Consider the following 288,358-nt stretch of genomic DNA (forward strand, 5'->3'; position numbering starts at 1 on the left):
AATGAATCTTATTCTGGACTAGTCTCTTCTGAATTATTTCATTCTTAGGTGAATAGTTGAAAATAGAGGTTTGTCTTGGCTAGGATGGCATGTAAAATGTGTTTAGAATTTATGCAGCAGAGTGATCAATAAATTAAAGACAGGTATGCATAGCAGAGACCTCACTGTCATTCTTCCTATCTACCATCTGACTTAGAACATTTTGGGCTGGGTCCTTGGAGAAAATGAGACCCAGACATTTTTCCATAATTAGGTTTAATTCATTGCTGTTCCTATAACTATAAGCCTGGTCTAAAGCTGGCCTTCAGTGAACATACTCTGCTGGGAACTTCCAAACTTTTATTGCCTGAAGGCTTAAACCAGGTTCATAACAAAGTTAATCCCCAAAGACGAAATCTCGTCTAGACTCATTATGCCCTAGGGAATTTCAAGAACTCTGACAGATAGAAATGTACTAAAGTGACCTTAAAATATCTGTCCTGGCAATTATCCACACTGAGGTTTTTTAGAAGAAAATGATGTCGCCCATTCATAGTTCACCTTGTCTATTGACAAGTAGAGGTTACTCAAGTTGGGCATAAAAACAGTATAGAACGATGAAAATTTAACATCACACGATGGATGCAAAGTATTTTAAATAAATATTTTAATTCTATTGTTCGCATTTACAAGTAGAAAGCATACAGTATGTTACAAATATCAAAATGTGAAAAATATGAACGTTACATAAGTAACAAATGTAAAAAAAGTATTTTCTTACCTTCCCTGAAAGTAAGAAAACTTTTCAGCATAGGAAAATATCAGTATCAAAAACACAGCTTAAGTGTAAAAAAAAAGTTTTTACACAGTATTAAAAAATGATCTACAAAATGGCGGAAAGAAAGGAGAGTTGAAATTCGACTTTATATAAATTATAAAAACTGGGTACTTGGGATAGATGTTAAATGGTTGAAAAACAAGTCCAATTATAGGCTTTCTTTAGGTTGATTCTTTAAAATTTTAAAAGCATAGAACATTTTTCAATAAATAACTTCCAAAAGTGTCTCTGAGAAGCGCTGCTGAGAACATCATTCCACAGTAAGAAGGGAAGCAGTGTTCTAAGGAAAATATGCAGTCATTTTGTTCCTAGTGGAAGCCTGATGAAGGTCAGAAGACCAGAACGATTTATTAACAAAAAAAAGAGAGAGAGAGAGAGAGAGATTCAGAAGTTTTAACACAATTTTGTAGGAAAATTCTAAAGTGCTGAACAAAATGACTTAACTTTAGTACCCACTGTCATGTAAAACTTAACTCAAATATCAGACATTTCTGAGCAACATCTAATATGGAATCTATAATTCTGGAAAGTGTTAATACTTAGTCTTTCGTTCAAGGATAGGAGGGCTCTTCCTACACTTTACAAGGATTGCTTAAACTTTAAGGATCTTGTGATGCAAAACATAACAATGATAATACAATGGAAACGATACACATACCCAACTGTGAAAGCACAAATTCATTTCTGCAATGGCAACGGTATTAATTTTTAAAAATCACAAATCAAACATTGGTAAATAAGGAAAAACTTTCCAAACGCTGCATGCCACATAACTAGTTACAAAATACGATGCATGCAGAAAAATAAATTCAGCCAAGCATATTTAAATTAAAGACTTGCATTGAGTCTGTTTCAGCAGCATTGTGGTTATTATTTTTTAAAGTTTCCCTCCAACACCAGTCCATACTGGCCTGTTTTGCAAATGGAACCCACCTTAGTCGACAACCTTACAACGGTTTGAGTGTCCCTTGTTTTTCGACTTTTATAATGCCAGTACATAAAGTTCACACATACTGCTCTGCTTCCCCATCTTTGGGGACCGGCTTCGTTGTCCCACTCTTGCCTTCTTCGTTTGCTGCTGCTTTTTCTGGGAGAGATGCCAAATCCTTAAAAACATCTACATAATGGCCAAAGCCAGGGCCCCAGTTCAAAAGGTTGTCCCAGTTGAAATTCCCTGCTTGCTGCCCAAGCTTCAAGGGCAGTGTGTTGTCAGCAACCCCTGGGGCTGCCACCTGTGTGCCCACAGGTCCTCCTTCCGCCCTGCGGCCATGGTATCTTCTAGGCTTCAGTCTGGCTCCATAATTATCTTCGTCATCTGCATCAGATTCATTGACTTGAGATAATTTAGGCATCCTGGAAGTATACACCATTGGCTTTTCCCTGTCATATTCCATCTCTGAGCAAGTGAAAGACTCATGCGAGTCACTATCAGAAGAAGATTCTGGAGCTGGGATGCCATCTGCTGGGTTCCTTGTTCTGGACAATGGCCTCCTGCAGTCCTCTTCTGAAGAAGACCTTCCGTGATCTGCACTGCAGATACTTGGGTTTCTAGGGCGAGGGGTGTTTAGCCTCTCCACCTCTTCAATTGACAGTCCTACCGGAGGAGAAGACTCCAGAGGAATCTGCCCAATTGGCTGCTTTAAGCGACTCCCTGGTCTAGAACCATGAGAGGCCATGGCCTGAGGACTCTTACTTCTCCTTCCCAGCCTTGTGGCATAGTTGAAAATGCCAGGTTGGCAGGCATCCCCATGCATTTCCAAAGTATTTCCGTCTCTTACAGGCAGATGCAGTTCCCTGGCCGGGCTATTCCTGTAGAAAGTAGAGGACTTCGAGAATGGGGCTGGGCTGTGGCGAGACAGGGGATTGGGGGTTGGGCAAGCGGAGTGGCTCAGGGAGCTGGTTCTCAAACCCTGGCTGTATGAAGGCTGGTAAGTCAAACTGCTTGCTCCTAAGGGCATGGGGGACTGCCTCGCGAAGCCTAGGGGGCTGTGTCTCTGGATAGAAAATTTCGGCGTGTGGCTGCGGAACTGCTTGTAGTGTTGGATGATGTCTGCGTCCGAAGGGGCGATGCTGCTGGCGTTGTCGATGTCGTAATGCTCTATCTCTTGCTCTGGAGAGGCCAAGGGGGCGCTGGGGATGGTTTCTGAACTGTGGGGAATGTCGGTCTCATCGTAGATGAGGTAGGGGTTCTCCCGCTCAATGATATCTGGCTTCGGGTTCCCCTCGGGCTGCTTCCTCACAGTCATATCATCCCCGTAGGGGGGGATATTGTCTGGGTCATCAAAAGCAACGTTCTCACTTCCCTTCTTCTTCTTCTCCTTCGGTTTCTTCTCCTCTTTGGGGTTTTTGGTCTTCTTCCCCCTGCACTGGTTACACAGAATCAGGCTGAGGACCAGGAGGGCCAGGACTGTGGCACAGCTGCCCACAATGGCCGGCACAGCCCACAAAGGCAGGGAAATCTCTTCAGGACCCTGGCTCAGAACACAGACATGGCCTCCAGGACTTCCAGCTTTGCACACTTTCCCCTGAGGACAGAGGACACCGAGGCAGGCCACCACCGTCTCACAGGTCCTCCCGGTGTGGGACTCCGGGCAGCTACAGGTGAAGCCAGAGTGCAGGCCTGGCTCACAGCTGCCCCCATTCTGACATGGGTGCGATGCACAGTCTCCAGGAGGAACACACTTGTAGGCATACCACTGATTAATGCACAGTAAGTCACCCCAGCAGGGGTTGCTGGCACAAATGTTGGGGCCACGACAGCCAATCTTCACGGAGGGATCTGTCTTAGAGATGGAGGCCAAGCTATGTTTCCCACTGAAAGGAAGACTTTCGCCACCATACAGCATAGAAGCAATACAGCCGTCAAAACCTGCAGCAGGAAGAAGGAGCAGTGATGCATTTTATTTATTTTTTTTAATTTTTTTTTAAGATTTTATTTATTTGACAGAGAGAAACACAGTGAGAGAGGGAACACAAGCAGATGGAATGGGAGGAGAAGCAGACCTCCCGCCGAGCAGGTAGCCCGATGCGGGCCTTGAACCCAGGACCCTGGGATCATGACCTGAGCCAAAGGCAGACGCTTAATGACTGAGCCACCCAGGTGCCCCACAGTGAGGCATGTTAGAGGAAACCAAGACTTACAATGCTGCACTGGGGGACTCTGATAAAAAGAAGCTGCACAATCACGTTTGGTAAAAAGAAGCCACCTTCTCAGTACCATTGCCCAGTCCAAAGATGGTAACTCTGTGTGTCTTACAATGTAACTTAAGATCTAGAAGATTTCCATGACAAAAGTATGGAGAGAATTGCTCAGATATTGCTCTTTCTGAAGATTTATGAATGACCCAGGCTGGATTTTCTTTTTCTTCTTCTTTTCAGTTATTTAATTATCTATTTGTCTTATTTTTATAGTCTACATACCAAGAATTGCATACATAGAAATAAAAAGGTATTTTAAAATACTTACAAAGAACAAAAACAGCAAACAGAAAAAAAAATAGACTAATAGCTTTAATCATTAGATATCATACATTCTCCATGGAGGGAATATTGCTCTCAAGGAGTTGAACACTGGCTCCTGCAGAGCAAAAGACAAAGCTATTACAAAGTTTTGTGGTCCCCTAGAGGACAGATATCGAGTATAACTACAGCATGAACACTTCATGAGGTGGGAATGGCAGAAGTTAGAAAAAAACATCTAAATGGCTCCTTAGAGGCCAATAATTATTATTATTTTTTTGAAGTTGAGAAACTCTTTGTTGAACTTGAATGTGCTAACATTGCTAACGTTCCTGTTATAGAGCCCAAGAATCCATTTCACACTAATACAAGACTATGATTTACATTGATTTGTTTCCTACAGTATCCAAAAGAATTAGCGTCCATATTCTCGAAGAAGTTAAGTATATAAGAACAAGTTATGACCTGGACTTTTACTCTTGTGTCTTAAGCCTATCCCTCTCCCTGCATTTTTCAGTTTTCCTGGTATCTTTCCACTGTAGTGGTATTTCCATCCCTGATACACTCTTTTTCCATGAGCTTCTGTAACATCTGCTTTTGTTCCTACTTTCCAGATTTTCTTTCAACGACTTAGTCTCTTTTATGTTTCATTTTCCTCTAAACAACCACTGACTCCCAGGGTTGCTTAAGTTAAGGCTCTAGGCTTTCTTTCTCCTCCACACTACGACTCTACTCAGGACTTCAGTCACCTGCTTGACTCAGCTAACTCCTCATATGCATTTCTAGCTAGTGTCCACTCCTGACTGTAGTCCACCCATCCAAAAGTCTTTTGCAAAGGTGGTCCAAACCCCAAAGGTCCCACACCACCGTCTTGCTATTTCCCATAGACACACTTTTTCCTGCACTTCTCTGCAGTTTCCTCTTTCAGCGGCACTGTCCTTCTTCTAGTTGATAGGTCAGAAACCTTCCTGAATTTCACTCAAAGTATCAGTGGTTTAGTTTATTTTAATTTCTAAAGTATTTCTTCCCTATCCACTTCTTACTAACTCCTTTACCACCATACTAGTTAAAACTCACACAATACCTTGCCTAGATCACAACAGTATCATCCCAGCTAACTTATGCAAGTGTACTCTTGTCCTCCTCCAATGCATTCTCTATGTTGTAACCTGAAAGATATTTAATATCACTGCATATCTAATCTTGAGACTTGTCTAAGAGAAACTTTTTGGTGACTTCCCATTGTCCTGAGAGTAAGACCAAAAATGTGACAGGTCTAGAAGGCCCTGCTTCATTCTTCAACTTCATCCTTTACCTGTGACAGCAGTCTCCATAAGCCAATAGGCCAGATTCTGTGACCTTGACTCAATCTACTTTTTGTTAAGTTCCTACTTTTGTAGGAACTACTTAGGAACTAAGTTCCTACTTTTGTTAAGTTCCTAACAATATAAATTAGGCTTTCATACTCTCCCATCTTCATTTTCATAGTTCAGTTTGAAGTACCAATGTCAATTTCCCAGGGAGGTTTCCCTCTCTCCTTTTTTGAAAATCTCTTAGAATTCTATATTCCTTCTTCACATCATTTATCATATTCTAAAATAATATATTCACTTGTATAATGATTTCATTGATGTTTGTCCTCTTTGTCATATGAGGAGAGTAGCTATTTATTTAATCCACCATTGTACTCCCATGCCAAGGGTGGGGCTCACTAAATATCTGTCATGTGAGTTAACAAATGAATGAGTAAGTGAATTAATGAATAAGTAAATATTTGGTGGACAAAGGAAGCACCATGGGCTGAATTATGAACTTGCTAGAATAAATCCAAATGGCTAAAGTAAGTGACGGCCAACAATTCATTATAGGCTTCCTAAAGACAGTTATGAGAGTCTCAGAATATGCAGAATGGGTACTATCAGAAGTCCAACCACTTTGATAAGAACAATTTTACCGTTCCTTTGCTCAACATAAGCATTTACCTGTTTGAGAATCTCGATGAGCTTGATTAGGTGGAATTCCTCCAAGAGATATAGTGAGCACATCGAGGCCACCGAAATCCTGGGTAGGGTGGATAATATCTCTGTTATATATTCTGTCGACAGACAATACTGTGGCTGTTCCATTTTTTCCGATTAGAAAAGTATGCCAGTGGCCATCTGCAACATACACTTCAGGAATATTTCTCTCCACCTTCCCAGCAATTCCTGCATCTGATGTAAAATGGACTTTGCCATTTTTAATCTGTAAAATGTATTAAAAATAATGTATAATTAAACTATGGTGTGCCTGAATAAAACAGAATCAAAATGAAATAAAATCTTAAAATATTGATCAATTTAAAGCCAAAAGACTCGGGCGCCTCTGTGGCTCAGATGGTTACGTATCTGCCTTGGATTCAGGTCATAATCCCAGGGTCCTGGGATCAAGTCCCACATTGGGCTCCTCGCTTAACAGGAAGTCTGCTTCACCCCCTGCCTTTCCCCCTGGCTTGGGCTCTCACTCGTTCTCTCTGTCTCTAATCAATCAATACAAGAGACTAGCTGAAGAGTCTGGCTGAATCAGAGTATACTTACCCATACTGCTTCTATAAATTTAAGCAACAGATACCTTCACATTTGATTGTTTCAATAGTTTTCAAGGTGCTATTATAGTCATACCTAATTTTTCAAGATGTATAACATTATTTTCCAGAATCTGAGGTAATGATGGAGTGAAAACCCATTTCAAGTAAAGTACACCTTTTTTGTAATTACTTATCATTTCATCACAATGGCAGGTGTAAAAAAAAAAATCTGTCAGTTTAGTAAAACGTCCAGGGTGATCAAAATAGGTTAAAACTACTTGCAAAAAGAAACATCAATGCTCAGGGAAAAATGAAACATAGTTGGGAAAACAGACAAAAAGAAATTCTTTCATCTGTCATCTCTAACGCACTGGAATTTTAGAAGAAAGCATGCTTATTGTTTATATCATTTATTGAGAGGAAAACTATGATGAATAACGAGTGAGTTCTTAATAATGAGGTGTCTGGGCAAGTCTTCACTTTGGCTGCCTTTTATAATTTATCTAAGGGATATTTGGTTTCTTTGACTTTACCCAGTAGAACATTGGGTAACAGGATGCTCCTACTCCAGTTTCCAGCTACCAAGTTTCCAGTATTCTGAGTACTTTAGAAAACGAAATAATTTATGAGGCAAGATGAACATTTGGTTCAGAGAGCATAATCCCACCATGCTGCCAGACAGAGCTGGTGCCTGGGCCAGGGGATGAAGTGGCACCGTGTATCAGATGACAGGGATGAAAGGGCAAATTAGTTATTTTGTCACTGGGATCAAATGTTATTTCTACATGCAACAAACACATCTGGTAGAGCTAAATATCAGTTCATTTTTGCTTTGTGGAAAATATGCTTAACACATTTACATACATTATTCATCCTGTAACATTTTATTAAAGCGGCCTCTCTAGATAATAGTATATTTTGGTACCAAACTCAGATGGGAAAAGAAAAGAAAGTTGTGGTTAAATGACAATAACACTTCATCAAGTGGGCAATGTCTCATGAAACACACAGTAAAAACAGCAACTTCTCTTTGGTGAGAGCCAGAGTCCTTTTGCAAAGAAGCCTTGGGAAGAGCCTTCTTCCTTCTCTGCGTTTCCCTCCTACCTGATCAAACTGTGCCATCATTTTACTCATCTGCTCTGACATGAGAGTCTTTAGAATACACATGGACTCTGGTGAATGAGAAGACAAGTTCCTATTCCAACATTTGTAATGTTTTGCCCCCACCCAAATAGTGTACCTGGTTCTTTTATCCTTTCTAAGTTTGAAAACATTATGTTCATTTTTACGCTAATTTTTGCTTGGTTTATTTACCCAGAGATTTTTTTTATTCATTTATTTACTTCCTTACTTTCTTTTTAACCTAGAGCTCTGTGTCCCTCATCCCAACTCTATACTTTGGTCTTCACTCAAAAAAACACAAACAAAAACAAAACCTATATGCCAAAACAACAGAATTGATTTGGAACAAAAAAAATAAGGTCCATCTGACATTATCACAGAACTCCAAATACGGAGATACACAATATGCGGTAAAAGAAAGGAGATTTGTGAAACACTTTAAATATACCATCAACACAATTATATATGAGTATGCTTCCTTCTGTTTTTCTATCTAAAATGCTCTCTACCTACTTCTTTTTTATCTGAATAGATTTTATCTATTCTACATGTTCGCCTCTCTCCTTACATTGTTATTGCTGCCCACTCCTGATACTCTCCCCTCAAACCTTGAAGTTCCTCAAACCCACCTCCCCTTTATTTTCAAAAATATCATCTAACTGCCTTTTGTATAAAAGAGAGAGGGAGAAGGAGAGATGGATTGATTCAAAGAAGGAAGGAAGGAAGGAAGGAAGGGGAAGAAAGAAAGAGAGAGAAAGGGAAAGAGATAGAGAAAGAAAGAAAGAAAGAGAAAGAGGAAGAGAAAGAAAAAGAGAGAGAAAGAAAAAGATGGGGCTAAAAAAGAGAGAGAGAAAGAAAGAAACTGTCAAAAGTGAGCCAAAAGAAAGAAAGAAGAAAACCAGGGGCCTTAGTCACCGATAAGCTAAATGAAAACTAACAGTCCCTCCTGATCAGCTTCCTAGCCTGTGTAAGTAGATCGTATTCCTGTCATCCAAATAACTTGCCTGCTTACTTACAACAGCCATTCGCTTCCTGTCTATTTTGTTCTCCTTATTCACTGGTTTTTTAATCTACTTATTTTACTTGCCAAGCCCTTTAATCTCTGAAAAGCTGCTTTTCAAAATATTCATACAAAAGAAATGTGCATTTTGGTCTGCATTAGTCATTATTTTTATTCATTAGCATTTACTTTTCTTCCAGAAAAAAAAAAAAAAAAAAAACTCTTTCTAAGTGCTTGCTACCAATGTAAGAAAATCTGGAGAAGTCACATGCTGCTGTCCTGCTGGAAATGCAAGATTTTATGGTGACAAAAATCGATCCTGACATTCAGCTTCTTCCTTAAGGGGGAAAAAAAAAAGAGTTCTGTCTCTGATTTCTTCAACCACATTGTATTTTGTATCTCTTGGCTTAAAGAGATAATGTACAGAAATATTTCATATGTCATTTAAATGGCATGAGGACTTGGAAGCAGCTTAACAGATAATGCACAGACCTCAATGTCAAAGCCTCTCAACGCATACAATAAAGTGTTTCTCCTAGACTGTAAAGGTTTACTTCTTTCTGGACATCATTACTTTCTTTGGTTCTGATGCACTTTCCAGTGCAAATTACAAACACTAAATAATAACATAATACAGTGACATGTGTGCTTTGTTTTGCAGTAGCTTTATTAATTCCGAACCAGGCTCTTTGTTTCAATAATTGAGGTAAAGTTATAACCTGAAGATGTTCTTTTGTACTGGATTAGAGCAGAGTTTCTCAACCTCATTACTCTTGACATTTTGGACTAGAAATTTCTTTGTTGTGGGGTGCTGTGTTGTGCAATGTAGGATGTTCAGTGACATGACTGACCTCTCCCTACTAGATGCTGGTAGCACCCCTCCCCACCGCAACAATAAAAATGCCTCCAGATTGAAAAAGGAAGAAAAAAAAAGTTTTTAGCATTTTAATAAACCATCCCATCAAGAAAAACTTGCCTCCAGACATTGTCAAACATCCCCTGGGGCGGGGGCAGGTAAACATGAACCCCAGTTGAGAATGATTGAACTATGAAGATTGTGAAAATTCTAGAAAGAGTTTTTGTACTACTTATTAAAGATATGTGCATGCACCATAACAACCAGAGTTGACTTGGTTGGAGAGAAAATTTAAGAAAAAAGAGGCTGAAGTTTAGAGGCAAACATCTGTTTTTATTAGTAGTATTTTATGTGAATTAAACTTAGTAATTTGCTATGTATATTGCCTTTTGTCTTCATGAACTAAGCTTTTAGTAATTTTCAAAATATTAATTTTAGGTGAAAATAATATAGAAAATCTGGCTTTATGTTCTTCAGAATTTAACAAAATTCATGTAAAATTATGAATAGATTATAATATCAAAGTGACGTTAATAGAAATGATTTAAGATACCTAAACTGAAGAAACTGATGATTTAAAAGATGAAGTCTTATTTGTGGGAAAGAAAGCAGACTGATAGTCTTAGAAATTAAGAAAGCTAAGAGCTGAAGGAAAGTGCATATCTAAGGAAATTATTCACCAGTTTAACATCTCATTTATAATGAAAATATTATGTAAAAGCCTAATGCTAAATCAGTACATTGTTTTCATGAAATAGAATGTTTAAAAGTAGTTTATTTAGAAATTATTTGGAGAACTCAGCTGTGATTTAACTGACAATAATTCCAAAGATACTTAATTTCATAGGGTATACCCTGTGAAATTAGTGAATTGTCTATATGCTCCAGAATAAAGCCAGATAATTTAAAAATGATTTTCCTTACTCTAGTCCCACCAATTAATATAAACATATTAGTGTTTGGAATAATTTTTGGAGACTTTTTTTTTTTAAATTTCAAAGACACATTGTCTTTTTGTTTTACTTTGTTTAAAAATAGAGAAATAACAGAAATATGAATTTTTATTTGACAAAGTAAATTGCAACAAATTCTTTCTATGCTGGCTTACCTAGCAGTGGTCTTTACTCAAAACCAAGACAAAGATGTTTAGAAACCAAATCATTCAGATCATTGTTACTCTGGCCAATGCCTGGGGAATAGTTAAGATAGATGATATTGGAATAGTGCCCAGCATTAGTCGGAACTCTAATGGATTGTAAAGAAAAGGACAGAAATTATGGGCAAAGTGATTTAAACCATGACACAGCAGGCGGTCTAGTCAAATGAAGTCACCATTAGCTTTTATCCTACCTTCACAGTAGTGTAATTGCTGCTTTCTTGGATATGGATTAAAATGCCATTCTCGCTTCTTGTTCTGAATTTTATTTCCAGACTGTTCACACCAAAAGGCTCCAACATGGCACCTCGTATGCTCTGTCTTAACAAATATTCCCGCTTCTCATTCTGACTCATGTGGTAATCCAAGCGCCCTTTGCCTTCTAATGATAAGGCAGTGTCAGGAGTAATAGCTGAAAGCCAATGAAGAAAGAGAAAAATGAATGTGTCCATTTAGCTTCTTAAATAGTTTTGAGAGATGACAAACATTATAAAAAATTTCAGAATCAATATTCGCCAATCCTCCCCTTGGGAAAAAAAATATTTCCACTTGTGAATTATTGTGTAAGTTAATTTCAAATGCTTAAATCCAATTCAGAAACATTAATTATTTGGGAAATATTCATTAACATATTTGATATATGATATAAATCATGAATACCTACAGAGATATCACCTGTTAAAAATATAGAGTTGAAAAATGTGTTCATAATAAGTTTTACTGTGCTTCCAAAATTCATAAATGAATATGTTTTCATAATTAAGTGATTTATATTCTTAAGCCTCTAGCAGATTACAAATTTGGACAAAGAAGTGCACAAATATTTATATTTGTAGCAACCTTATTATTAGTAGTAATAATCATATGATCACAGAATTTATCATTATATGTAATTGTCATGTATAATTATAATTTATCATAATGTGATAAAATTTTCATATTACTGAACTTTAGAAGTTTGTTATAGTGATGGTGAATGTAGCTAAAAAAAAGGACATAAAGCAAATGAACTCAAAAGGGTTACAGCATTGAACAGTATACTTTATAAAGGTAAATTTTATAATATATGTAATATCTCAATTTAAAAAACGAACCTCAGGCATTTCTCAAGCCAATGACTTATTTAATATTCCAGATATAACTGGGTTCCTACTTATAAAATGCCTACTACTATAACAAATATTATGTGACAGCATACTTTTTTATGTTTTGATTTTATCCTAAAAATTAAATATAATTATGCCTTCTGCTAGTGAGATCTTTTTGAGTATATTATATCTTTAATGTGATCATGAATTTCTATTCATTCTCATACTTTAATAGAATCAAGACTTCTTAAGAAGTGGTCAAATAACTGCAATGATTTAAGTAGTAATCACATAATTGATAGTAAAGTATAGTAACCACATATTTGAAAATAAAGCAAATTTTATAAAAGAAACCCCATTAGGGTTAGTTAGGGAGATATACAGCTTAAAATTATAGAATGCCATGTTCTAAAGATGGCTTGAATGTCCCTAATGTTTTATGAAAAGCAGTATTAATGTTTAAAAGCAAATAACTACTAAAAAGATTTAAAAAGACTCAAAACCAAATCCAATAACTGTAAATTAAAATGCAAATATTGGAGGTCTGGGTGGTTCAGTCAGTTAAGTGTTTCTTTTTTTTTTTTTTTTTTAATTTATTTATTTGAGAGAAAGATCCTGGAACTCCAGGATTACAACCTGAGCCTAAGGCAGATACTTAACCAGCTGAGCCACCCAGGCACCCAAGTGCCTGGCTCTTGATTTCTGCTTAGTCATGACCTCAAGGTCATGAAATTGATCCCTGTGATGGGCTCTGTGCTCAGTGGGCAGTCTGCTTGAGATTCTCTCTCTCCCTCAGCCTCTGCCCCTCCATTCTCTCTCTCTTCAAAATAAATGAATAAAATCTTAAAAAAAAAACTAAATAATAAAATAAAATACAACTATCGCTCTTAATTATAATAGATTATACTGACATTTTATGATGTCAGTGTTCAGTCATTTAGTATCTATACTTTCTGCCACATACAAAATATTTATTGGAGAAATATCCCCTAAAGGCAGATAATAAGCCAAAACCTGGTATAGCCCTCAATCTTGTAAATTGTGTAACATTCCTATAAATTAGGTTCACAAAATTAATAAATTCATAAAATGGAAATTAAAAATTTAGTAAATAATTCTAGAAGAACATCACTCTTCTTCAAGTTAAAAAATAAGTAGAAAATGTCACTACATTTTTACTAATTATTACCATTTAATATTTTCAGCATTTAGAATGAAAATAATTCTTGGAATATAATTACATATTTAAGGGCATATATTTATACTTTTCATGATGATTATAATTTCCAGTGGAAGATAAAACAGCTTGCATACATTTCTCACAGTATTTCCCAGTTAGTCCTTCTTTGCAATGACACTGCTGCCATGACCAGTAGTCTGTACACGTGCCACCATGCTGGCAGGGGCTGTGAGTACAAGCACCTTCCAGTCTAGGACATCTAAAGTGAAATCAAAATAAAGAACCATAAGGCACAAAATAAAGTATGTGGGGAGCACTTGTTAAAATTAGATATAAACTTTCATTAACTTGCTGAGCTTCATGAACTCACTTCTTTGAAACTCAAGTTACAACTATGTTTGGAGCATCTAATCAAACAAGGAGCTGTTCTGTAACACATTCTCAGCCTTGTTCATAAAGGAGAAAATGAAACAAATGAATACAGATACAATACAGATACAGAACACACAATACAGAAAATACAGATACACAATACAGAAAAAGAGGTGAAAATTTCTTCTTTAAATTAATTTTCATTTGAGTTGGACATCTTTGGTTAATGTTACCTAATGGGCCACTTATTTGTTTACACATCTCCTCCGCAGATAACTCATTCAACTAATACTTACTGACTGCTTACTATATGCCAATTATAAGCATAGTATTCTAAGCATAGGAGTAAAGTGACAGAAAAAATCCATATATTCATGGAGTAGTTATTTCTTCTTGTGGAGGAAGCAGTCAAAAAAGCAAAATAAAACAATAATTAGGTAGATGTGTAATATGTTACAATGAAGAAAGTTCTATGGGAAAATTAACATAGACAAAGACTATTGGGAACTTTGGGGGGAGGGGCAGTGTTGCTGGATCCTCTAGATTCATCAGTAAAAGGAGGACCCATCTTTGTAAAGACCTAAACAAACTGAGAGAAAAAAGCATATTTGGTAGAAGATCATTCCAAGCAGAGGAAACAGTAAGAAAGCCTTGAAGAGAAACTGTACCTAGTATGTTCGAAGAACACTGAGGGGCCCAATATGGTTGGAGCAGAGTGAACAACAACAACAACAAAAAAAAAAAAAAAAAAAAAAAAGAAGAAGCATATATAAATATGGTGAGAAAATTAAGAGAGAGGATGTATCATGAAGGCCTTTAAGTTAGGCTTAGAATTTACATCTGTTTTTCAATGTCATTCTGGATGCTGGTACAATGGAAGTGAGGTATGTCAGGAAGGGAAGAGTCAAAGGTAAGCCTAAAATGTTTGGCTGAACAGGTGGGTGGATTGAGTTCAGTTTCTGAGATAGGGAAATCTGTGGAACAAGTAGATTTGGAAGAAGTCAGGAAGGAAGGCCAGGAGCTCAGTTTTAAAATTTCTGTCTGAGATATTTATTGGAAAGATAGATGGGATATTGAGTAGGCAGTGGGATATCAGGGTCTACAGTTCAGAGAGGCCAAGTTGAAGATAAATATTGAAAAGTCATGAGTTTTAGAGACAGTACTTAAAACCAAGGACTACAACACATAATTCAAAGAATGAATATAGATATAAAACATCAAGAAGATAAGGTCAAGCAGATGAGACAAAGAATCAGAGTAGAAAACCAGGGATATTCCATGTGCTGGTGGACAAACAAATAAAGTATTTTTAGTGGGAGGGAGTGATGAATACCGAAGTTCAAATAAGAGAAGAACTGACCATTGATTTTAGCAACGGAAAGCTTATTGATCACTTTGACAACGATAGAAAATTTTTCAAAAGAGAAAAGATGGGGAGGAAATGGGACTAATAAAGGTTTTAAAAAATAAAAAGGGAGAAATAACAGCATGGATTGAAATGAGGAACGAAATACTGATGAGACAGCTGAACGTTGTTTTTAGGTGTTGGGGATTGAACCCATTACATAAAAAGGGTTGGTCTTTGTGGAAATAGGAGCAGTTCATTCATAGTAATAGGATATAAGGTATACTTTGGGATGCATGTGTTCATAGGCAAATGTGGCCCGACAAGCCTTTGGGAGTTTTCTTTTGATTGCTTCAATTTTCTGAGCAATGTAGAAAGCAAATTCATTAGTTGGGAAAGATGATACGGGAGACCATGTTTGAAGTCTGTGAAAAGCGGAGGCAGGATTGTCATTGAGAAAAGTGGGAAAACAGTTAAATTAGGGAATAGAATATGTCACCAGACAAAATCATGGCCACAGAAGAGGTTAGTAATGATGAATTTAAAGGGACTATGAACTTCTCAAGAGCAAGGATCTGCTTTGTCCTTGACCAAGTACCTACTTCACGATTTAGCTTTGCTGCTCACAAGCTGGTTGATTTCAAGCAAGCTTTTAAAACTCTGAGGAACTCAGAAAATAATAATATCTATCTAATAAAATGGTTGTAAAGGTTAAAATAGAATACAGTAAAATACTAAGAATAGCATTAAGCACAGAGCTATTAAAATATCAATAAAATTGGAAACAAGTAAAGTGTATATTCATAGTTAAAGTAGGGCATGTTCATATTATGGAAGAACGGACAATAAGATAAGAGTGTTTGTCTCTATGTGATTAGGTTATAGGATACTTCATATTTTTCTGAATTTTCCAATTTTCATTATGAATAAGAATAATAATTTTTACAATAAATAATGTTATTTTCACAGTTCCTAAATCATTGCGGGGAACCTAACCAATAATTACATGGGAAAATCAACTGTCTTACAATTAATCAAATTATTGCTTGTTAAAGATGTATCAAGTTTTGAAAATATACATTTGTATATAAAGCTATTTAATATCAAATGGTTTTTTGCATACATTATCACTAACATTAATATATTATTATGTGCCAGTTTCTTTTCTGTGAGATTTTCTCTGCTTAAGTCATTATAATCTTCCCAACAACCACTTAAGGTAACGTGAAGCATATACAAGCATACGTGCATACATATATTCTTTCTTAGACTTCAGACAATAAGCGTTAACTTTCCAACTAAATATCACATTTATGCCAAACAAAATTTCGCAACTATAAATAAATATTTAAAATTCAAAACAATGTAAAACACTTGATGCTTTTAGGGCTTTGGGCATAATAATTTCGCCTTTGGATGCTCAATTATGTAAATTTTGTGCATTTTTTCTTTAAAATAGTAAGAAGTAAAATTGCCATACTGATCTAGGATGCCTTGTGCTGCCAAAGCTTGGCTGGGCTCCAGAGGCCTTCCGTTGACTGCAAATTCCATTATACACCCGACAAAATCATGGCTTTCCACATGTCCTCTCCTCTGAAGGATTGGTTCTAGAGATCTGATACCTCCAACTGTGACTCTATTTGGCTGAACATCAAGAGTCCTACATAAGAAAGCAAAGATAAGTATATTAGTTCCAACACGAAAGATTTCAGTAGAATGTTTAGTTTTAAAAAGAGTGAACATAACTTTTTCTGGCATGTGTTATAACGTGGTAAATTTGAATGGAAAATATTACCTATTGGTGCATATCTTCTTACAGATTTCTACAGGATTATTAGGTTTTCAAGGCATGAAAAATAATAAAACTTAGGGAAATGACATTTTCAGTTAGTCAAATGGGATGTATAAAACAATGTTGAGTTCGCAAGAGGAAGCATATTATCAGAAAGAAGATACCATGCAGTATAAATAGTGACAACTCTAATATTAATGTTAGTGTATAGTTTTTCTTCACTACAAGATCATAATGATGCGAATAAGTTAATTAATGCCATGGATGATGTGTTGATATTAATTTTTCTCTATTGCTATTTCTATTAAAATCACTTATGTTTTAGATGGCATAATGCTGTGTTTCAGCTTGAGGCACTGTTGAAAAGTATCTGTGAATAATTGTCACATGCAGCTTTCAGAGAAGGTATTTAAAATTAATTCAGTCCCTAGACTAACCTTGCAGGATCCAGGTCACATGCAACGATTTCACGAATCATCTCAAAGAGTATGGCCTATGTTACTCTTTCCTTCCTCCGGCTTTATCCTCACCTCTACCACTTCCATTTCACACCATTTTTATATATTCTGTATACAAATTATTAACTTTTCATTTTACAACATGAAAATTCCTTTGGAGAGGATAAACTATTGTAAACTTTTGCAACACTCAGCGTAATATAATTATCTTTAAATGTATAATTTCTTAAAAAAAAAAAAAAAAACCTATCACAGGGCTCAAACTCATGATCCTGAGATCAAGACTGGAGCTGAGACTGAGTCAGGCACTCAAATGACTGAGTCACGCAGGCACCCTTGTTTAATTCCTTTTTAATGTCAATTAATAATAAAGATCAAGCTAATAATTTTACTCACCAGTCATCTGAAACTGCCACATTACTGACAGTGCAATACCCTGGTTCTTGGTTCTCAGTACAAGAGTCCACGGTTAAGGAAGCTGCCTATAAAGTAGAAGGAAATAGTCATCTTGAGTTCTGCCATCCCTATTGTCCTTTTCAGCCAACATTACTTAGCACTTATATCTACATGGACATTTTTTTTGAAATTGTGATAACAATTAGTATATTATGACATAATGCAATTATAGTATCAAATTTGGAGCACATATTTCTTTTACATGTCTAAAGTTATGAAATCATTACATATAAGAGATGGGAACATACTTTGAAAAATCTTATCCAGCCCCTTTGTTTCACAAATGAATAACTATTAATGCCATTAATGTCTCTTACAATATCATACGGGAAACTTATGGGACATAGAGGACAGCTTCTTGGGATTACAATCTTAAGAAATGCGTTTAAGGTATTACCCAGCTATTCTAACAAATGAAAAGACATTAGATTTCTGATTTTTCAGAAGTCTTATTTCAATTATATTTTAGTCATATATACAAAAATATCTTCAAAGCAGAGTGTATTATTATAGCAATCTATGAAAATTGTTGTTCTTGTACTAAAGATAAGGTTTGAGACAAAGTAAACAAGTCAGTTAGATGCCCCTTCCACTTATGATAAGAATCTTAATTTATAAAAAGTATATTACAGTGTACTTATGCATTATCAGAATGCATTGTCATCTATTATGATACAGTAGAAACTCCCCAATAATCTTTAAATTACAACTAACAGTAACTGTTTTTGCATTCCAAGGGATGCGTATCCTTGAGACAAAAGTCTTCTGTTCACTAGAATATACGAATGCTGAATACTCTATTTGATCAGTCAATGCAGTCATCAGATCATGATCATAAGGTTCAGGAATATGACAGAAGTCAGGGTTGTCTATATTGAGCAAGGGTCACTAGCGATGGCTGTGGTCCAGTTTAAGACCAAGGTTGTTGCATATTCACATTATTCTGTGCTCTGCAATGTTATTGTGATGCCCCTCCTCCATTCCCCAAACTGCAGTAAAATTCTGCAACTGACAAAACTTTGCAAAATTTAGTTGGTAAAATTATAAGGATGATATTCTCAATGTGGTATTTCAGAATATGGCCAGTAAATCACAGGAGAATGCTTAACGCCAAATCCAGAAATACAGAAGGACTAAGGGTTTCTCCCAAGGCAGACAGTAAAGGGTTCTACTTAAATTTACTTGAATGCCATGGAGCGGGGCTAATCCCACTTTGTCCATTATAATAAAAATATAAATACTATGTAAGTATTAATTTATAAGAATGGTTTTCATTTGAGGTTAATTGTAATGAAAGCAAAGCAAATGTCCGAAACAGCTCAGGGAGGTTAAACAAGTTGACTAACATTACACCTGACTTACATATGAAAGCATCAGGTTTTCTGCTTTCTTGAATTATATCATATGGAAATGATTCCTTTCCTTAACATCTGATGTTTAGATGTTTATCAACAATGGGTATTATTTTTGAGATTGTCCATAACAATTTATATTTGGATGGGAGACTTGTAAAAGTATATCTTTTAAATATCTTGCATTTCAAAAATAAAGAATGGGGTCAATTTATAGTTTTTGTGCATCAAATACTACTGAATAAAATATTCAAAAATACTTCTATCAGTTAATTATTAGAACCAACTATAAACTCCATATAATAAATTCTCATGAGCCATGTAAATCTTTTTCTGGCCACATACTCAAGGCAATTATAATAAATACTAACATTTTTAGGAAATATTTACTCTTCCAATTCTGTGTCAAGAATTCATGCCCTATTTAGTTAAGTCTTTCAATAGTTATTTTTTTTTTCCAGTGTTCTATAATAATTGAGTGGCATTCGATCCCAAAAGCAATACTGGGTTTTTGTGATACAACTTGTGTTGCTTAGGTTGAGTATTTGACTCAAGCACAATTCCCTTTTTTTCTAAAACAAAATTGTTAACATATTCCTGTATACCATGCAAAGTGTCCCTCCATTCTAGAGATCCCTAAAGCTATCACAAACAACTGAATATCACATAGATATTTATGAATGTCTCAAGTAGGAAAAAAAATCACCTTACATAATGGCATCATATTTTGGTCAATCTTAATAGTTAATATATTTTTCCCATTTTCTAAAAGCTTCATGATACAGTACAAAGAAAGAACGCTGGAGGGGAAGTTTTATTTGAATAACAACTTGTGCAATTTAATCTTCAGAGTTAAATGCGCTTTCTGTTACCGTTGAATTTTTCTACCAGTACTGCTGTAAGTTGAGATGTTTCTATCCTGTCTACTCAATGATTCAAAGCTAAGAAGTTAATGATTTTGCCAGTTTCTAACAAAATCCCTTTGAACTGCAGAAAATGACAGATTCAAAATCGAGTAGGGACCTTATTTTGGATGTTCTTTAAAAAGGAAGACATTTTTTTTCCTCTCACCGAAGAACTAATGACAAAGGTATTTTTTTCCACATTTGGTATCCTTTAAAATTGGAAGACTATGGCACATAGTGCAAATGAAAGGAAAGCATTTGTTCTCTATCCTTTCTGGCAGGCACACAGTACCTCTTTCTTTGCTCTCCCACTTCTCCCAAAGGCTAGTTCGATAGAATTAAATCTTCATGAAATTTAAAGGGACCTGGGAGGTCATCAGATGAAATCATCTATTCTACATAAAAGTCTGTTGACAACATCTTAGCAAAATGGTTATCTCACATATGCTTGGAGAATCGGGGTGAGGTGCTACCTGCCATGCCCCATTAGGGTCCTGTCATTATTAGGAAATCATTACAGCTCATGGAAGACCTAACACACAACACAGATAGCAGACCTCATGTTTGTTCTAATTCTGTCAGGTTCAATAATGCTGGGGTAAACTGATAATCAGGAGTTTTGGAATTTTCTAAATATGTATTCTCCTAGAGGTCCTTCTCTGAGCAAACTAGTTTGGTATTAGGCTGGTTTTAAAAATCTCAGGCAGAAATGAGCATACTGACTTAATACTAGTCTAAAAAAAGTATTATTTCCAAGTTTTGTTTGTTTTACCCCTATTAGGATTCACTGAATTCAGTGTGACTTTTTAGGCACTACTCATAATTAAAACTTTATTGTATTAAGTAAAACATTTTTTTTAACCCCAAAAGGCTGTATGAGTCAGTATTGTTCAAAACTTAGGATGACTAACATTTATCAAACACTTATTTAATATCAAATACATAAAATTTTAGATATGATTTATATTAATCTTGCATTAATATAAAAAAGGTAGAGATATTATTCCCATCTATAAACCAAGTTTTTGTTTTCTGCTCAACCCCTTTTCAATAAACAAAGCCTCCTTGAATTACTATCAAATGAAGGCTCCAAATGAGTACTTTCCAAGTAGAGTTTTTTAAATAAATTATTTTTTCATATATCACAGCTTTATATTGTAATTATTATTACTAAATTTTACTCTTTTTATCTCATTTTCAGATTGTTGGAGTAATTTTGTTAAGTAAACATTTTATAAATTAAATGTATTAGAAAAAAGTTATAGTTATAGAACATTAACACCAAGTTTATAAGAAAAAGGAAGACAACACATATTGAAAATGATTTCCGAATTTTCACTAATACTTTTATTGTTTTCTTACATATATATATATATTTTTAAAGATTTTATTTATTCATTTGACAGACAGAGATCACAAGTAGGCAGAGAGGCAGGCAGAGAGAGAGAGAGAGGGAAGCAGGCTCCCTGCTGAGCAGAGAGCCCTATGCGGGACTCGATCCCAGGACCCGGAGATCATGACCTGAGCGGAAGGCAGCAGCTTAACCCACTGAGCCACCCAAGCGCCCCTCTCACATGTATTTCAATAGACTCATCTAACAACCTGGTAGAACCCTGAATGCAACACAGCAGATATGGGGATATCCATGGATGAGTATCCAAACAGCTAACCTTGACGGTGATGATGCAATCATCTGGTCATCTTTAGACCCATATCTATTCTTTTTCTTTCCTTATATGAAAATATTTCTTTATTTAAAACATCGTTTAAATCTTCTTTCTACTTTATACTAGAGGAGAGAAAAGCCATTGTATTTGATGTCATTAAAAAAGTCCCAAAACGCATGGATTTAAAGTACTCCTAAAAACAAAGAGAATTTTGTCTTTTGATAAAGACTGTTTGTTATCTATATTTGTCAGAAAAAATAATATAATAAGATTGCTTCAGTCTTATGTCTTTATGAAATTTATAATTATAAAGGACACAAAAACTATTCTTTTAAAACTATGGATCACAGAAAAAATAACAAAGACATCATAAAAAAAGAAACATTTTCTATGTTCTTTCTGCAAGTTGCTTATATATAGTCCAATAGTATAGTGTTCCCAAAAGTTAGTGTTAAAAATACTTATATCATTAGACAAATACATGATTCGTCTGATCAGTTTCAGAACTACATAACTCATTATATTTTTTATGTTTTTCAAGATTGTCACAAAGCTATGAGATAAAACTATAGTCTTTAGATCCCAAGTGTCTTCATTTAAAAATTATATCAGAGCATTTATTTTGTTCTTTTGGCTAATTTTTAACACATGACTTCATTTTTTTAATTCTATTTTTTTGAAGTGTAAAATGTGAATTTTATTTTTTTTAAATTTTTATATATATTTTTAAAGATTTTATTTATTTATTTGACAGAGAGAGATCACAAGTAGGCAGAGAGGCAGGCAGAGAGAGAGGGGGTGGAAGCAGGCTCCCTGCTGAGGAGAGAGCCCCATGTAGGACTCAGTCCCAGGATCCTGGGATCATGACCTGAGCCAACTGCAGGGGCTTAACCCACTGAGCCACCCAGACACCCCAAAATGTAAATTTTAAAGAGCAGTTATAATTTTAAAAGCTTGATATGAAATCCAGGAATATTTTAAAACAGTTTTGTTAGCATTTACTTTTTCAAAAAACCTTGATTATTGTTGAAAACAGGGGGAATCCATGAAAAGATAGTTGGGTAGGTAAATAAATGAATATATAAATAAATAAGTCTTTCCAATCTATTGTTCTATATCAAATGTTTTCAAACACTAATAGGGAAAATATATCATGCATTTTCCTTTATAAAGGAAAATACTTGTTTAATGAACATAAACACTAAATAAATATGTACCATCTTATTGTAATATGAGAGCCATATAATTAAATAGCATATAATATGAAAATCTTTAATATTACTGAGTTTATAGTTCTGAAAATACCTTAGATAACCAACAAAAAAATTTCATTTTTATACCATGTCATAGACCTCACAGATGACAGCACGTTGAAATGGGAGTACAATAAGCATTGCTAACTACTATATTGGAATATGTGTTAGCAACATCTTTTTCAATAATTTATTTGTACAAAAGTTTTTTCAATTATTTTTTAAATTTGTTTGTTTTCATTTGTTTCTTCAGTTAGGGCTGGGATACTGAGAAAAGTAGCTTTTTTTTTTAAGATTTTATTTATTCATTTACAGAGAGAGATCACAAGCAGGCAGAAAGGCAGGCATAGAGAGAGAGGGAGAAGCAGGCTCCCTGCCGAGCAGAGAGCCCGATGCGGGGCTCGATCCCAGGACCCTGAGATCATGACCTGAGCCAAAGGCAGAGGCTTAACCCACTGAGCCACCCAGGCGCCCCGAAAAGTAGCCTTTTTAAGTACAGTTCTGATGTGGCCTTAAGCATATATAGGAAATGTATAAAATGAAATGTTTATGCAATAAATGTTTTCTTTATTTTTTTACCTTCTGTTGCTTTTGAGACAAGTTGTTTTTTTGTGACAAATAGTTGTCATGAGCAAAAGCAAGAAATTACCTCTTTGCTGCTATAGTTCATAACAAAACTGGTCAAATTTGCACCTCAATTCATGCTTTAACTTTAAGGCTTGATTGAGCGATATACAACAATTAAATAAGTTTTAATATAGAATGAAATGTCTTACCATTCCTGCTCTCCTGGCGATCACAGTGTGAAAATGTCCATCTGACACCTTCTTCATGGTGGTGAGTTTATATGTACCACTGCCTAGATTGTAAGAGAATCTTAATCTTTCTTCAGCAATTTCAAGGGCCAAAAACTCAGCCCGGTCCCCTGTCTGGTTGTCATAGTTGTAAAGCAATAAAGCATGACTTTTAATAGTTGCAAATTTGACATATATATAGTTGTTATTGGGGTCCAAGCTGGGAAATTCCATGTATGATAACTCCTCAAATCCGTAGCTATTCAACTCACAGTGTTTTCCAAAGACACCTGTAGATGGGAGAATTGATAAATTGACACATGAAATTCCAGTGAAATGTTAGTAAATGGCTTTGATTAGGATAATTTCAAGTTACAATATGAATCATGCTTTAAACAAACTTTTTAAATATTATGTCCCAAAGAAAACTGTCTAAATTAAATTAAAATAGAACAAATTAATGATCTTTAAAGCACACAAGATGTGAGAACTGCTGTATTTTTCTTTGGCCAACTAGGAACATATCTAAGTAGGTCCCATTTGTAAAAATTAGAATTAGCGGAATGGATTATGTCTGAAGAGATGTCTTTCCAGGAAACCTTTCAAAATTAGTTTGTCAAACTTTTCAAAATTTTAACATGCTGTAATTTTCTTTTTTCTTTTTTTAATATTTTATTTATTTATTTGAGAGAGAGACAGTGAGAGAGAGCATGAGCAAGGAGAAGGTCAGAGAGAGAAGCAGACTCCCTGCGGAGCGGGGAGCCCGATGCGGGACTCGATCCCGGGACTCCAGGATCATGACCTGAGCAGAAGGCAGTCATCCAACCAACTGAGCCACCCAGGCGTCCCATCATGCTGTAATTTTCAACTGATACTTCCTTTATAATATGTAATTCTCAAAAATAATTTCAATTCAATTGAGGATGGTAAATTTTGTTTTGACCTTGAAATATATCAGTCCCTGTCTTCATGGTATTTTCAAGAGCTGTAAGATCAGGGAAGGGAATCACTGCTGTTAGGGAAGGAAATAACTGTCTCAAGATTTTATCTCTTTCTTGTTTTATACCTTCTTTGGGTATGATTTACAACAGGCTACTTTAGAATAGCCTTCTGCTTTTTCTGAAATCCAGCATTCCCACTTATTTGGGCTGGTTCCTTTTTACTTGAAAAATGAGTTTTATTGATGTTAGAGTGCTACGCCAAAATTCTTTTCCCACAAATATTAGTCGACTGTAGCAAATGATTGGAAAATTAACCCATGCCAATACAGTATGATTCTTATTAACTTGCAAAGGTTCCATTCCTTAATTTTGGCTGTACATCTCTCATAAATGCATTAAATTTAGAGTCAAGGAATTGTTCAGCTAGAAGAAACTAATACCATCATTTTACAGAATATTTAAAACTTGCCTGAGGTCACAGAACTATAGGCGACAGAGCCAAAATTTTAGGCCAAATCCCCTGATTGTGTAGTTGTTTTGACTGCACCACATCTTATATCTGAATATTCTTTAAATTAAAGAGGTCTAGAAGCTGCTATAAAAGCTTGTGTTGTTTATCTTTTCCTGCTTTAAGGCTGAGATAATATTTGTTATCAATGTGTAGGAAATATGCATATTATTTATTTTTAAACATTAACTGAAGTTAAAAAGCAAAGAAATTATAGGAATTATATATATTATGTATATCAAATGTCATAAATTTATTTATATAGTATATCAAAAATATATATTATATATCACATGGTATTACATTTCTAATTTATATAATGTATAAAACATATATACAACAAAATTTAAAAGTTTATTTTTATTAAATATACATTTGCTATATCATATATGCCTTACTTATATACACAGAAAGCATAACCAAAGTTAAAAAAAAAAAGCAAAGATAAACTATACAAAGAAATAGATTATTGAGGAAAAATAAATTTGTACTATGTGTTCTCTCAGGCCTCTCCTGATTAAGTTTTAATAAAAATATGAAAATGGGCTTAAAAATTAAATATAGGGATATCTGTGTGGCCCAGTAGTTTAGACATCTGACTCTTGGTTCCAGCTTAGGTGGTGATCTCAGGGTCATGAAACAGAGCCCACCATCAGGCTCTGTGCTGAGTGCAGAGTCTGCTAAAGTTTCTCTCTCCCTCTCCCTCTACCCCTTCCTGGCTCATTCTCACTCTCTCTTTATCATAAATAAATAAATCCTTTAAAAAATTGAATATAGGACCCTTGGGTGGCTCAGTTAGTTAAGCATCTGCCTTCAGCTCAGGTCATGATCTCAGGGTCCTGGGTTGGAACCCCACATTGGGCTCCTTGCTTAGAGGGAAGTCTGCTTCTCCTTCTGCCCCTTCCCCTACTTGTGCTCTCTCTCAAATAAATAAATAAAATCTCTTTTAAAAATTGAATATAAATATATGTAGACAGAATATAGATTCTGGCAAGGTGTCCTCTATTTTTATTCAAATTGATTCTTGATACAAATTGATTCAGATATTTCAAACATGAAAGTATTTGTTTATGGAATATTTTTCTTCTTAAAGAGTTTTGTTATTATTTCTAGAGAAAGGTAGATTTTTCTTTTTGAAATAAAATAAAGACTAAGGAAGATTTTAAAATAGCCCTTCAAATGAAATACCAGGAAATAAAACTACATAAAGATCAAGAGAAATTAATTAAAATTACTCTAATGAGGAGTATTCTGTGTGTGGGTAGTTACACATATATAGATACATACATAGGAAGTTATCATCATACAGGCTCCCTTTATAAAATCTTAAGCACTTTATGTTTTTCTAAATTACAATCTAAAAAAATAAAAATCTAAAAAAATCTTAAAAATCCAAACAACAAATCTTTCACTGATGAGAAAGTAAACAGTGCAAATTCTTTTTCCAACTTCAGAATTATAGTTAAGATGTTGCTTTATAGGATGCATGTGTAAGTACCTCCAGATATTTGTTTGAGGCATTCCAGCTGTCATTTCTATTTGCATGTTTCACCCACATTCAATTTGAAAAGGAAAATACTTTGTCCTTTTAATTCTATCTCTCTGGTCTCAAGTCGTGTATTATTGTTACAAGGTTTTCTGTTTTCTTTTCTTTTATAAATCTTCTGTTGCCAACTGACAATGTAAAAGTTTAAATCATGGGTTTTTGGTTTTTTTGTTTGTTTGTTTGTTTTTGCTTTTTGCCACTGGAAGAAATGGAGGGAGAATTTTGCACTGCCAGTTGCATGCAATCTGTCTCTAATTTATATTGTTGAGCTAGTCCCTTGGGGGTCTCTGGTAGGGTGACCCCAAAATACTTTTGCCCAATGGGCAATGATTGTTGCTTCAGCTACACTGCAGCAATGATTGGTTTCTGTTTGATAACAATTATCTTAAATCCTCATATTTGTAACTGCAATGTAAAGGAATCTTTAAAAATGTAAAAACCTTTCTTCATTCACTTAAAATTAATTTTGTCCACTTTCTATTCCAACCCCTTTATCTTTCATTCCAAACACAAGTTAAACCATGAAACCTGCTTGTGGTTATCTGTCGAAAGCAGCACCTTTTAGGATTATAAGAGATTAGTGAAATAAGTTTTGGGAGATCTAAAGTTGTGCTTATTTTGACCTTAATCTGCTTTTCACTGCTTAAGAGGCATTGTTGGTGAGTATCTCAGAGAAATTTTAAAAAGCAGGATACTGTAAATGTCATACTGGATGAAAATAAAATTGTATTCTAGTCCCTATATCATCTTGGGGTAGTTTTGCTTTGTTTTCATTTTTTGACTTTAGACAAAGCTCTCTATTTCTGGGCCTCAGAACCATTGCTAAATGCATTGGTCACAATTAGATACTAAAATTCTGTTTTTCTTTATCATTCTATTGATGTGCTTCATAAAAATAAAACCAGGTACAGTCACGGAATTATTTCAAAATGAATTAACACTACATTTTACTTTTACTAGAAACCTCAGATTCTTTTTAAGCTCTATTTGCAACTGTACATTGAGAGTCCCTTTTGAAAGTCCATATAGCTCAGTGATGGCTCAAGGAAAGACTAGAAAAACATCTTTCTCCTCTCTTGTTTATGGAGAGAGATGGGGTCTCTAATTACTGTTGGACATCTGGAGATGAATAATATATTGTAGGGTAAAGTATCCTTCAAACTGTAGAGTAGTAATCACAAACTGATGAAACAATCCAAGTTAAAATAAAAGCTCTGTCCAAAGCTGTTCTGAGTCCTTGGCTGTCCCAGTGCTGGGTAACAGCTAAGTGAGATCTGAAAGGAATCTTTTAGTCCATTACATAATGGTGGATAAATATAAATGTGTACAGAGAAATTCTAATAACTCTCTTTCTCAAAAGAATACATTAGTCTGAATTATGATTAGTTATTTGGTAGTATCTAGAAAAAGCATATCATGAAAACTGAACGTCTAGTTACTGAATCCTTCTTTTAGAAGTGGTCGAATTAATGTAAAAACGAAAAGCAGCAAAACAAAACAGAAAACACTTTGGTTAATTATCCTTAAAGATTTTAAATAGAGAGTGATGTCAGATAATGCTTAAAAGATTTTTTTCTTTGATAGGTCCCAGGCTAAAAAAGAAGTCATCCATAAATATTTGAGGGGAAATGTCCTGAGGAGACAACATCAAATTCAATTATCTTGAGTTGATTACTTTTTTAGTAGTATCTGAAGCAATATATTCAATGGCATTTCTATATTAAACTTTTTAAACAATATTAAACATTTGTAATTTCATTTTGCTAAAACCTCGTGTGTAAAACAACTAATATTTTCTTAATCACTCATGGCCACGATAAAATAAAATTGCTAAACCATGAGCCAAAACAGATTGATATTTTGTATCAACACCTAAACTGTACTCACCAAATGGACAATGACAATAGTATGACTCCACACCACTTTGGCAGGAACCACCATTAAAGCAGGGGTTACATTCACAGTAGTTGACGGAAGATTCACACATTTTACCTGAAAAGTATCAAACTCATTAAAAAAGTCTTATGCATAAACATATTAATACCATTACTGCATAACCATATGTAAAAGGGTGAGCCTGGTGGTGGGTATTAAGGAGGGCACATATTGCATGGAGCACTGGGTGTGGTGCATAAACAATGAATTCTGGTACACTGAAAACAAATTTAAAAAATAAAAAATTTAAAAAAATCTATTCTGAGAGATCATATCTTGGAGAAAAGAAATGTAAGAATATTTTACTTGACATGAGAAAATTGGAATACCTCTCAGTTCAAATCTTATTTAGTTATCCTATTGTAAAGATGTGCATTAAAATAGTTAAGAAATAATTTACATATTATAATAATTTACATAAAATAGGAAATTTACATCTTGGAAGGAAGTATTATTTTCAGGAAAATCACAAATGGTGAACATATTTAAATGTTTTCACTGAATTTATTTTCTCTTGTCAATGTTACTTCCTTTTTCAATTCTATAATGAGATTTGAAATTTTGCAGTAAAATTCTCACTGTAGAGATTTCCTTAGCTCAGATTTTGTAAAGATAAGCAACGGCCTCATTTAGCCTGTCAAACTAAAATACTTTCACTCTCAAGAAATATCACTTCACTGACACATATCTGTTATAAAACAGAGTAAGAAATCAGGAAACACATCATGTATTTCAAATTCTTAAGATTTATTCTTGGCTACAGGTTATGTATACCTTGTCTTTTTCCTAAAACATTAATACCTAACCAGCATATTTTTCAGTTTATAAAATATTCTCATAGGTCATCTCAAGTGAGTCAACTAATATTGACTGAGTGCCTATTACTGGCCAGGAAGGCTAGAAGATGGGGTATGGCAGTCAAAACACACACACACACACACACACACACACACACAAACACACACACACCAGGTAAGTGTCAAAACACTGCATTTCCATTTTGGTGGGGGAGATTAATCCAAGCAACAGAAAACATTTACATTTCATAGATGAAGAAAAGTCTTTTGAAGGCTAATATTTTGCCAAAGAAATTATAAAATTATGGCACAGACCAGTATAGGTCTGCTTCCATATCCAGGCTTTGCAAAGCTTTAACTGAATAGTTAACCTCTAGGTAGGCCAATGTAGAGTATATGGCCAGTTCTATTTGTTTCTACGGTGGTGGTGGTAGTCATTTTTTAATGTAAATCTAAATGTGTTCTAATGCCACTTTTCTATAAATTTTAGATTATTTCAATAATTTATTTGTTAGAATACTTTCTAGTTTTCCAAATCCCAGAAACAATGAGACATTATAGAGTTCTTTGTTTATTTCTATTAATTAATATGGGGGTTAATTGTTTAATTAAATAGTTTGTTTCTGTAAAGCTATTTTCTATTTCTTAGCATGATTGAACTAATGCCTTTATTAAATATCTTATGAAAACATGTAAGTTTTATGTGCACAGCTAGACTTAATATTGAGCATAGATAATCCATCTCATCATGATTACTATGGTTAAAACATAGTCAAAGTTTTGTTTAATTCATTTCTGTTTTTGTGGCTTGATTATGTAGCCACAGTTGTTCTAGTTTAAAATTATAAGCGTGAGTCAGACCCCATGACGCTGTTAACTAAACATGTTTCTCTACATCACAGTGTCATAAACAACATTTTTTTCTTTATAAACAAAATTGGGAACTTCCTTACAAGGCAAAATGGTAACATATTTAGAATACCTTTCCATTCTAGGGGGAAATAACGAAAATAAACAAGTTACCAATCTAGAGGCACAGAAATTAGGTTTTAAGTATTGTAGCAATGAGTTACATTTGAGAAATAGGAAGAACAACTTTATTATAAGCCTGTACAACATCACACCAGAGAGATGCTCTGTCATAGAACTCTCTCCTATGTTGTTTTCCAACTGGATTTCTGACAGATCCCTCTAGAGAAGTGGAGTTTTTTCATTAGTACTAGTATTGCCCAATGGAGAATAAATAAGACCTATTGGCTGTACTTTTAGTAACTTATTTGCTATCAAGAAAGTCACATCCAGTCCTTGCATTTTTTTTCCACTATAAGAGCATTCACATGTGCTATTGGACTAAGTAAGGTTTCATTTTTCTATTTTGAAAATTTCTTTTAGAATTATATTAAAAGTAGCATGTATTGAGTACAGTTGTCCTTGAACAATGCTGAATTTTTAAAGAAGCCAACCCTCGTAGTTGAAAATCCTATATAACTTTTGACTCCCCCAAGAGTTAACTACAAAGAGCCTTCTTTGACCAGAACCCTTACCAACAACATAAATAGTTGACTAACACATATTTTGTATGTTATATGTATTAAATACTGTCTTCTTACAATAAGGCAAGCTAGAGAAAATAAAATGCTATTAAGAAAATGATAAGGAAGAGAAAATACATCTGTAGCACTGTATTTATCAAAAAAATATACATATAACTGGACCTGCATAGTTCAAACCTGTGTTGTTCAAGGATCAGCTGGACATAGATTAATATACTTTTTATGTGGTTAGTCTAATACTATGAAAACAAGTTAGTGGGCTGCAAAATTACAATTTTACTTCTGGAAGATTGAAACAGGGAACAGAGAGTAACCAATTCAGGGAGAACTGTCATGAACATTCATGCAAATATTTGGACATACATGTTCGCTAACAAAAAAATATATGTGTATAAAATCACAAGCCGGTGTTGAAAATAGAACTACCCTATGACCCAGCAATTGCACTGCTGGGTATTTACCCTAAAGATACAAACGTAGTGATCCGAAGGGGGCACGTGCACCCGAATGTTTATAGCAGCAATGTCTACAATAGCCAAACTATGGAAAGAACCTAGATGTCCATCAACAGACGAATGGATAAAGAAGATGTGGTATATATATACAATGGAATACTATGCAGCCATCAAAAGAAATGAAATCTTGCCATTTGCGACAACATGGATGGAACTAGAGGGTATCATGCTTAGCGAAATAAGTCAATCAGAGAAAGACAACTATCATATGATCTCCCTGATATGAGGGAGAGGAGATGCAACATGGGGGGTTAATGTGGTAGGAGAAGAGTAAATGAAACAAGTTGGGATTGGGAGGGAGACAAACCATAAGTGACTCTTAATCTCACAAAACAAACTGAGGGTTGTTGGGCAGAGGGGGGGTGGGGGGGTTATGGACATTGGGTAGGGTATGTGCTATGGTGAGTGCTGTGAAGTTTGTAAACGTGGAGATTCACAGACCTGTACCCCTGGGGGGGAAAAAATATATATATATGTTTATAAAAAATAAAATTATAAAAAAAAAAAAAAAATCACAAGCCGGGACTCCTGTGTGGCTCAGTTGGTTAAGCAGCTGCCTTCGGCTCAGGTCATGATCCCAGCGTCCTGGGATCGAGTCCCACATTGGGCTCCTTGCTCATCAGGGATCCTGCTTCTCCCTCTGCCTGCCATTCTGTCTGCCTGTGCTCGCTCTCTCTCCCTCTCTCTCTCTGACAAATAAATAAATAAAATCTTAAAAATAAATAAATAAATAAATAAATAAATAAAATCACAAGCCTTTGATACCATAAATCTCAAATATATCTTCTTTTGAATCCTGTTGAAAAAGACTGCCTTTAAAAATTTTGTTTTTAATGGGGGTGGGGGGAGGTATCTGCACAAAAACCTGTACAGGAATGTTCATAGCCGCTTTATTTGTAATTTCTCTGAACTGGAAAGAACCAAAATGTCCTACAATAAGTGAATGGATAAACAAACTGTGGTACACATGTATAATGGAGTAATACTCAGCAATTAAAAGGAACATCTTCTATGGATCTCAAGGATATGATGCTGAGTGCAAAAGGCCAGTCTCAAAGGTCACATGATTTACAATTCTGTTATGTAATATTCTTGATATAACTATAGACCTAAAATAGAAAGAAATATAGATAAAGAAAATCAACTAGTGACTGCCAAGCGTTAAGGATGAGAGGGATGGGTATGACTCTATATGGGTAACATGAGGAAGATCTTTGTGGTTCTATATCTTGATTGAGGTAGTGGTTATAGAAATCTATACATGTGATAAAATGGCATAGAACTATTTACACATTGTAATAATGTGACTTTCTTCGTTTTGATATTGTTCTATAGTTACATAGAAATGTAACCCTCAGGGGAAACTGGGTGAAGGGACCTCTTTGTATCTTCTTTTTTGTGACTATAATTATTTCAAAATAAAAAGTTAAAGAATGTGCTAAAAAAAAAAAATTTTGTTTTTAAACAATAACAACAAAAGAACATTAGGTGGAAGTTTCATGTAATTTGTATAAATTGGTTATCATACTCTTCCAAAATTAGAATTTAACATAGGCACCTATGTTTAATGTAAATATAGACTATAGGCTGTTTCAGTTAGTCCAAAATTAAGGATGGAAAGAAACCCAAATTAAGTAAGACTTTCTTGGATATTAAAACATACAACTATGGAAATGGCAGAAGAAGCTACAGACTAAGAAAATATTAATTTGAGAATGAACTTCTTTCGAAAATTAAAATAAATTCTCAATGGAATCTGATTCTTCCAGTATACAACAAAATAAATAGACATTAGTGAGAGAGAAAAAAATTCAACCTTCCATTTTGCATTTTAATTTAAGCCAGGGCTTTATTTTCTTACTTTTCTCTAGAAGATAGATATAAAAAAATGTAAAAAAAAAAAATGACTCTGCTAGGAGTTAAATAAATCAATTTATTGTTGGGTTTGAGAAAAATAATCATATTTATATGCTGGTGTTAGAGTATATAAATTATTTACCACTCAAAAAATTTGGTTTCGGTATTCCATTTGATGAATATATTTTTTTAATTAGTGAATTTCAAAGAGGTCGCCATACCAGATTCAAAGACACAGTTTGAAAATCCAGTCTTGTAATTTAAGTTATTATTTAAAAGACTGTTTTATAAGAAGGAAAGATGTCATAATTTTACAAAGAATTAAAGGACAGCCTTGAGATGCAAATTTCTAGGGTTTGGAAAGTCCATGCTCTATTATCCAGTAAGAAGTCAGCAGCAAATTCTGTATTGTTCTCCACATATCTATCTACTTAAAGTCTCATGTTAATGGCATAATGTTTATCAGAGAATGCAGCAGTTTGAATTACTCTAACATGCGTCTACTACAAAAGAATCTGATGTGTTGATGCACCATGAAGGCAAAATTAGGTCATTAACTTAATTAATACTGCAGGTCAATTAACAATATTTGTCTGAGCCTTGAAGCTTGCAAGTATACTGATAGGGCTTGCACAATGAAATGTAACCATATCTCTGGAACACAAAAAGCCATGTTCTATTAAGATATGTTGTAATAGCAGCTGTTTACAAGAATAAACTGGTCTCATTGCTCTGATATTCATCAATTAATGTGTTGATATAATTTTTTTATCATAGATAGAAGGAGGTATGCTTCGAGAAGTATAAGCTCTTAGAGAATGGGAACTACTGAAAAAGAAAATGAATGGATCATGGGAGGCCAGTGTATCCACAGACTTTCAAAGGTTACAGTTTAAATTTACAAAAGAAATTTAGCATATTATCTTCATGTTTGGGGCAGAAGGTATGCTGAGTTCATAAACTGAATCTGTTGTGATCATCTGTGGTCTTTGCAAAAGGCTGTACATTTGAATTCCATTCATTCCAAGAGAACATTTTAATGCTGATTATGTAGAGCAGAGCTAAATTTATTCTCACCTGTTAAATTTGAACACCTATGAGAATATGATGATTTCTTAGATTATATTACATATATTACATATAATTCTTAGAATATATTACATATACTAGATCACAACAATGACTATTTTTGGATCTATTGTATTTATACATAGATAGAAGGGAGACTAAAACTATCAAAGTTCAATTTATCTCTAAGTTGATTATATTATTAATAAATATGATTTCCTAACATATGTTATTTATTCTGAATATTTATGCTTACAAACTTTTTTATTATTTTAGCAGAAAGTAGCTTTTTTCACACTGTTAATGTTTCCTATTATTGTGCAAAGAACTATGAAGATAGCTCATCTAAAGATCCTAATCAAATAGTATTATGTATTTTACAGCAAAAGAAAGCAAAAATATCATGTTTAAGAGGAGCTAGTAAGAAAAACAAAAGGGAAAAAAAACTGTTTTCCTTTTGTATTTTAAAACATGTAAAAATACAATTTCAATGATACTACAGATGATTATGTATAATGACATTCGCACAATCCATGATAAGCTTACAAATATGTTTTCTGCAGAAAAAAGAATTTAAGCTTCTGGAAGCCTCTTATTAATACTTTCATAAATTGAAAATTGTATTTTAAAGAAAAGCAATGAATATAAGAAATGAGCCACTCTTTTGTATTTCACAGAAAATTTTATTTCCTATCTATTCACTAGATTTTGTTTATATTCTATGGTGTTCTGATCACATGATCACGGACAACATTCACGTACAACTTGTGATTTTAAAAGAATGACTCAGTTACGACTCCCATCTTCATGAAAGCAAATGCTTGCCAAGTTTCTCAGTAAAATTACTATGCACAACTTGTATATAACTTTATATGTCTGGAAAAAAAATTCCTATTTATACTGTCAAATGTCATAAAAGTGATGAATGGACAAATATCATCCTCCCCTGAAATATCCGAACTTACTTGAGACCAGAGGAAAACTTCTCCATATGGTAATAAACCCTGGCATTACTCCAAAAGACACACCTAAAATGCATCCAGATGCGTGAAAGTGGATGGGAAAGGTTAAAGGGGCTATGAACTAATTCTGTTAGGAGAGACCCAGATTTGAAAATAAGCTCTATCTACATGCTGCATTTTACAACACCATCTATTCCTCTGAAAGACTTAATGCAGGATTGTGCTACAAGCAGTGGATACCTGGAGCAGGAAGAGAAATGATAATTGGTTACTGACTACAATCGTGCTTTCTAATTAGTGTTCTATTAAGTGCAAGAAATGTCATTTGTATAGGAAAAGAAATACTGGATTTGTAGTTATTAAGCTGCTAATTTTCTCCAGAATCCCCTGAACTTCTGAGGCATGAATAATATGAAAGATATTTTCTTTTGATTTACTAAGGTATGTTGACAATAATGTAATTTCTGGTATTATTAAACCTTGTGAAAATATCGAAAGTAATTTTTCACATGCCCTATACTATATTAAATCAATTCATTCTTTCTAACATGCTGTATTACAGTGAATCAAAGCTCCATTTATGATATAAAATTAAATTATAGAACAGTTTTTTAATAATGAAACATAAAGTGATTGTTACTGAATGTGAAGTCTCAGTATTTTTTTTTTCAATTTCCTTTTGGTTATTTTTCCAGTAATTAAGAAGAAGAGATCAGAAACACAAGTTATACAAACAAATTCGTCCTTTCTAAATCACTCATTCATTTAAAAAACTCCTTATTTCACATGTATTATGTGATCCTATGGTTACCAACTTAAAATAAAATTTAAAAAATGTATACGATAAATTCATATTTCAGGAATATACTGGTGGCAATGTGGTAATAACTATATCCCTTCATATCTTTTTATTGTAGTTCTGTAATATTCATTTTTGTACTTATGCCCTTACAGGATGTTCACACTAAAATCTCTGTTCAGCTAGCAATCACTCCCTGTAGGATTCTTAGGATAAAATTTTTGGTTTTCATCAGTGCATAAGCCACTCACTCTTCCAGTCTTTCAAGCAGTTTATGTGAAATACATAGTGGTGGTAGTGGTGGTTGTGTGTGTGTCTTATGGGGTAATATCTAAGGATTATTTAAAACATAAAGTTAAGAAAATCTCACAGTTCCAGTTTGTAATGCCACAGACTTTAAATATCCTTGAAAAAGTACAGGTAAAAGTTCAAAAAAGTAAATAGAAGATAGATGATTGGAAATAGTTCTGATGTCCAAAAAACATTTCAGTATATACAGGCCTTGGGTAAAGCTTTACTAAAGCATTAGCACTTAATTAGCATTAATAAAAGTAAAGCTAACTAGACTGAATATTTTAAAAAGTTCATTCTATGAGGTACACGTATGCTTAAGTAAGAGTTTTGTTTTATGGTTCATTAGCTCTGATTAGCCACTTTAAGATGTCTTGACGCATTTACTCCATCTTTCTGAGTGACATTAGCTGGTAAAGACTACCTGGAAGGACTAACTCAAAATGATTCTTCAGGGATTACCTTTACAAAGAACATTAAACAGATAAAGACATTTGAACAATACATTCAGTATGGATTAAGATTTTGTCACTATGCTTTTTGTTATACTGTTTCCTATAAAACAAAATGAAGAAATAAAACTATCAGACTTGAATTATCTGCTAGTTTTACTGGATGGACTATGCACATAGAATTTAAAACTATGAATTATATGAATTCAAAAAAATAGATTTGTATTAATCTTTCAACTTTGTTTGTTTACATCATTCTTGATGAGCTGGATTATCTCCAACTATGCGAATGAAGACTAAAATGAGCTCTGAAGAGGGGCAGTATGTAAAATTACCATAGTAATTTCAACTTACTTTTGTAACTTCCAATAAATTTCCTAACAGAAAGAGGTTACAATCTACAATCTTTGTTTGGCAGCTCTGGCTCTAGAGTCACAGAATGTAAGCTGAATTTTCTACATTCTTTCTATACCAGATATTATCTCTTGACACTCAGCATCATTCTTATCCTGTATTGCATGACCTGGAAGACACGAAACTATCTTTTCCAGGAGGGCTCAGGCTTAGATTCTGCCAGTGGGTGAGAGTTGAATGACATTTGAAGAGTGAAGACAAAGCAGGGATTGTTCTGGAACTCGCTCATTGCAGGACTGCAGGTAGACAAGATGATTGGCAGTGGTTTCTTGAAATACCTACAGTGTTCCTATTGCTGAGGTTATTGGTGAATTTTCCCAAACTTCATTCTTAGTCAGTTTAAAGATTTTGCAAGCTATTTCTTAGCATTAAGTACCATCTTACCTGGAAGTCTGGAAGTAATTTCAGTTCTTGACCAATCTCATACCAATATACTATCCCATATGCTTTTTGTGCATATCCAGTAGGATAGTGGACAAAAGTTCTTAAAAGATATCATGGGCTTGCCATAATACTCCATAGCAAATACAAACCAATGTGTGATGAAGAATCACATACATATAAAAAGAGGCTCTAGAGCCAAGCTCACAGTGAAAACCTATTTAGACCACGTTCTGTGCCATACTGGAGGCAAGTTATTTAATCTCTTTTAACACATCAGAGACACAATATTTTGTGCCTTAATAATAATAATACAGTTTCATTGAATTTTGAGAAGAACTAAATGAATTACTAAATGAATAATAATGTCTATGATGTAAAGAACTTTAAGCGGGGCTTTAAATAGCAACTTCATAAATGCTATGCATATTTCATAATGAAAAGAGGGGAATTCCTAAAAGTTTCAATTACTACATTTAGAAAAGTATGCAATGTACATTTAAATGTAACAAATCAAAGAAAGTAACAAACTAGAGGGAAGTTATGTTGAAGAATTTGCTCTATGCCCAATCACAAAGCAGTATCTATGCTGAAATCAGCATATGGGGCCTTTGCTCACACATTGGTAGTTCCCCTATTCTCTATCTACTACGAAATGCCTTCACACATTTTTCATTCTAGGACTAAGTATAAACTCATTTTCAATCTAAGTATGAATGAGTGTATTGTCCTAAAATGGACAAAGAGATAATCTTTATTGCTGAATTCTCAGCAATTCTCAAGAAATTTTTTGGGTTGGAACAGGAAAGACTAAGGATAATTTTCTAGAAATTCTGAACTGATTACATGGATCCAGCCTTATTGTTCAGGATGCTAATACAGCTAGGGAAAGATTCACACATTGTGCCACTGAGGTTTCTTGTCTTTGTAGAAATTCTGTGCTACACCTATATTATTACCATTACGTAGCATGACTACTAATACTACTAAATTTTATTGCAACTTATTGAATGCTGGACACTCTGGTAGGTGTTTTATAAGCGTTATCTTTATTTATTACAACAAACTTAAAAGATAAGTAAGTATGATTATTTTCATTTTGCAGATAGGGAAATTGAAGGTTAGCAAGGTTAAATGACTTCCCAAAAGCTGTAGCTAAATCAAACACTATAAAATCCTTTTATTCTTTTCATTACATGTTATTGCTGCTCCTTTTCCTCATTTATATTTCAAGGATATTATTTTATTAGTAGGCAAAACTTGCATGTTCTGCTTTGACTTATTCAAATTTGCTTTATGTCACCATCAAGCAATTCGATTCTTCAAATATGAAACCATAAGTATATACATGAGGGGCACCTTTTTAAAAATATAATGGGGCACCTGGGTGTCTCAGGCAGTTAAGTGTCCAAGTCTTGGTTTCAGCTCAGGTCATGATCTCATGGGTCATCTGATTGAGCTCTGGTTGGGCTCCATGCTCAGTTGGGAGTCAGCTTGAAGATTCTCTCCTTGTGCCCCTCCCCACACTATGTATGCATGCTCTCTTTCTCAAATACATAAAGAAAGCTTTAAAAAATAAAATAACTAAATATATATTCTTTAAAAAAAAAAAGATTTCATTTATTTGTCAGAAAGAGAGATCCCAAGCAGTGGGAGCAGGAGGCAGAGGGTGAAGAAGGCACCCTGCTGAGCAAGGAGCCCAATGCAGAACTCGATCCCAGCACCCTGGAATCATGACCTGACCCCAAGGCAGACACTTAACTGACCAAGTCACCCAGGCATCCTACCAAATGTATTTTCTTATAAAAACTTCTTTTGAAGTATTATTCTGTGAACTATTTACCAAATTTTTAAAAATACATCCTAGTTTTACCTACCTCACTAGTATTTTATATTGTGTTTGTAAACACTGCAGAACAATCTAATCTAATATATATGGCCCGATACTGTAGAGCGTGCAAATTACAGAAGAAACTTTCTCTCTCCTCAAGCTTATTAACAGCATAATATTTGTACACATTTGAAGGTGTACCAACAACTGATCAGCTAACAGATAGATTTTGGATAGATAGATAAATAGATAGATAGATAGATAGATAGACAGATGATAGGTAGATAGTTAGATAGATGATAGACGTAGAAACCAATAGAGATATTTGTAATTTGCACACCATATCTTATTAAGATGCCAAAGACTAGTGAAATGTATTTGCTGTCCTATATTTTATTATGCTTCTAAAATGGCAAGGTAAATTATGCTTCAGTTTTGTTGCAGCTTACCAAAGTAGTTAGCTATTATTATGCTTTCTACCTGACAGTAGAAATAACAAGGCGTTTTAATTTCAATCTTGAAACACTGCTTTTGCTCTATTGTGACAGTGTGGATCATATTTCAGTAATAATGATGACAATGATCTTAAAAGATCATAAAAAGTGGTGATGATAGAAGAATCAAACAGCACTAATTGTTAACAGTTAATTAGGACATAAAGTAGTCTGGGTCTTAGGCTTTAAACATAGTATGTCCTTTAAACTTTGGAACACTCCCATTTGAAGATATTATACCCTTTTTGCTCTTGTACAAGACACTTACCAGATTGACTAAGAGCTCTGGAAAGAACTCTGGAAATCACTGTGTAGGCTTACCACCTGACGCTGTGGCAAATCTGGGTTGCCTCAGAAAACTGACTTACCTGCCGTCTGCTTCAGCTTCTTTTCTGTAAAAACTGGAAAATAATTATCCTAACCTCATAGGTTTCTTGTAAGAAGTAAATAAAATAAATACAGATAAAGTGCCTACAACAGCGTCGACCAGTAGTAAGTGTTTGAAACATGAGCTACGATTATGCCCGTTGTTAGAGAGAATCATTAAAAAATGACAAAATCCACTGCTTTCTGTTACACTTGACACAGCTAAAGTCTTAGGGAAAGAGCCAAACACCATCATACCTGTGTATCCAGTTTTGCAAACACAGCTGAAGCTTCCTGGAACATTTTGGCAGACAGCACCGTTCCTGCACGGACCCGACAGGCACTCGTTGATATCTCTCTCACAGGCCCTGCCAGTGAAGCCATCTGGGCAGCCACAGGAAAATCCTCCTACTAAATTGTGACAGGTCCCACCATTGTGGCAAGGTGATGGAAGGCATTCGTCTATATCTATTTCACACCAGCTACCAGTGTAACCTGGCAGACACTTGCATAAGAAAGGCTGCTGAGGTTCATTTGCTACAATGATGACAGGAAGACTCTCATGGCTCTTTAATACAGAGCTCACAGCCAGTCTTCTTATACAGCTCCCTCCGTTCTGGCATGGGCCATGAATACATGAGTCATGGTCCACAGATTCTACCTTTACTCCACTCTGGCGGAGAAGGATCTCTTTGATGCTTTCAAAGAAGGTGGCTACACCACTGGGATTCACATACTGATTATTGTTCCGCTTCACGGCTGCTAAAAGAAACGTTTTATTGTTCTCCTCATATGCACCATAAAGTTGCACAGCAGTCCCTAGGCCTGTCAGTTGGGAGCCAGCAATGCGTAGAAAATGAAGGTAGTGGTTAGTCAGGAAGTCGTTTACTGTTGGAACATTGAGACGCAGTAGGATGCTGTTATCCACTGTAGAGTTAGAAAATCCAGCAAAGAAAACTCGGATATTGCTCGTGACTGTGCTGTGAACTCCATCATTGCTAAGTACAGTGAGATCAAATGTGCCATCTGTTGACCTCGGCTGTGAATTTAGATCACAAGTACCCCTTGGAATACTGAACAGGCTTGTAACTCCCGAAGTAAGGGAGCAGTGGAAGGTGTCTAACACATCCGGATCCTGTGGCTTCACAGAACCTAAAATCCCACCAGGAAACAAATTGCCATAGTAATTAACAAATATCTCCACAGTCCGAGACTGGGAAGGATTATCATTTTGGTCTATAACAGTGATATGCACAGTTCCTGTGGAAGACATTTGGGGAACACCAGAATCCCTAGTAATCACAGACAGATAGAAGTCTGCAATCTGTTCTCTGTCAATCTCTCTGGTTGTGCTCAGAATTCCAGCAGTGTTCAGACTAAAATAACTGGTAGCAGGACCTGTGCTCAGCAAATAATAGGTAAAAGGACCTTGATTGGGAGGGAGATCGGGATCAGTGGACTGAAGGGTCATCACCAGAGTTCCCGGCCGTTTGTTTTCCATAACTTCACCTTCGCTGATGGTCAACATAGGTCCATTATCATTTATATCTTCGAGGGTAACTAGCAGGGAGGCACTTCCTGTAGCTGAAGGGGTCCCTGAATCAACAGCCAAAACCGTGAGATTATAGATAGGTAGGGTTTCTCTATCTAATTCCGCAGTGACAGTGATCTGTCCTGTCTGCGGATTAATGGAAAAGGCACCATTTTCATTCCCTGATCCAATAAAGTAAGAGAACCTGCTCCAACTGGGGACAGAGTCTGAGTCAAAGGCACTGACAAATGTCACATGAGTCCCAGTGGGGACCCCTTCACTGATCTGAACGCTGTAGATATTTAAACTAAAAATGGGTGGGTCATTGGCATCAAGCACAGTGATGTTTACAGTGACTTCGTCGATATCTGCACCCCTGATGCTACCAAAATTCTTGGCCAGCACCTTCAAAGATACCCTTTCTTCTCTTTCCCTATCAAGAAGTCCAGAAACATAAATCTGTCCAGTCTTCTTATTGATCTGGAAACCCTTCTTTCGGCTGTTACCAAAAATCAAATAGTGTACCTCCCCATCAGTGCCCAAATCACGGTCACTGGCAAACACTTCTCCAACAATAGTACCTTTAGGAGCTGCTTCTGAGATTTCAAAATAGTAAAGTTTGGAAACAAAGCGAGGCACATATTCATTCGTCCCTTTTAATTGTATATTAACAGTGGCAAAACTGCACCTTTCCTCATCAGGGACATTGAAGGCTTTCACAGTAAGATGGTAACTCTGTTTGGTTTCAAAATCCAAGAAGCCTTGAGTGGTGATGACTCCTGTGTTAGGATCAATGACAAACAGGTCACTGTCAGATGACTGTACAGTGTATGCAATCACAGCATTGGTTCCAGAGTCAGCATCTGTTGCATTTAAGTGGATGACTGTTGTTCCACTTGGGGCATTTTCCAAAACAGTAGGGAAGTATTCATCAGGGAAGAATACCGGAGAATTGTCGTTCACATCAATCACATTTACAGTCACACTGCAGTAACCAGTTCTTGCAACCCATCCTCCATCTGTCGCGCTAACCGTCATTTCATGTTTCTGGCATAACTCATAATCAAGAGCTTTGGCTAGTGTTAATACACCTGTGGAGGAATTGATGGCAAAAATGCCTCCTTCATTTCCTGAAGAAATACTGTACTTAATCAAGCCATTCATGGCTGCATCTCTGTCTCTTGCAGAAACAGTTCTGACTATGGCCCCGATACTGTGGCTTTCTGGGATGGTTGCACTCATGTGACTTTGAGAGAATTCAGGTGTATGGTAGTTTTCCTCGGTGACAATTATTTGAACAGTGGCTTGGGATGAAAGTGGAGGGTTTCCTTTATCTCTTGCAGTGACAGTGATCAGAAAGTTTTGATTCAAGTCAGAAATGAGCGAAGATGCCACCAAAATCCACCCTGTACTATTGTCTAACTTAAATTTTCCAAACTGATTTCCATTAGAAATCAAATATTCCACCTCAGAATTCACACCAAAATCTCTGTCATCTACTGCAGTAACTTTGATTAACTTAGTACCAACTTTAACAGTTTTGGTGACCGGAGTAAAATATTTAGGTTTAAGAAATTGTGGTGCATTGTCATTACTGTCCACTGTGTTGATGGTAACTGTTGTCTCACTGAGTAACGAGGGATTACCTCGATCTGAAGATGTCACTATAAAACTATGTCTGTTGATGTTCACATTACTGAAGCCACTGACGTTCTGGTATTTTAAGACCTGTTTATTGAAAATCTCTCCAGTGGTGGCATTAATCCTAAAGTACTCTGACTGAGATTTTATAAAATAAAACACTTGTCCATTTGATCCCTCATCAGGATCTGTTGCAGATACCTGAGTCACTTTGGAGCCAATTTCAGGAAGTTCAGGGCAATCTAAGTAGTAAGAGGGTTTGCTAAATCTTGGAGCGTTGTCATTGATGTCTGTCACAAATATTGTCACATCCGTACTTACAGTCCACCCAGAATCGTGTGCAGAAACTCGGATTCTGTAACGGTCCGTATCTTCTCTATTTAAAGGTCTACTTATTACAATATCTCCTGTGCTGGGATTAATTGTAAATGGAAGACTTGTGTCTGTTATAGAATATCTACTGATTGCATTTATACCAATGTCTTCATCAGAGGTTGTGACTCGTGTAACTGTGTATCCTAACGGGGAATTTTCAGGAATATAGGCACTGAATATCTGAGAAAACCTAGGGGCATTATCATTTTCATCCAAGATGTTAATAATGACTTTTACTGAGGTACTCTGAGAAGGGGAGCCTTTGTCTGAAGACTTTATGGTAAGCACATACTGTGATATTTTTTCCCTGTCTAATGGCCGAATGCTTCTAATTTCACCAGTGGCATGGTTAATAGTGAAACTGTGTCCTTTGTTACCACTAACAATTTCATAATCTAATTGTCCATTGGGTCCACTGTCCTTATCTGTCGCTGAAATAGTAAGTATTTTGCGAGGAGAAAGATTTTCCAATATTTCAGATACAAATGGATCTTCCTTAAAAACTGGGGAATTATCGTTGACATCTAAGACTGTTAAGTCAAGTTTCTCATAAGAGGATAAAGGAGGGAAGCCTCCATCCCTGGCTTCTATCCATATGACATATTTTTGTATCTTTTCAAAATCCAGAGGTTGACTAATGGACACCTGCCCTGTTAATTGATCGATTTGGAATGTATTGCCAAGGTTTCCACTTGCAATATAATAGGACAAAGGTTCTCCTCTCAAGGAGGATCCTGTAATGGTGGTGACAAGAGTGCCAACTGGCTGGTTTTCAGGAAACATGAAAGTCTGTTCTTTGGCTCTGACTTTAGGGAAATCTGCCTTGTTCACGAATCTAACAGTCACTGTTGTAGAATCTGTCTTTGGAAATGAGCCACTGTCTTTTACATGTACAGAAAATGTCACTTCTGAAGCCCCATTTAGTTGTCCAGCTGCCATAATAGCTCCTCTCAGTGGGTCAATGTGAAATTTTTCAGAGTTTCTACCCGAAAGAGAATAATGCAGTTCAGAATTGGGTCCAATATCAGCATCTGTAACTGTAACTGCAAAGACGAAGGAACCTATGAAAAGAGGAAGTGTGCAGTTACAATCACACGAAATCCAAATAAAACATTTGCTAGTAGATTAATGTATGCAAAATATTATATTGCTCCCTAATATCACTTTACTTTCTCATGATTACTGGGGGAGAACAGTAACTCCTATATTATCTCTAAAGTTCCCAAGTCAAATCTGTTTAATGGTAGTCTTCAGGGACTGACCTGCCATTTTCTAACTAAAACCCATATGGTCTACTGGATTTAATATTTTTCAGTATGCCTTTGAGAGAAGCACAGGGAAGAGCAGTGCCTAATCATTCAGAATTATAGTTCCTTGGAGGAAAATCTGTATATAACACAACTTCCAACAAACATGATACTAGATGAGCTCTGTTAAAAGCTCTGTTTCTACCCAATGAGAAAAGATAATTGCTCTGTTATATCTTAAAACATCTTTGAATTGCCATATAGGTAATCACATCAACAAAATTTTTAATTTGTTTTAGAAAATTATTTTGATTCTTTATATCCACTGTTTCTTAGTAGCATTCTTTTATCTGTGAGCTATTATCACATGGAGATTATATATATATATATATATATACACATATATATACACATATATATACGTATATATACGTATGTGTATATATATGTGTATATATATGTGTATATATATAATCCAGAAATCAATTAGAACAATTATAAAGTAGTATAAAATAAGAACTGAGGAAGAATGGACTCAATTTGGATTCCAAAAGTTAGTGCTTGGGATGAATGCCAAAAGAACAGATTGTAACAGGAGGATTATAACAGGAATATGCAGAAAAACTGCCATAAGGACATGTTTTTGATATACTCATTCAGAAACCTTTTCCAAACCTGCACTCATACCCCTACAGTAAAGTTTGTGACAAAAGTGAAAAGACTTTTATTAATGTTAGTGATTTTGATTAATTATAATAAGTCTAATGAGGAAAAGATGCTTCAGCATTACATACACAGTCTTTATAGGGGATGTTACATTGCATCACCACACATTAGATGTAATTAGAATCATGCCTGCCAGCATCATTTCAGCTAAAGGCCTTCATCAAGCATATATGACTTTGATACTGACATTTCCTTTTGATAAAAAATTGGCACAAAAATTTATGCATTTCATACTTTGAATTGATATCAATTTGACATTCTCAAGTGAATATAAGATCAAAGATCAATGAGAGGAGAAATCCTGGATCCATTTATTTTTCCTTCTAATTAAAAATATTTTAAAGCAAGGCAGATCAAATTAATTTTGACCTATATTTGTATATTTTCCTGTTTGGAAATGCATCTCAAATATTACAAATGGCAGATTATTTGTGCAGTTCTTAAGAGAGCTTGCCATTCTTTATAAACAAGCAAATAAAACCAAACTGAATTTAAATGAAGAAAAAGAAATGCATATTGTCATATGAAAGTGTTCATTAATGTCTTTATAAACTTACTAACATAAAACCTTCATCCACCAAAACTGCAATAAAATATTAATAAGAATAATTAATTAGAAGTATTCACTTATTAAATATTTTTGAAAACCTATCTATGAGGGATTGAAGTAAAATATTTCTTTTCTTTTCTTTTTTAAGATTTTATTTATTTATTTGACAGAGATCACAGTAGGCAAAGAGGCAGGCAGAGAGAGAGAGGGAGAAGCAGGCTTCCTGCTGAGCAGAGAGCCCGATGTGGAGTTCGATCCCAAGACCCTGAGATCATGACCCGAGCTGAAGGCAGAGGCTTTAACCCACTGAGCCACCCAGGCGCCCCAAATATTTATTTTCTATCAACAAATATAGCTGAATGCTTACTACTTCCCAGATGTTTCAAGTGGAGAAAGAAAGAAAGAAAGAAAGAAAGAAAGAAAGAAAGAAAGAAAGAAAGAAAGAAAGAAAACAATGTCCCTCCTTTCAGGGAATTTACAAACAAATGATATCTCAGGGCAGAATTCTTCTTGACTACAAAGTTGCTATTTTAGTCCTCTGAAAATATTCAAGTAATATTAAAAAATAAGTACCAGGAAAGCTGTAGCAATTATAAAATCTTTAAACACAACTGGCATAGGATAAAAGAATTAATTTGAGATTCAAAGTTCCTTCAATTTCATTAGTTGAAACAAGCCGGATTTTAGAGGATTTCCAAACCTAGGCTATATCAGAAATATTCATGTAAAAGTAACAGAAATACATTTATAGAAAATGCCCAATGTATATAGTTTGGGTTAATCCATGAGACCTCGGAGTTGGCTTCATTACCTGCAGGAGTAGGAGACGGGATGTGTGTAACATATGGATGATGCTGAAATCTTGGCGGATTGTCATTGACATCAGTCACAGTGACGAGCACACTAGTAGAACTGGAAAGAGGGTCTGGGGATCCAGCATCACTGGAAATCACAACTAAAGTATAATTCTCTTTTGTTTCCCTGTCTAGCAATGCACTTGTGATGATTTGTCCCGTGGATGGGTTGATGGTGAACTGAGAGTTTCCACCAATGATCCTATAACTAAAGAAAGCAGAGATGGGTGGATTTTTTCTGGTTATTATGTTGTAGCATCTATTCACTAAAATTCAAAAACTGAGACAGAAATGTAAAAAAAAATAATCACTAGATGTATGATCACACAACAGTTAAAGAATATGGCTAGAAGATAAATATTTCAAATTTTATGTGAACATCTAATTGACAATCTTTACTGTGAAATGTCTAGTGAGCTCAAGCAGGTCCTCACAAATTCTATAAATTTCTTGGATCATGCAAGGCCCCAAAATATACCCAGAAGACTACTGTGTTATAAATAAGTGAACCTGAAAGCATAAACCAGGGCCTTGCTCTAATATTGTGGTTAGTGGCCAGGATCACAAATGAACTTCTGTTAAATGAATCTAAAAATTATTTTTCTGCTGTGTACCATAATAAACCAGAGATCAGTTGAAGATCTTATTTTAAAGACAAAACACTGTATTTGACCTCCATTGATTACCCAAAACAACTAAAGAACAGATTATTTATACAAAGACATTCCTACTTACTAATTCTCTCATTTGTCATTCCTCATATGGCTATGCTTTTCTTTCCTGTTGTCAGGAGAGGTATGACATTTTCATGGGTATTCTGATGCTAACCACATTGGTTAATAGGCAAGAGTTTCCACTGAGAATAGCTTCCCTCTTCTTCATAAAGAAGAAGCTAAAAAAGAAGTAGCTAAGCTTGAAGGTTCAGAAGTTGGCTGTGGCCCATTGTTTTTAAGGTTGGAGAGTGGCAAGGAAATGGATGTCTTTAAAAGTTTTCTCCTTGATGCCAACAAAGTAATGCCCTTGTTGGAATCTACTGCATGCTTCTATAGTTTGGTTTGTGCCCATGAAAACATAGTAACAGTAAGTATCTACCAGAGACAGTAAAAAAAGGCCTACATTGCTGCGAGTATACATTCCTTCCATTAAGCTCACAGTTTAAAACAAACATTTCAGCATTTTCATCCCTTTTTAGAGAAATAATGAACTGTTGGGGAGCTGATATTTTTTAAAAAATAGAAGTCCTATAAAATGGTAGCAAAATGGAAGAAAAAAAGTAGAGAGGGAGTTTTGGCTGAGAAATGACTTTAGTATTTATAAAGTACTTGATATCACTCAGATTTTTAACACTTTTTGGCACACCCACATGCCAGGATCAAGAGTAAATAAGAATAGCTTTTTCTGGACCAGAAGTGACTCTTTATACAGTATAATTACTGCCCTTACACACTAGACATCTGGTTCCTTTGTCAAAATAAAAATATCCGAGGCTTATAACTGAATTCTTAAAGTTAGAAATTCAGACTCATGAGGTAACCAAATTGTTCTACCTCTTCAATAAATTCTGTAAGAATCTGAATCATGAGAATTGAATGATTTTATTCTGGGGAATCCTGTTTCCCTACATCAGTGGATGTAGAAATTGCCAAATAACTTCACAGGGTAAAAAGAGTAATTCACAGCATCATAAACTTTTTTACAGCTCTTTGACAGCAAAGATCAGGGTCAATTAAATATCCCTTCAATCATTCACAAATAAAAATAAAATTAGAGTAATGAAAAATGCATTCAAATTTAGATATGGATTTTTGTATATGACAAGACCATGGTGTATAAAGAAAGAGCAATGTGCTGAAAGGTAAATTATGTGAGTTCTTGTCCAGGTTTAATTAAATAATGCATAATGAAATCTTGTATTATAAATTCTTATTCTTTATTTTATGCTATTATACACACTATGGAGCATATGATTACTTGTATAAAAGTAATTAGCATCTTTACTATTTTTAAACATTAAAGAATAAATTGTCATGTTAAAATGTGATTTTTTTCTAGACTACCTGATTCTGAAGTATATCAAAAGTTGATTTTAATTATGAAATGTTCTGTAATGTTTCATAATATCTATAATACCAGTGTCATGCAATTTATACTCATAAGTTAAAACACACACGCACACACACATGCACATACACACACACACGCACACACATACACACACAGATAGAAGGGACACAATGGATAGATGGCCAAGATAAATGCCCAGGTTTGCCTTCTCTCTATCACTTCAGTCTTGGTTTGGTTCTCATCCCTACATGGAGATCTTTCCTTCTCTGGTCCACCTTAATTTCTTCTAAGGAATAAACTCTATTACATTGGGTTTTGTGCTATCTTTTTAACATCTAAACATCTATGTTAGTCTTTAAAGATTTGCAGCATCTTCCTGTGTTCTTAGTGTGTACTGAGCATACTACAAGGCATTTTATATATGCTCTCATTTAACTTCAAAACAATTCTGACACTTTGGTTTTGTTTGTTTTTTTTTTAAAGATTTTTATTTATTTGACAGACAGAGATCACAATAGGCAGAGAGGCAGGCAGAGATAGAGGAGGAAGCAGGCTCCCCACTGAGCAGAAAGCCCGATGCGGGGCTCGATCCCAGGACCCCAGGATCATGACCTGAGCCGAAGGCAGAGGCTTTAACCCACTGAGCCACCCAGGCGCCCGGCACTTTGGTTTTGTTTTGGATTTTTTATAGATGAGGAATTTGAGTCTAAGAGAGACTCATATAGTTGCACAACAAAGCATACCACTTAAAAACGGTAAATGTAGAGTTGGAACTTCTGTCTTAATGACGTCAACACACACTTGCTCCATTGGACCACAGTATAAAAGAGGTAAAAAGCAGCCTGAGCAGACCCAATGGAGACAAGAAATTACTGCTGGCTAAGGCCAAAGGAGACTCTTTTTGTTTAAGGGATGTCAATGTAGCATTGGTTTACATTGATTTTGATTCAATGCAAGTCAACAAATGTGTTAATTACTGATTAAAGAATAAGAAATGTTATTTCAAATTATTGGTGTAAACTGACATCATTATTATCTACAATCTAAATCAATAATTTTTGCACTTGTAAAGCTAAAATACCGCAATTTGATTTTTTAACCTTTTTTTGCCTCTTTCTGAGATCTACTAGAATCATACAACACTGTGCAGTATGTTACTAGAATATGATAATTTAGTAATAGTTAAAGAGACAGTGCTTTGAAACACGATTCACTTGGGCATGAATTTTCACCTGACTCATAACTCTTCAATTCATTAAATTCCTCAACCTTGCTAAGCCTTTTCTTTCCACCTATAAAGTGTGGATTGCATATACATTCCTTTCACTTCGTAGTCTTGAATATTGAATGTAATATCATGTGAAATGCATTTGGAATTGTAATTGGTACTTTCTGAGAATTAAAAGTCTAAGATTACACACATAACAGAGCATATATACATATGTAGTTATAATTTAATAATCTGTCATATATAATCTATTATAATCCACCTACATACTGAGTTAAATGGATAGGCAGACTAAAAGACATATAGATTAGAAGGCACAAATATTGCCCTCAAGCTTACATCCTAGATAGAAGAAAGAGAGAAAGAAAAATAAGTACAAAACCAGGCAATACATTTGAGTGTTATGAAACTGTCCAGAAGCACTGCTCTAGGTCTTCAAAAGCCGCAGAGACCGCTTTTGAGTGGAATGATTAAAAAAAAGCTTTCCTTGAGGAAGGCAAAATTGAAGCTGGATTTTAAAGGGGCTACCCATCTTATAATAGCGGTGAAAAGGGAGAAAGCTATTCCAGGTCAGGAGTCAGCAAATTTTTTTTCTGTAAAAGGCCAATGTTAGTGCATATGGCTTTGGAGGCCAGAAGAGCTCTGCTACAATACTCAACTTGCCACTGAAGTACAAAAGCAGCCGTGGACAAGACGTACATGAGTGGGCATGGCTTTATTCCAATGCAACTTTATTTACAAATGCAGGCACTGGGCCAAATCTAGCCTGCGGACTACAGTTCACAGAACCCTGATCTAGGACACAGAAGAACCTCAACAAGGCCATAGGCTTGGGAAAGCACAGATTCTTTTCCCAGAAGCAGAAAGTGATCCAGGGAGCCTGCAAGTTAGGCTATGTGCTGGGGACTGGGGCAGAATAAACTGGGGCCTTTTATGGAGTGACCGGAATATGGAGACTGGGCATTATGCCATAGCAAAGTGGAAGCTGAAAGATTCTGAGGAAGGGAGGATCACTGTAAAAGCTGAACCTCTGGATGCCCAAGCTGGTTCAGATTACTGCCACTGCTCTTTCATGCACTGACCCAGGCTTGGCTTCCTCCAGATCACTTCCTACAACACTGAGTGATGAATTACCATAAAATGTAAACTAGTCATGTTATTGCCCAGTTTAAACACTTCAGTTTTTTCTCCCGTTATATACAGACAGGAGTGGGAATTTTTCATGTGGTATATTAGGCCCATTCCTCACCCACACCAGCCATGCCAAGAAGCTTTGCTTCCTTGACACTATGCTTCTGCAACATTCCCTGACCTTACGCCTGTTATTGTCTTTGCCTAGAAGGTCTTTCATCCCTTATTCGTTGATCAGCTACTTCTCAGTCTTTCCAAAAATCATTACCCAAAGCTTCTACTGATTTCTTCAGATAGCCTTGAGTACGTTGTTCTCTCCACCCCTTCTGTGCTTAAACTACACACTTGTCACCATACTATAATTACAAAATTACAGAATTTTCTCCTATACTGAACTGTTCTCTTTGTGGTAGCTAGACGGCCAAGTCCTCAGGACCTAGGGTGCCTGGGACATAGTGAAGGCTCCAAAATCATACAGTACAGTGTGGTATATAGATTGGAGGGATTAGAAACCAGAGTCAGGGAAGAAAGTTAATTTTTATTGTAACAGTGCAGGCATGATGTAATTGTGGGCTGAACTAAAATCTTGGCAGGAAGATCGCACAGAAAAGAATGGGTGCCAGAGACATTAGTAAAGAAGAAACATGAGAACTTGTCCATTGACTGAGTATAGAGGGAGAGGATGACTCTTGGCTAGCACACAGAGATGAAGAAAGCAAGGAAATACCATTAAAAGAAAGCAGAATGCCAAAAGGAGAAATGGGAAAACTTAAGAGTTTCTTATACATTGTGCTTCTGATGCCAACAGAACCTCCAGGTTGGGTTGTCCACTACAGAGTTAGAAATACCAGCAAGGATCTCAGAGGTGAGTCAGAATGGGTAGCACAGATACCGAGTTTTCTGCATAGTTTTCTGGGTGGTTGCAGCTGAGAAAGTGAATTATTCTCTCTCTCTCTCTCTCTCTCTCTCTCACACACACACACACACACACAAAGAAAGGGGGAAAAAAGGACTGAGAAAAAATATTTAGGAAATATCCAAATTATTTTGGAGAGAGGAAATCAGAAGGTAAATTAGAAAGTGTGGTCAGAGATGCAGAGTGAGACATAAGAGATAACATTTACATAGACATTGAGAAGGGAAAAAAATTGCCAAGAGAAAGGATGACCTGTAGTGCAAATATTGCAAAAGGTAAAGGACAATACTCAGAAAAATCTCTGGACTTGAAAAATTTCAGCAGAAACTTTTGATAAATTATTTTTTAATGAAGCAATGGAAGAGAAAATCAGATTGAGAAATTTCCAGGAATAAATGGTTGGAGAAAACTGTGAAGAAGTAACCTACTCTCTCAAAAATGTGGTGTAAAAAAAGGTGAGTAAGAACAACAGCTCCAAGAATAATGGAATCATTCATTCAATGCATGTATTTTTCAGTCACTACTATGTTGCAGACATCATGCAAGGAAGAATATATTAGGAGTAAAATAGATATAAGAAGAATAAAGAGAAAAAAAAACTCACTTCAATTTAGTGACTTTTGTGTCCTGATAATTGTATTTGAGACATTTATGCATCTTAACGAATTATGTATATATTACTTGGCAGATAGTAGTGATCAATATATATTTAACTCTCACAAATTGTAAATTAACAATTCTTATCTCCACTTTTACTGATGGATATACTCAGCCTTAGAGACAGAAACATGACTTTTCTAAGTCATGGTATAGGTGAATAAAGGAACCAGTATTCAATACCAGATATTCTGAGCATTTCCACAGAGATCAATGCACGATCCAGGGAACAGGGATGATTTGAAGATCCAAGGGAGAAATGAAAAAATTGTTAAATTAAAGATTTGGAGGACACTAAATGGGATGGGATTAAGAACACAGAGTAAGGGACCTGCCTTATAGTCAATATAGTTTTATGAGTTTCTCCAGTGTTATAACATGAAAGTTAGAAGTGAGGTTTAAATGGAGATTTGGTCCAGTCAAGAGAAAAAATCTTCAAAGCTAACTGCTGGAATGGGTGTCTGTCTAGAATGCAGATACATAAAGTCGACAAAGATTATAGATTAATGCAGATGAGTTTACTAGAGGGGAGAATACTATCAGTAAAATAAAGTGTATAACTCAAAGTCAGTACACCATCCAAAAAATTGTTTAGCTTGAGCAAATGGGCAGAAACAAAAATATAAATAAATATTTGTTGGGTGACTGCTGTGTACAAGATTACAGTAGACCATAAGAGAAAACTAACAAATTATATGACACGGAATGGGTTGTGCTATTAGAGAACCCATCAGTAGTTGGGTAAATGACTTTCATATATATAAAACAATATAAAATTAATATAAAATAGATCCATTAACAATTAACCATTAACTCTCAACTCCATGATTACCAAGTCATGATTAACACCTAATATAAAAGTGTATAATATTCCATTAAAAAGATATCAGGCCAGAGTAAATAAGATTTAGGCTGGCATAACTACTTAACTTTATCTATGAAAGTATTTTAAATCTAGGTTGTAATAATTGTCCGTCCTAAGGTAAGTGAATTTAATTATTTTTCCAAAATAAAAACAGCTTCAATTTCTGTATCACTGTATGACAGTCAATGTAGTCATTTAAAGATTTTGCAGATGTATTTTATAGATATCAGCAAATGTACAAGTATAAAGTTAATTTTCTGATATTAAAGGAAGAAGAAAATTCAACCAGTCAACCTAACAAACAAAATATATACTATCAAATCAAAACAATCATTCCAAAGCTACCAGGACAACTGTGTCAAAAATTCTGGAAATACAGACAGGATTTTCTAGACCAACTCTACATAGATTACCATTGGTCACAAATGTAGGGTCACATTTGGCAGTGCAACTCTCACATACTCCGGAAGAAAACAGTGTATCTTCATTGTACTTATTCTAGTACTTGTATTGATTTTGCAAGCATGAGGCTTCACAGTTGTTTCAGAAATTGAAACACCTCAGACAAGGTTACTGTTCTACCACTGATTGGTAACAGATCTTTAGAGAAAGACTCCTTGGTGTGCAGATAAAGATTTACTAGACTACAACACTACAATGGATAGGATATCTCTTTCAAAATTGTCAGAAACTTACTGAGCACTAACAGGTGACATGCAAAGGGAAAAGTGCTTTGCAGGGTTAGGATGGATATTTTTCGTTCTAGGCACTATTCTAAGCAGTTCTCTTACGTGTTTTATTTGTCTTTGCAATAATTCTATCAAATCAGTTTTATTATTTAGTACATCTATTTTGTTGATAAGAAAACTGACCCCCCAGAAATGTTAAATAAGCTGCCCCACAATTAATAGTAGAGTCAGCTTCATTCCTAGTTGTGCTCTCAACACTAAGTTAAGACTTAATTCTTAGGGTATGGATTCCATGATTTTTGTGCTTTGGTGTAGGACAAGCAAAGGCGGTGGTATTTACTGGCATTTTGAACCTCATACCAGGAAGAAGGTAAGTGGTACCTGACTTTCTTCAGGTGGTGTTAAGCGCAGGGACCCAAGAGACATATAGCTATGATGTTGGGCAGAAATTTTCCCCATCCTTAATGATTTGACTGTATAAACTTCTTGGAATTCAAGGAGAAACTTATTTCCCTGAAAGTAGGTCCCAGGCTTCTGAAAGAAGTTGATGCATAGCCTTCTCTCCTACAGTGCATGTCAGTGTCCATCTTCTTCTGGATTTCCTCCTGTAACTCTGGCCAGAGCTGCTAAGCTACCTAGGTGACTCTTCCTTCTACACCTGCCTTCCAAGCATTGGGAGAATTCCAAAGAACCAGTTTCTGACCTTCTTTTGTTGCTCTATACTCTCTCCTTAAGTATTCTTACTCATTTTCTTGGTTTTAAATGTGCTCTAAGCATTGATGACTCCAAATCTGTACCTCCAGCCCTGACACTAACCTAAGATTCACACTGGTATCTTCAATGCCCAAACTGATATCTCTATGTGAATGACCAATAGTCATGTCAAGTGGTATTCAAGTAAGAACTCTTGGTTTCTCTCACAGCTGTTACTCCTCCAACCCTACCTTCAGTGGTTACCATCTGCCCAGGTGATCAAGACAAAAGCTTAGTAGATGAGTCTGATTTCTCTTTCTCTTATTCCCACTTAAAATCTCAAATATTTTTCCAAATCTATTAATTCAATTTTCATTTCTCCACCTTAGTACATGGATACTCCCATCTTTTGATTGAATCACTATATTAATTAGCACCTAAATAGTTTTACTGGTTTCTCTCCCAATGGCTTCTTTCTACAGTCCTGCCTCCTTCAATCCAATCCAAACAGATCAGTTTATACTGGTTTGTGTTTGAAATAGTCCAATAGTTTCTCACATAAAAATAAAATTAAAAACCTCAGTTCTTACCATGACCCAGGAGCCTTCAGATGGCCTACATGATCTGATCCCGGCCTACCTCTCTGGCCCCTTCCTCACTTTGGTCCACACTCACAAATCTTCCTAAACACACAGTGCTTACTTCCATCCCACAGTCCAGTTCTTACAGCCTAAATGTCACCTTCTTAGAGAGGCCACCCATAATAACCATACCTAAAAGTCCATTGTCACTCTTTGTTATATAAGCCTCTTGGCTTTTCAAGGCTGCATTCACCATATGAAGTAATCTTATTTATGTCATATTAAATTGTTTATCTATCTCAAAAAAAAATGGAGGCTTGAAGAAAGTAGAAATGCTGCCTTGTTACTCATACTAGCAACTCAATTGTTATTTTCTCCATTTTGAATAGATGTAAGTAGAGTAAAATAAACTTTTTAAACTTTGAAAATATAAATATTCTTATCCAGACTAGCAGTTGGGTTAAAGATGGCCAAAATTCTTCGATACTCCTCCCATCAACTGTGATATACATTTCTCCTTCCAGTGAATCTGGGCAGATCACGGCTTTTTCAACAAATAGACTATTATGGAAGTGATGCTGTGCTACTCCCAGGCCTTATTCTTTAGAGGACTGACAACTTTCATCTGAAGTTCTTGAAACCCAGAGCTACCATGTAGCCCATTTTAGCTACTTGCTAAAGAACCACATTGAGAAGCCCTGAGACCACAAGATCAGAGATAGGGACGTAGCTGAGCCATCCCTCCCAAGACACCAGGCTTTAAGTGAAGACATCTTAAACCCTCCAGACCACCCAGTGACCAGGTAAATACCACTAAGTGATACCAGTCAATCACATGAAGAAGACTCTTCCTGTGAACTCTGCCCTACAAACAAATACATGACTTACAAAATCATGAGATATGATAAAAAATATAAATAAAATTAATTAATTAAAATTTTAGAACAATTAAATCATTATTGTTTGAATCCTCATTTTAGGCATAGTTGGTTATTTAACAGTAGGTAGTCACAATAGGGCTATGTGTTAATGTCACAAAATTTCTAGCAAAATTAAGCATTATATTCCTTTAGTCCAAAGATTAATCCTTAATGAGAAAAACAATCAAAATTTACAAAAGGAAATGTACTGACCTGATAACTGCATTTGTTGAAGCATCAGCATCTGAGGCATTTACCAATAAAACATCTGTTCCAGTTGGTGCATCTTCAGGAATTGTGGTGAAATACATTTTACTGGCAAAAGTGGGGACATTGTCATTGACGTCATCTACTATGACATTGATTGTTCCAGTTCCAGTCAGGGCAGGGGATCCTAGAAGGAAAAGAAAATCAGGTTTTTAATGCTCATAAATAACAAAGATAATAGCAAATTTAACAATAATTGGTTGTAGATAGTACTACCGAAGAGACTTTAGAAACAAACTGAGGGTTGCTGGAGGGGAAGGAGGTGGGAGGGGTGGGTTGACTGGTGTTGGACATTGGGGAGGGTATGGGCTATGGTGAGTGCTGTGAATTGTCTAATACTGATGAATCACCTATGTGTGCCCCTACAACAAATAATACATTATATGTTAACTAAAAAGTAAACAAACTTGCAACCTTTAAAAAAAAACTCAAAGTGAAATTTCTAAGCACTGCAAGTGATGGAGTGATTTTTAATTTTGTTATAAGAGAAGTATCAAAAACTAATTATGTACTATATGTTGGCTAACTGAACATAATAAAAAATGATTAAGGTGTTTTAAAAAGAGAGAGAAGTATTTTCATTTATGAACTAGTATTTCAAATCTTTTCTGGTGATACTGCACAAAAAGACCACGTCAACCTCTTATTCTATTTTAAAGGTGCTGATTCGGCAATGTAGAACACAACAATATCATTTAAACACCACAAAAGAGGCACTGCTGGTTTCTCTGAAATTCCATTAAAATAGCTCAGTCCAGAGTTGGAGAATACCCATGGGCATTGAATAGCTGGCTAACTGACAAGGCAAGAAAATGAAATTCCTAGTTGTGACTATCAATGCTAATATCAAAAATTTGGGTTTCTAAGTCTTTAGATCCCCTTTTCTGTACTAATATTTGTTTGTAAAGAAAAAAGATAAAGCTTCAAGTTATGTTTCAAAACCACAATCTTCCTCTTGCTGGAAATAACATTATGTCAATTAGCTGACTTAGAATTACTTTTGTTACATTTATTTACTATTTAATATAAATGTGAAGCAATTCTTTGTTATTTCTTGTTCCAGTTTTGTTATCAGCATATAATGAAAAGCCAACATTTAACAAAACCTTGGCATACATTGTCTGTACTATGCAAAAGTAACAGACTCTTTGTGGGAAGATCAGATGTCATATTTGGTTAGATTCTGTGGGTTGTCCCACAACTAAAAGTCAAATCAACTGCCTTTAGATGCATTTTCAAAATAATTTTTCAAATTTTAATTTCTCTAAATAGAAACAATAAATATCTTTCTAACTGTCTTTATCTAAAATAAAGCCCTGAATACTCTTTTTCTGTTTAAAATGTTAAAACTTTTTCCCCATAAAATTATTTCTCCTTATGTGAAGTTTAAATTCTACTTATTTTTGGAACTCAACGGTTTTTTTAAAAAACCATACATTCATTTACTCATTCATTTCTCTGTAAAATGTCTATGGTGTGAACTTTTATTCTCACAGAATGATGTTGTGATCACAACTTTCTGTATTCTTTTTTCTAGTAATCTTGTGATTAGCTAATATTTCCTTTCCTACTATTTAAACTTTGCTATGTTCTTAGATTGTAAGTACTAATGGCCCAATACCAAGCAGATTTTATGCTCAAATGTATAGGAACCAAAATCAGCAGACTAGAAAATTATGGACCCCAGTGGGTTTGATGATCTGTTATTTTTGTGCTCTCTACAAGGAAGCTCAGACTTTTTGTTAGATGAAAATGTGCATGACTAGTTGAGCTGGGCACTGTAATGAAGCATGATCACTCGCAGAAACCTATGCAATTAAATGTAGGCTACATGGTGATAATTACCACCATATATATCTTTCTCAGTAAAATAGTTTATATTAAGCATTTAATTTACATCAACATATTTTTAAATTCATGACTGCCAATGTCTTATCTTTTATTTCATTTTATTTATTTATTTTTTTTTTAAGAGAGAGATTGTGCACACATGGTGAGGGAAGGGCCGAGGGAGAGGAAGACAGAGAATCTTAAGCAGGCTCCCCACAGAGCACAGAGCCCAATGTAGGGCTTGATCTCATGACCCCAAGATCATGACCTGAGCCAAAAGTCACAAGTCAGAAACTTAACTGACTCATTTCAGTCAGGAGTCATAAGTCTTACCTTTTAGATGTTTTATTTTCTGTTAAAGGAAAGAAAATTAGTCTTCACTATTGTTTATATGTAAAATTAATTACAAACTTAAGAAAATAATATAATTGCATTTTTACTAATCACTTAATATAAATAATGGTTAATGGTGTCACAAATATTTCACACACAAAATAGATTTGGAGGTATTATAAACACTGAAGAAGGGGCACCTGGGTGGCTCAGTGGGTTAAGCCACTGCCTTCAGCTCGGGTCATGATCTCAGGGTCCTGGGATCGAGTCCCATATCGGGCTCTCAGCTCAGCAGGGAGCCTGCTTCCCTCTCCCTCTCTCTCTGCCTACCTCTCTGCCTAGTTGTGATCTCTGCCTGTCAAATAAATAAATAAAATCTTAAAAAAAAAAAAAACACTGAAGAAGCATATCAAAATAAAACTTTTTTTAAAAATCTCACTTAACACATTAATAATGATTATATCAAATGCTTATTGAGTCCTTAGGTATGCAAATACTGGTTTAAGGACTTACATAGATTATCTTGTCTAATCCTCATCAGATAGTTCTTCTCTATCTTTGTTTTATGTTTAAATAAGCTGACAATTAGGTTAAGTGACTTTTTCAAGGCCACAGCTATAGTGAGGAAGCTGGGATTTAATCCACATGACTTAGATGTGAAGATGTTTGCCACTGGCAAAAAGCTGGAAGGTGTTGCTAATAGTTGGACAGGTGTCACTCAGTGAGATGTGCTGGGACTTTGGACAATCTGGGTCCAGAGAACAACACAAGACATGAGCAGGAGAAAAAGGTCCATCTGCAAAGGACCTTAGTTATTTGTCAGTTGACATTTGTGCAGCATTTGGAGAAAATAGTCCTGTCAGAGATTTTGAATTTCTCACAAGGGTTGTGCTAAAACTAACTAAATATCTTCAGCAGTATTATTGATGGCCAGTGTTTGGCCTAAATCCTTATTTGTGTTTAATTATATATAATTTGGTGAAATGAAAGTTAAATATCTGCATCATGTTAGTATCTCTTTCACTGGTTACATTAAAAAAAATGTAAATAGAGGATATCGATGTTTTTATGAAGGTGAAATAAGCTGTCATAGGAAAGCAAGTGTGTATACTATGATGAACTGAAAGAGGGAATAACTAAATCAAGGTCTTAGAAGCAAAGGATAGGAGGAGATGGTGGGCTCTTCCATATCTTTTACTGACATTGAACTCTACTCCCTAAATTTTGGTCTCCTTATCTGTAAAATGGGAATAATAAGCATAGAACCAACCCCAAAGAAGTATTGAGGGAAATGTAGTATGTATATTTAGCATAGTGACTGGCACATGGTTAAAATATACTCTTTATTATTCCTTATTCTTGTACTTGCTTTAGAAACAAGAAAAATGAAAAATTGACTTATAGAAGGTTCATTTTTAAATCCTACAGATTTTAAATATCATACTTCTCAGGATTTTTGTTCCCCAACAAAACTTCTGAGTCAGTTCTATAATAATATTATTTAGGAAAACAAATTTAAGTTATCCTTTCCTCTTAATGATTCCTTTGTTACTACTAACATACTAACAATATGAGACACTTAGCTCTCAAAACTTACATAGTATTGCAGAGGACATGTTGCTTGGAAATTTAAAAAATAAGAGATTTGATAATTTACAGTCAGAGTTTAAAGAAGACCTACATATTTCTGGTATACACATGGCTATCTAATCAACAACAAATACTTAAACTTGTTAAGAAATAACCCAGTAACTGCCAACCAAAGGTTTTATCTTTGGTATTCTAAAGTGTCTGATGACACACATATGGAAAACCACATAAAATGATGACTAACTCATTTGGTCAGAGACATGTGATTTCTTCCTTTGTCTAAAAACTGCATAAATATTGTTGCTGATGTATTTTCTGAATTAGTAAGCAAAAAGAAAAAAAACATTGTTTACACAGGAAAAAATTCAGCAAATTCAATCTCATTGTCTTCAGACCAGAGAAGGTCTAATTTTCCGAAAGATTTTAAAAGCACACAGAGGACAACAGATGATTCTGGCTTGAAAATAGCCCCATAGGTGGTTTAACTTGGTTAGATTCTGTGGGTTGTGCCACACCTAAAAGTCAGATCAACTGCCTTTAGATGCATTTTCAAAATCATTTTTCAAAATTTATTTTCTCTAAATAGAAACAGTAGAGATCATATCAACATGGGGACTCTTCTCAAGCAAAGAATTATCCTGGTTCCCTTTTTCTCCCCTTAGTAGCTGCCACAACCCACTTTAAGTACATGGGTTTCTCTTCTTATTTTCTTTATGAATTGATAGCGTGAACCACAGATTCTCCAGTGGTCTCCCTTTCTTGTTGCCCCAAAGGGTGTGCATGCAAGTCTCATCTACTTTTTTCAATTTTACAAGGAAACCTTATAAACACATTGTTCTAAACTTCTAAGTCTTTTACTGAGATTTAACTAACCCTAAATTTGAATTCTGCCTCCAATATATTTTACTTTTGTTCTTGGGAATGGGGCCTACCACCGTAAACCCAGATCTTGCCTCATCTTGTCTACTGACAGTGTGAGCTCTAGAAGTCCCTGCCTTTCAATTTTAAGCAGGAAGATGAAATCAAAAAAGAAATATGGAATCCCCTCTGATTTCAAATAAGTTTCATTTTTACATCATTCATCTCAGATGAAAGACACAAGTTCCCTAGTCATCGGCTCAAACAAATCTTAGCACATCCTCTTATCTGCTAATTGAATGATAAAGTCATGTTTTCATTGTTGCTTTTCTGTGTTTGCTTGTTTTTATACTCTACCTCTTAACTGTGTGAAGAAGTGGTCTAGGGTCCTTATGTTCCTGTTTCCTAACATCTTTTTGTTATATCCCTTGAGAAGTGCTGCACAATGTTTATTATTACTTTATCTTTAGTCCAGAACTTTCTGTTGACTCCCTGCTGATACATGCAACTGACTACCTGTTGTTTCCTCTTGCAAGTTGCCAAAAACATTTCAACATTAGCCTATCAAAAACTGAAATATCATTTATTCTGTATAAATTCGTCCATATTTTTACCTATAAATGGAAATATAAATGTATATATACATATATTTGTATATAGATATTATTGAACACTTGCTTGAAATCAGATATATATAGTATAACTTAATCCATATATGTGTGTGTGTATGTGTGTGTATATATATATGTATACATATATATATATGGATCTTTCATACATATTAATTATTTAATATACAGATTCCATGAAGTAGGTATTATTTAATTTTTTATGAAAAATTAGACTCAAAGAATTTAAGCAGTTTATTTACATTCAGCCACAGTGGAAAGAGAAACCCAATTTTGAATTCTTAAAAAAATATATTTTTTTAGTTCATTGAGCTCAGATAAAACTATGCCATTCTTTTTTTTTTTTTTTTTTAGATTTTATTTATTCATTTGACAGATAGAGATCACAAGTAGGCATAGAGGCAGACAGAGAGAGAGGAGGAAGCAGGCTCGCGGCCGAGCAGAGAGCCAGACGTGGGGCTCGATCCCAGGACCCTGGAATCATGACCTGAGCCGAAGGCAGAGGCTTTAACCCACTGAGCCACCCAGGCACCCCAAAACTATGCCATTCTTATTTCAGATGTTTTACTCTATATTATTATTACTATCGATGTACTTCTGCCATATCCTCTATTAAGTTATAAGCTAACTGAGAGAAGGAATAAATTTATTTACTTCATCTTTATATAAACCTATAATGCATCCATTAGGCCGTGGCTTTGTTCTGTAGTCTTATTCCTTTGATTCTTTATATGTAAATCTGGTCTAGTGACTGTAAGTTCAATGACCTGAATACTTCTAGAAATGTACATCTGGGAGTATAGGCCTTAGTCTAAGGCTGGGGTCAGAGAACAAGACGGCAGACAAAGGTTAAAGTTTTGGAGATAGTCTACTACTTATAAACAGAGGGTCCCAATTAATCCTGAGTCCCAGGAGAAGAATCCAAATGCCAGGGGCCAGTTTTTAGTTTGAATAGATCTGATAATGATGAATTATTTAGGCAGTGGTGTAATAGGGCAAGATTTTTCAATTTCATCTGGGATGATTTATGAAAAACAGATGCAATCATAAAGAAGAGGCAAGATGTAATGACACAGACTCCTGGTAGCTAAAGGGGGGCAATGAAAAGGGTTAAAAATACAAATGGGATAAAAAGTTAAATTATCAGAAATTTTTAACTGTAGAGGTTAGGAGCGATGCCGTGGACATTTGAAATAAAATTATAAGACCGAAAATAAAGGGAACTCCAAATTTCATTTTGTAAAATTTTATGTATATTGTATAGATACACATTCTTCTGTATCCATACATATATGTGTATGTACATTTATGTATAAATGTAAAGTAGATGTGAATAATTTGATAGAAACCTAGAATTTTTAGAGGAAATAGCAAACAATGCACATGATTTTGAAAAGCATTTTAAGGCATTTTTTAAAATGTGTGAAAGTAAATCACACACACAGAGAAAGAATGTTCACAGCTTAATCTGATAACCCATGCTATTGTGGATAGTTCCATACTTTGTCTGAGTCATATTCTCTATTTTTGAATTTGGAAAATTATTAAGTAAATTAAGTAAGTTTTAAGCCTTTTAACACCAGTGGCTTAATAAGCTCAACTACATCAAGATAAAGTTCAAGATAATTTATAATAAGATTTTGAAAAGAAAAAAGTTTCAGACAACTGCTCTATCAGAAAATACATCTTTAGTATGAATCTAAATGAGCAATTAAGTTCAAACTGCAGGCAGATTACATTTTTTTATGTTAGTTCTTATAAATAAAAGATACTTTCATGAAACACAAAAAAATATTCTGCAGAAATTAAATTTTTGCTTAACTGAAATTTGTTGCTTTGTAACAAAGCCTATTTCATTCTTGACATCAAACGTTTGGTGAATGGGTCCTCTGACTGGGTGTGTGTTTGTTTTAGTAAAGTATTAGCTTTTTTTTTCCTTTCCCATGAAGTAAACACAGTTTTCTCACAGTTTGTAAGCCACCCACTAAAAAATGTTCTGAATTTCAGCCATTCTTAATTAACATTGTAACTTACATGGTTAGATTTAAATTTGAACTCAGCAAATGTATAAAGCAAATAAGTATGGAACATTTAAATATGACTGGAAGTTTAATATTTTAGAAATTACATTTTATAATGTAATTTATTATTGTTAATTCTACAAATATATTTTATCAATTAGGTATATATGTATGTATATATATATGTTATATCTATAACATATATATAAGTTAAGAGATAACTTAAAAATCAGGTGTTATCTAAGCATATATATATGCTTATATATATAAGCATATCTATATCTATATCTATATGCATATATATGTTATCTTGATAAGGATTCCTTATCAAAAACACTGTATTTCCTTGATAAATTCTTATACTAAATAGAGGTGACAAGTAAAACTAAAGCAACTATTTAATAATGATATGAAAATGACATGGAAAAATCGTACAACCACGTGAATATACTTAATGCTGCCAAAATGTACACCTAAAATAATTAAAATGGTAATTATGTTATATATATTTTTGCCATAATTTAAAATTTTATAAAGTAATAAAAATGTTAAAAAAATAGTTTATCCTGCATGAAGAGTAGGTTTTGCAGAATTACTTTTCAGAGGATATTAAAAAAAAATTCTCGAAAAAAAAAGTCAACACCTGTTGAAACTCTGAAACACCAAAGGCTGCCTTCAAATGCTAAACACAACCTTCCTTCTGCTACTTATTGAAAATACTGAATTATATATTAATGAAATAATTATCAAAATAGGCTACAAAATGATTATATTTTAACAGGATAAAATTAAAAGACTATTGAAAAGAAAAACTAACAATGAGATCAAGTTAGGTTTTACAATACTTAGTGTTTATCTTTAAAGTTATACAAATATTTTTCTTAATATTGCAAATAATTTATTTCCATTTCAACATTGGGTCCCTTGTCTACTTATATTTATGGCTTATATGAGTAAATAAAATGTAGACTGAAATTATTTTATCAAATTTTAATTCTATGCAACATAATGAAAATTCTAGCTCTTATTTAATAGAGTTTTGGAGGTTAAATCATCTGGTTTTGTATTTGTAACCTATGGATATATAAATGAAATTCTACATGGGAAGAATTTTTCCTATTAAAGAGTAGCTGATTAAAGAAAATTATGTAAATAAATAATTTATAATAATACTATGTCACTAACAGATATGGTAGAAATTCTTACTAGAAATAAGAGGAAGTAAAATAGCCATCAGTTATCAACCTTGGAAGTAAAATTCTCACCTAGGACAAAGATTTTGTTAAAGTAACCTTATTTGGCCCAGGATGGAGTCATTCATGCTAAGCCTACCATCAGCAAACCAGAACTTAACTAAGTTTCTCTTTGGGGATCTCCCAAGAAACAGAGGCCTAGGTCAACAAACCAGCACTTGCCTCTTCAGCACAAATTGCCTCAGCTGACTCCACATCTTCCTTTTGCTCCATATAGGGAAAATAACCTTGCTTTAATCAGTCAGCAAATGCCCAGTATAATGTCCTTGCTCCTGCTCACCCAGTCGATATGAGTCTCATGCCTTATACAGCTCTGTAAAGCTTCCTTCTATTAGACTAGGTACTGTTTGATTCATGAATTGCTGAATAAAAGCTTACTAGATCAGTAAACTGTTTGTGGAAAGATTTTCTTTCAATAACCCAGGTGGAAATAACCAAAACTGCCTTAGACTCAAATATAGAAGCAAGTTAATGTAATTCATTTTTAGTAATTGAAGATAATCCTGGCTCTGTCTGCTTTATGGAATCACTGGTGCCTTATGGACAGTTTTCAACCAATTTTCATTATTAAAAATGTTCATTGTAACAGACAAGGCAAGCTCTTCTCTAACATTTTCCCACAAATAATGCTGACAAAATGCCATCTTTCTGGAACATTTAAAAAACAATTATCTTCAGATGTAATATGTCATATTCCACATTTCTGACCTCTCTTTTGATTGTAGAGCCATTTGTAATGCAATGACTGTCTCAACTAAACAACATGACAGATAGCATTAATTCAAATGTCATCATATCTTCACCAAGAAAATAAAGCATGGTGATTAGCCCTTTTAGCTTTCAGAATCAACTTTCGCAAAAGCATCATGTTTCTATCCCTGCATAAGAATGAAGTTTAGTCCTTCTTTCAGTCAGATGATAAATGCCCTTAATTAGAAATGCTAATAACTGAACTTTTCCCCTCAGACCTATTAGTTATGCTGACACATAGATGCTTCGTAACTAAACTTTTTGGCCAAATCTATATCCACAATATCTCTGTATCTCTTTTATATATTAGACTAAGAACAGATAAAGAATAATGTATTTAATTTGTGCTCTGATTAATTTCCCACCCCCAAATTAAATGCAAACATGCACACACAGCCCAACTGACTCATTGTATGTATGTGTATGTGTGTATCATGGATATTATATATTCTTAGTAAAATATATAACATTTGCTTTGCATTTTATAAAACCTTTAGATACACATTTCCTGATTTGATGAGAATATCAATCCTTTGATTTCAAATGTATGAATATTCTTATTTTGCAAGCTGTTTTAATGGCTGAAAACCACAAGTTTTTTTAATAAGTGAATTTTTTTTTTTTTAAGATTTTATTTATTTATTTGACAGACAGAGATCACAAGTAAGCAGAGAGGCAGGCGGAGAGAGAGGAGGAAGCAGGCTCGCTGCTAAGCAGAGAGCCCGATGCGGGGCTGGATCCCAGGACCCTGGGATCAAGACCCAAGCCGAAGGAAGAGGCCTCAACCCACTGAGCCACCCAGGTGCCCCAGTAAGTGAATTTTTAATATTAAAATAACATTTAATTCAAAGAGAAGAAATTCTTATGAACATGGTCTATACAAAACATATAAAAAGTAAATAAGCTAATATGTGGGAAGCAATGAGTAATGGACTAGAAATGTTCTCCCTGCCCAGGTTTATCAGTTTTGAATCCTGTTTTCACTGAAAAACAGCTGGTAACAGGTAAGCCAAGTTGCTTACCTTCTCTGATACTCAGGGCTTTTGTTTTTCTTTTAATTCTTAAATTGGAATAATAGTATCTAATTTACAGGGCTGGTAAGAGATTAAATGAGACGATATTGTACAAATTCTGGCACATACAAGCACTCAGTATGCACAGAACGGATAGCACCTAAAGTTTACGACTTTCCATGTTGTCTCTACCCCAGTGTTTCCCTAAGAACTAAACTTCTGAATCTATCTACCTGACATCTCCACTGTTTATCTCACATCAAAAATATACTATATCCAAAAAATAGTTCTTGATAATTTATCCTAAAATTCTTCTCTGCCCGTCTCCAAATTTCCAAGGCAAATATTCTAGGACTCCTGTTGGACTTCTCTTTTCCTTACTTCCCACGCCTCCAATCTTATTTTCAAGTACCACTGGCTCAATCTTTCTTTCTTTCTTCTTCTTTTTTTTCTTTAAGATTTTATTTATTTATTTGACAGAGAAAGACATAACGAGAGAGGGAACACAAGCCGGGGGAACGGGAGAGGGAGAAGCAGGGAGCCCAACATGGGGCTGGATCCCAGGACCCTGGGATCATGACTTGAGCCAAAGGTAGATGCTTAATGACTGAGCTACCCAGGCGCACCCCTCCACAACTGGCTCAACCTTTAAAATGGATAAGATATTTCATTCCTTCATCCCACCTCCACATTGCCACCTAATTTTAAACACTATTGTCTCTCTCAAGGATTGTTGTCATGGTCTTTTAAACACCATCTCTACTTTTGCTCTTGTTCTTCAGCCCCACACTACCACAAAGCCAGATCTCTTCACCACAAAGCCAGATCTCTTCTCCACAAAGCCAGATCTTTCCAAAGTCCCCTGTCACTCCCTGTTCAAAACCGGAATAAGGCTTCACCCCTCTTTTTGAACGAAATTAAGGTTCTTTACCCTGCCCTAAAATGTTCATGTGATCTAGCTTCTACCTACCTCATCCTCCCAGACTTTTTCTTTTTCACTCCAGTCCAGCCAGCCGGGACCTTCTGCAGTTCCTTGGGTGTGGTCAGTTGATCCCTGTCTCAGGGCTAATTCATCTGCAAGCAACATGATTTCCCTAGATCTTCCATTTCACTTTCCTGACTAAACAACCAAAAATAGTACCTCCAGTTCCTCACTCTTTGGCCACTTAACCTGCTCTATCTAACTTCATAGCATCTCATATCACTCCTGGTCTATTTATTACATTTTGTTTTCTGTCTATACTTGAGAACAGAAATCTTCACTTTTCACCATTGTATTTCGCATAGTTAGAAAAGCTGGAAGAGACTGCTGCACAAATATTTTCTGACAAAATAATATCAAGATACTTGTCATACATTAATTGCAGTCCATAAAAGCATAAGTGTCCCATCGACTATACTCAGAATTCACTTACAAGGTCTATTAAATCAGCCTCATGGTTTGATTTTAATAAATGCAAAATGACAACTGGCAGGGATAATTGGTAATATTATCATCATCTGCCTAGAAAGCCTCATGAAGTTTTTCTTGTATCTTCTCCTACTTAGCAATTTAATTTGAACAATGGCTAAATTTAAACCTATTTTCAAAAGATCAATATTGAAATTACTGATTCTAAGTTATCTGACTTCACTTAAACATATATTGAAACATTCATTTATTTGGAAAAAAAACAACAGTTAAACATTTTATTCATTAGGAGGATACAGTGAACAGCCTATAAGAGAAGTTTTCTTAAAATAGTGTTTTTGGAAATCTATGTTATGCAGAGAGTCAGTCCTGCTTCATATACACAGTAGATGTGAGCAAGAACTCAGTTGAAAGGCAGAAATCCTTGATATTGTTCTTGACTCTGTTACTCTTGGTCTTCAAGTTCTGGCAAACTGCCTATTTTTTCCAGGCCTCAATTTTCTTATCTCAAATATAAAGAAAATGGACTGACTCATCTCCAAGAAGTCTTTTGGTTATAAAATTATCATTTTAGGTTAGGTTTCTCTAATCTGGAAGCTTTTCATAGGCAGTTCTCTTTCAAAATCCTTCCATATTACACACTGAATTATAACTAACATCCCCCTATTGTCATATTGCCTTGTTTTACTGACTTCTCACACACTAATGCAGTTCCCTGAAAGAGTGGTGGCAGATATTAATGATTCACAGATTCAAAATTTACAGGTGAAGGCAGAAGATCATCTTGAATTAAATATATGTGAGATATATATTTGAGAAAATATTTGAGATATATATATATAATATATATATATTATATATATATATGTATATATCAAAGAGACCTGGAAAATTTACTTGCATCAATGCATGTCTATTGGGATGGTTTATCTGAACACCAAAATTTCCATAACAAAACTCAAAACAAGTGAACTTTTTCATATTACATTTATGTGAAGAGTCATAGGCTTTTATTATTAAGCCATGTGAAGCCAAATACCATATGTGTGATATAGTTTTTGTAGCTAAAAAGGTGCTTTGAGTATTTGAGAGATACGGAAGGCTCACCCTTTCTTGTTTTGGGAAGCCCACATACAAAAGAATTGCCAAATGGTAACACTTCAAAAGCACATGGTTTCTTCTTATGCAGATTTTGAATTAGTGAATCAAATTAAGAAAAGGTAGGTGGCATAGCGCATGCAGGGTAGGACAAGTCCTACCTAGAAAAAACTGACAGATAACAGAATTGAATAAGATCCAAAAGGTTCAGGGGAAAGTCATGAGAACATAGTTCAAACAGTATTTTAACTATTTGAAACTGAATTAAAGCCATAAAATGCTTCAGTGGGTCCTTACATATGACTGCAATTTATCACATCACACTAAACACTCCAGAGCCTTAAACACTTGTGCTGTTTTTCAAAGAAGAGGTCAGTTTGAATGACCACAGCCAATGTAGCAAAAACTTCTGGAATTTCAGCCATGAGTTTAAAAAGACTGACGCTTTTCCTTTTGGTAGGCCCTCTGAAAAATCTGCAAGCAATAAATATACAAGAATAAACTGAAACTATGGTGAATAAGCATGAAATAATAGTTGCATGTTAAAATAACAGAATGGTGATTGCTTACTAATTATCATCATTTTTTACTCATTAAATTAGTTTTTCATTCACCAAATTTTTTTTTAAAGATTTTATTTATTTATTTGACAGACAGAGATCACAGGTAGACAGAGAGGCAGCCAGAGAGAAAGGAAGGGAAGCAGGCTCCCCGCTGAGCAGAGAGCCCGACATGGGGCTCGATCCCAGGACCCTGGGATCATGACCTGAGCCGAAGGCAGAGGCTTTAACCCACTGAGCCACCCAGGCTACCCATCATTCACCAAATTTTATTAAGTACTTTATGTCACAGGTTCTGTTCTGGGTGGTTCTGACAATTCATTTCTTAACATGACTTAGGAAATTTCCATTCTACTGGAAGAAGGATAACTATTGATGGGGTAAACAAAATGCACATACTCATGTATCATATATAAGCATATAGTTTCAGACAATAATTAATATTAAGGCAAAATCACAACAAGGTTAAGTGATAGTGACACTGGAGAAAGGGAATTCTATTAGATTGGTGATCAGATAAATTGTTTCTGAGAAGTTGACATCTCACCTAGATGTAATAACAAAATGACCAAGATATGAATGTGTCTGACCTTTAAAAAAAAAAACAACAAAAAAGCTAGCTTAGAGTAGAGCACTCCAGATAAAGAGAAGTACATGTGCACAGAGGAAAAGACAGGACATGGTTGGCATTTTTAATAAATTAAAAGAGGTCAGATTAACTGGCATTAAATTTGCAATAAATGTTTGACAAGAACTCTCCAGAAGCAAGTCACCAGACTGGCAGCATTTGCTGATTTCTATGTGGCAAATATTCCCCACAGGCCGATTTCAACCCATCAGCATAACAACACTGAATGCAGAGTTGGGAGGTGACCAAAGCTGAGTCTGCCCAGGGCTGAGCACCCGATGAAGGTGGCAGTGGGTCGGGAAGAATGAAGTCAGATAGGTGGACAAACGCCAGGTCACTTAATGCCATGGGTCAATGATGAGAAATTCAGGCTTTATTCTTAGAAACCACTGAAGGGTTTTAAGCAAGCGATGGGGCATGATGATCTAATTTATAGTTTCAAAGTTCATGAGCTGCTTGTTAGGGAATGTACTTTGGGGAGGAAAGTTAGGAAGTTAGGGAGCTATTATATTAGCCCTGGCTTAGACCAAAGTGGTGGTAATGCACAGGAAGAAAAGTGGATAAATTTAGGACATTTTTGGATATATTTTAGGGCAGAGTCTACTCGTCAATGGACTTGTTCAATGTGGGATAGAGAGAAAGAGGAACAAGGAATCATAACAACAATTGGGAAACTGGATATGGTGCAATTTATGGAGGGTAGAGAGGTGGTCAGAATCAAAAAGCTTTATTTGGCTTTTCTGGGCTTGCAAATGTCCAGCAAACATGCTAATAGTAAACACTAAAGTAAGTCATTCTCTTATTTATTTCTGCCAATAAGCTTTTCGTGTAGAAATTAGCACATTCATTTTATCGATAGGAACACAAAGGTAAACTTATGCAAGTTTACATAGCTAGGAAATGGCAGAGGAGATATTTGAACCCCAGTTTAACTACAAAAGTATCGATTTACCTTAGGATATACTTCCGTTTTGCAAATTAATTCTCTGACTTAATGTTTTAAGTATATTGCTCTAGGTTCCCTGATAATTCTGTGAAACTTGCTATATTTTAAAATCATATTATTTTATTTATTGAACATGTACAAAAGAAAACTCTTCTAAGGAAGGCTACTTGGGAATAGAATGCCAAACCATGTGAAGGGCACTAACTGCTTTAGAGCTAGCTGCCGTCTTAGAAGGAACCACATAGTGATGGGTTCTCTATAGGACCTTCATTACTGTGAGGAAGAAAAAGTTGAAATTTTAGCTTCAAAAAGTTTGTACTTGAGAGGAACCTAGATGGCTCAATTGGTCAAACATCTGTCTTCAGCTCAGGTCATGATCTCAGGGTCCTGGGATCGAGCCCCACATGGGCTCCCTCCTCAGCAGGGCATCAGCTTCTCCCTCTGCCTCAGCCTCTCCTCTCTACTCATACTCTCTCTCTCTCAAACATATTAATAAAATCTTTAAAAAAAAGTACTTGGTACAGTACATATTTCTGGAAAAAAAATAACAAGAAGGAATACAGAATGAAGGGGGATATTTACATTTTTAATTATAGTTAAAATTATATATATATATAGTTTAATTATATATATAGTTTAATTATAGTTAAATACAATATTATTTTTATTAAGTTATAGTCTTAACCCATTCAACTACCATTTAATAATTTAATTCTATAGGAAAAAATGAGGTAAAATTATTACACTCTGTTCTGGTTTTGTTACTTAGCAGTGTAACCTTCAGTTCCACAATAGTGTGGTTGTAGCTCATTTTAAGCAGTAGACAGGAGTAGTTAGAGTTTCCAGATGTGCTACTTTATAACTGTGCTGTCAGTAAATAAAAATATAATGGGAGTGGAATGCTAATATTTTCTCCAAAAGAATATTCAAAGATTTAAAGGTTTGCTGATAAAAATAAATAAATAAAAATGAATAAATAAACCCTGCTTATTCAATTATTGCCATATTGCCAAAGTTGACCCATCTTTGGGTTGCCATCAGGTAAGAATTTTTAAAAAGCAAAGGAAAAGTGATTTGTGACCTAGAATAAAACTGTCAAACTTTTTTTCTTATTTAGAATACTTTGATATTTTCCTGGTCCTTAGAACGCTGCAAATTTGAGAATAACATGGCATCTGGGATCTAAAATCTGCCATATTTTTCTGAATTTTCTCATGCCACCTACCAATTTGACTTTTAAATCAAAGCAGTGAATCTGTATTTTAAATCCTGTGTCAGAAACTTCATTGTTGGAATATACGATTAAATGGCAGATTCTGAAGCCTGGTATCTCAAACTCACATTCTTCCATAAAAGTAGTTTATTTGTGTTACCCAAAGTATGCAAATGAATAGAACATAAAATCATAGTCACATAATAGCTTTAATGACTTTAAAATAATTTAGTCCTTTCCTACACAATTTCTGATTGTTTTCTACATAATCTGTATTAAGTGATCTTCAGATACCTAACTGAACAATTCTCCATTAGCCTCAGACACATCAGTCCATTGCAGAGCAGCTCAAAAAAAATAGGGGAAAAAAAAAAAAACCACTCTCATAAACAAATCTATGCTTCGGGACAAAGTTCAATCAATTCTCTTATTTCTAGGGATGCCAAAACACTGGATCTCATTCGTGGCTCCCATCATGCTCCCTAACACCATATTTAAGGGCCTGAATGACAAAATTTCAAATACCTTAATTTTACTGATAATCTGAATTTCTGTAATTCATAATTCTGTATTTCAGTATTGGGCAGAATCAACGTACACTTGGTCTTCACATTTCTCATTTAATAGCAATAATCCTTCATATAAATTAGAGTTATACTTCTATTATTTATCCTTACATTAAGAATCCTAGGTCCCTATCTTTCCTCAGGCTCAAGGCTCGTGGCACCAGGAACTCACATAGTCTGGCTCCGTGGAACCAGCTCGATTCCTGCACAGTCTGCACATTTAGAATAATGTTCTATTTATCTCCTCGTCGTGAAAGTTCCTCCTAACAGGGTCATTCACCCACGTCTATTAGAAGAAAACACTTTTAGCTCTATCATTTCAGGTTTTCTTTTTTCTTTCCTCCCCTTTCTTTCTTTCTTTCTTTCTTTCTTTCTTTTTTGTTTTTCCCCCTAATGAAATGTCACTTCCATATTGTCATTTTGGTGGAGAAACAGCATTACAAGTAGTGGTTAAGTTTGCTGCTCAGTCCACAAAATCCTCCTTGACTATGATTTGGCTGAACTACAGTTTTAAAAATCTGTGGTCTCCTTGAATGGCGAAACATTTACTATATAATATAGTCTTTGGAAGCTTGAAAAGAAGTCTCTGCTAAAAATAAAAAAACTTTCTAAAGTAGTAAAGTATAAAATGAACCTTAATGTGAGCTGCAATTTCTAAAAAATGGTTTTTAAACTAACGCATCCATACATCTTTTAATAAAAATAGTTATGTAGTAAGGGACAAGGCAAATATTTCTAAGAACTTTAAAGTACTTAAAGTATATTAATTACAATTCTTATTAAAATCATCATCTACACACTATGATAGACATATTTAGTGATTTAACATAAGTTATATCAATCAAACCTTATAATAGACTACTTTATAGTTAATTATCCCCATGTTACTGAAGAAGGCACTGAGATTGAGAAGGATGATCCATCCTGCCCAAATCACAAAGAAAATTATGACAGAACCAGAATTCAAACAGAGATAAATTCAAATTAAAAGCTTTTATCATTATATCATATAGATTATTACTGGGCTTGCTTAGCAAATAAAATAATTTTGGAAATCGATATTACTTTTTTCAAATTTTACTTTACCTACACACTAGAAACACAGTGTACTCTGAACTTGAAAGTCAGTTACATTGACTGAGGTCTGAACCATACTCTGCCACAAAGCTGTGTAATCCTGAGCAAATTATTTTTTTTAAAGATTTTATTTATTTATTTGTCAAAGAGAGAGAGAAATAGAGGGAGAGGCAGATTCCCCGCTGAGCAAAGAGCCTGATGTGGGACTCTATCCCCAGACCCTGGGATCATGACCTAAGTCCAAGGCAGACACTTAACCAACTGACCACCCAGGCATCCCCTTAACAAATTAGTTAACCACTCTGAGATTGGGTTTACTCTAAATAAACTCAAAAATAACACATTAAGTCTTTGAGATGATAAAGAAAAGTGATGTGTAGAAATGAGTTAATGTCTATAAAAGCTGATATACTGCATGACATAGATGGCCATATATATAAAAAAAAAACCATTCTTTTCCTCTTCACAATATCTTCTACCTCCTGACTGCATAGACACACAAAAATAATTGAAATTCTCAGAATTATGTGGTTGAAAACAGGCACTCTTGTCTACACGATTACATTCCTTCTCTCTCATACCTTTTGACTTAGAATGTTCCAAAGTACAAATATCCTGATAGAGAACTTGTGGGCTGTGCCTGTCTATCCCAAATCACCCTGCACTGCACCCCTAACTCTCACAATCACATCCTCCTTCCCACCTGGGGATGACCTCCGTGTAACACACCTCTGTGTAGCAAGTTTTATGACTGATGCTTTAGCCAACTAGATTTCTGGTCCTGGTTTATCCTCCCCTACTTCACCTCAACAAAATCCATGTTTTTCTGGATGCCTAGAATTGACCACCCATTTTCAGTACTAACTGGAGAGGGAAGCTAAGACTGGGATATTTTAGTAAAAAAACATTGCTTCTAAATATCTGAATACCAGTTTCTACTCAGTTTCATCCTCCCTTCTTTCCAAGCAACTCTTGAAATACTGGATTGATATGAATAATGTGGTAGTGGTTGCATTTTTTTTTATATGCAGACGCTTACCATTTGTGCCTACTAACCATGAAGCATAAAATACTGCCTACACACATAATAAACTTGGTTTAAGATCAACTTGGTTCAAGCTTTATGTGGTTACCACACCATATTCTGTTCATCATTCCTCAGAATTTTATAGTTTACATAAAATGTAACATGGTCATTCACACATATCAAAAAAAAAAAAAGTACAGAGAATATTGTTCTCTCTGTAGGTGTCAGATAATTACATTCCCAAAAGCAAATAGCAAATAATATATGAGCCCCACAATTAATAATCAGCAACACTATCATTTGAATACTGAACATAAATCTATTATGACTTATAACCTCAAAATCTCTTGCTTTCTTATAAGTAATGACATGAAACAATATATTGTATACTCCAGAATTGGTCATATATAACAAAAATATTAATAAATCATATTCATCAAAAATATTTCAACAACAGTAAAAAATAGCTCATTTGTAAACTCACAATTGTTCTTCTGTATCAGTATCCACACATCTACATAATTATATAAATACATATAATATTCATGAATACATATATATATATAAACACACATAATTATACATAATTTTAGGCATTTAAAGTTCTAACAAATGTGTCTTGGCTTAAAACAACTTCAAAAAAATTTTATACTATGTCAACATTATCAAATTCTTTAACACTTAAATAATAAGTTGTGACTATGTTTTTTAAAGATTTATGTATTTTTTTGAGGGGGAGGGCAGAGAGAGAGGGAGAGAGAAACCCAAGCAGACTCCATGCTGAGCATGGAGCCTGATGTGGGGCTTGATCTTATGATCCCAAAATCAAGTGCCCCACGTTGTGACTATTCTTATAAATGAATGTTTTATAGGACAATGTTTCATAATTCATTAATACTCCTGGAAATCAATGACTAATTAATCCATTCAATTATTTATTCATCAGATAAGCAATACACACTTTCTTCAAGGCCTAAAGTTTCTTGGACAAATTTTTAATTATTTCAATTTTGAATTAGAAGTTTCAGTATGCAGGGCGCCCAGGTGGCTCAGAGGGTTAAGCCTCTGCTTTCAGCTCAGGCCATGATTCCAGGGTCTTGGGATCAAGCCCCATATCAGGGTCCCTGCTCGGCAGGAAGCCTGCTTCTCCCTCTCCCACTCCCCCTGCTTATATTCCCTCTATCGCTGTTTCTCTCTCTGTCAAATAAATAAATAAAATCTTTAAAAAAAAAGTTTCAGTATGCAAAACAAAATAATAATAAATCTTTTTTAATAGGTTATATTTTGTGCTACCTACTATGAAAATTTGCATAATTACTACTTCTAGACACTAAAAGCTAACTAACATATCTTGTTTTTCATTATTTTTAGTCCATTACACTACTAACTGAATGAGAATGTTGGGCTCTCATTGATATTCTTTTTTGGAGCTCTGTGGGGCTTCATCAAATGCCTATTATAGCTACTTACAAAACCTAGAGTACTAATGATGTAAAATTCTGTACTCACTCTATTATCTCTAGGACCAGTTAGAACCATCTGGATATTTTCAAATCTTAAAATGTTTGAAATGCCTTATAGCTCAAGTGGTAGAGTATCAGGTCATCCTCAAAGTACTCAGATGGCTTTCCCAGCAAGGATGCATCTTGTCTTACAGGAATAGAGCTCTGTACTCAAGCCCTTACCACTACTTATTTATACACAAATTTGACAAAGTGATATACGTGCTATAAATCATATAAATATAATCAGAGTTCCAAGGATTAGTACAATTCAACAAATATTTAATTTCATGGTAGACAAATAAACTCTCATCATATTGCTAATAGATTCTTCACAACCAGGTAAGATTTACCTGAATCTGTAGCTGTGATCATCAAGACAAAGTACTCCTTTGTTTCACGATCCAAACTCTGTATTACTCGAAGTTCTCCACTAGCTGAGAGAGTAAAAGCATTGTCTTCATTACCACCAAACAGAACATACGAGAGTTTGCTATTAGAACCTTGATCATCATCTCTTGCCACTACCTATAAGAGAGAATAAGACATCCCAGGAATGTGAGTAAAACTAATACTAGGTCTACCACAAAGTAAAATGTACCATTAAAAATAATGAGTTCGAGGCCTAAAAAGGCTCCAAAGACACTCTTTAAAGTTTCAAGTAAGAAATAAAAATGGTTCAGGGTAAATATTTGTTATTTATGTAAAAATATGAATAAAATCAAAGCATAGTATTTTTGGAAGGTTTCACAAAAATTTTTGACAGCAGTTTCATCTAGGTAGTTGGATTTGTAAAAAGGGAAGTGAGAACAATGTTTGTAATAAAGTTTTCAAGCTTTTACATAATTTTATTTTCTCACTGTGTTTAGATATTATGGTCATACTGAAACAAAATTCAAAATACACAAATATGCAAATGTGTGCAACATGAGTACACACAGTAGAACATAGTTGAAATACATTTCAAACTATCAGGAAATCAGCAGGTTCTTAAGTATAATTTTCATAAACTTTTTCAAAATTTTCTATATCTGCAGTTAAACACTTATGAAAAGAATTAAGAAGTGGTAGATGTAGGAGAGGGAGGACTTTTAAATTAGATGTCTTATAGTGAACACAATATTTGTTTAACTGAAATTTACTGACCTGAAGAATTGTTCTGGGCAGTGTCCCTAAATTCTCAGGGACATTTACAGAATATGGAGATAACTCAAACATGGGAACAAAATCATTAATATCCAGTAGAACAATGCTGACAGTGGAGGTGTCAGTTCTGGGGGTACTGCCCCGATCTGTTGCCTGAACAGTTAAAGAGTAAGTGGGAGTTTTTTCTCTATCCAAAGGCTTAGCCACAGTGATGGCACCTGTGACAGAGTCAATCCGAAATTCCTGATTGGCATTACCATCAACAATGCCATAGCGAACCTGTCCATTTGTACCTTCATCTCCATCCGTTGCATACACTTGTATTATATCTGTTCCAGTAAGTGTGTTCTCATTAATCTCCACTTTATACAAGGCTTGCACAAAAACAGGGTTGTTATCATTGATGTCAAGTACCATAACTACAACCTCCGTAGATGAAGAGAGAGCTGGTTGACCTTTGTCTGTAGCCACCACTGTCAGAGTGTAATTAGAAACCTCTTCTCTATCCAGTTCTCCAGTGAGCCTCACTTCACCATCAATGGTCCCAATACTGAACTTGTTTCCCAAAGGGTTCAGTAAGGTGTACTCAATGTAGCTGTTTGGGCCACTGTCTGGGTCTGTTGCTTGAGCTTTGAAAACAATAGTATCAATAGGTGTGTTTTCTGGAATGTATGTCAATTTAGGGGAAAGAAATGCTGGTGGGTTATCATTTACATCCAACAAAATAATGGAGACGTGGGCAGTGCTTGTGAATCTGGAGGCTGGAAGCTGTGGCAGGTCATGCACCTGAACAACCAGGTTGTAGAAGGACTGACTTTCCCGATCCAAACTCTTAAGGACTTTCAGTACACCATTCTTGTCAACTGTAAACTGACCAAGGCTATCACCTGAAGCAATGCTATAAGCCAACTGGGAGTTGATCCCTGAAATGGAAGGGAAAAAAATTAAATATTCTTGAATGTATGCTTGATTAAATATTCTTGAATGCATGATTACAGACAAGGTGCACCAAAAATTCTGACATAAAACTTTGCATGTTTGATATATGATGCCCGACACACACCTTATGGATGATTAAGCTGCAGTAAATTTTTTTGTAAGTCATACATACACATAATGCCTTGCCTGCTAACTTTTGATGTGAAAAGATGTTTACAACCAGCAAACAAATGATCTATATACTACTTGCTATTTACTACAATGTTGAAAAGTTAAATTACAAAAATAAAGAGGAGAAAAATATGCCAGGGAGTAGATATTTTTCTATACATTTCCTTATTTCTGTCACATAGTTCCTGAGGGTTCAACATTAACAGTGCCACACTCTATACTATTAGCCAAACATTTAGAACTTCAGTAATTTATTGAGGCTGACACCAATTTTCAGAGAAGGGTAATAAAATTTTCTGATGTATGGCATTAGTCATGGATAGTTTAAGTCTACTTTTACATTTCTTGTCAGAACCAATAAATACTTTTTAATTCTTATTAAGCATCTGGCTAATGACCTTTATGAAAATAATTCTCTCTCAAATTTTATTATGTACATTTAATGTGTTTTTAAAGTATTCTTTGAAGGAAATGTTAACAGTAAAATTATACATAAAAGGCTGCGAATATAAATGCTCACACTTTTATTGAGCTATATTTAGATACTACTTTTCTATTTTTCCTAGAAATATGTGCCACTTTTTAATTGTAAAACTATATATATAATTTCTCATTTCAAAAAATGAGTGGAGAATATTCTAAAAAAAAATTGGTGAGTGGATTGGCCAATCATTTTTACTAAATAATTTAAAAGTCAATAATGGATAAGCAGTGAAAACAGAAAGAAAACTGATTTCTTATCCCAGAATAGTGTTTTCTTCACTTGTACGTAATGCTATGTACATTTTTATATCTTATCCTAAAGATGTTGGGACACTGTTAGGATATTATAAGTGTGCTAAAAAATACATGGTACCTTTAATAATTCATTCTTAATAAAGATTTTATACTCTGAGATTTTATGCTAGGGACAATCTGTTGAGTTACATTAATTGCTTACAAAATAGCCCCTGTATTTCTGAAGTTAATTTAAACTATTCAGGCATCAGGGACACCTGGCTGGCTCAGTTAGTAGAGCATGCAAATCTTGCTTATGGATTTGTGAATTTGAGCCCAACTCTGAGTGTAAAGATTACTTAAAATAAAATCTTTAAAAAAAATTTTTATGTAAATTATTTAGGTGTCAGAAACGATGTCCACTCTGTGCCAAGCGTTTTCTAGACCAATTTAATCACTCTTTTTCTCTTTTATTTTCTTGCAAAATACCCTTTCTCAGGATTCTATGACTACTTGAGTTAGCTTTTACCTTTTCTTGAAACTTGTCAGATTCCTTACACAGGCAAATTTGAGTAGAGTAATGGGATTTTCTTTTCTAGCAGGTAAGTCTTGCCTGTTCTTTTTTTTTAAATGCTAGAATTATTCTTTTTTATGATTTTATGGTCTCCATCTAATATTATTTGTCTATATGTTGATACAGAGAAGAAATATTTATGAAAATAACTTTCAGATACTAGTTTTTTCACAAAAATTTCTAAAATAAACAAGGATTGAGTAGATCTTTGAAAGGTTGGATTTTCCCCCTCATTATGAGTTGTGACTTTTAATCTTCATAGTTTATTTAAAACTATTCACAAGTGAACAAAGCAGTGTGAAGTTCAGGATAATTAGGACTCTGAAGATCAGGAAAAATATGAATAAATAAAGCTAATGGAGGCCACAGGTCAATTTATCAGTAGGAGATAAAGAGGATTTTAAGATCTGGATTGAGCAAGGTCAATAGCCTACTTCAACCCTTGACTTAAAATTCCACAGGAATGAGGGAAGAAAAAAATTCCATCATCTGGTACAAAGGAAAGTTCCATCAATTGGTGCAATTAATAGAAATTTTATATAGATGATATATAGGGATACATATATTCCTAGAAAGAAATTTAATTTAAATTTACTTTATATACATTTTTAAGTCAAATTACTAAGGAAATTTTCTGCATTTTTTATGGCTAAATCCATCAGCAAATATTGAATTCCTATTCTTGGAGGCACAAATTCAGATCTAATTATTACTAAGAAAAAGTTGTGAAAACATCTGGATAAAACAATACCAGCAAGAGGAGATGTAAAATTTAGTTCTATGAAAGCATATAAAATCTTTCATGCTTAAGATCAAAAGTAATTAGAAAAACTGACAAAATTGCACATGGTTACAAAGTGATAGCCTAGCATTCTACATAAATCACTTGGAATGCAAGCAATTAAAGCAAGGATCTGAATATCCTCGGTCCACAGTGTTTGCTACTTCCTGAGTAAACAACTAAATTTCAGAGTCAAAAAGAGAACATGATACCAAGACTTTATAGCCTCCTTGTAAACATCAGAGCCACTTCTTTTTTAAGGGAAAAAGTTTGGTAGAATAGGTGAGTGGGATAAGTAATAAGTATTAAACTTTAAAAGGAATTATGGAAAAAGAAAAAAATTGATTTTATATTCAAATTCCAAATGGCAGATATAGATATTAGACACCATTAAAATGAACCGCGATAACAATCATCTTTGAAAAAATAAACATAAAAATATAACAACTCTTGCACAAAATACTGCCACACCATCGAAGAAACAGTTCTCATCTCAGGAACTTCATGAATCCTTACTTTTGCAATTACAGGCCTATATTTACTTTACTGTAAAGAAAAGGACTTTTTGTTTCTGACAAATCTAAGTGAATTTGGGCATATGCTATACAGCTAAAATGAGATGTGGATAGATAGAAACTCAAAATTCTACCTAAACATTTGTAGTATCCAAAAAAATAGAGAGGTCAGAACTTTTGTCTTTCTCTGCTCTTTGCATCAAATATTCAAATCATGAAACAGTACCAACAGTATTTTAAAATTCTGTAATCTACCCATAAGCATTGGGATTTGAGTTTAGTGGTGTTTTGTAGCCCACCATGTCTTTAAACTTAAAACATTTCATACTTCTAACCATTTGTGTTCAATGTTCTGAAAGTGGTTTAGTCACATGATTCCCTCTGGCAGTTTTATTGTGTGTGTGTGGTTGTGCTGGGTTTTTGTTTTTTTTTAAATTTCAGTCTCAGGAATAATTTAGTTCCAGGAAATATAGCACATAACTATAGGTATATAGTTTTGTTATGATATGTGTGTATTTATTCACAGTCTGTAAACATTGTCTAATTATGCTACTATGAGCTAGCATTTGTCAACTTATCACACAGCTGTAACCCAGGGAATAGCTTCAGACAGCATTCATCTTTATGAAGCAGTTCCACCAAGGTCATCAAGTCATTGGGATATGAAACTCCTTTCATTTGAATGACCTGCAATTTTACCAAGCATGGACAGGTGAACTTATTCAGCATCATTACCATTGCATTATTCTCAGAACATCTATGACTCCCCGTATTTGAAGAGCGTACGAATTTATTTCTAGTATAATGTAATAATTATAAAACCAGAATATTTCCATGAAGTTCAGTTTATAGTAGTTTGCCTCACTATAATACTTTTTATACTTTGTACAGGAAAGCCTTGAGATTAATACATACACTATTTATCTTGTGAAAATAGTTAAGATATTTGACCTATTCTTATTAAAAGATTCTGTAAGCTCAGGTTTGATGTTGAACTCTGAAAGAATCTAAATATAGGAAACAGAAAGTAATAACTTTATTTTTATATAAAATTTCTTCAGATGATAATATTCCCTCAGCAGGAACCTTCTGATCAGAGATTAAGATGAATTTGCTATTTTAAAAAATTGTCTAAATATTACTGTTTGTGAAATACTTTGAGAACTATTCAGTGTGACAAACTTGGCAACTTTAAGCAAACAAGGTTACCCCTGTACATTCTTATCATTATCCTTGAAATTCAAAATGAATAGGAACCATGTCCTATAATTTAGGTCAAGGTACAGGAAATTACACTGATAAAAGTATTCAAAACTAAAACAATGGAAAAATGTAGCTCGACACTTTTTACCCAAGGCAAACACAATTAAAGGGAAAAAAAAAGCATGAAAAGTAAGTAGAAGTCAATGGTTAACGCATGTCTGTGTGTAGGTGTGTGTGGAATATTCCAGCAGATTTTCATAAAGAGTTTCTTATTTGCTATTTTTCGGTTCCCTATAATTGAAGGTATGAGGATAAATGAAGTTTGGTCCAGAGGAGCACACGATCCTGCAAAACAATTGTCTCTCTAATGCGGAATAAACAAATTACAAAGAAACATGGCAGAAATTCTTCACTACAGAAAACTCAGGATGAGTCACAAGGACAAATAAGATATTCATATCCAGGGAGCAGATAAACTAATTAAGGTTGTAATAGAGAATCCAACTCCCAAAATAGAGATTAAGCTCAATTGTATACAAAGTCTAATTGAGCTGGGCTGGGCTGATGTATGTGAAAGAGGGAGAGCAATGATCTTGGGCCAAGACTGGTTACACACTAAATGTGCCACAAATGAAGCAACAGTAGTTGTCTTAGTATTACAAATACTTCTATTTTTGATATATTCCTGTGACCAGCATTAACTACGTAAATGTAAAAAAGGAAAACTTCAACATGCACTTAATGAATTCTGAAGAAAGTATTTCCAATACTGTGAATTGAAACATGTGTAAAATACTGTGCTTTTTGCCTCTCATATCTTTCTCAGGGACACTTGTAGACAATCCTGAAAGGAAACTAAGTATAGAGGAGAATGTTGAGATAGGATGGTATTCCAAAATTACTTTAATCATTCACCCGAGTCAGTAAGAATCAGGAAATTCTAAATTAAGGTTGATAGCCTATGTCACTAGGCATATCCTCGGGCTAGAAACCTATTTCCTCTTAAAAGTTCTGTCCCCTGTTTTCTCAAGCTATAGACATTTAACTCATCCAATACAAGGGGAAACAAGGTATTAACTTTCCAAACAGTTCAGTTAAAGACTGATAATCTGCACAATGTTATCTCTAGTGCTGTATTATCTGATAAGTGTATTTACAAATACATCTCAGAAGAAAGGCCAGGAGAGTTATATTGTATTTTATTTTATTCTATTTTTTGAGAGTTATATTTTAAAAGAAAGTTTGTCAAATGCTTTTGCAATAAATAAAATCAAACACATATGAAGTCTAGATTTAAGTAAAAATCTCAACTTGATTATATAGCATAAATTAAAGAGATCTGAGACTGTCTTTGAATCAAAGTATGAAAGCTTGCTAGAATATTATTAGAACTTTTCAGTCAGAAATATAAAATTAATAATGCATTCTTACGTATTTTAAGATGTTTTTCCTTTTGCTTCCAAATTTTATCCTTTTTATGTTAAAATAATATATGTAAACAAATATTTTTATTAATGTGACAACAATTAGTAAAAAGCTGTTTTATGATTCTACATTATTAATTTGTGATACTATAAAAAAGGAAGATGAAGTTTATAGAATGATAACAGTGAATGCTGTATAACTATTACAAACATGAATTTAACTGATAAAGCACTTAATTTTAATCCTCTATAGTTAAATCATTAATCTGTCCTTCTTTGCAACAACTGAACACAGTAAATGAATACAACATAAACATGAAGACATTTTAAATAAATTTGTAAGTGCATAAAATAAAGTACGTACCATCATCTGCATCAGTAACATTAAACATAAGAACAGTAGATCCTAGAGGTAGATTCTCCATTAAAGATGTGCTATATGAGTTTAAGCTGAAAATAGGTGGGTTGTCATTTACATCTAGTACATTAAAATAAACCCTAATGGTAGTAAATTGTCCCCCACCATCTTCAGCTCGAATAGTGAGGATATAATATTGCTGTGCTTCATAATCTAATACTCGAGTCAAATTAAAGACTCCAGTAACTGGATTCAGGAAAAATATGCCATCTTCATCATCCTCATTCACAATATATGTAATTTCTCCATTCACACCAGAGTCGTCATCTGTGGCTAAAATAGCTGCTACCAAAGAACCTATCAAAAGATAAATTAATAGTCTAAAATTAATGGGATAAAGGTATCACTAAGAGAATACATACAGACACCAACAAATTTTATTTGTACAGTAAAATGTTTTAACTAGATAATCACTATGAAAATATAGTGAACACAATATTCTACAGATTTCTATATTAACACTGATACCAACCTTCCCAAATATTAACAGAACATACAGCATATTAAATACTCAGTAAGTTTTATGTTGCAGTGGAAATGTTCTGGAGAAATAATACTTCTGACACTATTTTTCTGCCTGGCACTGCCAATTCTTGAACATATTGGTGATTGTAGTGAACATATATTGGGGTCCATTGCTAGCATCAGGAACTAGGGGTCCCCAGCAATAATGCAGACTTATGCTCAGGGAATATTAGCTCACATGGTCATTGTTATAATTAAGGCAGAAATAAATATGGTGATAATTTCATGAACGACCGGTATAACTCATGTTAAGGAGTGAAGGGAAAACTGCAGTGAGAAGTAGTTTATAAATATTTAATTTCTTTGTCAAATGAGTTTCCGTAACATATGTCTTATTACACAGAATCATTCCAAATGTAATTCGGAATAAAATTTCAATTTTAGATAAGAATTTCCAATAATGGAAATGAAGCATACACACACCAGAAATATGGTATTCGGTACTCAAACTCAACAATCACAACATAGTATGTTCAAAGAGGCAAGCTGACAATTCAGGATTGAGATTCTACTAACACTTACTGAGTTCATGCTAATTCCTAAGCCCCATGTTAGCTACAGTATATATGATAAATTAACCTTCACGTTAATTCTAACAGGAAGTATTTGTTTCCACTTCACAGAAGGTAAAATTGAAACTAAGAGTAATGCATTATTTTCTGCAGGCCACACAGGTTCTAAGTGTTAGAGCTAGTATTCACAGATTTTCATGTGCTTTTCTTTCTGCTTTGTCTACATAGCACTATAATCATATTAGATATTTTTATAATATCCATTTACTTTTAACTTTTGTAACCAATTAAAATATGTTAAAAATAGAGATGGAGTCATGTCTTGCAAATGCATTTCTGAAGTACATTGATTAAGAATGGATGCAGAGGTAGCAAAGTACAACATTTTATATGACCAGTTTTTCAGAAGTCAGCATTTAGAAATGATATTAATACATAAAATGTTTAACTGGGCTGTAAAATATCACAGAGTATAAAGTGGAAAACAGTATCAAAACTCTTGTTGCCAGAAAAATTAACAATTCATCCCAAATACTTTCAGAAACAGAAATATTTGTAATTGGTAATCAGATGAATTGCTAACTTCATTTGCTATCAGAAGTCTAGCAATTCATTTGGGAACTGTATCTAAGAAGGTTAATTAGTAGACTAAAATACCTAGCACATATATTTTTATACCTAGTAGCATATGTTCTAAGTAAAACTAGTCGTTAATTAAGAGCAGCCAAAACATAGTCCGTAATTGTAGTCAAAAGTGATCTTTGTGAAATATATCTAAGGGTGTGCCCACTTACCTGGGGTTGTGTCTTCAGGGATGTCAAAAGAGTACACAGGTCTGGAGAACTTGGGTGTGTGGTCATTCACATCACTGATGGTGATATTAATTCTCATATCAGAGGACTGAAGACCATCATCTGCCCGAACCAGCAAAGAATATTTGGAACGGCGTTCCCTGTCCAACCGCTTGGTCGCTATCAGATCTCCAGATTCAGGGTCAATGCGGAAACTGTCATCAGCTCCACTAATGATAGTGTAGGTGACCAGAGCATTTGCACCCTGAGAAAAAGACCCACATTGAATTGTTAGAAGTAGAACACTTAAGGGCACCATTCCTTATGCTGAGTATGTATTTGACAAAGTGAGCCTTTTGGCTTTACTTTATAAGATATTAAAAGATTTCAAAAGATAGCAGACCAAAGTAGTTTATCACATAATCTTTCACCACTCATCCATTAAATAAGACAGAAAAATCTCAGCTGTCAGTATTAGCTATATCTATTTTTAACTCATAAAATGTACATGTAGTTAAAGGAGTCAAGTTGTCACTAAAGAAAATACAAATGACACTACTACTATTAACCGCGTACCAGATTTGCTGAAGGGGTGGCTCTGTGCCAGGCACTGTGACAGCACTATGTATGCATCCTCTCACTTTAATTCACAACTTCATGAGGTGCCATTTCACAAACGAAGACACTGGGTTCCGAGATGCTAGTTAACTTACACACGGTCACACAGCAAGTGTTAGAGTGGATTGCAAACCCAAGTCTGCCTGACTCAGCTCGTGGTCCTTCTGATTCAGCATGAGAAGGTAATTAAATGAGGCCTGTGCTAAATGGAGAAGCTTGCGTTGTTTTGAGTTGATTTCTTTAGGAAAGGTAATACAGGAGAGTATATATGGAGCTGAATTGGGGTTTGTAGATTTTTTTTTTTTTTTAAGGGAAGACTAAGGAAACATTTCAGTTTAAGCAAAAATGCCGAGGGAAGGAGAATGTCTGGCTTACTCACTGTTAAACAGAGTGGGGAGTTTAAATGAAGAATAGAAGAAGGTCAAACTAATATGTTAGGTTACAGGTATATTTTTGAGAATCTCGACTGCAACACAAACTCTCTTGAATTTTATGGCCAAGAAAATACCAATCATTTCTTAATTGGAAGTAATTTCTTAAGGCTCTTGATAACGTAGGAAGAACTAGAGTGGGGATAGGCCAGAGAGAGAGAGTGAGCAGAGTTTGGCCCTAAGAGGCTGGGGCTTAGTTCCTCAAGGTCAAACTTTCTACAATCTATATTATTTGCAGGTTCCAAGTCCATGTTCTGTAAAATGGAAGCAGGAGTGATTTCTTGTGCTCTTTTAGCTCTTTGAGCTGTGGTCCTCAAAACTTTGAAATCTAAACTAGAAAGTTAGCAGAGGACACAGAAAGTTTGAGAAAAACAGAACATTCTTTAAGTTTTTACTAAGTGCCCAACACTGTCTAAGCACATCACTTCATGGGCATTAATTGAGGTTAAAGGGAAGGTTTCAAGAAAGAGTAGATCTTAGCAAAGTCAAAAAAAAAAAAAAAAAGAAAGAAAGAAAAATAAATTTAGAAGAATTAAAAGTAAAGAACCCATCTGGATTTGATGATCGAGAATTCTAACCTCAAAGCATTTTAAAATACGTTTTATATATTTTTTATTTTAAAATACATTTGCTAATGTGGTATTTTAAATTATATTATATATTAAATATATTTAAACTTGACAGTCCAGTGTTGAAATTACAAGCAGTTTGATTTATATATTTTTTAATTATGTATATTATAATTAAAATACTGAGTTAAATATTATACACTGCACTGGTTGAAATCTGATACTTTTGGGGTTGAATCTCTGCTCTACCACTTGTTAATTGTGTGTCCTTGGGCCTTATACTTAACCTCTATGAGCTGATGTTTCTTTATTGGGGCAATCCGGACAATAACATTATCTGCCACATAGAGCTGTTGTGAAGATTAAATGAGTTCATACACATAAAAAACCTAGAATGATCCTTCAGAAAGCATATGACAATGTTAGCTGCTATTTTTATTCTTGTTTTTGTGTAATGGGTTAAGTGCATTTGATGATAGATGCCTGTAAATGAATACTTTAAAACAGAATACAACTGAGTTGGTAGATATCCCAGGAAAAGCACGTTTTCTGATTTCCTATTGTATGTAATTGTTGCATTTTGGCACTGGGGTATAATAGTGTTGGAATAATAGTGTTAGTGTTGGAATTGTTGACTTCCAAAAATTATTTTTTGATTTAATTATACTTACATAAAGTAAGTATGCCTTTTATGACTAGAAATTTATCAAAATATCCAGGTTAAGATCTCTCAAGAAAGATATTGGGGAAGAACATAAATTTAGGATGTGTAGGACCATAAGACTAGCATGCCAGGAGATTATGGCATCCACGGTTTCCATACTTTTCCTTCATAGATTAGGCATGTTTTATCCTTCATGGTCAAATACATAAGTGTATGATTGCTAACAGACAAAGACAAAAGCACTCTTTCAAAATGTATGTTTAGTGGCATTTGCTATTTTTTTGTACTGCATTCTCTGAGCCAATCTTACAATTTAGTAAAGTGAATGCCTCAAAGCACCTTTTAATTTAGTAAGGGAATAGCTGAGTTTAACACAATACCACATGTACCTTGTATATTCAGGTGCACATGGAGTAGCTAACATATTTATTGTAATGGTATGGTTTAACAAAAACATTCAATAAGAATTTTAGACTCCTAATCTGACCACATTCTGTACTATTTATTCTGTTTCACTAAGCGTTCCATTATTCTAGTAAAGCAGTTCAGGTATGAAAACAGCTACATTCAATTTTGACCTATTAAAATGGGAAGTATTTGGAAATTAGGGGAAGGCAAAGAAACAAAAACAAATTTAAAACTATTATACAAATAGTTTGAAATTTAGAGATTTAGAGATGTCCTGTCTACAAAATAACTGTCATAATTAATGCTCCTAAAGTTATGATAATTCTTCTGAACAGAAGCAAAGGCATCAAATTATGTTGATAAAACAATCTTTTTATATTCAAAATCAGCTGATGCAGTGAATTAATAGTTTTAGTGAATGTCTGAAAATGTCTGGCCAAGAGTAATGATTTAATTAGGTCTTTTGAAAAGTCTATTTATTTAATATCCAAAATATGCAGTGTCAGCAATACCACAAGAAACAAATATCGTATTTCAGCTGCAGTGTGGTGGAAATAATGCTGGTTAAAAATATTCTACTCTCCTGAGGAACCACAGAGACAAAAGCACGTGGAAGGAATTCTAAAAGTAAATAGCTATAAATTGCAAATGCATTTTATAACCTTAAGTAGTATTTTCAAAAACAAGTATGGTATCATGAAACAAAGCTTGAGTATCCTGGCCCATTACAAGCATAATAATTCTGTTTATAAAAGGAAACAACAGACTGACAAAGTCATGTGCTTCTGAAAGATGTGTCCCTTGATCCAGCATATGTTTCAAATGATATTTAAGTTCAACATGTACATATTGCTTCCTAAAAGTGATTCCTTTACCAAGGCATTATTCTCCAGTGCCTTAACTAGAATTTCTCTAACATACTAATATTTTTATGTTTGATTTAGTAATTGAGAAAAAGAGTATAAATAATAAAGAATGTATTGATGCATAATTTACTAATAACCACAATTTATTAGTGTTTTAAATAATTCTATTAATTTTTTAAAACCAGTCCACTGGATAGTCGTGGAAAAATTTAATGCTGACTGCAAAGTAAAAGAAAACATTTGCATTCAATTTTGAGTCTTATTCAAATTAGATGAAGAAAGAAAACAGCCATGACTTACTAAAGAGAAAACATTTCAAATTCATACATATATGTATGTACAAATATATATGTGTGTGTGTCTATGTATAGACACACACACATATACATACATACACATATGTACAAAAAATATATATATATTTGTTGTTTTTCTAAATTCAAATAAGAGGGGCACTTGGATGGCTCAGTCCATTAAGCATCTGCCTCTTGACTTCAGTTCAGGTAATGATCTCGGGGTCGTGAGATCAAGCCCCACATTGGCTCTGGCCTGGGTATGCAGCTGGCTTGAGATTCTCTCCTTCTTCTTCTTCCCCTTCCCCATTTCTCTTTCTTAAAAAAAAAAAAAAACAATAAATCAACTAAAAGGTAAAAAGCTGAAGACAGAGTTGAAAATAAGATGAAGGTTTATCTAAAAGCATTAATGCTAATTCATCGTAAGCTACTCAAAAAAGGAAACAGCTAATGATTCTGAATGCCATAGAAAGCTGAGGTATCCATTCCATTGGGCATAGGGCCAAAGAAATGTTGATTCCTCACATCATGAGTTGAAATAATGATCATTTAAAAGCTACTAAAATTTTTAAGAGAAAGTGTATTCAAGAAGGACAGCAACCTCATGAACTTAATTTAAAAAAATAATTCAAAAGCAGTTTTACAAAAATGTCCTCCTTTCAGTGATTTTTATGCCTTCAGGCAGTCACACTTTGTACAAATTGTCACCATCCCTACCTCCACCTGAATTTCAGACAACCCTTCCTCCATTTCCCTGGTCTATTTCTTCTGCACAACCTTACACTTTCCTTCCCCTTTAACTCCACACCTTGTCTCATGCCAAATGCACTTCTTGCATATCCTAGATATCACCATCTAACATTTCAGTAGTTTTTTATATTAGGAAGTCTAAGTGATAACACCTGTATGGTTACTTAGACTTACTTTAAAACTTATAAAATAAAGCTCAATAAAAATAAAACAAAGTGCACTAAAACAATGTTGATATAAATACTTAGACACATAAGGATCTTTCCAGCCTTCCTCAGATCTCATTGTAAAGATAAATATATCTCACAAGATAAACTTGAAGGCAATGCAATTATGTGCACACATACTAACACACACAAAAAAGTAGATAGAGAAACTTGAGAAAAATTGGCATCTCTTTCAAATAATCAGTTCTTAAAAGAAGAGTATATCCCATCAGAATATATATTTAGTATAATTAACATGATTATTGCTTCACTCTGAATAAACCACTTAAAAAGGAGGTTTATTTGTCCTATTCCTAAGGCAAGTATAACCAATGAGTCACTACAGTTAAAATTCTTTAATGTGAATTGTCTTTTATCAATTGAATAGGTGCTTTTTTCCCCTTTCTTTCTTTTTTTTTACTGTTTTTCCTTTTTTAATTTTTTTTCTCTTTTCACTTTTTGTTTCATTTTGTTTTGTTTTGTTTTTTTCTTTTTGGTTTTTATTTAAATTCCAGTTAGTTAACATACAGTGTAATATTAGTTTCAGGTGTAAAATTTAGTGATTCAGCACTTCTATACAATGCCCAGTGCTCATCACAAGTGTGCTCCTTAATCCCCATCACCCTATTTTACTTATTTAACATACTTACTAACATAGCATACATACTTATTTTATTATACCTTATTATTATACATACTTAACATAACATAACATACTTATTAACATAACATAAAATAAATACTTATTTTATTTATTTAACATCCCACTTACTCCCTCCTCTCTGGTAACCCTCAGTTTGTTCTCTAAAGATAAGGGTTGTTTTTTGGTTTTCCTTTCTCTCTTTCGTTTATGACCATTTGTTTTGTTTCTTCCATTCCACATATGAGTGAAATCAAAGTATTTGTCTTTCTCTGAATGACTTATTTTGCTTAGCATAATATTCTCTAGCTCTATTCATGTCATTACAAATGGGAAGACTTTATTTTTTATGGCTGAGTAATATTCTATTTTATATATATGTGTATATATAAAATAGAGTAATAATATTCTATTATACACATAGTATCTATTATACGACATAATATAGTAATATTCTATTATACGTATGTACACAAATATATATATCCATATATATCCATATATATACACACACACACATATATATATATATATAGTTATATAGAATATGCCACAACTGTTTTATGCACTCATCATATATATATATATGATGCATGGATATATATGAAATATATATATATTTCATATATATGTATATAGGTATAATACATAATATAAATATAATAGATTTATAATATTGTATATAATATATTATATTATATATAAATATAGTATGTAATATAAATATAATATATTCTATATATATACATATATACAATTTCATATATTCATGCATCATATATATATGAATATATATATATATTTTTTTTCACCCGTCAATGGATATTCATCAGTCAACGGATATTTGAGCTCTTTCCGTAGTTTGGCTATTGTTGATAATGTTGCTATAAACAGTGGGATGCATGTGTCCCTTCAGAATAGTATTTTTGTATTCTTTTGGTAAATATCTAGTGGAGCATTCTCAATTGTTAAAAAGGAGATTGGCCCAAAATGGAGTCCCTTGTGCTAAGCCCCATGTCAATAAAACAAGATTTAAAATCTAATTTAATTACAGCTTGAACTCTGAGGAATGTAACTTTTAACCAGTCAACATAGAATTACTTGGTCAATATTAGTGAGATAATCTACTCAATAGACCCTTTCTTTTCCCCTTAGGAATGTGACCTTACCTAAAAAATACATTTTGCTAATAATTTCACTTTTCTACCCACTTTTAACTTTAAAAACCTTTCTTTTCTACAGACTGGCAGAGCTCCTTTCTGTTGCTAGATGGGACGCTACCTGATTCATGAATTGTTGAATAAAGCCAATTTGTTAATTTACTCAGTTGAATTTGTGTTGTATAACAGACTTGGTGGCTGTGGCAAGACTGAAAAAAAGACTTCTAATAGCTTCAGGGACAAGAAACTCTAGTGCAGGACCCTAGGAACTCCTCTGAGTCCAGTCTTTCTAGCTATTTCTGAGGATGGTGGGTAAGTTACTCTGGGTTTTGAGCACGGCTCTCTTTGTGTTGAGCTGCCAACCTAATTGCTTTTTCACTGTAAGACTTACGGAGTCAGCTTGAGCTAGGCAGAGGCTTCCATCCAGAACCTCTGTCCCTAGCTCTTGGTTTAGTCTTCAATCCCCCAGTAGACTAGAATCCCTTACCCCACTTACAATCTGCAGTGCCCGTTTACTGGAGTTATGGTGGTGCACACAGCCTTCTCTTGGCCAGTCTGCAATAAGATCTTCTGGTTGCTGCTGGCATGTTAAGAGGCACATGTTTGTCTTGTTTTATGTAGATAAAGACTATTGCTAACAGAAATCTCAGGGGCCAAAAAGCTGTACAAATTGGTGGGCATCCGTCAAACACTTAAAAGCTGTTGTGATGCTTACCACCTAAATCAAAGACTCTTGTAATAGAATAAATTGGTCATGGTATGAGTGAAACTAACAGTAGGTCACCTGCCAATCTCGAGCAAATTTCCATGCAGTGAAGTAGCCTGTGATACACTGTCCAAACACCAACCCAGATGCATATCCCTTCTAGGTATTAGTTTGGTTCTAAAAGACCCAAAGCCTTAGCTGAAAAAAGTAATTTTAATAAAAATGAGTTGCTTAAAATCTAGAGAATTTCTGCTACCTTCCTACATACCTGGTTTTTATATTTCTAAGAATTATAGTCCTGGAAGAAATAAATATTTACAAAAATAGAAAATCTTCCTAAGCTTGTTTTGTGTTCTGAGAACTTGGTTTGGTAACTGTCAGCTTGGGGGCCCCAAAATATGGCTAAGCATAAGTGAGTCACATTCAATTAGCAGCTAGATATGGCTGGACAGAAAAGTGGGTTAAACCTCATTTGTGGCTAGGGTTCTCCCAAACTGCTGCTAGCCTTCAAAGTAATTATAACCTAGAATTACAGTGGCCATTATGAGGAACGTTCCAGTAAAGTAAGATCATGTAAGAAGTGCATTTAAAAGCAAGGACTCTCAAATCAAAGAAACAGAATGGAATACCTATTTTAACTGGCATACAAAAACCTCTGAAGTCTTCAAAATTCCAAAATACCTTCAATAAAAGATGTGTTCAAAAAGCTAATGAAAAATTCAAGTTTAAAAGGCACTTAAAAACTAACAAGCAAACAAAAACATAAGGCTGATGTAAGTCTTACTGCTTCCTTCTATCCTCTATTTGAGTACTCATTCTAGTAATCCTCTGTCTGAATTCCCTTTATATGACTGTAAGCAAAAAGTCTGCCAAGTTAATGGCCTTACAGACACTACACATCAACTCTTGAAGAAGGGCTTGTTGCTGTTGGGGATCTCCCAAAGTTGATGGGACTCTTAAGGGATTCTCTGGTAAACTGCTGATATTCTCTTAAACAACCAAGGGAAAACTAAAGTTAAAAATAATGAAAAACCTAGCCAAATTCTGGTAAATACCAGAGGTACAGATGGGATCCTGAAAAAACTGGTGGAAGCCAACTAAGAGTGAGAATTCTTGCCAGAGTCAGCTCTTCTAGATCTCTGCCTGTAGTGCCAGTAGAAGGAGGTAAACAAAATATCTTATGCATCCTCTTTGGGGACACCTCTTCAGTCCAAGGGGTTATTCAATACTGCCAGAAATATATACTATTTGTCCCAGCTAAAACTACAAAGTAGCTCTGTGGTCAGAAATTGGCTAAATTGCAGAGCCTAAAAGTTTTTTGTTTTGTTTTGTTTTGTTTTTTTAAAGCTGTCTCCCCTAAGCTAAAATAAAACTATGACTCCAGAAGGAAAGAAAAACCTTCTAAAGCCCTTGTAAAAGGATTTATGGGTGAATCAACCTATGATGTCATTTAAGTTGCAACCCAGTTCTTTGAGGAATTGAGAGCAACTGTCTTTATCTTACAAATCTTTGCCAAACTAAAACTCCAGCTCTAGAGCAGTTGAAAGTTCATTTACTCTTTTTTACCAATCCCAAAACATCTCCTATTTATCTTAAAAGCTTATAACTTGTATTCTTCACTGTGCCTTTGAGATATAAATGTTAATGTACGAACTTTGGGAAGGTAATCCTTATTAGAAAAAAAAAAAAGAGGGGAAGAAGGTCATTTAGAATTTGCATTAATGGGAAATCTTGAGTATACAGAAGGTACAATGTCTCTCTTCTATTTAAGATAATGTCTCTCTTCTATTTAAGATTTCTTCCTTTCTTTTAGAGAGAGAGGCAGAGGAGAAAGTCAGGGAGAGTAAGAGGGAAAGAATCTCAAGCAGACTTTACATGGAACATGAGGCCTGAAACAGGGCTCAATCTTACAACCCTGAAATCATGACCTGAACTGAAACCAAGAGTCGGTTTCTAAACCAACTGAGCCACCCAGGTGTCTCAATGTCTCTCTTTCTAAATATTTATGTAAGCGTGTATGAGTGTGTGTGTGTGTGTGTGTGTGTATGTCTGTGTCTGTGTGTATGTATATATACATATATACACATATTTATGTAAGTGTATTTATATATGTGTATATATTTATGTGTTATATATGTTATATATGTTTATATATTATATATGTTATGTACAATATATTTTATATATACAATGTATGTTATATATAAAATATATTGTATATAGTATATATTATATTTAATAATATATATTAAAATTAATTTTAATAATACCATCTGGCCGTAGAAATTTCTACCACCTTTACCTCCAGATGGTATTACTAAAATTAATTTGTGGAAGAGCAATATTTAATTGGCTTAAACAAATATGAACTTATATAAATTTAATATTCATAAAAATTCTCAAAAATATAATGCAAACTAACCCAAATGCTTTTTGGGTTCATGTAATCTGGGAAAATATTCAATATTAAAGCTAATTCAACTTTTTTGTCCTAATTAAAATATACATGTCCTTAGAGTTTTCAGCATTGAATATAATGTAGTCATACAATTTTTATTTAACCTGGATTTATTAATCAAATAAAGTTTATATTATCCCTGTTATAAAATTTGTCAGCAATAAAAATAACTTGTGATTTTGAAATTTTCATAAGTAATCCAAATATAATTGTTAACAACAATAAATAAATATAAGTAGTTCATGAAGTTTTAGGTAAACTTTTTAGTTTCCCCAAATCTTTTTGGTAAACTAAAGCCTTAAAGTTTTGCTAGGTTATGTTAAGTGATGAGTCAAGTTATATCCATTGAATATCCAGATCATTTCCACATAAAATGAAATATTGAAACATGTTATTGAACATAAGCTTATGTACTTTTAACTTCCTTTTACAGAGAAACTAAAGATAGTCCATTCATAAACATGTTTAATGCCATGTTGAGAAATTTTCTACAAGAAAGTACATGTTTCTAGAAATTATAAAGAAGAATTTATAGCTCTGCCAATCCACAGAATGCTAACGTAAAAGACAGTTTATAATTGCTTACTTCTTAGCTTTTGTTAGAAATCAAAGGCTTCTAAGGGTGAAAAATTCTAATATGTGTAACTAAAAGCAGTAAGGATATTGAGGAAAAGGAATTTTATGTGTGATCAACCCTGGCTAAGATCAGAATGAATTTAATTAAACAAATGAGTCCTAATATCAAAGTAAGCTGGTGCAAAATCAGAATTTTGTTTTCTATCTGTTAAAAGGACAAAATGTTCTTGGTCCATTGGTCTGCTCTCAATGGAGATTATAAAAGAATTTCTTTACCTTTCAAAGTAATACCTAAGAAACAAGAATTCTGTTTCATCAAAATAATTTCCTGTGTTGTTTTTATCAAATCTTTGATTACTGAAGCCTAGGACTCTCAATATTAAAAGAATTAAGTTTTACTCAGAACCACGAAGTCTTCTATATTTGCCTATGAAGTCTTCAATTGTCACTTTGGTTAAATAGATAACTGAATATTGTTTCATTGTGATTTATGGTCTTAAATGCCCATAGTGACTTATGATCTTAAATCCTTTTGATATTATTTGACAACCTTCCTAAAAACCAAATTCTAAATGAAGTTTTTTTGACTTGAATTAACTTTGATTTTAAGAGGGTCCCTGAAACATCTCAAAAGATTTGGTCTTTCTCCTTATAAAAATATTAAGTCATTAAAGATAATTAAGTTTTTTTGATATGTTAAATTATGTGGAAAACATTGTCAAATAAGAAATAATACTAAGGCATTTTTATGTTGTATAGGTATAAGTGTTCCAGAAATAGTGTAGAATTCCTGGAAATCTGATATGTCATGGCACAATGTTTTCAGTCATAATTCCAGTTATTATCTTAAAATGATATGTAACATTTTACACAAATTTCCTTGCAAATTGTAGTGAAATCTCATCAGATTTTTAATTGTGGCTATTTTTAAGTCTTTTGTCATTTATAGGCAGTTGTTTCATTCTGATATTTGGCAAAAATGTTTCATCTTCAAGGAGACTCATGGAAAATACTCCAAAATAGGTTTCTGATAACTTTAAAATAAAAACAAAACAAGGGATGCCTGAGTGGCTCAGTCCATTAAACGCTGCCTTTGGCTCAGGTAATGATCCCAGGTTCCTGGGATCGGAGCCCTGCACGATCAGAGTCCCTGCTCAGTGGGGAACTTGCTTCTCCCTCTCCCTCTGCCCGCTGCTCCCTCCATGTGTGCTCTTTCTCTCTCTGTGTGTCAAATAAATAAATAAATAAATAAATAAATAAATATATTTAAACAGAAGAAAACAAAACTAAATGGAGTAAGAATTTCCAGAGCTAATGAAAAAAAAAATGGATACAAGTAGAACAAGTATTAATAACATATGACTAACTGAACTAAGGAGGATGATTATAATTTTCTTTGACTTTTGTTTAAAACACTGCTGGTTTTTAATGTTTTGTTTTACCAGATGAAGAAACTTTTTTTTTCTTTTCTTTTCTACTTTTATTTTTCTTTTTGCTATGACCTATAGAAGATTGGTAAAGTATACCTTTGTAAACAAAGATAAAGCATTTGCTTTTTCTCCCTACCTGATCCCTCCAGAATTCAGAAATTATTTTTTCTGGCAATATAGTTGTTTCATGGCAATATAGTTATTTGCACAAATTCAATGAGAATCTATTCTCCTTCAACAGGGCAATTGGAAATACTGGATACATTACCAAGACTTGATCGAAATGTCATATTTGAGAAAGATCTGTGTAGATTCACATATGATCAAACAATTTTAAGGAACTAAGTTGATTTTATGGAGCCAAAAAAGCCCCTTGGAAAAACTGGCCTGGAACCTTGTTTCTAAGGATTCAGCAAGGTTCTTATAACCTTAGTCAGTCACTATTTTTATTACACTTACATAAGAAATTGTAAATAATGACTTTTGTAAATAATGCAAACAAATTAGTTTTACTACAATTATCTTTTTAAAATGGGAGTAATTGTAGAAAGAATTATGTTTGTACCTTTTTAGATACTAGATCCTAAACCTGTTAATTGTCTTTCATGTTTTGTTACATACCTATACATTGGACTAGATCCTGAATTCTAGCTTTATCTAATATCTGACCACAACTCACCAAAGTAACATTTCCAATTTTCTCTCATCCCTCTGATTTGGAATTGCTAAGAACAAAGATGTCCCTTCAATCTCCTTGGAAAAGACTGTACCATGTCCTTCTCACTACTCAGATGGCAGCCAAACTCCAGGGACTTGTGGAATAACATCTCACAGTTAGAGAAAACTCCACTTGAGATCTGTTCTTGTACAAATGCTGGAAACCTCCAAGTCAAACTGACTAGAAAGAGAAGTAGCAGACATCAAGGCAGATACCTTCCTCCTAAGGTGCCAGATCAAGACTTCACACTCTAACTAAACATAAAACCCTCTCTTCTTTTCTTTCTTCCCTTTACTTTGACATTTGCCTGGAAAGATAATGCCATCATCACTATCTCCCACACTATTGTTAAGGGAGGGAAATTTAAAAAATTAAATCCTCTGATGTGTGTTGGGCTTAGCTTAAGGTGAAAAGAGATGCTGGTGTCAGGGAAAGTTATCCTTCTTTCCATAATTACATAACATTAATTAATTCCTTTACCTAGCAAGAAGGAAAAATAACAGGCAATGGGTTTTTTTTTTCACAGAAAAATCATAAACTGCAAATAATATAAATCGTTAGCCACTGAGAACACTGTGATTAAATAGGTAAATTGGAAATACAAATATAGAAGATAGTAATCTAAATTGTGCCCCAAACTTCATATTCACCATTAATAAGAAATTTCTGTTTCTTTTTTAAAAAATATTTATTTGATGGGGCACCTGGGTGGCTCAGTGGGTTAAGCCTCTGCCTTCGGCTCAGCAGGGAGCCTGCTTCCTCCTCCCTCTCTGCCTGCCTCTCTGCCTACTTGTGATCTCTGTCTGTCAAATAAATAAAATATTAAAAAATATATTTATTTGAGGCAGGGTGGGGGCAGGGAGAAGTAGAAGGGAAGGGAGAGAGAATCTCAAGCAGACTCTGCACTGAGCACGGAGCCCAATGTGGGCCTTTATCTCAGGACCCTGAGATCATGACCTGAGCCCAAACTGAGTGAGATGCTTAACTGACTGAGCCGCCCAGGCACCCCAAGAAATTTCTGTTTATTAACAGATTTGAAAAATTATTAGCTTGCCTAGATAATTTCCTTAAAATATATAAGGCTATTATTAAATCATTTATTTTGTTTTACAGATATATGCAAATTAAGTGAAAAACTATAGGATAGACTTTAAAATATTTTAATTTTAAATAACCTGTTTTTTCAAATGCAAATTAAAACATCAATCTTTAGCTGTTATGAGAGCAAATTGGAATGATAAAGACATAAATACATGGTTATATCTGTAGATTTTTTTTTATTATTTGAGAAAATAATTTGACTAAGAAGTCTAAATGCAACCAGCAATTAACTGAATAAATTGCTGATCAAAGCAAAATTACCTCTCGATAGTCTCTTTCTTAGCCCTCTTATATCACATTTCAACAATTAACATTCTTTGGAAAAGAGCATACAATGCTTAACCTTGATTATTGGATACCAAAAGTGGTCAGCGTATAGTAGAAATTTGATAGATCCCTGGAATGTTAGGTTTCAAAACAAATTCAGGCTCTGAGTTACCTCATCAGCATCCATCGCTGTCAGTTGCATAATCTTAGATCCATCTCCAATGTTCTCCTCCACGGTAAGATCCAGCATGTCTGTTGGAAATACTGGCGGATTGTCATTGATATCCTGAAGTGTTATTTCAACCTACCAGGAGAGAAAGAAACAACAGAGGAATGTCCCACATGCCTGCAAGGTACCAGTTAAGACGTATACCAGGATACCACTGGCCAGCTAAGCCTTCCAAAAGGAATCAGAACCTTTATATAACACCCAAATAACAGAAAATATCCTAAAGGAAGCTGTGAAATCTTCACAAAAACTATAAAATCCAAGTAAAAATCATTTGACTTATTGATAGTAACTGACTTTACAGGGGCGTCTTGGAGTTTATACAAGAAAAGGCCCACTGATCAACTGTTAATTTAATCCCCAGATTTGTGCACCATGGAAGAACTGCCCAGACTTAGGACCACCTGCCATTCAACCATTAAATGTCACCAGACACACAAATGAGGGGGTGTAGAATTTCTTCCTGAAATGTTTACATATTAGCAATGTCTGGGTGAAATAAAGACGTTCACATTTAGTTTTAAGAGACTCACCATTTTCCCCTTTAAAGTGAACTCCCAACTCATGGTGAAAAATACGTGCATCTTCTTTTCTTTTTAGTCCCCCTCCTATCAGCACTTCTAAATGTGACTACAGCTAAACAATCATTCCTTTCAAATGTACTGTTTATATAGACTGCAAATATTAACAGTTTTGTTTGAAAGATCCTAGTCAGCGTTATTTGTTTGCTTCTCTGCCTCAGAAAAATTGTTTAGAAGTAAGGGTTTGTGAAGTCTAGATACGAACTTCAAACCATGTGTTTTCTCTTTTGAGCTAGGTGCTAAAAGCTGTATATCTGATCAGAAAAGGGAAGACAGCTGCTAATAAAATTGCAAGTTTCCCCAGTTGGGTCACAAAATTAAGTCATGGAGAAAAACCAGCCAGCCATTTAGCTAGGATATAACTAAGACATTTTTCTCATGGGATGAAATGTCATATTTTATAGTTAAACTGTAAAAACTCCATCAGATCTCAGAGCAATGCAGACGAATATGAGGAAAGAAAAGAGAGTAAAAGAATTCTGGTTTCTTCTTTTCCAGGAGGAGGTGGAGTTGGGGTTGAGGGGGAAGCAAGAGGTAGGACTGTCATTATTCTCTGACAGGGAATGAATGGGAACAATAACATAGCTAGACTAATAAATGAATGAGCAAATGATAAAAAGAAAAACCCAGAAAACAATATATAAAATTAAGTACTAAAGAATTATGATACCTCTAATTCTACCTCTTAATAGTAGGGAAGTGTTTGATAAAAAGCTAATCTTGGTTTTGAAGGTGTGAACACAGACCTATGAGTTCCTTAGAGCTAGGGAGAGACTTTGAGGAAAAGGATTTTATAAATCAGAATTCCAGGTCCTACAACCCAAAGTCAAAATTATAATTTCATCTCTGGAACATACTGAGTACATATGAAGTTTTCATGTAGGAAGAGCTTTGATATATATAGATATATAGATTTTTTTTTTCAAAAGCTTGAAAAATATGGATTTAAGAATCAATGACCCAATGGTCATCCAAAAATATAACCATTAATGTCTTTAGAAATTAATAATTATCTTCATATTATAGATGCCTAAATTTTCATATATGTGTACACAATCCTTAAAACGCAGTAGAAAAATAAATGAAGAATAAGAGATAATGGATGGAAATACCTCATTATTCAACTCTGACATTTTAGCTTAATAGATTTTTTTCTCAATTCTAAATTGTCTTTCATCTGTAGTTTTATGATTTAGTCTAATCGGAAACCAACATGCCAACCTTGTTTATGCTCGTGTGTTTGTGTGAAAGAGAGAGAAAGATATTTTATAAGTGTATTTGTGAGAGAATATGCGTATGAATGTGTGTGTTTATCAAAGTGTATATGAGTGTGTGGAGTGTGTGTGTATGTGTATGTGCTTAAGAAAGAACACTAGTTGAGGGAAAGGGAAATCCATATTGGCACCAATTAAATATGACATCAAAGATGCATCGGGAAACAGTACCATGCACTAGAAACATGCTGGGGATTCCAGAAAGTTACCTCATTAAAAATGGTGAGTGCATGAATTGAACAAGCCCCTTCTGTATTTTAATAATTATAACAAAGTAACTAATATACTAAATGCTAGACATAGTTTTAGGTTATATGTGTGTGTACATACATACATATACATACACATACACACACTTTAAAAGTTCTCTAAAGAGCCCTATGAGGAAAATATCATTATGTTCGCAGTAGAGAAACTAGTTAACAAAAGTAAAGAGGTTAAGTAATTGCCCAACGACACAGAGCTCGAAAGTAATTTTCTCTAATGCCATGCAAACTTGTCTCTATCATGTCTAAGTGTGTATGTTCAATAAACACGAAGAATCATATTTGAAAAATATGTCACAACCAAATGCACATATTATTTCTGCCTGGAAATCTGAATCACTTACATATGAACTAACTAGCCATATAATCATAGGCCAGTCAATAAATCTCTCTCTGTCAGAATTTTTTTTTAAGATTTTATTTATTTATTTGAGAGAGAGAGAATGAGAGAGAGAAAGAGAGAGAGAGAGCATGAGTGGAGAAAGGTCAGCAGGAGAAGCAGACTCACTGTTGAGCAGGGAGTCCTATGTGGGACTTGATCCTGGGACTCCCAGGATCATGACCTGAGCTGAAGGCAATCGCTCAACCAACTGAGCCACCCAGGTGCCCCTCTCTGTCAGAATTTGAGAAAAAATAGAAATAATAAAGAAGACTGTTCTATTGATCCTTAGATACAGCTCTAGAAGTCTTTGATCATGTATGCTCTATGAGATTTTGGCTAATTTCATTATTTTAGGTATAGAAATAGTTTTCCTATTTTATTTAAAGATTTTATTTATTTTTTTAAGAGAATGAGAAAGAGCATGAGCTGGAGGACAGGCAGATGGAGAGAGAGGGACAGACTCCCCGCTGAGCAGGGAGCTGGACTCCGGGCTTAATCCCAGGACCCTGGGATCATGACCTGAGCTGAAGGCAGACACTAACTTAACCAACTGAGCCAGGTGCCCCTGAGCTTTCTTATTTTATTAGAAAGAATAAATTTAGTTTAATATTAATGAGTCCAAAACTAAACATTTCTGAATGTATCTATAGTCAACGAATTATAAAAATAGATTTAGAATATTCCATCTTTGCATCTGATATATGCAAAGGTTATTTTTTAGACACCCCCATGTCATTCATTTAATGTCAGGCCATTCATTTTCCTAAAATCCGTGTCAGCTTACCAATTAAAAAGTTAAGAACTTCCTATTCCTTTCTGGGGGGACAGAAATATAGATATTTCTCTTAATTGCTCTGTATCTCTTTTTTATTCCACAATTCCTCAGATATCCTCAAAAAGTATTTAGCATGACTTTTCTCAGTTCTCCCAATAGCCCGGGGTAATGAATTATGTAGAAAAGGAGATACAAACTCCTTAGCACAGGTAGGTGTCATCCTGCAATCCCTTCACTTCTCCTGCTCCTCTGTGCCATGTTTCTACCTACCAAGAATTTCAGGACCATGGACCCTGTTTGTGATGAGGTTCTCACTGATTCTAGTATATATTCATTCAATATTTTAGAATCTATCACACAACAGGCATATATTAATCACTAAAACTACAGAAGAAAACAAGACAGGTCTCATCCCTTGCAGGAAAGGAATGGGGTTTGATAATAGAAATATTGTCGACATCTTGATCTCAAAAATTTATCTCCCACACCATGGATAATTCTTTGAACTGCCTTACATTTTGCCCTTGCCAGTTACCACCTTCCCGATGACTCCAGAGCCTAACATGTGCTTGACTAACTCTTAGATCTGCCACTAACCTAAAAGTCTTATTCCATTATGATGCTTTCTTCAGACCAAGATTTGATATGAATTGTTTGCATATCATTTATCATATGATATATGGTATCATATAAATATAAAACACAGGAGTGAAACATTAATAGTTTAGAAAAGATATCAGGAAACAAAATTAAGACTTTATAATTTTTAAAGATTTCTTTCAGTACAAACGAGATCACTTTCACAATACAGACAATGGCTATTAGTAGTTTGTTTTAAAATTCTAAGATTTTAAAATAGTCTACAATATCGTTCCCAAGCTAAGAAATGTGTATGTTGAAAAATCCATTCTTCTCTTAAATAGACAAATCAAAAACTACTGCACAGCTAAGTTTTTAGTCCTAGCACTGCCACTCAGTGTTTTATGTTTATCTTTACAATTGTTTAGACCTGAAATAAAATAATTGTATTTAAATATTCATTTTTCAAAATTAAAATAAAATAATCATCTTTCAAAATTAAAATAAAATAAATAAAATAAAAATCACGTTTTGAACTCAAAAACTTTCTTCAGAAGTGGCTATATTTAAAATAAAAACAAAACAGAAACTGCCAACAGCTTCCATAATTTAAGTCCAGGGGGCATTTTCAAGGTATCTATTCTGAAAGTTTGTGAAAATTTACTCTTAAAGGTTAAAGAAACATTACACCATGAAGATAAGGCACTTGCACATTTATGCCACCTATCAAATATTGACCTTTGTGCTTAGGTAGTTGATGCTTCAAAAACATATGTGGTTTCACCTGCTACAATTACAAGGGCAGTTGGTAACTTTGTGGTTGACTTACTCATAACAAAACATCAGCTGCAGCTAATGGTTGAGCCATAGGTATTGTCCAATGCCACCACCTCTAAAGACCTACAGAATAATGACTTTCTTGGCTGAGACAACTGATCCCTACGCAGTGAAACCCTGCTAAATAAATGATATTATTTAGAAACAAAAACATGATTGAGATTAAGGGGGCTAATGACCAATTAATTTAAAAACAGGCTGTCTTTTGTTGGTTTAATAAAGGTAAAATTTAAATTAAAAAAATATGGCTTTAAGTATTGTCACCAAACTTTTTATGCTGAAAGAAGAGTACTTGATATTCTGGCTGCTGAATCGTTAAATAGATATTTAAAAAGAAAAAAATTCATTATTTATAAACTGTGTAAATAGTTGCTATGAAATGAGTACAAAGCTTCTCTCAACCTTTTTCTGTAATATGTAGTCTGTCATTTTATTCTGCAGTGAATCAAGAATGATATTATATCTTGGGGATTAATTTTTAATTTTTAAGTGAATAAATCAGCATACTCAGTAAGTAATCATTAATTAGCAATATCAATTATCAGATCAGTCATACATATAGCTCTAACTATAAAACATGGCATATCACTGATTTAAATTGAAATAACAAAGGTAATATGTTATAGTCAAGGTTAAGGAATTGACTAAAATATCAGGGTCCATTATGAACTGATCCCCCAGTTAATAAATCAGTAATTTCATTGTGGTTACTAGATCAACCACAATTGAAAGCATGTTCTTAAATTCATAACATCTCTGCAGGATAAATAAAGTGGTTCTTAGTGAATAAGGATGAACACATATCTAAAACATATTTTTTTTAATTCAAACCTTCCTACAAACTACATAAAATGGTTCTTAATAAATAAGAATGAAAAACAACCCATTTTTTTTTCCTTTTGGTAACTGTAGAGTTTATAGTACACTAAAAGCTCAGAAATTCATATATTTGCAGGTAGGTGTATTAAAATTTTAGGAGGAACATTAAATATCATCAAGTCCATCTCCTTTATTTTACACAGAGTCAAAATTAAGGCATTGAAATGTCAAGTCATTTATCTAAGAAAAGCAATGGTCAGCCTCCTATCTCGAGCCCATTGATTTTTTCCAGAGACCTGTGTTTGAAAAGAGCCAGAGCCAGAGCTAGAATGCAAGCTGAATATCTTAGACTAACGCGTCTAATCTGTGCATGAAGACAATGAGCTTTCAAACAAAATATGCATTTGATATCAATAAGAAAATGACTTTGAAGAAATTTAGATTTGATGTCTACTCTACAAATACTATTTTATCTACAGTTTTTTTTTTCATTTTTAAGTTTCTTCTTATTTACAGTAAGGGAAAATAATCTGTGAAGGTTTGCTTTAACAATACCACTGAAAACTACTAATCATTGAGTAGGAAAGTGGTAGGAATATATAACAAGTAAGGAAACTAGATAAATTCTCTATAGATATCAATAAAAGTTACTGCTTTAAAAATGTCTACAAATAATTTATTTTTCTTAAAAGATTCAATCATAAATATTCATTTTTCAGAAATGACTAAAATCTAAATGGTTGGTGAGATAGACATGAAATACACAAAATCCTAAAATAGTAAAAGATGCATCAAGACATACAGTACTTGATTAGTTGCTTTTTTAGTGGCAAAAATACTTACATTGTTGTCTTTTTACTTTTGTGAAACTGACACCCCAAAATTAAGTTTCTCAAGTAATATTATTACCTAGACCATGTAAACTGTGACAGAGCATTACACCAAAAATGATGCTTAGGGTACATACATATGGTTTCCAAAGATGTGACAATCCCATAAAGATTGTTTTTCAATACACCTCTTATTTAACTAACAGTCCTGCAAAAAAAAAAAATATATATATATATATATACATATATGTATATATATTTATTTCAACAACAGTAATTTGTTGCTCTGATTTCTTCAAAAAATGTGTATATTACAGGAATTGGTCAGTGAGAATCTCTTCATGTTACCAAAGATCATTTATACTGCTCAGTAAATTAGTGCCTTTTAAACTCTTGAGATTTTGATTTCCATTCTTACAATTTATGCATGCCTAGCATATACTTTTTACCCTAGAGAGATTTCCGTTTTTTAAAAGCAAACCCAGGTTACTTTTGCATTTTTATCAGAGTCATAAGTTCAGCAAATTTAATACAGTAGATATGTTACTAGTATATAAGGGTACATTGAGGGGCGCCTGGGTGGCTCAGTGGCTTAAACCTCTGCCTTCGGCTCAGGTCCTGATCTCAGGGTCCTGGATCAAGCCCCACATCGGGCTTTCTGCTCGGCAGGGAGACTGCTTTCCCGACCCCCACCTCTCTCTGCCTGCCTCTCTGCCTACTTGTGATCTCTTTCTCTCTCTCTCTCTCTCTGTCTGTCAAATAAATAAATAAATCTTTAAAGAAAAAAAAAAAGTACATTGATCATGTGTTGTGATGAGCACTGGGTGTTATACATAACTAATGAATTGTTGAACACTACATCAAAAACTAATGATGTATTATATGTTGGCTAATTGAACATAATAAAAAAAAGAAAAGAAAATCTGCTAATCAGTTCACCTCACCTTAATTACCTTTGCATATTAGTCCTCTTTAATGATAATACCTAACAGAAAATGAAAAATTGTAGAGCTGTCAATAATAGCAATTGCTTTGGGGCGCCTGGGTGGCTCAGTGGTTTAAAGCCTCTGCCTTCAGCTCAGGTCATGATCTCAGGGTCTCAGGATCGTGCCCCGCATCGGGCTTTCTGCTCAGCAGGGAGCCTGCTTCCTCCTCTTTCCCTCTCTGCCTGCCTCTCTGCCTACTTGTGATCTCTGTCAAATAAATAAATAAAATCCTAAAAAAAAATAAGAGCAATTGCTTTGGAAGGCAACATCATTGTTTCTTGGTGTATAATTCCAAAATAAACAAAGGACCCCAGGCAATAGAACAGGAAAAAAAAAAAAAAGTGCATTGATCAAAGTTGCCTTATATCACAATGATATTTAGAATCAACCCAAATCCTATTGATTTCCTAGCTCTTGTTTGCCTCTCATGCCATCATGTATAAATTTTATGATATGAAATCCTATTGGATGGTAATTCAATAACTTCATACTCAGAATGATAACTTAAAAGAGCTACAGACAAATATGTATGTTTTGTTCAGAAAATCTCCCACTTGGGAGACTGGAATGTAAGATTTAATCAACACCCATCACTACTTCAGAAACAGCTACACGAAACACCACACAAATCATGAGTAAACCTGAAGGAATAACTAAGCTCATTCAAATGTGCATTACCCTTAATAGGTCATTATGATGTCACTCAAAGAGCACTCTACTACATGATTCTCTACTTTATACTGTGTAGGGGCTACTGAAATTCACTGGGGGAAAAAGTCTAATCTTACACTCAAAACAACTTTTATTCATCAGAGTGAAAACAAGATGCTGAGACCTACCACTTCATTTTCTGTTTGCGTGCTCAAGTGAGGGCTTGAAGTTGAAACCAAATTAACCAAGCTGAAATCCCCACGATGATCAGTAAAACCATCATGCCTGGCCGGTCACTTCCTTTGACCCTGGCAAAGGAAAACTCCACCTTTCCTGCCTGAGAGGAGACTGTGCAAAGTAGCAATCTGCCCTCAGTTCAGTGAGAGGCTCCGTGCTAGGGAACAGCTTGCTGTCACCACATCGGGTGGTGTGTAAAAAGGAATATTCTGGGACTTGATATGAAATTTGAAACTCGAGCACAACATTCATTAAAGAAAAACATCAGGAGAAAAAATGTCAAAACCACGGCTCAAATAAATAATCGAATTTATATTTTAAATGTTTGGCAATAGCTTCACATGGTCACTGTTCAGTTCAAGTCGACTATTACAGGATTCATTTAATTCAATGAGATTGACACATTTTATGTGCTATACAGTCTTCTAATAACAAGGTTTTATTTAGTAAATTTATGCTAAAGCCTATATATACTAGGATTACATAGCAGAAGTTCTAATTAAATTTCAACAGAAAGTCTGACATTCTCTGTTCATTTTCTTATTGAACTAACTATATCATTTCATTTGATAGAACATACATATATACTCTTTTTCAAAATTTCAACTTGAGAGCTAAATTCATCAGGAAAGAGAAAATTCAACATGTACTATTATTTATGGGTTTAGTCTCTTAAGTACTTTCATTTCTTAACAACAATAAAACGCTGTATTGCCATGAAAGGTTGGTGCCAGGGTTTGCATAGTTCCTTTAATTTTGTTCTTCATTTCTTTCCCTATTTTGGGTGACCACTGGGAATTCTGCTGCCATGAGTCTGGGCGAAACATTTCACTACATCCAGAACACTTCATCATGCTGCTGAGCCAAACTCTATTATGGTTTGTGACTGACTCATATTTTAGTTATGAGAAGGCCTTAGCAAAGAACAGTTTACATTTAAAAGTCCTAAATGTCAGGAATGTTATGTTTGGACTATGTAGGTATGCAAGGTCTAATCATATTCTGTGAACAATGTTTTTAGGTAGTTAAACTTATTTATAATGTATAATCGACCTAATTCAAAAGAGTATGTGGTAACTGTACTAATAGTATGCTCTCTCATCCTGGTGGTATTTCTGAACTTTTGAAATGCAAATCTTCAAAGAAAGGGGAGAAATGGGACTTTGGAGAAAAGATCTATGATTCCATGTTATGAAAGCCAGGCAGGGGCTAGGTGGAACCTATTAGGGAAAACCAACAGAGCCACCACCACTATGTATGTGTAAGTGAACCAGAACTCTGGAGGACACATGTCTGTTGCAGGCTCAAACTTTGCTGAGGTTTCAGAGTTTATCAGAAATTAAATCTATGTATTTAGGTATAGTTTTTCTTTAGAATGACAAAAAAGCTGGAAAATTATTGCATTTTACTAGAAGAGGAGCACTTACTTGCTATATATATATATATATATATATATATATATGTTCACTAAATTCTGTTTTATTAAATTGTTTTACAGAAAACAATTTAGTAAAGTAAACATGATATAATGATAATATTTAAGAAAATGACATTTAATTTGGGAATTATAATCTCCTCTTTTTGGAATCTTAGGCTAACAAATATTTTATCATTTTAAACTTTATACTTTAACTTTAAATTATGTGTATATTTAGATACCTGTGTGTTTATTTCACACAAACTTGTACTGTTTTTATTCCAAATGTTCTGGAATATGAGAAAAGAAGGAAGCATGCACATTTCAGTTTCTTTTTAGTTTAATTTTAAAAAGCAAAGTAAAAATAAACATAATGAGGTTTAAAACAAAACATATTTCTCATATAAGCTACATGTATGTAACTGTGACCAATTATATTTCTCAAACAAAAGCAATTACATTAATCTCTCATCACTAGAAGTCTTCTAGCAGTCAGCAGCATATGTTCCTGGGATTTTGATGCATTTCTAACTAGGAAAGAAATCTGTATGAGTTAACAGGCAGGCTTGGAGAGTAGCCAGAAATGACAAGAATGGCTAGAAGTGCGGACAAGACATAGTTAACTCCATTCTTGAAACGAAATGCTTTCCATAACTCGCTAAATGTGTGGTGACATAATAGAAAGCTAGTTTTGTTGTGCTTTCAATATTGTTCAAATTAGAACCAAATAAGGATTTCTTTTAAGGCAGAGGCAATCATGTGTAACCACTTCAACTTTTCCTGAAATCAATACTGCATAATTTCAGACTTTTAACAGATTCTTAAGCACGCCCAAAAGTAAATGCAGAATAAAGGATCAAGTTGAAATATGTGTGGTTGCATACAAAACTTAAGGAAATTTTTATACTATTCTTCAAAACAAATACCCTGCAAAAGCATCCTGTAGTTTACTTTTCAAAAGATGTTAATCTGAATGTGGTAAACATATATCAAAAGGAAAACATAGTATAAAACAAACAAAAGTATTCCACCCTTTTATTTCTTCACTTTTCACACTTATTTTTGTCCTATAGCAAGGGATTTTATAAAATGTATAAGACTCCTACTCAGACTGCTGAAAAACAGAAAAGTAGTTTGACTTATATTTGAGTTACAAATTGTGGCAGACTGAATCACTGACCCTGCTTCTTCACCCCTCTCTATAAACAACTTTATAGCTTCTCACTAAAGGTAGGCTTTCTCTCTTTACCCCTTGGCTTTGGACTCATCCACAATGGCCAACTGTTTTGGTTAATGATATATTTACATATACGACACAGGTGGGCGCTTGAAATATGCTTGCTCTCTTATACATCTGTCGTGGTCACTAGAAAAATATGTCCCTCCTAGTCCACTAGTATCAGGATGAAAACAACAGGTACTGAGTTGACAAGTCTCAGCTAAGACACTTGTATGGTTTGAAGCAGAGCCTCCCAGTTGAACCAAGCCTAGATCAGCCAAAATGCACCCTACCTGCAGGTGCACAAGAACGATCTGCATTCCTGTAGGCCTTTGAGACTTTGGTGGCTTGTTATTATGCAACATTATTGTGTCAACAATTAACAAATACACAATTCAAAACAATGGCTACATTAATTTAATATTTTACTTAATCTTCATTTGTAAATAAGAGATTACTATTTTTAATAGGCAAAAAGATAAAAGATTATATATACTAATATCTATGATCTGTGATATACCTTATAATGTGTGCTAAGTTTTATTGCTATGGATCTATTAATATATTTTCCTAACCTGTATAACTTCCTACTCTCACTTCACATACCATACCCCTAACTTTTAGAAGGCAAACTCAAAACAAGATGTGACCTTCAAATCTTCCCCCACCCAAACCAAAGACTGGGGGAGGAAGGTAGGACTACTTGACCCACAAGGAGCAAATTAAGACTGGATTGAGTCAATCAGATTGCCCTAAGAAAGAGTAGAATGTTATGGAAGAGTAGAAAATTATGAAAAAATGGGAAATCTGTAAGAGAACAATAATGGCAGAACTACAATTAGAGAATGTAGTTCCCACGAATATATACACTCCATCTTTAGTGGCTTTCTAGTACCCACATTAGACTTGACTACACTCTTTTTTTAATGCATGTTAAAGAGGGCACGTGGTGTGAAGAGCATTGGGTGTTACGCACAACTAATGAATCATTGAGCACTACATCAAAAAATAATGATGTACTATATGTTGGCTAATTGAATTTAAATAAAAATATACTTTTTATTTTTTTATTTTTTATTTTTTTATATTTTTAATTTTTTAGATTTTATTTTATTTTATTTATTTATTTGACAGACAGAGATCACAAATAGGCAAAGAGGCAGGCAGAGAGAGAGAGGAGGAAGCAGGCTCCCTGCTGAGCACAGAATACGATCGGGGCTTGATCCCAGGACTCTACGATCATGACCTGAGCTGAAGGCAGAGGCTTTAAACCACTGAGCCACCCAGGCACCACCACTCTTTCTTTTTTTAATGAAATTACTGCAATGTCAAAATAACCTCTCCGCTCAATTTCACCTTTAGTCAATTGCACATTAGTCTTCTCCGTGAAGAAATTTCTATTACTTGACATAAATGACATACAGTTTTGACTTACAGCCAATCTATTTTATTTTAGTTGTTTAATTTATTAGTATATTTGTTATACTTCCTTACAGATCTTAAACAACTATCTCAAACTATAAAATTAAAACCCTATTTTAGAGGGCTGCCTGGGTGGTTCAGATGGTTGGGTGTCTGCCTTCGGCGCAGGTCATGATCTTCGGGTCCTGGAATCTTCAGGTACTGTGATTGAGCCTCACATCTGGCTCCCTGCTCAGTGGGGAGCCTGCTTCCCCCCCTCCCTCTGCCTCTACCCTGTTCATACTCTCTCTCTCAAATAAATAAATAAATTTTTTTAAAAACCCATTTTAGAGTTGTGTGGGATTATTATTTTACTTCAAAACTATAACAATTTAAATTTATTTGAAACAGCATTAGCTCTTCAATACGTAAGAATGAATATAGTTTTTGCTTAATGGGAAGTATATAGTTTCTGAAAATCTTGAACTCACTGTCAAAACAAAATATTTTTTACAGTGTACTGTGCTTTAATTATATTGAGAAATCCTTTAAATGAACTCAGAAATACTGCTTCTTTTCTAAGCTTTGATGGCAATGTTTAGTTTCCACCATAGTGTCTTTCATACAGGAGGCACTTAATATATGCTTATTCAATGACTTAAAAGCCAATATACTCATTACCCAGATAGAAAAAACAAATAAAATCTCCACCAGAAAAGAGAACTACAGGCCAATATCCTTAAGAATGTAGATGCAAAGCTCAACTGAATCCAACAGTACATTATAAAAATCACTCACCATGATCAAGTGGGATTTACTCTTGGGCTGCAATGGTGATTCAGTACTCTGAAGTAAGTCAATGTTATAGGTCACATCAATAAGAGAAGGGATAAGAACCACAAGATTATTTCAGTAGAAGCAAAACAAACAACCAAACAAAAAACCCTCAACAAAGTAGGTTTAGAGAGAATATACTTCAACATAATATAGGCTATATATGAAAAACCCACAGCTAACATCATCTTTAATGGGGAAAAACTGAGAGCTTTTCCTCTAACATGAGAAACAAGACAGGGATGTGCACTCTCTTCACTTTTATTCAACATAGTCCTAGAAGTCCTAGCCACAGCTATCAGACAACAAGAGGAAATAAAAAGGATCCAAAACAGTAAGGAAGAAGTAAAACTTTCACTATTTGCAGATGATATGATACTATATATAGAAAATCCAAAAGAGTTGACAAAAAAACTGCTAGAACTGATAAACAAATTCATGCAAGTCGCAGGAACAAAATCAAGATACAGAAATTTGTTGCATTTCTCTACACCAATAATGAAGCAGCAGAAACAGAAATTAAGAAAACAATATGATTTATAATTGGACTCAAAATAATAAGATACCTAGGAATAAACATAATCAAAAAGGTGAAAGACCTGTACTCTGAAAACTGTAAAACACTGATAAAAGAAATTCAAGATGACACAAAGAAATGGAAAGGCATTCCATACTCATGGACTGCAAGAACAAATATTCTTAAAATGTCTATCCAAAAAAATCTACACATTTAATCCCATCCCTATTAAAATACCAACAGCATTTTTCATAGAACTAGAACAAAGAATCCTAAAATTTGTATGAACCACAAAAGACCTCAAACGGCCAAGCAATCTTGAAAAAGAAAAGTAAAGCTGGAGGCATCACGATTCTGAACTTCAAGTTATATTATAGTGTTATAGTAATAAAAACAGTATGGTATGGCACAAAAATAGACATGTAAATCAATAGAACAAAATAGAAAACTAGGAAATAAATGCACAACTATGTAGTAAATTAATTTTTGACAAAGCTATTACAAATATCCAATGGGAAAAAGATAGTGTTTTCAACAAAAAGTGCTGGGAAAAGTGGACAGCAACATGAAAAAGAAAGAAACTGGACCACTTCCTTATACCATACACAAAAATAAATTCAAAATTTAAAGACTCCTGAAACCATAACAATCTTAGAAGAGAAAACAGCCAGGAACTTCTTTGACATCAGTAGTAACAATTTTTTTTTCTAGATAGGTCCCCTAAGGCAAGGGGAACAAAAGCAAAAATAAACTATTGGCATGACATCAAAATTAAAGCTTCTACGCAATGAAGGAAACAATCAACAAACTAAAAGACAGCCTATTGAAAAGATATTTATAAATGATATAGCCAATAAAGGGTTAGTATCTAAAATATATAAAGAACTTATATATTCAACACCCAAAAGCACCCCAATTAAAAAAAATGGACAGAAGACATGGCCAGACATTTCTCCAAAAAAGACATACATACATATGGCCAACAGACACTTGAAAAGAATTTCATCAACTTAGCATTGGGGAAATGTAAATCAAAAACTACAGTGAGATATCATCTCGCATATATCAAAATGGCTAAAATCAGCAACACAAGAAACAATAAGTGTTGATAAGGATGTGGAGAAAAAGGAACCCTCCATGCACTGTTGGTGGGAATGCAAACTGGTATAGCCCCTGTGGGAAACAGTATGGAGGGTCCTCAAAAAGTTAAAAATAGAACTAGCCTATGATCTGGCAATTGCAGTAATAGGTATTTACCCAAATAATACAAAAACACTAATTTAAAGGGATATAAGCACCTCTGTGTTTATAGCAGCATTATTTACAATAGCTAAGATATGAAAGCAGCCCAAGTGCTCATTGAATGATGAATGGATAGAGAAGATGTGAGATATACGACCCACATCTTCTCTATCCTATCCCACATCTTCTCTATCCATCTATCTATCTATATAGGCATTTATATATATTTCAAATCTTAAATATGTATCATCTCTTTGTATATATATCCTCTCTCTCTCTCTCTCTCTATATATATATATATACATATATATATACACAAATACATACACATATACCTGTACATATACACATCAATGTAATATTATTCAACTGTAAAAAGAATGAAATCTTGCCATTTGCAACGACACGGATGGTGCTAGAGAGTATAATGCTAAGCAAAATCAGAGCAAGAAAAAAACCACATGATTTCACTCACATGTGGAATTTAAGAATTTAAGAAACAAAACAAAAAACCGTAAGGAAGAGAGAGAGAGAGATAAATCAAGAAAAAGAGTCTTAATTATAAAGAACAAAATGATGGTTACCAGAGGAGAAGGGCTGGGAGGATGGATGAAATAGGTGATGGGGCTTAAGGAGTGCAGTTGTCATGATGAGCACTGGGTAATGTTATGTAAGTGTAGAATCACTACATTGTATAACAGAAACTGATATAATACTATATCTTAACTAACTGGAATTTAAATAAAAACTTTAAAAAATACAAAATGTAAAAAAAAGTAAACCCATATGTTCATTGCAGAAACACATTTTGTTGTTATATACACACAAGTGAAGAGAACACTGTTTTGTTTTGTTTTTTAAGATTTTATTTATTTATCTGACACAGAGAAAGAGAGAGCACAAGTAGGAGGAGTGGCAGACAGAGGGAGAGGGAGAAGCAGGCTCCCTGCCAGGCAAAGAGCCCAATGTGAGGCTTGAGCTCAGGACTCTGGGATCATGACCTGAGCCAAAGGCAGATGATTAACCCACTGAGCCACCCCAGTCCCCCCAAAATGGTGTTTTATATGCAAAATTCAGAGCAGGGATGAACCATCAACTATCACAAAAATATCAATTAATGAAAACCTAAGAATGATCTCCTGTTGACTATGAAAATAATAACTAATTAACAGAAGGGAAATTTATTAAATTTCAAGAATAAAGAAATAAACAACAAATTAAATGAAAAAGATTTTCAGTACAGAAGGCCATTTGTCCTCTATTTTTCATTGACAGAGCTGAGCTACCAAAGATTTTTTAACAAAATAGCAATATCAAAAGAAACAGTAAACTTTAGAAAATATTTCACTCTCAAGAACTCTTTAAATTGCCACAGAAATGTATTCTCCCAGTAGAATGCAAAATCATGCAAAATACAAGGAAATATCTGTATACTTATGCAAGATATAAGACTCAAGAGTCATGAAAAAGACATGCCAATTATGAATATGTACTGACTACAACTAACCATCTCCATGAAATATGGTTTGATTATTTTGTCACTACACTCTCACTCCTCAATTCATGACAATACAACTCTGAGTAGTATGGTATCTATAGATGTTTTGATTTTATTTTTCAAACCAAAGCATACTCTCTCCACTGGAAACAAACAAACAAAAGTAAAGAGAGAGAGAGAAAAGAGGGGTGTCTGGGCAGCACAGTGGGTTGCACATTGGACTCTCAATTTCCTTTTGGGTCAGGGTCCTGGAATGGAGCCCTACATCACACCCTACACGCAGTGTGGAGTCAGCTAGAAATTCTCTCTCCATCTCTCTTTGCCCTTCCCACTCCTGCAATCAATCTTTCTCTCTCTCTCTCCCTCTCTCTTGCTCTCTAAAATAAATAAGTCATTTAAAAAAAAGCAGAAAAAAAGAAACTAATCACAGTTTTTAAACACCTGGTAAGTATGCAAAAATTAAACTATATCTAAGTAGGGGATTCATGGAAACCTGGTAGTATAGAATTGCAAGTACTTCAATCTGTCAAAATAAGGAAGGCAAAAGAAATATGGCAGTTCTCTTGTCTAGACTAACAGAATTTTCACAGTCTTCATATGTTAATAAAAGTTACAGGAAATCTATCCCTTTCCTCTAGTGATTGTATTTATATATTAGAGCCTGTGATTATTTGTTCAGTTAATCAAAGAATAGTTTCTTATGAGAGAATAGGTCAGTTTCAGTAATCATTATTAATGTTTTTACTAATATTAAAGAGTGATTAAGCATTGTCAAAGTGTTTTTATTGACAATATTTTAAATATTCTATATATTATACCTGAAAAAACATCAGGAAAATTTTCACATAAAATTTCCCTTAAACTACCACAAACATTTATACATTACATTGTATAGTTCTTTCTTTTCAAAAGTATTTTCTGAAGAAAACCTCAATGTAGACAACTGTGACAAAAATGACCTGGCTTTTGTAGGTTAACACTATCACTTGATTGTCTTAATAGTGTTCAAAACAACCAAAGTTTATCTCTTTTAATTTATGTCTTTTTAATAATTACCTTCTTAATTTCCTGAAGAATTAAATTCCATGAAAACATGGAAAACAAGTACAAGTTAGAAATTTAGTTCTTTAAAATATATTAAATAAGTTCAAAATTTGAAGAGAAAGATTAAATACATATAACTTATTTACTAGAAAATATGGACATTTCTTTAGGAGTTCTATAATCTATTACATTCACTTCTCAAAAGCTAGTTTAACATGGTAATATTTTTTTATTCTCTCTAGCATGTTTTTAATCATGTAAATAAGAGAAAATTTGTTCTCAATTTTCAGAAAGTGTACTCTTTGTCAGAACTATGACACAAGCATTATGCTTTTAAATAACTTCAAACTCAAAGAAATTAGAATGAGCTTACAGCCATTTTTTTATACTTCACTTAATCAAGTTTTTTTTACCATTATGTAGATACATTTCTTTTCACAAGAAGATGCTTTTTTTTGTACAGAATGAACTCTCAATACAACAAATGAAGTTGCAAATCAAGCAGTTTTCATAAGCATTTTATAATAGAGAATATAATTCTCACTTACTTCACAGCCAACGAAACTATCCTTTAGAAAAACTTAATCTTTTCAGTTCATTTCACTTCGTACATTTAAAATTTTCATAATGGCAATTGAAAAAAATAATTTAAGTTACAAAACACTGGTGAATATAGAGCACAGAATTTTTCTCTTAATTTATTGGGTAGTATTTTGAATGTTGTTAACATTAGAGAACATGATCATATCAATTTGAGGAATTCCACTGTGAATTTTGGTGAGCAGGAATGACAAATATTTATTTAGGGCCTACTATGTACCGTTCTAAGTGGTAGATGTATAATAATAAACAAAAACAATCACATTTTTGACCTCATATACCTTACTTTCTAATGACTTTCTTCAAGTTATCCTTCATTATTGGGCTCTTACAACTACATTTTACTACACACAATTTAGATTTTAAAAGACTATATTCTTAAATTCATTCCTTTATATGTTCAACTCAATACAATATATGCAACCAGTAGTGGTCTGTTAGTGTGGGATAGAGCTGGCATACTTTTGATCTGACAACAGCTATTCTCATATCTATGAATTTTTTAATATCATGTTTGGGGCACCTGAGTGGCTCAGTAACTTAAGCACCTGACTCTTGATTTTGGGTCAGGTCATGGTTTCAGGGTCTTGGGATGGAGCCCTACTTCGGGCTCCACACTCCAGGGTGGAGTCTTGTTGAGAATTCTCTCTCTTCCTCTCCCTCTGCTCCTCTCCTTGATTCCACATTCTCTCTCTCTCTCTCAAATAAATAAATAAATAAATCAATCAATCTAGGAAAAAAAGAAAAGGAAAGAGAGAATAAATATATTTTCTAAAAGAAAGAAAGAGAAAGGAAGGAAGGAAGGAAGGAAGGAAGGAAGGAAGGAAAGAAAGAAAGAAAGAAAGAAAGAAAGAAAGAAAGAGAAAGAAAGAAAGAAAACAGAGAAGGAGGGACGCCTAGGTGGCTCAGTTGGTTGGACGACTGCCTTTGGCTCAGGTCATGATCCCGGAGTTCTGGAATCGAGTCCCGCATCAGGCTCCCAGCTCCATGGGGAGTCTGCTTCTCCCTCTGACCTTCTCCTCGCTCATGCTCTCTCTCACTGTCTCTCTCTCAAATAAATAAATAAAATCTTTAAAAAAAAAAAAAAGAAAACAGAGAAGGAGAGAAAGAAAGAAAGGGAGGAAGTGAGAAAGAAAGGGAGGGAGGGAAGGAGGGAGGTTGGGAAGGAAGGAAGGAAAGAAGAAAGGCAGGTAGGCAGGCAGGCAGGCAGGAAGGAAATCCTGTTTGATAGAGGAGTGTCGTGTTCTGCAGGTATCAATAAGCTGTTCCAACCCAGTGTATGCCTGCAATTTCTTTTAGGTTTTCTGCTTGAGTAAACTGTTTATTAAACGAACCAACAACATATAACTTACACTCCCTTGCCTACTAGAGAGAATAATTGTGTCAATAAATGAACAAGGTTTTCTCTACTTTTAATAAGTATTTTTAAAACATCTAACTTTTTTTGTTTTTGTTTTTGCTAAAGTTATACTAAAATCAAGGAAAATGTCCTAAATTTGCTTTGGTTTGTGAGGACTCGCCAACATTTTTTACTCTATTTATCCAAACACTTGTCACCTTTTCTAAGCCTCAACTTGTTCATATATATAATGGGGCTCCCAGATGCAAAATGAATAATGTTTTATGTGATGTCAGGTAAATATAATATAATCATAAAAATAAGTTTTGTATAATTGTAGTGCAGGTGACTGTAAGTCTAAGTAATTACTTATTCAAATGAAAAGCTTATACAATTATCATACATTAAAACTTTTCTTACACAATTTTTTAATCAGTTAAAAGTAGTAATTAAATAGTTCCTTAAAATGCTTTATGGGAAGCATCAAAGTCAAGAAAATCTTTTGAGTTAAGTTACAAAAGATAGCTACTGGGTAACAAAAATTACCAAACCCAGAGCAGAGATCTAAAAAAGAGCTTAGTTCCTCCAAGTGCAATGGTTTTTAACTACCCATTTCCAGGCCCAAACATCAGAGAACCCAGCTCATTAGGGCAGCCAAGTAGGTTGCCAAGGCCTGAACAGATATATAAGGAATGGTCATTCAGTGATTTTAACATGCGGGTAATGTCCACCACAACTACAGGTGAAACAGGGAAGTAAATAAAATCTTCAAGTTTTTTTTTGCCTTCTCTGTAGTAATGATTACCTCAACCAAGCATGTACATGTGCAATAATTTAGCTGCTTGGGTCCTGGCATCAAGTCCCACTTCGAGCTCCTTCCTCGGCAGGGAGCCTATTTCTCTTTCTGCCTGCTGTGCTCTCGTGCTCTCTCTGACAAATAAATAAATAAAATCTTTAATAATAATAATAATAATTTAGCTGCTTTGCAAATGTGTTATGCCACTCAATCTTAAGACAAAAGATGTTGCCACAGAAAACATTTTTGCTGTACCTTCAATTTAGAATAACCAAGAAGGGACATAAAATAGTGATTAAACTTTCTTTTCATTGGTTTTATGAGTTGTTAAATCACAAAGGCCCATAGGAAAATTCCAAACGTTTCCACTGAATGTCATGATACTGCCTTTCTCAAGTGCTAATCCGTTAAAACAACAAGAAAAATTCCAAAGTGTTAATTCATTTTGCTCTGAAGATGCCAAGATGTATCTGTAAATTTAAGTCCTACATAAAATTATTCGAGATATATAAGGGACAAATGTCAGACTTGACAACTTATCTCATGCTAACAAGCCTACATTGTTTTTCTAGGTGTTAATACTACATATAAACATGTTCTTTTAATCATTTATTTGCATGCTTCTGGGAATCTATATCTGACTATATAATCATTCCTTGTGTTTCTACAAGTGATTTCATCTGAGTTTAGCTGGGATTATCTGCCTCCTTCTGTTATATATACCCTTATAGTCATTAAGCGGTTCATTCAGCAAATGTTGATAGAATGCCAGCGCTGCACACTTTTCTGGGATAGATGCTCTGGACAAGCAAAGAGAAAATAAGGATCAATCTGAACAGTCCTGTAAATATACTAAAAACTACTGAATTGTACCCTTTAAAGTGGTGAACTTTATGGTATATGAATTATATCTTGTTAGATCCCTTAAAAATAGGTAAGAGGCCTTTTGAATTCAGTAAATCTACAGAATAAGAAAGTGATGTTTATTTCATACAACTTATTTGAACTGAAGCCAAGATAGCTCCTTATAAATATTACCTCTTTTTGTGAGTTTTTCCAAAGACTATTTTCAGAAATCTGTTATGGAATATTGTCAAGCCATGGATTTAAGCTGATGTGTCATCGCTTTAAAAACAGGAGCTTGTCACCAAACTTCTGGAATGCTGCGAGAACTTCAATGAGAACCAAATGCGACCAACAGTTTACATTTTTTCATTATATTCAGTTTCACTCTTACAAGTAAGGATGCAAGAGAAATGCGGAGGAAACTGAAACTATCACTACTCTATATGGCTCACAAACCAAGTGACAACACAGAAGGTGACAACAGAATTTTAGAGCTGGCAAGGAATTCAGAGATCATCTCATCTGGTTCCTGTGAATAAAGAATCTGAGGCCAAAGAGTTAACGTGGTGTCCCCAATTTCAGGGTCAGTAGAGGCCTATGACTAGAACTAGAGGTTTTTCCTAACACTTCACCCTTTAACAAACATGCCATTTAACCTAATTTATTTAAAGTGGGAATAATTTAAAACTGAATGGATACAGTCCCCATTATTTTCCAATAGATTTGTTATCTTCATCTAGATACTACATCAAGTCAGATATTAAACAAGGGTTGTTTCTTGCCCTCAATTAATTTCTAAAGGAAGGCATGGGTGCTATAATCCTATTGGTGGGTTTAAATCCTGGCTTGGCCATTTTCACCTGTATGACATTAAAAAATTATTTAACCTGCATATGTACCTGTTTCTTCATTAGTAACCTTGACACAATAGAAGTACCTTATTCATATAGTTGTTGTGATGAGTAGGGTGAGATAAAGGGTATAAAGCATATGGAATTCTGGATGGCACATAGTGCTCATTAAAAGAGAGCTGATATTAATACTAGTATTATTGAACAATGTGCTGCTGAAGTGTCTTTTGTAAGCAACAGAACACAAAAATTCAATACACACACATACAGATTCTAGAAATAAAATTTCATTTATTAGAAGAAACATTTTTTAGGCAAACAGTGATAAATGTCAATTTTTTATTTTATTTATTTATTTTCTTTTTACCTATACATTTATTCTCACCTCTAAACCTCTTTTTGGGAAAAAAAAAAAGTGTCTTTCTTAGAACAATTAAGATAAAATGAATATAAAAAGGAAAGTGTAGGAAATATTCTTAATGTTGATTTGCTTCATATATGTGGAACTATATCCATGGCTATTCTGATTCACATGATTCATTAATAAATTACTATTATTTCACTAAGTAAGTTTTTAGATTTTATTTGTTTGAGAGAGAGAGAGAGAGAGAAAGAAAGTAGAAGTGAAAGAGAGAGAGAGAACAGGAGTGGAAAGGTGGGCACTGCAGAGGGAGAAGGAGAAGCAGACTCCCTGCTGAGAAGAGAGCCTGACACAGGGCTGATCCCAGGAACCTAGGCTTGACTTACTGAGTCACCCAGGTGCCCTTTGTTAAAATATATTTAAATAACAGATTTAAATCCTCAAGCTTCTGTACAAATTGAATAACACATTTCAAATATAGTATTTTTAGGAAGAAAGCTCAATTATTCTGATGATTATTAATGGTGATCATTCTTATTTCATTATTTTGTGTATTTTCTAAATTTGTTCTAATAAAAACCCAACATTTTGTAAAAAGGAAAAAGTAATATATATTATTTTTAAAAAGAAAGATGTTAGGTTTAGGATTTTTAAGAAATATTCTGACTAGATAAAGAAATCCATAAGAACATAGATTCTTAGATTAAAAGAATAGGTTTACCTATTAAAAGCATGGGTTTGCTATATATGACATTGATCAAGACAATTTTGTCTCAACTTCTCCATGTTTATAGACATGAATATGACAATGTTGTCTTTCTCATTGGACCACTGAAGAATAAAAGCATATATCAAAACACTTTGAAATCAGTCTACTACTATTATGTACATGAATGTGATTGGCATTCTTGTAAAGATTCCAAACTCAACGCCAATAACACAATTAATCATGAATCATTGTGTCGTATATGTAAAATAAGGACTCTTTGAGAAGCTCTCTCCCCCTTTTTTAAAAGCCAGCCCTCCATTCACTAGTTTGCATAATCTAAGTATCTCAAATCATCAAAAGTTACCTGTCACATAATACCTGTCACACTGTCTCTAGTAGTCCTAAAGATGAAATAAGGGGTACCTGGGTGGCTCAGTCTGTTGAACATCTGATTCTTGGTTTTGGCTCAGGTCATGATCTCAGTGTCCTGAGATGGAGACCCAGGTGGGGCTCCCTGCTCATCCGGGAGTCTGCTTGCCCTCCCTTTCTCCCTCTACTCCCTCCCCCACTGGTGCACACACACTCTCTCTCTCCCTAAATTAGATAAATAAATCTTTAAAAAATAAATATGAAATAAAATGATACCCATTAAAATATTTTAAAAAGTGACTTACACTTATAAACCATCATCATACTATATTTTGGTATCAGTATCATTACTATTGATATCACTTTTGTTAAGCCATCAATTTTTTTCCCTTTAATAATTTATTTGTCTTCCCTCTGTCAAATGCTAACCAATCACTCTCCCTAGGCTGCCTATAGAGGTGTAGAAAAGGACCATACAAGGCAGATGAGATATGAGAGAAAGAACTATTGGAGGTAGAGGCCCTTCACATGGTGAAGACCTATTTACTGACATTCCACTTCAATCTTCTTACATTCAATAAATAGTGAATGCTGTCAAGTGTCAGGCTCTGGGCAAGGCACTGCAGTTATACTAGCCAATGAGGAAAACATGGTCCTCACCCTGATGGAGTGGACTAGTTGAACAACCATCATTTAAGATGCCTCATTCTCAGAAAGGCATTCTCTAAATGACCCTATGAAAAGGTTATTCTCCATATACCTCAAATTTTCTCCATTTCATCACTATGTTTAGTTTTATTCATAAAATCTTTCATTCTGCAAAATTATTCAATTTATAAATTTGCCCAGCTATCTTCCATCTTTTTCCACAGTTGATCCTCCCAAAAGAGATACATCATTCACCTTCCTCACTCCTTCCTTCCCAGCCCCCCTTTTTAATGATCATATAACATAAAGCAATCACACAGTACTACAAGATGGAAGCAGCTCAAGTGCCCTTTGGACAAACAAATAGATAAATAAAATGTAGTAAATACATACAATGAAGTAGTATTCAGCCTTAAAAAGAAAGGAAATTCTGACAAGTGCTACAAAACACATGAACCTTAAAGACATTATATTAAGTGAGATAATCCAGTCACTAAAGACAAATATTATATGATTATGTGAGGCTTCTAGAGTAATCAAATTCATAGGAACAGAATCAGAATGCCAGTTGTCAGGAGCTGGGGGTTGGGGAGAAGGAGTGTTTGTGTCTTATGGACACAGAGTTCGTGTCTTACGGACACAGAGTTCCAGTTTGGGAAGATGAATAAGTTCTGGAAATGAATGGTGACAAAGGACCTACACACTTAAAAGTGGTTAAAATGGTAAATTTTATGTTATGCACAATTTACCAGAACTTGAAAAAATTCAGTGCTATGGGCACATGTGTACCATCTATATTAAATAACAGAATGAATTAATTAATACAAGTGATAGTAGTGATCTCCCAAATTGTTGCAGAAAAGTTAGGAATCTTTCTTCTTGGCCATTTCTGACTGTAGACAGTTGTTCCCTGTCCCTCGAAAGCTATGTTGATAAGATTTAAAACTTTTAAGTTCAGGTGAGAGCTCTGCTGATTTTACATTATTTACCTGGAATCATATCTCACTTCTGCCCTCCAACCATTTCATATGTATATCAGGTATCTGATGTCTATTTATTTAATGAGAAAAGCAAAAGGCTGATAAAGATTTGTCTAACATAAGGTTACACACATATCATACATAAAAAATGTAATTCAAACTACTAAACATGACTTTCCTGGCATATTTATTCTTCAAGTTTCTTAGATTGTGTGGTGCCAAACACAATATACTTTTTTGTCACCTCGCCAAAGTGAAACTTGACCACTGAAGTCTAAAGGATGTACAACAATAAGGCACAAATTGATGAGACTTTAAATTCGCTCAAGTAACATTTGGGGCTATGCAAGCATGGAGAACATGATTACCTTAAAAAATACAGTTTCCAGAAATTCTCATAAGAATTCTTCAGCAGGCATTTGGCTAGAAGCCAACTTTCTCTTTTTGTCAAAAAAAAAAAAAAAAAAAGGTTTTGGATATTTTTCTATCTTGACATTTTAGAGAGGTCTAAGGCATTGCCAAATGTCATGGATGCACTGGTATTTTTTTAATCATACTCTTAAAAAAAAAACCTTAATTTGCATTCAGTTTTGAGTTTCAGAATCAGGAACGTCTCAAATTCAATAGAAAGAGTTAACATTTTTTTTTTTATCTAATACCATATATATATATATACTAACTAGAGAAATATCACAGACTTCCTGGCTTCCCTCCAAAGACTCTACCAGTCAGGTTTATTGGCTCAATTCCCATTCTACTCTAAAATGTCTTTTTAGTTTGCTTTTCTTTGTCTTTTTCATATTTTAACTGCATAAATTGTTTACTCCTAAATGTTATGGAGCTTCCCTACAAGCAATTCGTATAAAACACACAGCTATTTAATAATCACTAAGTCACACTGGAAAAACCAGCTTTCTCAATCATACACTTTACTTCCACAAACTCTCACTTACTCTCTACAAATCTGGATTTGCACTTGAATCTGTACAAGCTCTTCTGCCACAGTGAAAGGCCATTTCAAGATTCTCTAGATTCTTTGCCAAAGTTTCTGTCTATAAATACTTAACACTTCATACTGGCTTCAGAAAAATAATTTCCAAACTGGTAACAAAAACTAAATTGACTATTTAGAAAGTCCTATAAAACCTAAAACAGAAAAGAAAAAAAAAAAAAAAACTGGACTGGCAGATTTAGAGAGTTCCACACCATCAGGTAGGAAATTGCCTTTTCCCCTTTTGTACAGAGTATCTACCTACCTGAGACAGGGTAGGATTTATACAACACACACAACACACACACACACACACACACACACACACACACACACACAGACATGTGCTCTTTTTTCTGATTTAGAACAATGGTAGATTTGTTGGCAAGTCACCAAAGCTGATTTTTGTACTTTCCAGTTTGCAATAATTTCCTTACGTGCTACTTAAGAAAGGTGAATGTTGTTTGTAAATGTGGAGATTCACAGACCTGTACCCCTGGGGGGAAAAATATATATATATATATATGTTTATAAAAAATAAAATTATAAAAAGAAAAAAAAAAAAAAAAAGAAAGGTGAATGTTTTTAGATGTCTGAATATAAATGATAAGGATCACCCTTGAATTTCCCCTAGAGAAAACCTTTTTTTTTTTTTTCATTTCAACCATCTCTTATTGAACTCAACTCACTTTGAACAACTAAATAACTTAAGTTCCTATGATATGTGGTTTTAAAACCAATTACAGTGTGTCTTTTTATCCCCCAACCTGATAATTAAGCTGTGAGTATATATTGACTTCTGTATGTATATAAGTTTATTTCAGCTTTATTGAGGCATAATTAACATATAAATTTGTAAGATATGTTTAAAGTGTACATCATGGTGATTTGATATACGTATACACTGTGAAAGGAGTCTCCCCATCTAGTTAATTAACACATCCATCACTTCACATACTTATTTTTCTTTCTTTTTTTGTGTGTGTGTGTGAGAACATATAGGTTGCACTCTCTAAGCAAATTTCAGTTATACTATCCAGTGCTATCAACTATAGTCACCATGTTTTGTTTTGTTTTCTAAGATTTTATTTATTTGTTTGACAGAGAACACAAGTAGGCAGAGAAGCAGGCAGAGAGAGAGGGGAAGCAGGCTCCCTGCTGAGTAGAGAGTCAGATGCAGGGCTTGATCCCAGGACCCTGAGATCATGACCTGAGCTGCAGGCAGAGGCTTAACCCTCTGAGCCACCCAGGCGCCCCTATAGTCACCATATTTTACATTAGATCCTCAATTTTATCTTACAGCTGAAAGTTTTTACTGTTACCTTTTTCTATTTCCCCCATTACCAGTGGTTCCCCTGGCAACCACTTTTCTGGTCTTTGTTCCAATGAGTTTTTAAATATTATATGTATTTTGATGGATATTTAATAGATATTTTATATATCTATGTGCATTTAAATATTAAGTCATGCATTTCTCATAAACCTCATTGTTCATCATACATTAATAAGTGTTTAAAACATATGCAACCCTCTATTTTTGCAGATAACAGTACATTCTCTGGAGACAGAACATCTAGACTCAAAACTATTTTTGATAGTGACAAATTGTATGATCTAAGAATAGATCCACCATAACCTTTCTGTTCCTCAATTTCCTTATTTTTTAGATGTGATTATATAAGTGTTTCAAAGAATTTTTATAAATATTAAATGGTTTAATATATATGAAGTATAGAAAAATTGTCTAGAAAATACTTGGTCCTAGCTCTACTAAAATTTACTTCAAATCAATTTTACCTGAAAGAATTGTTATTGCTAGATAAGGCTTATGTAGAGCAGTATGATAAAATATACTGATATGATGTGATGTAAATTTGTTTTGTTAAAAATGAAGGGGAAAAGTTCTAGTATACACATATGCTAAGGTGTTTCTAATGTTCTGTAACTGCTAGTTTTAGTCAAATACTCATTTTCCATTCCTTCTTTCCATATCCTACATTTCTTAAATCCATCCATTTTCCTCTTTCCCCACGACTAATACCCTGTACAAATGACAGTCATAACTCTCCTAGTAGTTTACTGTAATATTCTGTTACTTTCCTGGCAACCAGTCTTACTGCCCTCAAACATATAATAGTTCTGCTGAGAAGTAACAAGAACCTAATTAGACTATTGGAAATAGAAACAGCAGTATGTATGAGAAAGAAAATAGGAACCTGAACTAATAAGACTCAACAATCACCTTAGATACAGGGAGCAAGAAAGAGGAACAAGGAGTCAAAGCATAAAGTTGAAGTTTTGAGCTTGTAATGATAATGTTTAATATCATAATAGAGCCCAGCCTCCTTTGGATAACATATCTGCTCTCATGTCACTGTCCTGAATACTAAACTCCAGATCTCAATTTTAACCTAGACTGCTCACATGTTGACCTGCCTGATATTTCCACTGGGTGTCACAGAATAGCCTCATTTAACAAACTACAGGCATCACCTTCCTGTTATGGCCCCTCCTCCAGTGCTCCCTAACTCACCAACCACTTAGCTGCTCAAGGCAGGAATATGCCATCTTGCCACTTCCATCGTCCTCCACAGGTACATCAATTCATGGCCAAGAACCACTCACTACCACCTCATCGACGCATCTCAAATCAATGCCTGACCACCCACCTCACTGCTGCTTCTTAATCTAGAGCTCCATGTTTTCTATGCTGAACTACTAAGATGTAGTATCTCCAACCTCTAACTAGACTGGTTCCATTCAGCTAAAAGACTTTTTATAAAACACAAATATGATCAAATTGATACGTTGATGAAAACTCTTTAGTAGCTTCCCCTTTTGGCATGAGGAATATTACATTTTTAACCTGGCTTCTGGAGCTGCTCACTCTTCCTGATCACCTGTCACTTCTTTCATTTCAGCTCTCAATCTGCCAGCTCAGTAGACTTCTCATTTTTCAGTTTCTCTGAGTCGTATCCTTTCCCACCTCAGGGTATTTAGCATGCTATTCTTTCTGCTTGGAACACTGCCTCCTGACCACTGAACTTTGCCTAATTAATTTCAAGTGATCATTCAAGCTGGAGTTTAAATATCACTTCTATAGTGACTCCTTGAGAGAGCCACAGTCTAGTTTCGGGTCACTTCCAATACTATATTCTTGAAGTGTCTAGGTTTTTGACTGAAATCAGAGAGGGAGACAAAACGTAAGAGACTCTTAACTCTAGGAAACAAACTGAGGGTTGCTGGAGGGGAGGTGGATGGGGGCATGGGGTAACTGGTGATGGACATTAAGGAGGGCATGTGATACAATGAGCAGTGGGTGCTATATACAACTGATGAATCACTGAACTCTACCTCTGAAACTAATAATACTGTATGGAATGTAATAACACTGTATGTTAATTAATTGAACTTAAATAAAATTTTTTAGAAGTTTGCAAGTATCACAACTTTAAAATAAATTGTTTAGTAGCCTGTCCTCCTTATTAGGTCAAATTTGTGTCTTTGTCATCAAATACAGTCCCTGTTCAAGGTAGCAAGTTTTAAACGAACACTTGTTAGCTCACCTCTCAACATTACTGCCTTCACACCAACCTAGATTTGAAACAAACAGAATAACTGTATTTCCCAAACCTTTTATGGGCATGGGGTCTCTACTCCATCACTATAAAAAATGCTTCATCTCTTGTTTACTCTGCCAAATGCCATCTCTCTCACAATTCCTTTCAGACTGCTGCAATCTGATGGATCACATTCCCTTTTTTCCCACTACACCTTGTTATTTTTTTTTCCTTTTACATGTGATACTGAATTGCATCATATATGTAACTGCTTTATATGCTTAGCTAATAATTGACCAAAAATCCCAAAGAACAGACACTTTTTTATTCTACTTCTATTACCTCTAACACATAACACAGTACCTCTCTGAGAGAATTAACATCTAATACATATTCATTGTGGCTAATTAAATTGAACTTTGCCCTATAGGGAAAAAATGTTATATTTAGCCATAAAGTAACTAGTAATTTGACACTGAATTTAATAAAAAGTATTTGAAACAATACATATTACTGTACTCATATCCATAAATATTTATCCCAGAATTAAGCAAAACCATATTTTACATGCTTATAATTTTTATGTTAGAAAATTAAAATTTTAATGAAGTAAAGGTGGTTATGCATCCCATATTCAGTCTGTAATCCATACTCCTCCCTAAAGGTATGTTAAGTTTTATAAGAATATTAGGGTGGACAGCTACACCTAAGTGCATATATACTGCAATTCGATGGAAATAGGATTAGGCCCATTACAATTATCCCTCATGTGGTCAAGCCTCCCCTACCAGACTGTGAGCTCCTTGAGGACAATATCTGTTTTCCCTGGTCTTTGGACATAACCAGCTTGATTAAATAGAATCCGAGTTAGTTAATTATATAAGAAATAAGGAGTTAAGAGTGGGTTTGTAGTATGAGAACAACAATAATAATAGCTAATATGCAATCTAGCACCAGGCTTGCTGCTAAGAACTTCATATTCATTACATAATTTTATCCTCCCTGAAAGCCTAAGAGGGGAATATTGTTATCCATGAAGAAGAAATGGAAGCTTAATAAAATTAAACTGACTTGCTAAGGTCACGAAACCAGTAAACTGTAAATGCAGGATGTGAATCCAGACTCCAGAATCTTACCATTTTGGAAAAAGGAATAAGGGAATAATCCCTACATTGACAGAAGTATTAGTGTTATGAATGTGTGAGGGAGGAGCATTGTGGAAGAACATGAGTGCTTCAGAATATCAGAGGATTAAGAGAAAAGAGTAAAAGATGAGCTGAGTTGAAGTGAAGAAACTGAGAGATAGGCAAAGACTGGAGGGAGGAAAGAGGAGTTTAGAATACTTCAACTAAGGTTACTGAGTCGCAAGGACCACACATCCAGGGAAATGTGGGTGAGTAGACACCAGTGGAAAGTCAGTAAGTACTGTTTTTCGACTAAGGTTAAGTAGTATAAACTAGAATTATTTCTGCCCAGAGATTCAGGTGAGAGTCTATAAATAAAAGAAAGAGAAACAGGGGGAAATAAATAAATAAATACCCAAACACACACACATACACCCCAGGGAAAAATATAAGGGCATTCATACCCTAAATGCTGGTACTACACTACTGCTTCAATATGAATTTATATGCAAGTATGATTTTCCTCTCATGGTTATCCTCCACTATTTCACTTTTCTCTTTGAAGCTTCTATTTTCTTTGGGGTTACTATACTCATACCAACAAGAAGGTACATGTTTTTAATTTAAAATTAAAATTGGATAATAATAGAATTACAAATAAAGATCTTATAAATAAATATATTTTAAAGACTGATAAATCTTACACTACTAACCACTAGTCAATTTCTTGAGTAGCAGTTTGCAAGCCACCCTAAAGTAAATGATTTTCATTTGAATATATAAGCAGTGTATTATCTAAATATCCCATTTAGCAAAGATGTATGAGCTTACTGTATTTGATGGACATATTGCCATAGTCAGAATGCATTGCCAGTTAAGCATTCTAATACAGTGAACTCACTTATGAAGAAAACAATTAATATTCCCCAAATCAGAAGGAGGGAGGAGCAAGATGGCAGAGGAGTAGGAGACCTAAATAGCATCAGTTCCCAGGAGTTCATCTAGATAGTTATCAAACTATTCTGAACAGCTACAGACTCAGCAGGAGAGAGAAGAGAAAAAGAGCAACAATTCTAGGAAGGGAAAACCGACCACTTTCCAGAATGTAGGACATGTGGAGTAGTGAAACCAAGGCAACATTCAGGAAGACAGACCCTAGAGGTAAGGGCTGTCTCCTGGCAAGCAGTAGAGCAGTGGAGCACAAAATCGGAACTTTTAGAAGTCTACTGAGAGATGTCCCTCCAGAGGTAAGTGGAGGTGGAGTTCTCACGGGGACAGTGTGGTCTCAGGACCCTTGGGGTCACAGAAAGACTGGGAGTGTCTGAGTGTGGCAGAGCTCCCAGTTATCAGAGCAGGGAAGCCAGCTGCAGAGACGAGCTGAGGAGTGGGTTCTCTGCTCAGGGTTACCTTAAGCCATGATCAGTGGCACAGTCAGACCACTGCTCTTTGGGCAGGGACCCAACAAGCAGCAAATCCAGGGGAGACTCACCTTCTTCCTCCAGGAGGAGTGGCATGGGAGCAAACTGCATGAATCAGCTGGGTTTGGAGACTCCAAAGGGAGCCATGCACCAGAGATAGAAACACTGGGTCACAGTCTGGCTGAACATGGAGTGTGGCCAGAGACCAAGGAGACAGGAAGGATTGACTGATTTTCTCTGAGACCACACTGAGGAGTGAGACCCCAAGCTCTTAGCTCCTACAGGGCCAGAGATGGGGAGGGTGCAATTTTCATTTCCAACCTCGAAAGTTGTATGAAAAGCATTCAGGGAACAAAAGCTCCCAAGAGACCCAAACTGAGCAGATTACTTAGCTCGGCCCTTGGCAAGAACAATGCAATTCTGCCTGGGGTAAAGAAATTTGAGAATCACTGCAATAGGCCCATCTCCCAGAAGATCAGCAAGAACATTAAGCTAAGACCAAGTTCACAAATCAATAAGAACAAAGGAACTCCAGAGCTAGGGGAAAGCAATGCGTACAATCATGCCTTCTTTCCGATGATCCTTCAGTCTTTCAAAGTTAAATATTTTTAATTTTATTTTTTTCTTATTCTATTTTTTAAAATTTTTCCTCTTTCTTATTTTAATGTTTTTTAACTATTTTACCTTAGCAATACCTTTTTAAAAATCTTTTTTTTTAATTTTCATTGTTATAACCATGTATCGCTTCCTTGTATTTAACCTTATTTTTTGTATACATATAGGTTTTTGTTTATTTAAATTTTGGGGTTCAATTTCTTCTAATAAATCAAAATATACCTTAAATCTAGCACACGGCTTTGATCTAGTCTCCAAACCAATCACATTTTTTCCTCTTTATTTTTCTTTTCTTTTTTCAAACAACTTCTTACCAATTCCTTTTTTAGAATATTTTTAAAATTTTCATCTTTACAGTTATATTCTATCTACTCATCGTGTTTGCCCTTATTTTTGTATATATGTTTTTCTTTCTTTAAAATTTCGGGAGGCAGTTTCTTCTAACAGACCAAAATACATCCAAAATCAAGAGTGTGGCTCTGTTCTATTCACCAGTCTAATATATATATATATATTTTTTTTTCCTTTTTTTCTTTTCTTCTCCCTTCCTTCTCCCCCCAGTTTTGGGTCCCTTCTGATTTGGTTAGTATATATCTTTCTGAAGTCATTGCTACCTTTTTAGTATTTTGTTCTCTCATTCATCTATTCTTATCTGGAAAAAAAGACAAGGCAGAAAAACTCATCAAAAAAAAAAAAAGAACAAGAGTCAGTACTGATGGGTAGGGAGTTAATCAATACGGACATTTGTAATATGTCAGAACTAGAGTTCAGAATGATGATTATCAAGGTGCTACCTGGGCTCAAAAAAATCATGGAAGATATTAGAGAATCTTTTCTCGAGAAATAAAATCCCATTCTGGAAAATAAAAAAACCTAAAATCTAACGAAGATGAAATAAAAAAAAGGTATTGATAAGGTGCAATAAAAAATGAAGGCTCTTACTGCTAGGATAAATGAGGCAGAAGAGAGAATTAGTGATATAGAAGACCAAATGATGAAGAATAAAGAAGCTGAGAAAACGAGAGACAAACAACTACTGGACCAAGAGGGGAGGATTTGAGAGATAAGTAATACTACAAGATGAAACAATATTAGAATAATTGGGATCACAGAAGAAGAAGGAAGAGTGAGGGGCAGAAGGTATATCAGAGCAAATTATAATAGAGAATTTCCCTAATTTGACAAAGGGAACAATCATCAAAATCCAGGAGGCACAGAGAACACTACTCAAAATCAATCAAAATGGGTCCACACCCTGATATCTGATAGTAAACTTACAAGTCTCAGTGACAAAGGGAAATTCCTGAAAGCAGCTCGGGAGAAGAGGTCTGTAACATATGATGTTAGAAATATCAAATTGGCAGCAGACCTATCCACAGAGACCTAGCAGGTCAGAAAGGACAGGCATGATATATTCAGAGGACTAAACAAGAAAAATATGCAGCCAAGAATACTATATCCAGCTAGAGTGTCATTGAAAATAGTAAGAGAGAGAAAAAGTTTCCAGGACAAAGAAAAACTAAAAGAATTTGCAAATACCAAACCAGCCCTACAGGAAATATTGAAAGGGGTCCTCTAAACAAAGAGAGAACCTAAAAGTAACAGACCAGAAAGGAACAGAGACAAAATACAGTACCACTCACCATACAGGCAATACAGTGACACTAAATTCATATCTTTCAATAGTTACCCTGAATGTAAATGTGCTAAATGTCCCAATCAAAAGACACAGGGTATCAGAATGGATAAAACAAACAAACAAACAAACAAAAAACAAAAACAAAAACAAGAAAAACAAGACCCATAAATATGCTGTCTACAAGAAACTTATTTTAGACCCAAAGACCCCTCCAGATTTAACGTGAGGGGGTTGAAAACAATTTACCATGTTAATGGACATCAAAAGAAAGCTGGGGTGGTAATCCTTAAATCAGATAAATTAGATTTTAAGCCAAAGACCATAATAAGAGATGAGGAAGGACACTATATCATACTTAAAGGATCTGTCCAACAAGAAGATCTAAAAATATCTTAAATGTCTATGTCACTAACATGGGAGCAGCCAATTATGGAAACCAATTAATAACAAAATCAAAGAAACACATTGACAATGATACAGTAATTGTAAGGGACTTTAACACCCCATCACCAAAATGGACAGATCATCTAAGCAAAAGATAAGCAAGGAAATAAAGGCTTTAAATGACACACTGGACCAGTATGACAGGAATATTTAGAACAACATGCAAATATTTAGAACAACCATCCAAAACAACAGAATACCCATTCTTCTCTAGTGCACATGGAACATTCTCCAAAATAGATCACATTCTGAGTCACAAATCAGGTCTCAATTGGTACCAAAAGATCATTCCCTACATATTTTCAGACCACAATGCCTTGAAACGAGAACTCAAGCACAAGCGGAAAGTTGGAAAGAACTTAAATACATGGAGGCTAAAGAGCATCCTACTAAAGAATGAATGGAGCAACTAGGAAATTAAAGAAGAATTGAAAAAATAATTCATGGAAACAAATGAAAATGAAAACACAATTGTTCAAAATCTCTGGGACACAAAATATATAGCAATACAAGACTTTCTCAAGAAACAAGAAAGGTCTCAAATATACAGCCTAACCCTACACCTAAAGGAGCTGGAGAAAGAACAGCAAAGAAAGCCTAAACCCAGCAGGAGAAGAGAAATAATAAAGATCAAAGCATAAATCAATGAAATAGAAACCAAAAGATGAATAGAACAAATAAACAAAACTAAGAGTTGGTTCTTTGAAAGAATTAATAAGATTGACAACCCCTGGCCAGATTTATAAAAAAGAAATGAAAAATGACCCAAATTAATAAAATTATGAATGAAGGAAGAGAGATCACAACCAACACCAAAGAAATACAAACAATTATAAGAACATATTATGAGCAACTATACACCAGGAAATTGGACAATCTGGAAAAATGGGTGCATTCCTAGAGACATATAAACTACCAAAATTGAGCCAGGAAGAAATAAAAAACCTGAATGGACCCATAATCAGTAAGGAGATTGAAGCAATCACCAAAAATCTCCCAACAAACAAGAGACCAGGGCCATATGGCTTCCCAGGGGAATTCTACCAAACATTTAAGGTATTAATACCTGTTCTCCTGAAACTGTTCCAAAAAATAGAAATGGAAAGAAAACTTCCAAACTCATTTTAAGAGGTCAGCGTTACCTTAGATTCCTAAACCAGACAAAGACCCCACCAAAAAGGAGAATTACAGACCAATATCCTTGATGAACACGGATGCGAAAATTGTCACCAAAATACTTGCCAATAAGATTCAACAGTACATTAAAAGGATTATTCACCATGACCAACTCAGATTTATTCCTGGGCTGTAAGGTTGGTTCAACATCCACAAAATCAATCAATGTGATACAATACATTAATAAAAGAAAGAACAAGAAACATATGATACTCTCAATAGATGCTGAAAAAGCATTTGACAAAGTACAGCATCCTTTCTTGATCAAAACTCTTCAAAGTGTAGGGAGAGAGGGTACATACTGTTAGGGCCGATTTAATGTTAAAACCTGTTTAACTATTAGGGCCTGCTTAGCCAAAGCGACCCCATATTGCCTAGGTAGCCATATTTTTGTTTACATCCACAGACATCATTCCGGGAGTGAACACCCCAGTAGTTCCTGGTATTGGTTCCGGGTATCGATTCCAGGAGTAAACGCCCTAACAATAGAAGCCACCTACCTTGAGGTCTGTGGTTATGCTCTATAAAACCAGCCTGTGAGATCGGGACAGGGTCACTCTCTTTGGAGGAGGCCCTGGCCGGTCAGTCTGACTTCTAATGCTTGGCATAGAATAAAGCTTTGCATAACTTTCACTTTGTCTCAGTCTCATTCCTTTGATAACGGATCCCAACACATACCTCAATATCATCAAAGCCATCTACAGAAAACCCACAGTGAATATCATTCTCAATGGCGAAAAACTGAGACTTTCCCCTAAGTTCAAGAACATGGCAGGGTTGTCCACTATCACCACTGCTAATCAACATAGTACCAGAAGTCCTACCCTCAGCAATCAGACAACAAAAAAGAAATAAAAGGTATCTGAATCAGTAAAGAAGAAGTCAAACTCTTACTCTTTGCAGATGATATGATACTTTATGTGGAAAACCTAAAACACTCCACTCCAAAACTACTAGAACTCATACAGGAATTCAGTAAAGTGCCAGGATATAAAATCAATGCACCGAAATCAGTTGCATTTTTATACACCAACAGCAAGACAGAAGAAAGAGAAATTAAGGAGTCAATCCCATTTATAATTGCACCAAAACCATAAGATACATAGGGATAAATCTAACCAAAGAGGCAAAGAATCTGTACTCAGAAACCTATAAAGTACTCATGAAAAATATTGAAAAAGACACAAAGAAATTGAAAAATGTTCAATGCTCATGGATTAGAAGAACAAATATTGTGAAAATGTCTATGCTACCTAAAGCAATCTACACATTGAATGCAATCCCTATCAAAACACCACCATTTTTTTTTCCAAAGAAATGGAACAAATAATCCTAAAATTTATATGGAACAAGAAAAGACCACGAATAGCCAGAGGAAGGTTGAAAAAGAAAACCAAGGCTGGTGGCATCACAATTCCAGACTTCAAATTCTATTACAAAGCTGTAATTATCAAGATAGTATGGTACTGGCACAAACACAGACACACAGATCAGTGGAACAGAATAGAGAGCCCAGAAATTGCCCCTCAACTCTATGGTCAACTAATCTTTGACAAAGCAGGAAAGAATGTCCAATGGAAAAAGACAGTCTTCAACAAATGGTGTTGGGAAAATTGGACAGCTACATGCAGAAGAATGAAACTGGACCACTTCCTTATACCACACACAAAAATAGACTCAAAATGGATGAAAGGAGGCACATGGGTGGCTCAGTGGGTTGGGCCTCTGGCTTCGGCTCAGGTCATGACCTCGGGGTCCTGGGATTGAGCCCTGCATTGGGCTTTCTGCTCAGCAATCAGTCTGCTTCCCTCTCTCTCTCTGCCTGCCTCTCTACCTGCTTGTTATCTCACTCTGTGTCAAATAAATCAATAAAAATAAATAAAAAATGGATGAAAGACCTCAATGTGAGACAGGAATCCATCAAAATCCTTGAGGAGAACACAGGCAGCAACCTCTTCGACCTCAGTTGCAGCAACTTCTTTCTAGAAATATCACCAAAAGCAAGGGAAGCAAGGGCAAAAATGAACTATTGGGACTTCATCAAGATTAAAAGCTTTTGCACAGCAAAGGAAACAGTCAACAAAACCAAAAGACAAATGCCAGAATGGAAGAAGATATTTCCAAATGACATTACAGATAAAGGGCTGGTATCCAAAATCTATAAAGAACTTATCAAACTCAACACCCAAAGAACAAATAATCCAATCAAGAAATGGGCAGAAGACAGGAATAGACATTTTTGCAAAGAAGACATCCAGATGGCCAACAGACACATGAAAAGTGCTCAACATCACTTGCCACCAGGGAAATACAAATCAAAACCATGGTGAGATACCACCTCACACCAGTCAGAATGGCTAAAATGAGCAAGTCAGGAAATAACAGATGTTGGTGAGGATATGTGGAAAGGGGAACCCTCCTAGATTGTTGGTGGGAATGCAAGCTGGTGCAGTCATTCTGGAAAACAGTATGGAGGTTGCTCAAAAAGTTGAAAATAGAGCTACCTTAAACCCAGCAATCGCACTACTGGGTATTTACCCTAAAGATACAAATGCAGTGATCCGAAGGGGCACAGGCACCCAAATGTTTATAGCAGCAATATCTACAATAGCCAAACTAAGGAAAGAACCTAGATGTCCATCAACAGATGAATGGATAAAGAAGAGTTTATATATACACAATGGAATACTATGCCCATCGATAAAACAAAAACAAAACAACAACAACAAAAACCCCCAAAATCTTGCCATTTGCAATGACATGGATGGAACTAGAAGGTATTATGCTAAGTGAAGTAAGTCAATCAGAGAAAGATAATTATCATACGATCTCTCTGATATGAGGAATTTGAGAGGAAGGGCAGTGGGTTGGGGGTGGTATGGAGGGAAACAATGAAACAAGAGGGGATCAGGAGGGAGAAAACCCTAAGAGACTTAATCTCACAAAACAAAATGAGGGTTGCCAGGGAGAGGGGAGTAGGGATAGGGTGATTGGGTAATGGACATTGGGGAGGGTATGTGGTATGGTGAGTGCTGTGAAATGTGTAAGCCTGATTCACAGACCTGTACCCCTGGGGAAAATAATACATTATATGTTAAAAAAAAATCCCCCAAATCAAGGATATTTAACAAATAACCTAATTAGCTGCAGTAAGAAGATTTTTTTTCATTTAGCCATAATGACCTTGGGTGAATTATCTCTACCTGTCAATGACAATTTTCTCATTGGCAAAATGGAGAGAGTAGCAGTACTTACCGCAGAGGACTTCTGTGGGTTTAAATATGCAACCAAGTGTCAACATCCTAGGGCAAAATCTGGTAAATGCCGCATAGGTGTTTATGCTGCTGCTTGTATTATTTGTTGAACATTTAGCTACTAAGTCTGATCATAAATTTAATATAGGCAAATCAACAATGGTGACTCACACACAACTAACTACTTTCTAAATAAACCATGGTAAAATACCCAGTCATGCTTCGTCCAGCAAACAAGTTTGTAATTTATAATACCTAGAATGTGGGTTCTAAAGAAAGTACAATGTAATGGGTTGTACTTTCCACTTCCAGTTGCATTCTTTCTTCTAACAGATATAATTTTTGGCTTTAAAATCCATTACCACACACTAAATCCTCACAAAAGACAGAAAATGTGGACATAAATAGTAACAGAAAATCATTTAACCTCACAACATAACAGGAAATTTGTTCATAATAAGTCCCAATTATTTAAAAAATAGACACTTGAAATTAAACATAATTCTTCTAAAGAAAAAAGAGGCTGGTATCAGTCAAATGAAATTCCATTTACATTTTTTTCTGACTACACACTCATAATAATAGTGTTTTTCCTTTCCCTTGCTGGCTTACTTAAAAGAACTCCAGTTGGATTTATGTATTTAAAGATTAAATAACTACAAAACTACAAAGAAACTAGTATCAAAGGGCAAAAGGACATAATCTTTCAGCTCTATGAATTAGTTAGCTATTCCTTTCATAAGTGAAGGGGAAGGGATATATGGCCCAGTTCATTAATCTATAGGATTTGACAAACAATGTTGAGAGGTTCTCAGAGGCTAGTCCCTCACAATGAAAAAGAGTGTCTATGGCAAATGACAGCCCCCTGGGAGGAAGGTCTGAGCCCTTTATAAAAGCCCTTGATTCAAACATATCCATGGAGCACATGCCTGCAGTGTTCAACAATTTATGCTTTAGTTGTTACATTTTAAATCTGAGCCACAATGAGGAGAGAAAACATTTTCTCTTCAGTGAAAGGAGTAAAAACCACAAGACTGAGTAGTAAAATGAAATTTCCGGTGTCTTTGTGTGAAAAGCTAATATTAGTGAATATAACTGGGATACTAAATATATTTTGTTTAACTAATACTAGTGAGCGCATTTACTAATATAATCTGTACCAAAATTCCATTTGATTTTATTTCTTTTGATATTATTACTTGAATGACTGAAATTGTCTGGATTAAAATGTAAATATATCCTTGATCTTGTGTTATAGGTCCTTTATGCTATAAGAATCTGTATTAATGTAAGTGAGCAAGTAACAATGTTTATTATAGATCAAAAGATTGTATACTAGCCTAAATTCATTATAAAAACTGGAATCATGACTCTCTTATTCAGACATTCATTCACTAGAAACAAATTAAACATTTTAGTATATGATATTGTGACACCTGAGAAGTATTAATGCTTCTTTTAATTTACAGATGCTCAGAAACACAGACTTTTACACATGCGCACAATGATGGTCAATTATAATGTCTACTTGAATATTGCTTTATACAGAATTTTATATAGCACATCATATGGTGTGTTCACTTTTTATTTTATTCATTCATCATTACTGCCATGTGTTTTGTATGATAAAAGACAATGGGAGATGTTGGGGAGGGTGGTGAGATTATAAAATAGGAGAAATTTAAAGACATAGTGACAACCTCAGGGAATTTAATTTTCATTGCTTTAGGTTCATGAATGTTTCACAGAGAACTATTGGAGATTTCATGCAATGCTGCCTCATCAACTGGTGAATGACTTCCATTTGTATGTACAATGTATAAAACATTCTTCAACTCAACTATATCTTACTTATATTAGCTGATCTTTGCACTTGTATTATATAGTCACTTTTGAAAATAATTCTTTCATAGGACATTTCCAAATATGTAAACATGACTCATGATTTGTAAAATAGCAAAAACTTTGATCTACAATTTTAGGACAAAACGTTATTACTATAATGATCTCCTGCATATATAGAAGACTTCTTTCATATTCCCTTAATCAAATAAAAAAAAACCCTCCAGACTGCATATATAAACCAATCTGTTACATATTAGTTCAAGTATCTGTATAAAATAAATATTGATTCAGACATGCAATAAATCCATAAACAGCACTTCTCCACATTTACTTTGAAGACAAATTACCCAGGGAGGTAAAGATGTCATTCCCTTTATCACAGATCCAATTTTAAGACATGTCAAGGAATAAAAATGTATGACTCTTAGGCGACTTTGCTCTGCTCAAGCTGAGGAATGCAAGCCAGGGTGTACTATTATTGTTAGACTACAAAGATAAGACCACCCTGAGTGGCTCATGTGAACACTGTCACAGCTGCTTCTTTTCTCTTTGAAATCATTCAAAGTGATGCATGAAGACGAGGCTGCTTTTATCGGCCTCCCACTCGGGGTCTATTTAGCCCACTGAGGAAAATACTTGTGATACACTGCTGACAGAAAACAAAACATGATCCAAACAGCAGGGCTGCTACTCACAGGATATTATTATGTCAATCAAGGGATGCAGCTGTGATAGAGAAAATCTTCTAACACAAATATATTAGGGAGAGGGAAAGAAGGACTATTTGTGCTTGTACATATGAGTGTTGGGTACATTGATAATGGCCCTATAACAAGATGATCTGTTAAAAATGAAAAAAAAAAAAAGAAAAGAGAAAGAAAAGAAAAGAAAGAAAGGATAGGAAAGGAAAGGAGAGGAGAGGAGAAAAAAAAGGAAAAAAGGAAAAGAAAAAGAAAAAAGGGAAGGGAAGGGAAGGGAAGGGAAGGAAAAAAAGAAAAGAAAAAGAAAGGAAAAGGAAAGAAAAGAAAAGGAAAAGAAAGGAAAGGAAAAAAAAATGATCCTGGAAATCAGTTTCATCATCATTACCATTATTGTCACATTTTTTTTCTTCTCCCATAAAGCACCACCCATTCCAATTGAGTTAGGTGCATAGATCAATGTAGAACAAAACAAAAACTGAACCACTGTCTCCACATCACCAGAAACAAATGAGATAAAGATATAAAATATATTACCTGTAATAACAGAAAAAGCACTGCTACATGTGCAATACATAAATTGCATTCTTTAATATTTACAAAACCCTAAATATAGGTGTTTTTCCACTTCACAGCTAAGAAAATTGAACTTCACAAAAGCTAAGTAACTTGACCAAGAGCATAAAGCTGTAAAAAGTACTGAGATTCAAACCACATCTCTGATATTTTTCCATCATATCACTGTAGAGTTATTTTTCCTTTCCTTTCCTAGTTATGCATTTAGAACCAGATCTGGATTTTGTAATGAGATGGATAAAAGAATTTATTTTTGTTATATCTTGTTATGTTAATATATGTAGAGGCTATTGATTTACTAAGAGCACCCTTTAAATATTCTGTTATAGCTAGATAATTCTAATAGGTATCTTAGAGGTTATTTAATTTTACTGTAGAGAAGTATGTTTTAAGATTAAAGAAAATTAATAAATGTATTTATCAATCATTTACTTGAAAATTTGCTTGATTTTTCTAAAAAGATCTTTAACTTTCTTATCAATATCAATATAACATGAAAGTCCTCTAAAACTAAATGGACTAAAAATATAAATAATTGATATGCAAAAATTTTTTGAGGAAAGTGAAGCATCAAAATTATTAATAAGTAGAGACTATACTAAAGTTCTTTATATGCATATCTGAATGAAAAAACATGTGGGATAATGGGAAAGGCTGCCGTGATATAAAGGTACAGTTGAAGCAAAGCTATTATGACTTTCTCCAGTATTTCTGAATACAAAAAAATGCAGAAAGTCTCAAAAACAATTCTGAGAATACTGCTTTGAACAGTTCTTTAAGGATATAATGTTTGATCCAAGACTGATCAACTTAAAAACTAAACTTTAGATATATTTTCCCTCCTACCCAATTGTTCCAATCAGTTCCTTTCATTAAACTCTGCATGGCTAGTTCACTACTCTCCCATCTTCCAATCTGTCCTTCCTTGATTTCTATTTTTCTATTAGAATTGAGGTTTGATATTCATTTTCCAGTTACACCCTATGATCCTCTCAACTGTGGTTTAATTTTTCTTGGGAAAAATTAACTGAACTGGCTTCTTGGGACTAAGAATGGTGTACTTCATCCCTGTTTAAATTGGCCTGAGACTCTCTTTTCTTACTTATCAGGCACTATGACTATACAATAGATAAGAAAAGGGAGAGATAATTTGTTCACCATTCCACGAGCATACTCATAATCAAAAGTTCACTTACAGCAAACAATAATAAAAAGAGTCTATGTGTAGAATTTTGAAAGTTGACTCTATCTATGTGTAACCCCAAAGTATCTTAGTTATTGCTTTCTGCATTTGGATCAGAAACTATATCCAAAGCATATAAAATATATGTTGAAGGTTACAAATAGACATCTTTATTAAAAAAAACAAAACAAAACTCTGATAATTTAAAAAAATCCATTAATTTTAGCAACAACTGATTTGAGAAAATGTTATTTTATTTTTTCCATAGGTAATCTATGAAAAAAATGGGGTAAAATTTTTCAAAACCACTTTAGTGGTTTATAGAATTTTTCTAAAATATTGTAAAAAGCAATGTAATTTCTGATTTTTGTTTTGTAACATAGACATAGCCTTCTATTTTTTAATGTAAAGTATTTTCAGTATTTACTTTTTACCTTACAAATTACACTCACTTTGAAAATATTTGTTTAGTAATGGCATTGATATTTATCTTCCTGTGATGATTAAAATCTAATCTGAAGAAAGAATGATTGATTATGGAACATTTCTGAGACTTTTGGGTCAATTCTTTATTGATGACTTTGCAAATTCTCAAATGCCACAGCTCTCAACCAAAGCATAGTCTATGTAGTGTTCATTCATAATTTCTCAGCCACTAAATAATTTACTTTAGTGTAAAATGTATCATATGTTCATTTAAAAGTAAAGTTGTCTATATGTAATCCATACTACAAAAACAGCAGACTTGTTTTATGACATAATACAATCACTGAAACTTTTTGCCTAGACCCATGATCCTTCCAAATCTTTGTGACCATAACCTTTGTTAAGGCACTAATTTATTTTAAAGATAAAGAGTCATTTATGCTTTTAAAGATAACGTCAAGTCTTAGACCAACTAATAGCTTTACAAAGAATAGTAGGCATATTATGAAAAGTGTTTACTTTAAAATGTATTTGTCTCACTTTGGGGCCAATTCCAAGGAGGCAAAATACAATTTTAAAGTAAAAAGAAAACAATGAAAATTTTAATTTTCATCATATTCTTAAACAATATAAAATTGACAAGTCAATAGTGGACAGATGTTGAGATGATGCCTAATAGGCAATGAATAGTTTCTTTGTTTGTGATGAAGTAATGTTTTGGTGAAACTTGTGTAGACTATCATCACTAAAAGCTGGCTGGTTTTCATTTTCAAATTATTGTAAAACTGCTTGAATAAAGAAGTCATTCTAACTGAATGCCAAACTTCCTATGGAGCCAAACATTTCTTGAAAAATAAGATCTGGTTTGGGTCATTTAAAATCTTTATTAGTTTTTAAGAATGCACCTTTTGTGTCTTTCTAAAATTTCAGAAGGATTTGAAAACATCTTCAAGTTAGAGTAGAATCATATTTTAACATTATGGTACAGAAGAGGGATAATTGAATTAGAAACACATTCATCGAGGGCCTGTTATGTGCAAAGTACTCTGCTGCAGACAGAACAATATGGAAATGCATCATTTTTCTAATACTACCACTGTATCCAATATAGTCTTGCAGCCTATACAGTTGATGCTAGCTTTTTTTTCCATCTAATGCCAAGATTGCCATGTGTTAGAGAAGCATAGGAAAGCCCCTATTTCATTACATTGAAGGACAACTCATATGTGTTGGAATTACAAAGGACAGAACTGGCAGCACTCATAGAGGATAGTGTCCATTATCGTCAGTTACCCAGATGGAGAGGCAACCTGAAGAAACACTCTGATATCAGGGACCCCAAGTCCCACTTTAAAAATCATTCTTACTCTAATATGTACAGTATACTTGGAAATACTGACAAATAGGCTTGAAAAGAAACAACTAGAAAATAACTCTAAGAGGAATAGTCAAGCACAAGAGATGCATTTCCCAAATCTGTTGGCAACCTGCATGCTCGTAAATTTTCAAATAAAACACTTAGTAATTAGATATTCTGCTCAAATAATTTTTTTAGTCTTGAAAAATTAATTGTTATTTTAAAAGTAAATATTAGGTGGAAGAAAAAATTTAAAATAGTTAAACTTGGAACTGCTCTGCTTAAAATATTGAGAAAGGAGAGAAACACCTATAAGTTTCTCCTGGCCCTTAGGCCTCTTCAACTCTAGTTTGAAAATCACTGCATTAGGTAATCAAAATCTTCCAGAATACTCTAATTGCCCTGCATAAAATCACATCATATGACCATACTCAAGTCCACTAAGCATTGGCTCTGGTTGGCTGCTGAGTGATACCTGAAGTCAGTAATCTACTATGGAGAAACCTCAGTCACCATTCCTCTGCCTCTAATCTGATAGTAAAAATAATAATTTAAGAGTTTTCTCATGACAAATTGCCAGAACAGGGAATATGATGAACCACCCTGCCTTAGGGTATCAGGCATTCTTCTTCAAATGTAATGGACTGCTTGACTGGAAAAGATGAATAGATACCTCAGAAATCTTTCTGCCTAGTGTCCGTCCCTAGTAACATTAAATGGCTTACTGCAGTGCAGAAGGGGCAAGAACTTTCAAGGAAATCAGCAGGAGCTCTGTAAACTTGTTCTGTTTTCCTATGGATGACAGCCAGTACCCATTTCTTCAAACTTGCAAGGATCCAAGCCTTCCTGGAGGCCAGCCCTGGGGACAAAGGTGCTTCTCCAAAGCTGTTACAGATAGGGACATTTGGGCTGAATGAGAAACACAGTAAACAAAAGCAAAAACTACTAATTCGAAATACTGGCTATACAACACATACTTCCTTCCTAGTCTTTCACTCCTTACAAAGACCAAACTGGATGCTTTCTGTTGCATACAAGAAACTAAGTCTTTGAAACTGATTAAAAAAATCATCAGCATTAAGGAACAGGACTTTGGAAGAGCATCTGAATATAGTAGGATGAGGTTTGACTTTTGTATTTGGAAAAAAACAATGATAAAATTACAGCAAATATAGGGCCAGTCCGCAAATCTATGGTTTTCTCAATTTCTTTGAATTTACATAGCCCAAGTAGAGAAAAAGCTTCAAGTCTCTCTTCTTGTTGGGGAGAGAGAGAGAGAGAGAAAAAAAAAAAAAAAAAGAAAGAAAGAAAGAAAGTAAGGAAGAAAGAAAGTGGCTGTGACCAAAGATAAACACAACCAAGTTACTTCCACATTCAACTGGCTCTAAAGTGCATGAATTGCTGGAATCAAAATTTCCTGTTCCTTTGTGTTCCTTCAAGAAACTGTCCTACCCAAGAGAAATCATAATATAAATTATACACTCATGTGAAGTGTGCATTTTTATGAAGATCCAAACAACCAAGGTTTATTGGATAGAAATTTACTGAATCCAAATTTAATTGGAAGTAATAGGTTCACACATGAAAACCTGATGTTACAAAATAAATTTAATATAGTCAGTAATTGTCAATTCAACATGCATGTCTGAAATTTCTCACTGAGGTTGGGGTCTATGAAATCTCTCTGAATTGTACTAGAACACATTTTTAATCAGTTTTTATTGTCTTTCACTTTATAAGTCAATCACAATTATTTGTTTTTTATTTCAAATAGGGCTTTGCACATCTTTATATAATTTGAAACTAGTTTATGACATATAAATGTCAAGGAAAATATTATAAGTGAATTCAGTATTATATTCCCAAAATGTATTACTGATATATTTAGAAGTTTAAAAGTAGGCATTACTTTAAATCACACCACGGCATATATCACATATATAAATCTACATGTGTTATTTGCCTGTTTAAGTCCCTGTAAATCTCTCTAGGTGAGACCTTTAACCTGGAATGCAAAGACTTCAGTGCATTGGGTCCAATATTCTATCGCAGACTATGGAAGCACAGGGCCATTTGTGGAAGGGTATGAAAACCATTCACAAACTAATTTAAACCTCTTTTAAACTTTCAACTCATTTTATCTCTTATGATATTGATGTAATTCAATCCATAACATACTGTTAATAATGTATATATAAAAGAATACTGTATATTATATTAATTTCCCTAAATACATCTCTTTCAAGCTACAAATGTTAGCTATTATCTTTAATATACTGTAAAATTCTGAACAAATTTCAACAAAAAAAATTTTTTTTTATTTTCTTCCCTAGACTTGGGAACTCTTATTTCTCTATTTTCATTATACTCTTCTAATCCTCTCTGGATAATTTATGTCCTCTTTGCTGCATCACTCTCAATTGTAGCAACCAAAACTGTATATAATATTCCCAGCACATTGATTATTTCCTATATGATCTTCTTCCTGATATTGTTTGGAGTTTTGGAAAACAACTATAATTTTCCAAGAATTATCTATATAGAAATCCCAGATTCTTCTATATTCTTTAGCATTATAAAATGTCTGCAATTTTGTCTCAGATGTGATCATTTTAATACAAGCCATCCTCAATTTTATAATAAACTTTGCACACTATCTTAGAGAAAAAAATGCCTTGTTTCAGTCACAAGTAAAATGTAACATTATCAAATCATTTTTGCTGATATTATCCATAGAGCCAACATTATATGGTTCCAAGTTTCATTATTTGCTTGAATTATTTATATATGTTCTTCAGGATTATTACTTTATTTATTCATACAGTAAAAAAAAAAAAATAGCCCCTCCAGTGTGCAATCTAGGTTAAGAATATAGTTTTCACATTAATTAATTTTCTCCCACTCTAATTCTGTGGTGTTTATTCACTTCCTCAATCAATGATTATTGAAAACACTTTAGCTGTCAGGCATTTGCCTCACTGCAGGGCTTACAATGATGAGCATAAAAATGGGGACAGAAAAGATCCCTCACCTTTGCAAAGTGTACCTTCAGATAGAGAGCTCCATTCTATTATAGGTGTGGGTACTTTGACATTGTGTTGTGATGTTCTCTGACCTCTGAAGTTTTTTTTTTTTTTAATTGGACCATCTTAAAATATCAAAGGATATGTCCAATTTATGTGATAAACAATTATTTCCTTAAACATATTGCTTACAGTATAGAAACTACTAATTTATGTGATAAACAAGTATTTCCTTAAGCATATTGCTTACCGTATAGAAAGTACTGTATTAGATGTGCTACTCTATTCATAAATTAAGATGCACAGTAACTAACTAAGGTATGTGCTAACATAATTATTTTAGAATCAAAAAACCGAGGGCCAGAAATTTTTAAATAATTTCCACAATGTCGTACAGCTAGTGCAGGGGCTAAGTGATGTGAATTTTGAGCCCTGAGCCCCCTGACTCCAAAATTTATTATCTTTCTAGCTCTTTTAATATTGTGTTTAACTATTTTCAACTCTAAAAGTTCCAAATAGTAGATGCAAAGGTTATTAGGCATCACTATGATTATTATGATAAAATTGCTAACTCTTAGCAACTGGTATACACAATTTAAAATGTCTAAGTGAGGATGCCTGGCTGGCTCAGTTGGTTAAGTGTTTGCCTTTGGCTCAGGTCATGATCCAGCAGTCCCAGGATCAAGTCTAGCATCAGGGTCCCTGCTCAGTGGAGAGTCTCCTTCTCCCTCTGACCATCCCCACTCCCATGCTCTCTCTCTTTCACATAAATAAATAAAATCTTTGAAAATAAATAAATAAATGAATGAATGAATAATAAATAAATAAAATGGTTAAGTGAATTGGTTATATATCCAAATGCAAAAGTCAATTCATTTTCAGTCATGTATCCCTCAGGTTCAATGAATATAAATAAAGTCTTGGCTCTCTTCAAAACATTAGGAAATATGTATGAAAATAATCTGAACATTTTAGGTAAGATATATTAATTTTTAAAATAAAATTGATTATTATTTTAATCTAGCGAACAATGGATCAAACCACAATGGCAATATAACAAAGTGAGAATTCTTACAAATTGTAACTTAGTAGTAGTTATTTATGATTTAGTAATGTTACAGATTTTATATATAACATTCAAATCCCTATATATCAAATAGCAGTTTCAGTTAAATGTCAGCAGTTATCTCTTTAAGTCAACAAACTGAAGAGTTACTGGTAACAGAAGTAGTCATAGAAAACTATTTTTCCACTGGAAGTTTAACTGACATTTACTTGTACTTCTAAAAATATTTGTAAATGTTACTATACGGTATTTGCTTATCTTTCTTCTTTTATTTTTATTTTATAATTTTTAATTAGCACCACTAATGGGTTGGTCTTTCTACCTATGTGTCTTTATCTCTACATATAAAGTAAGTCAATGATTGAAATATTTATACAGAGAGATAATATATATTATATATTATGTGCATTATGTATGTATATGATATAAACTATTTATTGTATATATAATTGGTAATATTTTTTATGATTAATGTTTGTTCATTAAAGCTTTAGGAACCAAAATAACCAAAATATCAGTTATTCTCCCAAAATACCAATTCAAAGAAAGCCTTTGTTCTTTTATTACTCTTCAGAAGACTGCTTCATTACAAATCAATATTCATTTTCAACACTGCACAATATACCTTATCACTAAAAATTCAAAAAAGCTCTATATTTACTGTTAGCCACTAGTTTCTCCATTACTTTGTCATAATTTATTGATGTTCTCACTTGTTAAATGCAAGCATGTATTAATCCCTAGCAAATAAATGTATATCTCTGGTGTTAGATTCTATCTACATAATAACATTTCTATTGTTTCCATAAAATTAATTCTTAGAAAATACCCATGGATTAATTAACTTGATATAAAAGAAAAAAAAATTCATTGAGGCAATAATTAAATGCTAAGCTATATTTCCTATATAATTGAATATATAACCACAAATATCCAAATTTATTAATATCAAGATTTAGAAATATAAAAAATATAAAAAAATGCAAGCCTACTTGGTTTGGAAAAATGAATCTCTTAGTATATTTACATATTTTTTGACTAGCCCTGAGCCTACATGTCAGGCTCATGCTTTTTTTTTTAATGGCATTTGCAATTAATAGCCCCCCACCTTATTTCCTACAAGAGTGTATGTAAGTGCTTCCACTCTTGAGAGTCACTGAATTACAACTTAAACATTTTTCTTAGCACAGTATAGACCTTATTTAGAGAAAGGGTAACACTTTCATGAAGCACTACTGAGGAGAAAAGTCAGCTTCAAGACACAAGGACTACTGTTTCCTTTCACAGCTTTGTTTTAAATCTTCCCTTGTTTTTTCCCAACAAACCATGGCACAATGCTCCTGCATGTTCCCCTCCCAAACTGGGGCTGTCAATACCAGGTTGTTCGGCCCCTGAATATGCGAGCAGGCTAGAGTCGGTCTTCCCATGAAAATCAAGTCAATGACCTGCCTCCTTGGCTTCTTGTGAACTAAAAGACAACCATAATTTTTCATCCTTTCCATTCTCACGTGTTGTAAATGTTCACTCAAGTCCACAATCCAATACAAAAATGCATTAATTCCTCCAAAGTGAGTTCACCATGCATGATTTAATTATAGCCAATTGGACATACTTTTCCTTTACTTTTCTGAAAAAAATAACTCAAGGATCTATCTCTAAGAAAATTTCGATTCAATAGCTTTGCATTGCCCTTACCTAATCATGTGGAAGAAAACGAGGTTTTGTGCTATTGATTTATCAAAAAAAAAAAAAAAAAGAGTGTAGCCATAAAAGTTTTACCCACACATTTTTTCTCCTCAAAGACTCAAGTTTAGCCAAGTGACTACTTTTCTATTTCCCACCACTTACTGTACCCCAACTTAACGTGCAAAAATTAAGGACCACTGCTACTGCTTTTATTCTAATCCTTCACATTTTGCAGTCGGTGTTGAAGTCAGATACACAAAATTACTCACAGTTTTCCAAGATTTGCATTTAAAAGATTGTATACCAGCATCAATACAGGTTGCTTTTCGGTGACCATAGAAACATCAGAAAAGTTGGAAAATTCAGTCCACTGAACTTCAAATGACTTTATTAAAGTGTCACTAATCAGAGTTAAAAGACACAAAGTTTTAGTGTTAGGCCAAACAAAGTGAATAACTCTCAAAGTCTAATGACCTACTAAGAGCATTACTTAAAACTGAAAAAAAGTCTAGTTGAAAGCAAATTAAATCAGGAAACTTTTATTGCTTTCTCCAAAAGATTGATCTCATATAGATAAGGCCGCTCAGCTTAACTGTGATACTGAGTATTGTGCTCTCTGGCTGGGAAGCTGGGAAAATCCGCCTATTAACATTTAAAGAACTATCTGTATATGTATAAATTATAAACTATAAAATATAAATAAGATATATATGTAAACTACAACCCTTGGAAACTCTGAGTGTACTTGAATCTAATTATAAACCAATAAGAAATTCCAATATGCAAATGTAAATCAAAGTTCATTAATAATGCATGCCAGACAATATTTAGGAGAAAGGAAAATCATTAAGTGCTACTAAAAAATCTACACACTATCTATAGGCTTGAAAGATAAGATTTTTCTATATTATACTTTCTTCTAATAAAAAAAGTGAAGGAAACCAACACATAATTTATGTATTATTTTTTGTGGTATCAAAGGCAACCTCTAAGATTAGCTAAAATGGTTATAATAACAACATGAACAAAAATCCCAGAAAAATATTAGAGGAAAATAACTTATTAAAAGCAAAATAACATTTATTATTATTATCCCTTTTTTTCCCTAATGGTTCTTAAAAGGTCCTTAGACATTTTCTTCGGCCTTAAGCACAAGATTAATAGCAGAAGAAACTTGAATTTTACTGATATCACTTCAAACTTAGAATCTCCAAGTCCAAAACACAGAGAAGGCAAAGTCAGCAACCTCACTGCCCAATTTTCTTCTTTTACAGAGTTGTTATTTTCCACTGCTTACTCCAATGTAAAAATACATTGTGGAAGCAGAATAATGACCTACTTCATTCCCTATTCCCTCCAGGAGACACCTGGACATTCACCTAATTCACCAATTTCACAAAATTTTTGATCAACTATAATACGTACAAGAAAGTGTCAGCAATTCTAGGACTGTGATTAGAGAATGATCTTTGTTTCTATCAGAAATTGAAATATGACCAAATTACAAATGTACCTCCTAAAGTTAGAAGAGAAAATAATCTGAAGGCAATACCTACAATAGCACCAAAAAAGCTAAACCCAGTTATTCATAAAATTCACTTCAATGAATTCATTTCTTCAAATTTATTGATCATTGCCCTATACCAGGCACCACTGTAGACACTAAAGATGTTTTATTCAAAGTCCACACTTAAGATCTCTTGGATATGCTCTGGTAAAATTTACAGCACTGTTCAACATTTATCAGGAACTGTTTTTTGTTTTTTTTTTTTTACTGGATTATAACTGACATACAATGTTATATTAGTTTCAGGTGTGCAACATATTGATTCAACAATTCTATACTTCACTCGGTGCTCACCACAATAAGCCTATCACCATCTGTGACCTACATTATTACAATATTATTGCTTATACTCTTAATGCTGTAGTTTTCACATTTGTGACTACTTTATAATTGGAAGTTCATCCCTCTTAATCCCCTTCACCTATTTCACCCATATCCCCACTTCAGCAACCACCAGTTTATTTTCTGTATTTAAAAGTCTGGTTTTTTGTTTGTTTGTTTTGTTTTGTTTTGTTTTTTGGATTCCACATATAATAAATGGAAAGATAAACTCATGTGTTTGGGGTTAATATTGTTAAAATGTCCGTATTACCCAAAGCAAACTATAGATTTAATGCAACCCCTGTCAAAATGCCAGTAGTGTTTTTCACAGAACTAGAGCAAATAATCCTAAAAGTTGTGTAGAACTACAAAAGACCTTGAATAGTCAAAGCAATCTTAAAAAAGAACAAAGCTGGAGGCATCATAACCCCAGATTCCAAAATATACTACAAAGCTATACTAATCAAAATAGTATGGTACTGTCATAAAAATAAACACAATCAATGGAATAAGATTGAGAACCCAAAAATAAACTTGCACATATATGGTCATTTAATCTGTGACAGAAGAAGCAAGAATATTTAATGGGGAAAAGACAGTCTTTTCAATAAATGGTGTTAGGAAAACTGGACATCTAATTACAAAAGAATAATTACTTTTTTACCCTTTACACAAAAATAAGTACAAAAAGAATTAAAAACCTGAATGTGAGACATAAGGAACTTTCTTTCACTGCAGTAATTGAGCTGTGAGAGATCCCTGGGAACTAAAAAAATGTATAACATGTCCATAAAATCTCCCTGCCTAATGCACTTCTCCTCACTTCCTGCCACTCCCATCAAAACCCAAATCTCTATCTGTTCATCTATTACAACAGAACATGGTTCTGTAAGCAGCTCAGCAACTGTACTTGATCCCCATTTTATACAGTTCTGGGTTGGGTTTGCCTTTGGAAAGTGCCTGGTGTTTTCTCCCTCCCCACTTGCATTTAGCAATTCCTGTAAGTCCAAGTTCAAACCTCTCTTTTGAAAGCCCTTCCAAATTAACACACCTAATAATGTGGTCAACTAATTTACTCTGTCTGCTCTCACAAAGTTGTTGCTACATTCCTTTTTTTCTATATTGTGGCCTCTCAAATTTTTTATCAGAGAAGGGCCAATATTTATTTTTTTATTTGATTTTCTAAGCAGTGAAGTTGTTCACATACTAGGTAGTCGGTACGCAAACTCAAATTTTAAAAAAGTATCTTCAAAAGTCTGAGATAAATAAAATCATTAAGAACTGCTAGTAATACTATACTAAGAGATAAAATTAAAGTTTCATCTTCTAACTAAATGGAATTCTAAATTAGATAAAAGTTCCTGATTGACTACGGGGGGGGGGGGGTCCATTAGAACAGTCAGCAGATGACTACACGGTGGAAAAGTGGGAAGGGTCTGGTCCTAAGGCTATAAATTCCAGCCCCAGCCCCGGGAAACTGAAAAGCAAACACCACCTGAACTGAAGCTGCTTCATTCATCATTGTTTTTAAACCAGTGAAGATACAGGACGACATACCTAGAGTAAAATACTGACTTGTTCCTGAAAATATTTGCACTAACCAAAGGAGAGCAAGCTATCAATATGCAGAAGAGGACTTGCAGATTTTAAAAGACATACTGTAGCTTTTACAGGAAAATATACAGTCCTAAATATAAGAACAACAGGTGTTTTTCAAAGTACTCACTGGATAGAATTTAAAACTGCAAAATGATTGATTTCTTAAAAAACTTATGTAGCTTCTACATGAAATTATGTAAAAATGCTGCAGAACATTTACTATCTAATAACTAAAGCAGTCATACAATTAATTTTAGTCAGTATAGTTCATTATAACCCAATGTACAGTTTCAAAATTATATAGCATTGATTCTTTTCCTTTAGATATTTACTCAGAAGAGTTGTACATAGGTGAAACATTCTCTCTTTAAAAATTCTGATTTAATTTAATAACAAAGAAATAAAAAGAGCATTGAAATGAATGAACAAAGTTTTACACAGTGGCATTTCAGATTTCATTTTAGTATTCTTAGGTATGGAGTAATACGACATTTTGTCTTGCTCTTGTTTTTATTATAAAGAATAAAATTATATGGGTATGATGACATCTACAAAATATTTAAGTGCTAGTCATGATCACATTAAATTGTAACAAATACATTGTTTAAGGAATTTTTTAATATTTAAGGGCATATTCATAGTAAATAAGAAAAGAAAAAAGTCTTTTAAAAGACATCTTTTTAATTCAGAAGCCTAAATTAAAATAAAATACAATGGCAAACACATGCTTATTTGGCTTAGAATATGAACTATGCACAAAGAACTCATCAATATTTTTTAGGTTAGTGGATGTATATGCATACATATTATAAAACATAACAGTATAGTTATTAAACTGAATATATATGAAACAGTTAGGAAAAAGTTTGACTAACAAGTCTTGGCCATTGATCTTGCTCTCTTTAGTAGCAACCTAAATAAATTTCTTAAGAAAAGAAGTATTTTGCAAGAGTAATGAGATGATTTATAATACAGATTGAAATGTATTGCCTAATATAGAAAGTAAAAATCCGAAGAAGATAATATGGCCATCATTCAGTAATAATAATCTAATGGATACAGAAATAGCAGTCTGAAATAGAAAAAAGCCTTAAAAAGTGAGAACATAAAAATCTGAATTTCTTAATATGAAAAAAAAAAAAAAAAACCTAGGAGAAACCTTTTGCACACTGAATAAAAAGTCATATGCTAACCAAAACACTTTTTTAGATGTATATAACATACTTCAGGCTCTCAAATTAAAAATACTATTTTTAGTTTGTTTTTTAATTTAGATATATTTACATTAGAATCCAAAGCACACTGTAAAACTAAATAAAATATCATATAATACTTTAATAAATTACCTGAATATTATTTTATTATAAGTCTACTCTTAAAATGCATTTACTTTAGGTAAGACCAGTAAAATATTTTAATTATTTACCTTAAAAATAATTTAATTATTAATTTTTCTACAAAGTTAATGTGTTCCTCATGAAAACATATAGTGAAAGAGATAATCAGCAATTCTCACATAGAGAATTTTAAAATGATAAATCAAGAAATTATAAAATCTCAAATCACTACAGTTATAATTATTGGTAAACTTAATGAATCCCTTTCATAAGATAAACTACTTATTAACAATTTTAGACACCATAAGAAGCCTTTATGCACACATAGTTAGGCATTTCTTTTTATATTTTTAATTCAGAATATATAAATGTCGGTCAATGAAACAGAGTTCTGATCAGTCAATAAAGAGCTAATTGATTAACTTTATTCATGTTCAAGTGAGTTTTCAGGGTTTCGTTGGTGATCCTAAGATTTATTTTCCTATTTTTGTTGATATAACCCTTTTCACCAACCCTGTATATATGTAATTATATAAAATCTTTTAATTTACTTGATTATGAAGATTTGTGTGTCCTGGACAAGAAATAACCAAAATCTATGTCTCTGGTAACCATTCTACATGAACATTATATATTAAAACAGACCACCGAAGAGGGGACTCAAGATTCAAGTGTAAATAATTATTCAAGTGTAAATAATACATGCATAACTTCATTTACAGAATCTAAATAAAAGTCAAAAATAACATAAAAATTTGAATACCAAGAGCTAGTATAGCAACAATTTCAATTTCATAATTGATAACATTAAAGATATTTTTTAATACTTGAATTACAAGATTTTGATTTGAACTTAAATAAATTTTACTCTCGAAAATTCTTCCTATAAACTACTTCATACTGGTAAGATATGCTTGATGTTTAAGCTTATCAACATCAATCACCATGCTGAAAATTAAGATGTTTATAGATCACAGGGTAGAATGATTTTATAGTACTCTCTAATGTGCTTCATATAAATCACTCATGTGTAATATTAAGATAGTCATCTATTTACTTATTCATCCATTCATTCAACCATCATTCAATAATGTCAAGATCTTTTTTTTTTAAATTTTGGGAAAAATATATTTTGTTACCATGTGATGAATTTTTCAAACAAAATACTTTGGAATATTTCCTGTCATCTTTGTTCAAAGAACCTCAAAGATGTCATTTGCTTAACTGTACATATTCATTTTATAAAATGAAAGAATGAAAGGACATTTAGGAAATCATTAATCTTTTGTATATGAGGGAAAGCCACACATAGTCTCAATAAATCAATGTCTTTTGAAGACACAAAAGATTTCTGGTTTAATTCAAAATCCTTTCTTTAAAATGCCAAATGTCTCTATATTATGCAGGAGTGTTCCAGATGGCTGGGCACATGTTTCAATTAAGTGAAATTATTTTTTTTTTTCAAGTGTTCTCTTACTCTGTTACATATAGAATGTTACATGTATAGCTACTGATTGTATCTTGATTGCTGGAGGTAAAAATACTCTTATTCATAAACATAAATGCTTTTAGATAAGGGAAAATATACATAAAATTAAAATGCTTTACACAGTATAAAAGTCAGAATGTAAAAAAGATAATGAGAGCATGATGGATTTAATTGAGTACACGATGGATCCTAAGTTTCTTTAATAGTTCTATTAATGATTAATCAATTTTCTCATAGCTGAATTTTTTATACTCCCATGATTTCACTTTTTAGAAAACTTCAGAAATAAGGAACACTTTGAGACTCTACACTAATAGTAATAAAACAGTTATTGAAGTATAATATGAAATCAAAGAGGTCATCCTCAAATTAGTAAAGCTCATAATATATCATTAACTTTTAAAGTCTAAATCTCTAATATTACCATAAATTCCTATATATCTACCACCTCAGGCCACCTGATGTACTTTTAAATACACTTCATACATTCTGTTCTCAGCAAAAGATCTTTATTTCAGTTCCTTTTAAATATACTGTCCTAGGAATGGCTCTATGGACACATGAATATTACATAGTTCTTCCATATTGTTCTCCTTGTGTATCTTTGTGAAATATTGTTTTCCTAAGAAGTTTTAACCACTTAAAATTTGACATATTCTAACAAAAATCTATTGTTCTCATCTTCTTTCTAAATGTATAACAAATTTAAAGGTAGGTAGATAGATAAAAGCTATATTGTTCAAAGTAATTTCTGAGAAGACAGTAAGGGAATACTGAAAGTCATGTAGCTATTTATAACACATTTACATGAGCTTAATTAACCAATAAATAGGAGAGTGTACATTTTTATTTCAATTTACATTATATTATTTCACTAATTGTTATACATACTTGCTATATCTTGTCAACTATTATCATATTGTCATACCTTTTTTCAGTATATACCAAATTAGAAAATGTATCTATACACCAATGCTCCTGTGTTGATCCTACAATAATACTACCACTGCTGGTTCAGAGAAGAGTTTTCCAAATTTGCAAAAGTGTGATTAATTGCTTGTGTAAAACCTAACCTAGTAAAGAATAATGGCGTCTTACAATGAGTTCTGTGACCATTTGCATCAGAATCACTTGCAGAACTGAGGGGAAAAAAAAACAAAAAAGACAGGTTCCAAGGATCTTTCTTGAATCTTCTGAAAAACAATCTGCATTTCAAATAATTATCCATATAAGGGATTCTTATGTGCATTAAGTTTTGAGAACTAATCAAACTACTTTTAGTAGCTACAAAAATTAAGATATTTTTAAAAGTTTAAATTTTGCTTCAGTTGAGTATTTCTAAATAGAAACAACAAAAGGTCTCAAAAAAATGAAGGAAATAATATTTTTATATATTCCTGAATCCAGTGATACCAGTGGTATTTTAAAAAATATTTTCCAGATTTATTTGCTTAAAATCCTGCATCTACATTTTTTAAATGACTCATTCCAAAAAGACTTAAAAGTGATACATTAAAAAGCATCCATACTATTATATATACACACACGCAGACACAGACACACACAGACACACACACACATAGAGAGATAGAGAGATAGATATTTAAGTTCCCAAACTTTTTTTTTTAAGTTCCCAAACTGACATATTGGTCAGCAACTTCAGTTGAATTGCATATTGGCAGGGATAAGTTTTGGAGTTAATGCCTGGGTTCCAATCTCTGCTCTCTGTCTTTCTAATTGTATGGCTCAAAGTGAGTAAATTAGTCCTTCCTAAGACGGAGTTTTCTCATTTGTAAAATGATAGTAACAGCATCTATTTCACAGAATTATTTTGAGGTTTGAATTAAAAAGCATGAATTGCCATCTGTTCTTAATAAATAATTCACATTGTTTTAGGAGGTAGTTGCTATTATTTTTCAATAATTATTGGTTAACAAACATGTTGTTATTGTTTAATAACCATTACCAGAGATGGAAATAATGTGGAAGACAGATGATTAAATATAATTCCTAAGAAAATATGTCATCAAATATAAACATGTGCAGAGGCATCTTAGAGCAAAGGTAGCTCTTAAGGTCAGAGATGGTAGTGGCACAGAACGGACCCTTGTCCAAACTGTGAGGAAGGGGACACACATTAGGACTGAGAAGTAGCCAGAGACCAGGAACACTACAGGATCTCTGGGTTGAGCCCAATGGTGGGCTTACGTTAACTCAAACTCCATTTAGTTAAGTAGTGTTATATCAAATATTTTTTTAAATGAGAAAATAACAAAGGTAAGTATTGTTTCACAGATGTTTTCTCAGAGCATGAAGCATGAAAATAATTTTACTTCAAATATCTTAAAATATGCAGACAACCCCTTATGAAGTACACAAATTGAATGGTTAAGTAGGATAAATAATCTCAATTGCATGGAGCAAGTTATTACAATTAACAGTAAGACTTTTTTTCATCATAGCAGTTTTCTACATTTTCTTTATGCGATGTTTGTCTACCTATTACACTGTTGTCTCTTAAAAGCACGCATCTGGAAAATGCAAATTTGCATCTCCTGTACTGAACAGGATGTCTGGCATATTGAACACTGGAATGAAAGTTAAGAATAACAAGGCAATACTAAGGCAAATAAATTGTTTACAAATAAATTGTTTACAATTACTAAGGTCCTAATCAAGAAACAGACTCTTAAATACAGAGAACAGACTGATGGTTACCACAAAGGACGGGGGGCAGGGGAATGGTGAAATAGGGATTGGGGATTAAGGAGGGCACTTGTGATGAGCACCAGGTGACCTACAGAAGTGTTGAGTCACTATATTGTACAATTGAAGCTAATGTTACGCTGTATGTCATGTAAGTGGAATTTAAATAAAAACTTAAAAAATAATAAGAACAAGGTCCTAATTTAGAGGTCCTTGGTTAGTGCCTAAGTGACAATGTGCAGAAAAAGATTTAGCGAGGTTGACATATACATCAGGACAAATGGCCAGGATAAAGATTCATATCTCTTCTGTTTCTATGCCCATATTCCATCTTAGAAGAAAACTAGAAATCCTAAGTAGGTTGAATTCTCTATTGGGAAAAACTGCAAGAAAGCTCTCAAACTTGTTCTCATTTAAAGGAAGGAATGAAAAGACGAGGTTCCATTCATGCAGTCCTCAATGTCATATTGATATCTTGGCTACTCAAAGATAAAATTACATCTGTGGAGATGAAAAAGGTGACCTAATACATATTTGGGGGGCATATGCTGTGTACATTTATTTATTTCTCAAAGCAGCTCTGTGAAATAGGTATGAAAGCATCCGTGTCCTCTTTTGTGAAATCTATGTTGCAGAGCTGCTTGGAAAAGCTCCAAATATTGAGAAAATGACTTTAATATTTGATACTTTTTATCAGAACATAGTGTATAAATTGGATAATGCTTATCTGGTTTTGTAATATATTTAAATTTTTAAAAGAATGTTGCAATTTACCTAAATCATGGGCAAACTTGATATTTTGAAAACTCTATCACTCCCCTGTCTTATTTAATAATCTTTCTTTCCTTCATTTTGTCTTTCAGCTCAGTAGCCACTGCCACTTAAAAATTATTTTTCAATCTGTTATATTATCATGAAGAAAATTACCACAGAGGTAATTTTTAATAGGCATTTTTATTAATTTTCCTAAAACTAGGAAATAGAACTTAGAAGTTTAGTTTTGTTTCCTTTCTGCTTGGTAGCATTAGAAATGTCATCCTAATTCCTGAATAAACAGTAGCTATTTACATACCAGTAGCTGTTTATCTTTTTTTTTTTTTTTTCTTTTTAATCATTGCCTTCTGGACCACACAAGGAGTAACTGAATGTAGCATCAATAAAAGTAAACCAAACAGTCTTTCAGGAAAATCTGCACTGCTATGTGTAGTGGACATTTTTGTCACAACCCTTAATAAGGTAAGTGGTTAGAATTCCCTGCCTTTAACAGATGAAGGCACTGTGGCTCAGAGAAGTTTAGCATTTGCCTCAAGGTCACACAGCACTAAAGGATAAAACCAAGACTTGAACACAGTTATTCTGACTCCCAAATTTATGTTTATTTTAGTGTTTAACCATGCATGCACAACTGCACTCGATTATTAAGCACAACATAAAACTCCTTCAGAAAGTGAAATATACATTAAGTCCCTTAATCAAAGTTTGAAAAGAAAATAGAAAAATTGAAGTTATGAAAGTGAAATTTAAGTGTAGTTTTACTTCTTCAAATGTTTACCCTGTGCATTATAACTTATATTATTGACTAATATAAGTATTTATTTAGGCCATTGTTTCCAAATAGTATTTGAGGTAGAAGGTAGAGACAAGCTAAGAAGTAAAATGTACAGAGTGATTTATTTAATTTCAGACATGTGTAATGAAAACTTCCCTCCAGAAGAATCTCCTGGAAATACTGCCCGATCTTCTACTCTCTAATATATACTACAAACTTTTGTTTTGTTTTGTTTTGTTTTTTAACAAAAATGGATTCTCTGAATGTATTTTCCCTTGGTTGCTGAGCAACAAAATATTCTTCATCTCAGTATAAATGCACTGACACACAGAAACATGCTGAGAAGAAGATAGAATACTAGACACCTCTATCAGCCACAGCCATCTGTGTTCAGCTTGACCCAAATTTTTGGCAACCTTGTATTGTCTCTCCCATCCCAAATCGTCTTGTCCTATAAAGAAAAATTTTACTCCCACTTCCTTCATTGTCTAGAAAGAAGTCAAGCAGTATACTAAATCTGCCAGGCTCTGGTCTTCAAATACTAAGGACTCATTATTTACTTGTAACCAATTACAACCTCAATGGATAAACAATTAATTTTCCCTATTTTATTATGCAAAGTAATAAAATATTCAGTTGGCATTGCAATATGAGCAGTTCTGTCCTGCTTAGTTGTACACATGAATTAGTATTTTAATCTTCTTAGTGGAGAATTTAATGTACCATCTTAGAAGATAGAGGATGAATTAACTTTCTGTAGCAAGTAAAGGACATGTGGCTATTGCTGAGGGAAAATGCTACAATAAAGCAATACAGTCAATTCAAGTAACATTTAGTAACTCTGAATCTGTTTCTAAGAAACAGACATAATCCAAGAAACAGATTGCTAGATCTGTGCCCAGTGTTTTAAATGATTGCCTTAAATTAACCAATTTTCCCTTTAAAGATACCAGTCTTCTTATAAATTAAGTTAAAATTGTACTGAAAACCCTTGTAAGTCAGGTTTTCCCTGTGATGTGCTGCAGATATGTTAATGTGAAAACCCCAACAGGAATGTTCTTTGTATGGCTATAAAATATTAACTCACCACATGAAATAAAGCCAAACATAAGTGCTTTACCAGTGGGGACTCTCTTCTGATACCTAAGTAAATAATTTGTCAGAATCATACTTTTATTACAATTTGCCATAAACCCACAGTAATAGATATCACAATAAAAAGATGTTGAAAATCTGTCAATGTACTAGTGAGGGTACCATTTTTAAAAAATCATCTCTTAAAAAAGATTTCTTTTTGAGCATATTGAGACAAATTCCTCTTAGGCCCCTAGTTTTAGAAAAAAATATATACACATACATAAATAAGAGATTCATTAAATTATTTTTTCTTTTATTGCAAACTGCTTCAAATCTATTGTAGAGTAGAAGGGAGGTATACATAAATATAAACTGTAATTATTTTGACCATAGAGTTATATGCAATAGAATACTTCACCAACCAAGAGGGAAGCCCATTGTCTCTGGGCATGTGCTTATTCTGAAATTTTCAGTAAGTAGCAAAATATTTTTCTTTTCAGGGAAATGTTTTAACTATGAATTACAAAACTCTCACTTAGGAAGTTACCAGAATTTATATGTCTCATAAAAATCAAAATAGTTTTGAATAAAAGATAGTTTAACCTTCATTTGATGAGGAAAATTTGATTTCAGTTAAGAGGACTGCATTAGGTAGCTGATTAAAATAATTATTTTCAAAATAGATTCACAAATAAACACACAATTTCATGGTACTTGATATTTCACCACCATCACTGAAAAATGGCGAGACAAACATTCTCCATCTAACTCAAAGATAAGGCTTCAAAAATGAAATGGACAATGAACAATCTAATATTTTAATGTTTCTTAAGCAACTAAGCTTCTCAACAAAGTTTCTGGATTAATAAATTACTTCACTTAAGGGAATATAACTATTATTGAATTATGTCAACAACAATAAGATGGTGGATGGATAAATAACATTAATTTAACCACAGACTGGACAATATGGCTTAATGTCAAGCATGTTTGACCAAAGTTAGAAAAACCCAGATGTAGTCTAGATTTATCACCACACATAAATCATGAAATTCTCTGCCTTTTCCTTAATGGAGAGAATGTCTGAATTACCTCCTTACAGACTTGTTAGGGAAATCAAGAAAAAAGAAGGGGGGCACCCCAAAACACTTTAGAAATAAAAGTTTGTTTTTTTTTTCTTAATGTTAATAGTCTGTGAATATCTGTACTTTGGAGAAAAGAGGAGGAAACTTACAAACTTCACCGAGTACATCTTCCACCCCTCCTTGCAATAATCTGTGAAATTAGTATTGTCATTCAGATTTTACAGATGAGGAAGATGAGAGTAGCTGTGACAACATTTGAATCGAGATCCTTCCAAATCAAGAGCATACATTCTGCCAACTAACCCTCAGTCAAGATGAATTATTAAGCAACATTTTCTCTGCTGTATTTTTTTAATCAAATTTACTAATATTGATGATGTCAAATGTTGATCAGGGATGGTAAATTTGAAAAAAAAAAAAAAGAATAACAGTACCTAAATGTATTAATATTGAAAGTACTGATTTCTTAAAGTGTCTATGTATTCATTTGTTTGCTCAAGAGCAACATGGTTTATGATAAGATCAGATTTTCCCTCTGAAGCAAAATTAGATGAGTTCCAAGAAAATGAGAAGACATGGTAATAGTGTAGCTACATTGTGATATATATTAAAAAATGTTCTACTTCACTGACATATCTATAAAATAAGCATTAGTGATCTCACTGTACCTCAGACACTAATGACTTCTGAAAATTGGGTTACAAGGCTCTTAGCCAGTCAACTCCTACAGCCACTGTCATTTTATTCAAAAAAAATCAGTCCTTGCCAATTAGCTAGCTTCACTAATTTCAGAAGAAGCTCCATAGCTTGGCTTGAGATATGAAAAATGACTCCTTTACTTCAGCATGTATCTCTGACTGAGTTCCTAGCCATCAAGCAGTTTATTTGCAATGTGTTCAACAGTAATTCCTTAGTTTATCAAATATTTACTGAATGTCTGAATTGAGCCAGCCCTACTGTAGGTACTGGGAATACAGCAGTAATAAACAGATGAAAACCTTTCCCCTCGTGAAACATATATTTTAGAGAGAAGACATATCGTAAACAAAATAAAGAAGTAACTTATGTGTTATGTTGGGTGATGACAGAGTCTAAGTAGAAACAAAAAGAAGGAAAGAGAAAAAGGAAGGTTAAGGGAGGGAGAACTTGGCAAGGTGACTTCAAGAAAAGATGGGAGGGAAGCAAGAAGCAAGTACTCCAGGCAGAGGGCACAGCTAGCACAAAGACTCAGAGCCAGGAACCCCTGAGGCTGGGACCTGGGGCCCTCACTGTGACTGCTGAGCAAGTGCAGTAAGGAGAGATGGGAGGGGAAAAAGTCAAAAGTAACTGACAAGAGCTGGTCACATAGGGTGATCTACTGGGAGAAAGACAGGTAAAATATAATGAAAATTATAGATCAGTAAATTATATCACACACACTTACACATGTACTGTAGATGGTAGATAGATAGATAGATAGATACTTGAAATTAATGAGATTGATTGAGCTCCTCAACAGAATAGTATAGAAAGGGATGAATTTCGAGAACTGATTCCAGGGGTATTCCAACATTTAGCATTTGGGAGATAAGAAGAGGCTGGTTCAGGAGACTGCTAAATCCTATGGAAGAGGAATATGAAAAACTATAGCATAGAAATGGAGATCTGGCAGGATGAGATGGTGCTACAGTGATGTTAGTAAAGGAAGATTAATTCTCAATTACAGTGTGAGATACTTGACGGAAGGAAATTATCCAAATGGGATAAAATTATCCGAATAGATATCTAGAGGAAAGAACATTTTATACAGAAGGAAGGGCCAGAAGGAAAGGCTCCAAGGCAGGTATGTTCCTAGCAAGTCCTGGGAATAGCAAGACACCAGTATGGGTAAAGCAGACAAGCAAGGGAAGAAAATAGTAGGAAAGGATATTGGAAATCAATAAGAAAATGTCTTCAATGATCTAAGGAAAGAATGAAAGTGTCTTAGATCAAGATAGTAATGGTGGGGGGGCGCCTGGGTGGCTCAGTGGGTTAAAGCCTCTGCCCTTGGCTCAGGTTATGATCCTAGGGTCCTTGGATAGAGCCCCACATCGGGGTCTCTGCTTCCCTTCCTCTCTCTCTCTGCCTGCCTCTCTGCCTACTTGTAATCTCTGTCTGTCAAATAAACAAATAAAATCTTAAAAAAAAAAAAAAGATAGTAATGGTAGAAGTGATGAGAAATGATCCAGTTTCTGGATATATTTTTAAGATATCCAGAATTAGCTAATCAGATTGTGTATAGGATGGTAAGGAGTCAAAGAGGATTCCAAGTTTTCTGACTTGAACAATTAAAGATTGGAACTGCCATCAATTGAGAAGGATATGATTAGGGGTGCAATAGATCTTTGCTGGGGAAGATAATAGAAGCTCAAATTTGGAAATGTTAATTTAAAATATCTATTAAACATAATGAGTAAGTAGTTGGTTATATAAATATGGGGTTTAGGGGAAATACATAGGGTAGAGACAAAATTTTGGAGTCATCAATGTATATGTTACTTAAAATCATAAGATTGAGATTCTCAAGAGAATTTGTGTGCATTGAAAAGAGGAGTATTTTCAAGGATTACATGGACATTACAACATTTAGAATTTAAGGACATGGAGAGAAACTGGTAAAGGAGGCTGAGAAGGAATTGTTCTAAGAAATAGGATGAAAAATCCACAGTATGATGACTTAGAAGTAAGTATACAATGAGCACTGAGAACTGACCATTGGATGTAGAAATGTGGCTATCATGGTGGCCTTGGCAAGAGTAACATTCATTGGAGTGGCAGAAGTTAAGTCTGATGAGACAAATTTAAGAGATAATAAGAAAGAAAGCAGGTATATGCAACTTTTCCAAGAAATTTTGCTGTAAAGGGAAGAATATAAATGAGGCAGTAACTGGAAGAATGGAAATATATTCCCATCTCAAGTTTAAGAAATCAAAATGGAAATATATTCCCACCTCAACTTTAAGCACCTTACAAATTGTAGGTCCGTTCATTGAAGCCTAACCTAAATAAAGATTAATAGGGAGCTAAAGTAATGCTACTACTTGACCATTACCTAAATTAAAATTTACCCAGTATTTCTTAAGTCACCAGTATGAAGAAGTATCAAAATATGAAAACAACTTTTTACCCAGCAAAAATTGCATGCGTATGAGACTACAGAAAGTATCAACCATTCTTAAAATGTTAGTCAGTACTGGGTGAGGATTAAAAGTACATACTGTGGGTTCAGACCGCTAGGTTCAAACCTTGCTTTCACTGTAAACCAGCTCCATAAACTTAACCTTCACTAGCCTCAGTAGTGTCATTTGTTGAAAAATGAGATGTTGTTATACCTCCAAGAGTATTGTGAAGGCAAGATAATACCCAGTACTTACCACTGTCTGACATAATGTAAGCACTTCACATACATCTATAAATGACAAAATATTTCAGAAAAATATCAAATAGTCTGAAATAAATAATCATTAACAACACCATTGTTCCCAACTACCAGTTGGCCAGCAGGGTCTGTCAATGTCCATTAAAATTTCCTCAATGTTTTCTTTTCTTTTCTTTTCTTTTCTTTTAATTTATTCATTTTTCAGAGAGCGAGAGAGTGAGAGAGCACAGCACGCAGAGTGGCAGGCAGAAGCAGAGAGAGAAGCAGGCTCCCCCTGCTGAGCAAGGAGCCTGATGCTGGACTTGATCCCAGGACCTGGAATCAGGACTTGAGCCAAAGGCAGCCACTTAACCGACTGAGCCATGCAAGCGTCCCTCCTCAGTGTTTCATAATGTTCCTTAAAATTTGGTTTTTACTCACTGATTGCTTCTTAAATATGGATATATGTCTGGAAACTGGAAAAGACTGGAGCTGTAGAGCTGTAGTCAATTCTTGATTACCACATATAAGTTATCTGCCAATTAGATTATGTTTCTTCTCCATGAACTGATTGTCTCATTTTGTCTCATATCTTAACACCAGAAAAAATCCAACAGTCTTTGTATAATGGTTGCATATATGCTAACATATGATCTTATATATGTTAATAAATAATATATTGTGTATCTGTATCTTATAAAAAAATACTTGTCTAATAGAATTGCTTTTACTTGTCTTCATTCTTTATACATTCTCCTTCTCCTTCTACTAAAATTGGCCACTGTTGTCGCAGACTGCTTAAAGACCGAAAACATTGGAAAATTACCACATTTTATATCTAGGTTACTTTAAAGTACTTTAAAATTCATCTTGGCCCAAATTATTTGCTGGTTATTCTTTTCCTAGTTTCACTCACATGCTCCTAATTCTGAATACTACCTACTTTCGAGGGTATTATAAAGAGCTGAACTTTAGATGTATTAATTCTTGGAATACAGGACACACCTTCAGTCCTGTGGAATCCTTTACAGTCACTAATTCCACAGTCGCTCACAACTAATGAGGTTCCTAGGCAGTTTTTCATTGTAATGATGACAAAGCGCAAGCTGTAAACAATATAAGGAAGAATTGATTCCACAAAATGCTAAGTACATATATACTTTTCCAAAATAATCCTGGAGTAGTTGCCTCAAAATCTATTGGAACAACAAGGAATTAAAATGATTAGTGTTTTAATAAAGGCAAGGGAAAAAAAAAAGAAAGAATAAATTAATCAGAAGATAAATTATGTCCATGGAAATCTATTACCAAAACAGGGAGACCAAATCAAGCATCCTGAAGCCATATATAAATAAGGAGAATAAGCTTAACTGGCCATCAATAATGCTGTTTGTAATACACATTTGTACATGTCCTGAAAATATAATCATAATATCTTGTTTAATAAATTTGGAAACATATCAGTAAGACAAAATAAAATCAGAAAATAATCACAGGTTGCTTTTTAAAAAGAATACTCTGGAGATCAAAAGAAGAAAAAGCAATAAAATCTTTTCCTCCTTTAATAGAATCCTCATTCGCCATCCACTCCAACTTTATCATATTCCCTAGGAGAGTAAGATTTATCATCTGTTAATATAAAAATGGATTCTCCACCTTCATAAATTACAGCATCTACTTCCAAATTGTATGGTACTGTGGATTAGAAGAGGGATTACCAATACCTGGGCTCTTCACTTGTCTCCAGCCCCCCTCTCTTGTATTCTGACCCTTTGTTCCTGCTCTAGAAACACTTCCACACATCCCAATTGGGGACAGTTACCACCATTAACTGACCCATAAAAATGTACAGCATCTGCTGATGGCCAGGATTGAGGCAAGCAAAAGCCATTTCCCTTAGTTCAGACTAAGGGAATTGTAATTCAAAGATTTTTAACAATAAATAAGGGCTTGAAAACAGGATTATTAAAAGCATACATACTCATATCTACAGAGTAAAGGCCCCTTCTCTTAACTGAAACCACAGATTTCCCTGGCTTTCTAGAATAGTAGGTATGAGTATAAATAGTGGACGTATGCAGACTGGGTGTGATTTTCCTTTCTAGCTATCTGAATTTAAGCAAATTATTTAACTTTTCGGAGGCTGTTTCCAGAGCTATGAAGTGGAAATGATATTAACAGTGTTATGAGGCTCAAAGGGTAAACTCTCCAAGAACTTAGCACTTAACTCAATGAATGAACATAGCAATAGTTGATAAATGTTATTGTAATAATAATTATTATTATTACTTACTGAGTTCTGTTGCTTATTTTTTGCCTGTGAGGGATGATACACAAGATACAGAGAGGTTTAATCTAAGGTTCATTAACTCTGATTCTAAACCCTCTAGAAGACAATCATTTCTAAACTCGGTATTCAGCACTAATCTTATAAATATCTTCTCATTTCTCTTAGAAATCTTGATGGTGTTCACTGTGAAAATAAATTGATTTATTACCCAATTGCTAAAATTCATTTCTGTTACTGTCATAGTCTGTGCACCTAATATTATAAACACACTTCTAATAGACTATTTCTAATGGCTTTTCTTAAACTGAGATGTAAAAATCTCATTACCTAGACCAATGGTTCTCTTCAGTGCAACATGGGGCTTGAGGCATACCAGGGACCCATTAAAGAGGCCTGGGAAGTCAACACTGTCTTCATAATAATGAACAACATTACTTGCCATTTTCTTTGTATTGACATGTACACCAGAGGTGCAAAAACAATGATGGGTAAAACTGCTAGTGCCTTAGCACAAATTAAAGCAGTACCTCTCCAGTATTCTAGCAGTAATTGTATTCTTCACTGCTAGGTACTCACAGTAAAAATAAAATGCCAGTTTCATTTAAAAACTGAAGAAAATCTTTTGAAGAAATAGCAAAATTACTAAATTTATTAAATCTAAGCACTTAAATCTGAATTTTTAAAATATTTTGTGTGGCAAACAATAGAATGTACCTAAACCACTAATTTTTACCTAAGGACTATAGTTGTCTCAAAGAAAAGCATGCATGTGAATGAAATGCAAGCTAAACCAGCTGTTTTCCTTATGGAATACAGTTTTTGTTCGAAAGAACAACTGACAGGGAAACTATATTTTTTTAGACTTGAGTATGTGGCAGATACTTGTTTGTTATCAAATGAACAAAGGGCACCTGACACTTGAAGGAAAACAATAACATATGTTACTGATAATGAAATTTGAGATTTTGAGTAAAAATTCCAATTTTGAAAAACTTCTAACCATTGCCATGAAGTTGAGAGTCAATATATTTAAAGTTTTTTATAAGATTCTGAGCACTTATAACAATATTTTCCAAATGATCAATTCTTGATATTTCTAAATCATTAATAGTTAAAAAAAATCAATTCAAAATGCAAGATAGATCAATGTATTTTTATGTAACAAAGTATAAAAAGTTCACTGATAGGATTTCAAATTCTACATTCCAAGTAAATTTTAAGAAAGTGCCACTTGTGGAGTTCTGGTGTAGTATAAAAAGAAAATCAACAATTATCTGAAAAGAATACCAAAGTATATCTCCCTTATCCAATTTCATAGATCTGAGTGAGGATAGATTCTTTTCATCTACTTTAACTGAAATAATTTATTGCAATGGAATGAAGATTTGAGAATCCAGCTGTTTTATCTTAAGCCATCTATTAAAGGTGTTTATGAAAATACAAAATAATATCTATTTTCATTATGTGAAAAGTTTGGGAAAATAAAGTTTTCTAATAAAGTAAAAATGTGTGTTTAATATGATATTTAAACAAATTAATAAATATTTAATTTTTTTCTCAGTTTTATGATCAAAATGACAAATTTTGATAGAGAAGACACACCTAAACAAAAGCTCTTTTAAGTCCTTAACAATTTCTAAGAGCATACAGGGGTACTAAGACTGACAAATTTGAGAACTGTGAGCTAGACACATATATAGTATGTCCTTCCATTTAAACCCTAAGTTCCATGTAAGACCACCCACCTAAGTTTCTCCTTCCTCTCTGAGTTTTCTGACAATTCTCAATTCACTTGTACAACAGACATAATTGGCATGTCTTTATGTCCTTAGTTCAATTCATGATCAAAATCAAGTTTACTAATTTCCTCTGTTCCCTCAGCTTCTCTCTGTTGAGTTATTCCTGATACAAAAGAAAACATATTCTGGTCTTAACTCTTCTACCGTCTCATTTAACAAACATGTACTGAGCACCTGCTATACCACAAGTATATACTAGACTCTGAGATAACAAAGATCAATGAAACAAAACCTCCGGCTTTGTTGAGGTACAACCAAGTCCCTAAGTTGCATGTTTCTATACAACACATATTAAAAAAGAAATGTCTTTTGAAGGACTGCATCCCTATTTTTTCTTGAACCTAGAAAAATGGTACAAATTTTATATGAGCTATTCTTTTTTTATCCATTTTATTTTTTGTTATTTTATTTTATTTTATTAGTGTTCCAAGATTCATTGTTTATGCACCACATCCAGTGCTCCATGCAATACGTGCCTTCCTTAATACCCACCACCAGGCTCACCCAACCCCCCACCACTCCCTCCCCTCCAAAACCCTCAGTTTCTTTCTCAGAGTCCACAATCTCTAGCTATTCTAACATAATCAAGATTCATCCAAGCATACAAAGACACAAAACTATAATAAACCTTGTGTCTGCAACTCAGAAGCCATCCTTGAAGAATTCCTATTCATGCCAAAGGTTTAGATATGATAAGGAGAGAGAGTGAAGGTATACAATTGGAAAGATCTCTGGAATGAGCAAGATCAGAGCCACGGGCCTCTGCTCTCCCCACACACATCAGAGCTTGAAAAAGAATGCAGATTAAATCATTTCTCTTTTACCCACTGACCCTCTGCTTGCCCATGGAATGATCAGCTATGACTCTAGCCAGAAACCTAAGTAAGCAACCCAGAGCCCTATCAGTGCACATGAATAAAAAAAAAAAAAAAGAAAAAGTATTGGAACAGTTTGCACTTGAAAACAAACAACTGAAAAATCACCTCTGACAACCAGAGGTAACATAACTTATTTTTGCACAATCACAGTAAATTAATTGTTTGAGCAGAAGGAAAAAAGAACTTTACTGTATATACTTGAAAGATACAACCAATAATAATATGAAATTCTAGCTCCCAACCACTGCTTTCAATATTCTTTGGAGAAACACATTTGCTTTTAATTATAGGAGTGGTTGGAGCTTGGAAACTCAAACTTGGTTTACAATTTCAGCACTTTAGTTCATAGAAAATACCCTGGCAGTTTTTTTTTTTTCTTTTTTTTTTTTTTCCTTAACAAAAAATCACCATAATGAATTATCCCCAGATTTTTAGATGAATAGGGTGTAGTAAATATGAACAATTTTTATATTGATGTTATTTGATATTTAAAAAGTAATAGGAATACTATCCCCTATGACCAGCAAAATGACTTACAATTATTACTTTTTGATCCTCATGCCTATTGCAGAGCCAGCACTATTTAATAAATTTAAGCCAAGCTAATCTTTGCATATTTAATGATTAAATAGCAAGGCAAAATAAATCTAATGATACCAATGGGTATTTATTCTCATTCTCCATGTTGTTCTAATAAAATATAATGCACTGAACCAAGCAACAACCAATAACATAATTTGTTTCACTGTTTAGCAAATTCATCTAAAGTCTAGAAAGACTTAGTTGCCTATCTTTAATAAATATTTCAGTTTTCTAACTAATTAAATCTCTTTATCTAATAAATAATCCCAGAGAAGGAAGGTAGAAATAGGGGGTCAGTTAACTTGAGGGACAACCAGATATCAATATAAAAATGTATGTAAATCATGGCCTAAGTTAAACCAAATAGCTCAACATGTAAGACCCATGTTAAGATCTTTAAAAATCTAATTAGGAAAAGAGGACATTTGGGTTACAAGTCCCTTCAGGGCTATGTATATAAGATAAAACTGAATTCCAGTTAGCATTATATCGCTAAGAATTGTATCTCTATTAAGAATTATATCTCTAATTATATCTCTAATATCCTCTAGGCCATGAATATGCTGCTCTATCTGAAGAATAGCTATAGCTAGCTATTATGAAAAAAAAAATCACAAGGGATTCAAAAGGGTAATAATAATAATAAGTGAATATTTTAAATGAAGAAAACTGCTCACCCTCCACCACACCCCCACCCCAAATAAAGAAAGCAAGAAAACAAATACGTAAACCTCAATCTCACTAGTATATTGTGTCTGGGTTACTGCCAAGTATCCCAAATGACATTTGATATTTTGTGTTTTTGGCTGAGTGACACTAGAATGTCTTTGAGGGGAGGAGGAGGGAGAAAGGAACTCAGAAAAAGAGAACAAGAGCTTTCCAGAGTCTAGCTATGTGATTTCTAGTTGATTATCAAAACAACACTGGAAGCAGTTCAATGAAAATGCAACACAGAGGTAGTAGCCTAAAGTACAGCCCAGGGAAGGCCAGGCTTGGAATGTTTTAGGCATATTCTAGAAACCCTAATCTCTTACCCATCAGCAGACAGAGCAACATGTGCCTATACCATAGCACTGAACACAGATTTGTATCAAGAAGCACCCTCTAATCTCTGATAATTCATAGCACATTACATGCTTTCCTTCAAGAGGGAAGAGAGAGGATTACCCTAAGTCAGAAGATGGTGCCTCAAATGTGAAAGCAGATGAAATCAGGAATCTCCCCAAACTTGGCTCAGCACGTTAAAATTAGTCACTGTCTATAAAGAAACTGCCAAGACTGCTGAGGATGTGAAAGTTAATACTATCCTGATGTAAACTGCCAGTCGGTACTGTCTTGCCACTCCTCCCAGAAAGCTTTGCTCTAATGCTGATTTCTACCAGAGTTTTTGGTTTTGGAACAGAAATTGAGTCTGAAATTGCCCATTCTCTAGCAGACTTCCTTACTGAGAGGTGTCTAGTTAGTGCATTGATTCAGCTTTTTTTTTTTTTTTTTTCCACTTCTGAAATGGCTAGATTTCTCCCTGGCCTTTTGCATATGATTGCTATGAGGTAAAGCATATAAGCTGTTTGTTGTTTGGTTTTGACCAGGATGAAAGCTCAATTTTATGTGATTCTTGTTCTTTTTGTGACAGAACATTTTATATGGTCCTGTCAGTAATAGAAACAATGAAGGTAAATCATTATAGAAAGTAAATATGAGAGAACAATCTTTCTAAAAGGCACATCAACAAATAATTCATAAATGACTACAAAATCATTACCTCTGCTCTCTGGGTTCTGGGAAAAGCGGTTGATTTTTCTATGGCATAAACATCCACGAGGTAAAGACATGCTCCTTGCTCCCGGTCCAGAATGGCTGCAGTCTGAATTATGCCAGTCTGTCGTCCAATAGTAAAGAGGCGTCCAACTGTTTTTTCTTCACAACGAACTGAAACAATATAATACTCCACTGGGGCTTCAGATCCTCTAGGGCTAGCTGCTTCTATGGATATTACGTTGGTACCAATGGGTTCACCTTCCTTCAAAATAGTTATATATTTGGGTTGAGTAAAAACAGGTCCATCAAGGCCCTGAAGAATGATGGTCAATTCAGTGGTTGATTTCCTCCTTTCAGGGCCAAGGTCTGTTGCTGAAACTATGAGGTTATAGATCAGCTGAGAAGGCACCAGTGCTGAAGCCACTCTCAGGTCTCCACTATAACGATCCACAATGAAGGTGTCTGTGTCCCCATTGATGATCTCATACTCCACTTCTCCGTTTGCCCCTTCATCTGGGTCTGCAGCCATTATCGTTGTCAGAACAGAACCAATCACAGCTGAAGGGTCTGCAGCAAGGGCATTTTGTGATATAAACATTGGAACGTTGTCATTGAGGTCTGTGACCAAGATGGTCACATTTTTCAAAGCATAGCGTCTCGTTTCTATAGGCACGGCTTGATCATTGGCTTTTACGGTTAACTCAAAGAGATTGGCAAATTCCCGATCTATTTCAGCATTAGTATATATAGTGCCTTTGACTTCATCTATGCCAAAGTGGTTGCCCCTGGGCATCTGTTGAATGATTGTATAGGAGAGTTGCCCATTAATGTCTGCATCAGGGTCATGTGCAGTCACTGAAATAACAGACGTTCCAATAGGAATGTTCTCAACAATGGACTTGAAAATATCCCCAGGAGGAAAGCTAGGAGGATTGTCATTAAAGTCCCTCACATGAATAACCACTGACATTGTAGACGAACGAGGAGGCCTTCCTTGGTCTTTTGCTGTTATATTTAATTTGTACAAAGACTGTGTCTCAAAGTCCAATTTTTTGGCAAGGAAAATACTCCCAGTGTTTGGGCTGATGCTAAAAGTTCCATGGTTGTTAGTTCCAGTGATACTATAATGTAAATCAGCATTGTCACCTGAATCTGAATCAGTTGCAGTAACAGAGGACACGAGTTCACCAATTCTCATGTTTTCCAAAACATCAACAAACAGTGTTGATTTAGGGAAAGAAGGGGTATTGTCATTTTCATCTAAAATATCAATATTTAAGGTACAGGTGGAGTTGAGGGAGACTGCACCTGAATCCACTGCTTGAATTACAAGGGAATAGGCAGGTGTTGCTTCATAGTCTAATTTGCCCACTAGTGTCACCTGACCAGAGGTACTGTCTATAGCAAACTGTCTTTCTTCATTTCCTTTCATTACAGAATAATGAATAAGTCCATTATTACCTTCATCGACATCTGAGGCAGATACTCTTAAAACTTGTGTCAGATTGGCTGCTGACTCTGATATGGTGGCTTGGTAAAAGTCTTTTAAAAATTTGGGAGCATTATCATTTATGTCCTTCATGTAAACATGCACTGTGGCCTGATCCTTGAGAGGCTGAGGGAGCCCTTGATCTGTTGCAATGACTGTAAAGCTAAACACTGCAGTCCCTCTCTGTCTCATAAGAGACTCCCTGTCAAACTGACGAGTATTTGTAATTTCCCCACTAACAGCATGCAACTCAAAATCTGGCTGCACCATTTCAAAGGAATACCTTACTTCTCCATTTGGCCCAAAGTCTTTATCTATAGCATTTACTTTGCCCACCAATGACCCAGCTTTCTGCTCCTCTTCAAAATAAAACGTGTAATTGGTACTGTTAAAAAGAGGCCTGTTATCATTTACATCTTCTAAAATTACAGTAACATTCACAGTAGCACTAAGGGGTTCCACTGCTCTGTCAGAAGCAACAACCAGTAAAACATATCTGTCTTGAAGTTCACGGTCCAGTTCACTTTTTATATACAATTGACCATCTGGGAATATGCCAAAAGCATCCCCTGTATTTCCTTCAGCAATGCTGTATGCAATTTCACCATTTGCTCCTGAATCCTTATCAAAAGCTTGCACTTTAAAGAATCGAGAATTCACGGGCTCTGACTCACAAAGGGTGACCTCATAAGAAAGTTGATCAAACACTGGTGGGTTGTCATTTACATCATGGACATAAACTGTTAAGATGAAACTAGAGGAGAGCTGTGGGACACCCATATCAGATGCCAAGATCTCTATTTGGTAGGAACCAGCATGAACATCCAGGGGTCCTAGCAAACTAATATTACCATTCTTTTCATCGATAGTAAACAGGTTCTTGGGGTTTTGCTTCAGGCTATAGAGTACCATGCCATTGACACCTTCATCAGGGTCCACAGCTTTGGCTTGGAAAATGCTGTGACCAGCCTGCCAATTCTCCACCACGTTTACGCTCTCTACAGCCTGAAGGAAATGGGGAGAGTTGTCATTCAAATCCTTAACAGTTATGTTAACCATAGTGTCTCCAGTCACTGTGCCCCCACTGGCCACTACTTTCAGCTGATAAAAGGATTGCTCTTCTCTGTCAATCACACTCGCTGTGGTAAGGTGCCCAGTGACCTGGTTGATAGCAAACATACCTTTCTGGTCCCCAGTAGTAATGAGATAACTGATGTTGGAATTGAGATCCATGGTGGATGCAGACACACTACCCACATGATATCCCAGAGCCACATTCTCAAAGACCACGAAGCTGTAGGCAGCCTGGCTGAATACAGGTGGGTTGTCTTGAGTGTCCAGAACCGTGATGGTTACTATTGCCTGGTTGGGAGACTGTAAATTGCCACCATCAGTAGCCACTATTTGCAACTGGTAGGCTGTTTTTTCTTCTCTGTCTAGGGCCATTCTGGTAGAAATAACCCCACTTTGAGCATTGACTTGAAACCGAGACCTGTCCCCAGCAGATATACTGTATTTGATAGTTCCATTGAGACCTAAGTCTGGGTCAGTGGCAGATACTGTAGTGATGTAACTTCCTCCAGGCTCATTCTCCTGAATATGAGCAAAGTATTGGATTGGGTAAAAGACAGGACTGTTGTCATTCACATCCAGGAGACTCACATTTATGCGAACCATTGATGACTGGGGAGGGGAGCCCAGATCCGTGGCCAGAACCAACAGGGAATGGAAAGCTTGCTCCTCTCTGTCCAAGGAGGTGATAGTACTCAACCTTCCAGACACAGGATCCAGCCGGAAGGATCTCTGGTCAGTCTCAGCCTCTTGTAGGGAGAAGCGCACTGTCCCATTGTCACCCAGGTCTCTATCATTTGCCCTAAGCACCAGTAGTTCTGTCCCTGTTGGGGCATTCTCAACCACAGACACATCATACCCTTCTGGCTGGCTAAATACTGGCTTTTCATCATTCACATCCAGGAGAGTTACTACAAGCTGGGCATAGGAAAACTTGGGGTGAACCCCCTGGTCCCGAGCACTGATGTTCAATACGATCTGAGAAGCCAGTTCACGGTCTAAGCCCCCCGCAACTCCAGTGGTCACCAGGCCGCTATGTTCACTGATGTGGAACCAACCTAGTCCATTGCCAGAGACGATGCTGTAACGCAGATTAGCATTGAGACCAGAGTCGCCATCAGTGGCAGACACTCCACTCACATAGCTTCCCGGGGGCGCCTCCTCGCTCAGGTTCACTCTGTACACTTGCTGTGCAAAGACAGGAGGGTGGTCATTGATGTCATTTACGAAAATCACCAAGCTTGCCACAGAAGAACGCGCCTGGACCGCTGCGCCAGGGGGCGCCCCGTAGTTATCAGAGACCGAAACTGTGAGGTTGTAAGAAGGGATGCGCTCGCGGTCTAGGGCGCTGGCCACTTTGATGAGGCTCAGATTCGGCACTTTGCTGCTCTGCACCTCAAAGTGGCGCTGCTCATTGCCCCCTAGAATCTGCACAGAAATATTCCCGTTGGCCGCGGGTGAGTCTGCGTCCGTCACAGTGAGCAGAGCCACCACAGTGCCCACTTGAGCGTTCTCATCTACAGAGGCATAGCGCGAGGTGGCCGGGAAGTAGCGGAATTTCACCACGGGGTCATTGTCGTTGACATCTAGAAGCTGAATAAGCGCCTCGGCACGCCCAGTAAGGGAAGGCACGCCTCGGTCCATAGCCTGCACGGTAAGCGAGTACTGACGCCTGGCCTCGAAGTCCAGGGGCTCCCGCACGGTGATAAGCCCCGTTTCTGGGTCCATTTGGAAGGGAGTCCCCTCGTCCTGCAGTCTATAGCGGATGTCCGCATTGGTGCCCTCGTCCGCGTCCGCCGCCGCCACCTGGAGGACGCTGGAGCCCACCGCTGCGTCCTCAGGCACCCCCGCCTGGTAGTGGGAACTGCCAAAAACTGGGGGGTTGTCATTTATGTCTTGCACAGTCACGTTTACCTGCAGGTAGCCCCGCCGCTTCGGCTCACCCTTGTCCTCCACTTCCACCAATAGCTGGTACTGCGGTGTGACCTCGCGGTCCAGCCCGCCCTTGGACACCAGATGCAGAAACGCACCCTCGCCGCTCGGGTTCAGGGTGATATCCAGGCGGAAGCGACCCGCCTCGTTACCCTGGATGATGCGGTAAGAGCGATGGTCCACACCATTGGAGCCGATGTCCGAGTCGGTGGCCGTATCCAAGATGACTTGGCGCCCGCTGCTACTGTCCTCCTTGAAAGTGACCACGATGGAGGGATCGGGGAAGACGGGGGCGTTGTCATTGAGGTCCCGCACAAGCACTCGCACTTCGGTGGGGTAGGTGGGAGAGCTGGAAAGGACCACCAGATTGATCACGTCGCTGGGCAAGCTCTCGCGGTCGATGGTGGCGGTGGTGTAGAGGGCCCCGGTGCTGCTGTTTATGGCAAACAGGGCGTGGCTTTCGCTGAGCCGGTAGGTGAAGCCGGGGCGCGTCTGGATGGTGCCCACCAGCGTGCCGGGAGGTTGCTCCTCCAGCACTTGGAACACCTGGCGCTGCTCGGCCCCGCTGACCTGAGCCGGCCCGGGGAGCTGTGATAGCAGCCAAAAGACTCGGAGGAGCTGAAATACTGATAGAGGGGGCAGCTGGAGCCATGGGCGTCCAGGCGCCCTGTCTTCTAAGTCCATGGTCCTGGCTCCCTGGAACGGTGTGATAAAAAGAAGGAAGAGTGAAGCAAAAAGAATAACAGCAGGGATTAAGTAGCCCCAGCAAAAAGTGCAGCCGAGGGCTCTCAGAACTCTGCTATTTCAAAGAACCTCCAGCCCAGCAGAAGCAAATCGCGTCAGAGAAAGGCTCCAGGTAGCCATTTGGACTTACAGTACGAGAGAGATGCCTGGGCGAAAAGCCGTAAGGAATTCCGCGGGACACTCCTGTGCGCTGATGAATTCCCAGAAAAGTTTCTCCAACCTCCTACATTTCCCCCCTTCACTTTGTTTTTTGAATCCAGAGTCTGAGCGTTTTCGCCTGGGTGGGTGTGGATTGGGAGCGGTTGCCTGTATTTAAGGTATATGAGGAATCATTGCAAACAATTGTCTCCAGAAACTTTAGAACTTACCCACGGCGAAGAAGCTGAAGAGGGAAGAACGAACCTCGGCAGAGATGTGTGGCAAGAACAATTGCGCACGGGGGAGGGGGCGGTGCGACCCGGGAGATTATAGAATTCCTTTCCCAAAAGCTGGAGAGGAGGGAGCTCCTCGAGTCCTCACTCCTCAATAACAAGGCTGCGAGGCCCCTTCGACACGGCTGCAGAAGTGGCCGCGGAGGCCCGGGCGCCGGCGTCTGCGCGCTGGCCGCTAGCGATTGCGTTCCAGGCGCTCGCGTTGGAGCTAGGGCTCCGGTACCCAGGAGCGCTCAGCTTCGTCCCTTCTCCTCCAGCCGCCGCCGCCGCCGCCCCTGCTGCGGCTTCGAGCTGGTGGTCGCGCGCAGGTACCATCCAGGGCTCTTCAGCATTTTGGTTTGGGTTTTGGTTTTTTACCTCTGCCGAGGTGCCTGCAGTCTCATTATTTGTACATCCAAATCGAGTGCAGGTCCGTCCCCCTTTCTTCTCGGCCTCGCAGGGGTCGAGCAGGAACGGCGCGCGGTCCCCGAGTCCCCTCCCCTCACCATGCCAGGGGGATCGTTCTCCGGCGGCCCGCGTCAGAAGACCACTCCAGTGCGCCTCGCCCCTGCCCCCGTTATCTTTGCCTTTATTGTCCCGTGTCAGTTTCACTTTGTAATCCACAAGCCTTTTTGTTTGGGGCGGGGGGCGGTTGCTCCCCCTTTCTCCTTCACCGTTGGCGGTGGAGGCGGGGAAGTCGGCGCGGGGCTGTGGCGGCGCCCGCGGCAGCTCCGGACGGCGCCTGTCAGCGCTCTCCTCCTCGCCTGCCCGGGATGAAGGTTGTACCGCTGTGGAGCCGGAGCTCAGCGAGCCGCTCTCAACCTCCGGCTGGTCCCTCAGATTCCCCGCCTCTTCCCCGCTGCGCGCACACACACACACACACACACACGCACGCACGCACGCACACACAGCGACCGTCGCTGAAACACAAACAGAGGGGGAGGGAAGACCGCGAGCTGGAGCAGGACTCAGAAACTTTGCTCGCCGCTCATTGATCCCCGCACTTTAGTTCGCCCGGACTCCCCCTAGCTCCCGGTCCTGTCACCTACTGCCCCTCCCTCTCCCCAGCCCCATTGGGCCGGAGCTGAGGCAGGCCCGCCTGGCGCTCCTACCGCGAGCGCTCTCCGGCTCGTTGGGCCTCCGACTGGCTTCTCGGGATGCTAATCACTCCAGCCTCCCAGAGGACTGTAGGCGGTCGGGTGTGGGAGCCCGGCGAGTCGGAGGCGCTGAGAAGGGGGATGATTTTTTTTTTTTTTCCCTTTCTTTTTTTTTTTTTTTTTCTTTCTTTTTGGTCAAATCTTGGCCGGCGTCAGAGCAATAACAGCAAAAAGCTGCCACAGGATAGATGGGGGTGGGGTCGGGTTTGCAGATAAATAACTTTAGTGGCGGGGTCTGAAGGAAGACCGTTAGGTTGTTATGCTAGTAATAACTCAAGGGTAAGGGGGTCGAGAGAAATAAAAGAAAGGCGGGGGGTGAGGGTCTGTTAGAGCGGGGAGGAAGGATTAAGCAAAGCCTGTCTGGGAATGCACAGTGCAGATTTGCTTTAACCATTTCCTGCCTCCTCTCTTTCGATGGGAGGAGAGGGAGAGAGCTGTTGTACAATGCGACCCGACAGAATCCAAACAAAATCGCCCTCGTTCCTCCTCTGTCTACAGAATGAGTTCCTTGAAGCCCAGAGCGAGCCAGACTCTAAACTTGCACCCATTTGCCCCTTCCCCGCCCTTCTAGGTGACTAGGGGCACCAAGGCCTCAGTACCAATCCCACTTTGGACTTCCTATAGGAAAAGCCAAGGGAACTCAGTGTTTGTTTTGTTACCCTTCCCAAATGGATCCCAGGTGCCAGTAGCTAACCTTACAGTTTCAACAATAACAATGATAGGCCTTTGGAAAGATGGAGATCTTTTCCTGTCGCAACGTTTGGAATTTTGATCTCTGTTGGAGTATTTCCCCCTTGACATATTGCAGCCAAAGGAATCCTGATGAAGTTGTGCTTGCTTTCTTTCTTTCTTTCTTTCTTTCTTTCTTTCTTTCTTTCTTTCTTTCTTCTTTCTTTCTTTCTTTCTTTTCTCTCTCTCTCTCTCTCTCTCTTTTTTTTTTTCATTTTTGGGGGGGCGGGTCTTGGGAAAGGATAGATGTGAGAAAAATAGAAATAAATAAAACGAAGTTTAAAATTTTAAAATGCCCACATGCCACGTACTGCACTCGTGTTAATTCTGTTATTCACTGTAACTAATTTTTGTGGTGGCATACATTGCTTCACTAAAGAAAAAAAAGTTACTGGGAATCAGGTGAGTATTATTTCCCCTTTAAGGGAAACCATTTAGAAAATACAAATTTAAGCCAAGGAATGTAAATATAGGGCATATGTCATACATTTCTGCCACAGTGACCCTACCAAATTTAAAACTTTTTGAGACCTGACATGATTCAGCTATGAGTAAATACTGCCCTCTGCTGTTCTCTGTCAGCCTTACACCTTTAGTCGTCTGGTTTCTTGCTTAAAATTAAATACAGAGACTAAAAAGATCTGGTTACAACGCTAATTCCTCCTTCTTGCCTAGGGATAGTGGCAAAGAAAAAAGGATCTTTAGGAATCTCCTAGTGCCTTTCCTTATAAAGGTAAACAAAAAAAAAGTTTAAGAGCAATAGAGCAGATAGCAAATTCAAGTCCTCTGATGTAGACAGCCTGTAATTGGAGATTGATACATGGAAATCTGAAGACTATAAATGCCTTTACCAATTCCTTTGTTTAGGTTAGAGCACTGAAAAAAAAAATCACTTTTGCATATTCCACTACCATATATAATGACATATGTAGCATATATAATGAGTGAATTGGAAACAGACAAGAAAGTTAAATTACATTTCTGACAAGAAAGATAAATTTCAACATTTTTGTATTTTTAGGACTTAAAACCTTTTTTAAAATATTGGAAGCTTTTCTTTTAAAAGAGAGACATTTATAAGCCTTTTCTCAAACCCATATCTTTGCCAATATATTACAATCTAAATGCCACTTTTCTGGTGTAATTAAGCCAACAAAGATTTGTAGATTAATTGAAGCAGAACTAAAAGTTTTTTTCTTCCCTTTTTAAAACTTCAAGTATAATTGACATACAGTGTTATATCAATTTCAGGTGTATTATATAATGGTTCAACAAGTCTGTACATTACTCTGTGCTTATCATGGTAAGTTTACTCTTAGTCCCTAAAACTTTTTCACTCACCCCCCACCAAGCGACCCCCTAGTAACCATCAGTTTGTTCTTTACATTTAAGAGTCTATATTATTGTTTGCTTCTTTTTTTCTTTGTGGGACCAAGCCATGGCTATGATACATGATTTTAAAAGAATATTTGGATTTTTTGTTTGTTTATTGTTGTTGCTTATGCACCACATTTCAATCACTCAGATAGGAAAGAAGAAAACATTTAGATACTTGTTGTAAGAGAACAGGTACTTTTGTTTTGTTTTGTTTGTTTGTTTGTTTGTTTGTAGAACCTGTGGAGTAATCTTCATATTTAGTCTCCATAGTTTTAAATTTAGTCATTTATAAGTGGATTTAATTTGGGAGAACAGGTTAAAATCATTCATTTTGTGGAATGGGGGTGTTCATTTTGTGGATTATATATTGTTTTTAATTTTAAAAAAATGAGATATGGTACAATTAAGTAATATTTCTGTAAGTGTGTATGTATTCAGTATTATAAAATAACTTTTTGAACAATTCTGAAAGAGGATTATCAAAAATAATCCAGACTATGGTATTGTTATTTGAATAAGTGGAAGTTTTCCATGATAATTACTTTAAAGTAACACATTCATTTATAGATAACACCTATCCATAAAATTATAGTCTATGTATATATAAGTACATAATTTAAAATACAATATAGAAAAAAGGCTATACTGAAAGACAAGGGATAAAAGCTTTATTTTATTTTATTCCCTTGGGTTTCAAAAATTACAATATAGTGCATGATGAAAAATAAAGATGCCCCCCAAAAAAAGTTAAATGTAAGAAAATAAAGACACATAGAGACTGTATGTATGAAAAAGTAAATTTTAATTTATCTTGGTTTTCCACCAAAAGTTCATTTATTTTAAGAAAAGAATTACTTAGTGAAAGCTTTCAAGAAACATGAAAATAGATGCTTTTTTATTAATTTTTTTAAAATTTTTATAAACATATAATATATTTTTATCCCCAGGGGTATAGGACTGTGAATCACCAGGTTTACACATTTCACAGCACTCACCATAGCACATACTCTCCCCAATGTCCATAACCCCACCACTCTCTCTCAACCCCTCTCCCCCCAGCAACCCTCAGCCTGTTTTGTGAGATTGAGTCTTTTATGATTTGTCTCCCTCCCTATTCCATCTTCTTTCGTTTTTTCTTTTTCTACCCCTCAAACCTCCACGTTGCATCTCCACTTCCTCATATCAGGGAGATCATATGATAGTTGTCTTTCTCCGATTGACTTATTTTGCTAAGCATAATACCCTCTAGTTCCATCCACCTCGTTGCAAATGGCAAGATTTCATTTCTTTTGATGGCTACATAGTATTCCATTGTGTATATATACCACATCTTCTTTATCCATTCATCTGTTGATGGATATAAAGGTTCTTTCCAGAGTTTGGCTCTTGTGAACATTGCTGCTATAAACATTTGGGTGCATGTGCCCCTTCAGAGCACCACGTTTGTATCTTTAGGGTATATACCCAATAGCGCAATCACTGGGTCATAAGGTAGCTGAAAATAGATGCTTTTAAGAGAGAAAATATTGATCAATTTTAATAGTCTCTATGGGGAATTATATTTTTTGTCCAGGCATGAAAGAAACTAAAGAATGCAGCTTATTTGAGTCTTAGAACATATACTAAAACGAATAGATTTATAGTAATTTGTTACTCTGATCTGCACACATTTGCCATCATTACTTCATTAATTGTCTGAATTTTTTTTTTTTTTCACATTTTGGACTCCAAGTAAAAGAGCTTAGGTTAGTCATATGTTTACAATTGGGGCGCCTAGGTGGCTCAGTGGGCTAAGCATCTGCCTTTGGCTCACATCATAATCCCAGGGTCCTGGAATCAAGCCCCGCATAGGGCTCTCTGCTCAGCAGGGAGCCTGCTTCCCTTTCTCCCTCTGCCTGTCTCTCTGACTACTTGTGATCTATCAAGTAAATTAAAAAATTTAAAATTATAACACATTAGCAACACTGTCCGGAAAAGTATTCTCCTTCCTACTTCCTCCTTTTCTTCTCTCTTCCCCCTTCTCTTCTATTCCTTTTCCTTCCCCTCTCCCCTCTCTTCCTTGTCCTTCTCTCCCTGTTGTTCTCTTCCCTTTTCTTTCCCTCTCTTGCTTCTGCTCCTCTCCCTTCCACTCTTTTCTCTTCCCTTCTCATTCCCTCCCCTCCCTTCCTTTTTCTCCCGTAGGCTTTCTTTTCTCCTCTCCTCTCCTCTCCCTTCCTCTCCCTCTTGTTTTCCTCCCTTTACTTTTCTCTCTACTTGGCTTACTTTATTTTACTCTATTCTACCTTACTCTAACTCTCATAACAGGACTCCCAGAGGCAAATATTCTAATGAGGGGAAAGTGTATCTTTTTGTTTCCATATTTTTGAAAAATATGTATTATATAATTGTCCTGTATTTTTGACTGAGATAGATGACTTGGATTATATTTTGTATGTGTCTTATCCTATTTCTTATCTTTTTTGCCTAACACTATGTTCTAAAGATTTCTATGTGTTGTTATTGTACATGTACATTTAAACTATTGTTTCTGACTTTTGCCTTTTAGTATTAGGAATGCATCCATTACCCTTAACCTGTATCTACTTACACAATTGTAGACATCCAGTTTGCTTCCAACTCCTTGACATCACAAATTAGTCTGCAATGAATACCCTTGTAATTGCCCCCATATGGAAATAAATATCTTTGGGATACATAATGTCAAAGAAGAAGCTTCTACTCCATATCCAAAATATATAGCTGGTTACTTGCTGAACAAGCGAGATCTGCATTTGTAGGACACAATATCTCTGAGCAAAGAAGAGAACTGATCTGAGGTTTGGTAAATTGTGGCCATCAGAGATGACAAACTTTGAGAAACAGGAGAAGTTTGAGACTGGTTAACTTTTAGCTGTGGAATTGAAGTTACTAGACTACAGTTTTCACAAATAGGCTGAATTTCATATGTACGGTTACAATTGTGAATTTAACAATGGTTTGGGATGGTCTTAATACTGGTACTTATAAACCAATTCTTGATAACATTAACACAAGTGGACAAGATTTTTGTCCTTACCTGTATTATGTCTCATTCTTATTTCTTTGTTTGGTTCTGTTGCTTTCCAATTTTTTGCACTAAATGTTTAATTCAGTATTTTAGATTTTTTAATTCCTGATAAATATATTTAAAGCTATAAAGTTCCCTCAAAGCACTAAATTAGTCTTACTCCACACACACACACAGAGACACCCAAAGTTTAATTATAAAATATTATGTGTAGTGATTCCATTATCATTCACTTTTAAATATTTGGTAATTTATTTTATGGTTTCCTCTGTAGGACAAGATTATATATTAATATATAATTACGTTTCCAAATATGTGAGAACTAATTAAGAGCTCTCTCCTTCAGCAAGCACTGCTACTTTTCACCACCTTCCTTGGTACATAGAATCTATATCTCTTTGTATCATTTATTCAATGTGTTATATTTAAAATCGATACTCTGTAATAGAAAGAAATATTTAATTTTCATCCTCTCATATTTTCTTAACCTACTTAAAGCAATCTATTGACATTTTTTTTCTTTACTTTTTTTCCTTCCTTTCTTTCTTCTTTCTTTCTTTCTTAGAGGCTGACTCTTTGCCTTTACTATAGACTTGCTTAACTAGTGAGTTTTTTTTCTTTCATATTATTTTCCAATGTTTAGTTATACCCCCCCCTTTTTTTTCTGCTTAAAGAAGATCCTTTAACATTTCTTATAAGGCTGGTTTAGTTGTGTTAAACTCCCTTAGGTTTGGTTTTCTAGGAAATTCTTTATCTCTCCTTCACTTTTGAATGATAATCTTACCAAGTAAATTATTCTTGGTTGTAATTTTTTTTTTCTTTTTCAGCACTTTGAATATATCCTGCCACTCCCTGCTTTTTTGTTTTGTTTAAGTAAGATCCACACCCAACATGGGGCTTGAACACCCAACCCTGAGATCACAGAACCCTGGGATCAAGCCCTGAGCTGAGACAAACAGTCAGACACTTAACCAACTGACCCACTCACGCATTTACCGCCACTTTCTTCTTGCCTGTAATGTTTCTGGTAAAGAATCACCTGAAAGTCCTAAAGTTTCTCTCATATATGACTATTTGTTTTTCTCTTGATGTCTTTAAGATTCTCTTTTTATATTTAACTTTTGCTATTTTTAAAAGATTTTATTCATTTATTGAGAGAGAGAGAGAGAGAGAGAGAGAGAGAACACAAGTGGGAGGGGAGGAGCCAGAGGTAGAGGGAGAAGCAGGGTCCCCCTGAGCAGGGACCCCAACGAGGGGTTTGATCCCAGGACCCTGGGCTCATGCCATGAGCCGAAGGCAGACACTTAACTGACTGAGCCACCCAGGCTCCCTACTGAATTTTTTCCTACCAAGGTGGCAGTTGATGAGCACTTATTCCCCCATGATTAACTTTACTCATTTGCCTTTCAGGACACCATCCTGCTTGATGGACCACTAGTTTTCAGTCTCAGATGTTTTGGTATTAGCACCCCAGAGTGGAACAGACAAGTTGTTCCCTTCTCTTTTCTAAGCTCTCAGTGCCTTGGTGATCTCATCCTGTCCAAGACTTCAAATAAACTGGTAACACTCCAAAAAGAATGTGAATTCCGCAGTTTTTAGGTGCAATGTTCCATCTACAACCATTAAGTTGTTTATTAGTTATGCTATTCAAAGCTTGTATATTACTGATGTGTTGTTACTAAAAGAGGAATGTTAAATCTGTATTTTTGATAAAAAATTTAATTTCCTTATGGCTATACAGCTATTCTTGTTCTTCATTTTAAGACATTATATATGTATATTATGTATAAAATTTTTATGTATTTTTCATGACTTAAACGTTTTCTAATTCAGATGTGATTCTCTATTTGAAATAATGTACTTTCTTAAAAGTCTACTTTTGTGTAACATATGAACAGGTAACTGGTATTCTTTAGTATCATTATGGAAAATTTTTTTCTATCCTTTCACCAACTATTGTTTGTACCCTAATGTTTTAAACATGTCTTTTGGCACAGCATTATTTTTGAAATTATGTTCATTTTTTAATCAATATTCTAATTATCATTGTCTTTTACTGGAGCATTTTATCTATTTACATTTAATATAATTACTCTTATATTTCTATCTCTTATCTAATTTTGTTATTTTTTCTCTCATTTTATGTTTTTGTTTATTTCTGTGTTTCTTACCAGCTTTTTATTAATTATATATTTCTTTCACTTTCCTCTACTACAATGGTAGTACAATGGTTGATATATGTTCTATTTTGTCTATTTTTGTTTTACCTATAGAAATTATAAAATAAATTTTCTCAAATTTTATAATAATTCAATACCTTAAGGAAAAAAGAGGCTTCTTCTTGAAGAATACATTTTATACACATTCATTTACTTTCCAATTTACATCTTAATTTGATATTGCTTTTCAATTCTTCATTTTATTTTAACCTTTCACAAGATTTTTGTTTTTAAAAAGACAATAATGTATCTCATGCATTTCTTTCTTTTCAATCTGTCTTCTAACACAAGCATTCTATCCTGGGTCATTTGCATTCTGTTTGAAATATATATTTTTGAATTTCCTTTAAAATAGAAGTTGCTGGTACAAATACTTTATAGTGCCCCTGTTCTTGGAAGACTTTTTTCTTTAAGAATAAAATTCAAAATTCAAAACTATATTAAAGTCATTTAGACGAGGATTTTTTTTTTTTGTCATATGCCATTCTAGTGAAAATACAAAAAAAAAAGAAAGAAAGAAAAGAAAAAAGAAAAGAAATTAAGAGTATTTCTAATACCATACATTGGTAACTCAATTCACAGGAATCTTCTTTTCTCAAAATCATTATTCATATTTATAAATACAGTTCAATTATACAGAAGTTTGACTTTTATTTTGCTGTTAATCTTGTTTTGATTTCTTTTTATCTCTTGTTCAAGAGATATTTTTTACTTACAACTGTTAAAATGCCTCCTTATTTTTGGTATTTTGCACTTTTATTTTGGTATATATAGATATAAAGTGGTTTGTAATCCTGCTTGGAAATTGAAGTCTACATGATACAGATCTTTCTTTCATTATTTCTGGAAAATGTTCAGCCATTATATTTTCAGATATTACTCTGGGTTTCTTTCTCCTTGTTCTTCCTTCTGTAACTCTACTTAGACATATATTAGTAATTCTCATGATATCTTTTATGTCTTATATCAGTTTAATGTTTTTCTCTTTCATCTTCTCTATGCTTAATTCTGAGTGATTTTTTTACTTGTATTCCAATTCGCCAATTCTCTTTTCACCTGTGTCTAACCTACTTCCAAACTCATCCATTTGTTTTTCAGTTTAATTACTGAATTCTTACACCTTAAAATCCTGTTGTGTTTTGTAGTTCAGTATATCCCACAGATGTTTGCAAGCTTGTTTTCTATTTATTTGAATATATTAAACATAGTTTTGATACTGTTTTAAATATGTGTCAATTTCAATATCAGAAATATGTAATCATCTGTTTCTGCTTTCCATTGTTATTGCTAGTGTTTGCTCATAGTAAATTGTTTCTTTATTTAACTAGTTAAGTTTGGGTCTTAACTGTTCATTATAATTAGCAAATTATCTGTGATGTTCTTGAGGCTTAAGATAAGTGTGCTTCTATAACAAAGATCTGATTATACTTCTGTTTGTTGCATATGGGTTACTATTAGTCTTCAACCACTACTGTTTTCGTTGAAGCTAAAGTTAAAAAAAATAAATAAATAAAACAATAAAAACAATAAAAAGCAGTAGTATTTTATAAATCACTAAGTAATGTTGTCAAAAAATGCTTTCCCATAACTGGGTTTTATTTAAAGACATCTTTTAAGATTTTATTTATTTATTTATTTGACAAAGAGGGATCACAAGTAGACGGAGAGGCAGGCAGAGAGAGAGAGAGAGAGAGAGGGAAGCAGGCTCCCTGTTGAGCAGAGAGCCCGATGCGGGACTCGATCCCAGGACCCTGAGATCATGACCTGAGCCAAAGGCAGCGGCTTAACCCACTGAGCCACCCAGGCACCCCTAAAGACATCTTTTAAACTAATTTAGATTGTTGTTATATGTCAATATTTTATATGTAGCAAAAGGAAGCTATAAGCAAGATAAACCAGACAAAATATACTTAAGATTTTTTTCACATTGAAAATCAGCTCAAAGTGAATATTTATTGAAAAAAATGCTCCATTATTTTGCCTTTGATTTTTTTTTTCCTAACATGCTGACACGGCACATTTGATGTTCTTATACAGTTGATGATAATTAAGTCACAATTGCTGCTGGCCTTTAGCAAATATAATATACATCCTAACTGCTAAATGTTAAAATGGGATTGCCCTCCCACTAACAGTAAAAAGTGAATCTTGGAACAAATACATACAGTTACTTCATAACGAGAGTTTTGTTGTTCTTTTTTGTTTGTTTGCTTGCTTGTTTTGTTTTTCCCCTATGCTACCATGTGATTTTAAGAGCTGCCTTGTCACTTCAACTCTTACAGATGTTTCTTTCTCCATTGCCTATTCCAGTCAGTTCCAAAGCATCTTTATTTTCAGTGTTTTGGAGAAGGTGGGGTGACTAGGTATAGGTATCTAGTTATTTCAATGGAGAACTTTTATTTTAATAATTTATTTATTATTTTAATAATTATTAAATAATTATTTTCAATATTGTAATTAATTTATATTATTATTTTAATAATTTTAAAAATAATTTTAGCAGTAAATAATAATCTGGCGTATTATAGAATAAAAACAAAAACAAAAAACATTTTTTTCTTGTTTTTTGTTTGTTTGTTTGTTTGTTTGTTTTTAGTAGGCTCCACACCCAGCATGGAGCCCAATGCAGGGCTAAACTCAAGACCCTGAGATCAAGACCTGAGCTGAACTTAAGAGTGAGATGTTTAGTTGACTGAGCTGTCCAGATGCCCTCAAACCCCTTTATCTCTTGGAATGTTTTTCATTTTCCATTTTTTCCTCCTTTGGAAAAATCTTATTTCTTGGTGCTTATCCATAAGCCAGCTTTAACTTTTCTTTCTGCCTTCTGGGAAAATTCCTCAATCTGATGTTCGAACTCACTATTTCACTACTCAAATATAGCCATCTAATCTACCACTATTTAACTTTCAGTTCTCTTTATATCAACTCATATTTTTATACCTAATATTGTCTACTTCATTTTATTTATTTATTTACTTACTTACTTATTTACTTATTTTTATTTATTTTTTATTAACTAGGTTCCATGCACAATCTGGAGCCCAACAGGGGTCTTGAACTCATAACCCTGAGATCAAGACCTGAGCTGAGATCAAAAGTTGGTCACTTAACCAATTGAGCCACCCAGGGGCCCTTGTCTATTTCTTTTTTTTTTTTTTTTTTAAAGATTTTTTTTATTTATTTGACAGAGAGATCACAAGTAGGCAGAGAGGCAGGCAGACAGAGATGAGGAAGCAGGCTCCCCACTGAGCAGAGAACCCAATGCGGGGCTTGATCCCAGGACCCTGAGATCATGACCTGAGCCGAAAGCAGAGACCTAACCCTCTGAGCCACCCAGGTGCCTCTGTCTATTTCATTTTAAAATAATTTTAATTCTTGTTTGGTATTGACAATATCCATCAATTATCTTTTTATTTTTAATGTACTAATTTTAGATTCTTATTCTATCAAAATTCTCTCCTTCTTATGGCCTGTCTTGTCCAGTCTGACTTTCTCTGAGGTACTGATTTTTCTCATGTGTTTAGTTATTTTGGCTTGTGAGCTCGTTGGCTGTGTGTGTAACATGTAATGTTTGCTGAGAAGGAATCAAAAGCCAGGCTTCAGTCTGTGAGTTTAGGGCAGGGATTAGCAAAAGTTTTCTCTAAAAGGCAAGATAGTAAATATTTTAGGTTTTGAGAGCCAGACAATTTCTGTCACACTACTTATTAACCTTGCCTTTGTAATGTGACAGCAGGTATAGATAATATAGAAATTATTTGGTATGGCTATGTTCCAATAAAACTTTATTTACAAAAACAAGATGTAGGCCCAATTTGGCCTGCAGGCTGACATTTGCTGGCCACTGTTTTAGAGCATGAGAGATAAGATTTGTACTGAAAACTCCACCAGATGACTGTTGTTAATTGTTCCCAATTGTAATCTGTTGTTTAACATATATATGTGCGTACATGTATAAAGTCATATTTTGAATATGATTCAAAATTTTGATATCTGTTTTACATCAATTGCACTTTTTTTCCTTTTTACCTTCTGACCCTCTGTAGTCTTGAATTTTAAACTGTGAGGTGTAGTATGATTGGGAAGTAACAATCTCCCTAAATTGTAGCCCACAGCACTAGGGATTTTTAGATAATAGAGTGGGATATTCAGTGCCTAAAGGCAACTGGTCAGTCTATACTTATTTCATGAGGACATGGATGTCTAGGCTGTTGCTGCCAATTTCTGTAAGAAGCAGGCAGTAATTGCCTCAAGTCAACGTAGGGTAGAGACAAAAATTATTTCTTTCTAAACACTTATCTTGTCTAGTCTTTCATAAATTTTTTGGCCTATATTATTTGGTACTTAGCTTTCTTTTTCCATTATCTATATCTCTATATCACATGCATACACACACACACACACACAATTATATAATATGTATGTTTGCTCATTTTTAAAAATTCTGGCCAGTGTTCAATTTCCAAAGATTATGTGGAACCAACAGTGTATGTAAATAAATCTGAAACTACATGATGGAAACTAAAATCATATTTTTTTAACATCACACTTATGGGAGAAGTAAAATGAAGGGTTAGCTTTAAAATCCTTCATAATATAGTACATGTGAGTATGTGAGCAAACCCGCTGGAATGGAAATTGCTTATACTAAATGTGAGACTAGGTTTCTCAATATTGTGGCATTTGCCACAAACTAGTAATTACATACCATAATTTGGAGAAACTGTTCAGTCCAACAACTGCTTGTGACAATCTACTCTTTTGTTGAAATACATAATAAGTCAAGTGTTGGTCATATTTTATCTTTACAGGTATAACTACCAATTTATCTCAAACTGAAAATATATTAATATGGGAAATAGTAAAAAACTGCCTTAATATTAAAATGAATCTGACTTTGAATTTCATGCTAGAATAAAAACAGTGAACAACAGAATAAAAACAATGGATGTCTTTGATTTATAGGTAATTTATATATATATGTCTTGTCAAAGAAATGTTGAGTAGAATAATATGATAATCAATCTAGGTTTACTAGACTTTTAGTTAATGAAAAATTTTGAAAATACTAAGCAATTCGAACTGTAATTTCCATCATCAGCAGGGAAGTGGAGAATTAGGAGATGCCCTCCAGAAGAGCTGATTCTAAGAACACAAGTAACCTTGGCCCACAGCTAAAATGTTATCATATTTTTTATTTTAAATTTATTTGAGATAATGAAATATAGATTACTATAAGACTACTTTATTTTGTATTATTGCTTAATGAGCATTCCCTTGGCATTATAATAATTTTATATGCATATTATTTTATTGGATGGATAACATTTTGCCATATGAATAGGCCAAAAATTAATTTTTCCTTTAATGTTGACAATCGGAAAATTTTAGGTTATCTTGTTATTGAAATTTATGCTTTGATAAATCATAATTCATTCATCCAGCAAAATTTATTGAAAAATAACTGCATGTCAGGTACTTTAGAAGCAAGACAAGATACAGAGATGAGAAAACAGATATACAATTTCTACCATGTTGAGTCAAATTATAAAAAAAAGGAATCTAAACCTTTTTAAAAAAAGATTTACTTATTTTAGAGAGAGCACACGTGCATGCACATGGGGAGGAGGGGCAGAGGGAGAGGGAGAGGGAGAGGGAGAGAGAGAATCCTAAGCAAATTCCCTCCTGAGGACAGAGTCCAGTCCTGGGCTGGATCTCAAGACCCTGAGATCACAACCTGAGCTGAAACCAAGAATACAATGCTTAACTAACAAACCACCCAGGCGTCCGAAGAATCTGAACTTTTAATGACCCTTAATACTTATTTCCAAGTTATTTTCCAAAAATGATATGCCAATTTATACTCAAAACCACAGTATATCAGAATTCTCCCAGAAAAAGCAAAGAACAAGTATATTTGAATATAACATCTTAAATCCTGACCCATTTAAGAGGTAAAAAGGTGTGGTTTCCTTCAACATGTATTTCTATTCTATTTTTATGTATTAGCTATTTGTTTTCCCTTTTTAATGAAATCATTCATGCTTGTTGCCCTAATCAGTGGGGGTCTCAGATTTTTTGTTGTCATTGCTGCTATTGTTGGTTAAATCTGTTTTCCTTTATAAACACCTACCCTTTTAAAATTTATAATTCTTTCCCTTATGCAGAGACTAAATAAATGCTCATAAATCTTTAATTCTAGTTTCCTCTTTCTGTTTTTCCTTTTACTCTTTTGTCTTTATTATGTTGTATCGAGTGGCAGGGCAGGGAAAAGAAATAATTTTGTTTTCTCTGAACCTAGGATGATGCCTGGAATTCAGGTAGTTTCCAACAAATGCCTATAAAATTTCAGCCCACAAAGGATGCCTAAAATTTAAAATAAAAATTTTAAAAAGCAATAATAAATTGGTTTAATGCTATAGTCTAAAACATTGTTTTCTAAAATGTGATAAAGGTTGGTCCTCACAGATAAATCTAAGGGGCTCAGAAGACAATATTAAACTGTACAACAAATGAGAAAAAACAAAAATACCAAAACACTAGCATGGGTATTATAGCTTGACATTCACTTTCCATTCAAACCTTCCAGCCTGCCTTTAGTATGCATTTCTAGTGGCCTTTTTTCAGACCCTTTCTCATCCATGTTCTTCACACAGTGTTCCTCTATTTAAATGCATGCACATGGAATCTGTTAGCCAACACAACCATGGATGCATGTCCACACTGGTGTGCCAGGGTCTAATTTGTGTGTATTGAGAAGCAACAATTATATCATTTGTAGCTGCAGCTAATTCCAAACCTCTGGATCACATTTACTTTGGTGTTTTGTTGAAGTTAATTATTCCACGTGGCCCCCTGTTTTTCTACCTTTTGATTGATGTGGCAGAAGTCACAGTGCCCACGGTAGGACATTTCTGTTTCTATTACCATCACAATAATTCAGAAAGTCACTCATTCCCTACATGTCTTTACTGAAACAGCTAAACTGCCTCAGAGTTCCTGCACTTGGATCTTGACTGAGTCCATCACAGGTAATAAAAGCTATTGCACTTTCATTTCTCTTTCAAGTGAAAGAGAAATTCTAGGGCATTGGAATGTTTACCTCCTATTTACATCTCATATCTTCCTTTTGAATAGAGTGGTCTAAGTGAATCGTCCTACAGAACAAGCATATCTAATTCAAGATTTGATTAATATGATATTGTTTGAACACAATATAGACTCTCTTTAATAAAGAAGGTTCAAGTCTCATGAATCAGAAGTAGTGAACACAATACATATTGGAAGAAAGAAAAAACTTGGAACTTAGAATACACTAGAAGACAAAGGAAAAATAATTCAGGAATATTTAAGCAATTTGATATTTTATAGGACTCAAAGCTCTTATTAAAAGAAAGGGTGCATTATCTGTACTATTTAGTTGGAATATTCCAGATGTCTCTGGTCTTTATAAACATATCACAACATCTTAATTCTTTGTTTATTTGAATTGCTCCTTAGTCATGTCTCTTTTTCATTCCATTCTTAATCACTGAGTCTGTGATTAAAAATGGCAAACATGTGTTTTGAGAAGAAACTAAGCTATGATTTTGGTTGTGGATAGTAATTTTGGAGTGGTAGAACATATTAACCCCTTCCTTTCCACTCTACCCATGAACTCATAACAAGAGGCAAGAAAACTATAAGCACAAAGTAAACAAACGAGGCCTGGGAAATAAATTACTTCTCAGTTGTAATATTTACATATGGCTATACTAAAGAAATGTTTCTGGAGAAACAAACAAATAAAAAGTGACAGTTTAATATTTATAAAACAATGTTAAGCCAAAATAATAGACAAACACAAATGAGATACTATTGTAGTCAAGACTCTTAACTTTTGCACTTAAATAAAGTTGAATTTTAAGAATCTCACAGTCATTGCATCTAATCCTGACTCTGCTTCCTACTCTCTACTGGGTCAAGTGTAAGTCATTTGAATATTCCACAGCTCATGTGGTCACTGTAAGTTACCATCTGCCAGAGTGTGAGATATACCTCAGTTTAATTAGAAAAAGTTCTAGATGATTAATTTTACCTATATTAGGGAATAGTTGAAATTATAACTCTAATTTTTATGGAAAGGAAACAGTTCTATTAATTTAAAAACAGTAACATATGTACATATATAGATTTTTTAAATTTATAGTAGATTTCCATAAACTTGGAGCAAAATGAGAAAAATAAAATAAATACATTGAATTATTTATAGGTAAGTAAAATCTCATGGTAATACGGTTGTGAGAAAGGAAACACTAAATACTAAAGGAAATACAATTACTAAATGTATTTGTTTTTAAAATGAATTTGAATGAATCTCAATGAAGTAGATTCAGACAGGACAACATGTCAATAAAAGTTAGTTGAAAGAAAACAATAACCATATAAAGTTGAACAGAAGACTACATATGACAAATATTTCAGAAAAAAACCTAAAAGTTTTATTGTCTCCAAATAAAAAAATACATTTGAAGAAATTCTAATATGCTAATACTTTCGGTGAAAGCAAATATGTCACTGAATATAACCAAAATACTACTCTATGATTATATCACCAGGTTCTTTTTATAAACTATATAGTAATTTGAACAATATTTTATGAAACTGTTTTGTTGCTTTTTAGTCAGGAGATTGATAGTAATAAGTTTGTTTCAAGCATGTTAAGGGGATGGTCCAAACTCTTTCTGATCCCCAGTAGGTCTGTGACATGTTATTTGTTTCTTTTTTAAAGCATTTTCTTAAAAGAACACTATGATTTGAAATAAATATCTTTGCTTTGATAACCTGTAGTTCATCTTTTCCTCTTGGTGGTTGGATTATTGCCTTATTGGAGACTAAGGTTTGCAAATGGTAAATCTGTCTCTTTGTTTTTCATCCCTTTTTGATGATTATACTTATCATATAATTTCATAACTCAAGATATTAAATTGATGTTATTAAGAAGGATGAATGAGAAGATCTAAGTGTCATGCTGATTTAATTGTTTATATCTTTCATAATTTTGCCAGAGTTTATGGATACTTGTGTTTGTTTTCAATAATTCTGTATTATTAGTTTTGTGCTCAGTGAATTCTAATCCTTACAGTCCACCAGATATTTCTGAGAATTAAGTTTTTTTTTTTTCTATCTGTATTGGAAGTACACTGTGATTTTCAGATTGATTGATTGATTTAATAGATGATGATGGAGAGACAGATCTTCCATGCTGGAAAACAGAATGAATGAGACAATACCCATAATGTGGATAGTGCATGCTGGTACCTAGGAAGAGTTTAATAAATGTTAGTTATTATTCCCATCATATGACAAAATTTGACAAGAGTGTTCATTTAGAGCAAATGAATAAAATCATCCACAGAAGTTGTATTCAGTCTTTAAAAAAGAACATTGTAAAACTCAGTGTATTATTTATCTGCTACTGTTTAATGATAGTACTCAAACTTAGTGGCTTCCCACAACACACATTTATTACCTCACAGTTTCTCTGGGTCAGGATTCTGGGCACAGCTTAGCTTAGGGTGTGACAAAACTGCAATCAAGGTGTCAGCCAAGTGGTGATCTCATTTGAGACTTGACTGTGAGAGGCCTGACTTTTTAACTTACAGTCTTGTTGGTAAAATTCAGTTCCTTGTAGTTTGCCAGAGTGTGGGCCAGAGGTCATCCTTAGCTTCTTGCCACATCTCCTTTACGTGGTAGCTCACAATATGACCGCTTGCTTCAAATCCAGCAAGAGAATCTTCTAGGAAAATGAGTTACACTATTTTATAATATATACACATAATCTAGTAAGCACATCGTGTCACTTTTGTCATATTTTATTAATTAGAAACAATTCAAAAGTCCCACCCACACTAAAAGGAAAAGTACTAGACAAAACAAGAACATCAGGGGGCATGGATAATGAGGGCCACCCTTGAGTCTACCTACAACATTCCGTAAGAACAAAAATCACAAAACAGTAGCTGTATTTCATTGTTTAAATTCACTAATATCTTTCTTGTTACCCTTTCATAATGAGAAATAGTTTCTAATTAAAACATTTGAGGGGATAAAAGCTCTATTGTAAAAATTTTTTCGGTACTAAAGCATTGGAAAGAGTTAATATCTTGGTTTGCATGGCACTTTAGAGTTCACAATAAATTAATATTTATTAATATTATTATTTCAGATTAGAAAATGGAGGGCAGAAGTAATATCAATTTCAATATTGTAACACATTTAAGTTTCAAATAAAGACTTAATTACAGTATTTGCTGTTTATTTGATATATTCAGTATGTCCCCACCCCAGCTTTGGACAATCTTTTAAATACTTTTGTTAATTAAGAGTAATTCATATAAAATGGAATGGTGGTAAGGGAGTGGGTGGAAACCAGGTTTGCTCTATGACCAGATAAGCTATAAGGAAGGACCATCAAGTGCCAAGAGCACTGTATTGAAGGCATCAAGATGAGGTGCAGCATAGGTCAACTGGAAAAATGGTTGATGAAGTTGAATGAAATTGGTGACACAGATCATTTACTTTCTTTGTTTGAAACATGTTTTGAACCATTTTCTGGAGCTTGTCTACAAGTTCTGTGTGCAAATGATCTGGCAGTCAGCAAAATACTACAACAGGACATGAAAACCAGAACTTCACACACAGCTCCAAAAAATATAGCTGCCTTCTATTCTCAAAACTGCTTGCCTCCCAACTAAAATTGTATCTTCCACTCCAGCAGTAAACAAATGTCGCACACACTTTTACAGACACTTGGATCTGAAATACTCTTTTCTTGCAGAGAAGTTACCTGGTATCTATGTGTAGCCATTCTACAGCCCTTCATTAGTGCAGTTTGGAGTAACATTCATATGGGCTTTACCAAGATGGTATATTTCAGTTTACACCGTTTATGTGATAACTACCCAGATGGTGACCGTTCATGAAGGGGTTTGATATTTCTTTCATTGACAGCCAGTTGATCCTAACTTGGGTGAACTAGGTATGCAGAGAACATTTGCAAAACGCAAGTGGAACCATAAACGTAGTTGTTAAGTATTTATTAATCCATGGAGAATTGAAACAGCACAGTTCCTAAACCCAGAGGCTATAGCACTAGATGAAGAGATATTCAGCTTTCTGAATGTAAAATGTTTGATGACACTTTTATGTACACTGTTTATTTGTTTGATAAACCTAAATTAGAAGACCCTAGGCAATTAGCTTTTCTCCATGGAAATCTTCTATATGTGATGAAATCACAGAGATGCTTCTGTCTCATAAAAAGAAGCCTGATGAGCACCACAATAAATGTGATCATGTGAGAGTTCCACTCCAAACTCCAATGTATAAAGAACTTGTAAGTTGTCAGTCCTATGACTACAGGAAAAGGGAGAACAAACTGAAAATCATGACTTTTCTTGGACACCTCAGAGACCAAGATTACCAGGAAACTTGCTGCTCTGAAAAATGGAGAGACAGGCAAATCTGGAGAGTCACCTCTGAGATCTGCTCACCTGGATCAGAAACTGCTGAAGCCGTAAACTGAGAAGGATACTTAGATGGTAATTTTGAAGAATTGCTGGAGGCTGAGGGAGGGTAGTGTGAGAGTAAGAAGCTCAAGGGGGCTGCCGTCTTGGATGACCCCCACACTTTCACAGGTTTTATTTCCAGGAGCTTCACTAGGTTCTCACAGTGAACATAAAAGCTCTCTGACCTTGTGAAGTTAGCTGAAAGAGGGGAAGAATAATCATTGTGAAATCTGCCTAGAGCATTCTTCATAACAAAGGCCTACTTTTCATGAGGAAAAGACTACCCAGAGCCTTATCCTGGATAAGGGAAGGGAATTTTTCCCACTCCAGCTATCTCTTGCCTTCCAGTTTAACTTAAGGTGGTGGGGGAAAAGCTAACTTCAGAAGCACCATCAAGGTCTTAGCTCAGAGTTACAGGCTCACTGAAAGACCAAGATTTAATCGTGACAGGATGGTTCTTTTGTCCCACATTCTAGCCCCACACCCGCTGGATTCCAGTGTAATGATAGCAGAATATAGTTGAAAGAGCCTCAAGGACTTTCTGTGTCTTTGTCTCGTGTATGTACATACACATAAGGTGTGTATGTATGTATGTACATACACATAACATAAGGACTTTCTGTGTCTTTGTCTCGTGTATGTACATACACACCACATGTATTACAACCACAACTAAGGGAATTCACCCTCAGAACCCCTGTCCTGAAGGAAATTTTAAAAGAAATTCTTTAAGGAGAGGAAAATAATGTGAGTCTGAAACTCAGATCTCAGGGGCACCAGGGTGGCTCAGTGGGTTAATCCTCCGTCTTTGGCTCAGGTCATGATCTCAGGGTCCTGGGATGGAGCCCGGTGTCAGGCTCTCTGCTCAGCAGGGAGCCTGCTTCCCCCTCTCTCTCTGCCTTCCTCTCTGCCTACTTATCATCTCTCTCTCTGTCAGATAAATAAACAAAATTAAAAAAAAAAGAAGAAGAAAGAAAAAGAAAAGAAAGAGCTGCAAGCTGCAGACATACTCTGAGGAGGGAGTACCTAGGAAACCCCAAGTGAAGGAGGGAGACAAAAATAATAACATGATACAAAATAATTTAAAGCCACTGGCACATATAGCCACAGCAAATATTAATCACTGCTCAACTTCTACCCAGATTAGCATACATGTTCAACCCAAGACCTATTTACCTCAGTTCCTATTCCCTAATACACCATGACTCATGCTGAACAAAAAATTATAAGGATGCCAAAAAGCAAGAAAAAAAAAATCTGAAGAGACAAGCACACACTAGTAACAGACTCAGATATGACACAAATTTTGGAATTATCAGAAAAACAATTTAAGATAACTATGAATTGCGTGTTAAGTGCTCCATCTGAAAACACTAGCCCATATTCAAGAAGAGATGGTTAATGTGAGCAGACAGGTGGAAACCCTATGAAAGTTCAAAAGGAAATGTTAGAAATCAAAAACATAGTAACACAAATGAAGAATACCTTCTTCATTCTTTTTTTTTTTTTTTAAGATTTTATTTATTTATTTGACAGAGATCACAAGTAGGCAGAGAGGCAGGGAGAGAGAGAGAGAAGGAAGCAGGCTCCCTGCTGGGCAGAGAGCCCGATGTGGGGCTCGATCCCAGGACCCTGGGACCATGACCCGAGCCGAAGGCAGAGGCTTTAACCCACTGAGCCACCCAGGCGCCCCCTTCTTCATTCTTTAAAGCTCTCATCAGTATGGAAACACTGAGGAAGGATTCAGTGAGCTTTACTACAGGAAAATAGAACTTCCCAAACTGAAATGCAAAGAGTAAAAAAAAGAAAGAAAGAAAGAAAGAAAGAAAGAAAGAAAGAAAGACAAACTCCAAGAACTTGGGACATTTCAAAAATTAACATATATGTATTAAGAATACCAGAAGAAGAAAGAGACACTATGGAGCATAAGAAATATTTGAAGTAATAATAGACAGAAAAGCTTCAAAATTAATAGCTGACACCAGACTATAGATCCAGGAATCTCAGAGAATAAGACAGGATAAATATAAAACAAATAAATAAACAAATTAAAACTATACCCAGGCATTTATTCACACTATAGAACACCAAAGAAAAAGAAGCAAATCTTTAAAGAAGACAGAAGGGAGGGAGAGGAAATATTCTACCTACTAAACAAACAAAACAACAACAAAAAAGAATCACTATGAATGTCATATCAGAAATCATACAAACAAGAAGAGGAAAATGAAATACTCAAATTATTGAAAGAAAAAAAGTGTCTAGAATTCTATATCCAATGAGATTACCCTTCAGAAGGATGTCCTTCCAAAGAACATAAGGACTTTCTGTGTCTTTGTCTCGTGTATGTACATACACACCACATGTATTACAACCACAACTAAGGGAATTCACCCTCAGAACCCCTGTCCTGAAGGAAATTTTAAAAGAAATTCTTTAAGGAGAGGAAAATAATGTGAGTCTGAAACTCAGATCTACATAAAGAAAAAGGTTGTGGGATGAATGAATGAATGAATGAAAATAAAATATTCTATTTTTCTTACTTAATAGATCTAAAATATAGCTGTTTATAAGAATAGTAGTAACAAGGTATTTGGTGATTATAGTATATAGATAAGTGAAATGAGTGACAGAAATGGGAAGGGAAGAGAAGGATGGAAAAATTGTGAATACTCTTCATAGGATAAGCCATCTTACACATGATGTGGTATAGTATTATTTGGAAGTGACTTTGAATAATTTAAATATATATTTCAAACTCTCAGGAAAATTAAACATTTTTTAAATAGCATAATTTATATGTCAAGAAAGGAGGGAAAACTCAAATTATATAACAAGCTTAATGGAATCCTAAGAAAGCAGAAAAAGACAGGGAAAAGTAAACAAAGAACAAATGTAAGAAATAATAAAAAGTTACATACAGGGTAGATATTACTCTAGCTCAATCAATAATCAATGTAAGTGATGGTGGTCTTAATGCACCAGTTAAGAGACATAGATTGTCAGAGTGAAAGAAACTACACGTCGTCTATAGGAAACCCATTCTAAATATAAAAACTCAGCAAGGTTAAAATTACTGGATGGAGGAAAGTATACACAGTGTTAACAATGATTAAAAGAAAACTGGAATACATGTATGACTTTTAGAAAGAGCAGACTCCAGGACAAGGAAAATTATCAAGGATGATGAGGGGCACCGTGTACTAATAAAGTAATAATAATTAAAGTAATAATTAAAAATAAACTAATAATTAATTCTTCAAGAAGTTATCACAGTCTTAAACATGTGTGTACTTACCAACAAAGTATCAAAAGATGTGAAGCAACAAGTAATATAACTGAAAGGAATAACAGACAAACAAGTGTTATAGTTGGGGTCTTCAACACACCTCTCCCAGTGGTTGATAAATCTCAGAAACATAAAAACACTAATGTTACAGTTTACCTGAAAACCACTAACAGTCAACATGATCAAATTGAACTTTACAGAATGTTCTATTTAATGATAGCTGAAAAACTTTCTCAAGCTCACATGGCATTTGTAAAAAATATACCATATTCTTGGTCATAAAAGACATCTTAACAAATTTATAAGAATAGAAATCATACATCTTTCTCAGGTCACAATGAAATTAAACTAGAAATCAAAATAAAAAGATAGCTAGGAAATTATCAAATATTTGGAATTAAACAAGGTACTTTGAAGTAATACATGGGTCATAGAAGTGTCTCAAGGGAAATTTAAACTATTTTGACATGAATGTAAATGAAAATATAATATCAAAATATGTAGGATGTAATAAAATCAGTGCTTAGAAGAAAATTTATGTAGCATTATGTAACAAATAATGTAACATTAAATTCATGTACTAGAAAAGAATAAGATCAGTGACCTAAATTTCCACCCTAAGAAGCTAGGGAAAGAATAGCAACTGAAGACTGAAGGAGGCAGAAGAAAATAATACAATATGACACAGAAATCAGTGAAACTGAAAAGAGACAAAATAGGGAATATCAGCATAACCAAAAGCTGGTTCTCTGAAAAAATTCATGAAATTGATAAACATTCAACCAGTCTAAAAGAGAAAAAAGAGGACATAAATTATCAATATTAGAAATGAAATAGGAGTTATCACTACTGGTTCTGTGAGTGCCAAAAAGACAACAAAAGAATGCCAAATAATTTCCTGCCCATGATTTTATTTACTAGATAAAATGGACCAACTCATTGAAAGATACCAATTATCAGAATTAATACAAAGAAATAAATAAATTGGCCTATATCTGTTAAAAAAAAAAAAAGGAATCAATAATGAATAACTTTCCACAAAAGAGAACCCCAGAGCCAGATGTTTTCACTGGTGAATTCTATCAAACATTTAAGGAAGAGATGATACTAATTCTACAAAGTATCTTCCAAAACTAAAAGCAGATGGAACACATTCTAGCACATTCAATGAGGACAGCATTACCTTAATAACCATGCGGTAAAGAGTTAATTTGTTGACGAGTTAATCGTCAACAGATGAAGATCACTCAAACCCTGCACATTCCGAAGAAAGGTTTGTCTTCAGAAGGGCCTGGTTGTTACCCAACCACTGGGAGATAACCTCCAAGAGCTTATAATATCCTATCTGATGATAGTGATTTTGTATGCTCAAAGTCTAGGACCACACTGTTTAAGTTTGATCAGTTTATGCTAACAATATGATTTACAGTGAGTTCCGGTTTTTGTGTCCCAGAAGTCATGGGTCATGCTGTATCAGACTGACATCTGGGGGCCTGAAGACTGAGTAGCTAGGGTCAGTTATGCAGGTGTTTCATGCCTGCTTGACTTACCTCCCCCAAAAATCCTTGGACATTAAGGATCAAGTGAACTTCCCTGGTTGAACCTGGTTCCTGGTACCTGGTTGAACCTGGATCCCTGGATATTCTGGAGCCTTAGAAGTCTGTTAAAGATTCTGGTTTACTCGTTCCTAATGATAGCTGCCTTCTATGTCCATACATGGCCTATTTTTGGTGCATGTACACATACACATGCAGAGCGTAAGGGTGAGAGAGAATGCTCTTACTCTTAAGGTACCAATTCTGTTGGATGAGATCCCAACCTTATTTAACCTTGATTACCTTCTAAAATCCTTATTTCAAAATAAAATCCCATTGGGGATTACAGCTTCAACATATGAATTGTGGGGGGGCAAAATTCAGTTCATAACATTCAGTCCCTGGTCTTCTAGAATTCAAGTCTTCATCACATGTAAACTACATTCATTCCATTTCAACAGCCCTGAAAGTCTTAGCTCATTCCCGCATCAAGAGTAGAACCTAAACTCCAAAGTCTCATATCATCTAGTCTAAATATCATCTAAATCAGGCATGGCTGACTTAAGGTACAATTTATCCTGAGGTAAAATTCCTCTCCAAGTGTGAACCTGTGAAAGTAAACAAGTTACATGTTTTCAAATTACAACGATAGGATAGGCATAAGATAGACATTCTCATTCCAAAGGGAGAAATATGAGTTACCAAGCAACTCTAAAACCTAGCAAGACACATTTTTTTTTTTTTTTTGGCAAATTTCATTAGATCTTAAGAATTAAGAATAATCCTCTGTGGTATGATGCTCTGCACTCTAGGCCAGCTGGGATGGCCGTATTACCTCATGGCTCTAAGAGAGAGAGGGTTCTGCCCCTGCAGCTATGCCAGGCCATTCTGCTCCCAAGGCACTACTGGGTGGTCCCTTCCCCATGACTCCAGTTTATTCCATCCCCATGTTTCTACCAGGTAGTCCTACCTCCAAGTCTCATAAAGTGGTCCTGTTCTCAAGGCTTCAGGTGAAGGCCATCTGGCCTTTTGAAAACGAGATTTGTTTTCACCTTTGTCCATTCCTCAGTGCATGCACATGGAGAGAGATCTCTTTCTTTCTTCCTCTACTGACAAGACCAAAAAGCCTATGGAATTAGAACCCACTTCAGTCTGTTAAGACTGCTATAACAAAAATACCATAGACTGGATGGCTCATAAGCAGAAATTCATTTCTCACAATCTGGAGGTTGGAAAGTTCCAGATTAAAATGCTGACAGATTTGATGTCTGATGAGAGCCTTTGTCATGGTTTGTAGACAATCACTTTTTGCTGTGTCCTCACATGGCAGAAATAAAAAGAGAGCTTCGTGGGGCCTCCTTTATAAGGACAAATTCTCCAAATTCTCCAAATAGGGATTAGGTTTCAAGATAGGAATTTTGGGGGGACATAAGTATTCAGTTTATAGTAGGACCTAACCCTTATGACCTCATTTAGCCTAATTACCTTCTGAAAGCCTTATTTCAAAATATAATCACATTGCAGATTAGGGCATCAACATATGAATTTTAGGAGAACCCTATTAAGTCCATTACAGATAGTCAGAAAGGGGTAGAGTTGAGTTATATCCCTTTTCCTGGTCAGTTAGGCACTGAAAAAATTGCTGTGGTTAAGATCTGGTAAAATAGTTTATCTTGAGGGCAAGCTTTGTTAAGAACAGAATGCTCTGGTATATTTCAAAACTGGTTGCTTTTCCACGCCCCTGGCTAAAGGTGAAGAGATTTTTCTCCAATATTTGCGTGAGAACCAGGTCAAACCTTGAAGGTAAAATTCTTAAGTGGGTGGGGACTTCCCTATGACTGGGAATCCCTGGAGTTTTTAACTCTCAGACTTGTCCACACTGAGCCTCCAACAATTCCTCAACTAGAGTTTAGGTTTTTTTATCCTGGTACTGGCTCCCAGTAAGTTTCTGCTCAGGTAAGTTATGATTCTCTGTATCTGCAAGCCCTTTTGTCTTTCCATTTTTGACGGCAGTAATTTGCCCTGTGACCTCACTTCTGATGGATCCAAGAGGAATTGTTGATTTTTCAGTTTGTTTAGCTTTTTGTTTGTTAAGACAAAGTGGTGACTTCCAAGCTCCTTACATGCTTGGACTAGAAACCAGAAGTCTCAAGTCGTTGACCATTAAAGAGACAAGACCATTTTTCTTTGGGATTTTTCTGATTTGTTTGTTGTCATGTTGTTGATATTTATTTCTCTATCCCTTTATTTTACCTCTACTGGAAAACAGATTAAAGGTTCCATTATTTCCAGACTGTTTCATCATAATGCATCACAATAGGGGGCACATAATATCAGATATTTCTTGGTATTAGTGATGCTAAATTTGATAAGTTAAGGTGTTGACTACCAGATCCATCCATTATAAAAGTTAATTATAAAAAAAATGTTAATTATCCTTTTGAATTAGCATGCAATCTTTAAAGTAATAGTTTGGAACCACTTCAGCATCCATAGATGATCCTTGCCTGAATTGACTATTTCATTGGGTGTCACTAAAAGTGATTTTTCTAAATCTATTGCTCTCTTTACATTTATTATTGAGAATACTTCTAGAATAAAATCTTTCCTTCACCAACTTGAGATGTACTACATTTTCTCCAAAAGGCAGAGTAAGTGCTAGTACTTAATCATTAATTAAGAATTTTTATATTAAAGTATTATAATAGTCCCTCTAGGTGGTGGAAAAATAGATTTCTCTTCTCTTCCCTCCTTTCCCCCACCCCTTTCAATTCCCCTCTGTCTACAAGTATCATTATGAACATATGCATTTAACTAGTAGAGTATTTTATAATCAAATACACTTACTATTATTTTCTTTGCTTAAAATGTCCCAAATTTGGGCAGTGGGAGCCCATTAAACTGGTTTCTTTGTCCTTTTGACATTCTTCCTTTGGTGCTTCCTTAGTTTCTGGTACTTCAAGATGTCAAGTCTCACTTTACACTTTCCCTCCTGATACCCTAATCTGCCATTTCCCCATGGGACTCTGGCTCCCTTTAATGTGAAATATATTTAGAAATAAAGGTTTCTGTGTACATGTGCTCATTGCTTCTGGATGTTACTCTCTCCAGGCTCTTTCCATGGACAGGTTCAGAATCTGTATTTTGTTTTATTATTTTTTAAAGATTTTATTATTTATTTGAGATAGAATGAGAGTGAGAGAGCACAAGCAGGGGAACAACAGGTAGAGAAGCAGGCTCTCTACTGAGCAGGAAGACTGATGGGACCATGCTCTGAACTGAAGGCAGCTGCTTAACCTACTGAGCCACTCAGGTACTCCTAGAATCTGTATATTAAAAAATAAAATAAATTGAAATTTTCCTCAAAAGCATAGAACTTGGGCACCTGGGTGGTTCAGTGGCTTAAGCCTTTGCCTTTTGCTCAGGCTATGATCTCAGAGTCCTGGGATTGAACCCCACAAAGGGCTCTCTGCTCAGCAGGGAGCCTGCTCCCTCCATCCCCACCTACCTCTCTGCCTACTTGTGATCTCTCTCTCTCTCTCTCTGTGTCAAATAAATAAATAAAATCTTAAAAAAAAACATAGAACTTTGTTTGTAAGCAAAAATAGGAAAATATATATTTGACATATAAAAATTTTAAATAAAATTTTTAGTAAATTTAAGTTATATTAAATAGTTCATTTTTGGACATTACCTTCGATTTTACAGAGTTTTCAATTCTGTAATTGAAATTTCAATTCAATTCAATTCTGTAATTGAATTCCAATTCAATTCAATTCTGTAATTGAATTTCAATTCAACTTTGTTTGTAAGCAAAAATAGGAAACTATATATATAACATATAAAAATTTTAAATAAAATTTTTAGTAAATTTAAGCTATATTAAATAGTTCATTTTTGGACATTACCTTCGATTTTACAGAGTTTTCAATTCTGCTCTTACCCTCCACAGAAGTGAATAAGTACTAGAATTATTATATTCAACTTTGGCTTGCTGAATATGCTTTTCTTAATTTTTAATGGAAATTTTAAAAAGGTACATAAAAATATAGATATTACCTGTCACTTGGCTGAAAAAATAATCAGCATTTTCCTAATCTTGTCTATCTCTTCAAAAAAATTCTTTCAAGTTTTGTCAGGTAGAAATGTCAGCTATATAATTTCATTCATAAGATTCAACACATTTACCCCTCTAATCTCTAACTCTTAAAGGCTATTGAGTTTTACATATCCAGGTTGTCATTACCATATTCAACAAAATTAAAAATAATCGTTAGTATCTTCAGATTCCCAATACCCAATGACCCAATACTATTTCTGTACTCACTTTATGCTACACAGTATACTGATCACTTCACGTAGATCATGCCATTTAATCCTTACATAAGATTGTAGAATATTGATACTCATTTTGTAGATGAGAATACCAAAAGAGTAATCAGAGAGTTTAAGTAGCCTTCATACATCTCATGCTCATACATCTCAGGCTAATAGGCTTGTCTGCTTCTAAAATCCATATTCTTTAAATATTTTATCTATTTATTTGACAGAGAGAGATCACAAGTAGGCAGAGAGGCAGGCAGAGGCAGAGGTGGAAGCAGGCCCCCCGCTGAGCAGAGAGTTCGATGCGGGGCTCTACCCCAGGACCCCAAGATCATGACCTGAGCAGAAGGTAGAGGCCCAACCCACTGAGACACCCAGGCACCCCTAAAATCCATATTCTTATTAATTCTGCTGTATTCTTGGAGCTACTTATCTCCAACTGTGTAGTTCTTGAAGGCAAAAGCCACCTAGCAATATTTATTGAGTAAATATTCAATAAATATTATTTGGATGAATATTCACTGGTATAGGCCGGGACAAAGTAGTTCTTCATGATATTGCTAAATGTTTCTGAAAATAAATATCAGAGAAAAAAGGAATATTAGAGTTTATGATGTTCAATTCTGTGCTTTCCACAACACTGTACATGGATCATCTTTATCAAAATTACATGGAATTCTTTGTTAAAATACATATTTCTGGGGGCACCTGGGTGTGGGTTAAGTCTCTGCCTTCAGCTCAGGTCATGATCTCAGGGTCCTGGGATCAAGCCCCACATCAGGCTCTCTGCTCATCAGGGAGCCTGCTTCCCCCTCTCTCTGCCTGCCTCTCTGCCTACTTGTGATCTCTCTTTCTCTCAATCTGTGTGTCAAATAAATAAATAAAATTTTAAAAAATACATATTTCTGTATCTGATGGAAAAAGGAACTCAGAAGTAGAAACCCAAATCTTCACCTTTAAGAAATGCACATAAAGATGGAGAACCACAGAGCCTACAGTCAAAAAGGATCCACAGAGCAGTAGCACTGGCAAATGGAGTTTTATCAGAAAACAATCTTGGAGCAACTACCTGAGTACCAGAACTTACTGAATCAAAACTACATTTTTACATGATGCCAAGTACATTCAATTGTGAGAAAAACTTTGAGAAGTACTTTGAAATATATTGGTCTATATAATTCTTAATGACAGTCCAGTCTTTTAGTGTTGAATTCCTTAAAACAATTGACAAAGTGACTAGTAAAGCAAAAAAACCACATGTTAAGCCAATGTATGCACTATTTATTTCTTTGATACAATTACCTTGTCTCCCCACAACCCCAACCACCCCAAATTAGATCATTTTTTATCATTTTTTATTAACTTATAATGTATTATTAGCCCCAGGGGAACAGGTTTGTGAATCTCCAGGTTTACACACTTCACAGCACTCATCATAGCACATACCTTCCCCAATGTCCATAACTCAACCACCCCCACCCCCCCCACCCCGGCAACCCTCAGTTTGTTTTGTGAGATTAAGAGTCTCCCTCCTGATCCCATCTTGTTTCATTTATTCTTTTCCTACCCCACAAACCAAATGAGATCCTTTTAACTTTCTAATTCTTTCTAGTTTAATGCCCTCCTCTCAGAGGCTTCTATAACTCACTCTTTCCTACCATTTAATCCTCCAGCAGGTCAGAAATCCCTTATATAATTACCATAATTAACATTGCCTTCCAACAGGCATTCACTATTAGAGTTTGTGCTTAATATTCTTTAATGCACTTGTCACTACCTGAAGTTATTCTATTTGTTTACCTGTTGACCATCTGTTTGATCCACTAGAACATCAGCTTCATGTGGATGGAAACTGTAACATAATGAAGCTCTTTCCCTAGTACTTAGGACAATCAATACCATTGGAAAGTAAATATTTAGCAAACGTATATCATGTGAATAAGCACAAAGTATATCATTACTAATTCTATCCTCCCCACCTGAATTGTGAGAAGCTTCTTTACCTGCAATGTAAGCAGCTTTCAAGATCACTTTCCTATGATGGTTGTAGACAGTTATAGAAAATTGTAGTATAAATTGAATACAAGGAAGGGGCAACAAAAATGGATTTTTTTTTTACTACAGAAAATGAGGGAAATTGATGTCTCTGGTGTCAAATCAACTTTAATCCTGAGTATAGCAAATACTAAGAGGATTGTACATTAAGTTTTTAAGCATGGGCTTAAAAGTGTGGAAGATCAAATCAGAACAGCAAGTCTCAGATTTGGTAATTTTTTTGGTGTGACTTATAAAAACAAAGTACGCAAATTTCTCGGAAAAGAAAGAGAAGAGAAAAAGGAAAAGCTTTAGGTAAAGTACATTATCTTTTCCTTGACTGATCCTTTACCTTAATTGTTCAACAATTAAAATAATGTTTACAGTGAAAAGTAAAACATATATAATTAGATCTTATAGAAATAGAATCTTTCAATGATGTCATTCTATGAAATGTGGGGGACCATTGTGGTTCATGGTATAGATAATTCTGAGGATAAGAAATAGGCAACCACACCTTACAAGATTTGTTTCGCGGGTCCAAAACATAAATCTTAACAATTAGTAATAATCCTTAATTAATGTAGATTGCTGTAGATTGCTCTTAATTGTATTATTGATACTATTTTAAATAGTGAAAATGATTTCTTATTTTAGTAGGAAGTTCACGACACAAACACAATATATGTATTTGTTGATACCAAGTTCATATGGTAATTGGGTGTTATTTTCATTTGGTTTTGTTTTGGTTTGACATAATGTGAAAAAACAACAACAACAACAACAACAACTTTGAAATCCTCAGATACTAGCTCTTAAAAAGATGATATTTGTCCTTCCACTATTCATACTATACTATACTAAAACTAGTACTACTATTAGTTTATGTCAACCTAGTAAAATGAATCTTAGATATTTTGGTTATTTGACAAATATAATTAATATACTAAAAAATGCCTAGAAACTTAAAGTCATTGGGGAAAAAAAGGTTAGGCCCCTCTATACCTAGTTTCAGTGTGAGGCAGAAGCGGGTTAAAATCCAATTCTGACATGTAGTGGTAATGTGATGCTACAGATCACAGATGCTACAGTTCTTTGACATTAGAGACCCATTTGGAATCTAAAGATCCCTACCCAGAGCTTGTGTCAGTCAGTACTCAATGACGGATGAAGGAAACAGTACATGCAAGCCATAGACAAGTTATATGTATCTACCTCAAAAGCAGGTAGTAAGGGATAAATAGTGCTTTACACAGTAATAATGTTCCCACAAACAGGCTCTTTACGCTGATTAAATTAACACCCTGCGGTCTTCCCTCCCAGACAGATCTAAATGCTTAAAAAAAAGAACGTCTAAAAATGTTGTTTTTCAAAGTAGCCACATGGTGGCAGACTTCAACCAAAAAGGAACGACGTTTCTATAAAAGCCATTTGCAATATCATCTTTTTCCTTAGATTTGTAAAAGCCGAAAGTTTGTAAAATTAAACCCAGAACAGGCGCTATATCTTTACTCATCTTTATAGTTCAAAATGTAAAAAGAGAATTTCAAGTATTAAGGAGAATTCTGTTTTGGTATCAGATTGGGTGTGGCAGAGGGCTCTTCCTTGCGTTCCAGAGGTTGCTCTGGAGGGTAGAAGATACTCATTTCCTTTCACTGGATAGTTTTTCTCCTCCAAACCTCTTTTTTTTTTTTTTTTTTTAACCAAGTGGAGACAGGTTCTGCCTAACAGAAAAAAATCAATTGTATTATAAGTGTTTAAGAACATGATTATTAAAATCAAAATCACAAAAATTAGTAGGTTCTTAATCTGGCTTTACTCTTTACATTCTTGAGTGACCTCAGGCAAGTTCGTTAATGTTTCTTGCCTCAGTTTTCTTATTTGTAAAATGAGAATAAAACCATAAGAGACTCTTAATCTCACAAAACAAACTGAGGGTTGAGGGGCGTGGGTGGGTAGAGATAGGGTAATTGGGTTATGGACATTGGGAAATGTATGTGTTATGGTGAGTGCTGTGAAGTGTGTAAGCCTGATTATTCACAGACCTATACCCCTGGGGCATATAATACATTACATGTTAATTTAAAAAAATACAAACAAAAACAAACAAAAAGAACCAGAGCAGTTGCCTCAAAGGTTTGTTGTGGGAATTGAATATGCACGCAGAGCACTTAGTAAAGACTTGCATAAAGCAAACACATAATGCATGCTGTTATTATCATTAATATTAGTTATAATTAACGAAAGGATGGGAAGGAATGAAGGGCTCTTAGACTTATCACGGATATCTGAAAATTAGGAAAATGTCACAGAAAATAGTTGATTTGCAGAATTTTGGAACAGCTCAGTGTCTGGAAAGCTCCCACCAGCACATTTTCCCTTTTCCTTCCCAAGTTATCATTCTGCTCTTTTGTTCCTCATTCATACCCATCCCACGTAGCCATGATTCCCTTCATGGACACACAGACACACATGTATGCACACAACAGCTGAAAAAAGGAATAATATAGGGCATTGCATCTGGAAATATCAAAGAATAAGAATACTATGGTGAGAATTTAAAAACAAAGACAGTTGTCCAATAGAGATACTGAATCATGTGTCTAAGCTATAAATAAAAGAAGGTTAAAAAAAATGCCACTATAGCAAATCTTCTCTTGCCTCAACATCTATTCAGTGTTCTCAGCGTGGAGAGATGGAAAGGAATACATCAGTGTGGAACTTAGAATTTTCTATCTTTCTCAGAATTCACTATAATTGGTAAAAGAAGATAGTTGTTGGGGCCCAGAAGTTATGGGAAGAAAAGCCACAAAAAGAATGGCCATTAAGGAACAGAGATGGCCAGTGGAAATTATACATTTGTTCCATTTTTCTTATCCCACCTGAGATGGACTCTAAGAATTTAAATTAGAATGACCTTTTTATTATCATAGAGAGAGTTAAATATAAACACATTGTTAATTTCTTCCTTCTTTCATTCATTTACTTATCCATCTATTCATACAAAAAACATTCATGAGACCCTGTTGTGACTTAGAAGCCAGGGGTTTCTCTGAGTGTATGTCTGTGTGTACAGTTTGAGCAAACATGGATGTGATGGTTTAGTGATGGATCCAAACACGGATGTGATGGTTTAGCTACTGGAAAAGCTGGGAGGACGGAAAACTGAAATAGGATGAAAGTTAACTGAACACATTGCATATGGTAATTACTAAACAATATGACGGAACAGAAATCCCTATTATTTGAAACAATTATATAAAATAATAAAAAGGATTATCTATAGTCGAAAATTCATAAACTGATTATGTGGCACAGGATGAATTAAGTTGCATTTATAAGGAGCGTAACACTTTCTCCATGGTACAAGCATTTGATGAATGACCACGAAAAACTAGAAAAAAATTGTCTAGAGTATATAACATTTACTTTCTTTCCCTTAACTCATTTTACTAAAAACTCACTATTATCTATTTTTGAAAAAAATTGTCTCCTTTTTATTAAATGTTTCTTCAAAAGCTCAATTCACATATGATTGTGTATCACAATGTATTATAATAGTCCACCACTAGTCTAGATTTTACCTTTTACTCAAAGTAATTTGAAAATTACTCCAAGTAATTTTCCTAATCATTTTTCCTTCATGTCATATGTATAAAACAGCCCTCTCTCTCTCCTATTACACATCACTGCCCCCACCAAAATATACAATATGCTCATTGTCCTACATGGAAATTGTTACAGTACAGTATATATGTAATATATACTCATTGTCTTATATGGGAATTAATACAGCAGACTAAGTTCCAAAGTGAAATTACAATGTTAGGGTTTCTATTAATTTTAATCTTATCTACAATCTTATTGAAGATATATATTATTTGCATTTTATATGTTAGTATGGTTTTAAAAGTACTAGAAAAGCAGCTATAAGAAAAGTAAATTAGGATATTAGTTGTCACTGAAAGTTCTGGTCTCTGAGGAGAGCTAGCAGAAAATAATTTCACTTTTTTTTCATATCTACTGCCTCCTTGGACCCCATCTACAGTCTACTTTCTCTCCAGTCATTTGAATAAAATCTTGAAGAGTTGCAGTGTTTCGGGTATTTTCAAAAACAGTTCAATTTAGTATAAAATCTTCAGACTATCTGCCAATTTAAAGCATTTCTTACTGCCCTTCCTTGGGTCTGCCTCAAATATGTACATTGGCCATGTGATGAGAAGGTAGTGGTTGACAATTTCTCTTTTCTTCATTCTACTCTATTTGTGCTGTTCTATCTCCAGGTTTGGAGAATAGGGAGGAGGAGTAGCAGTGAAGGACAGAAGAAGTCTTTTTCTTCTTAGGGTGCCTGAGTGGCTCAGTCAGTTAAGTGTCCAACTTGGGACTTCGGCTCAGGTTATGATCTCCTGGCTTATGGGATTGAGTCCCGCATCTAGCTCTGCTTAGTCAGGAGCCTGCTTGAGATTTTCTCCCTCTGCCCCTCCCCAACACGTGATCTCTCTCTCTCTCAAATAAATAAATCTTTTTTAAAAAAGAAGTTGTCATCTTTTTTAAAAAAGAAGTCGTCTTCTTTTCTTTCTTTTCCCTTCCTTCCTTCCTTCCTTCCTTCCTTCCTTCCTTCCTTCCTTCCTTCTTTCCTTCTTTCTTTCCTTTCTTATGTCTTCTTAAGTGGCAGAATTGCAATCAGAGGGGACAGATGTCCATAGCTCCCTCTCAGGTCTCCTTAGAGACTCTGTACTGTGGTCCTCCAGCTGAAGTTCTCTGTGGGTGCTGCCTTTATCAGCTGCTCGCTTACAACCCCCCATTCCATTATCACACTTAATGTCCATACCCTCTCTGCTGAAGTCATCTTCCTCTTCTCAGGAAAACTTTTTGAATGCATCCTATTTGAGTATACTTGCTTTCATCCATATGTCCACAATGACACATGACCATCACACCTGTTGCTCTCTGTCAGGGAATGTATAGATCAATCCCAGAGGGACTTCTCCTGAAATGCTCACTCTATAAATAACCCTTTAATTTCAGACTTTCTAGATCTGTCTCTTTCTTATTTATTCTGGAGCACACACATCAAACCTTCCCTCTGACTTCACCTAAGGTGAAATGGCATACAGCCCTACTCACCACTGTGGAGGAGGTTGGGTACTGGGAAAGGCATGACAAATGAGCTTTTCAAAATTCAACTTCAAATCTGCTCCTGGTCTTCTCTTCTGTAACCTGGGTATGGGTGATGCACTGATGCTAAGAGAAATAAAATCACAGTGTTCTGAATAGGTGGCCCATTACCTCACTTTAGAATATGAAGGTTTTCAGGGTTTCGTACATTGACCTCAACAGCTGGGATTTTTGTAAGTCTTTAATACAATGGGAATGTCACATTTAAATCTTATGCTATACCTATTTGGATTTTATTAAATTGAAAACAGTGTGCAATAAAAATTTTAGACAGTTGTTTAGTAGTTAAAATATAAACTTCATAGCTGGTCTGTATCTGAGTGCAGGATGGGATTATTATTAGCTCTGAGAAGTTACTTAACTTCAGGCCCTCCTTTTCATCATCTTTAAGAGGGAATAAAAACAATTGTTATGGTATAGAATTAAATAAGATAACACATAAAAATGCTTAACATAGTTTCTATCCTATTAAGCTAATTTAATAAATGGTAGGTTTTAAGACATCTCCACTCTCACTCCTCAAATTGGCCCTCTACCCTACTATCAGATTGATGCTCTAAATATCCCATACCAATCACATGTCTAGTTAACTTACAGATTAGCAGAGCTTCCTTTGTGGAAGTCAAATGTAAATGTTTCGGCCTAACAATCAATCCCATCCAAACTCTTCACCAAACCCTCTGTTGAGTCACTTCTTTATCCAAAGCTTTCTCTGTAGCTACTCAGTGTGTTTATAATGTTCTATGTGCATTCTTCTCTTTACTACTTTACCTACAGTGTTTTCCCTGTCAGAACATTCTCTTTTTTTAAAAAAATTCTGTCCAAATTTTACCTATCCCAAAGCTTACAAGTTTTCCCTGACCTTTCAAACCTGTTATATTCTTGGACTTACTTCTTAAACTGGCTTATCCTTTCTCTTAGTTGGCACACCATCCAAGCTAAGTTGCTTTTTCTTGCAGACACGGGTGACCCCTAGGAGCTTGGGATACTGGGAACTGAGCTGGCTTTCAGGGGCACCATTATGGAAGCCAGAAATGTGGAGTTGGCCCCCTCTCCCTGGGGTGAAGCTTGACTGAAAATAGGAGATAAATTCCTTCCCCTTTCTCTCTCCCATGGATCCGTCTGAGAGTAGCTCCCCCTCACTGTCAAATTATTAATGTCCCTTGTGCTGGGTAAACATGGCTCCCAGTGACCTACTGTATCTCAGAGATTGCCTTGAAGAAAGAGCCAGTACTATCATGCTACTTATCACACACATAGCATTTCATCTGAGTCTTCTTTTCTTTTCTTTTCTTTTCTTATTTTTTTTCATCATCCTAGTCTAGTTTATATCTCCCAAATAAAGGGTCACTACTTAATCTAAAACTCAGGGTCTGCTTTCTAAAGAACCTAGGCCAAGGCAATTGTGAAAAGTTCCTTTCCCAATGCCTAAAATTATATATCTACAATATTCATTTGGCACTTAATCATTTTCTGTCATTCATATGTATTGTTATTTTTCACTGTTGTCATCAAGCAGGTTATATCTTATTTATGGGAAGGGTTTATATCATTTTATTTTTCTTCAGCACACTGTCAACTAACATTATGCCCATAAAAGTAACTCACTATAATAAGAAATATATTAATACTGGATGCTGTTTAGAACCATTCAGTTATACTAGTTAACCAGTGTTTTCTATTAGAAATAGAAATTTTTGTAAAAAAGTTAACTTTGTTGAAAAGGATTTATTTCTATTTGTTTATAAAACCACAATATTTACAGATGTTTCAATATTTTGTACAAAAGCAAGTCATCTTCATTTAAACCACACTTTGTAGTTCTCCAATTCTTACTTAACTTAGGGCCCCAAAATGAACCAGCAAACATTTTAAAAAGCAACATTTAGCAGATAATGATATTAAACTAGGAACAGAGGATAGAGGATTTATCTATAATAAGATAGAAAAGTGAGGCTCTTCATAAGACAAAGACAAACAGACAAGCCAAGGAAGAAAATTAAAACACACTTTTAAAGTTTCTCTGGTATTATTTTTTACATTGCTGTAGGCCAAATTTGTTAATTCTGGAATGCTACAGAAGAAAAAAAATAACTTTTGTAAAAACTTTGGGATGTTTAAACCTAGCAAATACACATTATTATGTTGGGTTGATGGTGTTTTGATACAGTTTGAAGATTAGTATCGAGAAATGTCAGTTCTCTTAAACTGGAATAGTCGAGCATTAAGCATTGGGAGGAACTTTGGAAATAACCTATTCCGATCCGTCAGACTGAAGTAAGTAAAGTGATTCACCTATGCCAACAGAGCTAGTAAGCCGAAGAACCGGTTTTGAATTCATGCATCCCGAAGCTTGGTATGGTTCCCTGTGAAGTAAATCATTATTACTCAGTTGTTTAACTAAAAATAAAATGAATCTGGGTGACTCAGTCGGTTAAGGGTTGGACTTTTGGTTTCAGCTCAGGTCGTGATCTCCCAGAGCTAGGATGAAGCCCCAGGTTGGGCTCTGTGCACAGCATGGAGCTTGCTTCAGATTCTCTCTCTCCCTCTCCTGCCCCCCATCCCCCGCCTCACTCTTTCTGTCACAAATAAACAAATAAATAAAACTTGTTAAAATAAATAAATAAATAAAACAAACAAACAAGCAAATAAAATGATCCTGAACTGTTCTATAACAATAATAACATATCTTTATGGAGCTAGGGTTATCTTTAAAAAGCACGTAATGCAATCTTGGAGTTGGTGATGCAAAATTCTAGAAATGAGACCTAGAAAATTTAAGCAAAGACCTTCTTTGAGATTGTTTTAAAGAAATAAGAAGATCTTTAGATAACTGTATTTTACTGATAAAGATTTATTTTTAAATCTAATATTTTAAAATGTACTTTGTGGGATAAGACCATCACAGTATAGAATTCATGTGGGTATTAACTTATAATTTAGTATTGAGCAATAGAATTAGTGAACACAAGTATATCAGTCTCTTATAAAATCAATCAATATTTTAATAAATATTGACTGTGTTTAAATTACTAGGCTATATACAACATAAATGAATTTGTGGAAAAATAGGAAAAAGTTTGGAGGGAATTGATTGATTCTACATATAAGATTCTTATCAATATTCTAAAAGGCTATATCAGAGACTTACAAACAATTCTGATCACTTGGAATGGAAAATGAGGAAACGAGAATAAAAGAACAAAGAGAAAACAATTTTTAAGCAGAGTCACCATTTGAAACTAAAATCATGATACTCTGTTGATGGCTTCTCAATAGTGTCTCTCTGTCTTCTCTCTCTTTTTTTAGTGAATTAGACTTTATTCTGTAGAGCAGTTTTAGGCTGAAGCAAAATTGAGAGAAGGGCAGATACTCTCCACCCACATACAAGCACAAGCTCCCTCAGTATCAACATTACACACCGCAGTAGTACATTTGTTATAACAGATGAACCTATATTGATAAATTATAATTGTTCCAAGTCTATAGTTTATATTAAGGTTCACTATTGATGTATATTCTATGGGTTTGGGCAAATGTACAATGACATACATCCACCCCTGTAGTATCCTACACAATAGTTTGGTCATCTGTACTCTGCTTATTCATCTCTTATTCCCTCATAACCAGCCCCTGGTAACCATAGATCTTTTTACAGTCTCCATAGTTTTGTCTTTTCCAGAATGTCCTGTAGTTGGAATATGTAGCCTTTCTGGATTGGCTTTTTTCACTTAGTAATATGTTTTTAAGATTCCTCATGTCTTTCATGGCCTGATAGCTGATTATTTTATAATGCTGAATGATATTCCATTGCCCGGATGTATCACAGTTTATTCATCTACTCACTTACTGAAGGACATCTTGGTTGCTTCTAATTTTTGGCAGTTACAAATGAAACTATGATAAATAGCTGTGAGCAGAATTTTGGGTGGACTTAAGTTTTCAACTTGTCTAGGTATATATCAGGAAGTGCACTTGCTGGATCACAGAGTGAGAGTATGTTAAGCTTTGTAAGAAACTGCCAAACTGTCTTCCAAAATGGGTGTATCCTTTCATATTCCCAAAAGCAAAGATTGAGAGTACCTTTACCAGCATTTAGTGTTATCAGCATTCTAGACTTTAGCCATTGAGGGTAAACTTAAATCCAAAGGCATAATAGGTTTGTAGTGGTACTTCATTGTGGTTTTAATTGGCAGTTTCTTAATGACATAGGATGATGAACATCTTTTCATATGCTTACTTGCCATCTGCGTATCTTCCTCGGTAAAGTGTCTGTTCAAGTCTTTGGTCCATTTTTTTAATTGGGTTACTTGTTTTCTTATTATTGGATTTAAGATTTCTTTGTATATTTAATAATAGTCATTTAACAAATGCATCTTTTACAAATATTTTTTCCCTGTCTATGGTTTGTCTTTTCAATCTTTTGACATTGTCTGTCACAGAGCTGAAGTTTTTCAGTTTAACAAGGTATGGCTTATCAATTATTTTTTTCATTGACCATACATTGTGTTATATCTAAAAAGTCATTACCATTACCAGAAATGTCTGGGTTTTCTCCTACATTATCTTCAAGAGTATTATAACTTAGTTTAACGTTTAGGTTTACAATCTATTTTTGAGTCAGTTTTTGAGAAGGATATGAGGTCTGTGTCTAGACTCATTTTTTTTCCCCCATGTGAATGTCTAGTTTTTCAGCATTATTTTTTGAAAAGACTATCTCTGTTCCGTAATATTGTCTTTACTCTGTTGTCAAAGATCAGTTGTTTATATTTGTGTGGATGTATTTCTGGATTGTCTCTTCTGTTCCATTGTCCAATTTGACTATTTATTTACTGTTAATATCACACTCTCTTGATTATTATAGCTTCGTAGTGAATCATCAAGTTGGGGAGTGTTAGTCCTTCAACTTTCTTTTTCTCCTTCAACACTGAGTTGGATGTTCTCAGTCTACTGCCTTTCCATAAAAACTTTAGAATCAGTATTGCATCTTCCTATTTTTGCACATCAAATTATCTCTCCATTTATTTGGTTCTTCTTTGATATCTTTCATCAGAGTTTTGTAGTTTTCCTCATAGTTCTTATACACATTTTGTAAGTTTTATATCAAAATATTTCATTTCTATGGGGCTAATGTAAATAGTAATGTGTTTTTAACTTCAAATTCCAGTGTTTATTGATGTTATATAGGAAGCCATTGCTTTTTGTGTGAACTTATATCCTGCAACCATGTATTAATTCTAAGAATTTTTTTGTTGATGCTTTTGGATTTCCTACTTAGATGATTATGTCATCTGTGCTTTTTGTGTAAACTTATATCCTGCAACCTTGTTATAATCATGTATTAATTCTAAGAATTGTTTTGTTGATGCTTTTGGATTTCCTACTTAGATGATTATGTCATCTGTGCCCAAAGACAATTTTATATCTTCCTTCCCAATTGGTATGCCATTTGTTTCCTTTCTTTGTTTTATTGCATACCTTGAACTTCTTTGTTTAAAGCAGGAAAGCTTCATGTTTGTCACCTTTAAGTATGATATTAGCTGTACACTTTTTAGTCAAAATTTTTTTAATCAAGTTGAAGTGTCCTTCCATTCTTATTTTTCTGAGAGTTGTTATCATGAATGGATGTTGGATTTTATTAAAGGTTTTTTCTTCATCTATTGATATTATCAGTTAGTATTTCTTAATTAGACTATTTATGTGTGGGATTACATTAATTGGTTTTAATCAATATCATCATTACTGTTCTTTTAGTTTCTTAATTATTGAAATGTCTGTTGTTTGTTGTATATAGTTTTGTACATAGTTTCCTACATAGCTTCAACATGGAGGAGTCATTCATTTATTCAATATTTGTTAGTGTCTACTCATTGTCAATCACTGTTCTCATTTCTAGGCATATAGCAATAAAGAAAATAGAATAGATTGAGGTAGATGTAAATATAGTTTATTGTCTCTCCACTAAAATCTATGTGTCTATGGATCTACCTAATATTTACTATATATGTTATCACATATTACACATAATATATTATATACTGATAAATATTAAGGAGAAAAAATAAAGCAGCAAAGATAGGGGGTTACAATTAAGTCAATTCTTGGTTAGTCTCTTGGAATATTAAATAGAAGGATGAGGGAGAATCTTACAACAACAAAAAAAGACATTTGAATAAAAATCTGAAGCATGTGGTGTTTCTCCTGTTAATATTTAGCAGAAAATCAGATACCTGATCTGTGAATGCCTGGTGGAAATACAAAGATCCTGAAACAATAATGTCTCTGGCATATTCAAGGAACAAGAAAGCCGAGGTGGATGGAGTGAAACAAATGAGAAAAAGAGAGAGAGAGAGAATGAGATAGAGAGCTAACAGGGTTATGGGGGTGAATCATTTTGGTCATAGGAAGGAATTTGAATTTCATCTTCATTTTAATTTTTAGCATTGATTTTCTTCAAACAAAATTAATTAAATATTATGTTTCTTGAGAGAAACAGAACCAAAGTGTGTGTATATGCATATAATGTATAATTATTTGTATATATTACGTATACATATATATTGTAAGGGATTGGCTTAGGCAGTTATGGAAGCTGACAAGTTCAAAGACTTTCTGTAAGCAAACTGGAAATCCAGGAAACCTGATTTCAATTTGAGGCCAAAGACAGGAAAAACCAATGTTCCAGCTCTAACACAGCTAGGCAAAAAGAATTCTCTATTACTCAGCTTTTCATTTTATTCATATCTTCAACTCATTGTATGAAGTCTGCCTATATTAGGGTGGGCATTCTGCTTTATTCAGTCAACTGATTCAAATGTTATCCTCATTCAGAAATACCCTCAAAGACACACCCAGAATAATGTTTGACCTAATGCCTGGGCACCTCATGGACCAGTCAAGTTGACATATAAAATTAATCATCACGAGTGTTATTCTTTATGAATACTTCTATATCTAAATTATTATTTAGAAAAAATGAGCATGTACTTCATAAGTAACTTCTGGATAAAGGCATTCTGTTTTTCATGCATATTATTAACAATTATGTAACAATTATATTGAAAAATTTACCTGGATTCTAAAAGTCATGACTCTACCTATGCTGTGTTAAAGATCCAGTAATTCTACTTTTACTTCAAATAGTCCACATGACAGAATTTTTTTTCTTTCCTAATCTTCTCATTCAGTCTACTAAAAGAGACTTTAAATATTCATTAGGGAGAAACTAGGTGACATTCTTCAGAGCTTTCTAAGCAATAGCTTAAGAAATCAGAGGTTTGAAACACACTGTTTAAATAATGCGGTCTCCATGTGCTCACTCCTTGAATATTGTGACTTGAAGTGTATTGCGTTGCCTCAAAACAAAACAAAACAAAACAAAACAAAAAAACCCTGCTTCTTAAAACTCCTCAGCATAGTTAATTATGTTGACCTTTCAGATAGACACAATTATATTCGATAATTATAGCTATTTATTTGTCTTTAAAAAAAACTCTGGGCTAAAAATCATATTTATATATTAAAAATGTAATGGACATAATTAAAATAATCTTGCTTGTATCTGTTTGCTTTGTTTTCTTTTGCTTGTATTTTTCTTTCCTCTTTTATGAGCACATCTAAAACATATTTTTTTAATTTTTTTAAGATTTTATTTATTTATTTGACAGACAAAGATCACAAGTAGGCAGAGCAGCAGGCAGAGAGAGAGGATGAAGCAGGCTCCCTGATGAGCAGAGAGGCCAACGCGGGGCTCAATCCCAGGACCCTGGGATCATGACCTGAGTCAAAGGCAGACACTTAACTGACTGATCCACCCAGGAGTCCCGAGCACATCTAAAACATTTTAGCATAGACATTTATATTTCTGTTCTAAAATGAATTTCATTATCTCTGGGGTTACTGAGTTATCCTTCCAAGGGTCACTAAAGCCAGCCTACACTGAATTCCAAAAGCAACTACATATACCTCATTGCAACCCCATGTTCAGTGGTGTCATGTTGGGATAGCTTGAAATCGACAATGATGGGAGTATTTATACTATGTAAATAGACAAATGCAGTATATCAGGCTTACCTTTCCTTCTGTCCCCCTACCCCAAAGTGTATTAAATTAAATAAATGTGATAAATGTAACATTTAAATATTATTACCTTCGAATATTATTCAATACCTTCAAAAATATTATCACCTCAAAGAATTTGGTTAAATAGTAAATAATATGAATGCTTATTTAAGTATCTGCCATATAGTAAGCACTTAACATATGTTTTTGCTAATCATAGCAGAATGAGAAATAATTATATTTGGAGTAAAACAATATGATGCAACTGCCTCCTCCCTCATGCACTCTGCCCCCACCTGATCCAACTGTTCAAGGAAAATTCATGTACTTGCATATGAGACACTGACTTGTATAAAACAATATAAAATAGGATATATACTAGAATAGCATAAACTTTTAGTCATTTCTATATTTATACTTCTATGTAAACATACATCCTATGCACACAAATAAATATCCATGTGTTTTGAATTGAATTATGCCATGCTTTAAAATTTTCTTTAAGACCTAATATATCACAGTAATCTTTCCAGGCTAGTGCATAAATGTAACTTAGGATATATTTATACTACCTCACTCTCTTACTTCAAACACTTGGAACCAGATGTGATTTGAAATTGTTTCTTTTTTTTAAATTTTGGAGATGTAATATGGCACATACTGTATACTATTATAGCATTTCCAATGAATTATGTCTTGAGTGGCACCCAATAATCAAAAAAATAATATTTCTGCAGGGACCTGAATGCATAGTCACACTAAATAAGATAAATAAAGATGATGAAAAACCTCATGTCTAATCAGGTTAGGGTTTACCTCCAAAAAGTTCCTGTTAGATTTGCAAGTTCATAATCTCTTGCAGAAGAGATTATGGGTCTTTATAATTCCCTGCCTTTTAAAAAGGTTTTCGATAAGCAATGTAACTTAAAAAAAAAAAAATACACTGAGAAATGATGGTCTGGACAAAGCACAGAGGAAGCTGGTTCAAAAGGCCAGAGAGTTCTCTGGAACCCCGGTGTTCTCAGAAGTGGCATGATGCTCCGGGCAAGTAAAAGATCTGCAGAATGATGGTTTTGCCCTGTGACTTTTGTGGCCATGAAATACAAACCAGGCACTGAGCCATATTCAACTTCTTGATCAAATCCTGACATGCACACTCCACAGGCGTGCATTCTGTACACTCTGGGAAGGGGGTGGTGTGCAGAGAGCTTTACTCAGGAGCTGAAAGATTTACTGAGTCATCTGAAGAAAACCAGTATGGGAAAATGCTATTCTGCCAACATGGGGAAGAAGCAGAAGGAACGACAAGGTAATGGTTATGCCACAGTGTTCCCACATGTAGAAAGAGGCACAGTCATATCTGTTGCTCACACACTTCCAGGAGTGTTACGATATAGGAAAAGGTTGTATTCTTGGATTGATTTTGATCTCCTTGAAAGAAGTCAATGAAGTGATTATGATTCATGTATACTAGTCATGAGATCAGGCAATATTTCTTTGTAATCTCATGCTGTATACAGTAAAATATATTCTTTTGGAAAAATCAAATCCATCTACTTCCGTCCACATTATCACTGGCTACTAATATGGACAGACCAACACTAAAGGCATCATGTTCTGGCTCGGAGGGCTCTGCCATTGCCTTTGATTTCTAATGAAAATGCTTGTAAGTAAAAAAAAAAAAAAAAGTAATTTAGAAAGCATGCTCACACCCATACATTTATCTCTGTATACTTATAATGTAAAATTTTAGGTGTTTCACATTCATTGTCCACTCTCTATTCTCTATTTAGTGTTCAGCATGATTTTATATATTTTACAATATGTTTAAGCTACAGTATAAGAAATTAATATGTACTTTATAAAAGTGAATAAAATGAGGGGTCATTAGTTAAAATCTCCATGACGAAATAGAGATATTGGTTTAAAATCAGAAAACTTGATTTAATTCCTGATTCTGCCTTATGCCCTTTATAAAGCTGCTTAACTTCTTTGAAATTATCCTGCTCTTATCAAAGAATTTTTGTGAGTGTTGGACATTGTGTATGTTGGATAATGACTGTGAAAATATTTTATGGACATTTAAAACACTATTGTTTTGTATTTGTGTATTTATCAAATATTTCTTGAGTCTGTTAAATGCCAGGCACTACCTCCTGGAGTATGTAAGATATAAAAAGTTAAATTAAGTTTAAAAAAAAGCATTTTGAGAAAACAGATGCTGAGGGAAAGGAGGGTATGAAATGCATATAGGGCATTCCAATAAAGTATATAGAACACATATTGTACTTCACAGTTTGTAGCAATATGTGTGTGAAACTGGGGGACTATTTTAGAAATACATGTGGGAATATTAGCTCAATACCATAGTAGGTGAAAATGCTCACAGAGGTAAAACAAGGAAGCCCAAAGGGACTATCAAAAGTTAAAGTGCTCCTAGAAGAAGAGTAATCTCCAATGAAACTGAAAAGAGAGAAGTATGAGGGAAAAGATAACAACAGACTAACATGAGTTATTATTAGTAGTACAGTTAACAGACAACAGCATCAAAATGATGGCAATCCAGGAACTAAAGGTAAATGAAATGAGGTAACGAGTAGATGTTGGAAATGATTGGAAGAAAGCTCTCTGTAATAAAATTACTACAAGGGACCTTTTATGCTTTACACTTCCTGAGCCACTCTTGGACATAATCTGCTGGGTATCAGGATTATTTATAAAACTTTATGAATCATAATCCTAGTATGGCAGATTCATTATGAGAAATGTAAGTATAAAAATTAAGATAGTCGATGTAGTTATTATATTAAAAGTTTGTCCAAATATTTTGCTGGTGAAACCATGAGAAATAGAAAGATAGATATAAACACACATTTGTTAAAAACATGAATTACAATATTCCTGAAAGCAATTTAGAGCATTACAGAATTGAAGATGTGAATAGTCTCTGACCCAGTAATTTCACTTCTAGAAATCTAGTTTATAAAAACTAAAGTCCTAGTCTCTGATTGATGGGTAAAAAGATATTTACTGCAGCATTCTTTATACAGATCTACAAACCATTAACCAAAACCCTTGGGACAGAGGTGTTTAAAAATTCTGATGGTTTGATATTCTTAAAACAATATGAACTGTATCTCATATGTTTTTAATACCACTAGGGGGCCAGGAGCAGCTCCTCAAGCACATTCCTGTTTCTGCAGCAAAATGTATGAATATTCAAATTAAGTAGTTTAAAGAAAGATTATAAATAATCTCATATTGGGGTGCCTGGGTGGCTCAGTGGGTTAAAGCCTCTCCTTTGGCTCAGGTCATGATCCTGGGGTCCTGGGATCTAGCTCTACATCAGGCTCTCTGCTTGGCTGGGAGCCTGCTTCCCCCGCCCCTCTCTGCCTGCCTCTCTGCCTACTTGTGATCTCTGCCTGTCAAATAAATAAATAAAATCTTTAAAAAAATATAATCTCATATTGCTTCAGGTTAGATTTCCCATTTGAGTGAGAAAAAATTAATTTTAGAATTGCAAATAAGATATTGTAGATCTATAATGAAATTATTTTTTAAAAAAAGAATAATAGAAAATGTTATGCTTCTACTTAAAATATTAAGTTAGCTTTGTAAGTGTTGACCTGGAAAAACGACTGTGATAAATTAGGAAAAGAGAAAAAACAGTTTCCCAGATTAGTGTGAATAGATAATCCCATTTCTATAAAAAAAGAAAAAAGAAAAAAGAAAAAAAATCACTTATCACATCTGTGTTTTTACTTGCATTTTGTAATAAGCATGGGGAAAAGTATTGAAGTATATTTTCACAGTAAATGGCAATTCTATATCATCTTTAAACACAACAGTATACTAGAAAAGTTACAAAACAAAGCAGGACTTACTGAGTGTATCAGAAAATGAACTCATTCTTGGTTTGGAGCAATTTGGCTATTTATAGTTTTCAGGCAAAAGTATGCACAGTGTTGCTTTAAATTGTCTAGTGAGGCAAGCAAATCACCAATGTCTGATTAACATTTAGATGCAAAAATATAGATTCTCCTCGCTTAATCCTCGGTGCTCCGCGGGTTACTGGGGACCGGAGTTTGGGGCGTGCCTACATCCTCTGTGTCAGAATAGGATTTTACACCTGAAGAAGGGATGAGCTGTTTAAAGTTTCCAGTAAATGAGGGGGGGAGGAGTCAAGATGGCAGAGAAGTAGCAGGCTGAGACTGCTTCAGGTAGCGGGAGATCAGCTAGATAGCTTATCTAAAGATTGCAAACACCTACAAATCCAATGGGAGATCAAAGAGAAGAAGAACAGCAATTCTAGAAACAGAAAATCAACCACTTTCTGAAAGGTAGGACTGGCAGAGAAGTGAATCCAAAGCGACGGGAAGATAGACCACGGGGGAGGGGCCGGCTCCCAGCAAGCGGCGGAGCAACGGAGCACAAAATCAGGACTTTTAAAAGTCTGTTCCGCTGAGGGACATCGCTCCAGAGGCTAAACCGGGGTGAAGCCCACGCGGGGTCAGTGTGGCCTCAGGTCCCGCAGGGTCACGGAAGGATCGGGGGTGTCTCAGTGTCACAGAGCTTCCAGGTATTAGAAGGGGGGAGCCGGCTACAGAGACAGAGCCGAGGAGTGAGCTCTCAGCTCGGGGTTACCTTGAACCGGTCGCAGGGCTCGGTCAGCTCGGAGCGCGGCCCGAGGCCAGGGTGACAGGAGTAATTGGGCGCTGTTCTCTGAGGGCTCACTGAGGAGTGGGGCCCCCGGCTCTCGGCTCCTCCGGGCCAGAGACTGGGAGGCAGCCATCTTCATTCCCGTTCTCCGGAACTCTAGGGAAAGCACTCAGGGAACAAAAGCTCCCAAAAACAAACCCGAGCGGATTACTCAGCCCGGCCCCTGGTAAGGGCAGTGCAATTCTGCCTGGAGCAAAGACACTTGAGAATCACTACAACAGACCCCTCCCCTAGAAGATCAACAAGAAATCCAGCCAGGACCAAGTTCACCTACCAAGGAGTACAGTTTCAATAACAAGGAGAGCAGCAGAATTCCAGAGGAGGAGAAATCAAAGCACAGAACTCATGGGTTTCTCCCCATGATTCTTTAGCCTTGCAGTTAATTTAATTTTTTTTCTTTTTCAATTTTTTTTCTCTTCTTCTGCCATTTTTTTTTAACTTTTACCCTTTTCTTTTTTAATGTTTTTTAACTAGTTTATCTAATATATATATATATATATATACATATATATGTATATATACATATATATATGTATATATATGTATATGTATTTCTTTTATATATTTTTTCTTTATTCATTTTCTTTTTTTTAATTGTTTCTTTCTTTTTTTTTTTTTTTCTTTCTGAACCTCTTTTTATCCCCTCTCTCCCCCATCACGATTTGGGATCTCTTCTGATTTGGTTAAAGCATATTTTCCTGGGGTTGTTGCCACCCTTTTAGTATTTTACTTGCTCCTTCATATACTCTTATCTGGACAAAATGACAAGGCGGAAAAATCCACCACAAAAAAAGAACAAGAAGCAATACCAAAGGCTAGGGACCTAATCAATACAGACATTGGTAATATGTCAGATCTAGAGTTCAGAATGACGATTCTCAAGGTTCTAGCCAGGCTCGAAAAAGGCATGGAAGATATTAGAGACACCCTCTCGGGAGATGTAAAAGCCCTTTCTGGAGAAATAAAAGAACTAAAATCTAACCAAGTTGAAATAAAAAAAGCTATTAATGAGGTGCAATCAAAAATGGATGCTCTCACTGCGAGGATAAATGAGGCAGAAGAGCGAATTAGTGATATAGAAGACCAAATGACAGAGATTAAAGCAGCTGAGCAAAAGAGGGACAAACAGCTACTGGACCATGAGGGGAGAATTCGAGAGATAAGTGACACCATAAGATGAAACATTAGAATAATTGGGATTCCAGAAGAAGAAGAAAGAGAGAGGGTAGCAGAAGGTATATTGGAGAGAATAATTGGAGAGAATTTCCCCAATATGGCAAAGGGAACAAGCATCAAAATCCAGGAGGTTCAGAGAACCCCCCTCAAAATCAATAAGAATAGGTCCACACCCCGTCACCTAATAGTAAAATTTAGAAGTCTTAGTGACAAAGAGAAAATCCTGAAAGCAGCCCGGGAAAAGAAGTCTGTAACATACAATAGTAAAAATATTAGATTGGCAGCAGACTTATCCACAGAGACCTGGCAGGCCAGAAAGAGCTGGCATGATATATTCAGAGCACTAAAGGAGAAAAACATGCAGCCAAAAATACTATATCCAGCTAGGCTATCATTGAAAATAGAAGGAGAGATTAAAAGCCTCCAGGACAAACAAAAACAGGAAGAATTTGCAAACACCAAACCAGCTCTACAGGAAATATTGAAAGGGGTCCTCTAAGCAAAGAGAGACACTAAAAGTAATAGATCAGAAAGGAACAGAGACAATATACAGTAACAGTCACCTTACAGGCAATACAATGACACCAAATTCATATCTCTCAATAGTTACCCTGAATGTTAATGGGCTAAATGCCCCAATCAAAAGACACAGGGTATCAGAATGGTAAAAAACCAAAACCCATCTATATGATGCCTACAAGAAACTCATTTTAAACCCGAAGACACCTTCAGATTTAAAGTGAGGGGGTGGAAAACAATTTACCATGCTAATGGACAACAGAAGAAAGCAGGAGTGGCAATCTTTATATCAGATCAATTAGATTTTAAGCCAAAGACTATAATTTAAAGAGATGAGGAAGGACACTATATCATACTCAAAGGATCTGTCCAACAAGAAGATCTAACAATTTTAAATATCTATGCCCCTAACGTGGGAGCTGCCAACTATATAAACCAATTAATAACAAAATCAAAGAAACACATCAACAATAATACAATAATTGTAGGGGACTTTAACACTCCCCTCACTGAAATGGACAGATCATCCAAGCAAAAGATCAAAAAGGAAATAAAGGCCTTAAATGACACACTGGACCAGATGGACATCACAGATCTATTCAGAACATTTCATCCCAAAGCAACAGAATACACATTCTTCTCTAGTGCACATGGAATATTCTCCAGAATAGATCACATCCTCAGTCATAAATCAGGTCTCAACTGGTATCAAACGATTGGGATCATTCCCTGCATATTTTCAGACCACAATGCTCTGAAGCTAGAACTCAATCACAAGAGGAAATTTGGAAAGAACCCAAATACATGGAGACTAAACAGCATCCTTCTAAAGAATGAATGGGTCAACCAGGAAATTAAATAAGAATAAAAAAAATTCAAGGAAACAAATGATAATGAAAACACAATGGTTCAAAATCTGTGGGACACAACAAAGGCAGTCCTGAGAGGAAAATACATAGTGGTACAAGCCTTTCTCAAGAAACAAGAAAGGCAAAGAAGAAGCCAAACTATCACTCTTCGCAGATGATATGATACTATATATGGAAAACCCAAAAGACTCCACTCCAAAACTGCTAGAACTTGTACAGAAATTCAGTAAAGTGTCAGGATATAAAATCAATGCACAGAAATCAGTTGCATTTCTCTACACCAACAACAAGACAGAAGAAAGAGAAATTAAGGTTTCAATCCCATTTACAATTGCACCCAAAACTATAAGATACCTAGGAATAAACCTAACCAAAGAGACTAAAAATCTATACACAGAAAACTATAAAGTACTCATGAAAGAAATTGAGGAAGACACAAAGAAATGGAAAAATGTTCCATGCTCCTGGATTAGAAGAATAAATATTGTGAAAATGTCTATGCTACCTAAAGCAATCTACACATTTAATGCAATTCCTATCAAACTTCCATCCATTTTTTTCAAAGAAATGGATCAAATAATCCTAAAATTTATATGGAACCAGAAAAGACCTCGAATAGCCAAAGGAATACTGAAAAAGAAAGCCAAGGTTGGTGGCATCACAATTCCAGACTTCAAGCTCTACTACAAAGCTGTCATCATCAAGACAGCAGGGTACTGGCACAAAAACAGACACATAGATCAATGGAACAGAATAGGGAGCCCAGAAATAGACCCTCAACTCTATGGTCAACTAATCTTCGACAAAGCAGGAAAGAATGTCCAATGAAAAAAAGACAGCCTCTTCAATAAATGGTGTCGGGAAAATTAGACAGCCACATGCAGAAAAATGAAATTGGACCATTTCCTTACACCACACACAAAAATAGACTCAAAATGGATGAAGGACCTCAATGTGAGAAAGGAATCCATCAAAATCCTTGAGGAGAACACAGGCAGCAACCTCTTCGACCTCAGCCGCAGCAACATCTTCCTAGGAACACCGCCAAAGGCAAGGGAAGCAAGGGCAAAAATGAACTATTGGGATTTCATCAAGATGAAAAGCTTTTGCACAGCAAAGGAAACAGTTAACAAAACCAAAAGACAACTGACAGAATGGGAGAAGATATTTGCAAACGACATATCAGATAAAGGGCTAGTGTCCAAAATCTATAAAGAACTTAGCCAACTCAACACCCAAAGAACAAATAATCCAATCAAGAAATGGGCAGAAGACATGAACAGACATTTCTGCAAAGAAGACATCCAGATGGCCAACAGACACATGAAAAAGTGCTCCACATCACTCGGCATCAGGGAAATACAAATCAAAACCACAATGAGATACCACCTCACACCAGTCAGAATGGCTAAAATTAACAAGTCAGGAAATGACAGATGCTGGCGAGGATGCGGAGAAAGGGGAACCCTCCTACACTGTTGGTGGGAATGCAAGATGGTGCAACCACTCTGGAAAACAGCATGGAAGTTCCTCGAAATGTTGAAAATAGAGCTACCCTATGACCCAGCAATTGCACTACTGGGTATTGACCCTAAAGATACAAACGTAGTGATCCGAAGGGGCACGTGCACCCGAATGTTTATAGCAGCAATGTCTACAATAGCCAAACTATGGAAAGAACCTAGATGTCCATCAACAGATGAATGGATAAAGAAGATGTGGTATATATACACAATGGAATACTATGCAGCCATCAAAAGAAATGAAATCTTGCCATTTGCGACGATGTGGATGGAATGAGAGGGTATCATGCTTAGCAAAATAAGTCAATCAGAGAAAGACAACTATCATATGATCTCCCTGATATGAGGGAGAGGAGATGCAACATGGGGTTTAAGGGGGTAGGAGAAGATTTAATGAAACAAGATGGGATTGGGAGGGAGACAAACCATAAGTGACTCTTAATCTCACAAAACAAACTGACGGTTGATGTGGGGAGGGGAGTTGGGAGGTGGGTGGGGTTATGGACATTGGGGAGGGTATGTGCTGTGATGAGTGCTGTGAAGTGTATAAACCTGGCGATTCACAGACCTGTACCCCTGGGGATAAAAATATATTATATGTTTATAGATGCAAAAACATATTAACTCAATTAACAATGCAGAGAACAATTGAAATGTAGAAGAAATATGTATCTATTTTTCCTGATAAGACCAGTCCTTTTCTCTAAATAGGGAAATGATAGTTAGGTCAAGGAAATTGTAACCTAAAAAGAATCAATCTTCCTTCCCTAAAATCATTAAATCATGGTATATTAAAATTATCAAACATTTAATAATATATATAATATATAATAGCATAGAGTGGAATAAATTAAGCTAAATATTACATCATTAGTTACTATAGGATCCCAACTTTGTTAAGTGACTAATAAATTTTAAAAATTAGTAATTTTGCTAAATGCCTTGTTTCTGTGTTATGAATTTAGTTTTTTAGCATTTATGGGCTTCTAGAGATTATAAAACTTCTAGAGTTTATAGAGATTATAAAATTGTTTCAGAAGTTCAATTTTATACAGTGGGCTGAAATTGATTATGTATATCATAAGGCCCTACAAGAAAAACACTTTAGTAAGTATTGCAGAATCGGAGCTACAACCTCTTTCACTGAGGAGTTTATACTTTGTGCCTAACCCTACTCAGAAGAGCAGGGCTGGTGCTACTTCATTTCCATGGGTAGGGCCCTATTAGGTAACTAAGACTGGTGACTCTTAAAATTAGCAAGTGCCTGGGACATACTCATCATTAAATATTAGTATTCCTTCACCAAGGAGTCTTGAAAAATAATATCCCTTCCAAGAAGTTGTTATTAGAGTAAAATTAATTATATAAAGTTTAGATCATTGTAGGGTTTTCAAACTCATCTTTCTGACTGTACTGTTGCCCTAATATAAGTTCTTCTCAAAGATGATACCAAGTAATTCTGTTGAATGATGGTTTTCTTCTGCTCAAACCCTCCAGTGGTTTCCTATCTCACTCTGTAAAATGAAAGAATTCTCAGTGATCTGTAAGTCCCTACATGACCTGGACCTCGCCTAATTCACTCCCCTCATTTCCTCATGCTCCCGCTGCTCTAACCATAACAGCCTGTTTACTGTTTCAAAGAATACATATGGCCCACTCTTGACTCAGAATGTTTACGCTCAGTATTTCTTCCAAATGGAATGTTCTTCTCCTAAAAATCCACATGTTCCAATCTTTCACATATTTCAAATCTTTACTAAGTCATTACCTTCTTAGTAAAGACTTCCATAGTACCTGATTTAAAATTTCAGATTATACCCACAGTGCTCTTCATCTCCCATCCCTGATAATTTTTCATCATACTACTACTAACATTATAAAATACTATATAGTTTATAATTTCATTTTGTTTATTGTCTGACTTTCTCAGCTAATATGTAAGCCCTACAAGACCAAGATTTTTGGTCTAATTTGTTCACTATTTTAGTTCCAGCACATAGAATACATAGTACTTAGAATGTGCACAATACACATTTGCTACATGAGAAAAATGCAGAGGAGTCAAAGATGACTTTACCATTTTGACTGAGCAAAATGAAGGAGTAGGTTGACTTTAAATGAAATGAGATGGATTAAAAGGAGTAGATCTTTAAGGTGAGAGCAACTGGCAGCTCACTTTTTGACATGTTACATTTGAGATGCCTGTCCAAAGGCAGATACTGACCAATTGGTTGGATACATGAGCCTGCAGTTCAGCGCAAAGTCTCACTTAAAAGATACAGAGTTGGGAGTCACTGCATACAGAGAGAGGATGAGATTGCCAAGAGGTTGAGTGTAAATGGAAGAGAAGAGGTGTAAGACTAAGGCATGGACCATTTCAACACTGTCAGGTGAAGGAGATAGGTTATTTATGGTGGAAGAGAATAAACACAGCCAAAGATGAATTTCATGAATTCATGAGGAGTTTGTGTCCTAGAAACCAAGAGAAGAAAGTGTCTCAGAGAAGGTAGTGACCCAATACTGCTGACAGATGGAAGACATGCAGAAGAGAAGGGCCGGATGGATTGGCAGTGTGGATGGTCACTCCAGGCTTTGACAAGGGCAGCTATATGAGAGAGGTAATGGTGAAAGCCTGACTAAGTGTTTCAAGAAGGGGAGGAAAGGAATTGAAACAATGAACATAAACATTGGTTTCAAAGAATTTTATTAAAAGGAATGAAAGACCTGAAATGGTCTTTGAAAACAGAAATAATGTTGAGAGGATTCTATTTTAGCTTCTTTAGTTTTCTTCTTTTAAAGGTATCCGGAAGTATGGCATACTACAGAGATTCAAGAGAAGGAAAACCTCATGCTGGAAGGAGAAAGTGTGATTTTCAAAAGAAATGTCCTTGAATGGTGAGGGTTAATGGAACAGAGTTTACCTAAGGAGGTTTCGCTGTAACTGGAATATTGGTCATTCATATATAGCAACAAGAGAAATGGCAAGTATATGTGGCCGAATATAGGTAGGTGGAGAGAATTGATGGTAATTCTCTTCTGAAGTTTCACACAGTTTCAGCAAAACTGAAAGCAAGGTCATTATGTAAAACTGAGAAACGAGGAGTAAATACGAAATGCTTGTTTAGGAGAGCAGGAAAGTGAGGAGATTAGGAAAATTTAATTTGATTACATACTATTAGGGGACAAATCTGAGTTACTGATCATAAATTTGAAGTGAGGGGACACCTGGGTGGCTCAGTTGGTCAAGAGTCCATCTCTGACTCAGGTCATAATCCAAGGGTCCTGGGATCGAGCTCTGCATCAGGCTTTTTGCTCAGCAGTGAGTCTGGTTCTCCCTCTCCCTCAATGATCTCTCTCGCTTTCATTCTGTCTCAAATAAACAAACACAATCTTTTAAATAAATAAATAAATAAATTAATTAATTAATTTGAAATGGGAAAGGTCAGTATGTTTGTGTATGCAGGTGTGTTTCCTTTATCCCATACATCATAGGTATAGGAACAGGCATAGAGTAAGCTGAATATGAATTTGGGTATATGGAAGATAGTTGTTGTAATACTTGATCATGAGACTTAAATTGGGAAAAGGGGTATATAAAAAAATGAAAGGATCAGAAACAGGGAAAGACAGTCATGTCAAAGCCCCAGGGGGCTAACGAATTATTGGAGTCAGGGTAGTGTGGAAAATGAGCTGAAGTTTGGGTGGAAGTTTAGGATATTTGAAATTGTGGTTATGGAGAATTTGGAGCTACTAAAAATGACAAGGTGTTGGTCATAACTAAGAGATTATGTGGCTAAGGTTGGGGAGCAAGATCCTCAGTGGACAAAGGACAGCAAATCAGAGATCTAGCATTGGAGTATTATCCACCTGAATTATGACTGGAATGCAGAAGGAAACAAAATATTAAATTTTTAAGAAAAGAGGGAGAATGGACTAGGAGCTGGTAGAAAACTGCAAGGAGAAGGGATAGTTTTGTTGTGTTAATCCCATATGATACAATTCTCAGATGTTTGTTCTCAAGGAAGAATAAAGAAGAAGGCTCTGGAAACATCAGTGAGAACCAAGAAGGATGCCATATGAGTAGAGAAGTATGGGTGGGATTTAAAATAACCCTTACCTGCAAAAACTTTAATGGAAATATATACTCAGGGAGAGCCTGGTTGCGATAGATCAAGAAAAGGAATGGAATTTTCAGAGAAAGTTTTGAGGAGATTTGTACGGTAACTGACATTGGTTAATCCAGAAGGTATCAAGGGAGGGTTGGGAATTTGGGGGCATATAGGAAATAAAGCCAGAAATGTGATATATAGAGCCTTATAAGACCATATAATACCTAAAAAAGGCCCCAATAATAATTAAGCCATGATAAAAAAGATGTACACTGGGACTGTCCCAGAAAAATTCTGTTAAATGATCATCCTACTCATCAGACTTGCAAATTACAGGGATATATGTAACAACAACAGGAGAAAAGAAAAGATATTGGTCTTGATGGTCTCAAGGCAGATTGTCCCAAAGCAGAAAGTTGTAGCTGTAATTGTAGCAGCAATGGGGGTAGGCAAAGGGAAAAATTTTCTCTGCAGGAATATGTAGAGTTCTTGACAATCACTTAAATCCTTTTTATAGAGCTGTCACCATTAGCACTGAAACTGTATTATTACAAGCTAATGCTGAACATAAAACTTTTGCCATGCTGTACTCAGGTGATATAGTTCTCCTCTCTTTTCAATGTTTAACAGTTTCATCCTTCGTTTCATTACATTGTTATTTTACCTGGAGTTTTCTTTGTTCCACCTACATCAGCTACATGGTTGTATGTAAGTACTATGGTTTTCAGACTCAGACTGAAATATCATGGCCTTCATGAACTTGTCCTTGATACTTCCTCTGAACATTAGCTGTCCCTCCTCTAAATTCTCCCAGCATTTTTATCAATACTTCTATTTTGACATTTATTAGTTTCTGCCTTTTACAGTATTAAATTACTTATGTAGCTTAACTTTCCTTTTAGATGAACAAGTTCCTTAGGGACAGAATTTATATCTGCAAACTTCCATTATCCTACTACTATGTGTTTTATATAAGAAAGGCTTTCAGTTCCCTCAGACTTGTTGTAACATCTTACCGGGTCCCTCACCAGTTAATTGAGTTGAATAAAATCCTTGTTCACGTTAAAAAAAAAAAAAAAAAAAAAAAAAAAGAAAGGCTTTCAGTAACTGTACAGATAAATAATGGAATGCATGTACTCTGAAAAATCCAAAACAGTTTTTCTCTTAAATACTGGGAAATAAGAAGATCTGCTCAGAAATCAAGCTGGCATACAGCAAACAAAGAATAAATTGTTACAAAAAAGAGAGAACCACAAACAGACATTGAGTAAATAACTATCACTACAACTTTACAAATTTGATTTTGCTGTGAAATATACAAATGTGTGTTATATTTCCCTAGAGTCTTAAGAAAGTATAATTTTAATAACCATATAAATTTTCCTTAGTAAAACTTTATTTTTCTCTAGACCAAGCTGTGTACATGTTGATTTCCTTTATTCTGTAAAGAAACTAATTGCAACTTGTATATTAGCATATCATGTCTAAATTGAAGACCTGAAGTAACTCAAAATATAAAGTATTTCCTTTTCTCATAATAATGACGTGTAAAATAACATATTATTAATTTTTAATGGATAAGAATTTACATGCAGATATGATTTTTAAAAATCAGTATTAGTTATTTCACCTAAGTATTAAGAGAAATATGCTTCATGGAGATTAGAAGAGAAGGTTATAACAATATTTGAGACAAGAGTTTATGGATGATGACTATACACTTGCTTCCTCAAGTTTCTAAACAACGCATGTCTTAAAACAATGAGTCAAATCAGACCATGTTTTGGTCTTATGTATGTGTGTATGCATGTGTGTATTTTTGTCTACTCTCAATTCCATTAGATTAATTATTTAGGTATTTTAGAAAGGTTAATACATGATAAAGTTGTAAAGTAGTAGTAGTATACTCAAGAGAATCTTTTAGGAAGAAGGTTACTTTCCTACCACACTAGACTTGCTCAGTAAAGAAAAGGAATATATAGGCTTTACCTTTTTTGAGAATATTATTTTCATAACTTTTTTATTCCAGATGTACCTCAAATGAGCAAGTGGATATTTCTAGACCAATTATTTTTTAGACTAATTATTATATAAAGATTAAAAAATGTAACAGATCAAGCATCTCAAAATACCAAATAAAGTAAGGATTATTTTATATTAATTAATAGATGTTAATCATGGGTATTTATATAACATGTTACCCTCTTCAATCACTCATTTGTTTGGGTTTAGAAACAATTCATGCCCAGGGGCATCTGGGTGGCTCAGTCAGTTAAGCATCTAACTCTCAGTTTCAGCTCAGGTCATGATCTCAGGGTTGTGAGATCAAGCTCTGTGTCAAACTCAAAGCTCAGCATAGAGTCTTCTTCAGATTTCCTCTCCTTCTCCCTCTGCCCCTCCAGCTCGTGTTCTCTCTCTCTCTCTAAAATAAATAAACAAATCTGAAAAAAAAAATTCATGCCATGCCAAAATATTTCATTTTTGTTTGTCTTTGGTGCAGTTTGTCTAGTACCATTCCAATAAGTGAGAAACTTCAGTTTTACCTAAGAAATCAGTTTGAGATGTTGAGGATATTTTCCTTTTAATATCCTCTGTATAATTATACTTTTATATTAATAAAGAGAAGGGTTATATCAACAGAATACGTGGGAAGTGTTATGAGTAATTTAAGAATAAAAATGTATGACTATAGAAATTAGGAAAGTTGTGATTGATAGAATCAGAAACTCTGTGTTCAATAAAAACTTAAAGAGTAAATGCAAGGGATCACATAGAGATCCCCTGAACTGTTGTTAAAACTCAGTGCCTGGCCTTCTTTGTCTTTGGGAAGTTGTAGTTCTGAAACTCAGAATTAGATAGTATAAGTAAATAAGAAAGACAAGTAAGGATTCTACGCCCAGTTCTGATGTGTGGGGAAAGGGGTTCCCACAACACCAACCAATCTTCCAGCCATCAGGTGGGTAACAGTTTTGCTTAATTCTGATACCATCTACCTGGAGATGACTTCAGATCCCACAGGTGAAGGGCTCAGTCCTGTAAGACTGCTCCCCCACACACGTCCCCCACACACATACTTCAGATACCAATGGCAAGTCTAGTGTGTTATGTGTACTTCTGACCAACTGGCTGTAAATCAGAGATTCCCACAAACCACTCCTTCGGTTTAATGAATTTGCTAGAGTGGCTCATACAACTCAGAGAAGTATTTTACTTACTAGATCACTGGTTTATTATAAAAGGATGTATCTAAGAAACATCCAGATGGAAGAGATGCATAAGACAAGGTATGGGGAAAGGTTTCTATGTCCTCTAGAAGCTATTTCCACCAAATTTCCAGATGTTCATCAACCTAGAAGCTCTTCCAGCCTCATTGTTCTGGGTTTGGATGGATGTTTTATTACAAAGATATGATTGATTAGATCATTGGCCATTGGCCATGGATTCAACCTCCAGCTCTGCAGAAGTCAGGAGATGGGACTAAAAGTTTTAACACTCTAATCATAGGTTGGTTCTCTAGGAAATCAGCATCTTGTCCTTAAGTGCAACCCAAAGTCACTTCATTAACATAACAAGATAATTTTCTGTTCTCAGCAAGGGAAATTAAGTGTTTTAGGAGCACTGTTCCAGGAACAGATTTTTAAGAAATTTACTAAATATTTCTGTCAGTCTTGATTCTTTTTTCTTTTATTCCTGGTTCTTACATATTTTTGAGTTTGCTTTTATATTAACTCCTACCTGTTTTGCCTTAGTGACTTGTACATGTTCTACAAATTGTGTTACTCAAACATGGAAAAAGGGTTGATTTAATAATACTATGTTGATCATTGTCTTTGTTTAAGAAAAAAGAATAAATTATTGCTTAAAGAAAAAAGCATCCACTTTTAAGGTCAAATTTCTATATAAGTGTCTTGTTTAGTCCTTTCTTTTAAAACTTTGGGGCTATAGTTCTCAGAAAAAGTTACATATTAAATTTTCTTTGAGAACAAAATTACCCCAGCTTAGTTAAAGTTTATGAGGTCAGATTTTTATTTATGTCTCTTGGGAATTTTTTTGCCTCACTGAAAACTACTGTTGACAGAAAAGCATAAATGCTATTCTTTCTAAGTGAATGAAATTCCCAGCTCAGTGGAAGACTTGGTTTGGTCTGGATTAATAGGCTATTAAAGATAGCTAACAACAGGGCTTCTGCACCAGATTTAGCATAGCTTCACCCGACTTAATTTACCATTCTTCAAGATTTGGTATTCAGGTCCATTTTATAGCATGCTTCCTAAACCTCAACAGTATAATGCACTTAATTAGTTATTCTCAAAATGTTTTCCTAGGAATAACAAATTCAACATTGCATGGGAACTTGTTAGTAATACATAAGGGATCGTGGGTCCCCATACCTTTTGAATCAGGAATTCTGGGGTTGGTGCTCAGCAGTCTGTTCTGGTTGGTGTTCTGGAATTCCAGGTGATTGAAATCCACTGCACTAGTCTTATTCCATTTAATCTCTTATTTACGTATTTAGCTCCTGAAACAGTAAAAAGCCCTAGAATGTGTCCAATGAACATTTATTGTATTGATTATCAAAATGAAATTCAGGCTATATATTTAAACCTCTTATGTCCAGCTAGCAAGTAAATTCAATGAATTTCATTTTGTTGTTTTCGAAGATAAAGAATGACCCCAAAATGGAAGAATTAGTTTTTGAAAAAACAGTGAGTGGAAAATAAATTTTGTAATAGATAAAAAAAATATATATATATATATATAAATGAGGATAATTTATTGTTTAGTCTAATTATTATCTGCCTAAGAAATTGTAGATCTATGTTCCTTTGATCTTTTTCTCATAATCTTCTTATTCGTAATCATAGCAAATATTTACATAGGCTGATTCTTTATGAATTCTTTTAATCCTCACTAAATCCCCATTACCTTTATCCTTGTTTTACAGATGAAAAATGTGAAGCAATAGAGGTAAAATAACAAAATTACCACTTGGCAGAACAATGCCTCGAAATTAGAGAGTCTGGGTTCAGAGTCCATCTCCCAACTAGTACTAATCACTGTGCTTAAATTGCTTTTTTTTTTTTTTAAGCTATATGATGATTATTTTCAAAATGTCTCTAGAAATCCTTTATTCATTTTTTAAAAGATTGTATTAATTTATTTGAGAGAGACAGAGAGAGAAAGCATGACCTCGGGGAATAGCAGAGGTTGGGGGTGGAGAAGCAGACTCCCCACTGAGCAGGGAGCCAGACTTGGGGTTGCATTCCAGGACCTGGGATCATGACCTGAGCTGAAGGCAGGTGCTTAACTGACTGAGCCACTCAGGAGCTCCAAATCCTTTCTAATCCATAAAAATTTCTTAAATGATTCAAAAATTACAGTACCCTCTACTTTATCCGTGAATTTTATAGAGTTCCTGTTCACTAACTTTCCCTACAAATGGTCTTTAGAGCAAATGTTAAGTTCTTGCTGCCTTAGTGTATATGTTAACTGATGCGAAATTGCTTATATGCTGATAGCTAACTGCTCTTCAAAATTGCTTTCAGATTTTATACTCTTCAGAAGTCACCACCTATGCCTAAATGCATTTGTCTAGTGATTCCTATTAATTTTTATGGTAACATTCTGTGATGGCTATTTGCACATCATTGATAGAAAATTGTTTCAACTTCTCATTACTGCATTGGAAGTTTTATTTCTTTAAGTTGTAAAAAGTCCAGTTTCTTTCTTAGGTAAGAATTTCCCTTTCTGAAAAGTAAATTAGACTTTTTTTTTTTTTTTCAATTCTGAGGATTAAAGAGATTCCCATCTTGCTTCAAATTTTTTTTTATTTTAAAGATTTTATTTATTTATTTGACAGAGAGAGATCACAAGTAGACAGAGAGGCAGGCAGAGAGAGGGGGGGAAGCAGGCTCCCTGCTGAGCAGAGAGAACTCGATGAGGGGCTCGATCCCAGGACCCTGAGACCATGACCTGAGCCGAAGGCAGAGGCTTTAACCCACTGAGCCACCCAGATGCCCCTTGCTTCAAATTTTTTGATAAATTAAGTCCACAAAACAATTGGATTAAATGTTTGAAAGTCAGAATTCACACACCTGATAGCAAAAAATAGGAACTTTGATCCACTAACCCAGTGTAAAGAAGAGGGAAGAAAATAGAAGAAAGGTTTAAAGACAAAAAAAAGTCAATAATAGTTAAAAACATAAAACAATTTATACATGAGTATTTCAATAATATTGGATACAACTACAAATAGAAATACACAAAGGCAAAAAGTGAAGAATTAACCAACAAAATGGAAAATGGAAATCAAAGTTAGGAATAGATAATAAGAAAATTTTAAAAAATTTGTAATGCTGATTTATTATTTAATTTAACTATTATTTTGGTCAAGTTGTTGACTGTATAAAAATAAAATACTCATTTTCTTCTATAGGTTTTTTTTTTTTTTCTTTAGAAACTGCAGCCGAAGGAATGAATGCTAACTTCCAGCTATCTTATGGTATGATTCTTAGAAAACTTGGAAGTACTTTTTTTAACTGTCACAAGGCAATTTATAGCAATTATGAAATAATTTTACCCATGTGGGGATATGTATAGATATGATGTATGTGGGCATATATACAGTACTCAGTATGTAGAATCTGATTCTTATTTGTATACATGCATGATGCATGTAGGTATAAACATCTATGATAAAATAATAATTTTCTTTCTTTGTCTCTAAAATCTATTTAAACTTTTATTTAGTCAACAAATGGATCTCCATGACATTGCTTTTTTCTGAACAAATCTAATAGATCAGAATTTAGATGAATTTCCAAATCCTAGTGTGACACTAGTATTTATAGCAAGTTTTAATTCATTGCTAATCAAATATATTTGAAAAATAAATTAGTATTCCTGTGATTATGTATGATTTGTCTATAAATCTATAGTACCTTATAAATAGTAGAAGTGAAGATGCTAGTTTCTATTTCAGTTATAATGTCTGTACACTGGTTTATCAGTATGTTCAGAGTCATTTTTTTGAGGGAGAGGAGTTTCTGTGGAAGACTGTATTAATCCCTCATCAATTAGACTAAACATTTCAGTAAGTCATTTAAATATATTTTCCTTTGAATGGTTTAGATTTCCATCCTGTTATTTTAGTGTCTGCATCACTAGAGGACACTGTTGTCTTTTAGATATATTTCATAGCAGCAAAAAATCTTTAAATAGTATGAAAAATCTTTAAATAGTATGATAAATCTCAAAATATATCACTTTTAGAAATAGAAGAAAACTTGTATTATCTGTTGTACAGTCAGACTATTTGAAATATTAGAAAAATGATTTTAGGTACTTTTAAAGCAAAATGTGAACTTCTCACTTAAAAATCAAGTCACTACATCTATATATATGTGTTATATATAAAAACATAGATGTAACTCCTTATACGGCATAGATTTTCCCCAAATCTTATGTTCCTCAATAGTTATAGAAGCATCATAAATGTACTTCCAGTGAAGTATCTTTGAAAAATGATTGATTCTAAAAGACACTAATAGAAATTCTAGGTAAAGTAGAATGGTTAAAGTTCCTGAATGCCAAACATTATTCTAAGAACATTACACTCCTTATTAATTCTTGTAACAGTCTTGTGTATTATCTACCTGTGGTATTCTCAAATTATAGTTGTGGAAACTAGGGGACAGAGAATTTAAGTAAGTGGCCCAAGATTATATGCCATTAACAGTATGTTATAAGAACTACCAGAAAGAATAATGTAGGTATGGGTATAGATGCATGTTTATGTAAGTGTATATGAAGTTATATGTATAAAATTATAAATTATGCACACACACATACACACACTTATAATCTTGAGAGTGATACCATTGTTTAGAGCTAACCAGTGTTGAGATTTTATTCTACTTGCAAGAAAATCAACATATTACTGTTTTGTATACACTGACAGAAAACACGAAACTCCTAGATCAGAGATAAATGACTTTATTACTCACAGCAAAAACAGTCAGAGGTTCATATTTATGCCAGTTCCCCCATGCCCTCGAGATCCCATGGATGCCTGCACGTGTAGTGAATGCTTTAGAGCAGAGTGACACTAAACTGGGGGATTTACTGATTTTATAGCAAGAAAAACCTGCCATCAGTCCAGGAAGAGATGCTACCCTGTCTCTCAGGGTTGTTCACTGAAGTCACACCTTAAGGAATTGCTAGGAGAAAGAGCTGTTAGAGTTCTGAATTCTTAGACTATCCAACAAGAACATCCAACACCAATGGCTGATTTTCTCTCCAAACAAACACCATCATCTTAGCTTAGATTAGCTTAGCTTAGCTTAGCTTACTTTTTGTGGCTCTCTCCTTGATTTTGGAGGAACAGAGGGAAGAACGATACATGAAGTGGTGTACAAGCAGGAAAAAGACAAATCTATTTCCCTCAATTGCATTTCTGTCCCTTATTTGTAGTTTGTATTCATTTCACTTGGCAGTTCCAGCTTGTTTCCCTCCCCCCCATTATCTTGTTACATTCTCATTCATTTAACAAAAATACCTTATTTTTTCAGTGCCCACTTTGTATCGAGAAAATTTCTGAGTTAAGACATGTTCATTACCTGAAAATAAAAATTTTATTTGCTGTAATTATTTAAGGCTGTGGTAGTCTTCTTAAAAGTCTAATATATGAGAAGGTAATGATATTTTTCTTTTTAACATTATACCAAGTACCATGTATGAAAGACAAACTGTATTACCAACTCTTTCCTTGATTTGATGAATATCAGCAGCTATACTACCACTAAAGTTTTTATTTTGCAAAATACCTTCAAATTTTGAGCTACCCATTTGTTGAAATGAAGTAGTATTTTCTTAAAACAGCTTTATTCTCAGTAATTTAAAAAAGTGCTTTTCAATGTAAAATAATTTGAAATCATTATTTATAATAATTTTGCAAAAGAAAGAATGCTTTATATATTACTATCTATCATACATTCTGCTTAGCATTTATAACATCACCCTTTACTGAAAATCATACAATAAAAAAAGCTGACTTCACAAATAGACTTCTAAATGACTTCTAAATGCAAAAATCATTGAATATAATTAAAACATAAATTCTGGGTAGTGGCAACTTAACATTGGAACTGATAACATCCATATGTTAATTAAATCCATGCTAATTGATAATTTTTTTCTGGTGAGATTGATGCTAGGATTTAAACCCAAATTTCAAATATTAGTTACATGACATTGAGTTTTTCATGTCATGCTTCCTGTCTTCATCCATTCTGGAAAAAGAAAGTTTAAAAATGTTCCTTAATAATTTTTTCTTGGGGGCGCCTGGGTGGCTCAGTGGGTTAAGCCGCTGCCTTCGGCTCAGGTCATGATCTCAGGGTCCTGGGATCGAGTCCCACATTGGGCTCTCTGCTCAGCAGGAAGCCTGCTTCCCTCTCTCTCTCTTTCTGCCTGCCTCTCCATCTACTTATGATCTCTCTCTGTCAAATAAATAAATACAATCTTTAAAAAAAATTTTTTTCTTGGACTTTAAAAGTATAATTAACACATACTGGTAAAGAGAATTTATCCTTTATTATGAAAATTTTATCAATATGCATTTATCCAGTAAAAGAGATTCTACTTTTTATCAAAATTCCAATATCTCATTTCTTGAATTATTATTCAATGTCAACTTTTGAACTTAACTTTTTTGAGAAACCATAGAATTTTGTAGTTAGCAGACACCTTGATGATTTGTTTTTCCACTAGTCTTGTCATTCGGGAAGGAAGATTTGCCTGCAAGTATATGTATGAGGTAGCCATCCATCCTTTGCATATGAACATTGTCTATATACTTACACAAATATATGGGCCCCAAATTATTTTGTATATAATACAAGTATACTGATACCTGTTCATTCACATATTTTAAATTAAAGTAAGTAACATGCTGTGGAGAAAAGAATCTGCATCTTAGAATTAGACATTGCAACATTGGCTCTGCCATTTACTAACCAAAAATATTGCTATTTATTCCTTCTGAATCTCAGTTGTCTCCATTTTTCTCATTTTTAAAATGTTAGAGTGAAGGTGTGTGGCAGATAAAATTGTCTTCATCACCTGATATAACAGTAGAGAACCTAGAAAGTTGCCTAGAAATCAGTAAATGTTGGTTACTCTTTTTTTTTCTTTTTTGCTATCCCCCTTATATTAATTTTTATGTCTTTATAGCTCAGTATAATTAGATAGCATAATCTTACACACTCCTACACACATAAAGCATATAGACTTTAAGAAAATAAATATCAGCAGTCTAAATGATGAAAGAAATAAATATAACCATTATAAACATATTAGACTATTCTAAAGTATTCGTGAAAAGTTAATTATTGTGTGTGTCAATAAACATAATTCAGTAGTATTTCACCAGATATTTCTTTCTTTGAAAAAGCAGAGGGCCAATTGCAGATCTATTGTTTCTCAGGCATGGATTTTTCACCTCTTATTTAATGTTGATGAAACTATGTTTATCCCTTGTAAGTTTTCTATTGATTGCATAAGTTTATTTCTCTAGAAATCCAATATGAAATAAGATTAAATAATGCTAGACATACAGTCCTTTGAAAAGGAAGAAGAGATTCATTTTTCTCTAGATACTTTTTATCAAAAAACACTGCCTTAAAATTAAGTAGGAGGTTGATGGAACAACTGGAAGGCTTTATCAGTGCTATGCAAATAACTAATTACTAAGAAAAGGAAGAAAGACATGCTTTAGACTATAGACTTCCTGGGAATGTGAGGGGATTTTTGAGTTTATTTCATAAAAGGGCTATTTCCTGACAGTCATGCTTTACAACTGGAATCTATAGGGTCCCGTTAACATGACCGAATTTATTCAGCCAAAAAGATTTGACTAGATCTTCAAGTATATTTATCTTTATAGATAAGACACCTCAAAGCCACTGTAAGTTTTAAGAGAAATGAATTCTTCTAAGGTGTTCTACTGATACACTAACCTGATTGAATATTTCTCCAGCATATTTATTACAGGTAACCCCCACTTTTTAAAAGTTGGAGTTATACCAGTTTGCTTCTGTGAAAGATCTATGTTGGTGCCTGTATTTGCTTTTGTGTGTGTGTTTTGTTTTATTTTATTTTATTTTATTTTATTTTTTTGCTTGTATTCGTTAACCAAGAAAAATCCAAAGAGGATTTTCATTTTCACAAAAAATGACAAAAAGTGAAAATAAGGATTCAGCATTTGTTTTGCCGTGAGCTGCTACAGAGGCAGCCCAGTCTGGGAGCAGCGAGAGTGGCGCCACCAAACTCCTTCCCTAGGAACTACGCTCATCATCCCGGCAGCAAGCCGCCGGAGTTTTCATCTGCGTGGTCATCTGCACTTTATCTCAAGTTATTTGCTCATCCATTAGCGAGATGTATCCTAAGGTATCAGAAAAGCCTGAGAAGTAATTTTTTGGGTCTGGGAACACTCAGAATTTTTCCATGTAAATGAATGGTAATTACTTCTTTGCTTTAAGCCATTTGGCTAACGAAAGTTTTCATAGGAATGCTGTCCTTTTGGATATCATGGGGAAACCGGTATAATGACTGTAAGTACGAGTTATCAGGTTAGCTGTGGTTTGTGTCTGTACCTGAGCGGGAGGATCGTACAATTGATGAAGATAATCATAGATTTATGTAGGATTGATGACATGGTGTATTTGGGATAGAATTACAAGCAAATTAATGCAGCAGTAGTTGCAGTGAATAAAAGCTCTTGTACAAACAGGTGAGACTTTTGGTTTAACTAAACCTGTCAATTCCCACTGGTTTCACACATGCAGATTATATTTTAAACAACTGACTAAAACAGCCAGTTAGTGTTATTTAATTACTGATATGATTAGAATAGATGTCGGCAGTTCTTGTTGTTGTTGTTGTTGTTGTTGTTTTTCCTATTCGGAGAAAAAAGCAAACATTTTTAGCTTTGTGGGCCATAGGATCTCTGTCCCAAGTAGTCAACTCTACCACCTTAACATTGTAAACAGTCAGAGAAGATATGCAAATTAATGGGCGTGGCTGTGTTTCTGTAATTTGGTTATTTACCAAAAACCAGTTAGCAGGTTGTACTTGGAGTGTGAGCAGTAGTTTGCAAACCAATCATAGCATTTTAGCATATGGTCACCAACTGAAGTGTATTTAGGGCATAGATCTCATCTGTCCTGCTTACCCTTTGGACTTCAGAGTTTTGCATAGCACCTGGAAGGCAGGAGGAGTTAATACAAATTATTTAATTGAAAAGTAAATACTATATACTATATATATACCTACACCCACACTATATATATATACTACAAAATAATTCCTAATAATTCTCCAAATGGTTACTTCATACCAACTTCATTTGTATCAAGAGCTCTGCTTTTGAAATATACTAATACATTTGAGGGAATTTTGTTGTAGTTCTCATAGGGATACAGTTTCTAACTTTTGACATGATTTCTAGACTATTGGCAGTATATACCTTAGATCATCCTGTCTTTCTTACAAACAGCTTTTAGGAATATCTCTAAGATAGAAAACTGAAACAATCTTTTTAAAGTATGTGTTACCCCCTGAAGGTCTTTAATGAACAAGAACATTCTCCTGAGGTAATGGCACTCCAACCAGTCCTAAGAGTTAACTCCCTTCAGCCTTATGCACTCCTTGTTTGCTGACCTAAGCCCCTTGGTCTGTAGCCAAATTAACCTACTTTCCTTGAAATTTGCAGACCACTGGCTTTGAGGAGTGAAGGACAAGACTATCACATAAGATAAGGCCTGATGACATTTGAAAACAGCTGCCCCTGGCACCAGCAAGTCTGTTCAGGGTCATATGGACATTTGACTAACGGTCTGGACACCAACTTCTCCTGCACATAAGCCATCTCCCTTTTCCTTCACCTTCCCCTTTAACCTTCTGGCTTCTCCTGGAAGAGATGGTCTTTGGGTTGTTAGTCCACCATCATCCCAGGTTGCGGGCTTTCTGAATAAATCAACCTTCCTGTCCCACCATCACTTGTCTCTCAAGTATTGATTTTCAAGCTTCAAGCAGCTGAACCTGAATTCAGAACTGTTCTCTGTCCGGTAACACTAGTACATAAGCCACAGGGAATGTTCATGTACATTCTGCTTGTCTCTTGCCTTAAAACACAATATATGGAATAAGGAATATTCCAAAATGTTAAATTGAAAATTGTGGCCATATATGCAGATGATCAGAGTCACAAAGAGATCATTTCAAAGGGAGATGAGAACACGGATGACAGTTAGAGGGGGCAGAAATAGTAATTTAGGGCAATACAAGCCAAAGATTATAACTGTTGGAAATAAATCACGAGGAAATAAAAATAAAACGTATATAAATAATTCCTTGATTAGGATCAATAGTAAATGGATTTGTGAGGTAGAATACTAAATCAATAGAATAAGAAAATGCTAGATAACTGAAAATATAACCAATTATGGGACCATCTGTTTCTCAAGGAAACAAGTATATTTGGCAAACGTGTAAATGAAATAGTAATTCTCTTACTAAAATTCTTTGGTAAGATAATTAGAAATTCTAAAATGAATATTGAATGAAAGAAAAATATGATAAATAATATAAGAGCAACTAACAATAAAAACAGGAAAAATTCTGGAGGAATAAAAAACTATTTACTTGATGAAAGCATAAAGATTGTGTTGTATTTATTTGGATTTTAATCTACTGGTATCTGATATGTTGTTTGTACATGGAACTTGAACTACTGCTTGAGAAATTTAACAACAAATATATCGATTAGGTTGACTTAATGGGCAAATAAGAGAAATAAAAACTGTAATGTCTTAACCACTTATAAGTGTAATTTTCATAGAAGTCTGAATGGTAGGTAGCTTAGGGCTAGGCAGCACCCAGTGGAGTAACTGAGATACAGGTTCTACGAACTCCCTGTAAATGGGTGCAAAATGTGTGCTTTATCTCTAAACATGGATTCCATATCTCAGTTTGAAAGTGGATCGCAAATGGTGCCATTTACTAGCTGAACCTCTCACCTTAACATGATATATAATGTGCTTTCAAGAAAAATCCATCTGGCAAGACTTCAACTTGGATCTTACTGGTCAGAGGCGTATCATATCAGCTATACTTAGCAGCAAGGAAGCTTAGGGAATTAAAATTTTTTAGCAGGACACACTACAGCACCGAATACCATCCTGTGTCTTGTTAATAACGAACAAAGGAAGACTGGAAATTCAATAGGAAACTAGCAGGGAAAGGCAAAACAAGATAGATCTATATCTCTATATGTGTATCTCTCTGTGTTATCTATCCCTATAGAAAACCTGGTGAATGCAGGACCGAATCTTGTTCATTCTTGAATTTTATAACTCACAATAATGCTGTGTACCTAAAAACATTTCTTGAACTGAAGATAGCCAACCTCTTAGATTATGAAAGGCTTTTAGAGACTTACTTTTTTCATCCTCACTTTACATATGAGTCATATAAGATTGGATAAGGGAACTAACTTACTTAAAACATACAGTAATTTTGAATCCTGATTCTTTGTTCCTCCAAATCCAACCATGTACTCTTCAGATAAATAAATAAATAAATAAATAAATAAAAAAAATGATCTGACTTTAAAGCAAGGGGCTCATAACATAGCAAAGTCTGGGAGTCTAGATTCAGTGAAGTTTGTGAATAGTTTTTATTCTGAATATTCTTACTATTCCTGTATCTGGTAGGCAGATAGCTGAAGAAAGGCTATATAGTTAGAAAACATTCATTTAGCTAAAACAGAAAACTTGCTTGGCAGAGGTGAGAATACACAGGTACAAGCTCCCACTGATATGTAACGATCACCATGCATTTCCAAAATGGGGGGGAAGCACAAGGAATACATGTGAGTAATGTCTACACGTGTGTGGGAAGGGTACTGATAGCACATAGAGCTCTCTGTGTAACAATAGAAGGACAAAATGGAGAAGCAGATCTCTTCTCCTAAGAGCACAGGACATGTACTGAACAAAAGCAGAACCATATGTATGTAGAAATCTTTTCAGCGATTCTTTCACTTAAATTCATGGTTATTTTAAAGTTTTTAAAATATATGATGGTTTAAGGTATATTGATTATTTTAAGCATGTTTAATCTATCTTAGAACAATAAGTCTTTTGTACAACAAACATGACACACATACAGGTGGACAGAGATGAGAATCTCCAACACAGACCTAATTCTTGAAGAATTACTGACAAGAATTTCTACTGTACAAAACTGCAGTGAATACTTTCTTCTTCCTTTTTCTTGTTTGTCATGATGACTTTTCACCCTTTCCTGTGGCTAGGAGGATTTTATCATATGATTGTTTCTTTTAAAAATGTTGTCCTGATACTCAAAGAGTGATATTTAAAGAGATGAAGCTAAAATTATGATAAAGATGGTTTTTTTAAAAAAATGCTCTTAGACTCAATCTCACAAAACAAACTGAGGGTTGTTGGGGGGGGAGGGAGAGGGTGGTTGGGTTATAGATATTGGGGAAGGTATGTGCTATGGTGAGTGAAGTGTAAACCTGGAGTTTCACAGACCTGTACCCCTGGGGCTAATAATACATTATATATTAATTTTTAAAATGCTCTTATATTTTACCCAGGTCCTCTTTATACATGGCTTTCTAATGTAGCCCAAATCAGGTTATAAAAACTGTGCTTATGTATAGGTTTCATGTTGTAACACACAGTTTTGGTTTTATTTGTGTTGTAAACAGGAATTTTGATTGAGTTTCTCAGCAAGCAAACATGTATTAGTTTCAGTCTTGTAATTCCTCTATCAGTTGTCTGCCTCAGTATAGTCATTCTGAGGAAGAAAAAAAAAAAATATATATATATATATACACAGCTACCCTACTTACTCCACTACTAAGAATTCCTAGATGTTATCAAGCAGTATCAGCAGACAGGAGTCTGGCTTGGTTCTCTGAAACCTTAGAGCCCACCTGGGTCATGGCTACTTTTGTAGCCTTTAAACTTGAATCCTCTCCAGCACTACAATGCATGATCTGGCAATAATCTGGAATCAGTCACTTTTGTATTTTTGTGGTGAGATTGTTTCTCAACCAAGTTGATGCCTAACAGCTGTGAATATCAAATTTTGCATGAACTTCTGAAAACAAAAGAAATAATTGTGGCACATGCTTCTAAAACCATAGCGTCAGTCAGCAGGAGTTCCTGTCATATAGTTAGGGATACTTTTAGTTCAAATTGATAAGGTCTGTTCGCTAAATTATCAACAGCTAACATTCCACTCTTAAAAGGATAGACGTTGCAATCCTCTAGCTATGCATGTGGTGGTGAGTGTGTATGAAACACAGCTCTATAAAAGAAGAATGAACAAAGTCATTAGTTAGGATCAATCTTAAAGCTTGTGCTCGTTAAATTACTCTGCAAATATTGGAAAAATGCTTAAATCCATCTAATTTAAAAACAGATGTTTCTTAGCTCCCTTCCTTGGTATTAAATATGTTGTATTACTATGCCAAATGACAAAGATAGTAACAACAGAAACTCAAGAATGGACCTTCAGGAGGGGTTCTGACCCCCGTTCCCAGTGCCCTCCCTGAAGCCATCAGTGAAGCACTGAATAGGGGGGCTGGTGTCTGTGAGCACAATACCGTAGGCTCTAATGCCCTGCTACTTCGCAAGGCCAGACCCTCAGCTTTGTGAGTGTGGACAATGGTGCACTATTTGTTCAAGACCCTGACATGTGACACTCAGGGATGGAACTGGTGCAGGGGGCAGCTGCTGCTTTCTCAGCCATTCCCTCTGAAACCCTCCTCTCCCCACGCCAGCCAGCACAACACAAAGCTGACTCCATACAGAGACAGAAAATGGATCCCCGAGTTTGCAGTAAAAGTAGCTGGAAAGGAAATGTTCCACAAAGTGTGTAAATACACTGCCAAAGCAACGTTGGGTTTTGTTTTGTTTTGTAGTAGTATTCATTTAATGGCCATCTTAAGAGATTCTATAAATTTTCACAAATGATAATCTAAAACATAAATAAGTGAAGGCTTTTCTGCATTTGGATAGGTTAGTTTCACAAAATGGGCTATAAAATAGAGTATTTTTGTCTGAAAAAAAGTTCACATATGAACAAAATAGAATGTCCATGAAAACATGGTAAAACCCAAGATTATGGTCTAGTTTCATTTTAATTCATAAATTCCCCCCCTTTCTTTTAGTAAAAACTAGTATCCTACTTTCAAAGATCAGTATGATTCCTAAAAACAATAAAAATATTTTTCATCCTGAGAAACGTGCATTAGAATTTTTTGAGTAGAGCACTGAGCTATTTTGATAAGTAGACCGCTTAAGCATGAAAAGATGCTGACTTGAATTTGAACAATGCAGAGGAGGAAGAAAGGATGTGAATCTAAAGCAGGCACCACCTGAACATTATGTCCTTGAACAAAGGGAGAAATAGGAGTTTTTATAATCTTTCAACCCAAACCAAAAAGTACAAAAACACATAACAACCAAAAAAATTAAAACAAACAAAAGCCTTTAGGGATTCATCTTCCTTAATTTTTTTGCAGTAATTTTCATTATATCTCCTGAGAATTTCTTGCCAATTGATGCAGCTGGCACTGGACAACCCATGTTTTAGGAACCTGCAATAAAAGAGAGGAAACTTGGGCTCTATATCCCTCTCCTTTCAATGATCCCCGGGTGATTGACTACCACTTCAAATGTGGGACAAAATCTTTCACACTGGTACAACAAAAAGCTAATTGATTTTTTGAGGTCTTTTTTTAACTATAGGGTCATTAGTTTTATGCTACTTACCCATAATTTTGTAAAATATCCCTGAAGTAGGCAGTTTTTATTGTGCCAACTCAAGATCTGAAAAGTCACTGTTTTCCTTTCACAATAGAGTGATTCCTGTGTGTATACAGTTGCTGAAGATCTAAAATGAATTCACTTCTAGTTTAAATAAAAAGGGTGTATAAATCAATCCTTTGGAAACATGACTAATATATAAAGTTTCTTAATCACTACTTATAACTTTTATTCATATAAATTTAGATGTTTAATCCATGAGATAAACTAAAAACAAGTTATTTTGATATATGCCTTAAGGTAGGATGGAACTCTTAAACTGAACCCTTGTATTTTGGACTAATTACAAATTTTTTTTTTTTTTTAATTATTAACTGGTTGACATTGGTGGCAATTACGGCTAATTGGGCATTTTGGGAACACATATAGAGTACCATGTCCATGGCTTCCCTGGCCACCCTGTTTATAGTGGCACACCCTTTATTCTATTATTATCTTTCCATGTTTTAACATATGAATAGCAGGCATCCTCTCATATACAAATTGATCTGCCTTATACAAGTCCCAAGGACAAAACCTTTGTCTCATTCTCCACTGTATGCTAGTCTCCAGAACCAGAAGGGCGTCTCTGGAAGGATGTAGTATTTGCTCCATAAATGAAAAGCATAGCTTTGCGATTTGAATGCTGCTTTGAGAGCTCAAGTGAGCTACCTAACTTCTCCATGGCTCATAAGTGCAAAGGAGAGATGGTAACACCTGAAGATTTACGTCAACGACGATTTTATTGAACATTTACCAGACCCCGTTTTAATAACTGAGGATAAAACAGCAAAAACACAGAAGAGAGTCAATTGAAGTGGAAAAGACAAGTTATCGAAAAGAAATTCCTACATTATCAAGGTACCATGGCACCAGATTAAATCATTAAATAGTCACTTACTGCTATCATTAACATTCTTCTTCCAAGATTTGGGAAGTTTTATCAGAGTCCATCGGAGCTTGTTGGTTGAACTTGGGAGCTCTAAACCAAGACAATCAACACTGTGAGAGTTAGGCTGTGAGTCAAAGAAGGCTGGGAGAAAGATGACATCCATATGCCAACAAATGTGTCAGGAGAAAATCATCTGGAGAGGGGATTAAAGACAAATACATTTAGGTTTTAGAGTGCAGATTTTGGGGAAGGAAAAATGAGCTTAAGCAAGCTGGGATGAAATCAGTTGGGAGGGTAGGAAGGTATATTACAGGGAGGTCTGAGCATAATATTTAGGAGGAATAGTCAGGCTTTAAGGGCCATGGGGAGGAATAGAAAGGAATTGTCTGGAGACTAAGCTTTTATTTTGACATTACTCATAAACAGTGATTTGCCACAGTAACATAATATAGTATTTTTTAAAAAACCACAGGTTTGGGATTCAAGAGATATAGGTTATAGTTTATTTAGTTTCTGATTATTTCATGAATCATATAGTTATTTAGATCTTGGGTCCCTTATTTTAAATTGAAATATTATAATGTTATTTAGAAACCAATGTCTTATTTTAGAAGTCATCTCCTTATCTTATAATGCTGTCCATTTTGAAAAGAATTGATTTCCCATAATTTATTTTTTTAATTTTATTTATTTGCTTGATATATATAGAGAGGACACAAACAGGGGGAGTGGCAGGCCCAGGGAGAAGCAGGCTTCCCGCTGAGCAGGGAACCCCCCCCCACCCCCTGCCATGTGATACTCAATCCCAGGTCTCTGGGATCTTGACCTGAGCCAAAGGCAGACGTTTAACTGACTGAACTACCCACATGCCCTTGATTTCCCATAATTTAAAATATATTTTGAACAAAATCTTGCATTTATGAAATCACAAAATACACTTAATAATTTCTATAATTGACACATTTTTATATGTGGCAACAAAAGCACTCTCAATAAAGTGCATCTGTTTATTTAGGGAAAAATATAGAGTACATAAAGATGCATTTAATTAGTAAACTTATTTTCTGGATTTTACAGAGTACACAGGGTTTTTTTTGTTTTTGTTTTTGTTTTTGTTTTTGTTTTGTTTTGTTTGTTTTGTTTTGTTTTGCATGAGAGTGTGATCATACAAGATGTTTAGTTTTTAAGGTAAAATTAGTTTAACTCACCTCACCAAAAACTGTCTAAGTGAATGGTATAACATTGAACACTAGCTTTCACATAGCACAGATGTCAGTCCTACTCACAGTTCAGTTAAAGTATCCTGCTTTCATCCATCTTCATCAGTGCCTGCTGTTTCATAGATATGTCAGAAACCAAATCTAAATGCTCTCAGATACTCCATATTTTATGTTTGAGTCTCTTTCTTTTATATCCATGACAATTTTATAGATCTTACTCAGGATGACTCAGAGGAAGAGCTCTATTTCCTTCAAAAACATGATTTTCGATTTGGGCTAAGTGGAATCATTCATTAAATAGTAAATCTTTAATTAAAATCTTTTTTTTCCCTATTCTGCAAAAAAAACAACAACAAAAATCCCAAAAGACAAAACATGAAATTAAATCCTCTTCTTTTGTGGCTGGTGATGGGCAGAGAATTTTCATGTCAGGAAGGCAATTTAGAGCTTCTAGAACCAACTCTTGACTTTCAAATCCCAGTCTCCATGTGGCTTTCTGCCACTACCCTAGTGCTTCCCGCCAGTACTAACAGAGACATAAATGACACAAGACTAATAATTGGAAAAAAATAGTTATTACTAAATATTAGTATGGTTAACTCCCCAAAAAATGAACACAGAACACAACATACAATAAAATTACTAGCTTAAATATAAAGCTTTATAATCTTAAACTTGGTTTCTGCTATATGAAACTATCCTGCCCAGCTCTTACAGGATGGAACCACCCTTGTATGGTCAAAGTCTTATGAGACATTTAACACTTAGCCATTTCCTCAAAACCTAGACAGAAGAGAAAGGTCTCAGGAAGAGAAATACAGTCCATTCACTATGTATATAAGACCTGAATTGTATGTTTCAATTTTCTGTCATAACATTTGACATTGGTTGCTTGACTTTAAGAATAATCCTCTTCAAGGTAGAGCTTAACTTATCGCCAGGGGATGGAACCCTGTTCTGTGATGTCAAAAGTATAAATTTTTCAAAGCAATTTATGATTAATGTAATATCCATTCAAGAGAGACATATGGAATAAGGTGGAGGGTAATTTTTTTTTTCATATTCCTAATAAGATTTAATTCTTGAAAAAGCAATATGAGAAACTTAGGCCAACAAAAGTAATTCTGAAAGCTGGAGCTGGTATTTAAAACTATTTTAAGAAATGGAACTATAATGGATGCCTAGCAGCAATTACCATTTCATAGCACTTTAATTTGATTTCCAGTTGAATGATCCTTTTGAAGGAAAACTCTAATGTCTTCTTGTTTTAATTATGTGTTCTTTGTCTAAGAGAATACCGTTTAACTTATCCTGCTAAACCACTAAAATAATGTCCTAGTCTTCAACTTTGTAATGATGATGGTCATTTTTTTCTTGATATGAGTAGTTTTCTTGTGTTATGTACTTATATCTCAACTTTAATCTTTCAGTTTCTACTCATTTGAAAGTATTCAATATTAATTGGATTGTTTAGTTCCTTTACATTCTGTGTAATAATGTGATAATTCACATCTTTTGCCTTGCAATTTGTTTTTACTTTGTTCCTTTGTTCTTTATTATTTTAAAGAAATTTATTTATTTTTTATTTATTGGAGAGAGAGAGCATACACAAGCCCACATGAGGGGTGGGGGGGCAGAGGAAGAGGGAGAAGAAGCCTCCCTGCGGAGCAAGGAGCCTGATGTGGGGCTGGATCCTAGGACCCTGGAATCACGACCTGAGCTGAAGGCAGAAGCTAACCAACTGAGCCACTGAGGTGTCCCTCCCTTTTTCTTTATTTCACCCTTTTTGACTTATTTTGGATTCATCAATATTTTCATTCTATTTTTCTCCTCGAATTAACCTTTTAATAATCTATTCTTATGTTATTCTTCAAGTAATTTATCTATACTACAATATATTTTCCTAACCTATTATAATGTCCTAACCTATGTAAATATTCTCACCACTTTCTGAAAAATGCAAGAAACTTAACATGACTTAATTTCATTCATTTTCTCTTGTCCTTTTTGATGTTATTGCCATTTATTTTATTGCTGTGTAAGTTATAATTGCACAGGACATTGGCTATTATATTTTTATTGAGGAATAGAATACATAAGGTGCATAAGATGCTCTGATCTTAGGTTTTCACCTTGATTTTATACACAGAAACATACACATGTGCACCCACACATATATATTATATATATGTTATATATATATCATATTATTTTTTTGTGACCAAGCATTTTTTTCTTTTTTTGTGATTCTTGTTGGTTTTTTTTTTCAGTGTTCCAAAATTCATTGTTTATGCATCACACCCAGTGCTCCATGTAATACGTGCCCTCCTTAATACCCACCACCAGGCTCACCCAAACCCCACCCCGACCCCTCCAAAACCCTCAGTTTGTTTCTCAGAGTCTCTCATGGTTTGTCTCCCCCTCCGATTTCCCCCAACTCTCTTCTCCTCGCCTTCTCCCAATGTCCTCCATGTCATTCCTTATGCTCCACAAGTACATGAAACCATATGATAATTGACTCTCTCTGCTTGACTTATTTCACTCAGCATAATCTCCTCCAGTCACATCTATATTGATACAAAAGTTGGGTATTCATCCTTTCTGATGGAAGCATAATACTCCATTGTGTATATGGACCATATCTTTATCCACTCATCTGTTGAAGGGCATCTTGGTTTTTTCCACAGTTTGGCAACTGTGGCCATTGTTGCTATGAACATTGGGGTACATATGGCCCTTTTTTTCACTACATCTGTATCTTTGGGGTAAATACATATATAACATATATGTATGTTATATAAACATGTAACATATGTATTTATATATATAGAGAGAGAGGTGCTATTGCGTACATCAGTAGTTCACTCTTTGTAATCACTGTGAAGTGTTTTGCTATATAGATATATCTTGATTTTTAACCATTCTTTTGTTAATGAGCTTTTAGTTTTTGTCTATTATAAACAATTGATAGCATTTATATACATGTCTTTTTGTGAACGTATTTACTCATTTTTTTTCCATTGATATATGCTCAGAACAGAAATTGCTAAATCATAACATGGGTGTGCTTTAGTTTGGGGAGAAAAATGGCAAACTTTTTAGTAGTATATACATTATGCTCACACCAGCAATGGGATAGTTTTATTTCTACATTCTTGCTATAATGTGGTTTTAGCAGTTCTGGTGAGTGTATAACAGTATTTCATTGCATTTTTTTTTAAGATTTTATTTATTTATTTGACAAACAGAGATCACAAGTAGGCAGAGAGGAAGGCAGAGAGAGAGGGAAGCAGACTCCCTGCTGAGCAGACAGCCTGATGCGGGGCTTGAGCCCAGGACCCTGAGATCATGACCTGAGACAAAGGCAGAGGCTTAACCCACTGAGCCACTCAGGCACCCCTCATTGCATTTTTAATTTGTGTTTCTATATTAGTTTTCGATTGTTGCTCAAATAAGTCACAATACAATTAGTAGTTTAAAAAAATTCTCACAAGCTTATTATCTTGCAATTTTGTAGGTTGGCACTGACATGGTCCTACCAGGCTTAGGTGAAACCGTCAGCTCCATTCCTTTCCTGAGAGAATATCCAGAGGACAATCTATTTCTTAGTCTTTTGCAGATTCTAGAACACACGCAAATTCTGGGCTCATGGCCATCTTCTTTCTCCTTGAAAGTGAGCAACCTTACAACTCTGACCATTCTGCAGTCACTTTTCTTATTCCCCCACTCAGCATAGCCATCATTAAGTTTTGTGTTTCCTTCCAAGTTTATTTATCTTCAACCTGAATAACTTCCCTTAATATATCTTCTGCTGTGGATCTTTTCATAATGAATTGTCTGAGTTGTTGTTTGCATAAAAACATATTTGTGTTACCTTAATTTTTGAAGGGTGTTTTTACTAGCTATAGAATTTGTGTTTACTAATTTATCTTTCTTTCTTTTTAGAATGCTAATGCTAATATTTTCTTAGGCTTTCATGCTGTTTGTCACATAGTATTGATTCTTTGAGGTTAACATTTCTCTTTCCTTTATTATTTTTTTTAAGATTTTTTTATTTATCCATTTGACAGACAGAGATCACAAGCAGGCAGAGAGGCAGGCAGAGAGAGAAGGGGAAGCAGGCCCCCCGCCAAGCAGAGAGCCAGATGCGGGGCTCAATCCCAGGACCCTCAGACCACGACCGGAGCCGAAGGCAGAGACTTCAACCCACTGAGCCACCCAGGCGCCCCTCTTATTTTTTTTTTTTCCCTGTTTCATTTGGCTTTAGCAGTTTAGCTATAAAGTACCTAAGGTTGCTTTCTTTCTAATTATTCTGCTTGAGGTTTGCAGAACTTCTGGATTTTTGGATTGACAAATACCTTCCATAAATTTTGAAAAAGTCTTGTGTATATTTCTTTAAATATTGCTTCTGTCCCATTTTCTCTCTTTTTTTCTTCTGGAACTCCAATTAAATACATGTTAGACCATTTGACTGAATCCAGCACCATATCTCTTAGGCTTGGATCTTTCTAGCCTTTTCTCCGTTTCAGGTGAAATACACTCTTATAACCATTCAATATGTTTACTAATTCTATCTTCTGTTTTGTTTACTCTCCTTTGAAGCCCTTCCACCAAGTTCTTAATTTTAGGTTCTGTATTTTTTAGTTCTAGGATGTCCATTCAATTTTATTTTTTTATATAAATTTCAATTCCTTGTTGAAATTCTCAATATTTCCATTTATTTTGTATATTTTTCCCCTATTTTAAAAATATGTCAGTCATAATTCTTTTAAGATATCTGACTGTTAAATACAGTATCTGGATTACTCCTGGAACTGCTTCTACTTTTTTCTTTCAATTATCAGTCATTTTTCCCCCAGGTATTCACATTTCCACAAATTTTTATTATGATACAAGAACTATAAATCTTCAAGTGACATGCAATTTATTTCCTAAAATAGGACTTTTGCTGTCAAACCCTATTTCTTCCTTGTATATGAAAAAGGCTACAGGTGATAAAACATTTACTGAGTTAAATGAACAAACTCACAATTACAATGTACAAAATCTATACCACTGTCAGTGTTAGTCATTTTGCTTTTTAAACCTTCTGAAGAAAATGAGGACCAAACTCTAATCATGAAGAGATTTATAGATATAAAATTGAGACACTTATTTTTCAGATTCTACTAGGATAATGAAATAGTAGATATTCAGAAATATCTTATGACAAGAGCTGTTACCTATCTGGGAACATCACTAATGGGTTACCTTGTTAACTGCAAAAATGTGCTTAACATTTGTGTATAAGATCATAAATCTAGATCTCTCATATTTCTCAAGTTTTCATCCTTCCCTTTTATAAGGACTACAAGAATACAATAATCATGTAAATTTCTCTTTTTTTATTAATCGTTTTAAATAGTCGAATATTTTAAACATTTTTCCTGTTTATAAATATGTTTTCTAAGTCAAGTCACTGATCTTCAATGTGTCTTAGTTTTCTTATCTGTGTCATGAAAAAAAAATCAACTACAAAAATTTTCGATCTTTGGCTTGGAGAATACGTTATTTCTAATGTCGTGTTAAAGTGGGATATTTGATAGGACTCATGTTTAAATTTAAAATCATCCACAGCTTACTCTACTTGATAACTTTCAATATTTTTTGAATTTTTGATTCAATTTTTGATAATTAGTTGGTGTCCAGAAGTTAGTGGTCTGGAGTCCTAGGGGTAAATCTCATTATTATGATGGTGGATCATATTCCAAGGGATTGTGGTTTTTCATTGCTCTGAGAATTTCTACATTCCTGAATGCACACCTAAAACCAAAACTAAATCCCAGGATGCTTTTAGTTGTTGAGTATATTTCAAATGCTGTATTTCTAAATTTTGAGTCAAGGCAACACCCTCTAAATATACTCCTTTTACTTTTATACTATACTTTCCTGACAACAAATTGTTTGCCACACTCCTGTTTTGTTTCTTCTTAAATAACTTATGCCTTCACTCAAACTTATGGTCATTAACTGTACAATTATTCCTGTAATAACACATTATCTGTACTATATTGGAATGAGCTATAAGGAAAGATCATATATCTCTCCACTCCCCTTGAATTTGGCAACGATTTGGTTCTGCAGACAAATTTGACACTGATGCTTCTTATTAGCTGGGTCAACTGAGAGTGGTAAGTCTCCATGATTGTCATGTGAAGAGAGATAATATGTATTAACTTATACAAATTTACAGTTTTTCCATCTATGTAACAATGTGAATTTCATCTTTGCGCCTTTGGCTTTTCATTTGACTACACGTCCATTGTTCCCTAAGAGAAAGTCTGCTCTTGCCAGCTTATCATCTAAGGTTTTGGAGACAGAAAGTAGAAAATATAAGCAGGAAAAGATAAGATCAAAGAAAGAGTTGGAAAGACTGTAATAGTATTATTTGTTGGAATATTTCCCAGGCCTTCTTTATTGTAGAAAATGGGAATAGAAAACAGAGTAATAAGAGAGAGTAAAGTTTTGTTCTTTCAAAACAAAGAATAGAGAAAGTAAACCATACAAACCACCACAAAAAAGTCAACAAAAATCCAGAAATTGTTAACTTCATCTATTATAGTAAAAACAAAACAAAACAAAACAAAACAAAACAAAAAACTGAGACAGAGAGTATCTGAAAGTGAGCAGGGTTAAGTGAAAATTTTGAGGATGTGAGAAAGTTCAGGTGTGTGAGAGAGTGTAGATGGAGAGAAATGGGATTATAAGAGCTTTCATTTTGGGTTATGAGTTAGATATCTTTTACTATTTTTATATAAATTCACTTCAAGTTTTTTTTTTAAGATTTTATTTGACATTTTATTTGTTTATTTCGTGCATGAGAGTGCAAGCAGGGGAAGGGACAGAGTGAGAAGAAGAAGCAGACTCCCTGCTGAGCCAGGAACCCAATCCAGGGCTCAATGCCAGGACTCCAGGACCACGACCTGAGCCGAAGGCAGATCCCCAACTGACAGCCACCCAGTTCCCCCTACACTTCAAGATGTTTAATTAATTATTTTTGGTAACTTGACTGTGTTTTTAATTGCATCACTAAAGTGAGCCTAAACCACACAGCAGTCCTCTAAGACCTGAATGCATCATCACTGCTTTTCCTGTTGCCAAATTCAGTGGTTTGTTTCTCCTTCTGTTCTCATATTTCTTAACTCCTGACAGAATTTGGCAGGATTCTCCACTCCCTCTTTCTGGAACACTGTTCTCTATCAGTTCCTAGCACACCATTTTATTCTAGTTTTTCTCCCAACTCTGGCTGCTCTTCCCCTCTCCCTGATGGTCTCTCAGGATCAGTACTCACCAGGTCTCTTTTCTGCCTCCATACCTCTTCTCCTAATCTGTGGCTTTAGAGACCATCTGTAGTTGGATAAATCCCAAATTTATATCTGTAGTCCAGAATCAGATAATTGTACCCTTGAAAACTTCCTCAGGGGACGCCTGGGTGGCTCAGTCAGTTGAGTCGCTGCCTTCGGCTCAGGTCATGATCCTAGGGTCCTAGGATTGAGTCCCTCATCAGGCTCCTTGTTTAGCAGGGAGCCTGTTTCTCTCTCTGCTTCTGCCTGCCACTCTGCCAGCTTGTGCTCTCTCTCTGACAAATAAATAAATAAAATCTTTAAAAAAAAAAAGAAGGAAAGAAAACTTCCTCAGATGTTGGACTAGAGTCTCAAAATTAAAATTCTAAAATAAAATTTTTGCTTTTACTCATAAAGCCTCATCACAAGTGGCATTATCATTCAGTCAGTTCCAAAATATATATTCCTGAGAATTATTCTTTTCTTTTTTTTTACTTTGATCCCCACATACAATCCATCAATTCTTCCTCCAAAGTATCTCTCACATCTGTACCCTTCTTTCCTTCTTCCCCGGCATGCCCCTGGTCAACTCTTCATGTTTCCACAGTCTTCCTCTATCACTTTTATTCAACTCTATTCCAAACAATTATGGAACAATATATCTTTAATATTCTTAGTTTATTAATCTTCTCACGAAAAATCTTCACAATCACCACAGAGGAACCCACTGCCGCATCTTTACTCCTTCCTTTGTCCAATCTCTGACTCACTTTTCGCCAGCACCCAAATTGGCTTTTGTAGTCCCCCTGACTTTCTTCATTTTGTTCTTGCATTTCTTTCACTGTTTTCTTGATATCTTTTTCTTCTCATATAGGCCATGTCTTGTGAGTCTATGTTTGGGTTCATTTTTCTCTGCATAATCCAAGGAATCATAAATCATGCCAAACCCAATTGTCTTGCCACCACCAAAATGGGTTCTGAATCCAAATACAAATATGATATCTGGTGTGGTCTTGAACATTTTGTCTAGTTTTTCCCAAATTTCTGTCTTAGGTATTGTTGCCTTTCCAGGGTGAAGGACATCAGTGACCACCTGTTTCGGCTCAAGTAGTCAGTTGGTGATAAACTTCCTGGTCCAGAGAGTTACTGTGTCATTCATGATGGTGGCTGAACTTCAAGCACCTGGAAAGGAAAAGAAAACCACTATCTCCCCTGGAATAATATTTTTAAAAAACCACATGCACACAAATTGGGCCATATGATATCCTAGTAAAATTTCCCAGTAGCTTCTATTTTCACTTAGAGAAAATCTGAATTTCTTTTTTCTTTTAAGATTTTATTTGTTTATTCGACAGAAATCACAAGTAGGTAGAGAGGCAGGTGGGGGGGGTGTGCAAACTCCCCACAGAGAAGAGATCCCAATGTGGGACTCGATCCCAGGACTCTGGGATCATGACCTGAGCTGAAGGCAGAGGCTTTAACCCACTGAACCACCCAGGCGCCCCCCTGAATTTCTAATATTGGCATACAGGACCCTAAATCATCTTGCTGATCTTAACTTGTTCAGTCTTCATGTTATTTTCCCTCTGTCCACAATCCAACTACCTGAACATTGGTTACTTCTTAAAATGTGCTATTTCTCCTGTTGGTGCATTTGAAAATACAGTTTTTGCTCTCATAAGAACTTTCATTTTTAATTCTTGTTGAACAGTTGTCAAATAACTGGACTAAAGTGAAATATCCCCTTTGACCTTCTGTGATAAAAATGACCTCCTTCTATTCTCTTTCAGGATATCTCTGTCCTTCACAGCATTTGAGCATTTACAACTGATATATTGTTTTATTCCTGATTGAATGGGAAGGTCCAAACGAGAAGGGGGTTTGTTTTACTTACTAAGCAAACTGCTTGGCACAAAGAAGTCATGCAATAAATATTAAATAACCTTTAAAATAAATTTATTTCCTTTGGTCTACATTAGGGGGTATTTGATGGGTCAACATACAGGTTTTTAAAATAGATTTTGGGGGGGGGCGGGCAGATGGAGAGCAAAAGAGGAAATCTTAAATAGGCTCCACACCCAACATGCAACTTGATGGGGGGCTTGATCTCATAACCCTAAGATCATAACCTGAACTGAAATCAAGAGTTGGACACTTAACCAAAGGAGCCACCCAGGTAGCCCACTTTTGTTGTTGTTGTTATTGTTGGGTTGTTGTTGTTGTTGTTGTTGTGATTTAAATAGGCTCTGTGGAGCCAATTATGGGTCTTGAACTCATGACACTAAGGTCAAGACCTGAGGTGAGATCAAGAATCTGATGCTTAACTGACTGAGTCACCCAGGCACCCCGAAAAAAGATAATTTTTTAAGAGCATAATCTTTTGCAGAACTGATTAATTATTCTTGTGACTACTACAACCTCTTAGGTAGTATGAATTCTCTTCCAGCCACTGCTTGAAACTCTTTTAGATGCTCTTTGTCATTAACTATAGTACTATTTCTATTTCCATTTAATTAAAAACAGAAATTAAAGCTTGGAAAAGTGAAGTTCAACCTTCTGGATTTGATTAGGAAAAGAGAGTTGCATAAGGCCATAAAATCTCATAATATTTGCCTTTTTCATCCTTGAGACAAGCTGCTATTCAAGCAATTATCCAGGCATGATAACTGAATTTTTTCATTTCTTTTGGTGGATTCCCATGGTGTTCAACTGTAGAGCTCATCACTCCCTACCATTGCAGTCCACATCCAAGGATCATGAGGATGTAGAAACAGTCTTTAATCTCTGAATTTTCTTTTTTTTTTTAATTTTTAATTTTTTTATAAACATATATTTTTATCCCCAGGGGTACAGGTCTGTGAATCTCCAGGTTTACACACTTCACAGCACTCACCATAGCATATACCCTCCCCAATGTCCATAACCCCACCCCCCCTCCGAAAACCCCTCCCCCCAGCAACCCTCAGTTTGTTTTGTGAGATTAAGAGTTACTTATGGTTTGTCTCCCTCCCAATCCCATCTTGTTTCATTAAATCTTCTCCTACCCACTTAACCCCCCATGTTGCATCTCCACTCCCTCATATTAGGGAGATCATATGGTAGTTGTCTTTCTCCGATTGACTTATTTTGCTAAGCATGATACCCTCTAGTTCCATCCACGTCGTCGCAAATGGCAAGATTTCATTTCTTTTGATGGCTGCATAGTATTCCATTGTGTATATATACCACATCTTCTTTATCCATTCATCTGTTGATGGACATCTAGGTTCTTTCCATAGTTTGGCTATTGTAGACATTGCTGCTATAAACATTCGGGTGCATGTGCCCCTTCGGATCACTACGTTTGTATCTTTTGGGTAAATACCCAGTAGTGCAATTGCTGGGTCATAGGGTAGCTCTATTTTCAACATTTCGAGGAACTTCCATGCTGTTTTCCAGAGTGGTTGCACCATCTTGCATTCCCACCAACAGTGTAGGAGGGTTCCCCTTTCTCCGCATCCTCGCCAGCATCTGTCATTTCCGGACTTGTTAATTTTAGCCATTCTGACTGGTGTGAGGTGATATCTCATTGTGGTTTTGATTTGTATTTCCCTGATGCCGAGTGATGTGGAGCACTTTTTCATGTGTCTGTTGGCCATCTGGATGTCTTCTTTGCAGAAATGTCTGTTCATGTCTTCTGCCCATTTCTTGATTGGATTATTTGTTCTTTGGGTGTTGAGTTGGCTAAGTTCTTTATAGATTTTGGACACTAGCCCTTTATCTGATATGTCGTTTGCAAATATCTTCTCCCATTCTGTCAGTTGTCTTTTGGTTTTGTTAACTGTTTCCTTTGCTGTGCAAAAGCTTTTGATCTTGGTAAAATCCCAATAGTTCATTTTTGCCCTTGCTTCCCTTGCCTTTGGCGGTGTTCCTAGGAAGATGTTGCTGCGGCTGAGGTCGAAGAGGTTGCTGCCTGTGTTCTCCTCAAGGATTTTGATGGATTCCTTTCTCACATTGAGGTCCTTCATCCATTTTGAGTCTATTTTTGTGTGTGGTGTAAGGAAATGGTCCAATTTCATTTTTCTGCATGTGGCTGTCTAATTTTCCCAACACCATTTATTGAAGAGGCTGTCTTTTTTTCATTGGACATTCTTTCCTGCTTTGTCGAAGATTAGTTGACCATAGAGTTGAGGGTCTATTTCTGGGCTCCCTATTCTGTTCCATTGATCTATGTGTCTGTTTTTGTGCCAGTACCATGCTGTCTTGATGATGACAGCTTTGTAGTAGAGCTTGAAGTCTGGAATTGTGATGCCACCAACCTTGGCTTTCTTTTTCAGTATTCCTTTGGCTATTCGAGGTCTTTTCTGGTTCCATATAAATTTTAGGATTATTTGATCCATTTCTTTGAAAAAAATGGATGGAAGTTTGATAGGAATTGCATTAAATGTGTAGATTGCTTTAGGTAGCATAGACATTTTCACAATATTTATTCTTCTAATCCAGGAGCATGGAACATTTTTCCATTTCTTTGTGTCTTCCTCAATTTCTTTCATGAGTACTTTATAGTTTTCTGTGTATAGATTTTTAGTCTCTTTGGTTAGGTTTATTCCTAGGTATCTTATAGTTTTGGGTGCAATTGTAAATGGGATGGACTCCTTAATTTCTCTTTCTTCTGTCTTGTTATTGGTGTAGAGAAATGCAACTGATTTCTGTGCATTGATTTTATATCCTGACACTTTACTGAATTCCTGTATAAGTTCTAGCAGTTTTCGAGTGGAGTCTTTTGGATTTTCCACATATAGTGTCATATCATCTGTGAAGAGTGATAATTTGACTTCTTCTTTGCAGATTTGGATGCCTTTAATTTCCTTTTGTTGTCTGATTGCTGAGGCTAGGACTTCTAGTACTATGTTGAATAGCAGTGGTGATAACGGACATCCCTGCCGTGTTCCTGACCTTAGCGGAAAAGCTTTCAGTTTTTCTCCATTGAGAATGATATTTGCGGTGGGTTTTTCATAGATGGCTTTGATAATATTGAGGTATGTGCCCTCTATACCTACACTTTGAAGAGTTTTGATCAGGAAGGGATGCTGTACTTTGTCAAATGCTTTTTCAGCATCTATTGAGAGTATCATATGGTTCTTGTTCTTTCTTTTATTAATGTGTTGTATCACATTGATTGACTTGCGGATGTTGAACCAGCCTTGCAGCCCTGGAATAAATCCCACTTGTTCGTGGTGAATAATCCTTTTACTATACTGTTGAATCCTATTGGCTAGTATTTTGGTGAGAATTTTCGCATCTGTGTTCATCAAGGATATCGGTCTGTAGTTCTCTTTTTTGATGGGATCCTTGTCTGGTTTTGGGATCAAGGTGATGCTGGCTTCATAAAATGAGTTTGGAAGTTTTCCTTCCATTTCTATTTTTTGGAACAGTTTCAGGAGAATAGGAATTAGTTCTTCTTTAAATGTTTGGTAGAATTCCCCCGGGAAGCCGTCTGGCCCTGGGCTTGTGTTTGTTTGGAGATTTTTGATGACTGTTTCAATCTCCTTACTGGTTATGGGTCTGTTCAGGCTTTCTATTTCTTCCTGGTTCAGTTGTGGTAGTTTATATGTCTCTAGGAATGCATCCATTTCTTCCAGATTGTCAAATTTGTTGGCATAGAGTTGCTCATAGTATGTTCTTATAATTGTCTGTATTTCTTTGGTGTTAGTTGTGATCTCTCCTCTTTCATTCATGATTTTATTTATTTGGGTCCTTTCTCTTTTCTTTTTGATAAGTCTGGCCAGGGGTTTATCGATCTTATTAATTCTTTCAAAGAACCAGCTCCTAGTTTCGTTGATTTGTTCTATTTTTTTTGTTTGTTTGTTTGTTCCTATTTCATTGATTTCTGCTCTGATCTTTATGATTTCTCTTCTCCTGCTGGGTTTAGGGTTTCTTTCTGGTTCTTTCTCTAGCTCCTTTAGGTGTAGGGTTAGGTGTTGTACTTGAGACCTTTCTTGTTTCTTCAGAAAGGCTTGTACCGCTATATATTTTCCTCTCAGGACTGCCTTTGTTGTGTCCCACAGATTTTGAACCATTGTGTTTTCATTATCATTTGTTTCCATGAATTTTTTCAATTCTTCTTTAATTTCCTGGTTGACCCATTCATTCTTTAGAAGGATGCTGTTTAGTCTCCATGTATTTGGGTTCTTTCCAAATTTCCTCTTGTGATTGAATTCTAGCTTCAGAGCATTCTGGTCTGAAAATATGCAGGGAATGATTCCAATCTTTTGATAATGGTTGAGACCTGATTTAGGACCAATAATGTGATCTATTCTGGAGAATGTTCCATGTACACTAGAGGAGAATGTGTATTCTGTTGCTTTGGGATGGAATGTTCTGAATATATCTGTGATGTCCATCTGGTCCAGTGTGTCATTTAAGGCCTTTATTTCCTTGTTGATCTTTTGCTTGGATGATCTGTCCATTTCAGTGAGGGGAGTGTTAAAGTCCCCTACTATTATTGTATTATTGTCGATGTGTTCCTTTGATTTTGTTATTAATTGGTTTATATAGTTGGCTGCTCCCACATTAGGGGCATAGATATTTAAAATTGTTAGATCTTCTTATTGGACAGATCCTTTGAGTATGATATAGTGTCCTTCCTCATCTCTTATTATAGTCTTTGGCTTAAAATCTAATTGATTTGATATAAGGATTGCCACTCCTGCTTTCTTCTGATGTCCATTAGCGTGGTAAATTCTTTTCCACCCCCTCACTTTAAATCTGGCGGTGTCTTCAGGTTTAAGATGAGTTTCTTGTAGGCAACATAGAGATGGGTTTTGTTTTTTTATCCATTCTGATACCCTGTGTCTTTTGATTGGGGCATTTAGCCCATTAACATTCAGGGTAACTATTGAGAGATATGAATTTGGTGCCATTGTATTGCCTGTAAGGAGACTGTTATTGTATATTGTCTCTGTTTCTTTCTGACCTACTAGTTTTAGGGTCTCTCTTTGCTTAGAGGACCCCTTTCAATATTTCCTGTAGAGCTGGTTTGGTGTTTGCAAATTCTTTCAGTTTTTGTTTGTCAAGGAAGCTTTTTTTTTTTTTTTTTTAGAGTTTTTTTTAATTTTTAATTTTTTATGATTATTTTTTTTAATTTTATTTATTTATTTGACAGAGATCACAAGTAGGCAGAGTAGACAGGCAGAGAGAGAGGAAGGGAAGCAGGCTCCCTGCTGAGCAGAGAGCCCGATGCGGGGCTCGATCCCAGGACCCTGGAATCATGACCTGAGCCGAAGGCAGAGGCTTTAACCCACTGAGCCACCCAGGCGTCAAGGAAGCTTTTAATCTCTCCTTCTATTTTCAATGATAGCCTAGCTGGATATAGTATTCTTGGCTGCATGTTTTTCTCGTTTAGTGCTCTGAATATATCATGCCAGCACTTTCTGGCCTGCCAGGTCTCTGTGGATAAGTCTGCTGCCAATCTAATATTTTTACCATTTTATGTTACAGGCTTCTTTTCCCGGGCTGCTTTCAGGATTTTCTTTGTCACTAAGACTTGTAAATTTTACTATTAGGTGACAGGGTGTGGACCTATTCTTATTGATTTTGAGAGGGGTTCTCTGCACCTCCTGGATTTTGATGCTTGTTCCCTTTGCCATATTGGGGAATTTCTCTCCAATAATTCTCTCCAATATACCTTCTGCTCCCTTCTCTGTTTCCTCTTCTTCTGGAATCCCAATTATTCTAATGTTGTTTCGTCTTAAGGTGTCACTTATCTCTCGAATTCTCCCCTTGTGGTCCAGTAGCTGTTTGTCCCTCTTTTGCTCAGCTGCTTTATTCTCTGTCATTTGTCTTCTATATCACTAATTCGCTCTTCTGCCTCATTTATTCTAGCAGTGAGAGCCTCCATTTTTGATTGCACCTCATTAATAGCTTTTTTGATTTCAACTTGGTTAGATTTTAGTTCTTTTATTTCTCCAGAAAGGGCTTTTATCTCTCCAGAGAGGGTTTCTCTAATATCTTCCATGCCTTTTTCAAGCCCGTCTAGAACCTTGAAAATCGTCATTCTGAACTCTAGATCTGACATATTACCAATGTCTGTATTGATTAGGTCCCTAGCCTTTGGTACTGCCTCTTGTTCTTCCTTTTGTGGTGAATTTTTCTGCCTTGTCTTTTTGTCCAGATAAGAGTATATGAAGGAGCAAGTAAAATACTAAAAGGGTGGCAACAACCCCAGGAAAATATGCCCATTGGATTTGTAGGTGTTTGCAATCTTTAGATAAGCTATCTAGCTGATCTCCCGCTACCTGAAGTAGTCTCAGCCTGCTGCTTCTCTGCCATCTTGACTCTTAATCTCTGAATTTTCTACCTTCCATAACTTATATTGGAACTGAGGTTGATTTGCTTCTCATTTAAGTCTCTTTGATCACCTTTGATTTCATAATGGGGAAAATTTTTAAAAAGGACTAATTCTACCACTTAATCTTGTTTTCAAAAATTTAAGTTAATATTCTTACTTCACAATGATTAATGGGTCTAGCGAGCCTTTCAACATTTTCTGTTCAGCACATTTTAATTACATAAGCACATCGTTTTCTCATTTTAGAAAATTCTAAATTCTCATTCCATTTTAGAAAGTGGAATAGCCAACTAGGAAGGGTGAGTCTCCTTGTTTGATGTTGCATTTTTCTCTCATCTGATGAACAGAACCTAAGAATATAATGTGAAATGAGTTTAGTGTTTTCCTAAGCAGTCAGTGGTTAGTTGAGAAGCTCTGAGAGGGAGGGTGTTTGTTAACATTTCCATCTTTTCTTGTGCTAAATAGCACCCCCACTGAGTGGAGTAGCTGCCTACTACAACAGTAAGATGAAGTTCATGGTCTATAAAGCAAACCCCAAGAATTCCTTTAAAATAAAGAGAGTATGTATATAGCCACACCAGTACATTAACTAAATTCAAAATATTAATTATTAAACTGTTCTTAAATTAAAAAAGAATACACCGAACATTTTTTTAACGGAGTTCAGCTAAATCCTTAAGATAGGATTTGAAACAGTTCCTCCTTGATTTCAGTGAATCACTTCATCTTTTCTACAAGTTTTCATTGACAAAATAGGAAGACGTAATATTTCTTTTAAATGAGCCAATTAGACATCATGAAAGTAATTAAGATACTTTGAGTTTCTTTGTGGTTTTTAAGGATTAGGTTTTATAGTTTTATAGTTTTATTCATATTTTGTATAGTAGTTAATCTTCACAGATGAGCCATACCTTTCTGGCATTCATTCCCTTGTGTGTTCTCCTCTGCTACCTTAGGTCTGGGCTAGCTTTGGAACTTTCTCATTTTTAACCAATATAATGTGGGGAAATGATGCTGTGTGATTTCCAAGCCAGGACACAAGAAGCCTTGCATCTTCTGCCTAAGTTTTTTAGAACACTCCCTTCGGGAGAATTTAGCTAATGATATGTAATAATTTTTACTAGCCTAAAACCATCATGCTGTGAGGAGGGTCACGCTAGATATCTGGATATGTCACTTAGAAAGAGAATGCCTGGCCAGCCATCAACTCTTCTAGCTATCCTAGCTCTGATCCAGACATTTGAGTGAGGAAGAGGACTTGGATGTTTAATGCAGCACAACTTTCAAATAGCTCCATGCCACACCCCACACCTGCATGTAACATCATGGGAGACCGACCTCCAGTTAGAAGCAGGGAGCTGAAGCCAGTCAACCCTCCAACTGTGAAAGATAATAATAAATTTTTGTGTAAGCTGCTACATTTGAGATGATTTATTATATAAAGAATGGATAACTGGAACACCTTGTTACTAAAACTGAAAGTAATGATAGTTTTTCAAAAACCACTTATTGTAAATAGACCTAAGTAAATAGCAATTAGAAATGTATGTCATCATACCTCTAAAGTTACACACATTTTTGGTCTCTGGGTAATAAAGTACAGATAGAATGTGCATATGTAGTCCAGGGAGGAACAAGGACATAAAAATAAATCTTATTTCATAAATAATTCAAAGAAAAATCGACAAACATACTAAAATTTAAGAGAAAAGAAAAGCTATTGGATTTTCATTCTGCTTGGCTGCCAGAGAAAAAGGCATTTTCTTATGCTTTCCTTTTTCTACTTAGGAGTTTGTGAGAGGCTATTTGATTTACAGCAGGGAGATATAATTAAATAAATGTGCCTGAATATCAAGAATGAACAGATGCCCTTTAGCATTCGCTGTTTCTAAGATTACAAGTAACTATGGTAGCACAATAGTAGATTACACATTCCTCTGTGGAGGCATTGCACACATAGTCTTAAAAGAAAAATTTTCTTCTGTTCAGGAGCAATTTTCTTATACAAAATAACAAGTGACAGAAAAGAATTCAAGGTCCATAATATAATGTTACATTTCTCCTGGTGAATAATTCTGCATGAAAATTTAAGCATAAATAACAAATTATATTTACGTGGTAGAATAAATTTTGAGACAAATTTTATTGAATTCAACTTTAAAAACACTTTAAGAAAAACTTATCTGTTTTTATCCTTAAAACTACTTGTATCCCAAAGCTATATAATTTTTATGTTAGCAATATCACTTTAAGTATAAAATTATTTCAAAGTCTCTGAGTCCATATTGCTAGGTTTATATCAGCTGTTAACATATTAATATTGAAAGTGGTAGGTTGGCTTAAAATTGGAGACATATTCCAAATTCCATTGAATATTTCAATATGCAACAAATATTTTCTTAGAATTTTGGCTGACAGGTCGAGAAAATTCTGATTCTGAAATCAAGCGTAATTTGTTGATTTCCAACAGTTGTTTCTTTTATTCGATTTGGCTTTCTACTTCTAACACAGAACAGATGATGTGGATATAAATTTTTTTTCAGAAGTGAAAGTTTAAGAAACTTATTTTTAAAAAGTATGTTTAGAATCTTTAACCTTATTATAGTCCCAAAATAGCACTCCCCAAATGACAAGTGATCTTTTTGCATACATACTGTTAGGAATTAGCTTCAGAATGAGGTTGGCCCTCAAGTAAACAATGCTTTATTGTTACGACTTATACTCTGAACTAAACATACTTAAAACTCTATAAAGTAACTGAAAAACAAAAAACAAACAAACAAACAACAAATAACTAACCATGACAAAAGAGAGAGAGTGAGTTCTAGTTGTGAATCCTTGTATTACTATAGTAACTTGTGTACTAGTTCAGCTAAGCAAACTCTTTAAACATTTATACAGCCAATTCTGTTATAAGCAGTAGATATATAAATCAAAGAGCTACATTTTCGGATTTGCCTCAGAGTTGTCAGAGAAGTAGTAGTTTGTGTTTTGTTTTGTTTTGTTTTGTTTTGTAAAAATTGTAGCATACATAATCTGAAGCCACTACTAGTGTCCACAGATACGTTTCTAAGGGTTTTATATTTAGCCATTCATCCTGAAAATACCCTGTTACATACAGACTGACTCAAGTTCACTCCAGTCTGCTATTACAGATGTTTTGTATCCCCACCTATAACTGTAAAATCTATCCTTATGCAACTCATAATTCCAGTCACAGAAACTCCTACAATAATAATGAGAAAAGATCATATGAGGTGCAGCTATGCCCTAATGAGTCTTCTTTGGGCTTCTACATGTTCTTGACTTGGTATTAACAGGAACCGTGTATAACATTGTGATGTGAACAACAAAAAAGAATCCATCTCTCTTGCTGTAGGGAAGAACATGAAGCCTTGCTGATGGTTTGTTTCATGTAGAGTATCACCTTCGCAATTTTCGCAGTTCGTACAGAAGAATGTGGTAGGTTGGATAACCTTTGTAAAGGTTTGGATAAGATTTATAGACACAAATTTCTCAAGCTCCATTGGGTAGATAAAGATCCATTTTAAGACATTGAAATGCATTACAAATGAATACTACCAAGCCATGTCTTTTACTTCTGATATTAGACATTCTTTGAGTCATATGGAGATGGCTATTATCATGAAGAATACTCTCCCCTTCTAATACTGTCCCCTGAAAAGATGAGTCAAGATAGTTTTGAAACTCCAGAATTGCCAAGAATATGTTGTCAATATACAGCCCAAGAAATCAGAATTTCTTACTGCCTTTCAAGTTTGTATGTAGACACACTCACTGCTTAAGACTTTGATGTTGTATATCTGGAAACGGTTATGTTACAAACTTTGGAAAAAACTTACCAAAAAATTAAATTCAGGGATGATTACAAAAACTGCTTAGAAATGGCTTGATTCCCATGAAAATATCAAAGAATTTAGCTTATATGTAGTTCAGTTTTCTATATGGTATTGTTTTTATGAGGTAAGCCATTAATGCCTCAACAACTTCTAGCATCTGGTGGATAATCAAAGCCTTCTACAACAACTTAAATTGGAGCAATGGTGGTAGCAAGCAGCCATTAGATCTTCTTACCATTTTCTTTTACAGTAACAATGATGATACAGGATACTTTGCCCTTCAGGGACATTAAACACACTCTTCTAGTCAGTATGAAGAAAAGTTTCATTCTCTCCTGAAACAAACCCAAAATCTTGGAGAACAATATGGAACAACTTAGGACAAATTAGAAAATTTGCAAATGTACCATAATAAAACCTTTCAATGTTCCAATTTGTTTGGACAGAAAAAATAATTTAATTATATTGTGGGTCTTTTGAAGGTGCATTTATGACCAATAAATTTAGTCTTTGTTCTAATTGCAAATTTACAAGTATAATGAGAGAACATTAATTCTATTATAGAGGTATACCATCTGTTTCAACATTATAATTTTTGGAATTATTTAGATAATTAGACTCTTCATGAGACTATACTTTATTGTTCTAAAAACTATGTTAGGTTAAATCCATTCAAAATCCCTGCACTATATAACTAAATAGGACAGTGGACAAGCACACAGGCTCTGGCAAAGACAACCAAGTCTCAGTTCTACCATATTCTAGTGGTGTCATCTCAGGAAACTGCTGAATTTCTCTAAGTTTCAGTTTTCTCATTTTTAAAACAAAATGAGAAAATATATGCTAAATATTTGGCATATAGTAAGAGTGCAATAAGTAATATTACTATTGCCATACACTCAAAGCAAAACACTAATAATGAGAACACTTATCAGCATTCATGTTTTCCTCAACATTAATCATTTAAAAATTAATGATATTTTGCTACAGTTATTAAAAGGAAGACTTGTGGAGAGTAGGGCACAAAACAAAGCAAATCTGCTATTATAAAAACTTAAAATTTGGATGTCTACTGAAGATAGACAATCTAACCTCTACCCAAGGGAACAATGTATTATGACCCATAGCATGATACATAGTGCCTTGTTTCCAAACCTTGTGATTCATGTTCAAGTTCTAATAGGATCTATAGAAAAAAATCGTTCATCCACTCTAACACTAATGGATGTCCAAATTTTGGTTGGATGTTGGAAGAAAGAAAAGCAAAGAATAGAAGAATAGGAAGGAGGAAGGGAGAGAGGGTGTGGGGGAGGAAAAAAAGTAACCTCAGACTTTGCAGCTGTATTTTCATACTAATAAGTTTTATGACAGTGGAAGGGAAAAATGTGTACTTGTCTCATTTTCCGTGATCCACTTCAGTATTGGGAAGGGTGTGAAAATTATTGTAGTATAGAGGAAGAATAACATTGGCTTTGGAATCAGATTAGATCTGAATCCAAGTCTCCATTCTCCTACTTACAAACTTATGCAAGTGATCCAGCTTAAGAGAGCCATCAGTGTATTCATTTGTAAAATGAAGATGGTAATTGTACCTATATAAAGGGTAGTTATAGGTATTGAACAATATAATGATTTCAAAGTGCAAAGAACTGTGATGGGAATAAAAGAATCTAGTAAATATAAAAAAGCTGGTCTCTGTTTTTTGTGGGTTTTTAAGAAAGATTTTATTTGTTTATTTGTCAGAGAAAGAAAGAGAGAGCACAGTAGCGGGGGGCAGCAGGCAGAGGGAGAACAAGACTCCCTGCTGAGCAAGGAGACTGATGTAAGACTTGATCTCAGGACTGGGATCATGACCAGAGCTGAAGGCAGCCACTCATCCAACTGAGCCACCTGAGCCTGAGGTGTTCCTGGTCTCTGTTTTTAAAAAGGTTACAGGTAAGTGTACCTGGATGGCTCAGAGTTGATTTTGTTTCAGGTCATGATCTCAGGGTTCTGAGATCAAGCCTCATGTCCGGTCCCCTCCCCACAACTTCCTGTTGAGCCCCGCTCCCCCCAATAGAGCCCAGCCTAGAGCCCAGTGTCAGGCTCTACAATGGGCATGGAGACTACTTAAGAGTCTTTCTCTTCCTCTCCCTCTGCCCCACTCCTTTAATAAATAAATTAATTAATAAATAATAAATAAGTTACAGGCAGTTTGGGGAGAAGACATATGTATACCTAACTGAAGAATAACCTAATAACCCCAAGCAATATGACAGCAACAACAAATGTCTACATTAGTTCATGCTGCTGATTAAAGTTAACATTAATAATAATGCAATGTGTGTTTAATTTCTTCTATATGTAGAATGTTTCTTGAAGCAGTATCTATTTTGTATCAAAATCCATATAATGTTGTGACATTGGTATAAGAAAATTTTCCTGAATAAGTGCATACTATTGTATATAAACTGTATATCTATACTCTGAGAAATACATGGAAAATATCTTTATTATTTTATGTCATGTATATGAAAGTGATCCTTCTCAAGATGTGGAAAGCTTAAAACTCTGAGTCAAAATAAAGTTTTATATAAAACAGGGGTTGAAATCTATTAGTATTCAAAGATTTTTCCACTCTGGAGTTTGTTATGCTTTCATTTCAAAAGATTATATCATTAATCTTTGTGATCAGTGGGTTTAGAGGCTTATTTCATTTTTGGATAACTTTTGCTGGGTGACATTTACAACTGAAAGGGAGAATATATTTGGATGAATAAAAAAGAAAAAAATAATAATATTAATAAATCGTGGAGCAACTGGTAAACTACAATTGTATCTGTATTGTCCTACTTGCCAAATTAGCCATAGTCACGTAGTTTATACAATTCAAAGAGCTCATAAATCAGCCATTTTAATCATTTGTTTTCTTTTTAAGTTGTGCAAACTGACTTCACTTATATTTTTTCTTATGAAAAAATTATTTATCAACATATGTAGTAAATTTTATACATATAACATAGTATGTATAGTAAATTTGGTTCTTTCTCAATATGAAATGGTGGGGATGCCTGGGTGGCTCAGTTGGTTGGGTGTCTGCCTTCCACTCTGGTCATTATCCCAGGGTCCTGCTTCTCCCTCTCCCTATGCCTGCCACTCCCCCGCTTGTGTTCTCTCTTTTTCTGTCAAATAAATAATAAATAAAATTTTTAAAAATGTGAAAAGGGGCCTAAATATTAAAATAAACAATTTTCTTTTTAAAACATCATGTTTATATTTGAAATTATATAAACAAGCAATAATCATCCAACTGGTTATACATATTCTAACCTCACAGTTACTTCATTCATACAAAAGTGTATGACAAAGTAGCCATCCAAATCTTGGCCTATTGGGAGGATTTTCCTCAGCCCCTATCTTTCAAGACCAGGGTGCAGTGTAACTGCTGTCCATTTTGGCTGTACTCACATGCCAAGTTGACTCATCCATAAAACAAACTCGAATTTTTCTTTTTTTTTCCTTTTCTTTTTTCTTTTTTTTTTTCCTTCTCCAATGATAGAGTGTGTCATGGGGTTGGGGATTCTTTCCCAGGCAATTTGTCTCTAGCCTAAATTCTTGGACCACTCCTGGTACCAGCTGGCACAGATTGGGGTCTCCAGAAGTAGATACTAAGAAGAATTTTGATATGCAAGATATGGGAATCCCTGCAAAGGACATGGAGTTTGGGTGGGGTGGCTAATTGAGACTGAGGTAGCCTCTGAAAGGTTTGACAGTTGGACAAGTCAAACAGGTACGGAGCTTCTAGAAAGAAAATCTCTGTGATTACCATATCTGTTTTATACCGATGCTGAATATATTCCCTAAGCATGGTAGGCTATTTCCCTGTAGGACTTGTTCCTATTCATAATTCAGATATTAGCTAAAATTCACTGTTTTAGATAGACTATTCTAGAACAACTAATTTAAAGTGGATTAACATTCTGTCCCTTTAATCTTAAAGTAGCACTCCTTTTTGTTGTTTTTACTCACTGCAATTTTTATAGATTTGTCTACTTCTTTTCTATCTCAAGTAGACTGGATGTTCTAAGGCTGGTGCTCATGCAAAACACAGGATCAGATAGGACCAGTTGCATAATTTGCTAGGCCTAGTGTGAAATAAAAATGTGGAGTTCCTTGTTAAAAAATTGCTAAGAATTTTAAGTCAGTAATAGCACAGCATTAGACCACGTGTGAGGTACTTCTGAGCTCAGAGCCTTGTGTGACAGCAGGGGTTGCATCCATGAAGCCAGGCCTGGACCTGGTAGATAGTGGTCACTCACTATGTAGGTATTAAATAAACCTGTAAGTCATTAAAAGAATCCATGACCCTGAAAGATTTAGAATAACTGCTTTGTAAGAGGCTACTTATTCTCTGTCAGAACACTGTCAATGATTATTTTTCTTATATTTCTGATGAGTCCATTTTCTGAAAGAAATTTCAGAGACATTTTTCGTCTTGAACCTCACAGATAAGGTCAATACACACTAAAATTATAAGAATTTAAAACTAAATATACTGATTTTTAAAAATCTTTTATACTTAGATTCTAAAAAATGGATTTTTTGCCTGCAATTAGAAAATTGGAGGCAAAATGGAAAGTATTTGTGTTGATGAATTAAAAGATAAAGACTTTCCATCATTTATAAAGTGCTCAGGATCAAATGTATTTGAAATTTTAATGCTCTTCACTTATCTTTTTTTACTGTTTTGAATCTGACATCTTTAACGTAATATAACAATTAGGAAATTCACCCACATTAGTTTGTGTATCATTAATTGATTCTTATTTTATTACTGTGCACATTCAATTGTATAAGTATGCCACAGTTTATCCATTCTCTTGATATATGTTTGGATTATTTCAAGTTTTGGGCTGTTATGACTAAATCTGCTGTAAATATTCCTTCTTAATTCTTTTTGTGGAGAAATATTTTCATATCCCTTAAGAAAATACAAAGTAGCTGAATTACTAAGTCATAGGGTAAATATGTAGTGAGTGTTATAAGAAACCACCAATGCATTTCCCAAATGGTTACTCTCCCACTTGGAATATTTCATTTGAGAGATCCAGTTGTTCCACACATTTTTTTTCTTTTCAAATTTTTATTTTATTTTACTTTATTTTAAGATTTTATTTATTTTTTTGACAGAGAGAAATCACAAGTAGGCAGAGAGTCAGGCAGAGAGAGAGAAAAGCAGGCTCCCTGCTGAGCAAAGAGCCCGATGCGGGGCTTGATCCCAGGACCCTGAGATCATGACCCAAGCTGAAGGCAGCAGCCTAACCCACTGAGCCACCCAGGCGCCCCTCTTTTCAAATTTTTATTTAAATTCTACTTCCACACTTTTATGACATTTGGGTTTCAGTGTTTGTAATTTTTTCCATTGTAGTGGAAATCTTACTGTACTTTTGTATTTCTCTGCTCATAATATATATTGAGTCCTTCCACTGACAGAAATTTCATTAAAATTATTTATTAAATTTTATTTGAAAACTCAAGTTGTTAAAGCAGTAAAAGTTTCTGAGGAAAGGTTCAGTTGCAACTTGATATAACTTGTTTGTGAAAAAATATATACTTTAAAGGAGGGCAATGTCAGTCTGCTTCAATCATAAAAAGAGGTAACGTAGGATAATTGTCTTTTGAAATGTAGAGAAAATAATTCTGCATTCAGTTTACTTAATATCCTAACTTGGAAGAGTTTTCAACTTTAATCAAAGTTTAATAGTCCATGTAAATTAAACTATATTACAATCCTGTAATAGGATTATGAAGAAAAATCCACTTTTTAGTTGTTTTACTATGTGCTATAAAACAACAGGGTTTATTTCAAGGAACTTAAGAATGTTTTAACATGTCTTGACTATTCCAGAAAATGAGCTATGAGATTTTTATTTTTTTTAAAATTTTATTTATTTATTTGACAGAGAGCGAAATCACAAGTAGGTAGAGAGGCAGGCAGAGAGAGAGAGGAGAGAAGCAGGCTCCCTGTTGAGCAAAGAGCCCAATGCGGGGCTTGATCACAGGACCCTGAGATCATGACCTGAGCCAAAGGCAGAAGAAGCTTTAACCCGCTGAGCCACCCAGGTGCCCCTGGGTGGGCTTTTAATTACAATATCATGCAAATGTGTGTCCTTTAAAGGAGATTAAAAATGCTGGAGATTGGTTTTAAAAATAAAGTAGTTGACAGTTGGGTTAGAACTGAGGAAATTACATTTCTTTACAATTTCAACAAATGTAATTTCATTATTGGGGAGTCAGGGCAGTGCCTTCAAAATTGCTAAAATCAACACACACATACTAACACATGTGTATGAACATTTCCATACTAAAATAATAATATGACTTTAATTTTCTGGAGTTAATCTAGCCAACCATAAAATATTTTCTCAGGACTTTTTAAAGCATTATTCTACCAACATGCTTTGTGAAATTTCACAATGAATGAGGAGAAATATCAAAATTAAAGTGCAAAACATCATATACCAAAAAAGAGAGAAAACAATTGATCTTGCTTTGACTAGATGAAGCAAGTTATGTGAGGCTATTTCCACACTGAGTTTTTAACAGAAAGACAGTTTGTCCCCAGCTCCCATGACACAAAATGTTGAAAAAATACTTAATGAGAATAGTTTTGAATGGAATAAAATGATCAATGTATCTGGGTACCAAATTATTAGGTTGTCGTGGGTGGTTTTAGGTTTCTCTAGCCCGAGCTAAGTATACAGACAAATCATATTGGATCATTTCTCCCACAAACATTAAATGGGAAATTGAATTGTCATGCATAAATACATATCTTAAAATTTTCAGATATTTGCTTAACTAATAGAGTTTGCTGAGTTACATAAAGTTCAAAAACAGATTTCTAATCTTAGTGTTTTGGTTTTACTTAAGGTGTAAACTGCTTGAAATTAAAATATAGTATTTTTTGTAGCATTAGTGGAAGATGAGAAATGTTTTGGGTTTTTTTTAAAGACTTTATTTATCTATTCCAGAGACAGGGTGGAGGGAGAGGAGGAGCAGGGGGAGAAGAGGAGCAGAGGGAGAGGGCCAAGCAGACTTCGAGCTGATTGTGGAGCCCGATGTGGGACTCAATATCAGGACCTTTGAGGTCATGACCCGAGCTAAAACTAAGAGTTGGATATTCAATCTACTGAGCCACCCAGGTGCCCTGGAAGGTGAGAAATGTTGAAGTAAAATGGATTTAAACACTTGAGTAGATAAAAGAAATCTATATATTTATTATAACTTCCCTACAAGGAGTTGAGTCTATTTGTTCATGCTCTTGAATCTGTTTTGACCAACAGAATATGTTGGAATTGATGTGTTACCAGATCCAGCCTTTTAGAGAAGCAATAGCTTTTGCTTCCTTCTCCTTAAAACCCAGCACTTAGTCCATAAGGAAACTCCAGGAAATCTATGGAAAGGCCAATACTGAGGAGAATTAGCCCTCCCAGAGAAAAACCAGCATCAAATTTCCTGCTCTTGAGGGGACCATCTTGGGAATTAAGTCTTCAACTGACACCATTTGGAATAGATAAGCTGTTTCTGTCAAATCCCACCCAAATAGCAAAATCATGAACAAATTATTGTTGTTACTTTAAACTCATAAGAATCTGTTTGGCTTGGTTTACACAGAATTTCAAATTTCAAATTTCAAAACAGAATTTAGAACTTGGTAGTATGATGGTAAACAAACTAAAAATCAATGGCATTGTCTTTACAACAGATGTAGGGGTGAGGGTGGAGGGATGGGGGGCACCTAACAGACCTCAAGGAGACTCTTGAAGATTTGAAAGAAAATAAAGAAACTATTAATTGGGGCTTTTATGTTGTGTGTTGTTAGAAAGTTTGGCAACACCATAGTCTGATAATGTGGAAGATAGAAAGGATTCCTAATGAACTCATGATCAAAGCTATTTCCAGGCAAAATTTTAGAGTGCCAACTGGCTTCTTGTAGCTACATGAAATGAAACTTCTTGTTCTGTACAAAACAGAACTCTTCATTTTTCAAACAAATTTAGAGAAACTGTAAATAAATGTGATGTACTAGGTTTGGAAGGAAATTTTTTTTTTCTCATTCTCAACCTCTTCAAGAGGTAAAATTTCTCCTCATAAGAAATGGTCTCAGGGCAGACCAAATCCAAGGCACTTTCTTGAATTTATAAGTTAAAAAGTTTAATATTTGTGAATTTTATCTAATTGGGTGAATTTTAATATGATGCACACAAGGACCACAACATTTGAAAGAAATTATAAGATTCCACTAAAAGATAAGCACTGGTTCAAAATGAAGAAAACTTTGGACTTCTGATTTTGTATGGGAAGGGAGCCAGTTTGAAAACCTACTTAGCTGTAATCACATGCCAATTCTCATAGGAAAGAGAATTCAAAGTTATAAGCCAGGTGCCCAGACAGCAGAAACAAGAGAATTCTTCCAGGGAGAATGACTATGCCCTAACTGAAGAACTGACAGCACATGTCCCAATAGATTTTTAAATCTATAGGTAAATCATGGCAATATGCTTCTCTCTTTTCCTGTAATTGATTTGGCGTGCCTATTTCCCTGACCATACACATCATCATATGTTCCATGTGCCAAGGCTAGCTAATTTTTCTCTGTAGTTCACAGATCTTTAGATCGAGAGGGACTGCAGCACCCATGGCATGCAATCTCCACCTGAATTTGATTTAGATAATGATATCCTGGAACTCAGTGCTATAATCTGTGAGGATTTGAGGATTTGGGGAATTGATATATGGGAGGGATGGGAATAATTTATGGCCAGAAACCAGACTGCATTGATTAAAGATAGCCTCAAATTCCACTACCAAAAATTCTTCTTGAATCTGAGCTGGGCCTGTGACTATTTTGGTCAACAGAATACAATGAAAGAGCTAAGGTAAATAGCAATTTCTGTTTTTCTTTTCTAGGACCCAAGCTAAAGTAGCCACATGTAGAAGCTTACTTGGAAGACAACTAAAATCTAAGCAGAACGCCCAGTCAACAACCAGCATGAACCTACCAGCCATATAAGTGAACCATCTTGGAAATGGGTTCTCTAGCACCTTTCTAACTGACAGGATTGTGACCCCACATGGGACAGAGACAATCTTCTCTGAATGCCAAGCAAGCTGCAAAATTATGAGTAAACAAATGATGGTTCTCATATTAAATCATAACTATATTTTATTTTTGTGGTGGTAGATAACTGAGATGAACACTTACTGAATATGTTCACTTTTACATTTTAAAATATGTTATGAAAACACATCCTGAATCTAGAAGTTTGAAAATCTATTTTTTCTTTGCTTTGATATTTCCTTGTTTTTGCACGCTCGTGTTTTCAAAAGGTCATGCTGTCTTATTGATGGAAATATATATGTTTCAAACATGAAGAAAAATACTTCCTTTGTCCTATGTTGATGAAACAACATTTTATTCAGAAATATTTCTTGAATATTGGGATAAAACATTCTTTAAATTAAATAGTTAATTTTTTTTAAATTTTCTGTTCTTATTCTATATCCTTAAAATTTGATTTGAAGTCCAACCTGTATTTTTCTACTCAGTCTTCACTCCAATTTCCAAACTAATGATAAGAATATGTCCAACTTGTCGAAACTGAATTAAACTCATAATTTTTTTGAATTTTTAATTTTTTATAAACATATAATGTATTATTAGTCCCAGGGGTACAGGTCTGTGAATCACTAGGTTTACACACCTCACAGCACTCACCATAGCTAAACTCATAGTTTTTAATGAAAAACAAAACAAAACAAAGATTTTTTTTTCCTCCTGTTCTTGACCTCAGGTAACTCAGGAAGTTGTCTTTCTGACAAGTCACTTTTCTTGTACTTCTTTCTCCTTTAGTCACCCATTAGATTACATCTTTCAAATATCCACCTTCCATTTCCTTCTGTCTGTTACTGTGTTTAAGTTCATGTCTTCATAACATTTTCTTTAGACTATTATATGAAAT

The 288,358-nt window shown here is 34.9% G+C and overlaps 1 protein-coding gene and 1 pseudogene across 1 annotated transcript; both read right to left on the minus strand.

The window, feature by feature from the left end:
- Positions 1-1,199: 1,199 nt before the first annotated feature.
- FAT4 (FAT atypical cadherin 4) lies at positions 1,200-181,513 on the minus strand. Its single transcript, XM_032858045.1, has 17 exons — positions 175,781-181,513; positions 101,338-101,469; positions 87,308-87,569; positions 85,423-85,773; positions 78,735-79,657; positions 77,942-78,116; positions 57,230-57,410; positions 47,230-47,480; positions 40,607-44,956; positions 28,521-28,625; positions 23,621-23,928; positions 17,608-17,693; positions 16,442-16,621; positions 13,379-13,503; positions 11,171-11,388; positions 6,259-6,520; positions 1,200-3,686 (listed from the first exon to the last, which is right to left on the minus strand). The coding sequence occupies exons 1-17, from the start codon at positions 180,950-180,952 to the stop codon at positions 1,822-1,824; spliced, it is 14,946 nt and encodes a 4,981-aa protein (XP_032713936.1). The 5' UTR covers positions 180,953-181,513; the 3' UTR covers positions 1,200-1,821.
- Positions 181,514-266,931: 85,418 nt separating this feature from the next.
- LOC116875670 lies at positions 266,932-267,324 on the minus strand (annotated as a pseudogene).
- Between the last annotated feature and the right edge of the window lie 21,034 nt (positions 267,325-288,358).

The sequence above is a fragment of the Lontra canadensis genome, unplaced genomic scaffold (genome assembly GCF_010015895.1).
Source record: "Lontra canadensis isolate GAN:19392208 unplaced genomic scaffold, GSC_riverotter_1.0 scaffold1, whole genome shotgun sequence".
NCBI classification, from domain to species: Eukaryota; Metazoa; Chordata; class Mammalia; order Carnivora; family Mustelidae; genus Lontra; species Lontra canadensis.

Coding starts and splice junctions, on each gene's coding strand:
- FAT4 (XM_032858045.1), bottom strand. CDS start 180,952: ATGGACTTAGAAGACAGGGCGCCTGGACGCCCATGGCTCCAGCTGCCC. Junction 17,694..23,620: donor TCGCCAGGAGAGCAGGAATG/GTAAGACATTTC, acceptor TCTACTTTATAG/GCAGCTTCCTTAACCGTGGA. Junction 6,521..11,170: donor GCAATTACACTACTGTGAAG/GTAGGATAAAAG, acceptor TACATTTTACAG/ATTAAAAATGGCAAAGTCCA.